This window comes from Odocoileus virginianus, chromosome 7, assembly GCF_023699985.2.
Source record: "Odocoileus virginianus isolate 20LAN1187 ecotype Illinois chromosome 7, Ovbor_1.2, whole genome shotgun sequence".
NCBI lineage: Eukaryota > Metazoa > Chordata > Mammalia > Artiodactyla > Cervidae > Odocoileus > Odocoileus virginianus.
Genome location: NC_069680.1, coordinates 16,221,249 through 16,475,954, shown reverse-complemented (window position 1 = coordinate 16,475,954; position 254,706 = coordinate 16,221,249). Strand labels below are relative to the sequence as shown.

Below are 254,706 nucleotides of genomic sequence, written 5' to 3'. Positions count from 1 at the left end.
CTAACTGGGAGGGGAAGAATAAATAAAACCCACAGATTGCCTAAAAGCAATTCCCAGCAGAAAAGTACCCCAGACGCCCGCATCCGCCACCAGCAAGTGGGGGCGGAACGGAGAGGAGCGGGCGGCATTGCTTAGGGTAAGGACTGGGCCTGAGTGCCCTGAGGACAATCGGAGGGAGCTTTTGTGAGTTACCAACTTAAACTGTGGGATAGCAAAAGAGAGAGAGAGAAAATTAACCGGCCCAAACACACTGCCAGCCGTTCGCAGAACAAAGGGTCTGAGCAAGTCCAGAGAAGAGCTCGCAGGCTGCAGACCGGCCCAGCCCCGCCAGAGGCAGGAGGCAGGGAGGAGGGGAAAGGGGCAGGCTCAGCCCCAAGGACCGCATCCCCTACCGCACTGCAAACAGGCCTCCAGTTTCTAACCAAAGACCTCCTGAGATTCTGGATGATCCACAACTGCCAGAAGGGTCGCGGCGAGACATAGGGCGCATGCACACACCCGACCGACGCGGGCAGGGACTGGGGCTGGGACGTGGAGGGGAGAAGGCGCGCCGCACCCGGGGAGAGTGCGCCTGTCAAGCTCCTGGCTGCCTGAGCCGCTCTGGCGGGGAAGGCACAAAATGCAGGCGCAGCTGAGTCCGCGCTTTTGTGGAACACCCGAGGGCTGAAACCGCACGCAGCGCAGGGCACGCTCCATATAGAGCAGCCGGGAGCCTGAGCAGCGTAAACGGGGAAAGCAGCGCCAGTCCCTCTCCGCAGCGCGACGGAACTAGCAACCTGAATAAGAGTCCACCTCCGCCCGCCTGTGTTAAGGTGGAAATTAGGCACTGAAGAGACGGCAAACAGAAGCCAAATAAACAAAGGGAACCACTTCAGAAGGGACCGGTGCAACAGATTAAAATCCCCGTAGATAACACCGACTACACCGGAAGGGGCCTGTAGATATTGAGAAGTGTAACCTGGAACGAGGAGCTATCTGAAACTGAACCGAACCCACAATGACCGCAACAGCTCCAGAGAAATTCCTAGATATAGTTTTACTTTTTTTTTTTAACTAAAAAATTTTTTTCTTTTTTCTTTTTTATCTTTTCTCTTTTGTTTTCTTTTAAAATTCCCTATTACTCCCCCATTACTCCTTAACTTTCATTTTCGTAGATTTTTGTGATTTTTTTAATTAGGAAAAATTTTTTTTCTTGTTTTTTTTTTCCTTTTTCTCTTCTTTTTTCTATTTTTCTTTTTCTCTTATTTCCTTTTAAAGTCCTCTATTACTCCTCTACTACTCCTTAATTTTCATTTTCATTACACTATAACCTTGCCAAAAAAAAAGAGAAGCCCTATTTTTAAACCTAACTTCATATATATTTCTAAAATTTTTTGTGTTTTGGTTTTTGTTTTTAATGTTGTATTTTTAAGAGTCTAACCTCTACTCTAGATTTTTAATCTTTGTTTTTCAGTATATTATATAAATTGTGGACATTTAAGAATCCAGTATTCAGTTCCCATTTTTATTCAGGAGTGTGTTGATTACTCTCTCCCAATCTTGACTCTCCGTTTTCTTCCCTAGAACACCTCTATTTCCTCCTTTCCCCTTCTCTTCCCAATCCAATTCTGTGAATCTTTGTGGGTTTCTGGGCTACAGAGAACACTCTGGGAACAGACAACTGCGTAGATCTGTCTCTCTTCTCTTGAGTCCCCTTTTTCTCCTCCTGCTCATCTGTATCTCCCTCCTCCCTCTCCTCTTTTTCATGTAACTCTGAACCTCTCTGGGTATCCCTCACAGGGGAGAATCTTTTCACCATTAACCTAGAAGTTTTATTATCAGTGCTGTATAGTTGTAGAAGTTTTGAGACTACTGGAAGAATAAAACTGAAATCCAGAGGCAGGAGACTTAAGCCCAAAACCTGAGAACACCAGAAAACTCCTGACTACATGGAACATTAAGAAATAAGAGACCATCCAAAATCCTCCATACCTACACTGAAACCAATCACCACTCAAGAGCCAGTAAGTTTCAGAGCAAGACATACCACACAAATTCTCCAGCAACGCAGGAACATAGCCCTGAACGTCAACATACAGGCTACCCAAAGTCACACCTAACACATAGACCCATCTCAAAACTCATTACTGGGCACTCCATTGCACTTCAGAGAGAAGAAATCTAGTTCCACGCACCAGAACACTGATGCAAGCTTCCCTAACCAGGAAACCTTGACAAGCCAATCGTCCAACCCAACCCACTGGGTAAAACCTCCACAATAAAAAGGAACCACAGACCTCCAGAATACAGAAAGCCCACTCCAGACACAGCAATCTAAACAAGACGAAAAGGCAGAGAAATACCCAACAGGTAAAGGAACATGAAAAATGCCCACCAAGTCAAACAAAAGAGGAGGAGATAGGGAATCTACCTGAAAAAGAATTTAGAATAATGATAATAAAAATGATCCAAAATCTTGAAAACAAAATGGAGTTACAGATAAATAGCCTGGAGACAAAGATTGAGAACATGCAAGAAATGTTTAATAAAGACCTAGAAGAAATAAAAAAGAGTCAATTAAAAATGAATAATGCAATAAATGAGATCAAAAACACTCTGGAGGGAACCAAGAGTAGAATAATGGAGACAGAAGATAGGATAAGCAAGGTAGAAGATAAAATGGTGGAAATAAATGAAGCAGAGAGGAAAAAAGAAAAAAGTATCAAAAGAAATGAGGACAACCTCAGGGACCTCTGGGACAATGTGAAACGCCCCAGGATTTGAATCATAGGAGTCCCAGAAGAAGAAGACAAAAAGAAAGGTCATTAGAAAATACTCGAGGAGATAATAGCTGAAAACTTCCCTAAAATGTGGAAGGAACTAGCCACCCAAGTCCAAGAAACCCAGAGAGTCCCAAACAGGATAAACCCAAGGCAAAACACCCCAAGACACATATTAATCAAACTAACAAAGATCAAACACAGAGAACAAATATTAAAAGCAGCAAGGGAGAAACAACAAATAACACACAAAGGGATTCCCATAAGGATAACAGCTGATCTATCAATAGAAACCCTCCAGGCCAGAAGGGAATGGCAGGAGAGAATAACCTACAACCTAGATTACTGTACCCAGCAAGGATCTCATTCAGATATGAAGGAGAATTCAAAAGCTTTACAGACAAGCAAAAGCTGAGAGAATTCAGCTTTCACCAAACCAGCTCTCCAACAAATGCTAAAGGATCTTCTCTAGACAGGAAATGCAGAAAGGTTGTATAAACGTGAACCCAAAACAACAAAGTAAATGGCAACGGGACCACACCTATCAATAATTACCTTAAATGTAAATGGGTTGAATGCCCCAACCAAAAGACAAAGACTGGCTGAATGGATACAAAAACAAGACCCCTATATATGCTGTCTACAAGAGACCCACCTCAAAACAAGAGACACATACAGATTAAAAGTGTGAAGGGCTGGAAAAAATATTTCACGCAAACGGAGAACAAAAGAAAGCAGGAGTCGCAATACTCATATCAGATAAAATAGACTTTCAAATAAAGAATGTGAAAAGAGACAAAGAAGGACACTACATAATGATCAAAGGATCAATCCAAGAAGAAGATATAACAATTATAAATATATATGCACCCAACATAGGAGCACCGCAATATGTAAGGCAAACGCTAACGAGTATGAAAGAGGAAATTAATAGTAACACAATAATAGTGGGAGACTTTAATACCCCACTCACAACTATGGATAGATAAACTAAACAGAAAATTAATAAGGAAACACAAACCTTAAATGACACAATGGACCAGCTAGACCTAGCTGATATCTATAGGACATTTCACCCCAAAACAATCAACTTCACCTTTTTCTCAAGTGCACACGGAACCTTCTCCAGAATAGATCACATCCTGGGCCATAAATCTAGTCTTGGAAAATTCAAAAAAATTGAAATCATTCCAGTCATCTTTTCTGACCACAGTGCAGTAAGATTAGATCTCAATTACAGAGAAAAAAATTGTTAAAAATTCAAACATATGGAGGCTAAATAACATGCTTCTGAATAACCAACAAATCATAGAAGAAATCAAAAAAGAAATCAAAATATGCATAGAAATGAATGAAAATGAAAACAAAACAACCCAAAACCTATGGGACACTGTAAAAGCAGTGCGAAGGGGAAGGTTCATAGCATTACAGGCTTACGTCAAGAAACAAGAAAAAAAGTCAAATAAATAACCGAACTCTATACCTAAAGCAATTAGAGAAGCAAGAAATGAAGAACCCCAGGGTTAGTAGAAGGAAAGAAATCTTAAAAATTAGGGCAGAAATAAATGCAAAAGAAACTAAAGAGACCATAGCAAAAAACAACAAAGCTAAAAGCTGGTTTTTTGAAAAAATAAACAAAATTGACAAACCATTAGCAAGACTCATTAAGAAACAAAGAGAGAAGAACCAAATTAACAAAATTAGAAATGAAAATGGAGAGATCACAACAGACAACACTGAAATACAAAGGATCATAAGAGACTACTACCAGCAGCTCTATGCCAATAAAATGGACAACTTGGAAGAAATGGACAAGTTCTTAGAAAAGTATAACTTTCCAAAACTGAACCAGGAAGAAATAGAAGATCTTAACAGAGCCATCACAAGCAAGGAAATCGAAACTGTAATCAGAAATCTTCCAGCAAACAAAAGCCCAGGACCAGATGGCTTCACAGCTGAATTCTACCAAAAATTTAGAGAAGAGCTAACACCTATCTTACTCAAACTCTTCCAGAAAATTGAAGAAGAAGGTAAACTTCCAAACTCATTCTATGAGGCCACCATCACCCTAATTCCAAAACCAGACAAAGATGCCACAAAAAAAAGAAAACTACAGGCCAATATCACTGATGAACATAGATGCAAAATTCCTTAACAAAATTCTAGCAAACAGAATCCAACAACATATTAAAAAAAATCATACACCATGACCAAATGGGCTTTATCCCAGGAATGCAAGGATTCTTTAATATCCACAAATCAATCAATGTAATACACCACATTAACAAATTGAAAGATAAAAACCATATGATTATCTCAATAGATGCAGAGAAAGCCTTTGACAAAATTCAACACCCATTTATGATTAAAACTCCCCAGAAAGCAGGAATAGAAGGAACATACCTCAACATAATAAAAGCTATATATGACAAACCCACAGCAAGCATTACCCTCAATGGTGAAAAATTGAAAGCATTTCCCCTGAAATCAGGAACAAGACAAGGGTGCCCACTCTCACCACTACTATTCAACATAGTTTTGGAAGTTTTGGCCACAGCAATCAGAGCAGAAAAAGAAGTAAAAGGAATCCAGATAGGAAAAGAAGAAGTGAAACTCTCGCTGTTTGCAGATGACATGATCCTCTACATAGAAAACCCTAAAGACTCTACCAGAAAATTACTAGAGCTAATCAACAAATATAGTAAAGTTGCAGGATATAAAATTAACACACAGAAATCCCTTGCATTCCTATACACTAACAATGAGAAAACAGAAAGAGAAATTAAGGAAACAATCCCATTCACCATTGCAACAAAAAGAATAAAATACTTAGGAGTATATCTACCTAAAGAAACAAAAGACCTATACATAGAAAATTATAAAACACTGATGAAAGAAATCAAAGAGGACACAAACAGATGGAGAAATATACCGTGTTCATGGATTGAAAGAATCAATATTGTCAAAATGGCTATACTACCCAAAGCAATCTATAGATTCAATGCAATCCCTATCAAGCTACCAACGGTATTTTTCACAGAACTAGGACAAATAATTTCACAATTTGTATGGAAATACAAAAAACCTCGAATAGCCAAAGTAATCTTGAGAAAGAAGAATGGAACTGGAGGAATCAACCTGCCTGACTTCAGACTATGCTACAAAGCCACATTCATCAAGACAGTATGGTACTGGCACAAAGACAGAAATATAGATCAATGGAACAGAATAGAAAGCCCAGAGATAAATCCACGAACCTATGGACACCTTATCTTCGACAAAGGAGGCAAGGATATACAATGGAAAGAAGACAACCTCTTTAACAAGTGGTGCTGGGAAAACTGGTCAACCACTTGTAAAAGAATGAAACTAGAACACTTTCTAACACCATACACAAAAATAAACTCAAAATGGCTTAAAGATCTAAATGTAAGACCAGAAACTATAAAACTCCTAGAGGAGAACATAGGCAAAACACTCTCCGACATGAATCACAGCAGGATCCTCTATGACCCACCTCCCAGAATATTGGAAATAAAAGCAAAAATAAACAAATGGGACCTAACAAAACTTAAAAACTTTTGCACAACAAAGGAAACTATAAGCAAGGTGAAAAGACAGCCCTCAGATTGGGAGAAAATAATAGCAAATGAAGCAACAGACAAAGGATTAATCTCAAAAATATACAAGCAACTCCTGAAGCTCAATTCCAGAAAAATAAACAACCCAGTCAAAAAATGGACCAAAGAACTAAACAGACATTTCTCCAAGTAAGGCATTCAGATGGCTAACAAATACATGAAAAGATGCTCAACATCACTCATTATCAGAGAAATGCAAATCAAAACCACAATGAGGTACCATTACATGCCAATCAGGATGGCTGCTATCCAAAAGTCTACAAGCAATAAATGCTGGAGAGGGTGAGGAGAAAAGGGAACACTCTTACACTGTTGGTGGGAATGCAAACTAGTACAGCCACTATGGAGAACAGTGTGGAGATTTCTTAAAAAGCTGGAAATAGAACTGCCATATGACCCAGCAATACCACTTCTGGGCATACACACTGAGGAAACCAGATCTGAAAGAGACATGTGCACCCCAATGTTCATTGCAGCACTGTTTATAATAGCCAGGACATGGAAGCAACCTAGATGTCCATCAGCAGACAAATGGATAAGGAAGCTGTGGTACATATACACAATGGACTATTACTCAGCCATTAAAAAGAATTCATTTGAATCAGTTCTAATGAGATGGATGAAACTGGAACCCATTATACAGAGTGAAGTAAGCCGGAAAGATAAAGAACATTATAGCATACTAACACATATATATGGAATTTAGAAAGATGGTAATGATAATCCTATATGCAAAACAGAAAAAGAGATACAGATGTACAGAGCAGACTTTTGGACTCTGTGGGAGAAGGCGAGGGTGGGATGTTTTGAGAGAACAACATGTATATTATCTATAGTGAAACAGATCACCAGCCCAGGTGGGATGCATGAGACAAGTGCTCGGGCCTGGTGCACTGGGAAGACCCAGAGGAATCGGGTGGAGAGGGAGGTGGGAGGGGGGATCGGGATGGGGAATACATGTAACTCCATGGCTGATTCATGTCAATGTATGACAAAATCCACTGCAATGTTGTGAAGTAATTAGCTTCCAACTAATAAAAATAAATGAAAAAAAAAAAAGCAGAGATATTACTTTGCCAACAAAGGTCCATCTAGTCAAAGGTATGGTTTTTCCAGTAGTCATGGATGGGTGTGAGGGTTGGACTATATGGAAAGCTGAGCACTGAAGAATTGATGCTTTTGAACTGTGGTGTTGGAGAACACTCTTGATAGTGCCTTGGACTGCAAGGATATCCAACCAGTCCATCCTAAAGGAAATCAGTCCTGAATATTCATTGGAAGGACTGATGCTGAAGCTGAAACTCCAATACTTTGACCACCTGATGTGAAGAACTGACTCATTTGAAAAGACCCTGATGCTGGGAAAGATTGAGGGCAGGAGAAGGGGACAACAGAGTATGAGATGGTTGGATGGCATCACTGACTCAATGGACATGAGTTTGAGTAAACTCCAGGAGTTGGTGATGGACAGGGAGGCCTGGCATGCTGCAGTCCATGGAGTCACAAAGAGTCGGACACGACTGAGCGAATGAACTGAACTGAAGCTTCCCCTCTGGGTTTAAAGACTCTCCAAAGCACTTTACAGTGGCACTGGGGGTGTGACGTCATTCTTTCCATGTTTCACATCAGTAAATAGAGGCCACAGGAGGCTCAGTAATCATCTAAGAGTCATCTGGTAATAAACATCATGACAGAGTTGAAACCTGCCAGACCTAGAATCAGTACACCAAGTTTATGCTTCTGGTCTACTTCAGTTCACTGGAAGACCTTGGGTTTGTCCCCTTCTTCCCTCTGGAGGAGGGGAGTAGGTACCAGTTAAGCTGGTATCAGCTTAACTGATTCTGCAGTTTGCTAGTTACAAAACACTTATGCAGAGTCTCCTTCTACCTGCATAAAAATCTTGCAAGGGAAGCAGGGCAGATATTATTCCCAAGAAGGGAAGGCAGCTGATAAAAAATGTTTGATATCAGGTAAGTTACACTGGTTTCAAGTCAGGAAAGGAGTACCTCAAGGCTGAATATTGTCACCCCTCTTATTTAACTTATATGCAGAGTATATCACGTGATATGCCGGGCTGGATGAAGCACAAACTGGAATCAAGATTGCTGGAAGAAATATCAATAACTTCAGATATGCAGATGACACCACCCTCATGGCAGAAAGTGAAGAAGAACTAAAGAACCTCTTGATGAAAGTGAAAGAGGAGAGTGAAAAAGGAGCAAGTGAAAATCTGAGAGGGTGTGGTGTCTGGAAGTGGAGTAAGTGTTTCTGGTGGGGGTGGGGGGTGGGGGGTGGGCGCCAAGGGCCAAGGAATATAAAGTCTCTAGAAGCTTTATTAAACAGCAAGGGAATATATTCCCTTTGAAACCTCCATGTGGAACACAGCCCTGCTGATGCCTTGATTTTATATTTCTGAACTTCATAACTCCAAGAGAATACATTAGTTTTGTTTTAAGCCATGACATTCGTGGTGATTTGTTACAGCAGTAGTTAGAAACTAATGCAGAGAGAATCGATCCTGTATGGGTTAACCCCTGGGTCTAGCACGGAAGTTCAGTAGGTAGCTCAAACAATTTGTGCAAAACAGAAACCTTGATTTTCACATTCTCCCCGCCTCCCACCACACCTGTTTCCAGACCCAGGAAACAGCACCATTTCATTTAGCTGCTTAGCCTATAAACCTGAATCAACCTGGTTTCGTCTTTTCCACATCTCTGCTCCAAATCCGTCAGCCAGTCCTGCCTCTGCCTTCAAGATAAAGCCCATGTCTGACCACCTCCCATGACATCCCTGGCCATGCCAGTCTGCCGTCTTCTCTCACCTCGGCCACTGCTGAAACACCTGGGTTCCCTGCTTCTTCTCTTCCTCTCTTCAGTCTATTCTCTAGAGTATCTTTAGTGATAAATAGTCCATCAGATCCCATCACTTCCCCGCTCAAATCCTTTGAAAGGCTTCCCATTTGTTATATTAGAATGAAGTCCACGTGCTCACCATGGTTGAGGGCCCTACACAATCAGACCCTGCCTGTTTTTCATTTCCCAGCATCCTACCCTGCAGCACTGGCTTTCTTGATGTTTCTCAAATAGGCCCAGGTGGTAGCTGCCTCAGGGCCTTTGCACTGACTGCTTGCTCAGCCTAAAAAAACTCCTTCTTTGCATGTCCACAGGGCCTACTCCATCAGTCTACTCAAATATAGGTCTGGGAGAGATCTTTCCCAGTCATTCTAACATAAATTAACCTTCTTCTCACCTACCTCATCATTTCCTGAGCTGCTTAAAAAAATTTTTTTTTTAATTTATTAATTTATTTTTGGCTGCACTGGATCTTTGTTGCAGCACACAGGCTCTTTGTTGCTGCATGTGGGTTTTCTCTAGTTGCGGTGCACAGGCTTCTCATCGCAGGGGCTTCTCTTGTTGCGGAGCACAGGATTTAGAGCGCACAGGCTCAGTAGCTGTGGTTATGGGCTTTGTTGCCCCATGGCATGTGGAGCCTGCTCATACCAAGGATAGAACCCGTGTCTCCTGCACTGACAAGTGGATTCTTAACCGCTGGACCACCAGGGAAGTCCCTCCTGAGCTTCTTATCCTGCTTAATTTCGTCATACTTCTCACTACATGAAATCGTATTAACCATCTCTCTTCTGCACTAAAATATAAATTCTATGAGGCCAAAGACTGTTTTGTTGACTGTTCTTTCCCCAATTCTAAGAAGAGTGTTTAGCACAGATCAGTAAATATCAGTTGATGGGAGAAAAAAAGTGTACAAAAGGTTGTTTCCTTTTTGGTATCTATCATGATTAGTCAAAGACAAGTGGTGGCTTCCTATGTAGCTGCAGTTTACCCAGAACACAAATTCGTGCATTTTTACATATCCACCCACACCTTCCAGATCTCTATGCCTGAAAGAGAAATCAGTCTTCAGTTCCCACAAGTCCTAAGTTGGAAGAAAAATTGTGAACCAGCTGTGACTTCACTGAAAATACAAATCCTTCAACTGCCCTCTTCAGTCACAAATGAACCGTCTTGCCCTCTCAACTGAGAGGGACCACTGTTCACATCAGCTATGTGGCTTTTAGGCACTGGTTGATTAATTACTGAAAATTCTTGCTTGGTATTCTTACCTAATCCCTGCTTCCAGCACACATCCAAATCTTCTGGTTTTAAAATTAGCTATACTCATTTGCTCGTGGTACTTATATTATTTTTTAACAGTTTAGCAGATAGAATACATCTATCTTTACAATTCCTTCCTGTCTCCTTTTTCTTTTTTTTTTTTCCTCCTCTCCTTCTTAAACTCAGTCTCACTGAAGAGTGTAGCTATGCCTTAGGACCCTCTCTGGGCTCTGAAATTTCTAAACTGTTCAACTTCAACTGTTACCTCTTCCAAGGGTGCCTTCTACCACTGGTTTAAAGTTTGGCTGCAAACTGGAATCTGTGTTTAACAGCACTGATTCCTGGTCCCACCCTCAGAGATCCTGACCGAGCTGGTCTGGGATGCTGCCCAGGCTCTGGGACTGGAAAAGATCTCCAGGTGATTCTAGGGTGTAGCCCCCATTGAGGACCATCACATCTAGTCCCTCCCATTAGGGTCTTTAGAACTCCACCCCCTCCCACCCACCTGCTTCTGCATAAACTCCCTGGAATTTTCCATTTATCTCTTTAAATTCCCAAAGACCTGGCTTTTGCTGGATGATTCATAACAACATCCACCAAAGGAAATGTCTCCTTACTTGATTTTATAGTTCTTTGGAGCTTGCAAAACCCTTTCCACACATTTTTTTCTCTAACTCCTCCCAACATCCATGTGAGGTGGGTATTCAGGGCCAAGAGGAGGTGACGGCCGCTGGAACGAGGGTCTGCAGAGTTAGAGCTGGTGCAGCCAGACTGAGAAAAGCATATAGACAAATACAATAAAAAATGACCCCATAAAAACAGGATACCCAGTTAAACTGGAAGTCTAGATCAGCCACAAGTGATTTTTCGGATGTTTATTTCATGGAATATGTGGGACATACTTACACTAAAAAAAAGTTGTTGTTCTATATGAAATTCCAATGTAACTGACATCTTGTTTTTTATTTGGCATCTCTACACTCAGTGCCCATTCCTCTTCTGAAGCTCAGGCTATTGGCTCCACCATTCTTTTGCCTTCCAATATTGTCACAGGGCCTCCGTCCTTCCTCTCCTCTGCATGGGTAGCCATAATTCTCAGAAAGCTTCTTCTGTAGATTAGAGTCCACTTGCACTTCCTTTTCTCCCCATTCCTAATCTCCTTCCTGTGTCCTAAATTATTAATAAAGTCAGGTTGGGTTGTTTGTTTTCTTTTTTTGGCCACACCGCATAGCACGTGGCATCTTAATTCCCACGTTGGAAGCTCAGAGTCTTAACCACTGGAATGCCAGGGAAGTCCCATGGTTTGAAAACATAGTTAAATATTCACTGAGTACTTTCTGTGTGTCAGACATTGTGTTAAGAGTTTTATACTCATTATTCCATTTTTTTTTCATTATTCCATTTATTTCTCACAAGAGTCTTCAAGGTAGATACCATTTCTTAGGTACCTGTGTGTGTGCATGCATGCTAAGTCTCTTCAGTTGTGTCCACCTCTTTGAGACCCTATGGACTATAGCCTGCCAGGCTCCTCTGTCCATGGGATTCTGTAGGCAAGAATACTGGAGTGGGTTGTCATGCTCTTCTCCTACATAGCCTAGGTACCTACACATGGCTATTTCCATTTTAAGATGGAGAAACTGAGGTTTAGAGAGCTTGAAAGATTCCTCAAGGTTATGCAACTTGGAGGTGCAAAAGCTAGACTGGGAACAGGGCTCTTCCTCCAGAGTCTGTTCTCAGCTAGCACACTAGGAAAAGGAGAAGGTACAGAGAGCCTTGTGACTTTGCTGTTCCAATTTTCCAGCTTGTTCAATTTAGCTTTCTGAAGCTCCTGGGATTTAGAACAACCACTGGATAAACCTCTTCCACGCCACGTGGGTGGCCTAGGAGATGAAAAGTGTTGACAACGTAGCAATCCATAAGATGCACACGTATTTTTGGAAACTTTATTTTTAACTCTAGGAAAAAAAAATTGTCACCCACAAGGCTCTTGAAGAAAGGCTTCAGCATCCACTGCCAGCAAAGTAAACACTTGGTCAACCCCGGACAACGCTCTTTAAACACATTTGCTGAGGCTAAGAATCAGTTAGTGCTGATTCTGGGTAACGGGCTACAAATATAATGTGTCGGAGAGACTTTTTTTTCAAGTGTTCCATATCTTTTTTGGTATAAGCAGCCCCTATGCTTTAGACTGTAAATATTTGTGCAGTTAATGTATGCTGGCAAACGTCTCAGGAGAAATGCAGGCTTCATAACACCAAGCGAAATCATAATTAGCAACACAAAAGCAAAAGAATTTGTCTCTTTCATCTCAGTGCTTAAAAACTGTCAGCACTTAATACAGCTGGAAGCTTCAGAAAAGATAATTTGCAAAAGTTGATTTTCCTAAGCTTTTTAAGAGAAAGTCCTACACTCCGGTATAAAAAAACACTCACTTGAGAATTAATTTTTCCTCTTCTTACTTAACATTCACCTGGTTAATATTAATTATGAAAGACCTGGGAGAGAAAAGTTCCTTTTAAAATGTCAGTAATGTTGTTAAAGGGAGTATTTTGCTGTGTATCTACGAGAAGTGAGAGGAGAGGGAAAACATGAGTGGCCCATCTTGCCTAGAAATGACTGCCTAAGTAATTTGAGAGGAAGAGGAAAGAGGTGTGCCTGCAGATACCAGCTGGAGAAGCCTGTGCATCTGGACCCACTCACTGCAAACACCCTCACACTCTCCAAGCTTCTTCCGAAAGTTATCCTGGGCTCGAAGTTCCTGTTTAGCCTTAGGAAGTACCTGGTCAAGTGTTCTCTAGTTCTGAGCACATTTGGAATTGGGATAGGATGGTTAGCCGGGTATCACGGACTGAATGTTTGTGCCTCTGCCCTATTGAAATCTTAACCCCTGCAATGTGACAGTGTTAGGAAGGGGGGCTTTTTAAAAAATTTATTCATTTTTTATTGAAACATAATGGCTTTACAGAATGTTGTTGTTTTCTGTCAAACCTCAACATGAATCAGCCATAGGTGTACATATATCCCCTCCCTTTTGATCTTTCCTCCTTTCTCCCTCCCCATCTCACCCCTCTAGGTTGATACAGAGCCCCTGTTTGAGTTTCCTGAGCCAGACATCAAATTCCTGCTGGCTCTCTATATTACATATGGTAATGTAAGTTTCCAAGTTCCTCTTTCCATACATGTCACCCTCTCCTCCCCTCTCCCCATGTCCATAAGTCTGTTCTCTATGTCTGTTTCTCCACTGCTGCCCTGTAAATAAATTCTTCAGCACCATTTTTCTAGGTTCCATATATATGTGTTAGAATATGATATTTATCTTTCTCTTTCTGACTTACTTCACTCTGTATAATAGCTTCTAGGTTCATCCACCTCATTAGAACTGACTCAAATGCATTCCTTTTTATGGCCAAGTAATATTCCATTGTGTAATATGTACCACAACTTCTTCATCCATTCATCTGTCGATGGACATCTAGGTTGCTTCCATGTTCTAGCTATTGCAAATAGTGCTACAATGAATAATGGGATACATGTGCCTTTTTCAATTTTGGTTTCCTTAGGGTATATACCTAGGAGTGGGATTGCTGGGTCACATGGTGGTTTTATTCCTAGTTTTTTAAGGAATCTCCATACCGTCTTCCATAGTGGCTATATCAATTTACATTCCCACCAACAGTGCAAGAACATTTCCTTTTCTCCACACCCTCTCCAGCATTTATTGTTTGTAGACTTTTTGATGATGCCCATTCTGACCAGTGTGAGGTGATATCTCATTGTAGTTTTGGTTTGCATTTCTCTAATAATGAGCGATGTTGAGCATCTTTTCATGTGTTTTTTAGCCATCTGTATGTCTTCTTTGGAGAAATGCCTGTTTAGGTCTTTTTCCACTTTTTGATTGGGTTGTTTGTTTTTGTGGTATTGAGTTGTATGAGCTGCTTGTATATTTTGGAAATTAATCCTGTGTCAGCTGTCTCATTTGCTATTATTTTCTCCCATTCTGAGGGTTGCCTTTTCATCTTGTTTATAGTTTCCTTTGCTGTGCAAAAGCTTTTCAGTTTAATCAGGTCCCACTTGTTTACTTTTGTTTTTATTTCCATTACTCTAGGAGGTGGGCCATAGAGGGTCTTGCTTTGATTTATGTCATCCAGTGTTCTGCCTATGTTTTCCTCTAAGAGTTTTATAGTTTCAAGTTTTATAGTTTCCAGTCTTATACTTAGGTCTTTCATCCATTTTGAGTTTATCTTTGTGTATGGTGTTAGGAAGTGTTCTAATTTCATTCTTTTACATGTAGCTGTCCAGTTTTCCCAGCACCATTTATTGAAGAGGCTGTCTTTGCCTCATTATATATTCTTGCCTCCTTTGTAAAAAAAAAAAAAGTTACCCATAGGTGCATGGGTTTATTTCTGGCTTTCTATCTTGTTCCATTGGTCTGTATTTCTGTTTTTGTGCCAGTACCATACTATCTTGATGACTGTAGCTTTGTAGTATAATCTGAAGTCAGAAAGGTTGATTCGTCCAGCTTCATTCTTCTTTCTCAAGACTGCTTTGGCTATTCGGGGTCTTTTGTGTTTCCACATGAAATGTGAAATTTTTTGTTCTAGTTCTGTGAAAAATACCATTGGTAATTTGATAGGGATAGCACTGAATCTGTAGACTGTGTTTGGTACTATAGTCATTTTCACAATATTGATTCTTCCTACCCAGGAACATGGAATATCTCTCTATCTGTTTATGTCATCTTTGATTTCTTTCATTAGTGTCTTATAATTTTCTGTGTACAGTTCTTTCATCTCCTTAGGTAAGTTTATTCCTGAATATTTAATTCCTTTTGTTGCAATGGTGAATGAGATTTATTCCTTAATTTCTCTTTCTGATTTTTCATTGTTAGTATATAGAAATGCAAGTGATTTCTGTGTATTGATTTTGTATCTATCCTGCAACTTCACTAAATTCACTGGTTAGCTCTAGTAATTTTCTGATACTATCTTTAGAGTTGTCTATGTACAGTATTGTGTCATCTGCAGTGAGAGCTTTACTTCTTCTTTTCCTATCTGGATTCTTTTTATTTCTTTTTCTTCTCTGATTGCTGTAGCTAGGGCTTCCAGAACTATGTTGAATAATAGTGGTGAAAGTGGACACCCTGTTCTTGTTCCTGATCTTAGGGGGAATGCTTTCAGTTTTTCACCATTGAGAGTAATGCTTGCAGTAGGCTTCTCATATCTGACCTTTACTATGTTGAGGTAGGTTCCCTCTATGCCCATTTTTTGAAGAGTTTTAATCATAAATGGGTGCTGAATTTTTTCAAAGGCTTTTTATGCATCTATTGAGATTATCATATGGTTTCTATCTTTCAATTTGTTAATATGGTGTACCACATTGATTGATTTGTGTGTATTGAAGAATCTTTGCATCCCTGGAATAAACCCAACCTGATCATGGTGTATGAGCTTTTTGATTGTTGCTAAATTCTGTTTGCTAAAATTTTGTTGAGGATTTTTTCATCTATGTTCATCAGTGATTTGGCCTATAGTTTTCTTTTTTTTTTTCTGTTGTCTTTGTCTGGTTTTGGTATCATGTCTGGTTTTGGCATGTTGTCTATGCCCTGACCAGTAATGCTGAAGAAGCTGAAAATGAACCAGTTCCACGAAGACCCACAAGACCTTCTAGAACTAACACTCAAAAAAGATGTCCTTTTCATTACAGGGGACTGGAATGCAAAAGTAGGAAGTCAAGAAACACCTAGAGTAACAGGCAAATTTGGCCTTGGAGTACAGAATGAAGCAGGGCAAAGGCTAATAGAGTTTGGCCAAGAGAATGCACTGGTTATAGCAAACACCCTCTTCCAGCAACACAAGAGAAGACTCTACACATGGACATCACCAGATGGTCAATAAAGAAATCAGATTGATTATATTCTTTGCAGCCAAAGATAGAGAAGCTTTATACAGTCAGGAAAAACAAGACCAGGAGCTGACTGTGGCTCAGATCACGAACTCCTTATTGCCAAATTCAGACTTAAATTGAAGAAAGTGGGGAAAACCACTAGACCATTCAGGTATGACCTAAATCAAATCCCTTACGATTATACAGTAGAAGTGAGAAATAGATTCAAGGGATTATATCTGATAGAGTGTCAGAAGAACTATGGATGGAAGTTTGTGACACAGTACAGGAGGCGGTGATCAGGACCGTCCCCAAGAAAAAGAAATGCAAAAAGGCAAAATGGTTGTCTGAGGAGGCCTTATAGACAGCTATGAAAATGAGAGAGCTGAAAGGCAAAGAAGAAAAGGAAAGATATATCCATTTGAATGCAGAGTTCCAAAGAATAGCAAGGAGGGATAATAAAGCCTTCCTCAGTGGTCAATGCAGAGAAATAGAGGAAAACAATAGAATGGGAAAGACTAGAGATCTCTTCAAGAAAATTAGAGATACCAAGGAAACATTTCCTGCAACGATGGGCACAATAAAGGACAGAAATGGTATGGACCTAACTGAAGCAGAAGATATTAAGAAGCAGTGGCAAGAATACACAGAAGAACTGTACAAAAAAGATCTTTATGAACCAGATAACCACGTTGATGTGATCACTCACCTAGAACCAGACATCCTGGAATGAGAAGTCAAATGGGCCTTAGGAAGCATCACTACAAACAAAGCTAGTGGAGGTGAAGGAATTCCAGCTGAGCTCTTTCAAATCCTGAAAGATGATTCTGTGAAAGTGCTGTACTCAATATGCCAGCAAAGTTGGAAAAGTCAGCAGTGACCATAGGACTGGAAAAGGTCAGTTTTCATTCCAATCCCAAGTAAAGGCAATGCCAAAGAATGCTCAATCTACCACACAATTGCACTCATCTCACATGTTAGTAAAGTAATGCTCAAAATTCTCCATGCCTGGCTTCAACAATACACAAACCGTGAACTTCCAGATGCTCAAGCTGGATTTAGAAAAGGCAGAAGAACCAGAGATCAAATTACCAACATGTTGGATCACTGAAAAAGCAAGAGAGTTCCAGAAAAGCATCTACTTCTGCTTCATTGACTATGCCAAAGCCTTTGATTGTGTGGATCACAATAAACTGTGGAAAATTCTTCAAGAGATGGGAATACCAGACCACCTTACCTGCCTCCTGAGAAATCTGTGTGCAGGTCAAGAAGCAACAGTTAGAACTGGAAATGGAGCAATAGATTGGTTCCAAATAGGAAAAAGAGTACATCAAGGCTGTATATTGTCACCCTGATTATTTAACTTATATGAAGAATACATCATGTGAAATGCCAGGCTTAATGAAGCACAAGCTGGAATCAAGAATGCCGGGAGAAATATCAATAACCTCAGATACACAGATGACAACACCCTTATGGCAGAAAGCGAAGAAGAACTAAAGAGTTCCTTGATAAAAGTGAAAGAGGAGATTGAAAAGCTTGGCTTTAAACTCAACATTCAGAAAACTAAGATCATGGCATTTGGTCCCATCACTTCACGGCAAATAGATGGGAACAGTGGAAACAGTGAGAGACTATGTGTTTGGGCTCCAAAATCACTGCAGATGGTGACTGCAGCCATGAAATTAAAAGACACTCGCTCCTTGGAAGAAAACTATGACCAACCTAGACAGCATATTAAAAAGCAGAGACATTACTTTGCCAACAAAGGTCCATTTAGTCAAAGCTATGGTTTTTCCTGTAGTCATGGATGGATGTGAGAGTTGGACTATAAGGAAAGCTGAGCGCTGAAGAATTAATGCTTTTGAACTGTGGTGTTGGAGAACACTCTTGAGAGTGCCTTGGACAGCAAGGATATCCAACCAGTCCATCCTAAAGGAAATCAGTCCTGAATATTAATTGGAAGGACTGATGCTGAAGCTGAAACTCCAATACTTTCGCCACTTGATGCAAAGAACTGACTCATTTGAAAAGACTTGGATGATGGGAAAGATTGAAGGCTGGAGAGGAAGGGGACGACAGAGGATGAGCTGGTTGGATGGCACCACTGACTCTGGACATGAGTTTGAGTAAACTCTGGGAGTTGGTGATGGACAGGGAAACCTGGCATGCTGCAGTCCATGGGGTTGCAAGGAGTTGGACATGACTGAGTGACTGAACTGAACTGAACTTAATCCTTCATATTTCTGCATTGTCTGTTTTTTTTTTCTTTTCCATTTATTTTTATTAGTTGGAGGCTAATTACTTTACAGCATTGCAGTGGTTTTTGTCATACATTGAAATGAATTAGCCATGGATTTACATGTATTCCCCATCCCGGTCCCCCCTCCCACCTCCCTCTCCACCCCATCCGTCTGGGTCTTCCCAGTGCACCAGGCCTGAGCACTTGTCTCATGCATCCAGCCTGGGCTGGTGATCTGTTTCACCCTAGATATACATGTTTCGATGCTGTTCTCTGAAACATCCCACCCTCGCCTTCTCCCACAGAGTCCACAAGTCTGTTCTATACATCTGAGTCTCTTTTTCTTTTTTTTTGCATATAGGGTTATCGTTACCATCTTTCTAAATTCCATATATATGTGTTAGTATACTGTAATGATCTTTCTCTTTCTGGCTTACTTCGCTCTGTATAATGGGCTCCAGTTTCACCCATCTCATTAGAACTGATTCAAATGAATTCTTTTTAACAGCTGAGTAATATTCCATGGTGTATATGTACCACAGCTTCCTCATCCATTCGTCTGCTGATGGGCATCTGGGTTGCTTCCATGTCCTGGCAATTATAAACAGTGCTGTGATGAACATTGGGGTGCACGTGTCTCTTTCAGATCTGGTTTCCTCAGTGTGTATGCTTAGAAGTGGTATTGCTGGGTCATATGGCAGTTCTATTTCCAGCTTTTTAAGAAATCTCCACACTGTTTTCCATAGCGGCTGTACTAGTTTGCATTCCCACCAACAGTGTAAGAGGGTTCCCTTTTCTCCACACCCTCTCCAGCATTTATTGCTTGTAGACTTTTGGATAGCAGCCATCCTGACTGGCGTGTAATGGTACCTCATTGTGGTTTTGATTTACATTTCTCTGATAATGAGTGATGTTGAGCATCTTTTCATGTGTTTTTTTGCCATCCGTATGTCTTCCTTGGAGAAATGTCTGTTTAGTTCTTTGGCCCATTTTTTGATTGGGTCATTTATTTTTCTGGAATTGAGCTGCAAGAGTTGCTTGTATATTTTTGAGATTAATCCTTTGTCTGTTGCTTCATTTGCTATTATTTTCTCCCAATCTGAGGGCTGTCTTTTCACCTTGCTTATAGTTTCCTTTGTTGTGCAAAAGCTTTTAAGTTTCATTAGGTCCCATTTGTTTATTTTTGCTTTTGTTTCTAAAATTCTGGGATGTGGGTTATAGAGGATCCTGCTGTGATTTATGTCGGAGAGTGTTTTGCCTATGTTCTCTTTTAGGAGTTTTATAGTTTCTGGTCTTTTGTAATCTCTCATTTTCATTTCTAATTTTGTTGATTTGTTTCTTCTCTAGGAAGGGGGGCTTTGAGGGAGGTAATTAGGTCATGAGGGTGAATCCCTCATGAATAGGATTAGTGCCCTCATAAGAGAGACTCCCAGAGAATTCTTTTGCCCATTGTCATGTGAGGATACAGTGAGAAGATGGCCATGATGAACTAGAAAGCAGGCTCACACCAGACACCAAATCTGCTGGTGCCTTGGTCTTGGACTTTATAGACCCAAGATTTGTGAGAAATAGATGTTGTTTAAGCTTCTCATTCTATAGAAATTTGTCAGCAGTCCAAAGTGACTAAGTCACCAGATATGATTATAGCCAACGAATGGTTGACCCTTTCATGGTTTTTCCTAGCTGTTTAATTGAAGCTTTGCTGCCACTTATGTTGATCTGCAAGGGAATCTTTTAATAAGAGTATAAAGCACACTGTCCTAGGACCACTTACATCAGAATCTCCAGGCACGTTTGTTAAATGTGAACATTTTTGGTCTCCAACCCAGAAATACTGAATTACAATGGGAGTGAAGTGGGGTGCAAGAAACTGCTTCAATCACAGAGATCCTCCAGGGTTCTCAAGAACCTAAAACTTGAGAATCACTACAGTAAAGACAGCTGAGCACTGAAGAATTGATGCTTTTGAACTGTGGTGTTGGAGAAGACTCTTGAGAGTCCCTTGGACTGCAAGGAGATCCAACCAATCCATCCTAAAGGGGATCAGTCCTGGGTGTTCATTGGAAGCACTGATGCTGAAGCTGAAACTCCAATACTTTGGCCACCTCATATGAAGAGCTGACTCACTGGAAAAGACCCTGATGCTGGGAGGGATCGGGGGCAGGAGGAGAATGGGATGACAGAGGCTGAGATGGCTGGATGGCATCATCGGCTCAATGGACATGAGTTTGAGTAAACTCCGGGAGTTGGTGATGGACAGGGAAGCCTGCCGTGCTGCAGTCCACGGGGTAGCAAAGAGTCGGACACGACTGAGCAACTGAAATGAATTGAAGTGAAAATAAACATTTTCTACCTGCTGACCTTTGTTTCCTGTGTCTGCTGCCTCCTTTCAGCCTTGTTGGGAGGCCAAAGTGGAAGAGAGTTACATATATCCTCCGGGAACCCCTCTGAATCCCTAGGCAGAGGGACACCTCTTTATGTGTACTCCAGAGTGATGAATGCACAGCTCAATTAATAAACAAAAATAAGTCACTATTTTACTGGAGTGATTTGTTTGCCTCCTCTGGGGTAAGTATCATTTCTTGGCCATCTTTTTGGCCCCACTCCTAATAAAACATCTGGTTTTCAGCAGTGCTTTTTAAATATTTGCTGCATAAATCAATCTTTGGTGTAATGCCTGCACTTTTGGGAGACCTCAGACAAACCTAGAGAGCATATTAAAAATCAGAGACATCACTTTGCCAGCAATGGTTCATAAAATCAAAGCTATGGTTTTTCCAATAGTCATGTATGGATATGAGAGTTGGACCATAAAGAAGGCTGAGCGCCAAAGAATTGATGCTTTTGAACCGTGGTGCTGGAGAAGACTCTTGGGAGTCTCTTGGACAGCATAGAGTTCAAACCAGTCAATCCTAAAGGAAATCAACCCTGGATATTCTTCAGAAAGACTGATGCTGAAGCTGAAGCTCCAATACATTGGCCACCTGATACGAAGAGCAGACTCTTTGGAAAAGACCCTGCTGCTGGGAAAGACTAAGGGCAGGAGGAGAAGGGGGCGACAGAGAATGAGATGGTTGGACGGTATCACCGATCCAACGGACATGCACTTGAGGAAACTCTGGGAGATAGTGAAGGACAGGGAAGCCTGGAGTGCTGCAGTCCACGGGGTCACGCAAAGTCAGACACCACTGAGCGACTGAATAACTGTGCTGCTGCACCGACACGGGCAAATCAAAATCTAAGCCTATGAAGAGCTCAAGGTCCGGAAAGAGAAAGCTAAGGGCAACCAATCACAACCAACCTGGGTTTAAGCTAGAGCCACTCAATAATTTTCTTACTTCGCTTCCACTTTTTCCCTGTAAAAGATTTTCCCCAGCTCCCTTTAGGGAGCACTTCTAATCACTTCCCACTTTGGATTAAATAAATTCCTAAAATTTTAGTTTGCCTCAGTTTATCTTTTACTAGGACTCAGAGCCAAGTTTCTTTCTTTCTGTTAAACATTTATTTAGTTGGTTATTTACTTACATTTTTTTGCTGTGGTGGGTCTTTGTTGCTGCACACAAGCTTTCTCTGGGTGCAACTCTAGTTGCGAGTGCACGGACTCCTCACTGTGGTGGCTCCTCGTTTCAGAGCACGGACTCTAGGCATGTGGGTTTCAGTAGCTGTGGCACGTGGGCTTGGTAGTTGCAGCACACGCGCTTAGTTGCTCTATGGCATGTGGGGTCCTCCTGGACCAGGGATCGAACTGGCGTCCTTTGCATTGCAAGGCGAATTCTCAACCACTGGACTACCAGGGAAGTGTCCAGAGCCAAGTTTCTGAATATGGATGGTTAAAAGCATCTCTGCTAATGCTGACTCATAAAAAAGAACTTGATGTTGTGAGGACTAAGATATGCCTCAAACAACTGAAGCTGCAACTAGCAACTTATTTTATTTCATATATTTTATTCTTTGGCCGTGCTGCACAGCTTGTGGGACCTCAGTTCCCCTACCAGGGACTGAACTTAAGGCCACAGCAGTGAAAGCATGGAGTGGCAAACCACTAGGCCAGCTGGCAACTTCCCTGGAACTAGCGATTTAGACCAAACCTATCAGACTGCTTCTGCCTCCCTTTCTCCCAAATTCTTTCTGAACCTCATGCCCTCTACCTGGATCTGGCCATTAAAGCTTAAGAAATGCCTGGCTTGTATTCCTGCTGTTATAAGCCCAAGTGCCTTCCAAATGTAAATCCTTTGACACAGTTTGGCTTTAAATGCTTAAAACAAATTTATTGGAAAATTGTAGTGTCATTAATATTTATATAAACCAAAGTTCATGCTAAAGTCAACTCATCATATCTGGCTTTTGGGTTTTCAGGTGTTGATCATGTACTTTTAGATGGTTAGTCAAGTATGAACTTGCAAGCTAATGGTGTTTCCATGTCCCCACCAATACTGTGGTGCTGGCTGGGACTTTCCAAATGTGTGCTTGGGGTGTCTGTGCTAATGATTTATGAATCAGAATTATTTACCATCTGATCCAAAACAAAGTACTGAAATCTATCAAGGGTGATCTATGGCCTGAGGGCACACTGGCAGGGAGAGGCAATTATTCTCTCAACTGGGAGGACAGGTGGAAGAGGAAGGATCTGTGGTTTCAGTGCACAACAACTTCTGCCTGCAACAAAACCATGCAAAGAATGGCTCCCTTAATCCCATTCAGTCTATGAAGACATTTTAAAGCCTGCAATTCACATTCTCAAACACTTTGAGAACATGTAAACAATCTTATTGTATCATTCAGCAGAAGGCCCACTTAAAATGGAGATGGGCATAGAAAGTATACCATGGAGATTAACGGCATCATATAATTTCACAAGAAGATTTTGCCGAAGATTAAGACATGCTTGAAACGTCTTCCATGAAAACTCCAAAACATGTTATGTTCTTTCATGAATTCATTTTAGGCATATGGTGCTAGAGAAGACTCTTGAGAGTCCCTTGGACTACAAGAAGATCAAACCAGTCAATCTTAAAAGAAATCATCCCTGAGCCATGACATTAAAATATGCTTGCTCCTTGGAAGGAAAGCTATGACAAACCTAGACAGCATATTAAAAAGTAAAAACATCACTTTCCTGACAAATGTCTGTATTCTCAAAGCTATGGTTTTTCCCATAGTCATGTACAGATGTAAGAGTTGGACTGTGAAGGCTGAGCACTGCAGAATTGACGCTTTCAAATTGTGGTGCTGGAGAAGACTCTTGAGAGTTCCTTGGATAGCAAGGAGATCAAATCAGCCAATCCTAAAGGAGCGTGAAAGTGAAAGTTGCTCAGTCATGTCCGACTCTTTGTGACCCCATGGAGTTCTCCAGGCCAGAATACTGGAGTGAGTAGCTGTTCCCTGAAATCAACCCTTAATATTCATTGGAAAGACTGATGCTGAAGCTCCAATACTTTGGCCACCTGATGGGAAGAGCCAACTCATTGGAAAAGTCCCCGATCCTGGGAAAGACTGAAGGCAAAAGGAGAAGGGGGAAGCAGAGGATGAGATGGTTAGATAGCATCACTGACTCAACAGACATGAATATGAGCAAACTCTGGGAGATAGTGGAGGACAGAGTAGTCTGGTGTGCTGCAGTCCACGGGGTCACAAAGAGTCGGACACGACTTAGTGACCAAACAACAGAAAAATATTATGAAGCTCCAGCTTCAGTGCACAGGGGAAGCAAAATGTATAAACAAGTGGTCCCTGCAGTCAATACTGAGTTTCTCAAACTGTCACATGCATGTGGATCCTCTGAGGCTCTGGTTAAAATGCAGGTTCTTGTTGAACATGTCTGGGGCAGGGCCTGGGATTCTGCATTTCTGACAAGCTCCAAGGGGATGTGGATGTTGTGGGGCACAGACATTGTATTTACAAGGCAAAAACATTTATAAGGCAAAATAGTGTAAAAGAACATTTAGACCTTGCATATTTTTGCAAAGAACTCTGAAGTTCTTTGCAGAACTCTGAAGGATAACTTTCCTTTGGAAATGCATGCTACCTGGGGCTACTGTTCTTTGTGTCCCTGCCTAAAGATACAGATGCATTGCTGCTGCTTTAAATTGGTGACCACCACAGCTTCTCACATGTCCAGACATCTGATGGAAAAGGACCTGCCGGATGGAAAGCCAGACAGAAGGGTGTGTTCCGAGGAAGTCAAGAGGCAATCCTTGGTGCCCAGAGTATCTAGTCCAAAGATTTCAGGTGACGGCTGGAGAAGAGAAAGGATTTGCCAACCAGTGTCCATGTCCTTTCAGTGAACATTATTTTCTTTCTCACAGAGAAACTTGGTTTCCATGAGGTCTTAAACCATGCTGAATATACTGCATCCTAGTACTGTGAGACCTATTTTGGGTAATTTACAAATATAATCGGCTTATGATGGTTTATGGAAGTTTGCTCAGAGGAAAAAAGCTCAGGACAGAGCCTAAAGCTGGTACTTAAAATAGGCGAGTGGCACCTTGAGAAAGAGCAAATAGAAACCCAGACTTGAGCCCATGATGCCAAGGGAAGCATCTTCCTCATAGACGTCAGGGTTCTGCTTGGTATTTTTGCAAGGAGGAAGCTTGGACTCTAACAATAACCAGGAATGTGTATTCACCAGGATTGAGTTCTCCTTTAGAGTAATTTTTCATCAGAATTTCAGATCATAAAAAGATCAGAAAGTTTAAGAATGGAGATGGGTATGAACACATAAACAACTTGGGATAGGATTTCCGATCTTGGTAAATGAGAGCATCTGCCCCATGATGTACTCAAAGACAAAGGCTATTTTCCAACAGTGATTTATATCTCGGGACTAAGGAGCATGAGGTAATATTCATAATTTATAAACTTAATACCTGTGACTGCTCAGAGAACTAAAAAAAAAAATTAATGCTGACGTTAATTAATGCTGATCATGTCTGTCTATTTAATGAAGATTACAAGGCAAATAACTAGAGTACTATGGTTTTTACTTCAAATTACAATACACTTGGGCATATTCTAAGATAGGGAACTTTAATAGGATGGCCTATTTCCCAAAGAACAGCCAGTGAATTCTGAAAACAGTGGGGTAGATGCTTGTTGATTTTCTTGATTCATGATCACCACTTATGTTTTGAACATTTGGTATATTTTAGATGGCAGGAAACCAGGGACAAGTCTAAGAAACTGGCCTTAAATTAGTTCTCTCATTGAAAGAAGATACTTTTACACCATCTGATTTTGTTGCCAAATTAATAAATGCCAGTCCATCACAAACAGCTTTACAAGTTCATTAACCATTTACATGAAAATTTTCAGCTTCCTAAGTGATTATTTACTTGTTTTATTAGTGTCCTAGCTTCAAAAGAAATCATGAATTATGTTTTGTGTTGAGTTCAAGTCATAGGCTCAGTTCTTATCCTGTTTTCTCATTTTCCAACTGCCATAAAAAAAAAAAAAGACACTTCAAAAGGAAAGCAAATTGAGCAGATTAGGAATTAAACAATCACATTTTAATCAATAAATATAAACACTTGTTAACAAGTCACTAGGCAAAATAAAACAGTAATTTATAAAGAATTCAAAAGAGAATACCACCTTGAAAACACAGTGCAAACATTTTGCTATAAACCTTTTTCCATTTAGAGAATCAGAGGTAACAAAAATTTACTCAGAATAAGGCTTGGTATAACCTAAAAAGTTCCAGGTAGATTATAAAGCTAAAACAGATGATTTTGCACATAGTAGGTAATAACACAGATTGTCTGACAACTCAATGAATAAATGACTGAATGGATGAATCACTCAACACAGGGAATAGAATTCCTTCTATTCACATTGTCAGCCAGGCCCATAACCATTTCTCATTCCTTCTCTGCCTCACTATGCCTGGCTATGCTCTGTATTGCAGATCACACTTCCCAGGGCCTTTGCCAGATGGCTTCCAGGTAGAGCTGGAAGGGGAAGGTGTTGAAGGAAGACTACAGGGCAGGAGGAGAGGTGGAAAAAATCAGGGAATTTTTCCATGTCTGACTCATCTGGTGTTGCTTCATCTTGGGCAGTGGCTTTGTCCCTGCCATTGCTTCACTTCCTACAACTCCCGGGTGGTCCAGTTCCCACCAGGCAGCCCCACCATGGTTCCAGCTCCTGTGCAGGATCCCAGTTTCTGGACTTAAGGAACCACACCTCCTCATAAGCCTATGTGACAACGCACATGCATGTTAAGTCACCTCTGTGGTGTCCGACTCTGTGACTCTATGGCCTATAGCCCATCAGGTTCCTCTGTTCATGGGATTCTCCAGGCAACACTGGAGTGGGTTGCCATGCCCTCCTCCAGGGGATCTTCCTGACCCAGGGATTGAACCCGAGTCCTTACCTCTCCTGCAATGGCAGGTGGGTTCTTTATCACTAGTGCCACCTGGGTTACAGCTTCCTTTCATCTATCTTCTCTTTCATCATCTACGTATGTCAATTTCCTCTATTAAATTCCCTCTACTGAAATACCTAAAACGGTTTCTGTTTTCTTGACTGGATCCTGACTGCCACATATTAGAATCATTTTATTTTTTTCCCCTCTTAACATACCTGGGAATTTTTGCACAAGAATCTTCCCTATGTCAATGAAAAATTCACTCAAACTGCATTCGATATCCCACTTTCTGCAATACAGGCGAATGAACATCCCTTTGGCTGTTTTTTGTCAAGGACTCTCTTTGCCAGGTACGAATATGACTCTGACAGTCTACCAAAGTCACCACCAGTCACGGTGGACACAGTCAAAAGTCATCTGCAGAGGTCATTTTTGTTGTATGTACTAAGTGCGACAACAAGGAGAAAGACAAACAGAAAATGAATCTTGAGAGAAAAAGTCATCAAACAGATAACAATGTAAAAAAAATGTCTCTGAAAATTCAGAGACCTTAAGACAGCACCAGTTTCTTTCCCATTGAATCAATAATTTTCCTGAAATTAAAGTCTTATAGAATTTCTGGATCTTTTAAGAGCATTACAAAAAAAATTTCTGATTCATCAACAAATGATTTGTAGCTTCTCAGCTGGAATGCACCCCTGGAATGGTTATCTTCAGAAGTAGAGTTCCTTGGTGAGCATGGAGACCACACATGGGATCTGCTTCTTCTCGTGGAAGCGTGGGTCATCAGACTGGGATTCAAAGTGCCTGGCCACCCTGTCATTCACCCTGGTGAGGATCTGCAAGATCTCCAGGCTCTTCCCGTGCTCATTTAGGATGGAGCAGAGGGCCTGCACAAACCAGGAGCCACTCCCTGGGTTCCTCCATGAATAATAGCCTTCAACAGGAGAAAAGAAAGAAGATGAAGTCAGCTGACCCGGCTGCTGCTTTGCTCACTACCCAGAAGGAGCTGTCTGTGACTGGAGCCTTCACATGTGCTCTTCTGAAATGACAGCAGTCCCCACTTACTCATATGGGATATGTGTCCTCCAAACTCTGTACTACCGGGAATCATTCTAAAACACAAATCTCATGTTGTCTCTGAGAAATGGAATATTTCCTGCCATATCAGTAAACAAGGATGTCATAGTCATCAGTGACTGCAGCCCTCCAATGTGAGCTGGTGAGCCCAAAGGGCACTCAGGAAGGAGAAGAATACCTGTGATCTAGCAGCCATCAGACTGCAGCCACTTCCGATGGTGAGCCTCAAGGGAGCTCAGGTTGTGAAAAACACAGGATACTGGCCCCAATAGTTGATGTATATGAAAGGAGTGATTTCAGGCAGCTCAGACTCTCACATCTTCCCATACATAGAGAAAAGCACTACATTAATTTGGGTTATCTGGTTTTCTTTAATTAACAATGGTCTTTTGATGTTCAAACTACCTGTCCTTTGTTGCACATAGAGGTTATACAACTTCTATATAACCTGGCTCCTTCCCTTGTCTCCTTGGAGTTTTCCCAAGATTACTTGAGATGCTATCTCCCGGGCTTAAGTCCTAAAAATTTCCATGTAATAAAACATAACTCTCAAGTTTTAGGTTGTGAATATTTTTTAAGTCGACGTCCCTCTCTCACCTAAAACAGTTCCTTCTGTATAAGGGTGAAATTTAGGCTACTTAGGACATCCCGCAGGGCCCACCACAATTGGGCCCCCATTTCCCTGTCTAGGTTTAAAACTTGTTCATGCCCAGTCCTGCAGTCATGAACAGTTGGACACAACTTGGCTAATGAACAACAACAAAAACATGCCCAGTCACACCCTGTGCTATGGCCTCTCTCCCCTCCCTGGGCCACATGAGTGAAGAGGCAGTGATCTACAAGCTAGGATAACAGCTCTCATCAGAAGCCACAATGCCTGGCACCTTGATCTCAACCTCCAGAACTGTGAAAAATGAACTTCTGCTCCCCAGCCTGTGGACTCACGTTACAGCTGCCTGAAAAGACTAATACATCTTGTGGTCCAGCTCTTGAGTTTTACCAATGCATTGAGACACCTGCCCCTGGGCACTCTGTCTGATAAGCCATCGTGCCCTTCATCCTGTTATTTGATTTTTTAAGACTCGGTTATAGAAGTTCTTTCCTAGGAAGCCTCTCTCACCTGCTTCCCTAGAGTTCAGCCTTAGTATTCACCCTTCTTCCTCCAGTTCTGCCAGACCTGGCTTAGGGTCTTTCCAACTCGACTGACAGGTTGGATTGCACAACTATATGCTCCCATGACTATACCTTCCTCTCAAGGGCAGGAACCAAATTTCCTTCTTACAGGATTTTTAAAACTTGTGAAGTTCTCATTCTCACAAAATCCCATCTGTACATCTTGCCAGAGTTGGCTTTCCAAACACAACAGCCAACTTACTGTAACCGATACTTCTATACCAAGCCCTGGACAAAGTACTACTACAGCTGGGAGAATTCTGAGTGATGGTTTTGACCCCAAACAATGGAACTTCACTGAACTTGCTCAGGCAAACCCAAACAAGAGGGAGGCTTGCTTGCTGCTGGCATTTCTGGTGCCTGTTTACAGGCTATTGTATAAAGGAATTCTGGTCTGAGCTATAACTCTATTATGTATGAAAATCCCTGTATGACCTTGGGCAGGTCACTTAAACTTACTCAAGCTCAATTTTTTTTCTATCTGTAAAATTAGGACAGAAATAACACCTTTCCTAACTACTACACAATTATTTCAGGGTAAAAGACAGGAACAACACTCAGTAAATAGGTGCCATAGACATGCTTGTTCTTATAATTACCAATAATAATCATCATCATAAATGAGAGAATTCAGCTTTCTCTTGGAGAGAAAAGTGACTGTATCCCCATGGTAAGCAGAACAGTGGCCCTCAGAAATGCTCATGCCATAAAGTAGGGGTCCTCAGGATCTAATGCCTGATGACCTGAGGTGGAGTTGATGTAATAATAATAGAAATAAAGTGCACAGTACATGTAATGTGCCTGAATCATCTGGAAACCATCCACCCCCACCCTGGTCCATGGAAAAACTGTTTTCCACGAGTCATGTTCCTGGTGCCAAAAAGGCTGGGAACTGCTGCCCTAGAGAACTTCACAGATGGGGTTGAGGTCAAGGAAACAAGATGGGGAAATTATCCTGGGATTATCCAGACGGGATAATCTAATCACAGGAGCCCTTATAAGAGGGTCAGAAAGAACAATGTAAGGTTGGAAGGAGGGTCAGGGATGTGAGGCTGCCGGCTTTGAAGCTAGAGGAAGGAGGCCACAGGCCAAGGAGTGCAGGCAGTTCTAAAAATGCTGGGAAAGCAAGGATGTGGATTTGCGCCCCCCTACAGTCTTTAGAAGGAACTGCTGTCCTGCCAACCCATTCTGGAATTCTGACCTCTGGAACTGTAAGATAATACATTTGTGTGTGTTCAGCCACCATGTTTGCGGGGCAATTTATCACTGCCGCAATGGGAAACTAACACAGCTCCAAGTCTCCATTCCGAAGGTGGGATGCATAGTCTGGTTAGCAGACAAGGGACTTGATACCTGGAACTGTGGAATAGGCAAAGAGAAAATCGGCTTCAACTGGGATCTTGTATCGGGGATTGGCATCTGTGTCATTGATAGGTCCTGAGTCAGCCTGGATCCCGTCATCAAGCTCTGTTCCCCGGCAAGCCTAAAATCAAAGCAGAGATGGCTGCATGAAACTGAGAATAGGAACATGTGTGCTATTCATAGCTGTAACCCACTGCAGTCTCAGAACTGTGCTTGGCATGTACCAGCAACACAATGATGTCCAAGATAATCTGAAGATGTGTTGAATTAGCAAGCAGAGCAAATAAAGAGACTATAATGTCTTAAACTCAGATACTTTGTGATCCAATGCCAGTATAAATGCCAAGCATTAGAGGTAGAAAAATACAACCTAAATTTGCATACCCCAATGGAAACAGCATGTAGATTTGTAAAAAATGATACAAGCCAAGTCACTCTGTAATCTTTTTTCATTTCTATTGACTTTGTTTTTTAAAATTATTTTAATAGTTAAAGAAAATTAATTTATTTGTCTGTGCTGGGTCTTAGTTGCAGTTTAGTTGCACTTAGTTATGACATGTGGGATCCAGTTCCCTGACCAGGGATTGAACCTGGGCCCCCGGCATTGGGAAGGCAGAGTCTTAGCCACTGGACCACCAGGGAAGTCTCTATAGACTCCGAAAATGGATTACCTGAATGAAGAAGAGTTTGGGTTTCTCTAACAGGGTTTTGCATCGATCCCCCCTAAAATGGGCTGTCAAGTCCTTTATTGCTGTCTTGCCATCTGTTCCATAAATTAAATTTTCTTCTCCATGACTTAATAAGATGCAGGCGAAGCAGGCTGAATTTCTGTGGTCCTCTTCAGAAGCTGCAAGCAATTGAAACATTGAAAAGTTAAAATATGACTCCTGGGTGTGGGACCTCAGAAGTACTATTCCCTTTCAGTCTGGCAGCTGCCACTGACGAAGAGAGACAGGCAGAGGTGGAGGAGCACCCCTGGAAGATACTGGGGAGAGGTTGGAGGGAGAATTCTAGAATCCCCACTGAGTCTGAAACCAGAATGAGGCTGCCTCACGTGGAAGAGAATCCCACAGGCAAGAAGGCTTCAGGCAGCTCCTGGGAGGCAGCATATTGGGCTGCTAAAGGCCAGGGCCTTGGTTAGGTCTGTGACACGGGGCAAGCTGCTTAACCATTTTGTGCCTTGGTTTTCTTGTCTGTAAAATGGAGCTACCCATTAAATGGGTTGATAGTTGCAAAGCAGCACATGAGTATCAAGCAAGTATTTGTTAAAGAAGATAAAACACACTAAGTGAAACAAGACACTGGCTAAAGAAAAGATGCTCTATGATTTCATGTACATGAGGTTCCTGGGGTGATCAGGTTCACCAAGGCAGAAAGCAGAATGGTGGCTACCAGGGGTTGAGGGGATGGTAAATGGGGCATTAGGGTTTCATGGGAACAGAGTTTCAGTTGTGCAAGATGAAAAGAGTTCTTCTGGAGGCGGGTGGTGGCGGTTACCAAACAATGTGAATCTATTACTTTTACTGAAAAGAAAAGAAAGTGTTAGTCGTTTAGTAGTGTCCGACTCTTTGAGATCCCATGAATTGTAGCCCAGCACGTTCCTGGAGTGGGTTGCCATTTCCTCCTCCAGGGGATCTTCCCGACCAGGATCAAATGTGGATCTCTTATGTCTCTCCTGCATCGGCAGGCGGGTTCTTTACCACTAGCGCCACCTGGGAATCCCCAATAAGTTGGCTTAGCTTGATCTCATTTAAGGTTCCATGGTTCTAACTAACTAGCTAGCTAGAACTATGTACTATAAACTTTCTTCTTCTCTTCTCTTCATCAGTGATGAGAGAAGAGTAAGATTCAGAATTTCTTAATTCCCCGGCAGTTGAGTGGTTAGGACTCCATGCTCTGACTGCTGAGGGCCTGGGCTTGATTCCTGGTTGAGGAGCTAAAATTCCACAAGCTGCGATGTGGCCAAAAAAATAATAGTAGTAAAAGAATTTCCTGAACACCTACTACAGCAGTGATCTAGGTACTTTGCCCGAGTTATCTTACTTAACCTCTACAAGAGCCCCTTGAAGTAGGCCTCATTTATTTTTATTTCACTGATAAAAAGTGGCATCTCAGAGATGTCCTAGAACTTTGCCCTGTCAAGAGAAATCACCACCTTGCTATTTTGATAGGACAATAAATGAGAATTCTGTGATCCTGACATGACCTGGGCTCAGGTGGAATAATCTGCTTTTTAAAAAATATTTATTTTTATTTACTTATTTGGCTGTGTGGAATCCTAGCAGTATGTGGGATCTTCGATCTTCCTTGTGGAATGTGGAAGTTCTCTAGCTGTGGCATATGAAGACTTAGTTGTGGCATGTGGGAAATAATTCCCTGACCAGGGATCGAACCTGGGCCCCCTGCTTTGGGAGCATGCAGTCTTAGCCACCTGACCTCCAGGGAAGTCCCAGTATAACTCACTTTTCATAAGAACAGAAACTACCATTGGGACAAGTCCTTACATCTGTATAGGACATTACCCTTCTCAAATCAAGCTCACAAGCTTTCCCTCAGCTAATGCTGACTGCAACCCCAAGAAGCAGGACTTGCTATATCATGATCCACATTTCAGGAAAGCAAAAAACCAGGAGGGCACAGGCACCCTGCCTTGCTCACCCAGCTGCTCAAACTTGGACTAGACCCCAAACATGTACTTGTGATTTCCAGTCTGCCTACTAGGGTACCGAAGGTCGGCTCTTAAGATCCTTGTTTGAAGAAGTAAGGAAAAGATGCCTGGTTTTTAAAAATGTAAGAGAAGGGTACTTAAGAGAGAGTGTTATAAGGTGGGGGGAGGGATCTTTTCCTTGTTTAGCTGCACACCTAAGAAAAGCAGCAGTGTTTGAAACTGTCTACCCTCTGCCCATGCGTCACTGTCTAACAGGCTGGGAGGGTGTTACTTTCAATTATTTGCCCTAATATGAGAATATCATAGGTAGCTTCCACTAGATAGGTGTGGGGTAATAGAAAACATAATTGTTCTGGAACTTGTTAATGCTTGAGTTTTGGTTCTGCTCCTCCTAACTGCCTTCAGTATGACCCTTATACTCTCTCTAAAGCTCTATCCCTACATCTATGAAATGGGCATGATGATGTTGTTGGCCAACACAGCAGGGGTTCCATTAAAGATCTAAAGAAGCAATTCTGTGAATGTGTTGTGTAAGAAATAAGGTAGTTCTGAAGTGTATGGGGATTATTATTCTCTATCTGTCACCAGTGAAAATTTATACTTAAACTCTGTTCTGGACAGAAAGGTAAGATTTGCTACTTTCCTAGGAATTAGCCTTTTGAAATTGAGACTGTTCTGTGGGTATAGAACCTATTGCTGTGAGGTAAGCTGCTTTCCTCCTTTTAGGGGGAGATCTAAGTTTACCGAGAGAGACGGGTGTCCTGGAGACAGGTATGGAGTCACCTGGAGGAAGGAAAGGCTTCCCACGCTGAGATCCTTCCCCCCGTCATGTGAAGGCAGCTTCTCAGATCAGGTGGGGCCCTGCTCTGCTCGGGAGCAGGAAGATGACTGAAGGAGGAGGGGCATGAGTGTACCTTTTTTCAGCAGATCTTGCATCTTGGCACAAGAACAGTCGTTATAGACAGACACATCGAAACCCAGACTCCGGAAGCACTTGAAAAGAGCCTCTGCATCTTTGTCTGTGCCATTGCGGACACCCATTCCTGTGGGGATCAAGCGCCGACTTCACCGATGGCCACCACATACACAAAAGGTGAGCACCCCCCCCCGCCCCCCGCAAAAGGTAAGCCTCTTCATGCGGCTTGGACTCATGCTCGGTCAGGTCCGACTCTTTGCTACCCCATGGTCTGCAGCCCACCAGGCGTCTCTGTCCATGGGGACTCTCCAGGCGAGAATACTGGAGTGGATTGCCATTTCCTCCTCCAGGGGATCTTCCCCATCCAGGGATCAAACCTGCATCTCCTGTGGCTCCTGCATTGGCAGGCAGATTCTTTACCACTAGCACCACATGGGAAGCCCCACCACCTGGCTCAGCCAACGCCAAACAGCCCGCCCCACTGCTTCACCTTCTGAGTCCTTTGGTCCAAGTCTCACATCTGCTAATCCACATGATGGGAATCTCAAACTGAAAGTTCCCAGTTTTCCCTCATCCCTCTCTCCTGAACACGTGACACCACCTGCAGAGGGGCTGTCTGCTATAGCAGGTAGACATAGAGGTCTGCTGACAAATGCATCATATAAGTCTGAACGAAGCTGAAGAAAGTGGAAGGGAACAGAAGAGCTGAGCCCATGACCCCAGCACCCACCTGTTATTCTGTCGAAGTTCTTGTTGTTTATGATGATGCATTTGCCCACCTTCTCAAAATTCATGTTATACTGATATGAAGGCACTCGGTCCCGGGGGGTGTTGACTGATTTCCCTGAGTCAATTTTCTTCTTCTTACTGGGGAAATATAAAGCCAGTCAGGGGCTATCGAAGATGTCAAGACAGTAATGACCTCTTGATTTTACTACTAGCATAAAAGGGATACCTAAGAAAGCTGCAGTGTCTGTGGGGAAAAAAAAGACCTGGGGTAGACAGATTGTTCTGTTTAACTGTCATATTTAAAATGAATAGGATCTCCTGCTTAATTTCATTAGATGCTACAGAAATGCCAACTGAAATCATAATGTGATACCAGTAGGTTCCTTACAAGTGCTACAGGGTGTTCGGCACCTGGAGTTACTATCTGTTGCTGGGGGAGCCCGCTTTGTACATCCCTCTGTGGAAACTGGCAGAATCTACTAAAACTGAACTTAAACATATCCCTTTGAGAGACCCATTCCACTCCTGGGTATCCAGCCCAGAGGAGAGCAGATGTTTGCGTAAGGACAGAGCCACACATGTGCATAGCAGTACTGTTCAGTAACAGCCCCAAACAGGGAGTAATCCAAATGTCCATTTACAGCAGAATGGGCTAACTGTGGAATATTCATACAGTGCAATACTATAGACACGGAGATGTGCGTTCAGACCACCGCAATCAAGCAAATGTTACAATAAAGTGAGTCAGATGATTTTAGTTTTTTTGTTTCCCAGTGTATATAAAAGTTATGTTTACACTATACTGTAGTCTACTATATGCAACAGCATTATTTCTTAAAAAAAAATGTAGGTATACTTTTATTAAAAAGTACTTTATTGCTGACTTCCCTGGTGGTCTAATGCCTACTGCTACTGCTGCTGCTAAGTCACTTCAGTCGTGTCCGACTCTGTGTGACCCCATCCCTGGGATTCTCCAGGCAAGAACACTGGAGTGGGTTGCCATTTCCTTCTCCAATGCATAAAAGTGAAAAGTGAAAGTGAAGTCGCTCAGTCATGTCTGACTCTTCGCGACCCCATGGACTGCAGCCTACCAGGCTCCTCCGTCCATGGGATTTCCCAGGCAAGAGTACTGGAGTGGGGTGCCATTGCCTTCTCCGGGTCTAATGCCTAAGTCTCTCCCAAATGCTGGGGGCCTGGGTCTGATCCCTGGTCACGGAAATAGATCCCACATGCCACAACAGAAGATCCTGCATGCCGCAATGAAGACTGAAGATCCCACGTGCTGCAACTAACACTCGGCACTGCCAAATAAATTAATAAGTAATTTTAAAAACTGCTAAAATATTCTAACCATCATCTGACAACATAGGGTTTGTCACAAGCCTTCAGTTTGTAAAAAAAAAAAAATACATGATCTGTGATGATGATGAACAGAGTGCATTGAAACACATGCCTACAATAACGAGATGAATAAACTACGACAACACACAGCCATGTGGATGCATCTCGAACAGATAATACTGAGTGAAAGGACCTAGACATAAAGGGTACATAAGTGTGTGCACTTCTCGGTATGGATGTTATCATTCAGTTAACATTTCCATTAAAGGGGGGAAAAGGAACAGTAACTTAAAATGGAAAGTAGGCCCCTTCCAATCTCCAGACACTGACCATTCAGTTTTCTAAGAGTCAGGCACACAGGCACTGAAGCTAGAACCTGGGGCAATGTTGAGAGAGTAGAGGAAAAAAACATCAGATGTGAGTGGGGAGCTGCATCGCTAGTCACCCACCTGAATGTAAATTCCATGAGAGAAAATATATATGCTATCATATTTATATACATATTTATCATATATATATTCTGAAAATAAAATCTCTTCTGAAAAATTGCAGAATCCCCAATACCTAGAACAATGCCTGATTTGTAAGTTGCTCAATAAATATTTTGCTGTAAGCTACAGATCAATATCCTTCATGAATATAGATGCAAAAATCCTTGATGAAATCTTACAAGCCAATTCTGCAATCTATAAATAGGATTATACACCATGACCAAGTATGATTGATCCCATGAACACAAGGTCAATTTAACATCCAAAAATCAATCCATGTAACCCATCATATTAACAGAATAAAGGACAAAACCTATGTGATAAACTCAGTTGGTGCAAAAAAGCATTTGACAAAACCCAATACCCTGCTGGGTTAAATTCACCCACTCCAGTCCATTTTAGTTCGCTGATTCTTAAAATGTCAATGTTCACTCTTGCCATCTCCTGTTTGGCCACTTTCAATTAACCTTGATTCATACCCCGAACATTCCAGGTTCCTATGCATATTGTTCTTTATAGCATCAGACGTTACTTCCATCACCAGTCTCATCCACAACTGGGTGTTGTTTTTGCTTTGGCTCTGTCTCTTCATTTTTTCTGGAGTTATTTCTCCACTGATCTCCAGTAGCATATTGGGCACCAGCCAACCTGGGGAGTTCATCTTTCAGCGTCCTATCTTTTTGCCTTTTCATACTGTTCATGGGGTTCTCAAGGCAAGAATACTGAAGTGGTTTGCCATTCCCTTCTCCAGTGGACCATGTTTTGTCAGAACTCTCCATCATGACCTGTCTGTCTTGGGTGGCCCTACATGGCATGGCTCATAGTTTCATTGAGTTAGACAAGGCTGTGGTCCATGTGATCAGTTTGATTGGTTTTCTGTGACTGTGGTTTTCATTCTGTCTGCCCTCTGATGGATAAGGATAAGAAGCTTATGGAAGCTTCCTAACGGGAGAGACTGACTGAGGGGGAAACTGGGTCTTATTGTGATGGGCAGGGCCATGCTTAGTAAATCTTTAATCCAATTTTCTGTTGATGGGCAGGGTTGTGTTCCTTCCCTTGTTTCTTTGACCTGAGGCTAAACTATGATGGAGGTAAGAATCCCTTAAAAGAAATGGAGCAGCCCTCATAATCAACATAAGAGTACAAAATGCAGTACTTGGATGCAATCTCAAAAATGACAGAATAATCCCTGTTCCTTTCTAAGGCAAACCATTCAATATCATGGTAATCCAAGTCTATGCCCCAACCAGTAATGCTGAAGAAGCTGAAGGTGAATGGTCCTATGAAGACCTACAAGACCTTCAAGAACTAACACCCAAAGAAGATGTCCTTTTCATTATAGGGGACTGGAATGCAAAAGTAGGAAGTCAAGAAATACCTAGAGTAACAGGCAAATTTGGCCTTGGAGTACAGAATGAAGCAGGGCAAAAGCTAAGAGTTTTGCCAAGAGAACACACTGGTCATAGCAAACACCCTCTTCCAAAAACACAAGAGAAGACTCTACACATGGGCATCACCAGATGGTTGACACCAAAATCAGATCGATTGTATTCTTTGCAGCCAAAGATGGAGAAGCTCTATAGAGTCAGCAAAAACAAGACCAAGAGCTGACTGTGGCTCAGATCATGAACTCCTTATTGCCAAGTTCAGACTTAAATTGAATAAAGTAGGGAAAACCACTAGACCATTCAGGTATGATCTAAATTAAATCCCTTATGATTATACAGTGGAAGTGACAAATAGATTCAAGGGATTAGATCTGATAGAGTGCCAGAAGAACTATGGATGGAAGTTTGTGACACTGTACAGGAGGCAGTGATCAAGACCATCCCCAAGAAAAAGAAATGAAAAAAGGCAAAATGGTTGTCTGAGGAGGCCTTACAAATAGCTGAGAAAAGGAGAGAGCTGAAAGGCAAAGAAGAAAAGGAAAGATATACCCATTTGAATGCAGAGTTCCAAAGAATAGCAAGGAGAGATAAAAAAGCCTTCCTCAGTGATCAATGCAAAGAAATAGAGGAAAATAATAGAGTGGGAAAGACTAGAGATCTCTTCAAGAAAATGAGAGATACCAAGGAACATTTCATGCAAAGACAGGCATGGTAAAGGACAGAAATGGTATGAACTTAACAGAAGCAGAAGACATTAAGGTGAGGTGGCAAGAATACACAGAACTGTACAAAAAAGATCTTCATGAACCAGATAACCCAGATGGTGTGATCACTCACCTGGAACCAGACATCTTGGAATGAGAAGCCAAATGGGCCTTAGGAAGCATCACTGCGAACAAAGCTAGTGGAGGTGATGGAATTCCAGTTGAGCTATTTCAAATCCTAAAAGATGATGCTGTGAAAGTGCAGCACTCAATATGCTAGCAAATTTTAAAAACTCAGCAGTGACCATAGGACTGGAAAACGTCAGTTTTCATTCCAATCCCAAAGAAAGGCAATGCCAAAGAATGCTCAAACTACCACAAAACTGCACTCATCTCACATGCTAGCAAAAAAAATTCTCCAAGTCAGACTTCAATAGTACATGAACCGTGAACTTCCAGATGTTCAAGCTGTATTTAGAAAAGGCAGAGGAACCAGAGATCAAATTGCCAACATCCTCTGGATCATCGAAAAAGCCAAAGAGTTCCAGAAAACATTCTATTTCTGCTTTATTGACTACACTAAAGTCTTTGACTCTGTGGATCACAACAAACTGGAAAACTCATGCAGGTCAAGAAGCAACAGTTAGAACTGGACATGGAAAAATAAGACTGGTTCCAAATTGGGAAAGGAGTATGTCAAGCCTGTATGTTGTCACCCTGCTTATTTAACTTATATGCAGAGTACATCATGTGAAATGCTGGGCTGAATGAAGCACAAGCTGGAATCAAGATTGCTGGGAGAAATATCAATAACCTCAGATACGCAGATGACACCACCCTTATGGCAGAAAACAAAGAACAACTTAAGAGCCTCTAGATGAAAGTGAAAGAGAAGAGTAAAAAGTTGGCTTAAAACTCAACATTCATAAAACTAAGATCATCACATCTGGTTCCATCACTTCACGGCAAATAGATGCGGAAACAATGGAAACAGTGACAGACTTCTAACCAGTCAGTCCCAAAGGAAATCAGTCCTGAATGTTCACTGGAAGGGCTGATACTGAAGCCAAAACTCCAATACTTTGGCCACCTGATGTGAAGAATTGACTCACTGGAAAAGACCCTGATGCTGGAAAGATTGAAGGTGGGAGGAGAAGGGGATGACAGAGGATGAAATGGTTGGACGGCATCATCAACTCAATGGATATGAGTTTGAGCATGCTCCGGTAGATGGTGATAGACAGGGAAGACTGGCATGCTGCAGTCCATGGGGTCTCAAAGAGTTGGACATGACTGAGTGACTGAACTAAACTGAACACCCTGCTATGAGAAAAATGATAATCGGATTAGGATTACAATGGAACTCACTTAGCCTGCAAAGGGCATCTATGAAAACCCCACTGCTAATATCATACTTAATGAAATAAAATTTATATTTTTAGGCAGGGCAAGAAAAAATTAAACACAAACTCTCTGTGTTTGTTTGGGCCTCCCCCCGCTTCCTAATGTGCAGTAAGCCTCTGCATTATACATTAACCAGGGCTCTTATAGGATGGGGCTGCCTGCTCAGCTGCAAAGATCAATACTTCTTTTTTCTTCTGATGCTAGCAATGTATATAGCATTCTTTCCTGACTCTGCGGGGGGTCATGGTGACTTGCTGCTGGCTTTGTATGTGCTTACCTGGACTATGTGTCTTTGGTGAACTTCATGTGAAATACCAGTATGTCATTTTTTAAAAAATTAAGTTATTTATTTGGCTGCTTTGGGTCTTAGTTGTGGCATGTGGAATCTTTGTTGAGGCACGCGGGATCAGTAGTTGTAGGGTACGGGCTTAGGTGTTCCATAGCACATGGGACTTTAGTTCCTCGACTAGGGATTGAACTCATGTCCTCTGAATTGCAAGGTGAATTCTTCATCACCGGACCACCAAAACCCCCAGTATGCAATTTCGATGTACAATCCTGTGTCTCAAAAATGTATATAATTATGCCTTTGACGTCTAACAGGTAGAGCAGTTCTCAGAGCTTTCTGTGAATCTGCTTCCCGGAGTACAATTCTCAAGTTCCAAAATTTCTGTTTTTTCTGACTTGATAATTAACTGAATTTTCATGACATACTTAATAATGAAAGGCTAAATGCTTCCCGCTTGAGATCAGGAAAAAGTCGAACATATCCACTCCTGCCACTTCTACTAAATACTGCAAGAGAGGTTTTAGTTGACACAATCAGGATTTAAAAAGTGTCATATGAATGAATGAATCAGGTTTTGTTTGCTCATTTGGCGGACATGGAAACTGAGGTCCACAGAGAGGCAGGGAGTTGTCCAAGGTCACCCAACTAGTGATTGGCGGAGTGGGACCATCCCAGGTCTCCTCCTTCAAGTCAGAGTTCCAGAGTCCTATGCCCTTGAGTATTTGTTAGAGTGATGTGTCCACCACCCTCCCAAAGCTCTGATCAAAAGTTGGAAGAAGGAGCTTCTTTGGTGGTTAAGTGGTTAAGACTACCTTTAATGCAGGGGATGAGGTTTCAATTCCTGGTCAGGGATCTAAGCTCCCACATGCCTTGCAGCCAAAACCCAGAACTTAAAACAGAAGTAATGCTGTAGCAAATTCAATAAAGACTTTAAAAATGGTTCATATTAAAACAAATTTTTTAAAAAGTTGAAATAAGTAAAATGAAAGTGAAAGCTGAGCTTGTTCCCTGGTCCAAGGGTCCTTTACTCTGAGTTTTCATTCAGTGTTACCTGAGTTTATCAGAATCTGAAAGGAGGTGGCCTTTCCCCTCCTACTCTGGCCCAGATTACAGATGAGTTGTGTAAGTTTAATATTCAGATTCCTTATTGCTGTTTTCAGCTTCAACGTGACTTTATCTTCTACTTTTATAAGGTCAAATTTCTTGTGTTGTATTTTCTTGTGTTTTATTTCTAAAAGAGAAATGTCCTCGGTCTGGTCTCTCCTTCCAAAGACTCCCTCTCCTTTGTTTCCTGTCTGTTTACAGGGCTGATGGCAATTTTCCTTCATCCTACTTCCCCCAGGCCTTCCCTGGTGGTGCAGTGGTAAAGAATCTGTCTTCAATGCACGAGACACGGCTTCAATACCTGGGTCGGAAGATTCCCCAGAGAAGGAAATGGCAACCCACTCCAGTACTCCTGCCTGGAGAATCCCATGGACAGAGGAGCCTGGCGGGCTATAGTCCATGGGGTCACAAAGAGTTGGATACGACTGAGCGACTAAACAATTTCCCCCAGAGAGGCAGTACAAAAGAGCCCTGGACTTGGGGTCAGACAGAGGTCTGCATTATCCCGTGTGCCCTGGGTCGGTGAGTCTCTGCTTTCACAGAACATCAGCTTCCTCTCTTGAATTCCCTGGGGCCTCTGTGACTGTCACAAAACAGTGGGGAGTTTCGGTGACAGCAGGTCTTCCCGTGGAGTCTTCTCCCACTCTAAGGGCTCCATAAAAGCTCAGAGATGAGTGTCAGCAAAAGTGTTTCTGTACTGATCAAGGATACCCCATCCGGGGAGGAGCAGGACTGGCTTCCTTATTGCCACTGTGTCAATGGCCTCCACGGATGGTGTTTTCTGTGCAAGCTAAAATATCTACACCATATTTCATACATTTACAGAGTCCTGGTCTTCAACTGACACCTCTGAGGTAGAAGGATGGGGTATAATCACACCCACTGTATATGTAATGTAACAATAATTAGCATCTGTCAGTATTTCTTATGGGCTGCTATCTTGATAAAATTCTCATATCTGCTTTTTCTCACTGACTCCTGACAGGTCTTTAGCTAATTTATGGCCACAGTCCATGGGGTCGCAAAACAGTTAGACACAACCTAGCCACTAAACAACAAAGACCCTAACAAGAGGAGCATTAAGTCTGACAGGCTGGAGGTCAAATTTAAGGCCTTTAAGAGATAAAATTTTACTGTTTTCTTAAATACAGATTATTTTCAAGCAATTTGTACAATGATATCAAAATAATAAACAAGCTGTGGTATCTTTAAAGAAAAAGAAAGTGAAGTCGCTCAGTCGTGTCCGACTCTTTGCAACCCCGTGAACTGTAGCCTACCAGGCTCCTCCGTCCATGGGATTCTCCAGGCAAGAATACTGGAGTGGGTTGCCATGTCCTCCTCCAGGGGATCTTCCCAACCTAGGGATCGAACCCGGGTCTCCCGCATTGGAGGCAGACGCTTTAACCTCTGAGCCACCAGTGATATCTTTAGGCTGCCATTAACCCAACCTCAGGGGTGATAAGCAAAACTACACCAGCAAGTATCTTTTATAAGAAACACAGGCTCTGGGGATTCCCTGGCTGTCCAGTGGTTAGGACTCTACACTATCTGTGCTGAGGGCAAAGGGTTTGATCCCTGGTCAGAGAACTAAGATCCTGTAAGCCACAGCACAGCCAAAAAGAAAAAAACAAAAAAAACAGGCTCAGCTATAAGTTACATTCAAGAAAAGGACTCAGTTTCTATCAGAACAGAATTTGGAAAATAAACTGTTTTAAAAATAGGAACAAAAACGTGTGCATGTAAAGATACACACTTTAAAGAAAATACTTTCCATGGTTCTAAAAAGTACTTTAAAAATGAATATGAAATGTGATTCTCATCCTGATTAAATATCTTAAGGGAGGTAAGGACAACTTCCCTTTCTTACTCTTTCCCCAAAAAGAAGGCTGAGCGCCGAATTGTTGCTTTCCAATTGTGGTGTTGGAGAAGACTCTTGGAGAGTCCTTTGGACTGCAAGGAGATCAAATCAGTCAATCCTAAAGGAAATAACCCTGAGTACTCATTGGAAGGACTGATGCTGAGGCTGAAGCTTCAACAATCTGGCCAACTGATGCAAACAGCCGACTCGTTGGAAAAGACCCTGATGCTGGGAAAGATTGAAGGCAAAAGGAGAAGAGGGCAGCAGAGGATGAAATGATTGGATGGCATCACTGATTCGATGGACATGAACTTGGGCACACTCCAGGAGACAGTGAGGGACAGGCAGGCCTGGAGCGCTGCAGTCCGTGGGGTCACAAAGAGTCAGACACGACTTAGCGATTGAACAAGAACAACAACATTCTTCCCCTAAACTGAAATCTCATTTTCAAAATGAACTTCATATCTGCTTCCTCCTTCCGGATTTGAGTCAGTCTGTATACATTTTTCCTTCTAACCCAAATAGGTTTTTGTTAAAATGAAACCCAGGTCTTTCTCTACCAAAGATGTGCATCAGAGAGCGATTATCAACTCAATCCCATCAAGTTCATCTTGCTAAGAGGCACAGGCTTTGAGAAAACTCCACCTGTAGCTTAAGTCTGGGGAAGCAAACCCTGATGATTAGTTTAACGTATGTAACAAGAGACAAGCCAGAAGAGGAAACGATTGTTGAGAAGTCACCAGGGGAAAAGAGCCAGGAAGAAACCAATTGGACTGGACTTCCTGGTGGTCCAGTGGTTAAGAATCCGCTGGCTGATGCAAAGGACATGGGTTCGATCCCTCCTCGGGGAAGATTCCATATGCCTCTTTGGAGAAATGCAGCCCATGTGCCATGACTACTGAGCCTACACACCTAGAGCCTGTGCTCTGCAACAAGAGAAGCCCTTGCCCTGCCACTAGAGAGAAGCCCTCACTTGCCACAACTAGAGAAAGTCTGCCTAGAGCAATGAAGACCCAGCCCAGCCAAAAGCAACAAAAAGGAAAAACCAAAACCAAACAAACAAAACCCAAGTGGACTACAGACTGTTGCCTATGGATGTATTCTGCAAGAAAGAGTCTAAGAGACTAGAGTCTACCACCTGCTAGCTGTGAGGCTTCAGGCTCCCTCTTCCTGGGGATTATCTAGCTCCCTTCCATTCTCCTTCTTGTGCCATCTTTCCCACTCTGCCCATTACTGCTGCCCGGCTGCGGCAGAGACATGAATTGGACCAGCCTCACACATAGGAAGGGGACTGATTCCTGAGAGGGACTTATGTTAGGGAGCCCCAGGCGCTGATTCCACAGGACACCGGACAATCATTGTGCTCAAGTTTCTCTTTTGTGTCTGACACCTAACACTGTTTGGAAATACTTTTGGAGAAGTTCTCTTCCATTTTTTTTTTTCCCTCCCACGGTTCCCATTTCCAATTTTGAAACTTAATAATAGCAAGCTTCCATGAAAAGACCTGGCTGGCAGACCTAAGTTTATTCAATTAGCCACTCCCTCTTATAATAACCAGCAGGGCAAGTATCAAGATCCAATTCGGTCTATACTTCCTGGATGGACTCTAAAAGAGAAGGTCTTGAATCCAAACCAAACAGTATTGTTAAAAAATAATGGGGAGGCTCTCTCTGTCTTGCTGTTGCATGATTTCCAATAAGTAGCATTAACTGAAGAGCAAAACAAAGCAGAAGAACAGTGAGAACACTGTGCTACCTGTCAGGAAAAATTAGTATCTCGCTTGGATTTGCATAAAGAGACTCCTGTAGGATGATACAAAGGATAAATCCACAGATTCTGGGACTGGACTGCCTGGGTTTGAAACTCTGCTCCAGCACATTGCTGAACGATCCTGGGCAAGTTACTTAGCCTAACCTCTCTGAGCTTCAGTTTCCTCATTTGTAAAAAGAACAATAACAGCCTCTACCTCAAAGCTAGTAAACAAGTTAATACCCACAAAGCACTTAGAACTGTGTTTGACATGTAGTAAGCTGTAAATAAATGTCATTATTATTACGAATGTTGTTTATCACATGCGTGCCGGTCAAGTCTCTTTAGTCATATCCAACTCTTTGTGACCCTGTGGACCATAGCCTGCCAGGCTCCGCTGTCCATGGATTCTCCAAGCAGAAATACGGAGTCCGTTGCCACACCCTCCTCCAGGGGATCCTCCCAATCCAGGGATCCAAACTGAGTCTCTTACCTCTCCGTCTCCTGCAATGGCAGGTGGGCTCTTGACCACTAGTACCACCTGGGAAGCCCATGTCATTTATTAAGTAGCATCAAAAGTAATCACCTGTGTTCCAGGGGCCAAGGGTAGGACAGTAGGAAGGAGGAAGAATTTTGACTGTGTATCTCTTTTTGTATCTATGAATAAGTTAACTATTCAAAGATTTTTACAAGTTATTATTTACTAGTTAAAAATCACTTGCTGCAAATGAATTTCAAGATCAGGTCTGTTTTGAATATTACCTTTTTGAAATTTTTGGATTCATACTTTTTTTGTGCAAACTATTGAGAGACGTCCCCAAACACCCCATTTTTCTGTTTTCTACTGCAATTTCACCTCTTTCCCTAACTTTCTAAACTTCTTGCTCTTCTACGTGTCAACAGTAACAACAATAATAAATACAGTTCTAAGTACCACTTTTTGAACACTTGCTGCTTTACATACTATATCTCATGTAATCTTTACAATAACTCAATGAGGCATTAACCCCATAACTCATAGAACAGATTGCATTAACTTGTCCAAGATCACAAAGCTAGATAGTGGCAGTGCCCAGGTTTATTCTGCGGTCTAACACCTTATTCCAGGGTTTATCTATTAAAACAGATTCCCAGGCTTTGCCCTAGATCCAGGATCTGATCCCCAGGCCTGGGTGCTTTTCTTGGAGACAGTCACACCCTCTGAAGCCTGAGGGCCTTAGCACTAGTCTGGGCCCTCTTGACCCTGACCTTTCACTCGGGTCTCTGCTCTTGCTTCAAGCCTCTTGGTTACTTCCAGAGCCAGTGGAAGCAGAAGTCCCAGTCCTGGAGGGTAGACCTGTCCCTCTCCCTCCTAAACAAGCTAGGAAGCACCAGCTCGTCCACCCTATCAAATGCCACTCTTCACAGGGCTGCAGCCTTTGGGCCCCTTAGCTCTGGGCCAGAAGGTCACACGAGATATGCCTCGGGGAGCACGGCCTTGTGGAAGGCACCCTGGGTCAGCAGCATGGTTATATTTAGGGTCACGTGTGGGATTTATGGCTCTCCATGAAATCTGCAAGGTGACAGAGGTGGCAGCTGAGCTGAACATTAAACCGAAATTAACAGGAACAACCAAGACACTTCCAGGAAACGCCTCTTTGCAAGCAAGGTCATCCTGATGTGCCCTTGTTTGCACAACGTTTGAGCGAGTCTCCAGCATTGCCTTGGTGGCCCCATAACTCATATCAGCACAGTGTGGGGAGGGGAGCTCTGCTATCCCAGTGTTAGCAGCTCATAAAGTTACTGTCTGGAGATCAGGGGCCAGAGCCAAACAGATTGTTAGATAAACAACTGCTGTTGGACAGAATCATAAGACCCTCAAAAGCTCCAAAGAGATGGTATTAATCCATCAGCCAAGTGCACAGAGATGAATGTGGTCTGGTCCACACCTCAGCAGCGCAGGTTCTCCAAAGGTGGGGGCCAGGGAGGGAACAGGGTGATAAGAAGCTTTCAAGGATACAGATTAAAAACTTCTAAAGATTTAAAAACTTCCTCCCCCAAAGATAAGATTTTGTAAAAGTGGCTGTTCTTGTCCTCTCAGGTTCATTGAGCTTTTCTGCAGGAGATGCTAGCACATGTGAAAACGGCTATTACACAGACCCCAAGAGCTGGACACCTGCACTTTGCTCCTGTCCAGATCAATGGAAACCAGCCTTTCTCCTGAATCTGACAAATGGCATAAATGGTGGAGGAACCACTTCAGATATCCCCCAAGTCACCAGGAACAAGGATCACTGATACATTTTTAAAATTTGTCTTTTTGAACTACAGTTGATTTACAATGTTGTGCAGCAAAGTGATTCAGATACACATATCTGAATATATATATTCTTCTTTTCATATGTTTTCCCATTATGGTTTATCACACGATACTGAATACAGTCCCCTGTGCTCTACATTAGGGCCTTGTTGTTCCATTAATATTTCTTAATAGTGTTTAATGCTTTATGAAGTCTACTAATAATCATTACCCACATTTGTTCTACAAAGTACAAATGAGAGGTATGGAAGGATGTAACAAAGAAAGACCAGCCAGATTCTATGCCTTCCCACTCTACCCTCCCCAGGCCCCATTCTGTCCCCTCCCTTTGCTGATTTTGTGCTGATAAACTTAGTCTCTAACTTGACCTTTCTACATTCTGAACACACTGGCCAAGATTATTGCGCTGAGGAGAAACACTGGATTCTGGTTTTGAACCCTGCAAGGCTCTGATAAACCACTGAATTAAAAGTTCCAAAATCCTCTTAAAAGCTCATGAGTTACACAATTGGCTGCAGATTTAAAAAAACAAATCTGACCACAAAATCACCATGCTTAATTGGGGCCAGACAAGCAAGATCACAAGAGCCACGAAGGCCTAGCAGAAGGACTGATTTAGGAAGTGCGCTCAAGTGTGCACTCAGATACAATGAGCAGCTAATTTACAGAAGCAGGCTGGCTGACTATGGTGCTTCCTCACCATCCTTCATGTTGCTTGCTGTTGTAGTTCCTCGCTCATATGGGGAAGGACCACTATTTTCAACTCCCAGATGCATTCCGGTAAGCTCAAATCTCTGCTAGGAACACAGCTAATGCCAACATTGATTATCAGGAAGGAACTAGATAATTCTAACCTCTTAGATTGAGAGTCATTTTTTAGAACCTCAAATTTCACAGTGCATGGCTAACTCAGTCATTTCAGCAACATCAAGAGACAAAGAATTACAACCAAGCTCCGATGGTTATTTATATAAAAAGACTTCCTTGAAAAATCCACAGTCACTCATACCAGAAAACATTATAGGATAAAAATACTGTGCCTACTTTACAAAGAAGTAAAAAACCTCAGAAGGCGCACAATAAATTTTTATAATACACTCGGCACAAGTATAATTTTCCCCATCATCGGAGTGAATAAATACAGGTTTTATCTTCTTACAGATCCCCTAGGCTGCTCAAAATGTGAATTATACCTTTCTATATTTGGAAGGGAATATATAAGCACCCAAACCCGCTCCTATTTATTTTCTAAAGTGTCTCCATGAATAGGATTCCCAGTAGCTCTGTTTGCAGACATTCATCAACACGAAAGTAAACACACCACCAGGCACACAATTCCCTAGGGCTGCTTCGATCCGAACCAGAGCTCCGGTTTTCATAGCTGCTTTGTCTAAATATTTTTGCGATGATTCATTCATGGTTTCAAGATTTAAGGAGAGGGCATCCCCAGCAGTTGGGACACACCAAGGCACAGAACAAGACCGAGAGGAAGGAAAAGAGTGAAGGTGGTACCTCATGTCTCCATCCGAAAGCACCCCCCTCTGCATCAGAACTACGCTTCGCCCTGCGATGACCGGCAGCGAGTTTCCTTCTTCCCTGAAATAATAAAAACTCAACATGCTCGGAGCTCAGCAGGGGCAGGAGACTGGCACAGTCCGCCCGGCCCTGAAGGCCTGTGACTGAATCAGCAGTGAACTGCACGCTGGACTTTTCCATAGGACCATTCACACTGGGGCTGGGAACATCACACTGGCCTCCCCCTTCTCTGCTGACCGGCAGAAATGCCCAGGCTCCACGTGGCTGCCTCCTCCCTTTTCCCGGACGGCTCCCTAGAGAAAAAGTGACTTTCCAGGAACTTGGAGGCCCAAGGGAAAACCCACACACTTCCACGAAGATGCAGCCAGCAGCACCATCTTTAAGAATGAAAAACTAGAAACAATGGGGCAACGGCCAAGCAGGGGACAGAGGATAGGGAGAATAAAATACTACACAGCTATTTAAAGTGATGAGCATGCAGATGTAGGCAACCCACCGAAGTGCCAAATGCACAAAAAGGTGGCTAAACAGCACACATAGGAACTGAGAAAAGATGTAAAATTTTATGTAAGTGAATGAAAGTAGGAAGTGAGTGTGTGTTCAATCAGAGTTCAAATTCATTAAGGTTATTTTTTTTCCTTATCAAGATACTCAAGATAGTACTGTAAGTAATAAAACAAAAGACTATAGAGGTATATCAAGCATCTTAATTTTCAAATAAGGCATATAATTATTTTACAAGCGTCCTGGAAAAAGCAAATGGTTCAGGAAATGACTACACTTTTCCTATCTCACTCCTCCAAATGCAATGAGGAAGAGGTGAACACATAAAAACCCAGATTATTAAGCAAACAGCTCAGCAGTGCTGTTCTCAATTTCCTGGTTCAGGGTCACAGTCAATGAAAGGTGTGAAGCTGATGAAGTCGAGTTACAACATCTGCTCTCCTGGGCAAACCTCCTAATCACTTGCCATCCTCAGGTTTATGAAGGAGAGAAAACTGGCTCCATTCCTTCCTCTCTGAAACTACGTTTGCAAATATACACTTACATTGGGAAAGAAAGTCAGTTTAAAGTCAGGCTAAGGAGAAGAATTATCAGCCTCCATATTTCCAACTTCCTCCTTTAAAAAAGAATAGAGACCTCTGGCAATAAAAACTGATGCACGACTTAAAAAAAACTCATTCATGGGAAATGAAGCACTGAATTCTCTTTAAATAGCCTAGAACAAAGTGGGAGACGCAGTGGTATCTGTATTGTGGCTGCAGGCTCCAGAACCGAGAACAGCTCAGACACTCCATTTTGATTCTCTCACAACCACTTCATCTACCTTTTCCACTTTCAGCTGCGGAGTTTACAAAGTCATCTTACCAGCTGTAGGCCAGACAGAAAGCCCTAAGCACCAGTGAGCTGGGGTTTGATCATGCAAGACCATAATGCACATTTCTTACTGTGACTACAAGTTCCCTTGGGAAACAATGGGTCTTATTCTCATAGTACTTTTTTATTACTGGACTTCTATGCTAACAGTGTCTGAAAAGTTCTATTACTATTTACCGCCCTTTCTCCCCTTTTTTTAAACCTTTTATTTTGTATTGGGGTATAGCCAATGAACAATGTTGTGACAGTTTCAGGTGAACTGCAAAAGGGGCTTGGCCATACGTGTGCATGTATTCATTCTCTCCCAAACTCCTTCCTCACTTTTTCTGCTAACTTTATAGCTTGTTATTTCTCTTCTAGAAGAGCAATCACCTATACATGTAGAAGTTATGGCTTCAAAGTTTTAGACTGCCTGATCAAGTTTCAGAGGTGTGGCTCGCTGCTCCTGAAATGGTCACATGGCCCCCTTTATCAGAAAGCCCATCGCTAGCCCTGTTGAAATGCTGTCTGTATACCATCCCTCAGCTGAAGTGAAGCAGAAAGGGAGCAGTTTCAATGAAGAATTAAATTTGCTGACCCACTTGGGTGGAAGAAAAAAACCGCCCCGCTGGTGGATTAATATGGTTGAATAGCTCGATGCCACTGCACTTGTGGATGGCACTTGATGCAATGACCCCAAGTTAGACCTGGGTCTTGGTCTTGCTGGGTGACTGTGAATAGAGGACTTTACCTCTCTGGTCTTCACTTTCTTTGATCATTACAGAAGGGGAACTGCATAAATTACCTTTCAAGGAGTTCTCTGGTTTGAAATTACGGATCTAAGATTTCTCCCTCATCAGGTCCTTTAATTCTCACCAACAACCCAGTGGATGGTATTGATATTTCTATCACATAGATGAGGAAACTGAGACTCAAGAAAGCCAAAAAATTTGCTCTAGTTACTCATACTCTACTCAACTAGAGTGGGACTCAGGGCCAGGATCTGAACCTGAGTTGTCCAACTCTGCACTGCACTGGTATTTTAAGCAATACCATCACTGCTTCAACTACATCATTAAACCATGATTATTCTTTATATAAAAAGTTGGGAGACAGGCCTCCAGGATTCCAGGGTCTGAACTTGAAGGCTACCTTTACTAAAAAAAGTAAACTGCCTGGGTATATTTTAAAGTTCTTTTTCTTTTAGGGTGCTTGGACCTGGTCTGTTTCAATCAACGAGTATGACTGAATGACTTTTGCTTAATTAGGGACACAGTCTTTGGAATAAGCTAAAGTCTGCTTTGTTTCTGCTTTTCTCCAATTCGCCCACCCCCCTCCAAATGAACAGGCAGGCCACCTGGATCTTTCTTATAACCACACAAAGAGCACTTTTTAAAAACAAAATAGGGACCTGTTTACATATAACACTTACTGGTGGAGCAACTCAAGCTGTAGCCCAGGAGAAAGAAGAATTACAACCAAGTGCTATTTATGAAACACACTCCAGGAAGGACAGAAGTTGGACCTCAGAGATGACACACAGGGGAAAGCCCATGGGATCTGAGCCAGCGCCTCAAAAGTAGGAAGTTTATCAAGCTTCGAAAACAAGGCTTTTCTCCTGCCCTCCTCACTCAGGAACTGGAAGGATAAACACACCCCTCGGCAGGGACACCCCCGGCTCCACCAAGGCCCCGGGGAAGTTTGAGAGCCTGTGTAATCTGTTTTCTGCATTTTTTATTTCCTTTAATAGTGACCTTGAGCAGAGCTCAGAAAGGAGTCTCTGATTTCTCAGCTGCAGTGTTGCTGGGAGGGGGTATCTTCCAGGCTACTGGGCAGGACTTGGTTTTGTATCTGCCCTGGCTTCCAGCGGTGCCACTGGGACAAAACTCAGCCTGTTCAAGGGCCTCCACGGAGACCTGTGCTGTATGGCCTGGCCTGACCATCACTCCCCGTGGCGTTGTGCCCCACCCCCCACCCCCGCCAGGCAGGCTCTTCCAGTCCCCCAGTCCCCCGATAACCCGTCTATTCTCTGACGAGTCCCTCCTCCTCCAGCTGGATATAAACTTGAGTTTATATCCAGAGCAGGGACCACATCGTTAACATGGATGGCAGGTAACCTTGGCTAAGATCTAGGGTTACTGTTAATATCAAGAGAGATCCTTCTTCCAGTGCTCAGATGACATGAAGTCTTGTTCAAAAATGATGGCTCATAATGAACATAGATGGTACACACACAGTTGTCCCTTCGTATCTGAGGGCGATTGGTTCTGGGACCCCTGAGGATACCAAAATCCTTGGATGCTCAAGTATGGTGTTTAAAACAGGGCATATAGGGCTTCCCAGGTGGCACCAGTGGTAAAGAACCTGCCTGCCAAAGCAAGAGACCTAAGAGATGGGGATTTAATCCCTGGTTGGGAAGATCCCCTGGAGAAGGGAATGGCAACCCACTCCAGTATTCTTGCCTGGAGAATCCCATGGACAGAGGAACCTGATGGGATACAATCCAGGAGGTTGCAAAGAGTCCAACATGACTGAAGCAGCTTAGCATCGTGTGCATACAATATAGGCATATCCTCCCTTATACTTTAAATTATCCTTAGATTACTTATATAATACCTAAAACAATATAAATGCTGTGTAAATAGTTGCTGGCACTCTGCAAATCCATTTTGCTTTCTGAAACTTTCTGGAACCCCCTCTCCCAATATTTTCAATCCACAGTTGGTTAGATTAACAGGTACAGAACAGAGGGCACGCAGCACTTACTTCTAACTCATTTAAAACAATTTTTTATGGAACTTTTTCCATTTTACTTAAAAAAGTTTATTGGAATATAGTTGCTAAGTCCAAACACTTTGCTAATTTAAATTTTACATTCTAAATATTTTTACTTTGAGGTTCTCTGTCTTTTCCAAGTGTACTTCAATAATCAGATAAGTAGAAGACATTATTTAATAAAGTTTTGAGTTTTAAGAAATGTGAACTAAGGAATAGTCTAGTTTACTCATGGACAGAGGAGCCTGGTAGGCTACAGTCCATGGGGCCGCAGAGTTGGATACAACTGAGTGACTTCACTTACTCAAGGCCCAATGAAATGGGCTTCCCCGATGGTTCAAGAGACCTGGGTTTGATCCCTGGGTCGGGAAGAATCCCCTGGAGGAGGAAATTGCAACTGACTCTAGTATTCTTGCCTGGAAAATCCCACGGACAGAGAAGCCTGGCAGGCTATAGTCCATGGGGTTGCAAAGAGCCAGACATGACTGAGCATGCATGCAATGAAATGGAAATAAAACGATGCTGTCATGCCATCTAGTGGCAGTGAGACAAAAAAAAAAAACAAAAAAAAACCAAGACAAGTCAAAGGGCCTGGGACCACCTAGGCCACTGCATCCATCCCAGCCAGACTTCTGGGGGGAAAAGAGGGGTCTTTTTGTTTCCCGGAGTCTTTGCGGTTTCCAGTGGAGGGTGAAGGTCCTCACTTAGAGACAGATGGGGTGCTACTGCCCTCTCCACTGCCTTCAGTTCAGTTCAGTCACTCGGTCGTGTCCGACTCTTCGCGACCCCATGGACTGCAGAACACCAGGCTTCCCGGTCTATCACCAACTCCCAGAGCTTGCTCAAACTCATGTCCATCGAGTCCACTGCCTTACCTTCCTGCAATTCTGACACCTAGAGAAGGGAACTGGGGATGGGACAGGAAGGGGAAGGTGCCTGCCATCAGCTGCAGGGGGCACCCAGAGCGGCAACACTCCCACGCCACAGGCTGCACCCACCCCTCTGGCGTGAGGGATGCAAAGTTCCCCACACTCCACACAGGGAACCATGGAGGGGCTGCCACACACCTGTCAGACTTGCAGGAAACAACCAGCATCTAGTGCTGTGTTCAGGTCACCCCAGTTACAGAATTACAACCCCAGTCAGAATCCATAAAGCCCAGATGGTAAGTGTGGAATGTCCATAGTCCAGGTGTGATAAGGGACACTCCCTCTTTGCTTCAGATCATCCTGTCTTAATCACACTTGGAGTTTCACCCCATCACATACGAGGTCTCTGATACCATCCAAGTTTCTCAGGAGGTTTTGGTCAGCAAAGCCACAGGCAGCAGGCACGGTCAGGGAGGAACTGAAAGGCAGCAAACGCTGCTGCAGTGCTATCACTGCAACACTGCAAATAGGAAGGGCTTGACCCCTTTGCCGAGCTAGAGGGCTCAGTGGGCACGAGCCGCCTTCAACACTCCCTGGGATCCAGGTGTCACTCTCCTCTTGTCAATCTCTTCTCTGGCTTCTTCTTCCATTTGGTCAAAATTTGACAACTTCTACCTCTCAGAAGCTCTGGAGGCCCCCATCCCGCTCCATCTACACCGTCCACTCTGCCTGGGGAGCTCCTAACCTGCTTCCTCTCCCCACAAACCCCTCTTCAGAGCATCCTCCTCGGTGCTGCAGCTTGGGTGATCTTGTGGGTTTCTGTAGGTATCATCAATCAAGTCAGTCTACGGCTTAAACCCCTTAGTAACCTCCCCATCCTTAGAACCAATTCCAGATCCGTTCTGTGACCTGTAGACAAGTCCTTCTAAAATCCGGCTCGGCCCATCTCCCCCCATCTCTGCTCTGCCCACTCCTGACACCGTCACACTTCAGTTACTGGTTCCATGTATGGTTTCCCTACCAGAGTGTGAGTGTCTGAGGCAGAGACCACACTGATCATGTTGGTCTGCTTGCCGGCTGCAAACCCAGGGCCCAACACAGGACCTGGCACATGAGGCGGCAACTGAGAGTGGTGGTTGAGAGCTCGGTTTGAGAGGCAGGTGAGTAGAGGTTCAAATCCTGGCTCTGTCACTAGTCAACTATGGGACTTACTGCAAGGGACTTACGTTCTCTCAGTCACTCCGTAAATATTTACTGAATGGGACTTCCCTGGTGGTTCAGTGGATAAGAATCTGTCTGCCAATGCAGGGGACACTGGTTCGATCCCTGGTCCGGGAAGATTCCACATGTGGTGGAGTAACAGCTTGCGTGCCACAACTATTGAAGACCACATGCCTAGAGTCTGTGTTCCACAACGGGAGAAGCCACTGCAATGAGAAACCCACACACTGCAACCAAAACTACCTCCCAAAGGAGACCCAGCACGGCCAAAAATAAATAATAAATAAATTTTTAAAAATTAATGAACAAATGAAATAATCAATTAGTGACCAAAATGGTATCTCAAGTGGTTAAAATTTTAAAGATACTTTACTAGATGAAAGAAATTTCTATTCTACTAAAGCTAAAAAGCAAAAAAATCAAACAAAAAAAGGGAGGAAAAAAATCTAAATTTTAAGGGTTTGTCATGCATTTTGATTGAATTTCAATTGTCTGTTTGGTAGGTGGCTGGTATACTATCTAATGTGGGTATACGGTCAGATCTGAGTGAAGGCAGAGAAAATAAGCAACTAATATTTCACAACCTGGATGAAGACAACATTAAATTGATATTTAATGTAGCTCAAACACTGTTTAGTAAGTCAACAATTATGGATGCAATTCATACAACTAAAATAAGCAGTTCAGAAGATGGAATTTAATTTAAATATTTTGCAAGGGTACTTACTACTTATTTTGATAATACGAAGTCTAATGTTAATATCAGCCACACTGTAAAGAAGGTAAGTTGCCCTGGAACCAGGGAATGGTTACTCACTCCAGTTTTTTTTTTCCACTCCAGTATTCTTGCCTGGAGAATTCCATGGACAGAGGAGCCTGGTGGGCTACAGTCCATGGGGTTGCAAAAACTGAGAAACTAATACATAAAAAAGGTATAGTGGACCAGAATATAGATTATATACAGGCTTATTCACCTTTCCAAAGAATTTATGGGGGTAAAAAAACCCCACATCAAAGACCACACCTATTTTTTGCAAGATGGTGGGTCTTCCAGTCAGCAGTCTCTAACCAGGGTACTCAAAGACTTTCTGAGGGATGCAGACATTTTTAAATGAATGAACTGTCAGACCCTCAATTTCCATCTGTATTTTTCCTACAAGTGGTCTGCCTAAGTACAATACCACCGCCCCTCTATGAACTCCCACCTCGCTGACAGAAGAGAAGGGTGGACTGCACACCACCCTGAATCTTAGAAGACATAGAAACTGCCACATCATCAAACAAAGGGCCAGTCAAACATCGGTGTCCATGAGTCTCCCTGACTCGCATTGTGTGCTCAAGGAGGAGGTAGGGGCTCGTTATGAATACTTACACAAGAGTCTGATCAGGGTGAAGGATGGCATCAGAAATAGGGTGATATGGGGCCACACGGGGCTGTTTAGATCCAATTATATATCAAAAAAATATTTTAAAAAATACACGTGATAGGATGAAATGAGAGTGGTGTGACTCTCCTTTAAGGACTTTTAACACTCTGACTATTCCCAAAGACTCTATCACTGAGCTCCAGCCCTTGGAGAGCAAAGCAAACACTTAATCACAAATAAGCGAATAAATAAAGCCCCGCACTGGCTTTTGTGCCCTTCCCTTCTTTCCTCCTTTTCACCTGGCTTGGGTGACTGTTGAAGGACCGTGTCGATAACTCAGGTGGAGAACAAAGAAGGGGAGTGGGTTACGAGGAGAAAGGGCCAGTTTTCAAAAATAAATAAAGAGCAGACGGCCTAAAAGCATCTCACCAAAATGATACTGAAAAATACTTGTTAATGCGATTTTAATTATCTTATCTCTGTTGGAGCATTTTGGGTTAAACAAGTTGCCTTTAAGTAAAACAGAAACAGGTTTAGTTAATAGTTATTTGAGGAGTTTTAATAAAGTCTTTTTTGGTGTACTTCCCAGAAACTGAAAAAAATTAAAGGTCTCAAGGGTTGAATAACAATTTGTTTTGTAAGTCAGGTAATTTCCAATTCTTTATTTTCAATACAATTGAAGAAGGAAATAATTGAGTTGTCATTTTTGGCACAGAACTGAGAAGGAAGTGAAAGAATTAAGTGACATTATAATAACAAAACTCCTGCCATCCCATGTACTTATTCACCATATCTCAGCACTTTTATCTCTAAAAATGAAAGACAGGTAAAAATGATGATACTAAGCTCTTTCTTACTCTAGCAAAAAGTATTATTTGTCCATTTACTCACAAACTAGCTTCTTAAATGCCCTCCCCTCCCATATTTGATAATTATTTCTACAAAAAATGATTTAACAGCACTAACAATTTATCAACATATATTTGCTTGGGTCAACTGTGAATAAAAAACAATAACTTAGTTTCGGAGAAATTTCTTTTAATACTCATAAAACCTGGAAAAATGTCTTCAAACTTCTGCATATGTACATATGCATACATATATATGTTAAAGAGATGTATGATGAGGTGATCAATAAAAGACTTTCAAGCAACTAAGTCTATTACATGAGAATAAAATACTGTGGAGAGAAACAATCAAAAAGGGGTTTGGGGGAAAAAAGAAACAATATAAAAATTATAGATGTTACAGGACAGCTTGTTCATGAACATTTCTAATGGGTTAAATTACTAAAGAATCAGACTCCATACACTTAAAGGGATGATTTTTAAATGTTAGTCTTGACAATACCCTTTTCATTTTCATAATTTCTGGGAAGTAAAACAAAAGGCTTTACTAAGACTTATGAAATGACTATTACACGATTCCAGTTCCTCTTTTACTTAGAGGCAACTTACTTAACCTGAATACTCAAGAGAGATGGGAAAACAGAAATACTATTACATCCTTTGCAACTATTTTGACAAGAAATTTGTATGTCATCTTAAAGTGTATGAGGGGAGTATGCCTTAGTTTTACATTATTTGGGGGGTATGTGAGCAGAAAAATTTGAAGGCTACTGCACTGGGGAATGGTTTAACCTGGACCACCCGACCTCATGACTTTGAAAAGTTTTCAGCAATTGGAGCTGTATTTTCTGGTCATCTCATGGGATATCTTTGGCCCTAAATGGCAACCAGTGCCAGTGGAATACAGATCTAGGATGCTGAGGTCTTCCTACTTTTCTGAGCCTTGTCTGGGATGATGTGACCCAAGGTTGTCCGTGGGATGTTGCAGGGAGCCAGCATGCCCCTCTTCACCAGCAATTCCCTTCCTGAGCACTGCTGGGGAGCACTCCCTAACCTCAGACTTTATCCTCCTTGCTGTCTCTCCAACATGGGGCTTGGTTCAGGAGCTAGCAAGAAGGCTGATGCTTCTGACCACAGACCACCCTTGCCTCTTGCCAGGGAGCCCCACTCACTGCCTCTCCATGACCAATGTTAAGGAGGGGAGGTAGGGGCTCCTCCACTTCCCTGCAGCTGTACTTTTAAGTAGAAAGCATAGCAGGGCTGTGAGCAGTGCTGGTACTGCTTGGATTCTAATCTCAGCTCTATCACTGCCATCACAAAGGCAGGCTACTAAATCTCATGATGCCTCAGTTTACCGACCTGTTAAGTGATGGTAAGAACAGAACCAGCTACTGGGGTTGTGAGGATTACATGCAATACTGAGCTGACATATGAAGGCTTAATAAAGGAAGCTGCTATTATTAAATGTAAAGCTCAGGATTTAAGAAGTGAAAAAAGAGAAAAGGTAGGAATCAGCAGAGTGCTACCCTAAAATCTCCTATCCTATGGTTCCCAGTTTGGCTTTTCAGCCAAGCCTGGTCCTAACTGGCAGAAGCAGTAGCCCATGCTTTTTCCCAAAGGAGGCTGGCTGCAGTTTATCTCTGATGGGGAGCCTGGCTCCCCACACCTGGGCTTACCCTAGAGACAGAGGAGTGCAGAGGGGGACCCCAGTGTTGTCATACACAGCAGGCAGGATTCTGCACAAATCTCCCATGCACAGCACAGACTTCCTCCCCTGAAGGCCCCCTTTCGCATGGGTGAGTGGAGATGACAGAGGCATGACAGGCTGAAGTGACCCAGGGTTCCTCTTTAACTCAGCGAGAAAGGAAACTTACCTGAAGATCGATGAGACAAAAGAGGACCGGTCTGGCTTTGCATCAACTGTATCATTGTTTTCGGGATCCTCAGGTCCCTGCTCCACAATATGGCCTTGATCATCTGCCATCTGGAAGGAAAAAAACCAACCAGAAAATTGGTACCCAGTGGCATCACTGGCCTCATGATGTTTTAAATAACACTCATTCAGTGACACAGCTTTTTAATTAAGCCTAGAGATGATCAGTATTGCCTATCTGGGCTCCAGGGATGTTGTACCAATAATTCATTCAAATGCTCGAGTGCCAGCTCTACTTCAGGCTTCCCTCCAGTGTCTGGATACACAGCTGCAAAGAAAGCAAAGTCCTTGTCCCTCTGGGAGCTTCTAATCCAACATTCATGATTTTGTTAAATGTTCACTGTGTAGGAGAAACTGTGGAAGGTTCATCAAGGTCTGTAATAACAAGAAACTCCCCCTGAATCCCTGACAGGTTATAAGATGTTCATCCTTTGCCTGGCATCCCTCAAGCCCAGTTCAAAAAACAGGGACTTCCCTGGAGGCTCCTTGGTTAAGAAGCCGCCTGCCAATGCAGGGGACACGGGTTTGATCCCTGGTCCAGGAAGATACCACATGCTGCATAGCAACTAAGCCCGTGTACCACAACTATTGAACTGTGTTCTAGAGCCTGGGAGCCACAGTTGCAGAGCCTAGGTGCCAAAAATACAGACGCTGATGTGCGCCAGAGCCTGTGCTCTGCAACAAAAGAAGCCACCGCAATCAGAAGCCTGCTGGCCACAACTAGAGAAAACCTGTGCACAGCGATGAGACCCAGTACAGCCGAAAAATAAATAAATAAAATAAAAACGGCAGCAACCGGGAGTATAAAGCTCTCTGTTTCAGATGATTTTTCTAATTTTGTAAGGTTGAAGCTGAAGTTACTGATTTGTGACCTTTACTTCTTTCCTACATACAGGTGTTCAGTGCTAAAAATCTCACTCTATGTACTTGCCACCTGTTTTGTAAATAACGTTTTATTGGAACACAGTCACACCCATTCATTTACATATTGTCTGTGGCTACTTTCCCACCACAACCATAGTTCAATCATTGTGACAGACATCATGTGGCCTGAAATGCCTAAAATATTTTATCACCTGGCCCTTTAAAAACAGGTTTGCAAACCCCTGATCTAGGATAATTACTAGCCAACAGGATCCCTTGGGACTTCCTAGGTGGTTCAAGAGATAAATGATCACCTGCCAAAGCAGGAGACAAGGGGCTTGATCCCTGGGTTGGGAAGATTCCCTGGAGGAGGAAATGGAAACCCACTCCAGTATCCTTGCCTGGGAAATCCCAGGGACAGAGGAGCCTGGTGAGCTACAGTCCATGGACTATCATAGAGTCAGACACAACTAAGCAACTAAACAACAATAGGATCTCCTACTCACCTACTACTTCCCTTACTTTAAGAAGCAAAATTAATGATAATAAAAATAATTTATTATTTGCCGAGTAATCACGTTGTAAGTATTATCTTATTTAATACTCTCCCAAATGATGTTGGGATCTCCCAGGTGATGTCAGTGGTAAAGAACCTGTCTACCAGTGCAGGAGACATAAGAGATGGAGGCTGGATCCCTGGGTTGAGAAGATCCCCTGGAGGAGGGCATGGCAACCCACCCCAGTATTCCTGGCTGGAAAATCCCAAGGACAGAGGAGCCTGGTGGGGCTACAGTCCACAGGGTCATAAAGTGTCAGATACGACTGAAGCAACTTAGCACACGCGCATTCAAATACTATTAGATCAGCCCTATGATCACTGCCTTTGACAGATGAGGAACATGAGGTTAGAAAAAGGCAGTAACTGGCCCCAGGCTAAGTAACTAGTTAACCAAACTCAGAACTGAAGCCAGCAACAGCACTGAGCCCAGCCCTCACCAACATACCATTCAGCCTCCCAGGCTCTGAGCATCCCTGGGCCCACCATGCTTGTTTCAGGCTCCATCAGGGCTTACGGTTCTTTCAGTCTGGAAGTCATCACCCAAACCTTTGCTGGACAAGCCATCTTTGGCCAGATAGCTAGATCTCCATCTTCAGAATTCGGTTCACTGGTACCTCTGCTGGGAGGTCCTCCCTGATTATACCTGCCTCCCCAGCTCCTTCCCTTCCCCCAGTCTCTTTACAGTCCTTGTATTTGTCTTGATTATCAGCACTCTTATTGCTTGACATTGTCAAACATGACAATGTAAGTTCATCATGACAGAGGCGCCTGGCACTCATAAAGTATTTGCTAAACAAATATTAATTGAATGGGAAGCTGGAAGAAACAAACACCCCAAAGGAAGAGAATTAGCTAAAAGTGACACAGCTGGTCAGAAGCAGAGCATATACTAGAGTCCTTTCTCCTAAAGCAAGCCCTGTGTCCTTTACTGTAAAGGGCGTGGCCTTTTGCAACAAAGCGAGACCTCCCCAGACTCTGTTCATGCTGGTTTCTATCTCAGCAATCTCGGGGTCACAGGTGGCAGCTGCAGGTCTGCACTCCTATCAGTCTCACCCCCAGAGGTTTTCACGCAGTTGGAAAATAAGGCATCTATCTGACTGTGCCCCAGAGCACAAGCAATGACTTTTAGAGCGGGCAGAAGGAATCTAGATGGGGGTAGGCGTCCAAGATGGCAAAGTGCTGACCTTGTAGCCCTGAGTGGTATTATCCTGTCACCTTAGCTTATTTGGGGGTCAGCTGGGCAGTGAGAAGTGACAGGGAGAGTAAGTTCTATGACCAGATCTCTACAAAGACAGTGAGAAGTCTGATGGCCATCTTGTTCCTCAACACACAATCAACATCCCACCATAGACACCAAACTGTTTTCGAATGGGAGGCAGTAAGATTTTTCAGATTAGGACCCAAACCGTTTCTTAAAAATAGAGATAACCCATGTCCAGAGGAAATGAATGTTAAGTATAGACATGTAGAAAACACACAATCATTTTTATTTCATCTCCTTCACACAGACTTAGTTACTTGTGGATCATTATTAGTAAAACACGGAGATACTTTCAAAATTAACCAGTTAATGTTATACAAAATCCACCAGAAAAAGACACATAACTTTGACATGTGGTGTTGAAGCCTTAAGTCTTTTGTCCTAGAGATTGTTAAACAGAGTGAAGTAAGAAAGAATTGTATATTAATGCTAAGGCTAATCTTGAAGACTGAACCTAGGATGTATGATGATAAAACAATGTGAACATTATATAGATCATCATATCTATGTATCAATATACAGATACAAGTTCCTGGAAGTTCAATGCACCAGGTGTGAACTAGGAGTCTGGGAGACACCTGACCTGGCCCTGCCTTGCTGAGAGACAGGCACATAGCATGAACGTTGACAACCATGATCAGGGCCACTTGTGGTCAGAGCAGGGACCTGACCAAGCCCCAAAGGAATTAGGGAGGGTTCTCTTGACCTGGTATTCCCGGTGGTTCAGAAGGTGAAGAGTTGGCCTGTAGTGCAGGAGACCCGGGTTCGTCCCCTGGGTCAGGAAGATCCCCTGGAGAAGGAAATGGCAACCCACTGCAGTATTCTCGCCTGAAGAATCCCAAGGACAGAAGAGCCTGGAGGACTATAGCCCATGGGGTCGCAAAGAGTTGGACACGACTGAGTGAATAACACTTTCATACTTTCACTCTTGACCTGAGGTCTGAAAAGGGGAAGCAGAGAAGGTGGAAGTGAGGGAGGCAGCGAAATACATACCCATCAAATACCCGAAACGCTCCATCGACAGAGGGGAGCAACTTAAACCCCTCATCCCTCCCTGACACTTGAAAGGGGTTTGGACTTAAGTGACAGGCTGATTTCCACAGCTCAGAGGTAGGAAGATCTTCAGAGATTTCTTTGCAAACTCTAAGCCAGGAGGGTCTTCTGTTTGAAACCTATAGCATTTTTCTGGGCTGAGGCTGAACACTTGTTTAGGGGGGCACTGAGAGACCCTTCTAACAATGTTTAGAATGTGTGTCTAAAATGAGGCAGTAAGATGGAGCTTCATTCTTGTATCTGTAAGGCTAAACATTCAGTGACTGTCTTATTCCTCTGAGGCTTGCGTTAATTTCTGGTTGAAGTAAAGTTCACCCAGAATGAGAGTGGTGACCTAGTGGGGTGCCTATTCTTGGTCCCATCATTTCAGTTAAGCCAAGGCTTGGTGTTGACCTTTTATTTATGCTTCTCTTTGAAGCCCAAGATAATCCAGGCCTATCTCGGTCAGCTATGCCTGGAGAGAGTATGTCTGGCGTCATTTTCTTGTATTCATTCCTGCTGTAATGCTAAGGCTGCAAAGACCAGTCAGTCATTTGGGGGAATATATCGCTTACTCAATTGTCAAACATATCTATCTTCTTTTTAATAAATTAATATTTAATACACATACAGCATTAGCAATGCCAGGCACTCTCTGTAAATACTCAGTTATTATTATTACTCTTACTATTATCCACTAGGACTCTTATCTGTAGTTTGAGAAGTTATCTTAATCATCATTTTTTTTCTTGTCTCAGTCATAGAAAAGTGCCAGGTATACAACAGGCACTCAGTAAATATTTCTTTATTAATGTCACAACTGAAATGTACTTAAACATTTTGAATTCTTCAGGGCCCTGACTAAATTGTTGGCATGGGACAGACAACGGAATCAAAGGGATTCGAGAAGGTGGCTGAGAGCCTGGTGAACTGCAGGCCAGGCGTGTAAATCAGCACCTCCACCTATATCAGCCATGGGACCTTGAACAAAGTCCTGGAGGAGGGCATGGCAACCCACTCCAGTAATTCTTGCCTAGAGAATCCCATGGACAGAAAAGCCTGGCAGCCTATGGTCCATAGGATTGCAAAGAATCAGACATGACTGAAGTGACTTAGCACACATGCACGCACTTGAACAAAGTACTCAATGTCTCCAAGCCTCAGTTTTCTCATCTGTAAAATGGGAAAACAGCGAAGCCTAAGTCACACACGGCTGTGAGGATGAATGGAACAATGCATGTAAGATGCTAAATATTCTAATCTCACGTGTCTAAATGTTTGATAAAGACTCCCTATTATCACCACTGTCTGGAGAACTCAAGACTAAGACAACACTCTACTGTCAACTCCCACTGGTATTTAAAAAAAATAGAGACATGTATATGCATGGCTGAGTCTGTTCACCTGAGACTATCATAACATTGTTAATTGGCTATACCCCAATACAAAATGTTTTTGGTGTTAAAAATTTTTTTAATTAAAAAAGAATGCTATAAAGCATTTAAAAAAATCACATTAATATTTTAAACAGCTTTTGTGAAGATTGGAAAAAAGTTACCCTAGTGATTATTTCTACACATGTTTAAGTGACTCATACATACGTGGTAGGAAGTCATTTCCCAGCTATTATCTGAATTTCATTGCAGCTGTTTCCCCTGAAAAGTGACATAATACAACTTGTGCCTCACCCTAGCCCCAGTGAAGACCACTTTTCTAAAAGGCTCAAAAAGAAGGCCCCCAGAGTACCTCCACCGCTCACCTCCAGCACCTGTGGGGGGCGGGGGGGTTCTGCTGGGCCTGAAGAACTCCACTGTCCTGTGATGCTCACAGCACTGCCAGGAAGCTGGAGCCTATTACAGAAGAAACTTTGGTTTTTTCAGAGACGTTAAAAACCCTGCCCAAAGCCACACAGCTAACAGGAGGCAGAAGTGAACTATGAGACCAGGCAGTGGCTGGCGACCACTGTGGCCATCAGGCTATAAGACCCTAAAGGAGTAATTACCTTGTAATTAGGGCCACGTCCTTGGCCAGCCCAGAAGTTCACGGGAAAAGGCCCGGGGATTACTCAGAACCACTCGCAAACGATTTTACTGCCCCATAAAAGGCAAACTTGCATACAAAGGTGAAGGGTAGCAGACGGAGAATCCTGCCTTTCTCCACTTCCTCAAGGAATCAAGAGCCCCGCAGGATGTCAGCGGCTTACGCTTTATCTGTAGTTTGCTAAGCCCAGACAGAGGCACTGCAGTGCACTGCATTCCCCTCATTCACCCTCCCGGCCCACCACCAGACCCATTTCACAGACAGGCAGAGAGAGGGTCAAGGCCCCACAGCTGACAGGCCGGACGCTGGGACTGGAACCCTGGACTGTCAGACACGGGAAGCCCCTGTGTTAGCCAGACGGGAGAACAAGCCCCTCCCGCCCTCCCAGGTACCCCCCTTCTCCCCTTCCAGGTACCCCTCTCCCGCCCTCCCAGGTCCATCCCGCATTTTCGAATCCCGGATAGCAACGAGTGTCCCGAGCCCGGGGGCTAGACGGGAAGGGAGGGCAAAGTGAGCAAAGTAGGTGATACTGGGGGTGGGGAGAGCCTTCTTTCTCAAGTTTTACTGCTTTGCCCGAAGGAACCCGGCCCCCGACGACCGCGCTCGGGACAACACCGGAGCGGGCAGCAGGGCGGGAAGGGAGGAAAGCGGGAGAAGGAAGGGCGGCGGCCCACGGGACAGACGCCCGGCGGAGACGGGGGCCGAAGTTACCGTTCCCACGGCGACCGGACGGCCGGAGATGGCGTACGTCTCCGTCGCTCAGCTGTGAGGGTCTGCGGCCGCTAGAACCAAATCGAAACTAAAAGCTCCAGCGTAACCGGGGGAGGAGTCGCCAGGGGCTAGACCCGGAGCGGGCGGGGCTATGGACGCCGCCTCCGACTCGGGACCCGGTGCTCAGTACCGTCGGCCGCGCGCAGGACCCCCGCGTCTCCGCGCGCCCTGTCGGGGAGAGCGCGCCCAGCCCCGCTGGCCGAGCGTCGCGCCCGCAGTCCCCGGAGGGCGCCTGGGGCAAAGCTAGTGGCGCGCACCAGAGAGCGTGCTAGGCAAAGTTTGCAGAGCTCTAAAGGGATCCCGCCGCCGCGCGCGCCGTTCCCCCGAGAAAATTTTGCAGAATCGACCGGGCTCCCAGTGATCCGAAGAGCGCGCTGCGCTCCGCAAGTCCGCCACACGCAGTGTCCCCAGCCGCGCTGAACTGAGAGCGTGCCTGGCAGACTTCCCAGGGGCGGCGGATCATGGGGCGCTCGTCAGAGTCCCCGCTCCTGTCCTTTGGCTGCTGCCCTCTGTCTACAGCTCGACTTCGGCCTCCGCATCAGCTCCGGGACCCAGTTCCCAAAGCCCGAAGGCTGCTGCCCAGCCAGATCCTGACCCCACCGGGTGCGGGTCGGGTCCCTTGGGGGACGGGGCGCCCGCACCTGCACGAGTTTACCGAGGGCGGGCGGTGGGAGCCGCCGTGGTCTCCAGCTCCCAGAACTTGGTTACACTCCGCGGCGCGCCTTTCTGCAGGGCGCGTTCCCACAGCCTAACACCTCCTGCAGGCTTGGATGGAGCTCCAGAATCATTCATGGACTGTCTATTGAGCTCCACCACGTGTCAGCCACTGGGTGCGTGCGTGCCTGCGGAGTCGCACGGTTGTGTCCGAATCTTTGCGACCCCATGAACTATATATAACCCGCCAGGCTCCTCCTCTGGTATTCTGCAGGCAAAGATCCTGGTTCGGGTTCCCATTTGCTCCTCTAGGTGGGGATCTTCCCGACCCAGGGATCTAACCCTCGTGTCTTTTGTCTTCTGCATTGGTAGCCATGTTCTTTACCACTAATGCCAACTGGGAAGCCCAGCCACAGGGTGTGTGGCCGTAAGTTAGTCTAACACGGGAGCGACATTGTAGTAGACCCAATACCACTTCCCTCACCCACGCGTGCCCCCACATTTGTCTTTCTTCAACCTGGAGACTCCAGCGGAGGCCTCCAGGGCCTTGCTCTCCAGGACTTCTCACGCGACCGGCTAATGAACACAGGCGCGCTGAGGTGTAAAGAGCTTAGGAGAAATTACAGTTTTCTTCACACCAGAGACATTTGCTGTGAAACTGTCAACGCCTTGAGAGAAAGGAGCGAATCTTCAGGATGTGACGTCAGGCAAGAACGGGAATCTCCTCTTTGCTCTCCTCTGGGCCTGAGACTTCAATATGCTCCATAAAATCTCACCAGGTAAGGACACTTTCTTGGTTTAAGAAACACTGGCCCCAGGCAAGTCTAAGTGAATAATTGTAATTTAATAACTTCTGCCAGAATCCCGAATTCATGAATATTTTAAACAGGCCATTATACTATTTACACTATGGCTATGCTATAGTGTATGCACTATATGCACACGTCCCCCAATTCATATATTGAAACTTAATCCCCAAAGTGATGACGTTATGAGGTGGGGCCTTTGGGAGGTGCTTAAATCTGAAAAGTGGAGCTCTGGGGTTAGTGCCCTTGTAAAGCTGGCCAGACAGAGCTTCCTGGCCTTTGCCACCAAGTGAGGACACAGAAATTGCAGTCTGTAACCCAAAGAAGGCGTTGACTAGAACCCAACCATGCTGGCACTGTTCTTGGCCTTCTAGCCTCCAGTTCTGAGAGGAATAAATTTCTGTTGTTTGTAAGCTATTCAGCCTGTGGTATTTTGTTACAGCAACTGCAACAGACTAAGACAGGGTATCCTATTCTTTCTTTAATACCCATATTTCTGAAATGTCAGGGCCAACTAAGGCATTGTAGACCCAAAGATAAAATACTTTTTGAAGGAATTCAATTGTGAATCACTTGAGAAATGAAAAATCCTTTAGTAAGGCAAATAAATTACTCTTTAATTTGTCTTATTTATATAACTAAGTTTTTGCAAGTTATTCCTGAAATATAATGAAACAGTGATAGATGTGGAGGAGCCTTCACAACTAATCCCTCTGCTCATGTTATAGATAAAGAATCTGAGGTTCAGAGAGGTTGCCCACATCATAAGCTTGCTAGTGACAGAACCAGGATCAGGATGCTTATAAAAATAATAAATTTTCCATCTGCAAGAGTTATGTCATAATTATATCATGCAATTATTAAAACGTGTTGAACACTGGAATTCACTGCCGACTCAGAAAGACGATTTGAAGCAAAACTTCGCTTTTTCAGTTCTCTAGTGTGGACTGATGTGGCAACTCCGAAAGTATTGCTCCAAGGCTGGATTATCACAGCACCAACAAATAAAACTACAGATATGTGAAAGGGAAGAAACAGTTTTAAATTTTTCCCTCTCTGGCGAGACAGCAAAAGAGACACAGATGTAAAGAACAGTCTTTTGGACTCTGTGGGAGAAGGCGAGGGTTGGATGATTTGAGAGAACAGCATTGAAACGTGTATATTATCATATGTGAAACAGATCGCCAGTCCAGGTTCGATGCATGAGACCGGGTGCTCAGGGCTGATGCACTGGGATGACCCTGAGGGAAGGGATGGGGAGGGAGGTGGGAGGGGGGTTCAGGATGGGGAACACATGTACACCCGTGGCTGATTCATATCAATGTATGGCAAAAAACACTACAATATTATAAAGTAATTAGCCTCCAATTAAAATAAATAAATTAATAAATCAACATTCAAAGAACTAAAGAAAAAAAAATTTCCCTCTCTGATAATTGTACTGACCTGTTAGATCCAAATGCTATTTTCTTCTAACTGTATTTCCTGTGTTTCTCCAGCTTTGGCCCATGTCACTGTTTTCTGCTTCCTTTCCAAACTCACTCAATTAGAGCTAAGTCTTTCTCTTCACCCCAGAAAAATCCCCAACTCCGTTATTCAGAAGTCTTTAGAAGAGCTGACCTCATGGGTGCTCCTGGGTTGTTCCCTCTGGACCTTGCCTCTGGCCCTCTGCTCTAGTCACCAGGATGAGGCTGCTAATCCTGCTGAGCTCAACAATCCCACCCTCATCCTGCTGGGTACCACACCTCCATGGGGTGCAATCAGTGATTGCTTCTCTTGCTATTCACAAGACAGCTCAGGCCAGGCTATGACTTCGTACAGGACTCCACTGAAGGATAATCCCTTGAGTAACAGAAATGCCCGTCTTAGGACTCACAGGCCCAAGCCCGACTCTGGCCAAGGCACCAGCAGGCTTCTGCAAAGGGGGAGAGGGGTGGGTCAGGATTCAGGCTGAATTCCCTGACAAGAAGAATTGATGCTATTATCCACTGCCTCTGAGCTCTCTGTTCTGTGAAAATGGAACTGGGTCTTTTAAGTAGTTTTCCTTTGCCTGTGGTCCTATGTTCAGCTTTGCCAGTTGGGGACAGTAGAGAAAGATTGTTGTTGTTATTCAGTTGTCAAGTTGTGTCTGACTGTTTGCAAGCCCATGGACTGCAGAACACCAGGCTTCCCTGTCCCCCACCTCTCCCAGAGTTTGCCCAAGTTCATGTCTGTTGAATTGGTAATGCCATCCAACCAGTGATGCCATCCCTTCATGGATCACTGCCTTGTGGTGAAGGGACTTCCGTAACTCAGTGAAGATATGAGTTGTGATGTGCAGGGCCACCTAGGACAGACGGGTCATAGTGGAAAGTTCTGACAAAACGTGATCCACTGGAGGAGGGAATGCAAACTACCCCAGTATACTTGCCATGAGAACCCCATGAACTGTATAAAAAGGCAAAAAGAGAGACTGCAGGAGGTAAAGGTTTTGTTCCCTGGTTCTGGTGTGTCTGGCATACTTTTGAGGAATCGTGCTCCTACAGAAGGGATGCACACTTTCTAGGTTCCTATCACACACCTGGCTTCCCCAGCACCCAGCAGTACCCGGCAATTAGCAACTTCCCTTGCACCCCCTTCAGGTGTCATTCCATTGAGATACTTCCCCACAAACAGCTGTCTCTGGCACTAGAGGGTAGATTTCCAGAAAGTTCTAGAGGACAGATCACTAGCAAGTTCCACTGGCACAGTCCGCTAATAACTTCCCTGCATCTAGTAAGCCATTAACATGCTCTCTTCAATAAAGTTTGGATCACAGCCCTGGGGTGGGAAGAAGGTGCAGGGGGCTCTTCCTTAGGCCCTCTAGGGGTAATGGAAAGTTGTTGTTCAAAGTTGCTCAGTCGTGTCTGATTCTTTGCGACCCCATGGATTGCAGTATGCCAGGCTTCCCTGTCCTTCACCATCTCAAACTCATGAGCTTGAGCCAAACTCATGTTTGCTCAAACTCATGTCCATTGAGTCGGTGATGCCATCCAACCATCTTGTCCTCGGTTGTCCCCTTCTCCACCTGCCTTCAATTTTTCCCAGCATCAGGGTCTTTTCTAATGAATTGGCTCTTCGCATCAGGTAGCCAAAGTATTGGAGCTTCAACTTCAACCTCAGTCCTTCCAATGAATATCCAGGATTGATTTCCTTTAGGACTGACTGATTTGACCTCCTTGCAGTCCAAGGGACTTAATGGCAAGTTAAGTTGTGTTATATTGTTGGGCTTCCCTCATGGCTCAGAGGGTAAAGAATCTGCCTGCAGTTCAGACCCGGATTCAATCCCTGGGTCGGGAAGATCCCCTGGAGAAGGGCATTACAACCCACTCCAGTATTCTTACCTAGAGAATTTCATGGACAGAGGAGCCTGACGGGCTATATGGAATGAATTGTTTCTTTTGCCTCCAAATTCATGCATTGAAATCAACTCTGCCTCTGTCTAAGCCCATGTGATCACCCCCAGGCACCTGAAAACACCAAGGGATGAGGGTGAGCGTGGGGTGGGAGTTCTGATCTGGGAAAGCCCGACTGCTAGAGGCAAGCCCTTGCTTCTTGAATTCTCCACCCCAAGTGTTGGTCACATGTTGCACAGTGCAGAAAAGAGGAAGGAGGGAATAGAATTGACACCAGCAGCTGGAAAAGAAGACCATGGAAGTTCATGGTGTATCTCATGCAAATGCTTTCCTTGCCCCTTCTCACAGTTAGTTTCCTTGAGTGACTGACCTTGCAGTACCCTATTTGCATCCCCTCGGCTCATCAATAGCTCCATGTGTGGCACCAGGACCCCCTTAAGTTCCTGCAGCATCATCCCCTGCTTCTCTGCCTCTGGGCTTTCTCTGAAGCTGTAGAAGTCTGTTCAGCTTGTTCAGACAGGTGTACTCTAGAGGTGGAGGGAGTTAATGCCCCTGAGATGCAGCCACTGGGAGATGAGAGTTGGGTGGATAAGTATCCCAGCCTCTGTCCTTCAGTGAGATGGTTTGGGGAAATATTCTACACAGTGCTACAGAGGATCCCTAACAAGATTGAACCTCAGTTGCCCACAGTGGTAATTAGCTCAGGATGCACCCTTTATTGACTTTTCTTTCTCTGCTCACTCACTTCAGACCCTCATTCTTACTTTGTGAGATCATCTCTCAAATATACCACCTGCAGCCAAGTCCTTACCTCAAGCTCTGCTTTTGGGAGAAGCTAAACTAAGGTAGGCATGCACACACCCCGACCATGGGAGGAAAAAGCCTTGTCTAACCAGAGTGGCAATAACAGACTGGAGGCTTGATAGCTTTCTTTTTACTTCTCTTTGGTCATCTCTTCATAATCTCAAAACCATTTTACATCCATGGCCCTGCAGGGCATTGGAAATGGTTCAGAGCTAGAGGAATTACCTCATATTCTCGATGACAGAACCAGGGTTCAAAAAGATCTTGACTGGCTGAAGCAATGGGGCTGCCATCAATAGAAAGCAATTTAAAAGAAACAAGTGCTATGGTAAAGTTGAAAAAAAAAATCGATTGTTTATGTACTGAACATGATAGTCACTAATGTGAAATGAAATATGGGGTTTTTCATTGATCACAATCTCCCTGTGAGTCAATACTTGAAAAAAAAAAAAGAAGCAATATGGGACACTGTTGACAGAAGCATCTCGATCAGAGGTTAACAAGCCTCTACTTCAGCTGACTGGCTCACCACCACCAAGCCCAAGTCCTGGACTTTCTGCTGATTGGCCAGCATATCACACACCTCTCAGGAGCCTTTTTCCATCCACTTAGCCTCACCTGTCTTAAGACTTATGCCAGTCCAGCCTTGACAGTGGCAGCTAGCTCTATGTCAGTTTAGCCAACAGTGTCTTTGATCTGCTGTTGCCCTTGCTTTTTTCCCTGTTGCTATTGAAGCATAGGATGCTGTGGGATTGCCTGAGCATATGCACAGCATGGACGTATTAGGGAGTTAACACCCAGTGGGGCCAGACATTAGTCAGTGGTGGGCAGGGCCAGCAGGTACTTCCTTCCTGCTTCCTTCCTCCAGTAGATGTTCCTGAGTATCAGTGGTTTATGTGGCCTCTTGGAAGGTAGAGACCAAGAAATCCAATGTCCAAATCTTCTGTGGGAAAGGATGTTGGCTCTCTCCCTCCACTTCCTGCCCCCTAGATCACACTTCTGAATAAAGTTCTCGCATGGAAGCCTTTGCCCCAGGTTCTATTTTGTGGGGAATCTAGACTAATACGTTTTGTCTGAACCAATCCCAGGGGCCAGAGGAGCACGCTTGTTCATTGGCTAAGATGTGGAGGGTCTGATGTAATCACCGTCAGAAGTGTAAGAGGCTCTGCCTGATGTGAGAGGGTTAGGATGCACCCAAGGAAGACCATCCATAAGGTCTGCAAAGCAGATGAGGGCTGTGTGTCTCTGGCCCCAGCAATGCATGTTCATTTTAGGTCTTTAAACTGTCCCACTTCCAGTTCTGCGGGGTTGCTTCTTCTCACAATTTCTGATACATAATAAGTGCCTTTCAAAAGCAGAAGTGATGGTACAAGTCAGATTTAGCATCTTGCGTTTGGTTCATCCTTGTTTTCACAACTTACAGCAGTGATGCAGTCACAGCCTTAGAGAAGCGTTAGGTCATTTTTCTTTAAAGGAAATTTGGCTGCGATTCTGCATCCCTCTGGATTGGGGCAGAGTTCTTTCTCAGTGATTACTGAGACTTCCAGCCCATGTCCAGGTATAGCTGGAGAAATCCCACACAGAGAAAAATATGTGGGGAAACTGTAGGTCTTTTTGTAAAAGGTATTTATTTGGCTGTGCCGGGTCTTAGTTGTGGCACACGAAATCTTTGTTGCAGCATCTTTAGTCGAGGCATGTGGACACTTAGTTGTGGGATGTGGGATCTAGTTTCCCGACCAGAGATCGAACCCAGATCCCCTGCATTGGGAGCACAGAGTCTTAGCCACTGGACCACCAGGGAGGTCCCTAACCTGTAGGCCTTAGTTCTTTGCCTTTACTGTTCCCATTTGTTCAGGCTGTGTTGTATCACATTTCAGCCTGAGTCTTCCTGAATCTGGGGCCCCTACTCAGAGTCTCCTCTGGTGCTGAGACGGCAGCTCCACGCCCCCTCTTTCTCTGTGGGGAACCTCACAGCATCCTCTCCTTAGCGTCGTGGCGACGCTAGTCTTCATCTGTTCTGTGGCCTCCTCCCTGTGGTTCTCCTGTCACAACACAGAAGTACTACTGAGTTCTCTGTCTTACCTGAGGTCTCCCCAGCAGAGTTTCCTCAGAGCCTTTTCTTGAGGTGGAAAGTCACTATTTGGTAGTCTGCCGCCTGAGTCCTGCCCATGACTCTGTTTTATTGTTTTATTCCCAGTGTTTTGCAAAAGAGGGAATTGCAGGTGCAGATGCGGGTATCTGGCTTTTCTGGAAAAGTCAGAATATTTGTCCCTGCTGGCTGCTGATTCCCTCATCACAAGTTGGCTGGGGTGGTTCAGATGGGGCATGTGACCTATGGCTTCACCTCAATCTTTGCAGGCATTTTGGTATCAGTGTTAATTTCTTTGATTTGATAAATATTTGTTGAGTACATTTTCTGTATCAGACCTTGTTCTCGGCATTGGGGATACAGAAAGGACAACATGGACCAAGGACCCTATTTTGATGAAACGCATATCTTGATGGAAGAGACATAATTTTTAAAAGCAGATACACTAATATTTAAGGTGTCAGGTGGTGGTAGCTGCTGTGAAGAACATAAAGCAGGAAGAGGGTTGTAGAAGATAGTGAGCCGAAGGGTGGGGACAAGTGTGTTGCCATTTTTTGTAAGCTGTTCCTGGAAGGTCTGTTTTCAGTGACATTTAGGCAATGAGGGGCTTCACAAAGCCAAGAAGAGAAAGTTTGTCTTCACGCTGCTCCTTTCAAGCCTGGGAGGCAAGGGACTAAGGAAGACCTGGAAGGCAAGGAATTTTTGGAACCCAAATCACTGCAGATGGTGATTGCAGCCATGAAATTAAAAGACGCTTGCTCCTTGAAAGGAAAGTTATGACCAACCTATACAGCATATTAAAAAGCAGAGACATCACTTTGCCAACAAAGGTCCGTCTAGTAAAGGCTATGTTTTTTCCAGTGGTCACATATGGATGTGAGAGTTGGACTGTGGAGAAAGCTGAGTGTCGAAAAATTGATACTTTTGAACTGTGGTGCTGGAGAAGACTCTTGAGAGTCCCTTGGACTGCAAGGAGATCCAACCAGTCCATCCTAAAGGAGATCAGTCCTGGGTGTTCATTGGAAGGACTGATGCTGAAGCTGAAACTCCAATACTTTGGCCACTTCATGCAAAGAGTTGACTCATTGGAAAAGACCCTGATGCTGGGAGGGATTGGGGGCAGGAGGAGAAGGGGACGACAGAGGATGAGATGGCTGGATGGCATCACCGACTCGATGGACATGAGTTCCAACTCCGGGAATTGGTGATGGACAGGGAGGCCTGGCATGCTGCCATTCATGGGGTCGCAAAGAGTCGGACATGACTGAGCGACTGAACTGAACTGAACTGAAGATAACAGAGGTCAACCCTCAAAGAGTTCTCACCTGTCCTTATTTTTGCTTCCTTGCAGAAGCTAAAGATGAATTGATATCTTAATAAATTTTCCATCCTACTCTTATATTTAAAAAAGCTTCATTGAAGTACAGTTGGTTTACAGTATTGTGTTAATTTCTGCTGTATAGCAAAGTAACTCAGTTATACATACATATATTCCTTTTTGTATTCTTTTCTATTATGGTTTGTCACTGGATATTGAATGTAGTTTCCTGTGCCATACTGTAGGATCCTGTTGTTTATCCATCCTATCTGTAACAGTTTGGCTCTGCTAATCCCAAACTCCCAAGCCTTCCCACCCCCATCCAGCTCTTGGCAACCACAAGTCTTTTCTCTATGTCTGTGAGTCTTTTTTGTTTCAGATACATTCATTTGTATCATGTTTTAGATTCCACATATAAGTGATATCATATAGTATTTGTCTTTCTCCGTCTGACTTACTTTCAATCATCTCTGGGTCCATGCATGTTGCTACAAATAGCCTTATTTCATTCTTTTTATGGTTGGGTGATATTAAACATTTTTAAGAGATAAGGCTAAATTTCAAATATGGTATTTACCCTCCATGGAGTGAATAAATCCTTTTTCATTTTCTTTGGAGGGGTGAGTTGGACTTTCTGCTTTAGTCACAGGCCTCACAGAACGAGCTTTGCTCATTTAGTCGTTGTATGAGGGTGTGGGGTATGCCTTTGGCTTCTTTTCTTGGGTTATGATCACAGCTAGTTTTAAACTACTGCATGCTGCCTGATCATACACAAGGATTTGGTCATCCACATAAACATGATGCTGTTGTGAGTTCACTTTTCTATTTAGAGAAACATGTCAGCTAGAAATACCTCCACCTTATTACCCAGACGCATGCGTGCCGAGCAAGTCTCCAAAATAGCCCTTTGAGTAAGTGGCAGCTTTAAAAACCATCCAGCCGCCGACTTCAAACCAGAAGGTCAGCAGAGGAGAGTGGAGGTTGGATTCTGAACGGTCAAGGTGCCCACAGGAGTTTAGTAGGAGTCAGGATTTTGGAGACTTGAACAGCCAGACAGCGGCTTCTCCTTGGATTTCTTGCCTGTTCTTGGTCTTTTCTCTTCAGATTTCACGATGAATGTGCAGGCTTGCTCTAGGTGTGGGTACGGAGTGTACCCTGCTGAGAAGATCAACTGTCTTGACCAGGTCAGTAGACATTTCTTTGCCTTTGCAGATTGTCACAAACTTGGGAAATATATCTTATCACATATGGACATGTGGGTTTTTTTGAGCCACCAAGATATGATGTTTTCCCCACTTTTCTTTAGTTCTACCCATTTCTAGCTACATCTCCTATATTGTCTCAAAAAAAAAAAAATTGTGAGTTTTATCACCATTTATCCCTAAAGCTCATTTTTTTTTTTTTGCCCAGAAATATATAAGATTCCTGAGAACGAAAGAAAAGGTAATTTTGCTCAATCTTTTCTGTTTGGTTTCTAGATATGGCACAAAGCTTGTTTTCACTGTGAAGTTTGCAAGATGATGCTATCGGTGAATAACTTTGTGAGTCACCAGAAAAAGCCATACTGTCACGCGTAAGTGTTTGATGCCCCTCCCCACCACCTCTTGAATTATATTTGTTTTTTTTTTAAATAAGTAACCAATCAGAGGTTCAAATCTCACACTCCAGGGTTATATTCAAGAACCCAAGAAATGTCTTCTCAGAAATTTTTACTTACATACAGTCATTAAAGAGATCTGACACAGGATTTTATGAAATGGACAGAAAGTGGAAAATTTCAAATTTCTTACAAGTGAAACACAAAATCTATCCTCTATAACCCCATGTCAAATTATTAAAGATTGTGCAGAATAGTGTAATTGCTGTGGATATACAGAAAGCTTTAAAATGTTTTCTTTTAAATAATTTCAGGTAAATAATTTCCTGTTAAATTTGGTGTTTATGTTAAATAGGTTGAATTTATTTGATTTGATTTTCTTTCTTTATGCCTCATTGCCTGGAAACTCTTGAATTTAATTATTATGTCATATTTTTTTGATGTAAAAAGTGACTCTTCCTTTAAGAATAGTCATTCAGTCATCTTGGATAAAGTACATTTCTAATTCTGATTTATATCTACTTTTTGTAGCCATAACCCCAAGAACAACACTTTTACAAGTGTCTATTACACTCCATTAAATCTAAATGTGAGGAAACCTCCAGAGGCCATTTGTGGGGTAAGTTACTTAATTTTGAATTTCAAAATAGTGTTTAAAGAAATTTTCTTAGCTCAGGCACTTCTTAGATTTTTAAGTGTCTTTGTAAATATGGAGAAAATGGGCAAGTTCACATCTAGGCAGAAAATGGGCAGGTTTATACCTAGGCATCTTTGAGTAACAAATATTGCTGTTTGTCCTGCCACAACATAGAGGCCCATACTGGATAATCCAGCTTGAATATCTGAGGATCTTGTATCCATTTTAATCTCCTTGTGCCTGTCAGCTCTGTACACATTGATACAGCAGGCCATGCATACACCAGGTGCTTAATACATAAAACAAAGTTCATATAGTTGGAAAATATTACAAAGCCCTTTCTTTCCCCATTATATTTGGGTACAAACATGGAAACCTCTAGTTCCACACTATTAAATCTCTCTGCATTCAGTAGTGTTTAAGATCTCTTTCCCCATGGGTAGGGGTAGGTCAGAGATATTCTGATCTGTAACTGATGTTTCGGTAGACCAGGAGGCCATACTGATTAACCAACCTGTTTTGAAAAACTAACAGTAGAGTTTTGTCCGATAACTATTGATTGAACACCTGCATTTATTAAAATGATGAATCATTTCACTTGCCTCCCCCAGGCTTCATAGCAAGTTGTTTTATGGGGTGGAACTAGCAGCTTTCTAAAATTAGAGAATGACACAAGAGGTGGAAGGCTGTCTAGTAATCTGCCTTCCTCATGTTACCTCACCCTGTCCTGACTCTCCTGCCTGCCCAGGCCACGTCCTCCTCAAGAAGATGGTTTAGGTTGAGCTTATCCTTACCATGGCTTTCTATACATAACTGCCAACTAGCTTATTTCACTAAGTGCTTTGCTCCAATTGTGAGTTTATTATTTTTTTTAACAAGCTTAGGTGACATTTACAGTGTAATTGCTTAACTAACACATTACAATCCAATAAAGTAAATACTATTATTATCCCATTCTACTGGTGAGGTAACTGAGGCCTGGAGAGTTGTTCATATATCTATTGTTGACTTCTAACAGTTGAGAAGCCTGAAGAATTCATGAGCCATTGATTACAGAGAAGGCTGAATCTTTTAGGATTTTGCTTTCAAAAATCCTTTTTGTTTTTGCTTCTTTGTGTGGGTTTTGTTGTTGTTTGTTTTTGTCTCTTAACGTCTCACACAAAATTGACAGTACTGAATTTAACTCTCAGTTCGACAGAGTGCCAGACACTTTGCAATGCCCTTTATCTGTATAATCTCACTTATTCTTCACAAAAACCCTCTGCAGTATTATATTACAGTTGGGGAGGCTGAAGCTCACAGAAGTTAAGTAACTTACCCAGTTTTACCAGGCCTGTTGTATGGGTACAAATCCAGACCTCTATTGCTCTAGGACCCATATCCTAAGCTGCTCAGTCAGCCTATTCCCATGTACTTAGGTGTGACAAACTATCCAGAAGGAAAAAAAAGCACTTGTTTATGTTTACAAACATCCAGATATTTCAGCAACTCTGGGGCCAGAGTTTGCCCACAGATTGAATACAAGGTGTACTTATATGTCAGACTATTGTTTGTATTTGTCACAAAAAGATCCATAATATCTCTATCTTCCACCCTCAGTGAGGTATCAACTGGCATGCCCCCCTTACAAAATCTTACAACAGATCAGGCAATACTTACCTTCCTTTGAAGTGGTGGTGAAATCAGTTTTTTGTAACTTGTATGACAGGCCGGACCTGTAGCGAGATTATCGCTCATTCTGTTTCCAGCCACAGGCAATGACGTGAGCTTCCCAGGAAGCCTGAGTGTGTGTGTTAGTTCGGATCTATGTGAATATGTGTGTATGTGTGTAAATATGTGTGTTTGCATATGGGGAGTGTATGTATGTGTGTATGTAGGTGTAAATGTGTGTGCATGTGTATACATGTGTGTATACACAGTGTATATACATGTGCGAACATATATGAATGTGTATATACATGCCTGTGTGCACATTTGTGTATGTGTATTGTATGTGTATATGTGTATGTATGTGTTATCTCTGTGTGTATATGGTGGATGTGTGTTTACATGCATGTGTATATACTTGCATATGTGTGTACATGCATATGCATGCATGCGTGTACACAACACGTGTGTCTGTGTATGTATGCATATATGTGTATACGTGTGCATGTGTGTGTGTGCGTGTGTACAGAACAGCTGACTGCTGAGATCCCTTTCTCCTCCTTTCCCACCAGGGGAAAAATCAAGTGGACACTCGTGTCCCTTCTAGACCCCAGATCTTACAACCCCTCTGGGGAATGTTGTGGATTGCATTCTTACTTCCTTTTCTTCTCTGGGAGACTTTGCCAATTGAATAAAAAACAGATTCATAGTGCATGTGCTAAAATTAAAAAAGGAAAGAAAGGGATTCTTCAGTTACGGCGATGAAGGTGAAATGGCATTTGAAGCTGTCAACATTTTTCTGTTTTTTTAAAATGTCACTCTTCAAAAAATAAATGCATAAATAAATATTTACTAAGACAGAATTTCCTGTTTGGTAGGTGTGAATGGAACTTTTAGCAGAATAGAACATCTAGATTCTCTTCTATTCAGAGAATGAACTTTAGCCCTTAATGCTGCCTTACTCCACAAATAACATTTATGGCTTTTTTCCTCTTCCTATTTCCTCCGAATAGTCATGAGCCCTGTGAGAGGTCTCTACGGAGGCAGGCACCCCCCTTGCTGCCTATACTGTGGGAGAAGGGCAGAAAATACAAATTCCTGTGTACTTTTCACGTGATTCTGATTCCTTTAGTCAGTGGCTCTAAAGGAGGGCGGTTTTGCGCCCTAGGGGATATTTGGTGATGTCTGAGGGACTTTTTCTGGTCAAAACTGGGAAGGTAAGAATACCGGTGGCATCTGGTGGATAGAGACCACCCATCTTGCTCAGCATCCTGCCATGAGCTAGACAGGCTGCCCCCAACAAGAAATGAACTGGCCCCAAATGTCAGAGGAGCTGCTTACAAGAAACTTTGCCGTGAGTTTATGTAGTGTTCAAGGTAATTTCTCAATAGCCAAGAGAAAAGGCATGTAAAGATTTCTCAACTTATGTACTTAAAAATATACATGTTAGTGCTGCATTAAACAAGCCCAGACAAAGTGCCCTTGACAGGGAACTGGAATTCCCGGGTTCTCAACCTGGCCTTGCTAACTTGCTGAATGATTTCAATAAGTTTACTTCTCTTCTCTGAGCTTCTTTCCTCATCTGTAAAATTAATGATTTAAATTTCAACTTGTTTAAGTTGCAGATTTCTGGGCTCCATCTTGGATCTCAAACATTATATCTGGGTTTGAACCTAAGCCCCGTTATTTTCCTTTGTGGTTAGTTCTTCTTATGTTCTCCTTAAGAAATCTTTGCCTCTTCCAAAGTCATGAAGATGTGGTTAGACGACAGTTCTCTTCAAATTGATCAACGCATTCAATGCAGTCCCAGCCAAAACTCTGGTGTTTTTCATAAAAATTGACAAACTGATTCTAAAATTGATGTGAATATACAGCGATTCTAGAATGGCCAAGAAACCTTGAAGAACAAAATCAAAGGACTTAGGTTATCAGGTTTCTAGGCTCCTCTGTCCATGAAATTCTCCAGGCAAGAATACTGAAGTGGGTTGCCATTCCCTTCTCCAGAGGATCTTTCCCACCCATGGATCGAACCCAGGTCTCCTACATTGCAGGTGGATTCTTTATCATCTGAACCACCAGGGTGCCTCTTGTAGTTGTTAACTCAGTGGAATAATATTGGCATAAGAATTGACAGGTCAGTGGAAAACGATACAAGTTTCAGAAATAGAGCTGCACATATGTGGTCACCTGAGTTACAGCAAAGGCACCACTGCATTTCAGTGTAGCAAGAATCATCTTTAAATAAATGGTACCCGAGTGACTGGACACTTACATAGAAGAAACGAACCTTGATACCTACCTCATATCTGTACATAAACATTAATACAAGGTGTGTTATGGATCAAGATGTGAAAGGTGGAATCATAAAGCATAGCAGAACACCTGCATGAATTTGAGGAGCCAGCATTTAACAAGTTGCACAGGCTAGTTAGGAACCACTGCTCTCATGTCTAGTGTTTTAAGCTGAATACTTGGTGCTGGGCCATAAGCTTGTAGAGACACTGTCTTTTTATTTGCACTGCAAAATAGAGCTTTTCACACAGTAGGTGCTAGCCACGTGCCACTTGGCTTGTGGTAAAGATGAAGCCGGTGGTGACACTTGTCAGCACAGTGTGGCTTGTAGTACAGTTAAGATGCTCTGCAGTTGAGACTTAGGATCCGCTCCCCCTCCCAATTTAGTTCAATATTATTTGTTACCTTTCTCGTGTCTGATGGAAGCATTACTGACAACATCTTCATTGTGCAGATCGATGGCCAAGAGGATGGTGAACGGTTTAAGTCAGTTTTTCACTGGGACATGAAATCCAAGGATGAGGCCACTGCACCTAAGAGGCAACCACTGGTGGATGAGGTGAGGCGAGAGTTATAAACAGGTTTGGAAGCAGAGAGAAGAATGACATGTTGTGCAGATGACATGTGTAGTCAGCATTACTTCTAGAGGGAATTGGTTAAGCTTTCTTTTATCCATCTTGTCATTCCAGTGGTCTACAGAAGACCTCCATGGTCTGTTTCCCACATTCTCACAATACTTGCTATTACCAGACAAAAGTTTTGACAACCTGTAGCTTGGTTTTTTCTATTTAAACTTTCCTGATTGCGAGTCTAGTTGAGCGTATTTTCATTCATGAATGATCTGACTTTTCAGATCGCCAAAGGATGGTTCTACCCAAACTGTCCAATCTGCCGTACCTCCAGCCCACTTGGCTCCCTATCTCTTTCCCCCAATTCCAGTGAAATCCACTTCCTCATGGTCTTTCACACGAAGTCTATCATTGCCTTCATGCTTTTATTCATGGCAGTCCCCACTCTTAGAATTTATCCAACATGTGGTTTTTTTTTTCTTTTTTAAAGTCAGCATGTATTTATTGAGTATTATATGCCAGGCACTATTCCAGGCTGCTGGAATACTTCAATGCACAAAACAGACAAAAATCTCTGCCTTCATGGAACAGACCTCCTTGAGCAGATGCTTTTTCTTGTCCCATTGCATCGTCTGGTAACTGACCTCATCCCTGGAGGTCCAGCTCAAATTCCTGTCCAAATCTGGGGCCCTCACATGGAGATTGCTTTTTCAAAACTCTCACTGTGTTTATCTTCAATACAGTACATTTAAGCACCAAGCATTTTCTAATCGCTAATTGTTTCATGTGTTAGTTTTATCTCCCTAGATAAACCACACATATCTTAAAAGAGGAACTTTGTCTTCTTTTTTTTCTTTTTTGATTTTCTTATCCTAGTGTTAATTGCTTAATCTAGCGCTTGGCACACAACAGGTAGCAGGATTTTGAAGCTTGGCTGAATAATGCTGATTAATCTCAAATGGCCTGTCCACAGCAACTCCCTGCTGCCCCATTTTGGTGCAATAATGAGCCAAAAAAATGTTAAGTTACATTTGGAACTGCTATGATATCAGTCAATCTCCAAAAGTTTTGGTTATTTAGGAGATTAGGTTATTTTCTAGTTTGAAAAAAATGAACATTCTGGTTAGCTGAGACCTGCCATGTATTAGGAGGAGTTTATCATTTTTAGAGAATTTCTGTCTTTTCTATCTTATGTTGACAATATAGGTGAGCATTGCCAGGAGGGTGGGGTAGGTAGGATGATCTTACCAAGCAAGTATGTGGGCTGTGTGTTTGTACGCATTTGTGTTTTTCCTCTCCAGAGAGCCTATTGGAGTGGATACAGGGAAGGGAATGCCTGGTGCCCAGGATCTCTGCCAGACCCTGAAATCGTAAGGATGGTGGAGGCACGAAAGTCACTGGGTGAGGTAAGGGCCCTAGAAAATTACTTTAGCAGTTAGCTTGAATGTTCATTAAGATTGTGATAGAATACTGGCCCTCTCCCAAACATTCCCATGTCCTAGTCCCTGGAACCTATGAATATGCTACTATGCATGGCCAAAGATATGATGAAGGTAGGGATTTTTTTAACTGAAGTATAACTGATTTGCTTCCCAGGTAGCTCAGTGGTAAAGAATCTGCCTGTCAATGCAGGAGAGGCTGGAGACACGGGAGACATGGATTTGATCCTTGGGTTGGGAAGATCCCCTGGAGGAGGAAGTGGTAACCCACTGCAGTATTCTGGCCTGGAAAATCCCATGGACAGAGGAACCTGGTGGGCTATAGTCCATCGGGTTGCAAAGAGTTGGACATGACTGAACGATGGAACAAACATACATAAGTTGATTTACAGTGTTGTGTTAGTTTCTGATGTATAGCAGAGTGATTCAGTTATATGTATACATATATATGCACATATATTCTTTTTCATGTCCTTTTCCATTATAATTAATTACAAGATAATGAATATAGTTCCCTGTGCTATCCAATGGGACCTTGGTTTTTATTTTATACATGGTAGTTTGTATCTGCTAAACTCAAGTTCCTAATTAAGGTAAGGATCTTGAGATAGGAAGATTATCCTGGATGATTAACGGGGACCAAATGTGATCACAAGGGTGCTTATAAGGAGGGAGGCAGGAGAGTCAGAGTCAGAGAAAAGATGATGTGGCAACAGAAGCAGAGGTCAAAGCTGTCTGGGGCTGTAAACCAAGAACTGTGGACAGCCTCTTGAAGCTGGAAAAAGGCAAAGAAATGGATTTCCTACCAGAGCTTTCAGAACCAGCCCTGATGCCCTATTTTAGATTTTGGACCTGTCGCACCATAAGAGAGATCTTAGTAGGTTTTCATCCTAGGAAAGACAATTTTACCCAAGGTTATGGAATTCCTTAATGATCTGCATGCTATATCCTCTAGTTCTCTCCCTAAACCCAGGGCACCTGTCCTTTGAAGAAGCCACTTTGGAAAATATTGTTAGTCTTGAGTAACTTTGCTTTAGCACATGGAAAGAAAACAACTGAATCACAGTTGCTAAGGTGCTGTGTTTCGTTAGGAAAGCAGACTAGCAGAGATATTCAAAAGTAAGGGGGAGAAAAGAACAGATATTTCACTCCCAGCACTGTAGAAGTGTGTCTGGTGGTGGTTTAGTCATTAAGTCGTGTGCAAATATGCAACCCTATGGACTGTAGAACCCGCCATGGACTGTGGGCCCGTGGACTGAGGAGCCTGGCAGGCTTCTCTGTCCGTAAGGACTTTCCAGGCAAGAATAGTGGAGTGCGTTGCCATTTTCGTCTTCAGGGGATCTTCCTGACCCAGGGATCTAATGTAGGTCCCCTGCACTGGAGGCAGATTCTTTATACCGACTGAGCTACCAGGGAAGTCCAGAGCTGTGTCTAGTGGGTGAGTTGCTGAAGGGTCTCCTGCATAATAATTGCTGCATTATATTACAAGCCTTTCAGTAAAGGGGCCTCCCTTGGGTTGTGCCAGGTTCCAAGAGTTTAATATAAACATTGAAGGGGAAACTCTTTGACCTGGGAAATATGATTTCTTCAGCCTTGAAGATTTTAATTTAAATCACCAAATGAATAATTTTCAAATTTATTCCAGAAGACCAAAATATTTTCCTAGTACCGTATACATCCAGTTGCATTGGTTCTGATGATGCTTGCTGTTGCAGTTTTATTCGTTCTCATTGGAGATCCTATTGGTTCTCATGCTGACATTGGTCTGACCAACAGGAGTATCCAGAAGACTATGAGCAACAGAGAGGCAAAGGGAGTTTTCCAGCCATGATCACACCTGCTTATCAAAGGGCCAAGATCGCCAACCAGCTGGCCAGCCAAGTGAGTATCTTAGTGCTTACTTGCCATTGATTACACTAATTTTTGTCATTAGTGAATCCCTGGGATTCAGGTAAAATCCAACAGGAGAGCTCTTTGGGGGGCAGTAGGTACCCTGAGTATGATATTACAAAGAAGACTGTGTTCTTACCTTTTCTGTATCAGTCATTATCTATGCCCATGCCTCCTCTATCAATGGAGAGAAGGCCATGTTGTTCACCCCAAAACTGAACCAAATAATTTTTCGAGGTTAAGCATCAAGGATGCTGATTTTTATTAAGAGGATGGCAGATCCTACTGAAGAACAGTATAGCTGGTTGATTTAGATCTCAGATTCTGGAGCCAGCTATATTGGGATTTGAATCCTGGCTCTCTTGCTTCATAGCAATGGGACCCTGCACAAATTACTTAACCTCTCTGTTCCCCAGCTGCTCATCTGTAAAATGGGGAAAATCATAGTCCTGCCTCATGTGATTGTTATGGAGACAAAAGAATATTTGTTCAAGTTTAGCAGTTCCTGGTGCTCTCTTGGACTGAACACATGTGCATGCTTTTGGAGAGGAGCCCATAAAGCAAGCCAGAAAGACTTGCCATAGATTGCCTTAAGTGTTGCCGTAGATTGCCTTAAGTGTTGCCCAGTGGTGTAGCTTCAGCTCAGTCACAGGGAGAGGTCCTACAAAGGCTGCTGGGTGTGACCTTGACTCTGTGCTGTCTCCTCGCCAGGTGGAGTACAAGAGAGGGCATGATGAGCGCATCTCCAGGTTCAGCACGGTGGCGGATACCCCCGAGCTGCTCCGGGCCAAGGCTGGTGGACAGCTTCAAAGTGATGTAAGAAATGATAGAAGCTAGGGACTTCCCTGGCAGTCTAGTGGTTGGGACTCCACGCTTCCACTGCAGGGGGGCCTGGGTTCAATCCCTGGTCTGGGAACTAGGATCTCCCATACCGTTTGTGTGTTAGTTGCTCAGTCATATCTGACTCTTTGCGACCCCACAGATTGCCGCCTGCCAGGCTCCTCTTCCATGGAATGTCCCCAGGCAAGAATACTGGGGTGGGTTGCCATTCCCTTCGCCAGAGGATCTTCCCGACCCAGGGATTGAACCTGGGTCTCCCACATTGCAGGCAGATCCTTTACTGTCTGAGCTACCAGGGAAGTCTGTGGAATCCCATGCCATGTGCAGTGGCCAAAAAGAAAAGAAAGCAATGACCATGGTGGCCAGACACTGTGACTCTTCTTTAAGGCTCCCCACTCTTTCCTATCATGGAGAAGGGTGGTCAGGTCAGATTCAGCAGCTAGCACAGACCATGTGAAAACTCCTCCTTAGAAAAGTTTACATGGTATTAGTAACAAACTAGATATTTCTGATTAACCTGAAAGAATTCTCTCCTTGTCACTGCAAATTACAGAATAGAACTTCCAAAGAATTTGTACCATTTGCCTTTTCAATTCCAGTTGCTCCACAGCATAATAAGATGGAAAACTTAGTGTTGTTCTGATTGGGAAGTTTAAGCACGAATCCAGGTTCAGCTTAACGAGTGGCTTCCACTTGCCTTGGTTGGCCTGCACCAGGTGCTCACAAGTATGTGTTGAATTCTGCCTTGAGCATTTCCATGTATCAGACACTGAGTGCTGGGAATAAGATGGTAAATAAGGGTCCATCAAGCACTAAACTTACTACATTGCCTAAGAGATCTGATGGGAGATGTACAGGTGTTATGGGAGCCCTTAGCGGGACTTCTCACTCCGATTGCCTGGTAGATGGTGGGACTGCGGTATGTGATTCAAAATATTTCTTTTCCCAGGTGAGATACACAGAGGCCTATGAACAGCAGAGAGGGAAAGGCAGTTTTCCTGCTATGATCACACCTGCTTATCAGATAGCCAAAAGAGCCAACGAGCTGGCAAGTGATGTAAGTGTCCCGGCAGTGTTGTCACGTGAGGGGAGGGGTCAGGAAGTTACCCAGACCTGGTGAGTCCAATTTCCTGCCTTCTTTTGTGCGTACTGTGGATCCAAGAAGGAATGTTCCTTCAGAGTTTTCAGTCAGTTTTACTAGAACAATGATCTGGCACTTTTATGTCTAAGACACGCTCCCTAGACTCCAGCAGAAAAAGAACTTTCCATAGACATTCATTTTGACTCTTCTGACCCGTGTGCATGAGAGGCTCAATTTACCAGGTGTATCCTTCTCTCCCCTTCAAATAGGTGAGATACCATCAACAATATCAAAGAGAAATGAAGGGAGTGGCTGGCCCTGCTGCTGGAGCGGAGGGCCCGTTGCCAAAGGAATACATGGACCAGTATGGCCAGGTATGTGATAAAGTGACTTCCTCGAAGACTAGCCTTTTGGAAGGTCAGGTCTCAGTTTGGCAACCCTCTAGCCTGTGACACAACCTGTGACAGTTTACTCAGGGATTGGGATATCGTTTATATTTGTCCTATTTATGGAAAGTGGATTTCAAAGCCGGAAAGTAGCAGGCAAACAATTACACAGGTTTCAACTTGACTCACTTAGGAAAACAAATTCTAAGTACTTTATCTTTCCTTTTTAAAAAAAAAAAAACTAAAGGACCTATATCAGAATGGTGCATTTGCTAGGAATAAAGCATCCTCATCTATTCATTGAAGAAAAATCCTGAGGACTCAGACTAGCTGTGTTTAGCCTGTTACTACGTAGCAGTACCAAAGGGGTCAATGCATGTATTGAAAAATATTTCGCTGAGTAGCAGGATCCTTTTTCTTAGAAAGTGAATTTCTTATCTAGGTTGCCAGATAAAGCAATATGCCAGAGGGGGGAACAAAAAGCATATTGCTTATGCCTTTTTTTATCAATTTCATTTCTTCAATGAACTACATCTTGACAGGATGTAAAAAGATTGAGTGACAATTACAAGCTAATTTTATTTGCATATTCCTCTGCATTTTCTGGTACTAGACAGCTGTTATAAGGGGAAAATGGAACATTATTTTTTCGTGATTGTAACTAAAGAATGTTGGAAGATCAAATGTGTGTACTGAAAGAGTATGTTCAGTTGGGCTTAGTTGATATTTTTCTCTTAATTCGACAGTTGTTTAAATTTTTTGGCACCGAGTAGACTTTACAACACATGTGACTTATTCGATACATATAATTTATAAAAGGAAACAAATAACTGATTTCTCTTCTTCAGAAAACTGAGTTGCTTATATTGAGGGATATATTCATGTGAAACTTTAATTTTTTTAAATTTTTAATTAGTTAACTAATTAATTTTACTTTCTAACATTGTATTGGTTTTGCCATACATTGACATGGATCCGCCATGGGTGTACATGTGTTCCCCATCCTGAACCCCCTCCCACCTCCCTCCCCATCCCATCCCTCTGGGTCATCCCAGTGCACCAGCCCTGAGCACCCTGTCTCATGCATCCAACCTGGACTGGCGATTCGTTTCACATATGATAATATACATGTTTCATGTGAAACTTTAAATAAATACAGGTTTCGACCCCTTTGCAAATGTCTGTCTGAACACAAATGTTTGAATTTATAAGGCCATTTTATTAAATTCCACAATAATTGTTAGTCAGATGGTCTCTTAGTGCTTAAAGCTCAATGAGAATATTTTTTGTAATTGTATTTATTTATTTATTTTTGGTGGTGCTGGGTCTTTGTTGCTGTGCGGGCTTTTCTCTGGTTGCAGTGAGCGGGAGCTACTCTCTAGTTGCAGTGTGCAGGCTTCTCATTGCAATAGTCTCCTTTGTTGCGGAGCACAGGCTCTAGGATGCGCAGGCTTCGGCAGTTGTGACACGTGGACTCTAGAGCAAAGGTTCAATAGTTGTAATGCATGGGCTTACGTGCTCTGTGGCACGTGGGATCTTCCTGAATCAGGGATCAAATTCATGTCTCCTGCATTGACAGGCAGATTCCTTACCCCTGAGCCCCTAGGGAAACCCCAAAATATGTTTTTATTGGTTTTATGTTGTAAATATGTTGCTCAGATGCTCTGGACAACTTTTCAAAGTCAGTTTTAAAAATACTTGGCTTCTATATTCAGCAGAAAATATTTTGTTCTATATTTGGGCCATCCGATCTACCACTGTTATTACACACATATAATTTCTTATGTGTGTCTAGGCCTTTCTATACACAGTGATGAAATTTAACTTCCTAGTGCCAGAGTGGAGCCTTGGTTATTAGGGCATTTTGATTGAAGTTTCCAATCGTGATAATGGGCTTCCCAGGTGGCGCTACTGGTAAAGAATTCATCTGCCAATGCAGGAGATACAAGAGACATGGGTTTGATCTCTGGATTGGGAAGATCCCTTGGAGTAGGAAATGACACCTCAGTCCAGTGAACTCGCCTGGAAAATTTCATGGGCAGAGGAGCCTGATGGGCTATAGTCCATGAGACTGCAAAGAGTCTGATATGACTAAGCGACTGAGCACACAGCACATGGAATCATGATAATAACAAATACAAGAATCAAACTGAGTCTGGTTTGATAGCACCACCAGCAGCTGTCAGTCAAGAGGACTCCATCCTCTGTGGTGTTTCATTATGATTTACGTGACTCGTCAGGGTGAGAATAGCAGGAAGTGAAAGAGAAACAGGCAGTCAGATGAACTATAAATATCTGTAATGCCTAAATGACAAAACAGTTCATTCTTTTTAATGCATATTTTTTAGGTTAATGGACTTTAGCATGTAATCTATTATTTGTAACCAGTCATCTTCCCAATAGGATTAAGTGTCTCAAAAAGATTTACATACTAAAAAAACAAGATTTACATACACAACATACATTCATATAAACAGAGACGTTAAAATAAAGCTACAAACCAACTCCAAATCATAATGCAGGAAGGGCAAAAGGAGGCTACCAAAAAATTTGAGTCTTTGTTATTATTATTTTTTTAGCTTAACTTTTTTCACTTACTACATGTGGCCCAGAACCTTCTGGCAACCGACCAAAAAGGAGCTCTTAGGCTAAGCAGTTGTCATTACTGGGTAGAAAGGAACCCTGGGCATTCTAACTGTTTCATATAAGAGAGTAGTGTGCCAGACTTGGAATGGTGTTTCTGGAGCCGGGCAGCCCCACCACAGTGAAGGCCAGAGTGAGATGGAGTCATGAGCCGAGGGAACACACGAAGGGTTGTTTCAGATTGGTGGGAGCACAGGTGAGGAAGCAGCCGGTTCTGCCTGGGGCAGGCCCGGGAGTGAGGGAGGAGTTCCCCGGAGAGAAGGTAGCATCTGATGGAGTTTTGAAGTACATCCGGTTCCTGATTGCCGGGGAAAGTGTACACCAGTGACGTGGGGCTTCCCAGGTGGTGCTAGTGGTAAAGAACCTGCCTGCCAATGCAGGAGATGTAAGAGCCTTGGATTCGATCCCTGGGTCGGGAAGATCCCATAGAGGCAGGCATGACAACCCATTCCAATACTCTTGCCTGGAGAATCCCATGGACAGAGGAGCCAGGTGGACTAAGTCTGTAGGGTTGCAAAGAATTGGATGTCACTGAAGCAACTTAGAACAAACGTGAGGACATTTCCATGAGAAGGAAGGTTCTCCTTTATGGGAGTGGCAGGGTGATGTGGTGGGGAGGAAGGAAGAAATCGAGACTCAGATTGTAATACTTAGTTTGAAATATACATTTGGTCCCAGTTGAGATCATCTTATGGAAACTTGAAATCTTTTCCTCCAAATATCAAAAATTCAAATTGTTATATAACCTTCCTTTATTGGTAAATGAAATGAATCCATCGTTGGGGGAGGCAGTTTGTGAGATATCAGTGCCTCTCTGCATAGATCTGCCAGCAGGTCTGCGAACAGTAGCATTCAAGACCCTTGGAAGGCAGAGGGACTTTCCTGGTGTCCTTTAAGAAATGATTACCCTGTGCACCTAGGAGACTCATACAGTGTCTTAACTTATCTGATGGGAGCAATGATGCCAATGGTAGTCATTTCCATTTACTTAGTGCTGACCCCAGTAAGTGTGCTGGACAATAGTAGGTGGGTCTGCCTCCAGAGTCCACCAGCTCAATAATCACATGTACTGCTCTTAGGGGTGAACACAGGAGGGTTCAGTGTGGACAGGACTCCATGGGAACAGGACGTGTAAGGACAAGAGATGTAGGAGAGGTCATTGCTAATCCCCTACGCATTCCAGTGATAGAGCATTGCTGTGAAAGTGTTTTAAAATTAGCTAATTATTTATTTGGCTGCACTGAGTCTTTGTTGCTTTGCTTTCTTTGTTGCTTTGCTTTCTCTGTTTGCAGTGAGCAGGGGCTACTCTCTGACTGTTGTGCATGAGCTTCTCAGAGCTTCTCGTTGTTGCAGAGCACAGGCTCTAGGGCACTTGAGCTTCGGTAGTTGCTGCACCCAGCCTCAGTAGTTGTGACATACAGACTTAGTTGCCCCTGGGGCATGTGGGATCCTAGGTCCCAGGCCAGGAATAGAACCCATGACCCCAGATTCTTAACTGGTGGACCACCAAGGAAGTACCCTGATTACAATTTTCGATTGACCCAGCAGGGTTACTCGGAACAGTATGGTGAGCACAGAGGAAAGGGTAGCTTCCCGGCCATGATCACCCCAGCTTATCAGAACGCCAAGAAAGCCAACGAACTCGCTAGTGATGTAAGTAACCTCATTGCGACAACCCACAGAGCCACAGGAGCAGAGGAAAAATGAGACTTTGGAGGCTGTGCTTGCTGAAACCTATAGCCAGTTAAATTTTTCAGAGCTGAGTCAAAGCAGAATGTTAACCTTCAATTCCTAACCAAATTTCCGACATCTGCTTTTTGGGTTCATACAGTTAGGTCACATTTGTCTGCTTTAAAGCAGACTGACATGGACAAACCACATCACTTACTTGAGGTCAGCCGAAGCAAGTGCAGATACCAGTCCAGCCAAATAGGATGGAGTTAGGAGAGTCTTTGCAAAATAACCCACTTTAGAAATTGAGCACTCAAGAGGAATAGCTGCTTAAAATAAACAGTATGATTATCAAACTGGGTATAACCCAGTTGATAAAACAATTTTTATTTGTAGAATGTTAGCCAATTGGCCATCCTTGAAAGATACACTTGGTAAAGTGACATGCACACTGCAGATCTTTCACCGTCTTGATCTTGATCAATCAGAAGCCCAGCATTCATCTCATACCCCCGTTGCCCTTCTTCTTTATTTTGTTCCTTCTCAGTTATTACCCATTTCCCTAGAAAAGTGCACTTTGTCCTGAGAGGGGAAATAAAGGACACATTCATCACTCGAGGCTGGATCAGAAATGGTTGTTAAAACCAAAGGCAGAATGGGTTTTTGGATGATACGTCTAGGTATGATCATTTTGAGACCTTTCTTCATGCAGAACTAGAATGTAAAGTGTAAAAAATGTGAAAGGGGGCAGTAATATTTTAATCTAAAAGGGAGTGAGTGGTGTAGGGACTTAGTGGAGGAAAAACCCATGTGATTTTTTTTTCCTCCAGAAACTTGTATGAAATAAATGTTGACATGAAATGCGGGGTAGATGTGGAGTGACTTCTCTCCTGGAGAAGGAAAACAACTCTGGTTGTTCGTGTGCTTCTTTCAGATAAAATACAGGCAGGACTTCAATAAGATGAAGGGCGCTGCGCATTATCATTCCCTCCCAGCCCAGGACAACTTGGTTCTGAAGCGGGCTCAGAGTGTGAACAAGCTCGTGAGTGAGGTACGTAGGGGGACGGCCCCATCTGTGTGCTGTCACTGCCTTTGATTCCGACAGACAGTGAAGGGGTGACCCCAGAATGAAAAATTCTGTGTTAACGCCACATGAACTACACACGCATTTCCAGTTGCCAAAGAACGAACAGGTAGTCTTAACAGAGCCTAGAACCAAACTAATTAAATCTTCCTCTGATGGTTCAGAAGTTTCCTCCTGAAATTCTCACAGGGTTGTGGATATTCCAAAGTTCCCAGGAGTAGATTTCTAGCTGCCCGAATATTGGATGAGCCAACCTTTATAACCATATGTCATTCTTAAAGAGTGGAAATCAAAGATGAGGAGTGTTTTGAACATGGAACCTCCCTCATTGTCTTGTTTTTGTAGCCAGGTTTCCAAGAAGCTCTGTGTGCTGTGTGAATTCCCCTTGCCTTAGAGGCGGACCTGGCTGCCAGAGACTGTGTTTCGTTTGGCCTGCCAAGGGGTTAGGATTTTTAGAATTGCTAGGGCTGTTTGCAAGGTAATATCCCCTCTAGTTCCCCATATCCTTTTTATTGTTCTTGAGTTTCTTATAGCAGCTTCTTCTCTGTTGGCATCACCTATCAGGACCCTGAAGTCATTTGAGTTGTCAGCCTCTTGCCAGGCTCTGCATAGGACTCATCTAACAAGTTGTCTGAAACTCAAAAAAAGACACGCAAATATCCTAAAAGATTTTTCTTCTCTTTCCTGAGAGTCAGTCCTTTATTCCAAAAGTGCCTTAGCCTGTGATGCTGCTCAGAATCACAAGAGTGTACATTTCCTGGGCATCATCAGAAACTTCAGATACTTAGAAATAGTGGATAGGTGCCTAGCCCTTGGAACCTGCATTTAAAAATAAAATTGTATATTTGGCTGTGCCAGGTTGTATTTGCTGCACATGGGATCTGGTTCCCTGACTAGGGATCGAACCCAGGCCCATTGCATTGGGAACGTGGAGGCTTAGCCATGGGACCACCAGGGAAGTCCAGAACCTGCGGTTTAAACAAAATATCCATATGATTCTTAGGCTCTAGGCCAGAGGTCAGCAAACTATGACCTGAGTAACAAATCTGGCCTGCAGCCTGTTTTTATAAATGAAGTCTTATTGAAATACATCGTATATCTGCTTTTGAATGATAAAGACAAAATTGATAAAGAAAAAATTGCACATCGGGTCACATAGAGTTGGACACAACTGAAGTGACTCAGCACACACACACACACACACACACACACACACACACACACACACAACGTCCTGCCAAGACTCAAATGTTTACTATCTGCTCATTTATAGAAAAAGTTTGCTGAATCTTACGTTTTGACTCATGGAACATTAGATCTAGGTGGGGTATTTGTAGTCTTTTTTCCCTGGCTTTGTCATAGACCTGGAAAAGTCAAGTGTCTTGTTCTGGTTTCGATAGGCTTCTAGGGACAGAACTAGAACCAGACCCAGGAATAACACTGTTACCATTTTGGCCTTTTTCTATGTGAAAGTGTTAATTGCTCATTCGTGTCCAACTCTTTGCGACCCCATGGACTGTAGCTCGCCAGGCTCCCCCATTCCTGGAATTTTCCAGGCAAGAATATTGAAGTAGGTTGCCATTTCCTTCTCCAGGGATCTTTCTGACCCAAGGATCGAACCCAGATCTTTTGCATTACAGGCAGACTCTTTACCATCTTAGCCACAAGGGAAACCTTTTCTATGTGAATATACTATAAATAAGTATATGAATATAAAAACATATTTTCATAGAATTAGAATTCAACTGTGTGTACAGTTTTATATGCTTTTTTCATTTTATATCATATTATAAGCATTGTGATGCATCTTGCAAACTTTAAGAGGCATATTCCCACCAAATGTTTTATAAGTATGATAATAAATTGTATTTCCTTTGGTAAGCATCACAAGGGAACCTTCCATTTCTTTTTGCCTTTATGTTTATTTAGTAAGACAAACCAGCCCTGCCTCTATTAATGGTAACTAGCCTTCAGCTGCCTTCTCTAATTACCTGGAACGACTTGGATTCTATTATAACAATGACCTCACATCTTACATACAACTACCCAGAGGAGCTCAACTAGCCATTTAAAATTAGAAGGCACTCTGCGTTTATGTGTGGTCTCATTTATTATACTCTTTTGTAAAGTAACTTTTTTGGTTAAATTCTACTGAAGTATATATACAGAGAAGTGCATATAAGTGTTCAATAGGAAGAATTTCCACAAGTGGGCTCATCTTTGTAACAAGCAATCAGATCAAAAAACAGAACATGACCAGAAGTCCTGACATCCCCCCCAGACACCTGTCCCCAGAAGTGACCACTTTCCTGATTTCTAAAACTATTTTGCCATTTTTTGAGCTATACTATATAAAAATCTTAAAGTATTTACTCTTAAAAGGGACTATTTTTAATATTCAGAACCAAACTGATTATTTGCTTATTCACTATTTGAAAGGAAAACATGTATTGTTGACCTACAGTAGCCTGTGCCTGATATTTTAAAATCTTCGGTTGAAAGTTTTCTAAAAATATCCTAAGTTGAGCTCTGGTGACATTTTCAAGAGTGACTTCGGGTTTGGTTCTCTTGTGCATCTGGTGTTTTGGTTTCCAAGGTGGAGTATAAGAAGGATCTGGAAAGTAGTAAAGGTCATAGTATCAACTACTGTGAAACGCCTCAATTCAGGAATGTGTGCAAGATCTCAAAATTCACCAGTGATGTGAGTTTTTAATGCCTAAGCCTTTGTTTGGCCTTTTTTTTTTTTTTAATGACCTGAATTTCTTGGTCTCCTAAGAGAATGCATCTGAGTGTCTTGGAGAAGCATGGCTTCTTAGGCACAGATACTATGAGTGTTGATAGAGATTGCCTGCTGGGCTGGTCCATGGAGTGTTAAATCCCCAGCATGCACTTGACCCTGAGTCCTCAGGGTGGCATCTGCCCTCTTGCCTCCTTCATGTAAAACAGTATCCGGATCCTAGTGGCAAATGCTGGTCAGGAAGGCTAGCTGAGCATGCAGCATTCCCTCTCAACTTGACTCTGTGCTTCTTAAATTAGTACACAATCTCAGTTATCCTGCGCGGTCACCTGGGGGGCCAGGTGTTACTTCCCCATCTTACAGCTGAGCAGATGTATGCTGGCATGGCATTTGCAAATTTGGAAATTCTCCAGGTCTGGGGATGTATCCTTGAGAACATCAATGACTGGTTTATATGATTATACTTCTACTTATACTATAAAGTATGCTTATAGTAGTAAAATCTGAAATCACGTGGGACTTTGTAAGGCTCAGTAAGGAATTTTTTTTTTTGCTTACATGCCATAGTTGAGCACGCCAGCTTTGGAGCTGACGGGCCTCGTTCCATAATTGGCCAAGTGGCTGACTCTGGGCAAGTTGTTTAAGTTCATGGAGCCATTTTGCCTGTCTGTAAAATGGGGATGATAATAAATCCTTCCTCCTCATAGAGTGTTGGTGAAGATTAACTGAGATAAGTAGAACTGTATCTGAGGTAGAGTAATAGTATTCTGTTAAAATACTCTCAGTGCCTGGAAGCTCAGTGGCCTCCCAAGGTAGGTGATTTTAATGTAGCTTTACTAGAAAGTACTCAGATTTTTCTATTTATGACTTCTTGTCTTCTTGTTTTGTTCTTTGTGAGCTGCATTTGGGACATAATGTAGCTACTTAACGTGGTTGCGGTAGTAACCAATGTGTCATGTAAAAGGCGCAGAATTTGGCAAAGCTCAGGTTTTATTCTTCATGTATCTAGAAAGAGTGGTAATGGCATGCAGTGCCGGGGCCTGGGGCATGGGGTTGCATGCACCCCCTATATCATCAGTGCTTGTCCTGGGAAAGCTCCACATTCACGTGATAGGTTTTCACGTTGGAGAAATCTGGTATGTTTACAACTGAAAATGTTAAAAAAAAAATCAGGTCTGTTTTGTGCTGTCTATGCGTCAGATCCTATGTTTGCTTGTATGCTTTGTTTTACCCCAACTTCTTGAATTCTAATTTTTTTTTTTTAGGTTTGTCTTATTTTTAATTCGCTGACCCACTGAATACATACATAGGCTCTATTTAATCATTTATGTGTTGGATTTAGCACATTAAGATGAGTCGTTTGTCTTCCATGAGTTGGGGGAGGGAATGCTTTTGTTGAAGGTTTTGTGTTCCCGTGTAGAATAAATATAAAGAAAACTACCAGAACCGCATGAGAGGCCACTATGAAGGAGTTGGGATGGACAAACGGATGCTCCATGCTCTGAAGGTTGGAAGCCTGGCAAGCAATGTGAGTCCTGTTGTAAAGGGCCTGACGTGCCCTCGGGATCTCTTGGGGTGGAAGGAGAAAGGGCACGAGGAATTCAGCCAATTCTTTTCCAACCTCCCTTTTAAAAAGTCAGTGTTTTGTTGTGTAAAGACTGACCTCAAAGAGTTTCTAAATGTTAATCAATACAACCAAGGCTAGGTAAAAAATCCTTGAAAATTTTCAAAAGCTTCCATGTATTAATCTCAGCTTTCTCTGCTTTGAAGAGTACTTGGATCTATTGTAATTGATCCAGTGTAACAAAAACTTTCAGTTTCTGAGAGATAAAGAGAAGTGGATGAGCATAATTCTCATTTGAAATGCTTCAGATTTCCAAAGCGTTTGTGATTTATTTGAAATTGATTGGTTGGTTGACTGATTTATTCATTCGTTCCACCTTAGTGTTCATTGTAGATTTCCTGTGTCCAGGCACTGCTCAAGACAGTGGGATAACAAGATAGATCAGGTCCCTCTTTTTGCTAAAGCATGTGATCTATTAATCTCTGGCTTTGTTCATTCGGTTTACACATTTGCAAATGCCAAATTGTACATCTTGGAAGTAAATGACACCAAGAAGAAGCTGATCTCATTATTAAAACATACACATGTCAAACTTAATCTGCCTGAGAAAGTCAAATCTGACCTTTAGAAAAAAATTTCAAGTACTCTGAAGACTCCTGAATTTTCATTTATTTCCTGGGCATTAGCCAAGAAGCTCTTTTATTGTATACTTGTATGCAAATGCTTCTTCTTTACAAAAAAATCTACAAGGGACTCCATGATTAATAAGAAAGATAAAACAAATGTGTTACAGATGAAGTTAGCTAATTTTGGGTTAATTAAGAAGAAGAATTCAAATTAATTAAAGGCAAAAGTACGAATGTAATTTAATTTTCCTTGGAGGTGATGAAACTGAATTAATTTTGTTTCTGGTTACTTAAAGAATATTTTTATGACATTCAAACAAGGTCACGAGAAAGTGGGGGCTAATTTCTCTTTTCTTGCTCTTTTCTTTGTGTTTCAGATCGCCTACAAGGCTGATTACAAACATGATGTTGTCGACTACAACTACCCGGCCACTCTTACCCCTTCCTATCAAACAACAATGAAACTGGTTCCCTTGAAAGATGTGAGTCCTTCTCCAATAGACCTTTATTCCTCATCACTTCCCTCCAATGGAGTGATTCTTAGGCAGTGAGATGGAAAGAAACAGGATACAGCAGTTCATAGGAGATACAAGGAACTGAGAAAAAGTAATTCTTTTCTAACAGGACGTTCATATATATGTCTGGAAACTCTTGGATTTCCAGCATAGGCAGAGACAGCCCTGGTTTCATCTTGGAAATATCCTAAAGTCCCATTTCACCTCTTAGAATTTGGGAACTATATCTGCTGCTGGGCACATTTAAAGTAATTATTTGCTAGCAATGATGAGGTTTTTTTTTTTTTAGGTTTTATGTTTGAGGACCAGAGGAAGTAAACTGAAATAGCTATAAGTTGAGAGGAAATGGTAACATTGGCTTAATTATTTTCTCTAGGAGCACTTAATTATTTTCCCCAGGAGAAATATGTGTATAATTTTAAAATTTAATTTTATATAATATTAAATAAAATAATTTAAGATTAAGTAAAATAATTATTTAATATTACAATAGTGATTTATTTATATTTGGTTTGTCTCCAATGAAATATGTATAATTAATTAATTTCATTGTTTTCTAATTACAAGAATTTTACTACGTTTATTACAGAAAATTTAGAAATACAAAAATGTACAAGGAAAACAGTAGAAGTTATCTATTGTTTTAAAAAGTACATAAGGTGGTTTAGAACTGAGTTGTCAGTTCATGTTTGTCAGTGAAAGTTATCTTCAGTCAATCATTTAATGTAAGGACTTCCCTGGTGGTTCAGTGGTTAAGACTTTGCCTTCCAATGCAGGAGGTGAGGGTTAGATCCCTGGTCAGGGAGTTGAGATCCCACATGCCTCATGGCAGAAAAACCAGAACATAAAACAGAAGCTATATTGTAACAAATTCAATAAAGACTTTAAAAAGGGTCCACATCAAAAAAAAAAAAAACCTTAAAAAAATAATTTAGTATATCATTCAACTTGTGCCCGTTGAGTGTCAGGGCTACTTTCCTTCACATTCCTCTGGAGTCAGCACAGCTCCAGCAGTTGACTTGGTCTGTGCTGTTGGTAGATAGGTCTTTGCAGCTCTTTCCCTTTTGCTCTGAGTAGGAGCAGTGGCAGGTTCAGCTGGACATCTCCAGCATCTAATATAGATACAGGGCAATGAAGGCCAGTCAGTGGCAAATGACAGCTTGATGGATGAAAGGGACTTTTCAAATGTGTGAATAAGCAGGGCATGGGAAGTAGAATATAAAGAGCCCCATTTTGCTTCTCCCTTTCCCAGAAAGTTTGGTTGCATTGACTTACTCATTTCACCTTAATGAAATTCAAGTTTAAACTTGACTACCAAAGCCAGGTTTCTTTTTTTGGCTTTCTTTTTTGACCTGAGAAACTTGAGGAATCAAGAGCATCTCATAAAAATCTGAGTGAGTTCTTTCATAGGGGGCTTCTGAGTGAGTTCTTTCTTTGAGTGGGCTTCCATAGTAGCTCAGTTGGTAAAGAATCCGCCTGCAATGCAGGAGGCCGGAGTTCAATCCCTGGGTCAGGAAGATCCCCTGGAGAAGGGAGTGGCAACCCACTCCAGTATTCTTGCCTGGAAAATCCCATGGACAGAGGAACCTGGTGGGCTGCAGTCCATGGGGTTGCATAGAGTCCGATATGACTGAGCAATTAACACTTTTCACTTTCACAGTAGAATTCTAGAAACAATGCTTAGTAACAAACAAAATGAGAGAGGGTCCTACAACTATTATATAGGGTCCTATAACAGCAATCCTGTTATAACATGACTTGCTATGACATTTGCCTCTATAAGACAGTGGATCAAACCAGGCACCTGAAATAGAGCCAGCTCAACCTGGAGAAGTCTGAGAGATGAATTAAACTAGATTGGATTAGAAATATTAATTGAAAGCAGAGGTAGATTCTGCACTGGCAGCCCATGAGCCAGATCCAGGTTGCAGAGGTATTTGGTGTGGCCACACAGTGTTAAGAAAAATTGTTTTTGAAATGATATGTAGAAATTGTGAGTTCACATAGGACCTGTGGCCCTAGTTCGTGCATGGCAGCAGTTGATGGGGCCTGAGTGGCCGCTTCTTCTATCACCTTAACCTGCTTTACTTTATTTTCCTGGCTCCTTTGTGAAAATTTTTACCGCCCTTAATGTAGGACTTTAGTTTTCAGAAAGTTTGCGTATCCATTTATAAGTATATTTGTGGTCTGTCTTTCTGTCTGGTAGTCTTAGAGTTGGTCAGATAGCCGTGAAATTAAGTAAACAAGCACGGGCCCTTAATTAGAGAACATTCCTTTCAGATGGATTTTAAAAACACTAATAGCATTAAAATGAGACTCTGCCCTTAGCAGAGGGAGCTTTCAGAAAGTAGACTGGAGCATTGACCAAGCATCTGTGATGTTGCAAAGATATCATTAATCATGGAGAGTGTTAATTATGTCCTGCAGAGGAGAGTAATTGTGCTCTGCGACATACTTAAGCAGAATTATCAGGAAGGAATGTGCCATTTAAAAAACACAGTTTTGTGACATTTTACCATGCATAATTCTGAATTCTATTAGACTCTATTATGAGATGATAATTTTCCCTCTGACTTAGTGCGTTAGGAAGCTACTATAGTGTAATCTCATTAATATTTGACATTGAAATGACTTCATATTTCCTAGCTTTTCTACATACCCCAGGTCCAAAGCTCAGAATGTGCAAAAACTTTTTTTCCTTGAATTGTTAACTAAATAGAATGAAGCAATGCTGTCCCTTTTCTCCAAATCCCAACAAAAGATTCTGTGGTCTAGTATCTGGAACACTGTTCTTCGATCTTGTTCTAGAAGCTAATTTATAAGTCTTTTTGTTTTGTTTGTTTTCTAATTTGTCATAATACATTTCCTTCTCTAAGCAGAGATAGCTCTGGTTATAGGGAACCCCTGGCTCATCTATAAGATAACAGGTGACAGTTCCAAGCGCAGCAGCATTGGCAAAACCACAGTTATAGTCTGCAGTCTGGGAGCCCCTTTGGGAGGCCGACTGCTGGGATTTGAACCCTAGCTCTGACACCAGGGACTTTCTTGGTGGCTCAGACAGTAAAGAATCTTCCTGCAATGCCGGAGACGGGGATTCAACCCCTGGGTGGGGAAGATCCCCCTGGAGAAGGGAATGGCTATCCGCTCTAGTATTTTTGCCTGGAGAATTCCATGAGCAGAGGAGTCTGGTGGGCTACAGTCCATGGCATCTCAAAGAGTCGGACATGACTGAGTGATTAACACTCCCTTTCTGACACCAGCTGGTGACCTTGAGCAAGTCACTTCAGGGCTCTGTGCCTCAGTTTACATGTTGTGAGGTGGGGATAGCAGTGCTCCCCACAGGGTGGTTGGGAAGATTCAGTGTGTAAATAAATGTATAGCGCTCGCAGTGGAGCCAGGCGCATAGTAAGTGCTATTTTTTTTAGCTGTAATTATTGTTTACCTCCTGTTGGGACAGGCAAGAATGGAGTGAGTTCAAGGAAGAGATGCAATCTCAAGCTTTTCACTGGGTCTCTTTCCTTTGGGTCAATGGGTTTTAAAATATTGAACTGTTTCTCAGCATTTAAAATTGTAAGAATTTATATAATAATATGGATTTCTGGTTTCTTTGTGATAACTGGACTGTCTGGCCAATCCAAGTCCCACTTTGATCAAGATCCCCATCCCCCAGAGCTGAGTGGTAGCTTTGCCCTTTGCCACAGTCCCCACCACTCCTCATTCAGTTCAGTTCAGTCGCTCAGTCGTATCTGACTCTGCGACCCCATGAATCACAGCACGCCAGGCCTCCCTGTTCATCACAAACTCCTGGAGTTTACTCAAACTCATGCCCATCGAGTTGGTGATGCTATCCAGCCATCTCATCCTCTGTCATCCCCTTCTCCTCCTGCCCCCAATCCCTCCCAGCATCAGGGTCTTTTCCAACGAGTCAACTCTTTGCATGAGGTGGCCAAAGTATTGGAGTTTCAGCTTCAGCATCAGTCCTTCCAATGAACACCCAGGACTGATCTCCTTCAGGATGGACTGGTTGGATCTCCTTGAAGTCCAAGAGACTCTCAAGAGTCTTCTCCAACACCACAGTTCAAAAGCATCAATTTTTTGGTGCTCAGCTTTCTTCACAGTCCAACTCTCACATCCATACATGACCACTGGAAAAACCATAGCCTTGACCAGACGGACCTTTGACCACTCCTCATTACTCCCCCACAATGAGGCCAAACACCGAGCCAAGACAAATGCCATCCAGCTACTGGTCTGTGACTCACAGGGGTGAGCTGTCACCCAGGGAGGTGGCAACAGGAGGTGATAGCAGGTGGGTAGGATGGCAAAGACCTCAGACTCTGGTTTAGACAGACAGGATATAGTAGGAAAGTGCAAGGCTGCCCCCTGTGAGGGCAGAGCCCCCTGCTATGGGATCATGGTCAGAGGCAGTAGGTGGGGTATGGACAGAGTAGTAAGAGTTAGTGGGATGCAGGAAACTGGAGTTTGGAGGCCTAAAGAAGCTGCAATACTGTGCAGGATACTGGGTGGGGCCCTGGGCTTTGGGCAGTTAAACAGAGGCCTGAAGATCATGTGTGGGATGTTTGATGGTGATCTGACTGCTACTAACAGGTCCAGAACCTAATTGACTAAACGGCCTAGCATGGTGATGGTAGGTATTAAAATTCCTTTCTCTGATTAACGATGTGGACGGTCACCCTTTCTTTCATTCCCTGGCCATTCGGTTGAAGTCTTTTTATGAGCCGCCTGTTCAGTCACTTACTCTTCAATGAACTGTTTCTCCATCTGTGGGCTTGGAGTGTCTGTTGGTCTCCAGTTGGAATCTTCGGGTTTTTCTTTGGTCACTTGAGAATCACAGCTCTATAGGGCTGAGGGGGAGGGAGCTAAGGAAATCTTAGAGCAAAGTACAGCTGACACCTTGTGCCTTTCTGCATCCAGGTCAACTACAGGCAAAGCATCGACAAGCTGAAGTACAGCTCTGTGACCAACACGCCTCAGATTGTTCAAGCCAAAATCAACGCCCAGCAACTGAGTCATGTGAGTCATGCCCAGCTAGATGTGGGGGACTCGCAGTTGCTTTGCAGGGTTCTGGATATCTGGTTCCCGAAGATTTGACTTCCATTGATGGTGTCATATGTCCTGTTACAACCATGAAATGACTCTTTTTAAAAGTTATTATTTTTAATATTTATTTATGTTTGGCTGCGCTGGGTCTTCCTTGCGCTGTGCATGCAGCCTTTATATAGCTGCGGCAATCAGGGGCTACTGTCTGGCTGTGGTGCTTGGGCTTCTCATTGCGGTAGCTTTTCTAGTTTCGGAGCATGGACCCTAGAGTAGTTGTGGTGTGCCAGCTTAGTTGCTCCGCAGCATGTGGGATCCTCCCAGACCAGGGATCAAACCCATGTCCGCTGCTTTGACAAGTGGATCCTTAATCACTGGACCCCTAGGAGAGTTCAGAAATTACTCTCTTTGATTTAAACTTTATTTTATAAAATTTCAAATACATTCAAAAGTAGCAAGGACAGCATAATGAACCCCCAGGCAGCCGTCACTCAGCTTCAATGAATTAACTCGTAGCCAGTCTTGCTTCTGTATGCACATCCACTGCCCCCCTCCATATTATTTTGAAGGAAATCCTAGGTATTGTGTAATTTAATCTACAGATATTTTACTATGAAACCCTAAAATATAAAAATAATTTTAAACATATTTATACAATTTTGATATATCACACCAAAAAAAACGAACAAAAATTTTTAACATCACCAGTGTCCAGGTGGCATTCAGCATTCCAGTTGTCTCATAAGATTATTTTTTTTTTTACAGTTTGTCTGAATCAAGCTCCAGATAAGGTCCACACTTTGTGATTGGTTGATATGTCTTCAAGACTCTTTTCATCTTTAAGTTTTCCTCTTTATCTCTTTTCTTGCAAGTTGTTTATTGAAGAAACTGAACTGTTTATCCTATAAAGTTTCCCACATCTGAGCTTTGCTGACTGTATCCCAGTGTGGATTGCATATGTGTTCCTCTGGCCTCCAGTGCCTATAAAATAATAGTTGGATCTCTAGGTTTGGTCAGGCTCAGGTTTAATTTGGGGGCAAGACTGCTTCTCATATGATGCCGTGTTCTTCCGTTGGGAATCATAAAATGTCTGGTTGGCTGTTTTTGTGTGTGGTTTAAGATGGTCTGTTTCCAATGTGGGCAGACATTTGATAATTACTCTTTAAGTATCTAACTTCACATAGCAAGAGGTTTGGCATTGCAGTAAGTTTAAAAAAGCAAGTTTCATACCCTCAAGTGCTTTAGAGGCCAGCGGGTGAAGTAGCCACAGGGAAGTCTTTTGCAAACTTGTAACTGTGAGCATGCCTTTGAGTTGTTTGACTTTTCATTTGGCATCTTCCGTCTGTTCATTTAAAATGTTCATAAAATTACAGGCTTCCTTGTGAAATGCCTTTTCCAGAAATTCCTTCTCGGCTATGGGCCTACAAAAAGAGAGTGTAAAAGAGCGCATTCTCTCCAAAGTTCTCCTTCTGCCATGTCAAAACCATGTGCTTACCCTGAGGGTTTATTTTAAATCCAACAGGTGAATTACCGTGCTGACTATGAGAAAAACAAGTTGAATTATACATTGCCCCAGGACGTACCTCAGCTGGTGAAGGCCAGAACCAATGCAGAACTGTTTAGTGAGGTGAGCAGGGAGCGTGGGTGAGAACACGGTGGGGGCTATAAACAGATGTGAAAATGAAGGGACAAGAGCAGTCCAGCAAACAGGGCCCCGGGACTCCTCTGTTCATGGAGAGGTTCATCGGAGGTGCCCATCAGGTTGTAATTTTGAATGTTGCTGCCTCATGGCATGTGGTAGTTCATGAGAATAAATTGATCACAGCAATTGAATTCTCACTGTATGTACATGTGTATGGTGTATGCTGGAAAACACACCCACACACACTCATACATACTCAGCATCATCCTGATGATTCCTAGCGGGTGCTTTGCTGTGTGGGTAAAGTTTAAGTTTGAAGAAGACCAAACTTAATCACCAGATTCTCCCAGGAGTCACTATGAGGCTATGACTAGCCTTCTTATTCTAGATGGGAATTGTAAGGCAGGAGAAAGGAAAGAGGAACTAACCTGGGAGGTGGTGGTTTAGTCACTAAGTCATGTCCCACTCTTGGGACCCCACCAGGCTCCTCTGCCCATGGAATTCTCCAGGCAAGAATATTGGACTAGGTTGCCGTGTCCTTCTCCAGGGGATCTTCCTGACCCAGGCATCAAACCCAGGTCTCCTGCACTGCAGGCAGATTCTTTACCATCTGAGCCACCAGGGAAGCCCAGTTAAGAGTTTGGGATTAACATATGCACACTACTATCTGTGGGATAGGTGAATAATAGGGACCTACTATATAGCAGGGAAGCCTGGTGTGCTATACAGTCCATGGGGTTGCAGAGAGTTGGACACGACTGACCGACTATACTGAACTGAACTATATAGCACAGGGAACTGTACCAAATATCATGTAATAACCTATAATGTAAAAGAACTGAAAAGGATATATATGTATAATGTATATGTATATATATGTATATATATCTATTTATACATATATCTGAATCACTTTGCTATACACTGGAAACTGGCATAGTATTATAAATTATACTTTAATAAAAAATTTAAAAAGGAGAAAGTAATCTTTTTTGTATGCTTATTCTGTGCTGGACACTGGGATAGGCATTATATATGGAATTTTTCATATATATTATATTCATATGACCCCTTGGAGTTATTTATTGCAGAGACACAGTTGGTGGCCTGGGCTTTGGTATCAGAGAGCCAGGTGTTATTCCCATGGCAACAGCAATACCCTGTATCTGTTTGCACTTTATGAACTGAGGATATCTGTTCTCATGTACAGAATATGTTCTTACTGCCACCCTTGTGTGAAGTCACTTCAGCTGTGTTTGACTCTTTGCAACCCTATGGACTGTAGCCCACCAGGCTCTTCTGTCCGTGGAATTCTCCAAGCAAGAATATTGGAGTAGGTTACCATGCCCTTCTCCAGGGGATCTTTCCCACCCAGGAATTGAACCCACGTCTCTTATGTCTCCTGCAATGGCAGGTGGATTCTTTACCACTAGCGCCACGTGGAAAGCCCCTTAGAGAGATATATAATATTATTTTTGCAAATGGTAAACTGAGGACCAAAAAAGTGAAGTAATTGGTCCAAGGTCACATGATCAGGCAGCAACAGTGCTGGGATGAACCCATGGGTCTTCTCATTGTCCTGTCCCAACACTACCCCACATGGCTCTACAGTGAGGGAATCAGTAGTGTTGATAATTGTGGTTTTTCACCTCCGTGGTATTTCCATTCCTCTTGGTGCTGCTCTTTTTCATATAACTCATATGACTTAATAAAAGAATGAATAAAATATTGAAAAAAAAATAATTGTTGTTATCACTTTGGTTGTAACAGCCAAGATTCTGCTCTGTAAGCAGATGAAGGCTCCAACTTTGTTATTTAAAAAACTTCTGTTCAACTTTTGACGAGACTGGACAGTGAGTCCCATTCACCTGTGATTCTGTTTGTCAGGTCAAGTACAGAGAAGGCTGGGAGAAGACAAAGGGGAAAGGATTTGAGATGAAGCTGGATGCCATGTCTCTGCTGGCTGCCAAAGCTTCCGGAGAGCTTGCGAGCAATGTAGGTTTCTCTCATTAACTCAGAAATGCGTAAAAGACGGTTCCGTAAAACATCAGAGGTCCCGCAGAAAAGAATAATGACTGTTAACATTGTAAACACCGCTACGCTTTAATCTTCAACTGGGTTTGAGAAAGACTGGGAGGTGTTTTTTTCAGAATAGTTCCCCTTGCAGTGGTCACCTGGACGTGGTCCCCCTTGCACTGACCACAGTCCCTCACATGGCAAAGTTTATCTCTCACAGTTGACTCTCCTATTTCTTTCCAGATTAAATACAAAGAGGAGTATGAAAAAGCAAAAGGCAAAGTGCTGGGCACTACAGACTCAAGGCTGCTGCACTCGCTCCAGGTTGCCAAGATGAGCAGTGAGGTGAAGTCTTTTCTATTCCTCAACCCCCTGACTTAGGGCTGTGTTGCTGTGAAAGTTTTTCCCAGCCTGCTTCACTTGAGGCTGCTTGTCATTTCTTTCCTGGCTGATGTGGGAAATGTTTTCTTTCTTTATCTTGGCAAAGACTACTATTCTTTGAAAGTAGATGAGAAGTGTGTGGTCCCTGAAGGTGACCGGCATCTGCTGTTCATGGTGCAGGATGTTCAGCCACATCTGTTCACTCTGAAATGTTTACTGAACAACTACTCTGGCGAGATATTGTGTCAGACACTGGAGTCGCAAGAGTAAACAACGTATAACTGCTTTCTCTCTAATGGAGTTTAATTATGTTGGGAGCGTTAGACAGGAAGCTTTCTGTTTATTGAGGTGGTGTCCTGGATGAATCCTCTCATCCAAACACATGTGGTATTCAAGATGTTTAGCCAACAACTGGGGCATCTAGGTTCCAGCCACTCAAAAGGGCAGTGCTTATAAACAACTCTGGTGGCAGGGGGTTAACCTGGGTAAGTATCCCTTAGCAGAAACCTTTGGGGAAGGAGTGGTCTGCCAAAAGGGTCAGATTTGGTTCCCAATGAAGACTTTCCTGTCGATGCCAAACAGGCAAAAAAGAAGCATGGTCATTGATTGTGCTTTACGATGGTGAGGCTGGCTTATGCTGCTTTGGTTATGATTATCTGATGACTCATGGAGGAACCAGGGCTTGAATAGAATAAGAGAATTGGCATCTTGTAACCCTTTTGGATGTGCCCTGTGGAACAAGCCCTCTGATGTCCTCAGTCATGAAGCATACAGAGACGCTGAGTATTTGGCTTCAATTTAGACAGAGAACAAAACTGGTATTTCATACTTGTAGTTGGAGCAAATGGGGCCAAAAAAGATGGCCTTGCCCAAAGTCATATTGTAGTCAGTGGTGGTGGCTGAGAAATAGAGAATTAGACCATAGAACTCTTAACTTACTGGTTCTAGGTTTCTTCTGCTGTACCACACTTCCTCACCATCACACCATCATCACCACCATCACACCATCACCACCATCATCACCACCGTCCATCCTCATTGGCCCCCTCATTGCCAACATTTATTGAGTGTTTGCTGTATACCATCCCTGCGCTAAGTGGGTTTCAGCTACTGTTTTGTTTACTTTTCACAATAGCCCTCCAAGGAAAATGAGCCTTTAGAGAGGTGATGTGACTTCCCAGAGGCCATCTAGCTGGCAAAGTTCAGATCAGATTTGAACTCAAGCTTGGCTGACCCTGGAGCCCAAACTTTGCTATATTTGCCTCTCAAAGCTTCCACAGAAACCATGGATCGAGTGTTTTCTTCCTAGAGCAGCTGGGTGAAAAGAGTCAGGAGGCATTTCTCGCGGAGACAAAGTAGTGTGTAACCTCAGTTCCCAGGTGCCACCACCTAACAGAGCCAGGACTTGGATCTCACCCTTTGGACAGACGGGTGGCATTGCCCAGAGTGCCAGTTCCTCATGGAAGCCTGGGCTTCTTTCCTGTGTTTGTTTTCACATCACTCCCGCCAAGGCAGGCTTCCAGTAATACAGTGTGTTTTCGTGGCTTCTAGGTTGAATACAAGAAAGGCTTCGAAAAGAGTAAGACCCACTTTCACCTGCCCATGGACATGGTCAACATCAGGCATGCTAAGAAGGCCCAAGCTCTGGCCAGTGACCTGGACTACAGGAAAAAACTGCATGAATACACTGTGCTGCCCGAAGATATGAAGACTCGCTGGGCCAAGAAAGCCTACGGGCTCCAGAGCGAGGTGAGCTCTGACTCTTTGCCCGCTCTCCCCATGCAGCTCTTGCAGCTGGATATGGTGACACTTTCAGAGTGACTTAGAACTTGTCCATGAGTCTGTTAGGTGACTCAGGACCAGGAAGAACTGTCGGAGATGTGCCAGGCCCAGGGAGGATGGACGGGGAGGTAGAGATAGAGATGGAGTTAGAATCAAGACAGTGGAGACTGGAGGGTGGAGGGTTGGGACTCAGAGCTATTGTGAAAAGTCAAGGTGTGTTGATAATGGGATGAGCAAAGAGGAAAGCAAGTGCTGCAAGTGGTAAAGCTGATATATGTTGTAAAGTAAATATAGGAAGCATAGCAGGTTGGCAGATAAGGTTCTTAGGCAAAAAGTCTGAAAAGCCCTCTCTTTTGGTAAAGATGGTGGTGGTGTTGCAGAGCTAAGGTAGAATAGCCTCATTTGATTACAAGGTGGGCAGTGGCTTCACCCCCGAGCAGAGTTCTGCCTGACTATAAGATGAAGGGCAGAGAAAAGGCAGGCGTGAGCGCTTTCCTATGTCTCTGTTAACTTCTCCCAGTCCGCATCCATGTGTCTGATTAAGCTTGGTCTTCCTCTTGCAGCTGCAGTACAAGGCTGACCTGGCGTGGATGAAAGGGGTTGGGTGGCTGACCGAGGGCAGTCTCAATTTGGAACAGGCCAAGAAGGCCGGACAGCTGGTCAGCGAGGTAACCTGAGCCCAAGCCCCTGGCTTTTCATCTTTCTCAGACCAAGTCATCCCGGAGAGCCATCGTTCCCTCTGAATTCTCCTCAACCCCCAGGCTTAGTTTTTGAGTGAGACTCTGGGGAGTACTTCTGCATTTTGCACGTGTAGCTCACCCTGAACTAGCTTTCTACACCCTTATGCTTCCTGGGAGGTATTTGTTAGAAGCCGACCAATTTAAGTAGTACTTACATCCATGAGTCAGAACGGTTGTGATATACAATTAGGACATAGGAAATGTGTTTGTCGTGTAAGGAGTGTGTGATTGCTTCTGAATCAGAGGATCTGGTATTTAGAGGTCAGGGCTTCCCTGGTAGCTCAGACGGTAAAGCGTTTGCCTACAATGCAGGAGACCTGGGTTCAATCCCTGGGTCGGGAAGATCCCCTGGAGAAGGAAATGGCAACCCACTCCAGTATTCATGCCTGGAAAATCCCGTGGACCGAGGAGCCTGGTAGGCTACAGCCCACGGGGTCGCAAAGAGTCAGACACGACTAAGCGACTTCATTTCACTTCACTTCACATTCTCATCATGCTTTTTGGAAAAAGAAAACACGTGATGCTGGGAAAGATTTGAGGGTAGGAGGAGAAGGGAACAACAGAGGATGAGATGGTTGGATGGCATCACTGACTCGATGGACATGAGTTTGAGCAAGCTCTGGGAGATGGTGCAGGACAGGGAAGCCTGGCATGCTGCGTGCAGTCCATGGGGTCGCAGAGTCAGACTAAGCGACTGAACAACAATTCTCACCGTGTGTGTGCCTTAAACTTACTGTAGACTTTGAGCAAGTCATTCAACCTTTCCAGTCCTCCTCCTCTCTTATGAAAATGCGAAGGTTGGCTAGGGTCCTCCCCAAATCCCTGTGGCTCCAAGCCTGTGCTTCTCTTTACTCGGTGTACAGCTGGCGTTGGCAGCAGGCAGAGGAGGACTTTTGAAGGACATTTCATTTGCAAGTGTGACTATTTTGGGAACCCTGTTTGGGATCTTCAAAGGGGGTTCTTATTTTGGTGCCAGGAAGGCTGAGTCGGCATTTTTCTTGCATATGGTATTCATAGTGCTGATAACAGCTGCCGTTTATAGGCTGATAATAATTATGCAACCAGTGCTGTCTTTCATTGATGACTGTGGGTGTATTACACACCCATGGTTCGTTTATCACTCACATTTATTACTCCTCTGTGAGTAGACACTAGTATTATTATATTCATATCCCCATTTTACATAGGTGGAAGGTAAGACAGTTACATTTCCAGAAGTGGCAGAGCTGGGATCTGTACTTAGTGTTTTGGTCCAATGCACCAGCTCTGGACGATTAAGCAATATTGGATTCCCGAAGCACCTTTTCTAACTTATTCTTATTTATCCACTGCACTCATCCTTCTCTCAGACACAGACACATTCAAAGTTAGGGTGTATGAATAAGGAAGGTAGAGAGAAGAGAATACCCTTGAGGGTTCCCATCACTTAACTTCTTTGAGACCAATTGAAATCCAAGTGGAACAAGCTGAGCCCCGTATGTCTTGGACAGGGGTGTGGTAAGGGGACCTTCTGCCTTAGGCATGCCTGATCCTATCTCACTCCTGTGCTGACTCATTGTTAAGCTCCTCCAGGGCCAGGAAGATACCTGTCCTTTACCTTTCTCATAGCCCTGCTCCGCCCTGGGCAGGGTGGGTTCTTGGCTCCTCACTCAGCACTTCTGATTTGACCAGTGCAGAGGCTGGGACACCCAGGGATCTCCAACCACGGAAAGGCAATGTGACTTCCTTCAGTTGTGTGGTGAAGGAGTTTTCCCATTCAACATGCTCCAATGAGAAAGGGAAAGTACAAGTCTCTTCGGAATATTTTTTGTAGAATTTCTTTTCTTCCTCCTGGGAGAAATTCGGAACATTTCAATATTCCAGTCCCTATTTGTGCTTCAGTTGGTCTTGACAACCTTCTTGCTGACGGGGCTGGGGGCTCAGCTTACCTGTGATCTCCCCACAAGTTTCTGCTTCAATAAGCCATTCTCAGCAGCTTCCTTTCCCATCAACTTTGGCAACTCCAATGGAAAAGCCAGAGGAACTAAATCTCCGGGAAGGACAGGAAGTCCCCGTGGGGGAACAGAATTAGCACATGTAGTTTTTGCCCGTGGCCTGCGACTGTGAGATGGGGACATGAGGAAGACAAGCCCTCAGTAATCTGGAGGGCTGTGAGGGCAGAACCCACGTGGCCACCTGCCTTCTGGCTGTGTCTCCTGGCGTTTCCTTTCACAATGCTTCCTGGAACATCCTGACAGCACTGTGAATAACAGTGACTGCAAGCACAGTGAACACTCACTCTGCCCATGGACTCCACTCGTGGGAAGGGAGGCTTTGAAGCCTCCGCACCACCCTCAGTGAAGCAGCTTCTATTGTTTTCCACATTGTACAGTCCAAGCCTGAGCAGCTCAGGGGATCCAGGGATCTGCCCAAGGCCGTGAAGCCAGAAAGAGGTCGGGGGAGATTTGGACCTTGGGATTCATGGCTATCAAGTCCAAGTTCCCTCCACTCAGCTCTCCTATGTCAGATCTAGGTTTACAAAATGGATCCATCCCAGGGCTTACGGTGACACGGGGTTCACTGAAGGGAATATTCAAGTCCCCATTCAGTAGAAGGGACTTAAACAAGTTCACCAGACTGAAAGTCTCAGGTCTGAGTGGTCCTCTTTAAGCTAAAGGAATGGCTGGACCATCCCCCTTGGGAAAATTCTTGAGTCACAGAAAGTATATGGGTGATTGCATGTATGTGACGATGGGGACAGCCCAATCTAATGCTACCGGGTCTCTTTTCTTTGGAAACAGAAAAACTACAGGCAGAGGGTAGATGAGCTGAAGTTCACCAGTGTGGCCGACAGCTCCCAGATGGAGCATGCCAAGAAGAGCCAGGAACTGCAGAGCGGGGTGAGTCCCGGGCTGCCCTTTCTCCTGTGAGCTGCTGTGTCATGGGCCTGGGAACCTCCGGGACCACAGCAGGTGCTGCCCAGGCATGAGCCAGGAGCCAAAGAGCCTTCCCTTTAAATAGGCTGGACCCTTATTTCCACGGGCTTCCAGGCCTCCCTACCTCACTCACCATATTTATTCTCTGGTTGTTAAGGACAGATGTCAGCTGACATTGTTCCTTTTCAGTTTTCAATCTTGCCTAGTTCCTTTTTCTTTCTTTCTCCTTATCTCTCTTATCAAGGACTCCAGAATTCTGGAGCCAGTAGAGAATTATCTTAGAGGAGGATAGCATTTGCTTGTGAGATGGGTACACTTCATGCCCACTTGCACTCAAATGTGGAAGGCAGAACAATGAAACACCACATATGTTATTTACATGTTAGGGATCAACAGCTGAGCGAGTGTAGTTGCTACCATCTGGCCAGGACGTTCCTAGCTTTCCTTTCTAAAGGTCCAGATACATCTGCCAGAACGGATGCGATTAACATAATTCAGAGTTAGCAGAAAGCCACCGCATGGAAACTCAAGCTGGGAAGTGGGAGAGAAGGGAAGAGAAAAAGAGCAGGAGTGATTCAGTTTCCATGGAGAAGATGTTCACTCATGCTGCTTTTTTGGTCACTGTTCACTTTCCAGGTGTCACTACCTGTGGATGTGCTAGGTTTGATCATGGGGTGCAGGAGGCAGGAGATACTTATTTTTCCCACTTGGCGAGTCCATGTTCATCTTAGCCCTCTAGTAGGTCCTTTTTGTGGCCATGGATACTGTGGATGGGAACAGCTTGGGGAAGTGGATGCCTCCTGGGAAAATGGGGCTTCTCTGATGGCTCAGATGGTGAAGAATCTCCCTGCAATACAGGAAACCCAGGTCCGAGGGTCAGAAAGATCCCCTGGAGAAGGGAATGGCAACCCAATCCAGTATGCTTGCCTGGAGAAGCCCATGGACAGAGGAGTCTGGCAGGCTGTAGTCCATGGGGTCACAAAGAGTCAGACATGACTGAGCTACTAACATTTTCACTTTCTTTAACAGAAAATGAGAACCTTAGAGGGTTCTCAGATTGGTCCTCTGGCCACGTCTTCCTCCCAGCTGCTCGCTGCTGCTGCTCATTCCCTAGTCATCTCTTCTGCCTCATTTCCTGCGTGCTGCCAGCCAGCATCTGGCCCAATTGATCTTGTAATGGAGTTTCCCTGTAAGACACAGAAGAACCGAGCAGCCCGCTTACCTCCCCCTTTGCCTTCTGCTGCTGACCCAGTGTTCCCTCCCAACAGGTGGCCTACAAGGCGGAGCACGAGCAGTCCGTCCATCAGTACAGCATTAGCAAAGACGAGCCTCTCTTCCTTCAGGCCCGAGCCAACGCTGCCAACCTCAGCGAGGTACAGTCAAGGGGGCGGGTGGCCGGGGGCTCTACTTTCCTGTATGTAGGCACCTGATCTGTAAAATCCAGCAGCTATATCAGTGTGTCTGTGTCCGGTGAGGCTGCGTACATCTGGTCGTTGTCAACTCCTTACCAGTATTAGTGAGCAGGAGGGGCTTCCCTGGTAGCTCAGTGGTAAAGAATCTGCCTGCCAAACCGGAGATGCCAGTTCAATCTTTGGGTCAGGAAGATCACCTGGAGGAAGAAATGGCAACCCACTCTAGCATTCTTGCCTGGAAAATCCCAGGGACAGAGAAGCCTGGTGGGTTACAGGTCTGTGACCTGGTTTGAAGTCACAGGAGAGTTGCCACTGCTCTGGAGCATGCACACAGGCACGCATGCACACAGGCACGCAGGCACACAGGCACGCAGGCACACATGCACACATGCACGCATGCATGCATGCAGACAACCTTTGGTAGGAATGAGCACTGACTATATGATGGAGGAGGAGGCAGTGGTTATTCCGGGGTTGGAGTTGAAACAGCATAAGAGTAGTGATAGAGAGAGGAGTGAATAAGAGCTCAGACATTGGCTCCAAACTGTCTGGGTTTTTAGCACTTACTAGGTATGCAACCGTGGGCAATTTCTTTGCTCTCAGTGGTCCCACTGGCAAACGAGGGCACTCCTAGTTCCCTCTACACTGAGTTGCCCCGAAGTCTCGGTGAGCCGATATATGGAAAGCACAGGGAAGAGCATGCTCAGGGAACTTATTCCTTAGGCACGAAAGCTTGCGGAGTTCCAACTTTTCTTCTCTGTCTTCTAAGGAAGGGCCTTTCTTGGCTCTTCTGCTGGGCTCCCAGGTCTTTGGGGTCCTGATGCAAATATTGAGGAGAGGGGGGAGAACTGGAAGGAGAAACAGAAGCCAAATTGATTGACACAGAGAAATGGAGGGAGCCTTAGATGGTAAAGAATCCGCCTGCAATGCAGGAGACCTGGGTTCAATCCCTGGTTTGGGAAGATGTCCTGGAGAAGGAAATGTCTACCCACTCCAGGATTCTTGCCTGGAGAACCTCATGGACAGAGGAACCTAGTGGGCTACAGTCCATGGGGTCGCAAAGAGTTGGACACCACTGAGCAACTTTCACTTTCCAGAAGAAAGAACTTGAAATCTGGAGGTGGGGGCAGGACAGGAAGTGGGAGGAGCAAAGAAAAGACTCACATGCAGTAGAGGCTGGGCTCAGAAAGAGAAAGGGGTCCACCGGCAGCAGCTGCCGGGCTGGTGGGGTGTGCAGACAGAGACGGGGAGCAGACTCTTTGGAAGTTCTGCTGTGTGTTGTGTGGTGTCATTCCACCTATGACCTGTCACTAGACTTCTGTGAAGCCTCTTAGTATTTTCCAGGGCTCTGGAGTTCAGTGTCTGCTTCTTTCATCCAAAGCCCTGTAAGGCAAGAGGCCTTAAGGTAGGAACAGTAAGGCCTGCTTTTATTCAGGCTCTAGGTTTCTCTGGGTCTTAGGGTTTTTATGGAAGGATGTAATGGGTTTTTGCCCCCTGGAGAGGTTGTTAGAGGGTCTAAGGGAAGTCCTCTCACTTCAGGATGATCTCTTTTCTCCTAAATCCCCTTAGAAACTGTACAAGAGCAGCTGGGAAAACCAGAAGGCGAAAGCGTTTGATCTGCGTCTTGACTCCTTGGCCTTCCTGGCAGCCAAAGCCAAGAGGGACCTGGCCAGTGAGGTGAGTCAGTCCCCAGTTTGCACTCGGCACCAGGAATCCTGACATCTATATCTGGGGGAGTCCGAAAGTGTCCTGGCAGGTTTTTAGTCTCTCTGAGCCTCAGGATTCTAATCTGCAAAACGGAGATAAGTATGACCATCTTGCAGTGAGATAATCGTGTAAGTGTCTAGCACACTGCCGGCCACACACTTGTTTTTGGTAAGTGGTCACTGGTATTATCACTAGTAGTAGCGTGAGTAGTAATCCAAACCACTCATTTTACAGGTAAACTGATGCCCAGAGACATTCCATGACTTTCTAGGGATGTGGAGGCCTGCTGAGGTTAAGAGTACAGGCTCGGGTGTTGGAATGACTTGGGGTAAAATCCCTGCTCCATCATCAAATAGCCTGTGACTCAGGGTAGGCTGTCTCACCTTTCAAAATCTCAGTGAACTCATGGGTAAATTGATAATTGCAAAATGGTTATGAGGAAATGAGATGCATTGATGTGTGTTAAGTGTTCTGTAGCCCAGTGCTGTCTATTACAGTTCCGATGTGAGAAAAGGAGCTTAGGTTATAAGTCTGGTGGCTCAGACAATAAAGAATCTGCTTGCAATGCAAGAGACCTGGGGAGCAGCTTTCACTTTCACTGCTTCCTTCATCAAGAAAGTCTTGCTTCCAAAAAAACCCCAAATATATATGTGTGTATACACATTCTGTATCTATTGTGTATGTATATGTAATGATATATATATACAGAAAAATATACCCATAAAAGTGTATAGCTATTAGCTGAATTAAACAATGGCTTGGCAATGTGGCTGATATGCATTATGACACAAACCCTTTGTCACATCACAAACAAGCACTTGTCTATAGATGCACTTTTGAGTGGCACAGATTTATACCATCCCTGGCTCATTATAAGTGTTCAGTAAATCATGGCGGATAGTGATCCTGTTGTTCTTGTTGGCAGATTTGAGAGTAGAGCCCACGTCTCCTGATGACCCCAGTAATGATGATGTTGAAATGATGCCACACACCAGCATCCTGCTACAGTTTTCAAAGCATTTCCATATTTATTCTCTCTTCGGATCCTCATAAATCTTGGCCTAGTGTTTCCTCATAAATCTTGGCCTAGTGTTTCTTTTTCAGGCCTGTGTGCTCCCTTTTGCTCCCCGTAACTCCTAAATATTTACATGTACCTCAGTTGTCTTTAATTTGAACTTCTTTCTGAAATAGCAGTTGTATTTTAGGTATTCTGTGTCTTTTTCATTTCGTGATGACTTTCCATACTATTCTCACTGTTATCAAAAAAGATTACAAAGTGGCTTTCATGAAAGCAACAGGCCACTTAAAAATAAACCCAGAAAGAGTAATCTCAAGTAATATAGAGACAAGGTGGAATTTCACCAGGAAATGGGGAGAAGACTGTTTGATAGCTGAACTTTGAATTTAGTTCTGAGGTTTTGGCAGTGCAGGTGTAAAGGGAAATAATAAGTTGTAATTTTTTTTTCAATATTTGATGAAAGGAAATATATCAGTTGTTCAAAGGAGGCACGGTTTTTATGACATTAATTCTGATAGGTCCTGTTGTATGACTTTGTTTTAACTTTCTTGTGTGACTTGATGCTTAATTCCTTTAGGAGATATCTGCTAAGGTGCCCCTGCTCTATTTCTCTCGTTTAGGTGAAGTACAAAGAGGATTATGAAAAATCCAGAGGGAAGCTCATTGGAGCTCAGGGTGCCCAGGGGGATTCGCAAATGAGCCACTCGCTGCACGTGTCCAAGCTGCAGAGTGAACTGGAATACAAGAAGGGCTTCGAGGACACCAAAGCCCAGTGCCACGTCCCCCTGGACATGATCCATCTTGTGCATGCCCGCAAGGCTCAGCACTTAGCCACAGACGTGGGCTACAAGACGGCATCCCATCACTTTACAGCTTTGCCCACAGACATGAAGGTGGAATGGGCCAAGAAGGCTTACGGTTTACAGAGTGATGTAAGCTCCTCGTGTGTGTGTGTGTATGTGTGTGTGCATGCTAGTGTTTCCCAAACCCTTCAGGACATAGTCTATTCTTTGAGAGACCTGTTTCTGGATCCCTCAGTGGAAATGTTTAAGCTTCCTAGTGCTTTAATTTTACTCAGAGCTATGTCCATTTTAGATTCGGTACTACCAAACAAAATTATACAGCTTCCTTTTTCTTCTTGGCATTCTGATGGACATAGGTTATCTATGTTTCTCCTTATTCCTGGGTTGGCGGGGGGATGTATATGTGACATTCTTTACTGTGGCCCTGCCAGTGGAGAGAGCATTCTGGGTACTCAGTCCAAGGTCAGTAGTCCTGTTTAGAAAGGGCAGCTTGCTAGTCCTCCATAGCCCTTTCCCCTTCCCCATTATGTTCTTTCATCTTCGGTTGATTCTCGCACAGGAAAGTGGGCGAGCTGAAAAGACAGGTCAGCGACAGTCAGATTATCGCCCATGGAGGTGGGGTGGGGGCAGTGCGGACACACCCTTCCAGGTAGAGCTCTTTTAGGTTGGAGAGGTGATCTGCTAGTTTCAGAGAGGTGTCCATATAAATGATTTTCCATTAAAACTACTACTCCTTCCATGGCAAAGAAAGAAATGAGAAATACCTCCCCTGCTGCCCTGCACTGAGGTTCTTAAGAAGGAATTGGCACTGTGGGAAGTCTCACACGTCTTGTGAAATTCCCTCAGATAGCTCCCCACCCGGGTTCCGTTGTGGATTCTCATTTTCTTCTCCCCTGCGTGTTATTTTAAACAAGAAACCGGGGAAAGCAGACAATGAGGCCGTGCTTCTTCCCGAGGTTGCCGTGGACCTGTAATGAGGAATGCGACTGATGGGGGCCCCCCTTCATCCAGCTTCACCCCCAGCAGTGTCGGGTGGGGCTAAAGCCACCATCTGCGGGTCGGCTCCAATTAAGGGAGACATTAATTTACATTTTGGAGCCCTACCTGTGACTGTGCAGAAATGGATAAGACAAAAGTGGCATCTAATTTGACTCAGCTGGCACCAAGGTGGCATCGGGGAGCCATTAATAGCCCTTTAAATGTCTGCGCACCAACAATGGCCTGCCTTTTTCTCCCCCCGCTTTCTCCTTTGTCAGAACCAATACAGGGCAGATGTGAAGTGGATGAAAGGGACGGGCTGGGTCGCCACCGGGTCATTAAATGTGGAGCAGGCGAAGAAGGCAGGAGAACTCATTAGCGAGGTGAGATTCCCTGACAGCGTGCGGCGGGCCTGGCTGCATTAGGCGTGCGGCATTTCTGTATAAAATTAAAATAATTTCCACTCAAAAGGCAAAGAAAAAGGCAAAGCTACATGAAAGGCCTCCAAACCCAGACTAGGGCCAGTAATTAGAGGAAAACCACATACCAAACACACCCCAGTAGGGGCTCACAGAGCCCTGGCAAAAACAAAGTGGGTGACAAATGATATTATGAATAATAATGACAATCAAACAGAGCTCAATTGCTACCCACCAACTTACCTTTTTAATGAAGCAACACGGGAGAGATGATAAAAAGACACATTTTTCGCACCCAGAAAGCCCTTTGGTGACTTCACGCACATTTTCTTCCTCTTTCTTTCCAAGGCAGGCAGTGTAAACAGTTTTTGAATATTCACGTGGTGTCGAACATGTGACATGGTTCTTTTTTTGTTGGAGGGCCTCATTTCTGTTTGAATCTCACCGCTGTCTACTTGCAGCCACCCTGGTTGGACTCACAAGCTTCTGAAAGGAACTGTTTCCTTGCTTTTTAGGACAGTGTCCTTGATCTGATCTTTGAGCAGATCTTTTAAAGACTAGGTCAGTGTTTCTCGACCTTGGCCCTGTGGACATTTTGATGACTCTTTGTTGTGGGGCTGTCCTGGGCCTTGCAGGGCATTTGGCAGCATTGCTGGCCTCTAAGCATTAGACGCTCACGGCACTCTTTCCCAGTCACGACAAACAAATATGCCTCCAGACACTGTTGCAAGCTGGAGTGACTGCTCCTGGGCTGGATACATCAGAGTCATCTTTGTCTCACACTCACAGAGAGGCTGCACACCCTCAATAAGCCAAATCCACTCTGTAAAGTCTGCTTTGGGAGGCGCTTGCTCAGCAGCCTGGTCTTTCTGGATGTTCCTGGGTGAGGAGGAGACATAATGACTATAGCCCCAGAAGACTTCAACCTTGAGACAGTGAGCAGCCTGGGACAGTGTTTCGGTCCCAGGTCCTCCCTCTAGTGTAAGCACACCTGCCAGGCATTGATATTTTCCCATGGGTGAGCACTCCAGTCACCTGACACGTCATAGTTTATGCATGATAAGTCGCTTCAGTCGTGTCCAACTCTTTGCAACCCCATGGACCGTAGCCTGCCAGATTCCTCTCTCCATGGGATTCTCCAGGCAAGGAGACCAGAGTGGGTGGCTGTGCCCTCCTCCAGGGGATCTTTCCCACCCGGGGATCAAACCAGCGTCTCTTATGTCTCCTACATTGGCAGGAAAGGTCTTTCACTAGCACCACCTGGGAAGCCCAATGTGTCACAGAGCTGATTTCAAAAATGGCCTTGCTCTGATTGACCTCATTTTTAGAAATGTTAGTGGATATTCAAGGCTCAGAAGACCCTGGGAGTTCTGTAGAGATTGTACTGCCCTAAGTATTAAATAATTCAGTCTTATTAAGGAGAAGCTCCCTTAGGAGGGTGAACATAAGAAACTTACAGGAGGAATCATTTAGAGTTGAAGAGTCATGCTCCCAAACTCTCCATATTGGACCCACTCATAAAAATAAAGGCCGTTGTACACATCATTTAGACTTTGAGATGATTCCTTCATGTATTTAAGTCTGGAAGACAAGGGATCTTTTTTGGAACCATCTTTCCTATAGGGGCCTTAATTTTCCACCACATTTTGCAAACTTATTTAACACATTTGCTTATCTTCCGTGCTTTGTGTGTGCTCAGTCAGTTGTGTCCGACTCTTTGCGACCCCGTGGAACGTAACCCACAGGCTCCTCTGTCCATGGAGCAGGAAAAGGAGCAGGTTGCCGTTTCCTATTCCAGGGGACACTCCATGCTTTATACAGGTCTTCAGACTTCAGGAAGGACATCTTCTAGCAACTTTTCCCAACCATCTCATTCCAGTTTGGCGTGTTTCCAGTTTAGGGTCAAGTTGAATTGATTTCTTAGTTTTCAGATGGAATGCCAGGCTCTGTGAAAGAGCCACAGATGCACACACACTTGTCATTTAAACCAGGAGTTAGCAAACCTTTTTTTGGTAAAGGACCTGTTGGTAGATATTTTTGGTTTTGTGGGCCACCCCACTGCTTTTGTAACTACTCACCTCTACCATTGTAGCCATATACAGCCATAGATAAACATGTAAATGAATGAGCATCTAATAAAACTTTATTTACAAAACAAATGATGGACCAAATTCAGCTGGACATTTAACTGTCTTCTTAAGATAATCCAGTATACAAATATTCAACCCAAAGGAAGTGTTTCTAAAATAATTGTTTGATTGGATAAAGGATACACTTCATAATTCCATTAAGAAAGCAACCGTTTTACTCTCCTGGAACTGTACTTTGATTAAAAAAATTAAGCATGATTTTCAGAATATTTCAAAATTGGGTATCTCAGACTTTGTTAGCATTTGTATTTCTTGTAACCCTTATTGTTTGTTTCAGTCTCTTTCAAATTGTCTGATGATTCCTTTCAATAATAGCACTCTTTTTCTTGTTATTATAACATCTATAGAATTATTGCATATGTTAACTGAACCAGTTTGTAGGATCACTGACTGTTAAAGTAAGGGTTTTGACTGTGATATCTCTTCCAAGTTCTTTTGTGGAAAGAATTTAGAAAGCTTCAATGATAAATGTAACTATGAATGTTCTTTCTTGCTTGGAAGACCCAAACTAAGGTATGTAAACAATTGCAAGACAGTATCTGAAGGCTATATAAAGAATCCTTTCCTAAGTGTGTATCCTACAGTATTTTACCCATATAACCTAATTTTGAGATGTTTTCTTTGCACCAGGTAGAAATACTTTAATGTTAATTGACATGAGGTTATTCTTAAATTGAAACAAATATTAACCTGAAGGCACTAGGATATAAAGATGGAGGAAGCCGAATAATAATTATGTTCACAAATTCACTCTAATCTCAAGCAACCTATGATTTTCTCTTTCAAATGGCATGAAAGAGCAGCACAAAATTCACAGCTTTGATCTTTTTCTGCTCAACAGAAGAAGTACCGGCAGCATCCAGATGCTTTGAAGTTTACCAGTATTAAAGACACTCCGGAGATGGTCCAGGCCAGAATTAGTTATACCCAAGCAGTGGATGTAAGTGATAATGTATATACATTATGACTCTAAGAGTGGGCTCTTCTTTCAACCCTGCGATTGAAGCTGAGGGGTTCTTGGCTTGCTCCTTCTGTTGTTCTAAGGATGAAGGAGCTTCTTATCCTTTGCTGAGACTCACCTTAGCGGGGGTGCTTCTTCATCAGGATGCAAATGGGGTGTTACCGCTGCTCTTAGCTGCCAAGTGGGGCGCCACCACCCCAGTGCCCCTGGCTTTCATTCCTTCCTATTTGCATGTCTCCAGGATTTGTCTGTGGTCAAGGCCTTTTCCCCTCTCCTTTTGTTTTGAAACATTGTTTTCAGAAATGGGACTTTGGGACGAAATTCTTGATGATTGGAATATTTAGGAATTGGAATGCTTAGGGTTTCTTGGGAGCCAGGGCAGAAATTCTGGCTTTCTGAATTCCCCTAAAGACTTGGAAAGTGATTTGAATCTGATTTATGTACATTAGACTAACTTTCAAGCCATTTCCCATCTTCCCTTTATAAAGTGAAACCAAGATCTGGCCTTTTGCCTCTCAGCGCAGGGTTCCTTGGAGACTGGGAAGAATGACGAGGTCCTCTAAAAATTCACGTTAAGACAGGATTAGCCCTGTTTGGCTGATTCTACTGAGAGGGGCCCTTGGGTCATTGCGCAGGACAGACAGGCCTTTAAAATATCTTCAGACCTTTAAACTTGCCACGAGGAAAATTGACAAACCTTGGTGGGGAGGAGTTGCCAAATGTCTCCCTTGCTTCCCAATTGAAGAAATTACTCCTGTTGTGCCATATTCGATAGTCATTCTGAGATGGCTCGAGTGCCTATCTGAATATGTTATGGGATGGTTTACAGACTTATGGGTTTAGAAATTTTATTATTTCTTAACCATCAGCCTGTCAGAAGCAAATTTAATTCTGAGAAGCATAGATGGTCAAACAAGAACTTGTGTAGAAAGAGAAAAAAAAATACCTGCTTTTTCCTTGTCCTAACCAACTCTAGGGGGCACTGCTGTGATACGTAGAAACTTTGACATGTCTAATAAGATTTGGGATGGAAAAGCCTGATTTAGAAATTTTCTCTGGTGGTGGATGCCAACTCCATGTGTCACTGCTAACTGCTAGAATTATCATAAGCCCACATCAGAGATCTGGATGGACAGAGCCCCAGACCCACCCAACCCACCGGGAAGAGGTTTATTAGTTAGCATAAGAATCCTTGAGGTGGCAGGGATGAGGGGAGGATGGAGGTAGGTCCAGGGAAAATCTCAGCTGTGGAAGAACCATTCTCTCTTGTGCCTGCTGTATTTTGAGGTCCTCTCCTTGTTTGTTCAGCCACTCAGTCGTGTCAGCTCTTTGCCACCCCATAGTCTGCCGCACACCAGGCTTCCCTGTCTTGCCCTATCTCCTGGAGTTTGCTCAAATTCATGTCCATTGAGTCTGTGATGCCATCCAACCATCTCATCCCCAGCCGCATGTCCTCTCCTAGCTCACAGTTAATAACAAAATTCCTAGAGATTAACCAGACCTCATTCTCTCATTGGACACCCATCTCAGCAGTGTGCTCCAAGGGGAGTGTTCACTGAGAGGGCAGGTTTCAGCCTGTCATGTTCTGGGCTAAGAAGTAGAACTCGGGAGGGAGTGAAGTGCATGTCACCGGGGAGAGGATCACCGTGCAGTCCTGGAGGAGACAGGGCACCCAAGATCCTGTCTCCATGGGGGAGGGAACGGCGGCAGTACCTTTGTCTCCTGGAGGGTAACCTGGCTGATGGCTGCATGGGGGAGGCTTCTGGGTTTAATGCAAAACCCCTCTGCATCCACAGAGGTTATACCGGGAACAAGGAGAAAACCTAAAGCATCATTACACGCAGACCGCCGACCTCCCTGAAGTCCTGCTGGCCAAGCTGAATGCCATGAATATCAGCGAGGTGAGGCTGATGGAGGGGAAAGGGAAAGTATTAGTCTGTCAATCACGTTCGACTCTTTGTGACCCCACGGACTGTAGCCCACGAGGCTCCTCTGTGCATGGAATTCTCCGGGCAAGAATACCAGAGTGGGTAGCCATTCCCTTCTGCAGGAGATCTTTCCGTCCCAGAGATCGAACTTGGGTCTCCTGCATTACAGGCAGCTTCTTTACCACGTGAGCCACCAGGGAAGCCCTGATGGAGGGGTGGCTGGTTTTAGTTGCGGGAGATCCTGGACCTGCCCGGTGGCACCGCACCTGTGCTCAGAAGCATCCTGCACTCCTGCTTTCGGTTTAATGCTCTGCTGTTACCGAAATGTGCAAGGTTTCTGACAAGGGGCCCCATGTTTTCCTTTGCGATGGACCCTGCACGCTGTGGCTGGTCGTGCGGAAGAGCCAAGCACATTGATAAGGATGAGACTAGGAAAACTTCCTTCATACAAAGGGCATTTATACTGAGGGGCTGGAATCTAGGTGAAGCCCTGTTTTCTATATTGAAGCTATATTCTATAGCCTTGTAATATAGGTGAAGACATCCAGCCAAAGAGAGACTTGGGAGACTGAGCTCTTTCCTTCCCGCATCCTTGTCAGCACCCCGCTTGCCTCTTCTTCAGCGGAGACAGTCGAATCCTCTTGATTCTCCGTCAAGAGCTGTGCATCTGCAGCCTCATGCCTCCTTCTTCCAATCAACTTGCTGTTCAGAACAGTCTGGTTCTGACCCCAGAGCTCTTGCCTTTTAAACCCCAGCCCCAGCCCCACGGCACTCCCCTCCAAGGCTGGACACGAGGCAGGTTCCAACTCTCACTTGGTTTTTGCGGGGCCACAGTGATCTTTTAATTGGGGGGGAGCACTTCACAAGAAACCAGACTCTTGTTTTGATCGTGGGAATTTAGGAAAGGTCTTTATTGGTGCCCATCTTCTCAACAGACTCGTTATAAGGAATCCTGGAGCAAACTTCGAGACGGTGGCTATAAACTGAGACTGGATGCCATTCCGTTCCAGGCAGCAAAGGCTTCTGGCGAAATCATAAGTGATGTGAGCTTCACACCCGCGTTCCTGTGACAATGTTTAATCCTCACCCATTTGTATTCCTTTTGCCCCTAACCCCTGCCTTCTTTTGCCTGTGGCTAATATCCTCTCCTATCCCCAACTGACTGTGTCAGAGCCATCAGATAACGACCGGTGAGAAAGAACATGCCTTACAACAACAACAAAAATCCCCTAGCCGGGGTACAAAGCTGATGCTGGACTGTAAATATGGACCCCGGGCAGATGAAACGCACCCTCCGCCAAGCGCTTTCTTAAAGCCAGTCCATGTGAAGAGACTGTTAACAACGCACCCACCTTCCTCCCAGCCTGGGCCGCCCAAGCGCTCTTGTGTCCTGCCATTTCATATCCCAGCCCTTTAGTCATTGGGAGGCTTGCATATGAAAGAATAGGCCTTTTGACGACTCCCGCGCCTTTTCTTTCAACTCACCCAGTTACTGTCAAAAGAACAAAACATTTTTTGCCCAATACCCACCTCTTCCATTCCATGTCCCTTGTCCCTGAGCCGTTACTCTCTCCCGCTCTCTTTCCCTTTAGTACAAATACAAAGAGGCATTTGAGAAAATGAAAGGGCAGATGCTCGGCTCCCGGAGCTTGGAAGATGATATCAGCCTTGCACATTCAGTGTACGCAAGCTCTCTGCAGAGCCAAGTAAGTGGGAGAGAACTCAGTGGAGCCTGGACCCCCAAACCTAATGATGACGCACAGCCCACAGATGTCCTGTGTCCTTCTGGTTGTGGATTTTGGCTCTGTCCCGGCTAGCTGGGTGGCATGGTCAGGACCCTTGGCCCCTCTGGGCTTCAGCTTCTTCCTCGGTCAAGTGAGAGATTGAGCATTCTTTGATTCTCTCATTCTATGATTTTGACCAGCGGCCACAAGTGGAGGCCTGTGGGTTGGATTTTTGGACTGCAGAGGTATTTTGTTGGGTCTGCAGAGGAAATGAATTGCAGACTTTTCAAAATGGGAAACTTGGCATGAAAGTTTTAAAGTTCTGTGCCGAAGCCAGGCCTGGATTCCTCAAGGCTACTGTTGAAGTTGATTACTGAGAGCCCCATTTAGAAGGGATCTGTGCCCTCCTGGTCAAGCAGCCAAGCCCTGCTCACCCACTGCCTCCTTCACTCAATTATGCTACCTATCTGACTCCTGGTGACATCTGGGTTTGCACCCCTTGACTTTGATCCTCTGGGTGCTGGTACATGCATGTATGGTATCTCCTGGTACATATGTGAGTTGGCTAATGGCTGGGATGAAATCTAATATGTGTCCAACATGTAGCAGAGGGCTACACACTTTAACACGCAGTGCCTCGTTTAATCATCAGCTTATTTCTAGGAACATTGTTTGTTCATCCTGGTTACTGATAAGGAAACCTAGGCCCTGAGTGTCTCAGTCCCTTGCCCAAGGTCGGCTGGAAAGGGGCAGAGCTGCACATGGAGCCAGCTCTCCATCACGTGCTCTCTCCACAGCTTCTCTGCCTCAGTTTCCCTGTTTCTAACACTTCTTTCCACTTTCTGTACCAGGGTGGGATTGGACATGAATTGTCCGTGGCTTTTTACTAGCGGTTGGGGGAGGATGAGCAAAAGTGGGGGTGTGTGGTTAGGAAGGAGTGTGGGCAGATCTTGGAGGGCAATGAGAAGACTGGAGGAAGAAGAGATGGCGATTATGCATCTGACTCCTCAGAAAGCCCAGAGTGAGCTTCGAGGACCTTCAAACAGCTCCTCCGAGGACTGGGGTGGAGCTTGAGGTCTGCAAATGGGCCAACCCCTTCCTGCTACAGGATGCATGTTGGGCTCTTGGGAACTCCTCCCTCAGAACTGGCTTTTCAAGCATCTGCCTGCTGCTCCCAGTTCCCAGATGTACTAGGATGTCATTGTCTAAGTTTGAAGACGCTGTCCATTAGCTAGCATACGGGGAGAAACCCTGGTGTCTCAGTCTGAACTTGTGAGGGTGATAAGAAGTGCTGGGGAGCAGGAGGCAGCTCAGCCATGCCTCCTCTTGCTTTTCGAAAGCAAGACGATCTCGACTTGAACTAGGGAACCACTGAGATTTTATCTGCCCCTTGAACTTCTGTATTTTCTCCAAGTGGGGGAGCCCTGAGCCTGGGTCCCCATCAATGACCGCAAAGAGCTGAGAGTGGCGAGTGGCAGGACCTAGAGATGAGTCCTGCTTATTAAGCCAGTCCCCATAAGAAAGGAGGACTGGGCCTGCCAAGAACACCCCTCGGGGCTCACCTGGGACAGTCGCAGCATGTTGTTCTCCCTCGTGGCCCTGATGTAAACGGCGGCTTTGAAATAACTGTTGATCTGTCTGCCCATCTAGGTGAATTACAAGAAAGACTTTGAACACTCAAAGGCGCAGTTCCATCTGCCGCTGGACATGGTAACCCTGGTGCATGCCAGGAAGGCTCAGACCCTGGCCAGCCACCAGGACTACAGACACCCGCTCCCCCAGCACACGTCCTTGGCCGAGGACCTGAGGCTCAGCTGTGCCAAGAGAGCTCACAAGTTGCAGAGTGAGGTGAGGGGACCTGCCTCTCTCTTCCGCTCTTTTCCTCTTAAATTTGACCGTGAGGCAGTGACCCACAAGCTCCTGTTGGCTCAGTGGGGGCTCCAGAGATGAAGAATCCTATACCTGGGATTTCTTTTGAAGCACTGCCCACGTTGTTCCTGCCTTGCTCTTCATAAGCCCAGTCACACAAATCTATTAATAACAGCAACAATTTATTGAGTGTGTTAAGTGTGTGTTTGGTTGCTCAGTTGTGTCTGACTTTGTCACCCCATGAACTTAACTTTCCCCTGTGGAGACCGCCAGGCTCCTCTATCCATGGAATTCTCCAGGCAAGAATACTGGAGTGGGTTGCCATTTCCTTCTCCAATTTATTGAGTATTTCTGCTGAATTCTAGGCGTTGCATTTATAAGCATTGTCTCTTTTAATACTCAAAATAACCCGATAGTTTTTATCCCCAATTTGCAGAGAAACTATAGTGAGTCTCAAAGACGTTAAATAGCTCATGCGATATCACAAAACTATAAATGAGAAAGGGGGTGCTGAGATTTAGAGGGAGTTCAAGGAAGATGCCTTTGAGGCTCACAGTTTAGCATGTTCAGTGGTGTTGTCTCTGGCCCAGTTTGGGCTGGGGGTTCCTCTAGGAGCCTCATATGTTCCTGGGTCATCCGTCTTCTAAAGAGGCCTGAGGTCTGCCCAGAGAGGTGCTCAGAGCCCCTTTGGAACTAACCCAATTCAGGCAGAGAAGAGTGTCTGGCGGTTCTTGTTCAGTCGCTCAGTCATGTCCGACTCTGTGACCCCATGGACTGCAGCACGCCAGGCTTCCCTGTCCTTCACCGTCTCCCGGAGTTTGCTCAGACTCATGTCCATTGAGCCAGTGAGACAGAGTGCAGGGAAATTAGGGCCCCAGAGACCATCCCTGGGCCCTCCCAAGTAATCTCCCGAGGCCTTCACAGTCCCCCCAAGTGCGTTTCTAGCTCATGCTGCCCATTTTCTTAAGCAGCCAGGCCTGGGAGCATTGGGAAGTGTTGAAGAATTTCCTCACTTACCGATGTATCTTCCCAACAGGCAGCAGCATCCTTTTTGGTGCTCATCTTATCCCCCAGCTTGCTACATTTCCATTGCCGGGAGATTGGCAAGTAATGGGCCTGAGTTGGAAATAAGACAAGCTCTCCCTGCCACACACCGCCCCCCCCCCCCCCAAAAAAAAAACCTGCTTTCTGGTTTGGCAGAGCCTGAGAGCTGAGTGGTGCTCAGATCTGGGTAGCTGTCGTCTGTTGGAATTTCCTGCCCGTGTGCGGCGTTTACTGAGTGACATTAACTGTCGGGAACCCAGGAGCAGCTGGAGGAACTAGCGAGCCGCCACGCTCAGCTCAGGGACCCGTTTGTCACTTGAGCAGAGCCCTGGCTGTCCCTGCCTCTCATTGCCTTAGCAGTTGGAAGGAGGCACGCCCAGGAGGTGCCTCGGTGGCTGAAGGGGAGTGAATTTGAGGCCCTCTTTAAACTGTCAGCCCAGACCCTTCAGGTACACCCCCCTGCCCCCGCCCCCATCCCCACAGACTCGGGGCTTCGTCAGATTATTCTGGATTCATTTATTAGTTCTTTCTTAACCCATGATTAATTCATGCCGCCCTCTGCTGCTGGGGTTTGTTTTGAAGACCTATTAAATCATTTCCACATTTGCCCCAAGACAGCTGACTTTCTAACCACAATCCGCTCCAGCGATTATTTTTTGATAGCCCACATGAAAATAAAAATCCGCTGAGCACCCCTCTAACAGCTACAGAGACGAGTGACAGCAGAATTATTTTCTTCTGACCTACATTTTTGTTTCCCTAATGAGCATTTACTCAGAAGCCTGTGTGCGTTCGCTGAGTATTATGTGTCTGGAGAGGCTGGTTTGGCCTTGAGTTCTAATTATGATGCTGTCTGTGGTGGGTCCTTCCTTGTTCCACGTGATTGGTTTTTCTGATTCCTTGTAGAATTTGTACCGGTCGGACCTGAACTTTATGCGAGGTGTTGCCTGTGTCATTCCAGGCACATTAGAGATTGAAGGGAGAAAGAGAGCATCTGAACTCATCAGTGAGGTAACCGGGGGCCCAGGACGGGGTGGGGGTGTCGAGTATATTCCACAGTAGAGATTAAACACCAATCAGTTGCGTCTTACTAAAGCCAATTAGATGGTACATTTGTTAGCCATAGTGATTCGCCCGGCGTCTCCCCTTACTCCCTTCTCCATTCAGAAAGGGTGCCACATAAGACAACTTTCCAGATTCCGGGTCAGATCCTGTATTAATACCATACAAGAATTATTCACTGGCTCGCAAGATGTACTTTCCCACAATCCCTTTGAAGAGTGGCTTGTGAAAAGAGAGCAGGCTTTGGAGACACAGATGGTGATTCATTTGCTGTGTGACCTCAAGCCAGTCACCTGCCCTCTCTGAGCCTCAATATCTTAATCAGTCAAATGGGAATACTCAGACCTGTCTCATTTAGCTTTTGAGAGGACCAGCAGTCATCTAAGCCCTGTGCTTCTCTGCTGGCTGTATATGAAATCGTTGCTGTGAGCCTGGTGATAATTTCTTGGTAAAAATATAGAAGTCTGGAATTCTAAGCTTTTTGAACTCCTGAGGAATCTTGCCCACCCCTGGGAGGACTCTGGGACTTCTGTTCCCAGTAGACTGGCATAGTGGAAGGCATTGGAAGTGAAAGGTGGTCAGCATCCAGCCTGGGTGCCTCAGACTGGCTTATGCATTGATTGATTAGAAGCTCTGAGCAAGCAGAAAGGGCCTCACTGTGGGAGTCGAGATTTAACTTTGTGCATTGCTTTTCCAATGAAATCTCTAAAGCAAGTGGTTTCTAAACTTCATGGCACATCAGAATCCCCTTTGGAAACTTAAAAAATTTACAGAGGCCTGAGGCTACTGCCGATTTATTGAATCCCATTTCCTGGGGTGGTGTGCAGGCATGTGGGTTATTTTAAGCTGAATGATTGTTTCCCGTGTACCCCCAAAGCTGAGGAACCCAGGGTCTTCAGTGAGCAGAGGAAATTTGGGGCCAAAACATGAATTTCAATAGTCGTGTTCATATTCGTGGCAAAGGACTAGCTCTCCCTTTCTTGTTAATAAGCCCCCGATTCCGTCTGTCCTCTCCTCTTCTCCGTTTCTTCATCTCCCTGAGTTCTGAGGTCACAAGAGCAGGTGATGGACTGGATTCTGGGTCACAGACTGGCAACCTTTGCAAAATGAGGTTTTATAACTAGTGCTTAAAGAGCTGATTCTTCCTCTGGTTTTGCATCTCACCTTGTCCTCCTATTCCCTCCTGTGTGTAACTTCAGAGTAAATATCGTCAGCATCCCCAGTCGCTCAAGTACACAGCCGTGACAGACACACCCAGCCTCACTCATGCAAAGCTCAGCAGCCAGATTACAAACGAGGTAAAACCTTTGGATGACTTCAGGATGGGCTTTTTAAAAAACTGCTGGATTGTTTGTTTTTTTAAAAAAAGAATATGAATATTTGTGGGATGGGGGAGGTGGGGAGCAGGGGAAAGCATGCGTGTTTGCATGGAAAGAAAGGAATATCATTAGATGAAGCCTAAATGGTTTCCAGAAGGAAAGAAGGCCCAGTTGAAAATCTGGTTTAGTCTGTGGTCTTGCCCCACCCTGCCACCCCAACCCCAAATGCATTTACAGATTGACAGCCTCAGCATCCCCTGGGAGCTTGTTAGAAATGCCGAACCTCAGGTCCCACCCAAGAGCCATCGAATCCACAAGGTCATTTAAGACCCTCACGGCTTTGCTTTGCACATGAAAGTTTGAGAAGTGCTGGTCTGTCATTTGTCTGTTCTAGCTGGGCAGATATTGGCTAACGCTTCTTCCATTGTCATTCCGAAGATGGTGATGGGGAGGATTTGTGGTTGTCCGGGGATGGTGATTGATACAGTGTGAAGTCTGCCAGGCTTCTTGGTTCTCTGCCTTCCCGTCTTCTCGCTCACCACTTGCCCGATTCTCACTGTAATATTCGAGCAGAGGGGGCCCAGGGGAGAGACTCTTAACTCCGTCAAATCATCGTTCCAGCTCTACCTCTTCGGAGTGGCTCTCTGACATGTTTGAAATAGCAAGTGAGCTTGGCAGAGAATGAAATGAGTTTTTCAGATTCTCCTTCCGACCCTAGCTTTTAAAAGTCAGTTGAGATTTGGGTATTTATATATTAGTTTCCACACTTACCCCAAGATTCAGCTAAGAAGACCCAAAGGGCTGTGTAGCGATGTTATTGATTTAAGAGTCCCACCGAACCGATCTTGCCTGCTTTGTGATCGGGGTGTTGTGGGATAGTAATGCCTCCTTCAGTGGCCTCTGGCCTCGGAGAACTCGGCAACCGCAGGCCATTTCTAATTACAAGAACATGTGTTTTCATACCGGCTGAGGCCCTGCACGGGAGCACTGGTGTGTTTGCCCATGGGAGGATCCTGGGACTTTAGTGAAGGATGCAGACCGGGGTTTGGGAACCTCCTTTCCAACCAGCAGAACGGCTCCTAAATTTCCCAGATATTTATATTGTCTTTACACCGTGTCCTCAGCAAAAAAAAAAAAAAAAAAAAATCTACAATGGAAAGATCTGTAATGATATTCCTAAAGGTGTTTCCCCCCGCCCTGCCCGTCCCCATTATTGAGCAAAGTAGAGGGCAGGGAAAAATATGTTTTCTTTGACTCACCTTGAGTTCTCGGCTGGGGCTCTGTAACAAAAGACAGATGAACAAGGGAAAAGCATATACATTTATTTAATATGAACTTTAGGGGATGCAGGAGTCTTCGTAAGGAAATGGAGATCAGGAAGAACCGTTAAACCTGAGCGTTTTTATTCCAGGTTTGATGAAGAATGTAAGATCGTGGGCAGGTGTCATAGAACAAAAGGGGATGAGCTGAGAGTAGGAAACTAGGGGACACTGAGTTTGTTCAGATGCCTCTCGGGTTCCTCGGGGTTCAGAGATCAGATGCCCCTTTCCCCCTCCACCAGAGGGAGGGCAGCTCCCCCAGGAGGCATGTGACCTGCTTTAGGGGGGAAGGTCAGAGAGAGGTTTTCCATTTCCTGCTACTTCCAGATTCCTTCTTAAAATATGCACTACACTCAGGTACCCTATTCGGGGGTAACATGTCCTGAACCCCGTCACAACCAACTTGAAATTTTTTTACGTATTCCTTTCATAGCACTCAATTTGACTCATGAAGGACTATCTTTCCTTCAAGTTTTTTTTTTTTTTAATTTTGATGTGGACTATTTTAAATCTTTCTTGGATTTCTTATAATATTGCTTGCTTTTTAAAAAATTTATGTTTTTGGTTTTTTGGCCGTGAGGCACACGGGATCCTAGCTCCCCAACCAGGGATTGAACCTACACCCTCTGCATTGGAAGGTGAAGTCGTAAACACTGGACCTCCAGGGAAATCCCATGAAAGATTACCTTTATTGAAAGAAATATCTTCCCCAGGCTGAGGGCGTGTCCATGACACAGTGAACGGCCTTTTACAAACGTATTTCCCAGTTGCAAAGGAGGGACCTCCAGTCCTGCAGAAATGCACAGCGCTTACCTTCTTGTTTTTTTCCCCTCCTGCCCAGCGCCTCTATAAAGCAGCAGGAGAAGATGTGAGACACCAGTACACCATGACCCTGGGTCTGCCTGAGTTTGTCCGAGCGAAAACAAACGCGGCCAATCTGAGTGACGTAAGCCTTTCCCATCGCTGAGGCTGAGATGTTCTCCAAGGTCAAGTCTATGTCTGTGATGGGACATAGCAGTGACCCTGCTGGCATTTGCAGAAACTTTCAACCATGTATCTTCTCGATGTGCATGTTAAACACCTTTTCCCAGATGTGTTGATATATATGTGTCAGAGCCCACTTCTGGGAGGGTGCTAATAAGATTTTCTTTGCCAAATCGAAAGCTTTTGATTGTCAGAAATCCGTTCTGCAACACCACACTACAAATGAAGTGGGTAGCCTTTGTTCATGGGGTCATGTAATTTTTTTTCTTAAGAAGATATACATGTGTTCCTACCATAGGCAAAGTACAAGGAGTCTTGGAGGAATCTCCGTGCTCAAGGCTACAAGCTGACAATAGATGCTCTGCCCTTCCAGGCAGCTCGAGTCTCTGGAGACATAGCCAGTGATGTGAGTTGAATGATACGACCTTCCATTCTGCCTAATTTCTGTTAACTTCATGTAAAACAATGTCTATGGCTGATTTCCCTGAATTAAAGCAGATCTTTTGCCATGTGAGACAGCATGTCATCCGTGGAATATATTAGTTATGAATGAGATTCTTTGATGAGAGAGGGAAAGAAAGGCCCTGGTAATCAGAAGCTAAATGCAGGCAAAGATCTCCAGCAGAAAGGAGATTACAATTTATTTCTAATTGTAGCATCTAGGCAACCATCTCTCCGTAATGTGTGAACTGTCTGTTTTCTAACTCCACCCAGAATTAGAAAGAATTTGCAGTAGAAATTGTAATGTGGCCATAGCACAGTCCCCTCTTGACTCTCTGTAGCTTCCCGCATTGGCGGTAGGGTTTGCAGCTGTGTTTCAGCCACTATCCTCATAGCGTCCATAGCTTTGGGACATGAAGGTGACTTTCTCTTTCCCACAAACAAATCACAGAAAATGTAGACTTCAAATAAATGGATCCTGTCTTTTGGGTTTGATGTTTTGCCAAGTGTGAGGGGATAAAGCACAAGTTTCTCTTCCACCCTTTTTGATAAATTCCTTTTGGCCATAGAACTCGTAAGGGGAGCGGGCCCTCGCTCTGGTTCTAAGGATCTGGTTTTAATTAGATGGGAGGAAGGGAGCAGTGTTTTAATTGTCCCTCCCCCGGGGTGGGGGAGGCAGGCTCTCAGGCCAGCCTCGCTGTGCCATTTCTTATCCTCATCCCCGTCTCGTGTAAGAACAGGTGATCTTCTTAGTGACCGCGAGGAACAGGCACAGATAGAACATCAGGGGGCCACACGCCGACCCCTGACCGCCTGGTTCCCCTTCCAGTTTCTCTACAGACATGACTTTGTGAAGGAGCGAGGACGGCTGATCGGGGCCCAGAGCGTGAGTGACGACCCCCGGCTCCAGCACTGCCAGCGGATGGGCCAGCTGCAGAGCGAGCTTCAGTACAGGAGGCAGGCAGCGGGTAGCAGCGCCCAGTGCCACCTGCCCATGGACATGCTGCCGCTGGTCCACGCCAGGAAGGCCCAGGCCCTGGCCAGCGACCTCGACTACAGGACGCGCTGCCACGCGTTCACGGCGCTGCCCGAGGACTTGAAGATGGCCTGGGCTAAGAAGGCTCATGAGCTGCAGAGTGAGGTAGGGGGTCTGCGGATCACACATCTCCCCGATCGTCTTCCTCCCACCAGGCCTGGGGGTAACCTCGGCCTCTTGCTTAGCCTTTCAGATCCCTTCACCAGCCCCCGCCCCTCACCAATGACTTGCTTGGTCTGCATCATCTAGGTTGGAATTATTCAGTTAACAGATATTTATTGAGCACCTACTATGTCACAGGCATCCCTCAAGGCCCTGGGAATATAGCAGTCAGCACAAGAGTCCCAAAGTTCCTGGTGTCAGGGAGCTTCCAGTCTGTGGGAGGGAGATACGGCAGGAGTGAGCTGTGTGGTATGTCAGAGGGAGACAGACAGAGCAGGGAAGCGGGGTGTGTGTCAAAGTGTGAGTGTTAGCTCAGTCACGTCTGACTCTTTGCGATTCCATAGACTGTGGCCCACCAGGCTCCTCTGTCCATGGGAATTCTCCAGGCAAGAATCCTGGAGTAGGTTGCCATGCCCTTCTCCAGGGCATCTTCCTAACTCAGGGATCACTCTTGGGTCTCACCTGTTGCAGGCAGATTCTTTACCATCTAAGCCAGCAGGGAAGGCCAGGTAAACATATGTGTGCAATGTAAAAAATTGGGGGACAGGATCATTCTCATCCTCTGTCACCCCCTTCTCCTCCTGCCTTCGATCTTTCCCAGCATCAGGGTCTTTTCCTATGAGTCAGCTCTTCCCATCAGGTGGCCTAAGTATTGGAGCTTCTCCTTTAGCATCAGTCCTTCCAGTGAATATTCAGGGTTGTTTTCCTTTAGGATGGACTGACTTGATCTCCTTGCAGTCCAAGGAGGATGAGATGGTTAATGGCATCGCCGATTTAATGGATATGAATTTTGACCAAACTCTAGGAGATAGTGGAGTACAGAGACAGGGACAAGGATAGCACTGGCGTGCTGCCGTCCATGGGACCACAAAGAGTCGGACACAACTTAGCGACTGAACAACAACAAAAACGGCCACTCTCTTTGCAGAGGTGACATTTGAGTAAAGACCCTGGGCAGCAGCAGCCTCAGCATGTCTGGGACTGAACTGAAGCAGTGCCTGAGTGCGTGAGTGAGGAGGATGTCCCAGGGGATGGGATGGGTCCGAGAAAGAGACCCAGGGCCCGACTGTGTGCTGGGGGTGTCCGTGAGGCCAAGTGGAGAGTTGTGCCCAGAGCTGTCGTTCCCTGACTGCTCACCAGTATGGCACCCTTGCTCCAGCACTTGGGGGTGAGGGCCTTGCTCCTCCTGTTGCACAGATGAGGTCACGTGGGAGGGGCTGAGGCAGGCCTGGCTCCAGAAGCCACACTTTCAACCATGCCACCCTCCTGGAGCAAGGGAGTCATACTTCTATGATGCAGGTGTGGATGCTTAGGCCCCAGAGAGGGGACGTCCTGGCCCATGCGGGGGCATTAAGTCCCACCCTTAGTGGAAGTCTCCAGACTCAGTGCCTCTGAAGTCAGTCCCAGGCCACTCCATGTCTCGGCTCCCTCAGAAGGGCCAGCATAGTGATGAAAATGTGGTCACAGTCAGCACTTCCAGGCCACATGCCCATAGCAGGCTCTGAACCATGTTTGCTTATGTGTATCATCTCCCCCAGCCCCACAGCTCCCCTGGGAAGAAGGTTCTCTCGTGAGATTTTAGAGCAGATCTCATGAGACTATAGTCCCATGAACCCTTATCATCCATATCAGGGTTTCCAGACTTGGGCACCTTTGACACTTGGGGCTGGATGCTTTGTTGTGTGGGCCTGTCTTGTGCATTGCTGCATCCCTGGCCTCTACCCTCGAGATGCCATTAGCACCCCCCTCAATGTGACAATCAAAAACATCTCCATATATTGCCAAATGCACCTGGGGGGACAAAACTGTACCCGACTGAGAAGTCTGTTCCCAGTTGAGGACTGTCTGTATGATGCACCGCACCGAGCACAGACCGTGCATGGTCCATAGGAACATGGCAGAGGGGGTGAGCCGTGAGGATTATGTTTTCCACCAAGCCTTCTGATTCTGGAGGCCTTCAAGGCAGTGACTGCTCCTAGCTTAGTTAGATGGCACAGGCAGAGTGTTGAAAATACCCAGTTGATGATTAATTATGACAGCAATGATGTAATGGTTTAATGAATGCCATGATGGTCTGATTATGAATCAAGATTTTCTGGGACTGTAGTACCGAGTGGGCACCAGTCAGGGGAGCGTGGAGCAGGGCATGCGTTTGCTGAAGCACAGCCCAGGACCCACTTAGAAAGCCTTCTCCTTACTAGCAGGCCACCCTGAGGTCCCTACGAAGAGGCTCTTAGTGTGACTCAGTGCCCAGTCCAGGACCCTCCTGTTGGTGGCCTCTTCGAGGGAGAAGATAAACCTCCTGGGATGGGACTGGCCACTGTGGGGAGGTTGGGGGCCCAGTTAGAAGCCCAGCTTCATCCTTCAGCAGCCACTTGGCTTTCTAGGCCTTCATGCTTCTACTGGAAGAGCAAAGATGTTGGATTTATTGGTGATCTCAGATTTCAGGATTCATAGATAAATGTTTTTTTAAATGTTGACATCATCATAGTATCATACTAGTTTACTCAATAAGGAAAAAGACCAAAAACCAACTCTTACCTCAAACTACCATTTATATCACCGTTACTTCTGAAAAGAAAGGATATTTTCACACACACACACACACACACACACACACAAATAAGAACAACAACAACAACAAAAAAAAGGTAGTCCTTCCCAAGAAACGCTTGTTTGCAATCATAGACTTACACTTTATCAAATGAAATATGTTTTGTGCTGAGAAAGTATTGCCTGATTTAAGAATGACCATGTTGGGCTTCATGCGTTGTTTTGAAACTTCAGGTTTGTTAAACTGGGTGGTCTTGGACCCCAAGATCCTGTGAACAGCAGACCCCCAGAATGTCCATCTGGTTTGGAGGCTTTTTTTCTTGCCGTCATCACTGAAAATCCAATTCCATGTTGTTACGTTCTAGCGAAAAGGAAACAAAGACTCCTTATGAGCTCTCTGCAGTTCAGCCGAGTTTGGGGCGGGAACAGTAGCTCCCATAGCCATCAGTCCTGACCTCCCATAGCCATCCTGACCTCTCCCATCCAGGCCAGAAAGCAAGCTGTGGGTCTCAGTACTCACCCTGGGCGGGAGGGTCCTGAAGGCTGGGACTGCTGACGTCTTGGGAAAGTCACGCTTACCTCAGGGATGCATATGAGACACGTGCTCCGCCCAGGCTGTGCTTCACCACCAGGGGTGCTAGTTTAGTCCCCTCTTGCTGCTGCTAAGTCGCTTCAGTCGTGTCCGACTCTGTGTGACCCCATAGCCGGCAGCCCACCAGGCTCCCCCGTCCCTGGGATTCTCCAGGCAAGAACACTGGAGTGGGTTGCCATTTCCTTCTCCAGTCACCTCTTAGTCCTTTCCAAACCCGCCACTCCACGCTCCCTTCCGTGATCTCACGGGCTGTGGGCATCCTGCAAAGCACGTGAAGGGACATCAAGGGGACAGTCTTAGCACCAGCCTTTACGGCAGCACGGCTTCAGGAGACTCCTTAAGCGTCCCCGGCTTCCGTTTCCCCATCAGAAATAACAGCAACGACAGTAACAACACCTAAGAAGTACGGGATGCTTATCCCGGGCTAGGCATTTATTTAAATATTTTGCACAAACGATCTCATGTCGTATCTAGGTAGGTACTGTAAGTACTCCCATTTTTTACAGATGCAGCAACTAACACACCTATAAATCTTCAGGACTTGCTCAAGGTCATAAGCTGCCAGGGAAATGACTTGCTCAAGACCATACAGCTTAGTAAGAGGCAAAGCCCATGTCTGGGCTCCTGACTCTGCGGTTAGCGCTCTCTGGCTCCCCCGGTGGCTAGAGTAGGAACCCAGGCGTTCTGGCTCTTGGGGTTCTCTTAAGGACCACCTGCACAGGATCCCAGAGGACAGCAGCTGGTGACTCTTCTGAGAATCTGAGCAAGCATTTAACCCCCCCAGACTGTTCTATAGTTGGGAATAAGAGCTAGTCCTTTGAGAACGGCATGAGGACTGAATGAGGTAATGGAAGTTAAAGCAAAGTCACTCAGTCGTGTCCAACTCTTTGCGACCCCATGGACTGTAGCCTACCAGGCTCCTCAGTCCATGGAATTTTCCAGGCAAGAGTACTGGAGTGGATTGCCATTTCCTTCTCCAGGGGATCTTCCCGACCCAGGGATCGAACCCGGGTCTCCCGCATTGTGGGCAGATGCTTTACCCTCTGAGCCACTACGGAAGCCCCAAATGAGTCTGAAGCAAACCACACCCTTTGCAGGATAGTTGTTATAGTGATTCTTATTATTGATATGACAAATATACCCCTTCCCCTGGCCACCTCCTGGGTGCACCTCCTGGTTATGTAATTCCTTTTAGAGCTCAAGGGGTGAAAACTACAGCTTGTGCGTCTCCAGAATGGGGGTGCCAGGAACCCCACGTGTGACTCTGAAGGTGGCGTCCAGGCCTTCATATGTACAAGGGCAAATAGTGAGGTGGCCACTTGGGGAAGCGAGATATAGCTGGGCAGCCCAAGAAGATCTCTTATCTTAGAATCCTTCTTGGAAACCATCTTTGGGCCAATTCTCCTCGATACCCTCCTTGCTCTCCGCTCCCCCTCCCCTTTTATGGTGAGGTCTGGGGCAGGCGTGTTGTTTTTAGGGTCTGCGTGAATAGTCAAAGCGGGGCTGGGAGCAGAAATATCAATAGACAATCCATTTATAAGAGAGTCGGAGGCGCAGTCAGATCTTTGGGGAACCTGCGTCTTGCCTTCTGACTCACCTGTGCTCGCACTGTTCAGCTCAACAAAAGGCAAGTTGAAAGCATGCGCCCCCACTTCATCTCACTTATGAAAGGAGCAAGGCCCGGCTGTGAAGAGGCCCTGTAGGATTATTCTCTCTAACTTAGAAATTTATCCAATTTTCTCTGTTCTTTATCAGAGTGGAAGGCAAAAGCTTTGCTGGTGTAGACTGAAAGATCGCGGTATAAAAAGCAATTTCACTGACATGGGGTTTTGAAACGTGCTCCCAAACCCGAGTGATGTCCCCCTTCACCAGTTGGAAAGCAGAGTGGAATTTGCACAGGGGCCTTAACCAGCAGACAGTAGATCAGAAACGGACGCTCTTTGAGGCCAGCTGTGAGGAGCACTGTGATTCCTGAAATGAAAGAAAACTAAAAAGGCCGAAAGGCTGATTTCAGGAGTGGGTATTTTGCGTTACCGCAGAGCTTGTATCTAAATTAGAGAAATGCCAGCAACTTCGTTTAGGTCCAAATTTCACATTTCCTTAGAGAGTCCTTTTTCTTCCTTTAAAAATGCGTAATTTCCATATGGAGAGGAAGAAAAGCTTTTTCAGAGACTGTCTCGATGTAGGTAATGGTGGGCAGATCAAGGAATGGTAATAAGGTTAAACATTTCAGGAGATTCCTAATCAGGCCCATTGTCTTAAAACCCCACTTACTATTTTCTTCCTGGAATTGACGCTGTAGTTTTGATCTTCCGAGTCCTTAAGAGGAGGAAAATGGATAAAGTTTAAGCCCACTGTGCAATGTAGGCAAATCCTGAGTAACCATAGGAGGAGGGGTAAACTGAGGCATGGAAATATTAAGGCAGTTTACACACCATTCCCCAGTTGTAGCCAGGTTTGTTGCAGTTTTGAGTCCTGCAAAGAACTCCTCCTCCCCCACCACCGCAAAGAAAAAAACAAATCTAACACACGAGAGTGTCTTTTACCCCTCAGGACTCTCAGGTGTTTTCATGAGAACAGAGGGATTGTCATGACCTTCGGGTATCATAGAGAGAAACTGAGTCACATTTTGGTACAGTGATTTGCCCTGAGTCACAGCAGGTTTGATCCAGAGCTCAAAGCCCTTTGATCCACTGAAAGTGTGTAAAACGTTTCTGTTTAGGCAGGAGGTCAATCGCCTGCCAGAATGAAACCAAATAATCAAGGCTGACGTGTGGGCTGGGGTGTATATCTCAGATCTTTCTTAAGGGATCATTCCCATAGGTCACAACCTTCTGCTTGGAATCCAGCCAGTTTACAAGTGGGACCTTCTTGTGTCTTACACATGATCTGTTACTTAATTCTGGGCGGAATGCACAAACTCAAATAGTTTGCCTTGATGACATGCAGAACGCACCCAAATGAAATATTGAAATGTTGTGATGAAGCATTTTTACGGATGCCCCAATGATTTGCAACCGTTTCCTGATAAAAGCCAGTGTTTTCTTCTTCCCACAGTTGCGCTACAAGTCGGACGTGATGGGCATGAAGGGTATAGGATGGCTGGCGCTGAGTTCCCCACAGATGGAAAGTGCAAAGAAAGCCGGAGAGCTCATCAGTGAGGTATCATTGACCTGAGTCTGCCACAAATGCAACCTGGCGTTTATCTCCTCCTGACGAGGGAACCTGCAGATGGACTGGAGAGCCTGGGAGGGCCCCATGGCGCTGGACTCCCGATATCTTTCTGGGGCTATTTGCAGCCAAATCCCAAGACGGAACAAGATTTGGCTCCCAGTGAATTCACTTGCTGGGGAGTTAAAGGCTGTTCCAGTCAGGCAGTGAAAGAGGGGTGATGCATTAGACGATGACCAACAAATGTATTATGTACAATTATGATCTAACCTGACCCATTATCTTCATGGAGGTGAGGAGAGGGTTTGCCACCCGTCTTCCTGAGTTTACTCAGTTCAATGTCCTAGGGTTACTTGACTTCAGAGGGTGTTAAAAGTTGCCCAGAGATGGTTACCTTAACTGAACTCCCCACCGTGTTGATGACCCAGAGATTCTTGCCCTGGGAACTCCTTGAGAGCATGGCACTGCCTTCTTTAGTTCCTTAATACCAGAACCTACTTGAATAGGGTCTGGGCAGGGCCGACTTAAGGCTGAATCCTTCCATCGAGTGAATTCCTTATCTTGTGATGAGCTTTGGCATTTTGCAGCCTCTCTTTTCAAGAATGTAAATACCTGTAAAATAGTCCTTATCACAGAGGCAGCTTGAATCTCTTCTGTGTGCTGGTGAGGTGGCCACAAAGAAGAGAGATTTCTTTCCCATGCATGTCATTGGTACTTTTGGTGCTGAGTAGGTAGGGTGATGCTGCACCCAGAAAAATGCATGGTGTTTGACTGTTTCTTGAGAATCTTGGCCTTTCTCTTACAGACCAAATACCGTAAAAAACCAGACACCATCAAGTTTACCACAGTGGTTGACTCCCCGGACCTAGTTCATGCCAAGAACAGCTACATGCATTGCAATGAGGTGGGTGTTTTCTGCTCACTCATCCCAGGCTTAATAGTGGGTAGTGCTTCACAGTGGTCAGTGCTTAAGATGTAAGCACAAACCTTCTGTCCCTTACCTGGGTGATCTTGGGTCAGTTTTCTAATGTCTTCTAGTCATGGTTCCCTTGTTTGAAAGAAAGATAAAGATAGCAACCATTTCATAAGAAGGAGTGAATTAAATGAGGATGAAGTAAATAAAACTTCATGAAGCTTTTAGCAATTATTTAGAATATAGTAAGTCCTCAGTAAATGTCCCTAGTTAGACTCTTAATCATCACAATGGTAATACTAAATATTATTGATGGACATTACCAAACACTAGGTCACATATATCATATTGTCCATAGATGATAATGGAATTAAATCTTAACATAAGCCAATTAGAAAAAAGAAAAAGTAGCTATATAAAGAACGTCTTTCTACTTTTACTCTCTGTATAGTTTAGCCTCATTTCCTCTATCCTGTATTAATTTTGAAGAATAGGAAATTACATATTTTCTTCTCTGGAATTATCCAGGGATTGGATTTTTGCACACTGACAAAGCTGCCCCATGCTCACAAGTCTACGTGCGGTACTGACCAGTTCATGTTTGCAAAACACAAACTGAATTTGGGAAAGGGTTGGGATGTTAAATATTCTATTTCCTCTTTAAAACTGGATTAGACTCAAGCAACCTCCTAAAATTATTTGCAGTCCTTAGATCGCTGCCCTAAAAATAGCCATTAAGAGAAAGCTTGAGTTCTAAAATTGTGTCTTCTTGGGACACAGGGTGGACTATGAAAACTTTAAATTTCTTAAGAGATATTAAGGCGTTAAAGGTTTTTTAGCTGCTATGTCTTTTTATTATTACTATTAATGTTTAGTAACAAAGGCATTGAGGCATTTTGTTACTAGTAAAAAGCTTGAGCAAATGCCTGATTGCCAAGATCCCCTGAAGTATCCACCCATTTTTACTCTTTGTGAAACACAGGTACAGCGACCCAGGGTGATGGTTTGTGACGCTTTTGGAGCAAAACTTAATGAATATTTTAAATACTCAAAACCAGCTCCCCACCACCTGACCCTGGCCACTCAGGCACCTCCTTTCCCGGGTGGCGTCTGGAGGGATGCCTTCCAAGTGCATGATGGCTTCTGTACCCTGGGGTGGGAGGGCCAGGAAAGGGCATCAGCCTCCTCTTCACTTTTGACTGCAGCAAGTGCGGTTTCCCATTTACCATGAGCCTTCTCCCTGCAGCGCCTGTACAGGTTGGGGGATGCTGAATCCCGACACAGGTACACCCTGGTGCCCGACCACCCCGATTTCACCAGAGCCCGCCTCAACGCCCTGCATCTGAGTGACGTAAGTGAACTGGCCGTTCATGTGGTGTTTGCCCATTTCTGTAATATGATCTGTGCCCAAATGGGATTTTTTTTTCTTTTTAAGAAAAAGAATTCCTAGGAAAGGAGCTGCGAACAGAAAGCACTCTAGACTGAGAGTAGAATAAATGGCATGTATAACTTTGAGCCACTTTTCTCGCTGGGCCTCAGTCTCCCCAGCTGCAAAATGGGGATGGAGCTGCGCTAGCCGACTCCTGTGGTCCTGCCAGCGCTAGCATCCCAGTGCTGGGCGTGGCTCCAAAGACCTCAGTCAGGTGCTGGGCTCCAGCTAGAGGAGCGGTGCCCTGGCCCCGCGGGTGTAGACACCTGCTCTGCTTGTTCCCCGGACTCCTGTCCTTAGCCATTCAGAGCCTTGTAAGTTTGGAGCCCGAGTGGCGCTTTCTCTGCTTTCTGCCGGGTAGAAAGACGCTGCAATTGTAGTCCATGGGATCCCAACACAATCTGCTCCTTTGTGCCTGAGGCTGTGGCCCCCGACACGTCTGTTCCCTTGGATGTGTGCCCTTTGCATGCATCTCCAAGATGCTGTTTCCTCAGCCCGGGCTTGTTGTTGGCAGGGGTCGGAGGCCCCTGGTTGTAATAGAATAGGCGGCCGCTCTGCCGGCAAAGCTGTGATCCTGGGATAACAGGTACCGAGGCGGCAGAATCAAAAGACGCTGTCAGATCAGAATAACACAGGCTGAGTGTGTCGGCCTGGGGCCGCGCGGGGCCTCCTAGAGTCCGGCCATTCTTCCCGCCCTGGCCCTGCCATTGTGTCCTGGGGCTCCGTGCAGATCAACAGCTGCTGCTGCTCACCCCAGAGGTAGCCGCCTCGCAGGGGTCGGCGAGAGGCGCCTTCTAGTTAGCGTGTGTATTAGTTTGTTGCATTTGTAAAGCCCTGTGGGGTCCCACGCGGTGAATGTGCTGGTGCTTTGTAAATATGACTTATTATGACCATTTGATGCTTTTGAGGGATGCGCGGGCGATAATTTTAGAACAGCAGCTCTGGTGGGCTGACCTCCATCTGGGGAAGCGGGACCTCCCCCTCAGCAGAGCTCGGACAAAACATCCATCTCATTAATGCTTCAAGGATGGGGAAAGGCCAGGCCTCCACGTGAGGGACTCCTGGAGGCCCATCACCTGGACGCTGGGATAAAGTGCCCATCCTCTGGGGATCCGACTTAAGGACAGCCACCCAGGGCTGGTGGCAGAGGCATCCTTCCTTCCACAAGGGGAGCCAGTCTGCAGAGTCCCGGAGCTGAAATTAGCTGCCAGGGCACGCGGGTATGGAGGACTCATGAACCTCTTTTGAAAGAGCACTTCTTCGGGGGCGTGTAGGATACGCACAATTGGATCAAGTGCTCTGTGAGGAAGATGTGGAGGGAAAGTGACCTTCCTGGGTAAAGAAAGCCATTGAGATGTGTAAGGCAGCCGAAATAACTAAAAATCAAATGACTCTAATGTGTGAGGATGAGGGCAAAGCTGTGCCCACTGTGATAAAGAAGAGGAACGCCCAGGGTTCCAAATCAAAGAGCCTGCGGAATCTAAAGACTCCCAGTGGCAAGGCAAAAACCTCAACAGAATAAAAAAAAAAAAAAAAAAAAAAAACTCAGGGAGGAAGCGATGACAATCAAGCAAATAGTTTACAGGGAGAGGTGGGGCGGGGAGACGGGGAGCCGGCGCCTCGGGCAGAACCCCAATTTGGGCCTGCCCTTGAGTTGACTCCCATGTGATGCAGTGGGAAAGAATCTGCCTGCCAATGCATAAGACGTAAGAGACGGGGGCGGGTTCAATCCCTGGGTTGGGACGATCCCCTGGAGGAGGACATGGCAACCCACTCTAGTATTCTTGCCTGGAGAATCTCATGGACAGAGGAGCCTGGTGGGCTCCAGTCCATGGGGTTGCAAAGAGGCAGACAGGACGGAGCACATGCACATACTTAGACTTGAGTTGACCCCCAGTTACAGAGACTCTGAGGCTGGGGTGCCTTGACGCCAAAGCAGGGTGACCTTGGAGTTTGATGCTGTGAAAAGATTGGTGTCGTTTCCTGGCCCAGATCTGGTGGGGAATCTTCTTAGGAAGGCGCTGACAGACCCCTTTCCAGGGGACGATAAGGGTTTTGATTCTCCTTCCTGGTCTAATATTTGTAGGACTCTCAAAACAAGGAAACGCAATGCTAGAGGGGGCTGGTTGTCTGTCATGATCTGAATTCCGCCTCCCCTTCTACATAACCTCTCAGTCCTGCCCGCTAAACTCAACAACGACCCAGGAAATCTAATCCTTTGGGCACTGTTTGTGATCTGCCAATGAGGCGATGACCTTAGCGATGATTAGTTCTGTATTTCTAGGTGCATCAACAGAGTAGGCATTTGGCTTCTGGTTTGTGATGTTGGGACTGGAAGAAGTGATGAAGGTAAAGGTGATGATGAGCAGCAGGACTTAACAATGAGCTCCACCACGCTTGGCTCAAGCTTTCCGTGGTCCGCTCTAGTCCCAGGCTCGGTTGTGGGGAGGCATGAGGGCACTCTGCTTTTTTCTCTGCCACTCTTCCTCCGCTTAATCCCCCCAATCCCCTGTAGAACAGAGTCTCAGCCTTGACCTCTATTTCCAAGTGACAAAAGTAAGGTTCTTAAGGGCCCCCTGACCTGCCGTGGTTCTGAGATGCGTGAGCGACCGAAACGGTCTGGGGCTGTCACTTTGTCATCTGCTGGCGATGCGCCTCGCCTGCTGTCTCCCTTCTCTGTGACAGAATAAAGGACAGCCTTCCGCTGGGATCTCCAGATGACTCCTTTCATGGAGCCATTCCCTTATCTTGAAAAAAAAAATATGAGCTACATGAAGGCACGGGCGGTTTTGATGCCTCCATAGGTGATGTGGGTCTACCTGAGGACTAAGAGGATGTGATTACAGACTCCCGGAGGGTGTGCAAGAACAACTTGAAAGGGGGAGAAATAAAAGAGGACGATGTGAAATGCAGGGGTCAGGAACTCGGTCAGGTTCCTGACGATCAATTTAATTCAGGTGAAGGCTCTCCTCTCGGTACAGACACCAGGAGGGCGTGGGGGCTGCAGCACGCTTCACAGGGATGCTGTGACGTGGCATCAAAGGTGGCCCAGGGTCCCCCAGGAAGTGAGTGGAGCCCATGAACCTGAGGGTGCCAGGACCCAAGGAATAAAACTGGCAGCGTGTGGGGAGAAACAGGGTTCTTTAACTTTGCATTCTGGCAGCTGGAAGCTGCAAACTTGAGGTGCTGGAGTGAAAGCAAAGACAGGAAGAAGGGAGACGGGGCATCTGGTACCCACAGGATGTAACAAAAAAGCCAGACCCCTGCGACCCACAAGAGCAGGGCCCGATGCTCAGGCTGGGGGTTTAGAGCCAAAGCCCTTCATGGTCAGAGCTGGGGAGGTCCTCAGGGTGGCTGTGGGGCTATGTGCTCAGCCATTTGGGCGCCAGCAAGACAGAGGGTACCTGTATAGGAATTACTCCCTCTGAGAACTAGCAGGCATGGAGGCATGGAGCTGCCCGCTCGTCCCTCACTCATTTCTTTGTTTCCCCAACTAGAAAGTCTACAGACACTCCTGGGAGCAGACCCGGGCTGGCGGCTACGACTTCAGGCTGGATGCCATCCCATTCCAGACGGCACGGGCATCGAGGGAGATCGCCAGTGACGTAAGACCTCACGTTCTCTCCCTGCCTCTGTCACTGATAGGCTGCACTCTGGTTTTCCCAGTTCTGTTGAAAGGCAAACCACTGGGAACCAAAGCTGAAAAAGTATTTCAAGTGAAAGGAATAAAAGTTGGCCTTGTTTTCTAGCATCTCAGTCAGAAATTTGGAATTGGGAAAGGTTTTATTCCTACTTCCCCTCCTTCGAGAGAGCCATTCTTAAATGTTGATGCATGTGGACAGAAGCTAGAAATCAGTTAGCAGAGGACTGATTTGTTGACCTTCAATAAAGGGACTTTTTTTGAAAGCTGAAGTGCACAACGGGACAGAAAGAGATTGGGTTTCCCTCCTAGATTGACTTGAGTTCAGATCCTGCCTCAGTTGGTTAGGAGTTGGCTCTGTGGTCATGAGCAAGTTGTTTAAATCCTCTGAACTAAAATTTCTGCTTCTATGAAATAGAGATCTAGTACTTGACTCTACTGATGACAGGATTGATGTAAAGAAAGTGAAAGTCACTCGGTCTGTCCAACTGTTTGCCACCCCATGAACTACACAGCCCATGGAATTGTCCAGGCCAGAATACTGGAGTGGGTAGCCTATCCCTTTTCCAGGGGATCTTCCCAACCCAGGGATAGAACCGGGTCTCATGCATTGCAGGTGGATTCTCTACCAGCTGAGCTACCGGGGAAGCTCAGGATTGATGTAGGAATGTAACCAAAATGGTTCACAGTGTCATGTACAAAGGAGGGGGACAAAACATGGTAGCTGGTATTATCAAAGAGGAAGACATCATTAACTTGATAGGAAGACATTACTAACTAGATACGTGGTCCTTCATGAACAATTTGTCATTGGTTCAAAGTGAAACAAGTATAGAAACCAAGCATTCAGCAACACTTTTAGCAATTAGATGTTCTGATCTCCAAGCCTGAGATGGGTGGACTCCTCTGGCTGAGCAGAATAGAGGCCAGTTTGGGTTTATCAAATGCACCTGGTACTTTTACATACTAATCACAGGCTTCCCAGGTGGTGCTAGTGGTAAAGAACCCAAGTGCCAATGCAGGAGACATAAGAGATGCGGATCGATCCCTGAGTGGGGAAGATCCCCTGGAGGCGGGCATGACAACCCACTCCAGTATTTTTGCCTGGGGAACCCCATGGACAGAGGAGCCTGGTGGCTACAGTCCATGGGGTCACACAGGGTCAGACACGACTGAGCGACCGAGCGCACATGCAGTCACAGGCAGAAGGACCACATACCGGACTTTGATGGATTGGAAATTTTAAAAAGCAAAACAAAGTGAATCAATCCCGTTTTTCACTATACATGGTTTGAGGAGCTCTGGGTTGGGTCCCTGAAAGCTGGAAAGAATCAAAGGATGAGTGGCTGCTGATAGAATGGGTGCACTTCTTGGCTGTTGGATTGTTACCAAAGCAATACCGGCACCTACCACTGGGTGGACGTGAGCCTGTGCCGGACATGAAGCTCAGCCCCGTCTCGCTGAATCCTTTCAAGATCCTGTGGGGTGGAGGTTCATGCACCCATTTTATCAAGTGGTGAAACCAAAGCTCAGGGAGACCCAAGGCCACACAGCTAAAGGAAACAGAGGGAAACCCGGATCCCAGGCCTACTTGAATCCAAAGTGGTACCCTTGACCCACTGTTGCACATCCTACTGAGGATCCCAAGGGCTGGCTCTGGAGGGAAGGGGGGCACCTGTGACCACCCCCCACCCCCCACTGCTCCTCTTCCCTGCAGTTCCGGTACAAAGAGGCCTTCCTGCGGGACCGGGGCCTGCAGATTGGGTACCGCAGCATCCACGACGACCCAAGGATGAAGCATTTCCTCAGCGTCGGCAGACTCCAGAGTGACAACGAGTACAAGAAGGACTTCGCCAAGAGTCGGTCCCAGTTCCACAGCCGCCCAGACCAGCCCGGCTTCCTCCAGGCCAAGAGGAGCCAGCAGCTGGCCAGCGACGTGCACTACAGGCAGCCCCTGCCCCAGCCCACCTGCGACCCGGAGCAGCTGGGCCTGAAACACGCGCAGAAGGCTCACCGGCTGCAGAGCGATGTGAGCTGCTCTGCCCCCCGCCCCCCAGGCCTAGGCCTTGCCTCTGGTTCCCTTCATCGGAGGTGTCCCTAATCCCACATCCCATGTTACCCTCAGGGAGGAGCTGGGCTGAGATAGAACCTAGGAGACCTAACATGATAGAGCCAGAAGAAAGGACAAGAACCCCAGTGTAGAGAGCCCTTCCTGTGGGCCAGGCTCTGTGCCAGATGCTTTCCATGTTGTGCCTCGAGGCTCTCACAACCAGCCGGTTTACAGATGGGGAACCGGAGGCTTCGAGCGGTGAAATCACTGACTCAGGATCCCATGGCTCAGTAGCAGGGCTGGGATCTGAACCCCATATGGCTTAATGTGAGAGCCCAAGGTCTTGACTGCTGTGCCTTACTCTTTCCAGGGCTTTCCAGGTGGTGCTAGGGGTAAAGAACCCGCTTGCTTGTGCAGGAGATGTGAGAGACACGGGTTCGATCCCTGGGTCAGGAAGCTTCCCTGGAGGAGGGCGTGGCAACCCACTCTAGTATTCTTGCCTGGGAAATCCCATGGACAGAGAAGTCTGATGGGCTAGAGTCTGGCAAAGAGTCAGACACGACTGAAGTGACTTAGCACATACACACTCTTTCCAAGGGATCTTAGTAGTCAGCAGCCTGGGCCCTTTATCTCTGAGAGGCAACTGAAGCCCCTGAATGGGAAATGACTTCCTTAAGGTTACAGAGCGGGTCTAGATAGGAGCTCGGCCTTGAACCAGATCTCTGAGCCTCCACCCCCACTGCAGCCCCCTTGAGTAGAGAGATGCAGGGGACAGTGCTATGCTGGCCTGACTCCCAGCACAGTACATCCTCAGTGCCAAGGAGCTCCTGCGTAAGACAGCTTGGCTCCCACATCCTGGTTTCACTAACAACATAGTCCCCAGGGCAGCCTTTCTAAGCCTCTCCACTCTATGCCCTGCTGACCTATTCCCCTTGCCTCCCTCGTTCTCCCAAGGTCAAGTACAAATCTGACTTGAACCTGACCAGAGGTATTGGCTGGACACCTCCTGGCTCCTACAAAGTGGAAATGGCTCGGCGGGCTGCAGAACTGGCCAACGCGAGGGGCCTGGGTCTCCGAGGGGCTTATGTAAGTAGCGGGCTGGCAGGCAAGGCCACGGCAGGGGGAAAGGCGAGCTCAATTGTTTCTTTTCAAACTTTATTTTTGGCCAAAGGTTAGCTGGCTCTAAAGACGCGTGCAATGCAGCTCAGGCAAGGCGCCTAATTTCATGGGTCTGAGATGACCAGGCGGATGACACCTGGGTTAAACTTCCTGCGGGGTTTTCTCTGAAGTCACAGCCATTAGCTCTTTGGAGGCGAGCGTGCCGGGGCTACATCAATCCTGGCCACGCGGGCCAGGCTGTGCCGACTGCTTGCTCGTTACAGGCGCGGAAGGGGTCAGAGCCGCGCTATCTACCACAGTCTGGGTTTTGAACCCTACTTTGTTCAGAAGAAAGGTGCCCCGTCTAAATGAGAGATGGGCTCTGCTTCTTTCTCTGTCTTGCCTTGAGGTTCCTTTTTCTTGGGGAGGATGGAGGAGGGGCAAAGGAAGGAGAAGGTGAGCTTTTTAGACAGCTTGTCTTGTGGGAGCTTCCGCTTCACTCAGGGAGATGTGTTTGGTTTCTGCAGGGGGTGCCGGAGGCTGTGGAGACCGGAGATGATCAGAGGGGGGTTGTAAACCCAGATGCCACCGAGATTCTGCACGTCAAAAGGAGGAAGGCCCTCCCGTTCTGAGTGGGCGGCATCCACCCTTGGCTCTTGGGAGAGAAGCTGGAGAGGAAATCTGCACGCCGGAGACATGGCTTCAGTTGGAGCCAACTGTGAAAATGGCGCCCCTGCCCTAGTCCTCCTTTATTAAAATAACAACTCCCTGAAAAAGGGTGGAGAAAGTTGTGTCTTGGTCCTCGTCTAACACCTAGCAGTGGGCGGCTGGCCCTGTTGTGCACCTTGAGTGTCTGAGGAATAAAGACGTAAAGGTGACCCCCACCGACGCTGAGCCATCTGGAAGCTCATACTTGCCAATGTCCCCGGTGAAGGCAGGCTGTGAACACTGATTTTCTAGAAGCTACCGTTGTTGGAAGGGAAGCAAACGTCTTGCACTTCAGGTTGATTCTGTCATTTCTGGGTTTCCCAGGAGGGAGCCTGAGGAAGTGGGGGCCATGCTGGTCCCGGGTGCCCTGGGCTGGGCAGCAGTGGTCTCTGCTTAGAGCTTGGATACTCAGAGGCTCCAGGGGGCATCCATTGCTGCCCACGGGGCCTCGCCTCGTCTGGGTGTTCACAGGACGGGCTGTGAGCCTCAGAAGATACCTCAGAAGCTAGCCTCCTTCTCCATGGTGGCTTTGATCCACGTTAGGAATTTGGTCACCTGGGTGTAGACCCCCGGCTTCTTCCCACACTCCAGGCCCCAGCTCACGATCCCGTAGATGTAGGAGGTGCCATCCTTCTCACAGGTCAGAGGGCCTCCAGAGTCGCCCTATGGGAAAAGATGCAGGAGTCCACTTTGTGGCTCAGTATACACTCAGAGACAGTCCTGCCTTCCATGAGGGGATGCTAGGGGTTGGGGGTGGGACCATTGGCCAACCCTGGGGAAAGTGGCAACAAGGTTCTTCCTGTGCCTCATACGATGCAGTGCTCTGAAGGGAGAGAAGCAGATACCAACCTGCGTCCTAAGTCAGAGAGGCCTTGGCAGGGAAGCCACCGGGCTGGGCCCAGGTCACACCCTGACTTCCTAACCCACCATGGCTCCATCATGCAGGTATTACTAAGGGGCTCTCGACTTCTCATTCCATCCTGGGATCTAACAGGGGCTGGAGGGATGCCCTGTTTGGACAGAGCACCTTCCAGGGCCCACAGGGCACACACTGGTCAGGAAGGATGGGGCTCAGAGGCAGCATGGCCATGATGTTCAGCGTGGGCTGTGGGGCTGTCCATCTGCTGGCCTCTGGGGCCTCCATTTCTCACACTGTAAACCACAGGTGGCAACAGAACCCACCCGAGGTTTCTTGTGAGGACTAAGGCTTTTAAGGCTTATGGGACAGTGCGTGGTTCACATTAAACCCCCAGTTAGAGTGGAGAGGAGGAGGATGGTGGGGAGGCAGGAATGAGAACGATAGCTCACACACACACACGCACACATATCTGCTCCTGCTTACACACCTGGTAGGATATTTAATGAATTATTTCTTTCACTCTTAGCCACAATCTCCCAGTTTTATGGATACCCTAGTTCCATTTTATAGATTAGACACCTGAGGTTGGCTAAGTATTTGAGGGCAGCAGATTGAACATTTGTGTCCTCCCTGCCCTGCTCAAAATCCTGTGTTAAAGCCTAATGTTTTATTAGAAGGTAGGGCTTTGGGGAGGTAATTAGGTTGGGAGGGTGGGGACCATGTACAGGATTAGTGCCCTTGTTGAAACCTTGTGGCTCAGTTGGTACAGAGTTTACTTGCAATGCAGGAAACCCAGATTTGACCCTTGGGTCAGGAAGATCCCCTGGAGAAGGAAATGGTAACCCACTCCAGTATTCTTGATTGAGAAATCCCATGGACAGAAGAGCCTGGTGGGCTACAGTCCTTGGGGTCGCAAAGAGTCGGACACAACAGAGCGACTAAGCACAAATGCAGAAGGGACCTAGAGAGCTCTCTCTCTCTCTCTCCTCTGCCACATGAGGACACGATGAGAAGTTGGCAGTCAGAGAGGGTCCTCACTGGAACCGTGCCGACACCCTGATCTCAGTCTTCCAGCCTCCAGGACTGTGAGAAATAAATGTCTGCTGTTTAGCCACCCAATCTGCAGTCACTTATATGGAAGCCCAAGCTGACTAAGCCATTCAGTGACTGATAAAGTTCACAAAATAAAGGACAGAAGCAGGTTTCAAACCTTTGGCTGTCTTTTTTAAATCCTGCAATCTGTTTCCTTATCCATCTTCTAGGGACTCAGGGAAAATCCCTCCCATCTGCCCACACCCTTCCTTTAAGTAGGTAGATACCTGTGGCTCCTTGGGAAAGGGCAGAGGGTCACAGGAAAGCCACAGACCCTGAGAGTGACCATGATTTCCCATCCCAAAGCAGGCTCAAGGTTGGAGATCATTGTTGAGTTCCTTTATAGGGAGGAACTCAGGTTTGAATGTGCCCATCTTGTCCCCCAAAGTCCTGTCGTGGTGGGTGTCAGGCAGGATCTAAATTGGCTCTGGCCACAGAGGAGCCACTCAGCCAATTAGTGTATTAGGGCTAAATTTCCTTCCCCCTTCACACACACACATTTAAATCCTAATGGTGACTCAATATTGTGAATTCTCTGGCCCCTCTCCTCATCTTTCTCTTTCTAACCACTGGTCTTTGCAAATGTCCCCTGCTTATTGGGATTTTCAGACAAGCTGCCCAGCGCTGAGGGCAGAAACACCCTCTTCACATTTTAACACAGAGGAACAAATTCTTGCTCTGCACTTTCCACCCAGCAGCTGTGGACCAGATAATTTCTCTAAGCATCTGTACAATGGTGATAGTGACATCCTTCACCAGACTGGTCAAAATCAAATTCAACAACAGTGAGCAAAGTGACTGCTATGGTATTGATGCTGAGCCCTCCTGGTCTGGTGTGGATTCAGGTTTGCCAGAGGACAGATGTGCCCACCTTGACTGAATGGCAAGTGGGTCTCTGCCCCTCTCCCCTGCCCGGGGCTCTAAGGGCCCTCTGTTCCCCTGTGTAAGGCCCTGCTTTCTCCAAATGCCACGTGGAATCTCTGACCTGGCAGGAATCTTGTCCAGGCTTCTGGAGGTTTCCTGCACAAATCATGTTGTCGTCGATCGAGTGGTCATAGAGGTGGCGGGAGTTGCACATCGTGTTGCTGATCAGCTTGACCTTGGCATCCAGGAGCTGGCGGGACCCTTCTCCTGATGGGCAGAGAAAAGACGTTGCCACTGCAGAGACCAGGGTGGAACCTGCCCCACCAGAAGTCAGCAGTGGTCAGAAGAGGCCCCAGCCCCAAGTTCAGGCTGTGGGGGTGTTTCTAGGAGACAGGGAGAGAAGCCTACTTGAAATGATCCTTGCTTTCCGTTATTAAGAACAAGATTGGAAGGGAGAGAAATCTATTTTGAGAATTTGAGAGACACTTAAGATACTACTTCTGAATTTCCGTATTACAGGGCACATACATTGGAAGGACTGATGCCGAAGCTGAAGTTCCAATACTTTGGCCACCTGATGGGAATAGCCAACTCGTTGGAAAAGACTCTGATGCTGGGAAAGAAGGAAGGCAAAAGGAAAAGAGGGCAGCAGAGGATGAGATGATTAGATAGCATCACCTACTCAACGGACATGAACGTGAACAAACTCTGGGATATAGTGAAGGACAGGGAAGCCTGGCATGCTGCAGTCCATGGGGTCACAAAAAAGTTGGACACGACTTAGGGCCTGAACAATAACAACATAATCTTGTCAGTACTTTATCTACCTAGGGAAGGAGGAAATTCTCCATGGATACAAGATCAATGCTTGGTCAAAGTCAAGGAGCTAGGGGCTAGGGCCAAGGACAGGTATGGAGATCAGAGGAGACTGTGAAGGTGATGAAATTTAACTAGAGCTAGAGAGATGGCCAGGAAGATCCCCTGGAGTAGGAAATGGCAACCCACTCCAGTGTTCTTGCCTGGAAAATCCCACAGACAGAGAAGCCTGGCAGGCTACAGTCCATGGGGTTGCAAAGAGTCAAACATGACTGAGTACATACACAGAAAGCTGGGGCAATCTTTTCCTTTTGATAAGTCATTTTGAATATAACTCTGATTTCTAGTCCAGGAGGGCAGTTGAATGTGACCCTTTCTTGCTTGGTGGATGTAAATCACCTGAGTCTCAGAAGAATGCATGGCCAGACTCACCTGTTTCTGTGACACCCCAGCCAGAGATGTGGCACTCAGTCCCAAAGGGAAAGGGACCATCGGGCAAACAGACAGTTTTCACATATTTGGATTCCAGGGCACAATGACCATCCACTGGCTTTAGCTTGAGCAAGGCTAGGGAGAGAGAGGGGAAATGGGTGATGAAACCCTCTCTGTCAAAGAAACATCAGCTTTAGCTTGATTGGAAGGCGGTCATAGGAAAACCCCACTCCCGATAGCCCAAATTCTTCAGTTATTATTTCATGCTTTTAACCTTCACCTGGGGAGGAGTCATAACATTTCAGGCTGAGAGTAATACTAAGAAATAATAACTGAGTTTGAAATCATTTCGAATACCATTTTAGAAAAACAGGCTTTAAGGGGGGAAAAGATGTTGGGGACAGAAGAGCCTAGTAGGCTGCTGTCCAAAGGGTCGCACAGAGTCAGACACGACTGAAGCGACTTAGCACGTGTGCACAGTGTTGAAGAGGGAGAGTGAGAAGTGTGTGAAGGAAGAAATAAGATACAGAACTAAGGAGCAAGAAGCTTAAGTACATCGTTGCCTACCAGGTGCCAGATGTACCTGGGACACATGTACATCATGTCACTTAGCACACAGGAAGTGAACAGTTGGACATCAGTGTCCCATTTCACAGAAGAGGGAACTGAGACTTAGAAGGGTGAAACCGGTTAGTAAGTGGGGGAGTAGGGATTCAAGACTGAGCTCTGCGCAGCACACCGTTCTTTGCATCGGATGTTCCAGCCCTCAGTTTAAAAGTTTGTGCACATTTATCTGCAATACTAACACAGACCTTTCAAAACTAAAACGCCCTGGAAGAAATGCTTTACCTTACAGGGTCTATGAAAGACCTGCTTAGATCACCTTCCAGAACCAAGCCTCAACTTTCTGTCAGTAGAGAAATCCATCCCAGGACAAGAGAAACAGGAAAGCCATGATAGAAGAGACTTGCCAATATCATTGTAGGGAATGTCATCTATTTCAATATAGTGGCTGTACTTGAATATCTTCTGTACCCCAAAACTCTGCTCATGGAATTCCGTCTTCTTCAGGTCCTGGTCTCCAAGCACCACTTTTAGATATTTGGTTTTTATCCTGTAAGGGGAAAGTATGATGATCAGGAACTAGTCTTGGAATTTGAGAGGCTGGAGCCACACCCGTGAGCTGTGTGACCTTTGACAGATGACTTGACTTCTCGCCCCGTGGCATCCTCATCTGTAATCATGGTCTGGCTCACAGAGCTCTCCTGCTGGTCATTCAGCCGTCAGTTTTGAGGCTTGACTGTTTTGCTTTTTTTTTTAATTTTTAATTTTTTATTTTATTTTTTTTTTTGAGACTTGACTGTTATAACACATGTAATGCATGTGGTAAGCATTCTACACACAGGAGCTTTCTTCTGTTGTCTGGTTTTAAGGAGACACGCTTTTGCCCTTGGAGCTAGATCAGACTCCCTAGTCCGGCCAGAGTTGTCAAGATGCTGATCAGATGGGAAGGGGACAGCACCCGCTGCGGATTCTGGCCACCCTGGCCTCTGCTCCCAGCAGGCGCTTACTCAGTGCAGTGGGCGGCAGTCAGCACCCAGCACGGGTGGATCAGTGCCCCCCCACAGTAGTGGCCCTGGGGCATGGAGACGGTCAGTCGTAGCGAGGTCTGCAGGGACGCCTGCCACGGGTGCTTGCCCGCCGTGCTCTTAAAGCCTCCAAAGATCCTCTTGACCTTCCTCTCTGCTATCTCAGTTCTCCCACAGGACCCAAACTCAGGAAACTTGGTCAAGGGCTCCGCGGGTCTTCCCTCTGGGTTGGCAACGTCTGTGAAACACAAGAGAAATAAACCACACTTCCACCCTCCCTCTAGGTTCTCAGGAGGACCTTATCAGAGGTATGGCTCTGCCTTAGAAGCTGAGCTAGTGTCCAGAGCTAAGAGACTGTACTGGTGCATACAGGATGGGTGCATGTGCATTAACATTTGTCGGCAGAATTCCCTGATGGTCCAGTGGTTAAGACTCTGTGCTTTCACTGCTAAAGGCCCAGATTCAATCCCTGGTGGAGGACGGAAGATCCTACAAGTCCACTCAGTATAGTGGGAAAAAAAAAAGTCTGCATGCTTATACATACCCTTAAAAAATTGTTGAGCACATTGATTAACACAAAGCAAGTCTATAGAATTAATGATGAAGACATTGCTTTTTCCTTCTTATTTTGATATGTATACAAACACATAAAAATGTATATGATTTATATATGGAATCTAAAAAATATAACAAATAGAGACTGTAACAAAAAAGAAGCAGACTCTATTAGAGTATGAACTAGTGCTTAGCAGTGGGGAGACAGAGGGAGGAGAGGCAAGACAGGGGTAAGGGATTAAAAGGCACAAACTATTAGGTATAAAATAAACTACAGGGCATTTATTTTGTTGTACAACAGGAGGAATATAGTCCATATTTTATAATGACTATAAATATAGTACAACATTTAAAAATTGTGAATCCTTCTAGTACACACCTGTAACTTACATAACACTGTATAGCAATAGTATTTTAATAAAACATGTGCAAATAAGTATCATTATAGAAATCCATCTCTGGTGGTTTAGTTGCTAAGTTGTGTCCAACTCCATGGACTGTGGCCCACCAAGTTCCTCTGTCCATGGGATTTTCCAGGCAAGTACACTAGAGTGGGTTGCCATTTCCTCCTCCAGGGGATGAGTTGGGTAGATGAGACATTTGCACAGATAATTGTCAACCAAAGGAAACAGCAATGAGAGTTGTATGGGTGGTGCCCAGTCTATTTCATGAGGTTTGAAAGGAGTGAGAGATAACACTTCACTTGGTAGATCATGGAGGATTTTCTGGAGGAGTGATTGAAAGTGATAGTTGCCCCGTTTGTCAGACTGTTTGTGACCCACAGACTATAGCCAACCAAGATCCTCTGTGCATGAAATTCTCCAGGCAAGAATTCTAGAGTGGGTAGCCATTCCCTTCTCCAGGGGCTCTTCCTGACCCAGGGATTGAACCCAGATCTCCTGCATTGCAGGTGGATTCTTTACCATTTGAGTCAGGAGGAGTGATTACTTGGGGTGATTCTCAAAGAATGGTTAGATATGGACAAGAGCATATATGGGACAGAGCAAAGGCCCCAAAATGAAACTGTTCATGGAAGTAATTCCACTGATCAGGGCAGGAGGGTGCATAGCTTCAGATGTGGGTAGAGAAGTGGACCAAGGCAGCGTTTCAGAAAGACCGTGAAGCTGGAACTCAGTCCATGTTGCATCCTGAGAGGCTGTAAAGGCCCAGCCAATGTTTGATCACCACTGAAAACTGAAGGCCTGGCACAGCGCCTGGCACGTGGCACATTCAATCAGTATTTGCTGAATGCACTAACTGGGAGCCAGGGGGCCTGAGTTTACAAAGCTGCCCAGGTCTGCTCGACCTGCGAGCAGAGCGTCGGGGAGTTGGGTTGCCACTAGGATGGCAAATGGTGAAGCAGGTCTGGAGGGAGGGTAGGGGTATGAGAGAGAGCGAGTTCTAGGAATATCTGTCTGTAGATCTACAACCTCCCCACTACCGGACCTCGGGACAGCCAAGGTCTTACCTAGGGCAGAGCAGGCGGGGACATCACAGTACTCCCATTTCACCTTTGCATTGTTTACTTTAAAGAAACACCAGGGTTTTTTGTCTCCATCTGGGTTTCTAAAAAAACAAATGAACAAAGTAAGCCGGAGTCAGGGCTTGGTGAACCCACTGGACTTCATTAAAGGACCTTTGGGTAAAAGAATATCAAGTTCTTGCACCCTCTGCCCCCAACACCCAGGGCTACCTTCTATTCCATTCCTCCAACAGGTTAGCAAAGCTTGGCATATAAGGGTTGTTATAGCTCTGGGACCAAGTCTTAACTTCTGGAGGGGAATCTCAATAACCAGGAAGTAGTTCACAAGCTTTATGCCAGATCCACAAGACACAAATTTTTTTGCAGGAAAATAAATGAGATCCCTATTGAAGATCCTTCTTTGTTAGGAACATGAAATAACTATGGAAACAGGGTGAGAGAAGGGTTTCTTTGACCAAAGTTTCAAATTCGGAGCTTGAGAATTCTCTGAGAGAGGCTACCCTGAAGACAATCCCATGGAAGGAACAGCTCAAGGTCAACGAAAGTGGAAGGGTACTTGTGTGTTGCACAAGGGAAATCCTTCTGCTTAATGGAACCAGTTGAAAGCCATACACAAAATCCCTGTTTCTATATGGAGACCGTATAGAATGTCCTTGGCCTTGGTTAGACAATGAGCAGAGGGAGGAAGGCAACAGAATGGTCTGGAGGCAGCAGATGGGGATGAAGGTAACTAGTCATCACCAGGGATGGAAATAGCATTATTCTTATCTGGGAAAACCTGCACATCCTTGTGGCAGAGACTGTAAGGCTCACCAAACCTTTCATTTTCTCTTTTGATGTTCCATTTCTCCCTTGAAGTTTATATGGGACCATGTGACTATTTCTGGCCAATGAAATAGGTGTGCCAAAATGATGTGTCACTTCTAGCTCGAGGTAGTAAAAATCTCATACTCCATGTTCCAGCCTCTCCTTGCCCTCCCTGGATATTTGAGTAACTTTGTTGGGTTAAGAATACCCCCACCCCAACCTACATGAAACACGCAGTGTGAGAAATAAACACTGATGTTTTCAAGCATCTGGGGTTTGGGGTTGTTTGTTACAACAGCATAACATAACCTATACTGAGTTGGAAAATCTTCCTATTGATAGTAAGCTGATGAGTTTCAGTGTTCATTCCAAAATCTCTAAGCTGGTTCAGGAAAACTAGGAGCAAGGGGAAAGGACAAACAAATCGTCACCCTGACAAGTAGCCAAGACTGAGCAGAGAGAGGAAAGTAAGTTTTACCTGCAGAAGTTGTGTTCCCCAATACCATGGGCCTCAGCATCCTCCATAAACATGTTGTAATTCTCCTGCAGGAGAAGGTGGGAGTTCCAGTAAAGGCAGGAGTGCTGGCTGACTGTCTTACTCACTTTCCCTCGGTAAGAGTAGCCGTCACCAACATAGCAGTCATCAGGACCTCGGAGAGAGCAGGCAGGGATGTGAGGGCTGAGGCCAACTGGCGTGCCTGGCCCGGAAAGGACTTGCCAGGTATATCAGGTGGTGAGAGGACTGGGCCTAAATATTGATCACCCAGAGATTTCACCACAGGTCCCAGAAATAAGGTGGTTTGAGAATGTTCCACCTTCAACCCAGCTTAAAAACACAGAATATAATAGGGATGCAGGTTGGGGGGGGGTGGTGGGAACTGAATTCTTTAATTTTGGCTCAAACAAGAACTGGTGCACTGAGGTGCATTAAGGTAGGTGCATTGAGGACCAAGGATGCCCAGGTGTATTTGACTTGCCTACATATATCCCCATTTATTACATCCTTTACATGGAGCAACACACCCTATGCCCTTTGGTTGGAAGGCTAAAGCAATAGCAGCGCTTGGGAATCTTGACTTGAATCCTGTTCTGCCAAGTCCCCAACAGATAAAGGATTCCAGAAGTCTCCTGTGTGGTTCTGAGATTCTGGAGAAGTGGTGGTAGAGACCCATACCTATTTCACAGAGTTTCCCCTTGAACTGTTCAGGACAGGCACAGGTGAACTTGGACCTCCGTCTCTGCCGGGAGCAGGTGCCACCATTTTGGCAGGGATTTGGCCTGCACACGGGAACCACTGTGAACACAGGGAGTGGGTCCAGGAAGACTCTTTAGGAGGAGTTGCAGCTACATCTGAGCTGATGAGGAGATGCTGGTGGCACTTTTCTGGTGTCCATCCTTTCACAGAAGATGGGTCACCAAAGGCGAAAGAGAGACCCACTGACATGCTAGTAAACATACACACACACCTTCAGAACATAAACAAACATGGGTGAAGCAATATGATGGAGGCCAGCAAAAATGAATATATAAGTAGATGGGTTGTTCAGTAAGGAATAACAAGATGCATGGACTGAACAGGAATTTGGGGCCAGTCTGAGAGAGGTTGAAACTTAGCTCTGCCCCTTGATAGCTGTGTAACCATGAACAAGTTAGCTAACCTCACTGAACTTCAATTTCTTCATCTGTAAAACTCTTTCTTGTAGTGTCTGTGGGAGAATGTAAATCTCCTGGGACAATGTCTGACTCACAGCAGTGAATAAATATACACGACTCATTCTAGGAATGGGCCAGGGCTTACTTCCTAGAAGTGCGTTTCAAGATGATTTTTTCCGGGAAGGCACACAGACTAGTCAATTCCCCCTGGACTCTCCAGGGATAATGAATATTAAAAAGTCTTAGTTAAAAGGGCCATCTTGAATGCCACCAAACTTTGGATTGGTATCTGGACTTCACACAGTAGGATACTGACATCCCAGGCATAAGTCTGGGTAGAGAGAGCTTAGCGTTGAAGAGGCTTCTAGTACTTACCTCTGGAGCAGTCTGAACCCCTGTAAGGGTGTTTGCAGGCACAGCGGTGGTAAGGAGGACTCTGAGTAATGAGACAGTCTCCCCGGCCACATGGGTTGTTTTTGCACTTGTTTTGCACTGTGGGAGATCAATAGAGAAGTTTTGTCAAAGTCCAGGATGTTATTTGGGGCACATTTTACATTGAGAGGTACCTGCACAGTACAATATTTAGGAGGTGGTCCTGGGGGAAGTAGTGATGGTGATTGGTAGAGCATGTGCCCTTGTCCATGGTCCTGAAACGCCATGCTACCCATCCCCCATCCCTCACCCCACCCCCCACCTCCCCAGAAAACTTCCCTTATCCTTGGGTCATGGATGATTACTTCCCAGTTCCTTATGAGCTCCTAGTGCTCATAGCCTTCATTATTTTATCTTTATAAGCACTTTGATAATTTTAAACCTTCAAAAAATCCAAATGGATCTGCAATTTGAGTTTCTCCACTTTATAGCTGATTTTATGTTCCATTTACAATTTTGTCACTCTTCCAAGAAGTGGAGGGATAAACTCAGATGCTGTGTTTGTGCCTGATGTCCCAAACCATCCTGAAGCATTTATTTAGACTTTGTAGGGTTGAAAATGATAAGAGGGACTTCCCTGGTGGCCTAGGGGCTAAGACTCCATGCTTCCAGTGCAGAGGGCCTAGGTTCAATTCCTGGGTGGGGAACTAGATCCCACATGTTACAACTAAGAGTTCGAATGCCACAACTAAAGATTGCACATGCCCAGTCTAAGACCCAGCACAACCAAATAAATACATGAATTTTCTTTTTTAAGAAAATGGTAGGAATAATTGAAAAGGGCACAGAGAAAAGATGTCAACCTTAAAACCCTCACTGCCTCCCCCACCCCAGCTATATGGTCACTAGATAGGACAGAATCCAGGTTCTCTCTAAGAGAATTATAATTGGCCCATAAGAATTCTATTCCCAATACGTTATCACCTCATGCTATGCCCACAAGAGGTCACTAAAGGCAGACACAGCTTTTATCAGAGTCTCCATGAGTGAGGGATGGCAGGAAGAGAGAGCCTCCAGCTGGAATCAGGCTCCAGATCTCTAATTCCTGCTCTTCTCCTAACTAGATGTGTGACCATGCACAAGTCCCCTGTATACTCTGCTCTCCCTTCTCAAACAGGATTGGGCCTCATGTGCCCTGAGCACCTTCCTGCTCCCTTATTTGAGAACACTTTTCTGTTGAAGTTGGTCTAAACGCTCCAAACAACAATACTAATGAGCCCTGGTCAGGATCCAGTTCTTATCTGCTCAGTGTTCTCATCTGTGGAATGGATATATTAGTCCAATCTAACACGTGGGGATGAGGACTCAGGGAGATGTTGCCTTGACCAGGCTGAGGAATCCTTTATGCATAATATAATATGTGTGGTTTTCAGCCTTTCCATGGGATCTCTGAGAGCCTTCATGACCACCCTAGAACTGCAGGAACAAATGCCTGTTATTCAACTTGGAGGAAAGAGTGGATCTGATGAAGGTACACTCACCATTCTGACACCTGTTTCCAGAGAAAGGGTCCCGACAGCGGCACGTGAAGGTGGTCCCATGGATGAGGCAGTCCCCACCACGTGTGCAGGGGTTGGACAGGCATGGGTCTAAAGCACATGGGCAGAAGTCAAGGTTTGCAACGAAAAGCAGGTGAGACGCCCCCCTTCGCTCATTGGATTTCTGCCTCCTGCCCCCAATAAGAGAGGAACTACAGAGCCAGTGATCAGGGAAAGGGGGAAACATGCTTTGCCCTTAAAGAGCCAGGAACACTGCCATCACAAGGGCAGAGGGAGGGATTCGGGTTAGTAAGAGGAGAGGCGAGAAGGAATCGTGCCTGTCTCCCTCGGCCTGGCTTTGGATGGGGCCTTTCTCCTGGAGTAACTCCCCTTTCCCGTCATCACTGTCTCTCTCCTCCCAGTCTCGCTGGGAGTGCCACGGGGTCTGTCTCTGATGCTGAAGGCATTTCACAAGCCTGAAGACCTCCCCTACTCCCAGTGCCCAGGGGTGGAGGTCAGGAGTGGGGAACGAAAACCCACCCCTAATGAAACACCAGCCTTCTGAACATCAGGAAAGAAGACCAAAGGCAAGAGGGGGACAGAAGAATTGACGGCGAGGAGGAAATGACCCAGTGGCCTTCATCTTTCTTCAACTACTTGTTCAGTTAGATTTTGTCATATTTCATCTGTGCCTTTGGCTTTTCATGGTTGTCTGAATGGATCTTCCCTTGGGGAATTCTTTATCCTTCTGTTCACACACATTGTTCTTTGGTTCAGGAACTAGGATCCCTGGGCCTGGCTCTTGTTTTGATGGTCCCTTCTGATGTTCCCCTGATGCCCCGGATCTTGGCCCTGCCTTCCAGGCCACTTCGCAGTTACACAGCTTTTATTCCAGCTGCTAAGTGCTTCCCATTCCTTCTCCTGGTTTAGTCACGTGCCTGTGCTTAGGCCCAGCTTCTCATTTTCCTTTCTGTCCCTTTGCGTGGGTTAAGAAGCCACAGAAACAAAAACAAATGTGGCCGAAGCACACGTGGGAATACACACATGCACACACACACAACCTAACAACCGTGCAAAGCTTCCGAAGAGTGAAAAGAGAAAGGAAAACCCAGCGCAGGTGAAAGGGAAGTCCTGACGCCAGCTGTGCGTTAGCTACAGTCTGATGCCTGATGCTAACTGAACTTCTTCTGCATAATTAGGACCCGCATGTCATGAAAGCTCTGGGAATGACTTTGAACATGACTCTAACCCACAGGGTCGGGAGACCTGGATGACGATGCACTAACTTGCTGTGTGATCTTGGCTAAGTCAGCTCCTCTCTTGGCCTCACTTGCTTCCCCTGTCATTTGAGGGTGGAAGAGATGGTCTCTAACAACCTCCCCAGTTTTCACAGTATATGATTCTAACCAAAAAAAAAAAAAAAGCCACTCTAAATAACTTTTTTCAAAACCTATTTTATGATGCCATTCAGAGAGGAGGGGGAGAGCCGCTGCATATGGTCATAGGTAAACTCCCCGCTAGGTATGCTGCTCTCCTTTCGGGAGGGCCCCCAAACAGCTTTGGTACCCACCATCCTCTTCGTAGTACCAGTCAGGGTTGTCAGAATTGTCAGGGATAGTGCTGGCATTCTCTTGCTGGTTATAATCCTCTTGGCTGTACTCATACTGGTCAGGAGTCCAATCTACAGATGTGGGAACAGGACAGAAGAAACCCTAATCATTAGACTTAAAAAGCCACCATTTTATTTCATTGACAGCCCCGTTTTCCAAAGATTTCTAGGTCCTAAAAGAGGCTTCTTATGTCTTTTCAGCTTCTGACACTGATAGGGTATATAGAAGGGGTCAGGCATTGTGAATTTTCATTTGGGGGGTTGTTATGACCCAGTGAGCCAGTACTGGCATTTGGCAAGTTCAAGAGCATGTGACCGGAAATGGGCAGAAGATGTCAAGTTCTGGCTTTTCGCTGACCATGACCTGGGACACAAGCCAACTGTGTTCTCGGGGCCTCAGTTTCCTCACCTGTAACAACAGGAAGATGACTGGGGTCTAGGAATCCTCCAAGTTGCTATACGAGATCTGCCCAGGGTCAGATCCAGGGGTACTTGGGTGCCTTGTTGGGTGGTTCTGTGAATGAAATTTCTCAGTGGACTTTACCAGTCACTTCAGCTCAATCAAGTCAAAGAAATTTGTCACCTCCCTTTCGGTCACAGCATCAAACTGCTCCCAAGTTATTTCTATAGAGTCGTCATAACCGTTAATATTTACTGAGTCTTTTCTATGTACCAGGCTCTGTACTAAGCATTTTACATGAACCATCTCATTTCATTCTCCTGAAAATCTAGGAAGTGTATTATTATCTCTACTTGAAACTTAGAAACCCGAGTCTAAAAGAGGTTCAGTAACTTGTCCAGGGTCACACACAGATGGTAGCTTATGAACTAAGCAGCTTACCTCCGCATAACCCCTAAATTGCACACTCTCAACTTCTCCAGCGGGCCTCTCACAATGCTTCAGAGAATTCATACTTGCCCTTGGCAAAGGGGTCCAGTCATTCCCACTGCATATCCAGCCTGTTAATTAGGAATCACCCAAGAACAACCTTGGGAAGGTCCACAGATCTTGCCCACTGAGAGAAAGGGCAGTGTACGGCCTTGTCCATGGCGGTAAATCTCACACTAGACCAGACCATTGGGAAAAGCAGGTGTGTGTAAGGCTGGACCCAAGCTGTTTGTTGTTTGGGGCTTTGGAAGATGTTGGTAGCTCTGTGGCTGACAGAGAGAAGTTTGGGATTTAAGAGAAGTAGGGTTGAGTTTGCTCTCTCCAGCTGGCAGGAGTATGGCAAGCTGGCAAGCTGAAGCTGCAAGAAAGCCCTCCGGAGATGCATATGATAATGACGTAGGGGCAAAGGCAGATAGCCGACTTGAAAAGGCACTCCCACAGAGCCAGCTGATGGCTCGGAGGATGCCACTTTACCTAAGCCTGATTATCAATCACATTATCTTACTGGTCTCTCAGTCATTCCCTGATAGTCTTTATCTCTCTGGCCTTTGAAAAATCGACTTTTGCACAATGGCTGTTTTATATTTCCCATTAAAATGGAACTATCTTTTTATTTCCTTTTTGAATACGCCAACTCTGGTTCCTTGCCAAAGTTTCACCTCATTTATCACAGTGTCAAGTCAAGACTCCCTTTGCTTCCTCTTTATTTCGCTCGAGCCGCTTTTCCCCACTATGAAAATGCTCCCAGAGGAGGCCACCTTCCCAGGCATGAGGATCTAGGTTGAAGATAAGGCCATTGTCTTCCTGGAGCAAATCAAGTTTCTTTCCAGCTAGCTTGATAAAATAGAGAAAGAGAGGGAGAGAGTGAGGGGGAAAAATGTTTTTCTGAATTTGACATGAAAGATTTCAAACTGACATTTTGCAGAGACAATGGGTTTGGTAATGAGTTGATGGCCCCATTTCTTTCTTCCTTTTTTCTTTGGAGTATTGATTTTTGTTTTTCCAACAGGTGTTTATAGATAAGTGCCGTTGAATTGCTCCTGTAATTTCTCCCATCACTCCCGCAGTTGAGGGTCAGACTGGCTGATCTTGGTTAGACCGTTGCAGATATTTGGAAATGAGGGGAGGTTTTTATAGATAGATGGAATGGAATGATTTTTCCAGATGACGAGGGATGGATGAAATGTCTGTTGGAGGGTTTTGACTTGAATCCAACTCTATTTACAAGGCCTGCTCACCCCTCAGTGAAGCTAAGGAGGGAGTAAAACACATAGATGTTGAATTATAGTCCTGCTAAGCAAGGCAGTGTGTGTGTGTGTGTGTGTGTGTGTGTGCGCGCGCGCTCTCACTCATATCCAACTCTTTGCGACCCCAGGGACCATAGGCTCCTCTGTCCATGGGATTTCCTAAGCAAGAATACTGGAGTGGGTTACCATTTCCTTCTCCGGGGGTCTTTATGACCCAGGGATCAAACCCACGTCTCCAGTATTGCAGGCCGATTCTTTACTGCTGAGCCACCGGGGAAGTTAAGCTGGGGGTGAGGGGGACTCAAAGTAGATTTTTGACTATATTGGGGTCAGCATCCCTGACTCTCAAATCATTCAAGGGTCGCCTACATCATGTAGTAATAACAAACAGACCCACACAGCTTGATTAATATTCAGTTGCTGGTGGGATACAACTTTTAGACACTAGAACTCCTCAATGGCTCAGCTGGTTGCAGGACTTTGGGTTGCATGGCTCAATCTCAGAGGGCATATCTCTTGCATTTCGTATTTAACATAGTCTATCTGATTTGTTTCCTCCAGCTACATAGTTGGCTTCTTAAGAATAAGAGCCATGTCCATTCCTCTTTTTTACTCCACAGTGCCCAGCACAGAGCCCTGTGAGCCCCTGACATATGTATTTGATAGATCAAGCTTTCCCTCAGTGCCCAAGCCTCCCTTCCTTCTGATCAGCCACACACAGTGGGCACACGGCTCTGCCAGCAAAGATGGTGTCTGTCTGGTTTAGAGTAAACAGAAAATTCAGGAGAGAAACTGTGAGATTTGGGTGATCCATATTTGGTGAAGACAGTGCCTGATGAGCTTGACAGGAGTATAGAAATTTGTCCAGGGGCTTACCTGGGGAGAGAGGGATTGCATGCAGCCTGACGTGAAATTTGGTTCCATTGGTAGATTTTGAAAAAAATCACTCCAGGTTCAAATACAGATTATCAGAAACGTTCTCTAGTCTATAGAATAAGGAGAAAGCTTTGGGGGAAGAATGGGGCAGCTGTCAGAAGCATTTCATATCAGGTATAAAAAGAACCGCTTGTGGATTTGTCTAATGATCAGAATCTGCTTTTAGAATTTATCAGGAAGAATGGTAAGAGTATCTTAACTCCAAAAATCCAAATAAGAGGTTATTATACACTCACTGTTTTCTATGTATTGCTGACTATACTAAATAAATGTGGTTTCACACAATCTGTTTAACCTTTAAAAAACTAAACAAAACCCTATGGCATAGGTCTTCTTATTTCTATTTTACAGGAAAGGAAAAGTTAGGGCAGAGATGATGTCAGAACCCCGGTCTACCTGACTCCAAGTCTAGTTTGCTTTTTATGAGCCCAGGAGCCTCTCGTGGGTTTGTGTTTCCTGAAAGTCCATGGGTTTTAGCTTCCAGGAAGTAACACGCATTGGGAAATCTTCTTTGGCGTGTGCTCCAGGTCCCTGGACCGGGATTATCGTGGTCCCTACAGAAAAACTCCAGAGTGCCTGGGGTGGGGCTCTGCAGCTGTTTGGGTTAAAGAGCTCGCCAGATGTGTGGAACGGAGTAGAAATCCCTGGAATGCCGTCCCTGTTGGCACCATCCATCACTGTGGCACAAACTGTTCCTCCGAGGGCCGCCCCCAAACCCCAGCCCTGTCGGCCTGCATTTGACGCTTCCAATCCGGCTGACAGGGCAAGCCCAGCAGAGACCCTTGCTGGCAGGCAGAAGGACAGCTGATGGATGCGCTCAGCCTGTGTTGCTGGGCCCAGTCTAGCTGGCTTTGAAGAGGCATTTCCATAGGCTTGTGGGCTGTCGCGTCACCTGCGTTGGGGAGATGGGCAGAGTCTGTGTGGTTTGATGACCACCTCCTTTGCCACCCGTTGGGGACTGTGTCCTGGCTCCTTCTGTGCCAGCCAGGCCCTCACCACTCAGGATCAACCACAGCAGCAGCTTGCCCGTGGACACGAGCACAGTGTATCTCTGGCCCCACCATTGTCTAAGGCCGGCGGGGAATCTGACAAAATTCCATCAAAGGACAACCCTCAGATGAAATTAAATCAGACACAAACAGAGGAGTCTTTAGAACCTAACCTGTTCTTTGCAAACAGACCCAGTCACGACATCTCACCCCATCCCACAGCCACAGGCTGACCGAACGCCTTGAGAGGGACTCGGGAACCTGTGGGTGGCCTGCTCCAAGGTCCCTTCTTCCACTCACTGAACTCTCAGAAGCCATTGGCAGAGTTCTTATAAAGCCCAGAAACTCAGCGTGTTAAACCCCACTCTTTCCACTCCCTATTTTTGTTGTTGTTCAGTCGCTGAGTCGTGGCCGACTCTTTGAGACCCCGTGGACTGCAGCACGCCAGGCTTCCCTGTCCTTCCCTATCTCCTGGAGTTTGCTCAAATTCATGTCCATTAAGTGGTTTTTCAGCCTGTGCTTGAATACCACCAGGGATGGAGAACGCCCTATTTTCCAAGAGCCCCAGAGCCCATTGAGATTTTTTTTGAGAACTCTGATGATCTACTATTCGCAGATCAAATCTGACACTATAGTTTCCAATCTGTTTAATTAAAACTGAGAGCTTTGTGGATGCATAGAATGTCCCCAGTCCCTTTTCTGTGATGTCTGTTCAGCAAAACCATGCATATAGTCCATGTTCTTTACACTGTTCATGGCACAATCCAGTCTTCTGCAACTTTCTGGCAGGTGGCAGTAAAGTGTGTTGAGGTAAATACCCCTCTTAACTCCCACAAAGGCTACCTCATGGACTAAGCATGGGGCAGCTTTTCAAATACGTGAAGAGAGTGAGGTCCCTTGAGTCTTCAACGTCCTGTTTTCTTCCTCTGTGCAACCCCACAGTTCTGCAGCTCCGTTTCTTGGGCACCCAGACTACAGCAGCCCATTCAGTGGTGCCTGAGCAGTTTTGTGCAGAAGGCTGGGGTGGGGGCAGCTCATCCCATCTCTTGACTTTGGATCTTCCCTGGATTCCACATGTGGACACTGCTGGTCTGGCCATCTGAGGGAGTCCTCCCTGAAATAGGATCCTTCCAAGGAATTACATGTTGCTGAATTCAACACTCTCTTGTGCTTTGAGGAAAGACCCGGATCCTTTCAAACCCCCGCATGCCACACTCATGTGTATTTCGTGCCAATTTCACAAACATTCCCCAAGCACATGGGGTGGGAGAAGGTCACCTGCCTTGAGCCAACACAAGTCTGTCTGCCCATGTAGGGCTTTGCTGCCAGAGAATATTGTCAAGCTGAATTTGACCTGGTTAGTGCCATCTTTGCTCCAAAGAGACCCTTGATCCAAAGCTGAGACGTGACTGTAGTCTCCTTGTGCCTGGCTCGTGTCCTCTGCAGGTGACCAACATGGGGGCAATACCAGTGGGGGATGTGTTCTAACCCCCCACCCCCAGTGAAGTAGTGAGTGGAGTTATCTCCCTTCGGTCTCAGAGCAGCAAAAAGAGTCTCAGACCTGGAGACAGAGATCCAGAGGGGACCAGATGGCAGGAGGGAGCCGCTTTGCTCAGCCCAGGGTACCAGGCAGGGGAGACAGGATGGGGAGAAGGTGAGCGGTGGCAGGTGTGTCTGTGAGAGGAGAGCTTTTCTGAAAGGGCATTGAGGAAACAAACTCGGGGGAGAAGCATCCCACGGGGCTGCTGGTGGGAGGCCATCTGCAGGGATGGGCCAGCCTGGAGCCTGCTTACACGACACCACCCTCTCCACAGAAAGTTGCTGTCCTCCCACTGAAGGAGTGGAGAGAGCGGGGTAGCACAGGGCTGGCCTGCCTGGAGCCCTTGCTCAAGACATCCTCCCTTCGCCAAGGCAAAGTGTCTTATCTCAGCTACTAATAGGCTGTGTGAACTGGGGCAGGTTGCTTCCCCTCTCTGAGCCTGTTTCCTTCTCTGTGAAGTGAAGGGGTTTAGCTACTTGAGCAGTTTTTCTCTTGGAGTCCTGAGACTGAACATCAGTCAACTCAAAATTGTGTGAAATGCTGTGTGTGGACGCATAAAAGCCTGGGAGTATATTTCTTTGGGGAAATCCTCAAAGGGGTCCAAGCCACTTCCGAAACATTGGAACCCTGGGGTCACACCCACACTCACACGAAGGGCCCCCTTTCTTATCCCAGAACTAGCCTGTGGGGCGGGCAGCCCCAGGGTAGTCTGCACACTCACCTGGGTCCGGGTCTGTGAGAAAAGACAGCAGGGAGAACTGAAAAAGAAAATCACACAGAGGGGAGCAAGGGTGAGTTCTCTGAGCTGGCTGGGCTCTCTCCCGAGCTCCTGTGAGCCCAAGGGCTGTTTTGGAGTCATAGCCAGGGCATAGCAGCACTAGATACTTTCTGATGGCTGGGGGCGTAGGGGTGTGGATTGGAGAGTGGTAAGGCCTATCTGACCGTGTTCCCCACTCTTCCTGTGCTGGTTGAGCATCTGAAACATCACTCCTTCTCCCCAGGATGGATGCAGAGCGCTTGCACTTACCTGTTCCCGTGTTGGAACCTGGCTGCCCAGGTACTGACCATCTTCTCGGTTACCGTGATCACCATGTATTGCGTGTCTCCTCTACCTGACTATCCACTGCTGCATTTAACTCTTACAACCCTATGAAGAGGCTTTTATTAGCCTTTTCACAGAGGAGAAAACTGAGTTTCAGAGGTCACACAGCTGTGATAGGATTCACATTCAGGCCCATGCCTAGGTGATTGCCTTAGACTTCTCTGGTGGCTCAGAGGGTAAAGAGTCTGCCTGCAATACAGGAGACCTAGATTCAATCCCTGGGTCAGGAAGATCCCCTGGAGAAGGGGATGGCAACCCACTCCAGTATTCCTGCCTGGGAAATCCCAAGGACAGAAGAGCCTGGTGGGCTACAGGCCATGGGGTTGTAAAGAGTTGGACACAACTGAGCGATTATCACACAACAGCTCTTTAAGGTTGGAGATGGACAGATGCTTAAACTCCCCAGTTGCTCCTCATTGTTCCTGGGACAAAATAGAAACACCTGCCATGACCTATGAACCTCATCCCAGACCCTTTTCTCCAAATGTTGTTTCTCTCCTGATGCTCCAACCAGACCTGGGTTCAAACTGGCACCAGCCAAGCTCCTCCCTCCCTGGGGCTTTTGCACTTGTTGATCCTTCCGCCTAGATAGCTTGCCACACCATTCCTCCCTTGCACCGTGTCAGCCTCAATGTCATCTTCTCTGCATCTTCCCCACCTCCCCCATCAGTATGACACACCCCCGGAGTTTTGTCTCTGCACCCATTCATTTCCTCCACAGTCCCCATTACAGCTTAGAATTTTATATGTATTTATTTACATGTTATCTGTTGCTCACATCAAACTCTGATTCTCTAGAAAATCAAGGCTCTTTCTGTTTCACCACTGATGTATTTAGCCATTATCCAGCACAGGGTTTGGCATTTATGGCATGCCTCAACATAGTTTTGCTGAAAAAATAGATAATGGGAGGAACAGTGTTTACTTTGTTTTTAAAATGCAGTCAGTCAGTTCAGTCACTCAGTCATATCTGACTCTTTGTGACCCCATGAACTGCAACATGCCAGGCTTCCCTGTCCATCACCAACTCCTGAAGCTTGCTCAAACTCATGTTCGTTGAGTCTGTGATGCCATCCAACCATCTCATCCTCTGTTGTCCCCTTTGTTTTTAAAATTCAGTACATCAGAAAAAAAGAGAAAGTGTTATTTATTTAATAGGTGGAATATTTTCTTCCAGTTAAATCAGAGATCAGCCAAAACAAACAAACAAACAAAAACCAGCCCTTAGGCTGAAGCCAGATTGTGTTTGTGCCAATAAAGTTTTATTGGAACATGGCCACGCCCACCTGCTTATATACTGACTCTAACTGCTTCGATGCTATAATGGTAGGACAGTAGGACAGTTGTGACAGAGACAGTATAGTCCCAAATATTTCCTGTCTGGAACTTTGAAGGCAAGGTTTGCTGACCTCTGACTTAGAAAACAGAAGTTCCATCTTCTGACAGGCTTCCGTTTGGTTCTCAGTGGCCAGGAAGCTGCTGTCAGCGTGATGCATTTTCCTGGTACCCAGTCTAGGCAGTTTGGTGTATTTGCTTCCCCTACCCCCAGCAGAAGCTTTAGTTTTCCGTTTCACTGTAGCCCCTTCAGTCATTTTTAGGTAAAACGGTAAGAAGAAAGAATGCATTCCGACATGGTGTACGAAGGGCACAACCGTCTAGACAAAAATGCTTATCCTGAATCTGCTCATGAAGAACACGACGGACACAAACCGTGGGCTTTCTGCAAAACAGCTAGCCTCAACTCTGCAAGTCTGCCAATGTCATAAAAGAGGAAACAGCTGGGAAGATTGTTACTCATTAAATGAGACTAGAGAGACCTGACAACTAAATGCACTGAAGGATCCTTGATTGGATCCTAGATTTTTTTTTTAAAAAAAGCCCTGAAGGATATCATTGGGACTATTGGGAAATTTGAATATAGACCTAGGTTAGACAGTATTATTGTGTCAATGTTGCATTTCTTGAGTGTGATAATGGAAGTGTGGTTTTATAGGAAAATGTCTTTGTTCTAAGAAGGTCCTGAAGCAGGGAGTGGGATGGCTGTAATTTAGTTGCAAAAGATTCAGCAAACCAACCAACTAATCAACCAACCAACCAAATCAAACGTATGTACAGGGCAGAAAGCAACTATGGCAAATGATCGGTGTTGCATCTGTCTGGGTGAACAGTATTCACTGTATTATTCTTTCCACTTTTCTAGAGGTTTGACAAATTATAAAATAAAAAGTTGGGGAGGAGAAAGGATACAGAGAAAGAGAGATGTCATTTGCTGCCTGTAGTGTGCCTGTTTCAGAGAGGTGAGGGCAAGTTGGCAGAGGAAGGGCAGGTTCAGGTCTCAGGGTGTTTCTGGGCCTGGGGAGTGTCTGACGTTGATATACCTCTGGGCTTGGGTAGAAGAGAAGAGGAATGAGGGGACCCTGAGAACAAATGTTACCCCCTCCTTCAATCTTATCCTCGTCACAGCCAGTCAGCTCAGGCTTGGTCCAGTCCTTTGTCTGTCTCTCCATCTCTCCATGAAGCATTCTGGAGGCCAAGGCTGTCCCTCTCTACAGGCTTTCATCCAGACCTGCAGGACTTCCGCCAGGCCAGAGCCCCACATTTTAACTGCAAACTGGAGCCTGAGGAACAGCTGGGTGCTGCACTGCTCATGGCCAGCAGGTGGAAGACGTGCCCTTCCCAGGAGTTGGAACCGGACCTGGAGCTCAAATGGAAACTAAACAAAAAGAAAGCGGGACCTTCGCGAGCTAGGGGCCCTTCAGATCCCACGGGCTCTGGGAGTCTGAAGCAGCTGCCTCCCAGCTGTGCACCCTGGGCTGATGTCAAGGGGTCCCAGGAGTCCGAAGCAGGCCCACTTATTTCGTGAGTCACTGGATCCACCCGCAGAAAAGAGGCTGTGGTGGAAATGTGGATACTGGCAGTCGCGACATCAGGCTGGACCAAACCAGAAAGGCCACAAAAATTGCCAGTTGTTTGTGCTGTACACCTGGGTCCTGTAACTCACCTGGGTGAGGGCGGGGCATGGGGATTGTGAATAGACAGCATCTACCTACTTTCATCCCAATAATGCATTCTGTTTCTACAGAGAGACAGGGAAAGGATAAGAATTCTTATTCCTGGGACTTGTAAATCCAAAGAGGAAGATCACTGATGCAAAACAAGGAAAATGGGGAGAAGGAGGGGACAACTGTGATCTCAGTTCACATTTATTAAGACCTGACAGTTGCCAAGGACTGTGCTAAATGTTTTATGTGCATTTTGTCTCTTTTATTGTACATAATCTTCGATAACTGGAGTACTATAATTATGTCCATTGTAGACGTTAGCTTACCGAAAGTAACTCAGCTAGTAAATGCTAGAGCCGGAGTAGAATGGAGCCAGTCTTATGCCAGAGCCGGTGTGTGAGGGATGAGGGACCCACTGCATGCAAACATGATAATGAAGGGGTGGAGAAGGAAGTAGGAGAGCCACCTAATGCTAAGAGAGGCGGGGCCCTCAGTCTGGTGAAGAGATTGGGCCCCTGTCCTTGGAAAGTTTTTGCAGGTCCTACCCAGACTAGCCCAGGCCCGGCAGACACAGAAAGGGCCGCTAGGCTCCAGGGACATCCAAGGTAGGCACAAAAGTCAGCTGGAACCTCAGCCGGTTCACTGTGACAAACACGTCTCAGCAAACATCCCCACCCAGATCGAAAAGCGCACCAGCTACTGCCTGCTTCTTCCATCATGTGTATCCCAGTCTCACCAGGGCTGAGTGGTCACAGCTGCCCCAGCTCCTCTGAGAGGGCTCGGAATAGCTACTCTTGCACATGGAAATGTAGACGTTTTGCAGTAGATTCAGTGAGACCTCTTGAGATCCAACTGCTGGTCCATCTCTAATCGGGCTTTCACAATGGATCCATGCCTCAGGACTTTGGCCTTCCCCAGTTGGAAGGACTGATGCTGAAGCTGAAACTCCAATATTTCACCTGATGTGAAGAACTTAGTCATTGGAAAAGACCCTGATGCTGGGAAAGATTGAAGGCAGGAGGAGAAGGGGGTGATAGAGGATGAGATGATTGGATGGTACCGCTGACTGGATGGACATGAATTTGAGCAAGCTCCGGGAGTTGGTAATGGACAGAGAAGCCTGGCATGCTGCAGTCCATGGAGTCGCAAACAGTCGGACACAACTGAGCAAGTGAACTGAACTGAGTTAGAAGCAAATTACTAGTAATGTTAACATCCTACCCCCTAACCCAGTCACCAGCGAGTGTAATATGGTGTCTTCTAGGCTAAGGATGGTTGGTGGGGAAGGCAGGGAGGGGCAGAGAGAGGAATCCTATGACTTATAGCATAATCTCCTTGGGGGTGGAAGGCATTGTGGTCTAATCTCTTCTGTCCTATCTTTAATCTAGTGATTATTTCAACTCAGGTTCTTCCTCTACCTTTTACAATTTTAACCTTCTACAAAACAAAACAAAAAAGCAGAGACTAAAAGTCTGTGTTGATGGTCTCCAGGAATTAACTATTAGGACATTTTCTCAGAAAGCAGAATGCCAAAGAATTGATGCTTTTGAACTGCTGCTGGAGAAGACTCCTGAGAGTCCCTTAGACAGCAAGGAGATCAAACCAGTCAATCTTAAGGGAGATCAACCCTGAATATTCACTGGAAGGATTGATGCTGAAGCTGAAGCTCCAGTATTTTGGTCATCTGATGTGAAGGGCTGACTCACTGGAAAAGACCCTGATGCTGGGAAAGATCAAGGGCAGAAGGAAAAGAGGGTGTCAGAGGATGAGATGGCTGGACAGCATCACTGATGCAGTGAACATGAACTTGGGCAAACTCCGGGAGATGGTGAGGGGTAGGGAGTCCACGTGCTGCAGTCCATGGTGTCGCAAAAGTCGGACACGACTGGGAGTCTGAAGAGCAACAACAGCAACATGTTCTCAGAGGAATGGCCAGCAGTAGAGAGAAGAGGTGGGGCTAGACCTGACCTTTGGGGCCAGAACCTTGACTTAAAATGAGCCTACAGCAGAACAACCTTTCACCTGGTAGGTAAGATTGGAACTCATATCCCAGCCATCTCTTTCTCCTTGGATGTTCTACCATGCCCTGGTGGTAGATCAGATGTCACCACACCGGGGAAGGATTTGCATTGCTCCTAAAGGCAGCTGGGCAGGAGAGAATTGCACTGTGGTTACGTGAGGCTGCAGGGCTGGAAAGTGAGCCAGGGGCAGGAGTGCATAGCTCAGCAGGGTCTGCCCCCACTGCTGGACCAAGGGCTCAAGGTTAGGGTAAGAGGTGGAGGTGACAGAGGATAGGGGTTGCCGATATTCCAGTCACCTTTCCAACTGCTGCCTCCCTCACACCATCCTTCTGCTCTGGCCCCTGCTGCAAACAAGCTATGTCATGAAATGAACAATTATGCAAAGCCTCAGTCATTTTTTTAAAACTGTAAAATACATACAAATACTATTTTTTCATTTTAACCATTTTTAAGTATACCATTCAGTGGCATTAATTACATTCACAGTATTATGTAACCATCACCACTATCAATAGCCAAAACTTCTTCTTCATCCCCAACATATAAACTCTGTACCCATTAAATAATAACTCTTGGGCTTCCCTGGTGGTCCAGTGGTTAAGAATCCACCTTGTAATACATGGGACACTGGTTCCAGCCCTGGTCTGGAAAGATTCCACATGCTTTGGCATAAATGAGCCCAGGAGCCACAACTGTTGAAGCCTTTGCAGCTATAGTCTGTGTTCTGCAACAAGAGAAGCCACCACAATGAGAAGCCCAAGCGCCACAACTAGAGAAACCCCGTGCACTGCAACGAAGACCCAGCACAGCCCAAAATATATAAATAAATTTGAAATAGCTCTCTTCTTTCCTCCTCCAAGCCCTTAGTAGCCTTTATTGTACTTCGTCACTATGAATTTACCTACTCTAGGTACCTCATATAAGTAGAATCATACAATATGTGTCCTTCTGTAACTGGCTTTATGTCACCACTATTCATAATGTTTTCAAGGTTCATCCATGTTGTAGCATATATCAAAATTATGTTCCTTTTTATAGCTAAATAGTATTCCAGGGCACATCACAGTTTATTTATCCATTCATCTGCTGATGGACAATTGGGCTGTGATATCCTTTGCCTATATGAATAAGGCTGCTCTGAACATTGGTGTACATGTACCTGTTTGAGTCCCTAATTTCCACTCTTTGGGGTTGATATTAGAAGTGGAATTGCTAGATCACATTGTAATTCTGTTTAACTTTTTAAGAAACCACCACACTCTTCCACAGTGGCTGCACCATTTAACATCCCCACCAGCAATAAATGAGGGTTCTGATTTTTTCACATCCTCACCAATCCTTGCTATTTTTCATTTTTAAAAGGTTCTAGGCATCCTGAGAGGAGTGAAGTGGTGCCGCTCCATCCTTTGTGGTCACAAGAGATCTCATCTTTGCTTTAGCACATGAACTATGTATCCATTGCACATGTGCAATGCTATCCTAGCAGTGGCTTCACTGTGGCTTTGCTTTCATCTGGAGCTGGAGGGAAGAAGGAACGGTTCTAATAGGAATATTTGAGGCCAAAGGAGAAGCAGCAGCCAGTGGTCCCTCTGGGTGGTCTCCTTCTTGGGAGACTGGGCGAAGCTGTTTACAGGACCACAGTGATGAGCCAGGAGGTGAAGAGGAGCTGGCCCAGACCCTTTACAAGCAGAGGAAGAAGCTCAGGCCCAGTGGGATGATGCACTCCTGTGAGGACACGAGTGGATCAGGCCGGGGAGGAAGTCAAGGCTGGATCCCTTCCCTCTGAGGCGGTCACCTGTGCCCGACCCAGAGCCACCTGCACCACCTCTGCTCAGGTAGCTGGGGACTGGACTGCACAGCATTTGCAATCGGTTGCTCTTCACATAAGCACTTGGTGAGAGACACTGGTGCAAACGGGTTATCCCAGGAGCTTGCAGGGAGGGGGCCGAAGGATCGGGCATGAGACCATCCAGGATGAGGAGGTTGGGAAAAAACACTCATTTCTGGATGTGGTCATGCTCTTGGGAGCCCATTGAAAAGGCAAATGAACAAACAAAAGCATGGGTTGGCCTTGTGTCTGAGGCCCACCACATGGGCATGAGCCCTGATATTCCCCTCCTCGGCCAATCAGTTCTCAGGAAAAGCCCAGGGCTTCCCAGGGAAGCGGACTTCCCTGGGGACTCAGACCAGGGAAGGAATCCACCTGCAATGCAGGAGACCTGGGTTTGATCCCGGGGTTGGGAAGATCCCCTGGAGAAGGGAATGGCAACCCACTCCAGTAATCTGCCTGGAGAATTCCATGGACAGAGGAACCTGGCAAGCAGGCTATAGCCCACGGGGTCATAAAGAGTCAGTCGCAACTGAGTAACTATCTCTTTCACTTTTTTTCACTTTCCCAGGAAAGTAACTTCCCACAAATAGCAACCAATTCCATCCCCGAAGCTGTCTTTACGTCTGTGTTTTCCCTGGTGTGGGATGTAAATTGCTGTTGGTATCCAAGTTGATTCGGGTGGTGCCTGGCTATGGAGAGACATCACATCAAAACACAGCGTGAGAAAGCCATTTCCTTCTCAGTTTTACTATAAACTCTCCCAATCCCATAACAAAGACAGACTGGGGTGGTGCTGGTAAGTCCTTCTCTTCTAAAGTGAAGTGTTAGTTGCTCAATCATGTCTGACTCTTTGTGAGATCATGGACTGTAACCCACCAGGTTCCTCTGTCCATGGAATTCTCCAGGCAAGAATACTGGTGTGGGTTGCCAGTTCCTTCTCCAGGGGATCTTCCCGACCCAGGGTTCAAACCAAGGGATCTCATTGCGGGCAGATTCTTTACCATCTGAGCCACTCGTCCTAATCGTCCCTCCTACCAAAGAGAAAGCAGAGTTCCGCTCTGAGTTTTAGAATGACAACTGTAGCCAGTTGGAATTCAATATCATTGTTTCCTTTTCTTTGATTTTCCAATTGATAGTAGTGACCATTTCCTTTAAAAATAGATCTACTTAGGTTGACAGAAAGTATTAAGAAACTAGTTTGGGCTTTGGCAAAATTTCTAAAGATGGATTCATTCATGACTAAAGTTTTCAAAGCCCTGAGCTAACGGGCTAGCCATCTAGCAAGACTTGATCCCTCTCGTGTTGGCAAGAAAAGCTTCAGGGATTGTTGGAGAAGCTTCCAGGTGGGAGTGACTTTTCTCCTGCCTGAAGCTGGAATCTGAGGCCACTGTCCCTCTGGACACGTTCCATCCCACATAGGAAGTCTCAGTAGTTTCAGGGTAGTGCCTGTCACAGCAACCTCTAACACGGAGGTTATGAATTTGGGACCAGCATCAAGCCATCCTGGGTTTGAATCCCAGCTCTGTAACCTCACAGGGCAGCCATCTGTGCAGATTATTTAATTTCTTTAAAGCTTAGTTTGTTATCTGCAAAATGAGGATGACAGCAGTCCTTACCTCATGGGGCTGTGGGGAAGCTATACGTGAGGTAATAAATATAAAGCACACAATGTCTGACATATAGTAAAGACTTAATAAGCTTAATAAATACTTGCTACAGTGATTACTAGCCATTGTTGTCAATATGTTTAAAAAAATTTTTTTTTTTCAAATTATGAAGTGATTGAGGAGAGCTCGCTCAGCACAAACTCTTCCTGGAATTTTTTGTCACAAGCACGTCACAACAGCCCCCTTCCCCCATTTTTCCTGGGATCTTTGCCAAGTCCTAAGCCAGGAAACCTTGTTATATTAATTATGAAGAAAAAGCATGTTTTATTTAAAATCCCGGCTGCCGAATATTCTGCCATGCTGTTTCTCTGTGACAGCAGAATTGCTTTTGCATTTAGGAAACTCTAATGAATTGAAAATATAAATATATCTGTGCCTACATACACATACGATTTCCTGCGACCTGATTTCCCTAAATACCAGCGTACGCCACCAAAGCTAATGAGTTGGACTTGTACTTAGGATCAGGTTTTTTTTTTTAATCTGTAAGTACATGCAGTGCAAATCAGTACTTATTTTTTCCATAAGATTCTGAATGGGTTACAGCATGAAGGAGGGTTGTCTCCTATGTCTGAAAGAGACTGACATTCTGGAGCACTGAGGCTTTGAAAAGGGTGGTTTGTGTCTTCTGGTCAAAGCCCTTGTTTGGTCCTGGGGGCCATGTGGTTATGGATTCTTGAATTAATCAGACAAGGAGCCCTGTTACTTGACCACCCAGAACTGACTCTAATATTTCAGCATCCACAGTGTTTCTGAACAATAATCAGACAAGCATGCTCTCTGCTTTTCTTTCCTTGTTTGTCTCTCTCTTTCCAAGGTAGAACTGGACAGGTACTGGACAGGTAACCCATCGAACAGAGACAGGGTCCAAAGTAGAGCATGCTGGGACCTGGGGGACCTGGGGTCTTCAGTTTCTAATACCAGAAGCAGTAGTTCCTTGTCCCCTCCCTGTCATATAAGAATGGAAGCCCATGTTACTAGACTGTCTGATTTTCAGGAAAAACTGGGGTCTGTATTATTATATGAAGTGTCCTGATTCTCAAATGTCACCAGCAACCCAAAGGAAATGGAAACACTCTTCAGGTTGAACTTTTACCTGCCAATAAAACATGGGCTGTGAGCAGCATGTATTCCAAGCCACAAATTTGCAACCTCTTGTCTGTGCAGATATTTTTGTGACTCTCTACCTAGGAGGATTCTGGAGCCCTAGAGTTCTTGCGTTTAAATTCTAGGGTTTAAAAAGCTAAGAAATGGGAGCAAACAGGCATTTTAATTGCAAGGCCCCCTGTTGAGGATGAGCTGAGAGAAACAGGGCAAACCTGACAAGACTTGTCCGCTAGCTTCTGATCCTGGAAGAAGTCAAACTGCATTACAGCTGAGCCCAGGCGCACCCCAAGTCACCCTGAGAACCGCAGCAGGAAAAGAAGTCAAAGCCCTGAGACAGTGCACATAGCCGAGCAAACCTCCTGTGAAGGGTGAGGAGTCGAACCAGAGCTGAGTCTCAGTTCTGGCTGGGGAGTTGGGTCACTCACCATCTTTGGGCTCGTTTCTCCTTCAGAAAATGGGAATAACAATACAAGATGTGCTGGGGATTTTATTATTGTTGTTTAGTCGCTAAGTTGTGTCCGACTCTTTTGCATCTCTGTGGACTGTAGCCCTCCAGGCTCCTCTGTCCATGGGATTTCCCAGGCAAGAATACTGGAGTGGGTTGCCATTTCCTCCAGGGGATCTTCCCAACCCAGGGACTGAACCTGACTTTCTTGCATTGGCAGGCATTCTGTACCACTGAGCCGCCAGGGAGGCCCCTGTGCTGGGGACTGGTGTTCAACACTGACGGGTAAAGAAAAACAAATCTAGACCAGACCAGGAAAGCACTATGAAGGATTCCCTGGAATCTATGGCAATAATATTGACCACACTTTTTTGGGGTCATGATACCTGAATATAAAACTAAGTTACAAATGAGCCCACAGAGAAGTCATCATAATGTTTGTGGTATGATCTGAGTGCATAGGTGGGTCTCCAGGCATCTCTCCAGTGGGCATCAATGAGAGACCTGTGACTGCTTTTGTTTAAAGTTTCAGAGGCACATGGAATCTGTGCCTGACGCTTTACCAAGCAACAGGCCCCTGGTCTAAAAGCCCCCCATCCCTATAGGAAGGATCACACCCCTAAGGTTCTATGTTGTTGTTTAGTCGCTAAGCCATGTCTGACTCTTTTGTGACCTCATGGACTATAGCCTCGCCATGTTCCTCTGTCTATGAGATTTCCCATGCAAGAATACTGGAGTGGATTGTCATTCCCTTCTCCAGGGGATCTTCCTGACCCAGGGAACGAACCTGGGTCTCCTGCATTGCAGGCAGATTCCTTACCATCTGAGTCACCAGGGAAGCCCCCCTAAAATTAGTTACTCAGTTGTGTCTGACTCTTTGTGACTTCATGGGCTATAGCCCACTAGGCTCCTCTGTCCAAGGAATTCTCCAGGCAAAAATACTGGAGGCTGTCTGGACCAAAGAAATCTCGTCCTCGGCCAGGGCCCCTGGCAAGAGACCTTATCCAGACAGATGGAAACCAGCCTAGTCTAAGACTCAGCTCTGCCACCTCCTAGTTTGAGAACACATTCCTCAGTTTCCTGATCTGCAAACTGCGAGCAATAACAGTACTTTCCTTTCTTTTTAAACTTTTTATTTTGTGTTGGAGTATAGCTGATTAACAATGCTGTGATAGTTTCAGGTGGACGGCCAAAAGACTCAGCCATACATGTACATGTACCCATTCCCCCCAAATTCCCCTCCCATCCAGTCTGCCACATATAATTGAGCAGAGTTCCCTGTGCTATATAGTAGGGATTTGGTTATTCACTTTAAATATAGCAGTGTGTACATGTCCATCCCAAACTCCCTAACTATCCCTTCTCCCCATTCTTCCCCCTGGAAACCATAAGTTCATCCTCTAAGTCTGTGAGCCTATTGCTGTTTTGTAAAAAAGTTTATTTGTATCATTTCTTTTTAGATTCCATGTGTAAAAGATGTAATATGCTATTTATCCTTCTCTGTTTGACTTATTTCACTCAGTATGACAATCTCTAGGTCTATCCATGTTGCTGCAAATGGCATTATTTCATTCTTTTTAATAGTACCTATTTCCTGGGATTCTTCTGGAGAACTCAAAGACCAGTCTCTCAAAAGCACAGAGCATGGCACACAGGATTTCTCATTAAACGGCAGTTTGTTATTACTTTACCTACCTTGGGGCAGGAGAGGCCACCCTGTCCATCTGGCTATGATTCTTTCCTTCCTGGTGATGTCTCAAGCTCTCTAAACATCTGAGTGAGTTGGCCACTTTCCCCTCTATCTCTGTGTACTGGCCTATGGAATGCAAGCCACTCTCCCAACCACCTGTCTGGCATGCATCTGGAGTAAGAAAACATTCCAAAGCTCTGAATCGTCTCTTTGGAATTGACTAAGCTCATTGCCTAAAGGCTAGTTCTCATGTTTTCTCTTTTATCCATTATTGACTTACAATTTCATTGCTAACCCTAAAAATTCACTAGGGCTTGCAAAATAAGGATTTGGGGGGACCGTTATCTTTTGCTGAACTTCAAACAGACTGCATCCGCTCTTTTCCTTGCCTGCAAATTTTAGGATTTAATTCCTTCTGAGTGGTACTTTCTCTGGACCCTTCCTTTGTGAGTCGGATAATTTCCATCACTTTTCTCTAGACCTGTGCTGTTTCTGCAGGGTCTTAGCCTCAGACATTCAATAGCAATCAGTGATGTAGAGGGTTTGATAACGACTCATCTTTGCAGCCACCCCCTACACACAAACACAAGTTATCATTGGAAAAGAAAATTCTTTCCGAGATGAGTCATTGGCAGCTTAATATGGTACTAAGGTAGGTGTCCGAGTACAGTTTAGGTAAAGGGGAGGAGAAGCTGCTGTTTTTAAGGCATGCTAAGCAGAGAGCCTAGAATCTAACCTGCTTCCTGCAAGAAAAGCTCTATGAAGTGAAACTGGAAATAAAATGCAAAGGTATTTAATATGATGACTGTTATTTCTGTTCTCATCCCTTTCTCGTATGTTACTCACCACCCCCTTCACTCTAACAAAGGTGAGCCTTCTTTGATTTTTATCAAGAACTCGTGTCACTTTGGAAATTTCAAGGGAAAAGAGCTCACATCTATTTAAAGCCACATGCATTGCTCTGCTTAACCAGTCACGACCCTCCCCAAATCTGGGGGAGATTATCAGTTGGTTTGCAGTGGAGGAAACTGAGGTTCACAGAGATGATGTTACTTGCACAAGGTTCCACACCCAGAATGTGGCAAAGCTGAGATCCAAACCCTGGCTCCCAAGACACACTCCCACTTCAGACCACCTCCAGCATGGAACTTGAGAGGTGTGAGGTCTGGTGAAGACCTGTCTCGTATGCCCACAGAGACCCAGCTAACACTCTTGGACTACAAGGGCACGAAACAGGAGCAGACACCACACCTCATCTGCTCCCCAATGTCTTGAGTCCCCCATGTGAGACCCCCTGATGTCACTTTCCTTCTCCACTCACCACGACCTCCTGGGCCCCTGCTCACCTCTCTGCCCTGTTAACTACAGCCATGGTCACAGGGTGATGCGAGAAAAAGTCCTGCTTGTGAAGCTTCTCTCTAAATATTATCCGTCTAAGTAAAGCTATTGCCAGCAAGATTCTCCTCTAGGGTCAAAGTAGGGGGATTCTTCCCCTAATGTCCCCCCAAAAAGCTGGAGAACTGGGTATGCATGTCAGCATGTACAGAGAAAGAGTTTGTAGCTTTCAGTGGCTTTCCAAAGGGATTTTTGTGGTTCATATCAGACAAAACACGCTGCCTTAGCGGATATTTTTGCTCTGATCCCCTTAGTTGGAAGGTGTTCATGGAGACTGCTCTAAGATGGCTCAAGCCAATTGCATGGCTTCATGGATCTGGCCACTTAATAGCAACCAACTTGAAAGACCTGCATTAGCGCTTGAAATCAGGACATATTCGACCTGGCAACACCAGTCTTTCACAACTAAAGTTTCTCATTGCTCCTGGCCCAGCTGGTTTGGTCTTCCTAATAACCTCAGAGCCTCTCAACACCAGATATTTGAAAAGAACACTTACCCCGAAGGCTGTCTTTCCCGCCAGAACCATTAACAGCAGAACATGGAGATCAGACATTCTGGCAAACATCTTTGTAGTTTAAGAACTCTTGTTTTGCTCTAAACACAATTTCTTTTGTTGTCTCTGCCTTTGGGGGGGAGGGGGGAATGTCAGTCTCCCAGGATTCAGGAACAAATGAAGAGGATGCAAATTATTAACTAGGCATCAAATACTGTTTAATGTTTAATGTTTTGCAAACCAACTATCTTGATTAAACAAATGGTAACTTTGGGGCTGGGCTGAGTCATGGGGTTGGTTTCTTTTCTGGAGAGAAAATCTCCAAAGAAAGCAGCATAGATAAAGTACCCCTGGCTCCTGGGGGTGGGGGCGGGGTTGCCAAGGGCTCAGTGCAGAAGGCCCCACTGTTCACTAGCATCTCAGTTGCAGGATAAAAGCCCGGCCAGAGTGAGGCTCCTACCACAGGCCTCTGACATTGCTGACTCGATCAGAATGTTAATAGAGATCTGATTCATCAAATCGCAAACAGAATTAAGGCATGGATAGGCTCCTAATAACATCACGCTTTATATTCATGAAAGATAAATTAAAGGATGCAAAACTGCTATTGACAAACATTGATTCTAGGCCCTTTGAAGCATTGCCCACGATTGCTTGTTGGCTTCAAAGTTTTCTTTTAAATTTCATTACATAAGGCTTTAACTTTTTAATTATTTTTTTCCCTTTCATTAGAGTCTTTCTTTGATCAAGAGAGGGGGAAAAAGTGCCCATGGTGCTCATATCTGGGGCCAATTGTTTCTTACGCTCCTTTTTTACCTACGCTGATTGCAGGTAGCACTATATAAGGCAACAGTTACCTATGAAGCATGGGTGCTCATGGATACAATTGATCTCTTTAATAGGCATCATTGTGAGCTTCTGTAAACACCTAGCTGCCCACAGTAATCTATGCAAGGGCTCCAGGAATCCTCTTATCTGAGTCCTAAATCCAGGGTCTAAAATCCTGCTGATGACCAAGGCAGGTGCTCACCTGGCTTACCTGTTCACCCATCTGCCATCCCGCTTGGACATGCACTTAGACTCCTGCGTGGCTGCTTCTGCCTTCAGAAGCCAGCTTGCTGGTCATGGAGGGCCCCACAGGTACTAGCCCAGAAGACCAAAGTCAGTGCCCCAGTCACCAGAAAGATGGTCCTTGAAGAGCAAACCATCAGAAAAGAGCAAATCACACAAAAAAAAGACAAACCATAATTTGTCTCCTGTTCACTTATTTTGTCTCCACTCTGTTTTAGGCAGACAGCAATTCATTCCTGGTCAACACTCATCCAATCCCTATAAGACAAGCACAGTTTCCTGGGAAAGATCTCTAATCTTCCCCTATTCATCCCCAATCTTTCTCACTTGCTCACTCAGTTGTGTCTGACTCTTTGATCCTATGGACTGTAGCCCACTAGGCTCCTTTGTCATGAAATTTCCAGGCAATACTGGAGTGGGTTGCCATTTCCTACTTCAGGTGATCTTCCTGACCCACGGATTGAACCGTGTCTCCTGAGTCTGCTGCACTGCAGGCAGATTCTTTACTGCTGAGTCACTGGGAAAGACTCAGCCTTATTCCACTCCTAACTCTCATCCTAACTCTAATGCTGATCACTCTTCAGCAAATTCATTTAGGTACCCATCTAGTTAACCCAACTTTCCAATTTCAGCCCAAACATTACTTCTTTTTAAAATTTTTTATTATTTTTTTCTACCTAATTTTATTTTCTTATTTATTTTTGGCTGTCTTGGGTCTTCGTTGATTTATGCGAGTCTTTTCTAGTTGCAGTGAGCGGGGCTACCCTTTGTAGTGGTGTGCCGGCTTCTCGTTGTGGTGACTTCTCTTGTTGCGGAGCACAGACTCTAGACACTTGGGCTTCAGTAGTTGCAGCCAGGGTTTCAGTCATTGTGGCACATGAGCTTTGCTGATCTACAGTAGAACCCTCCTGAATCAGGGATCAAACCTGTGTCCCCTGCATTGCCAGGAGGATTCTTATCTACTGTGCCACCACGGCTGTCCCAAACATTACTTCCTCAAAAGCCCTACGTGAGTTTTTCTTTCACAACACTTATCAAGGTTGCAACTGCATACCAATATTACTCTTCCATTAATATTTGTTTCCCTACCGCCCCCACTGGACTGAAAACTCATGTGGCAGGCACTCTGTTTTGTTCATCATTGAATTCTTGGTAGGGATGCCTGGCACTTGCATTCAATATATACACCATGAATGAATGAATGAGGAAAGGAATAACCACTTCCTTACAGTGACAGCTGGACACTTTTTAACCCAGGCACCATAGATAGCATAGCCAGCTCAATGTGAAAAGGAAAGTTGGGTATGAAAAAAAAAAGCTAAAGCATTGGTACACTTGTAAACATCCTTCAATTTATTCATGGGCACTACATGAATATTCATCGGTTATCCACTGATGATCTGCTGTGAGCAAGCATTGGCCACACCGGGACAGAAGAGTCGGACATGAACTTTGCTCTTAAGGAACTTGCTTGCTGGTTAAGGGAGAGTTAGGCAGACTGTGAAAGAGGAAGCAAGTTAATTTTAATAAGTGGAAAAGAAAAAGTCTGGAAAAGAATGAAACAAGGTGATGGGACAGAAATCTTTGTGAGTGGGAGCCTTCCATAGACGGGGAGGTGGCAATGGTAGTGACAGTGGCTAAGTGGGTCACTGTAGGGTGTAGACAGCGTTACTGGTTATCGGGTCATGGAGCAAGGGTCAAAGAGGCAGTGTGCACGAACAGGTCGCTGCTCTCCAGACTCAGAGCCGCAGCCTTCACAGTACCAGCTCAGGCTGTAAAAGGCGGAAATGGAAATTTCGGACAAGTCGAATCACTGAATCACCCACATGACTTACGCTTTTCTTTTAACCTCCATAGCCTCATGTGAACTAGCGACCTTCTGACTTTGTGGAGAGGTTCCCAGAAAACAAACCAGAAGCTTTTCTTCCTGTGTCAACAGGAAGTGACCCGGCGAGTCTGTTGTTCACCTTTATTAATAGAGTCCGGATTCATTTCCCTGACACGTACTCTTCCTTTTATCGCAAGCAAAAAGTGAACAATTGTGCTCTTTGTGTAATAACCACAGGCCTCCCGCATATTGTCTCAGTTCCCTAAAGTTTTGTTATCACAACAGTGTGAAACCAAATAAACTTCTGCTTGTAGCCCTGAAAGACAGAATTCTGTAAAAGATGCTTAACCCTTTTAATTTGGTGGACAAAAGGACTAGTTTATCATGTGATATGGCTTTATCGGGGGAGTTGAAACAAACCTATCTGGGATCTCTGTTTTTTAAGTCCAAACACATGAGACTTCACCTCTCATCCCGGCGGAGGTTTCAGATGTGATCAAGTCAATCTATTCTCTAGCACTCTGGAGGCTGTTTTCTCACGAGTAGGGTTACAAGCTGTTGGTGAGAATGTCTGTCCTGCCCCGGGAGGCCTTGGGACTCTGGTTCTCTAGCAGGCTGATTCTTCCACCCTAAGGGAAGTCTCCCTCATAATGCCCTTGCTGGAGACCCAGCCTTTGATGGATTGGGTTACATGACATCTGCTGGACTTGGACCAACCTGCCTCGTGTTTATTATTTACAAGTAACACTCTTCCTGCTAGGCCTTCAGTATGGGGAGGTAGTGGGTGTCAGGGGTAAAGAACAGCAGCCCAGACTTGAAATTGACCTGAGCCCTGGCCCAGCCACATCTCCACTTTGGACAGCAGGACAATCATTTACTCTCTCTGAATCTCGGTTTCCTCATCTGCAAAATAGGGATGCTGTGGTTCCCCCCTCATGGCATCACCATGAAGTATACATGACAGAATAAAGGTAAGGCATTAAATGCAGTGTCTGGCATAGAGCAGACTTTGCGAAACACACTGGTTTTAGTATCAGGAAAGTCTTTTCATAGGATGGTACTTGCTGAGCCCCCAGACCCTCAGAGATGAAAGGACATGTGTTCAGTGAATCTAATCCCCAACTCAGGGACAGAATGACTGTATCCTTGGGGTGACTCTTGTCTTACTGTTCTCTCTAGCACAGGGGTCAAAAAACTTCTGAAAGAGCTAGATACTAAAAATCTTAGCTTTTTTCTAGACTTCCAGTTTATGTTGTAAATCTTCAGTTCTGCCATTTTTACACAGAAGCAGCCACAGCTAACACATCCAGCACTCCACATCCACAGTTCCGTATCCTCAGATTTGACCAACCACAGGCCAAAACTATTTTTAAAAAAAATTCTAGACAATTCCAAAAAGCAAAATTTGAATTTGCTGCTTGCTAGCAATGACCAATATTTACGTAGCATCTACAATTATTTAGTTTGAACAAGTTCTGGACAGGTAATTTCTGGTGGACAGGTAAGCCTGGCGTGCTGCAGGCCATGGGGTTGCAAACAGCTGGACATGACTGAGCGACTGAACTGACTGACTGACAACTATTTATATAGTATGTTCTTTGTATTAACCACTGAAGTGGTTGGATGGCATCACTGATTCAATGAACATGAATTTGGGAAAGCTCCAGGAGATGGTGAGGGACAGGGAAGGCTGGTGTGCTGTGGTCCACAGGTCATAAAGAGTCAGAAATGACTTGGTGACTGAACAACAACATTTATATCAGATATTATAAACAATCTAGAGATGATTTAGAGTATATAGGAGGATACATGTAGGTTTGATGTAACTACTACACCATTTTTTATAGGATTCTTGGGCATCTATGGATTTTGTTATCCTCAGAGGGTCCTAGAACCAATCCTCCCCAGACACTGAGGGATGATAGTACTAATGCCAACAGCAAGACTATGTTTCAATAAAACCATATTTACAAAAAAAAAAGCACCATAGTTTGTGGATTATGACTCTAGGAGAGAGCCCTGAAGACGTAGCCAGAGCACTGCACAACTGGAGTGGCCCTGGAAAGCAACGGAGACACTTTGGTAAACGTGGGAGGGGGCCCTGGACTAACGACACTGCGGTCCTCAGAGCGTTTGGTGGGGGTGGTTTAGTCACTAAGTCATGTCCGACTCTCGCAACTCCACTGACTGTAGCCTGCCAGGCTCCTCTGTCCATGGGATTCTCCAGGCAAGAATACTGGAGTGGGTCACGATTTCCTTCTCCAGGGAATCTTTTCAACCTGGGAATCAAATCCGGGTCTCCTTCACTGAAGGCAGATTCTTTACCAACTGGGCTACGTGGGAAGTCAGAGTGTTTACTCAGAAATCATTCCTCCCAAATCCCGGAATCATCAGAACTTCTTCGTGGGGTCGGAGGACTAAAGATCATTTGTCATTCCTTCTACAAGAATTTATTGAGCACCTACTATATGCTGGATGACAGACCAGGTGCTGGCTTCATGGGGTTACATTCCCAGGACTATCCCTACTCAGAGTCACATGGCTGATCTTTGGCTAAATTCTTCAGGTCATCCCTAATCATAGACAACATCCTGCAGGGACACGTCACTGCTCCTTTCTGTTGTTCCCAGAGACCTCTGCCTGATCCATTCACTTCTAGGGGCATTCTCTTTTGGGGGGAAGGGGGATGGCTTGTTAACTGGTCATGTGGCAATAACCTTCCCCCAGTCTGCCTCACACCCCCTAGCATGGTCTAGTATGTTCAAATTCGTTGTAAACTTGTTGGTACACATACCCCATTCTCTGACCTGAAAGATACTAGGGTGCCCCCCACCTTGTTTGTGAAAAGAAACCAGCATTTATGGAGCAGTTTCTGTGTTACGGGTGCTTTTACAATCTTGAGCTCCTACAGTCTGTGTAACTACCCTGCAAGGTGATTTGGTCCATTTTGCAAATAAAGACACTCAAGAGACTCAGAGAGGTTAAGTTCATTGCCCAAGGTCACAGAGCTTGAGGCAGAGCCAGGTCTGAAGTGCTTCCTACTCTACTGCATGGAATGGAGACTCTCAGGGTGGTGGTTTTGCCCTTAACCCCGAGCCATATTTGAACTTATCGAAGAAAACAACATGTCTAAAAGCAAGGGTTGCCCATTGCCTCACCAATTTCTATGTTCACGTCTTCCTTACAATTACTTATTCTTAGGGGTGGCACTGTTGCCACCAGCAATAGCAGCCATTTGTTTTAGGTTGGGTTTCCTGGGAAAGAGAGATGTTGAGATTTGTGGGCAGGGAGTTTCTTGGGATGAACTCTTAGGACCAACACCCATGAGGAGTGAGGAAGGCAGAGAGAAATGTTGAGCTGCAAGGCAGTCACAACAGAGACCCATTTCATGAAATGTTCTGGAGCTGAGATGGCCTTCAGTGTTGTCCTGCCATGAGCCAAGGGGACTGGGACTTTGTACTGGGACCATCTTGTCATGGGATGGGGGCTAACCCTGGGAAAGAGGGCTGAATTTGGGCAAGGCAACCCTAGTTAAGAATAACTCTCAGAGAGGAACACGGCTGAGAGCCCCTGGCAGCCAATATCTGGCCTCTGAGAGAAAGGGGACTTCATTTGGGAACAGGGGATCTGGTGCTACACTCTATAACACCCACTTCAACCACTAAATGGGAATTTACCTCACATCCCTTAGTTTAAATATCCAATTCAGGAAACCTGAATGGCCCAGTCAAGTTCTGAATGAAGTTCCCTGGTCAATACTTGGTCTAGTCAGAGATGGCTGGAGCCACAAGCATGGGCAGACTGATCCGGATCCATGGGATAGACAATGACAGATGTTTAGTTGAGCTAATCAATATCAAGGAGAAAACCAGAATGCTATTATAGGAACCATAAACTCTACATAGTTATTAAGCAAGCCAAGTTACAAATTTATAGCTAAGCTTCCCGTAGGCCAAAGGAAATTGAAAGCCCTGACCATTTGGCCTGATTTTCATGATACTTAAATCAATTTTATAAGAAAAATTAAAAAAAATTCCCAAGACCAATTCCAGGTCAATTTTTTTTTAAACCTTATGATCTAATGAACACAAGTGGGAGTTAAGTAAATGGGATGGTGAAACTCATGGTCTTACTGATGATTCGAATTTCACATGATCCGTCAGCATCACCCGTGAAGGGTCTCTGTCTATCAGGCCAAACCAAGAGTTGGGGTGAACCCATGACATAGATTTGCTTCTTTTTCTCAGAAGCAGGTGCTGAGTCTCTAGCAGATAGTAGGTGCTCAAGAAATGCCAGTTGGAGGATAGGAAGAATCAACAGCTTTTTCCAGTCCTCTCCACTTTAAAAAATGGCATCAGTGTACACATGACTTTTCAAGTTGGAAATCTGGAAATCATCATTTGTCTCTTCCTCTTCTTCCTCAATCCCAAAACGTCAGCATGTTTCTACCTCCAGAATGCATCTCAAATCCTTCTAGTACCACCCACCCTAGTCTGAGCATGCATGATCTCCTGCCTGATCTCTTGCAAAAGCCCCTTAACTGCTTTTCCTGTTTTCACTCCTGCCTCCTCTTAAATTCGTTCTCTACCGTATAATAGTATGTCTTGTAGAAAATGGGTTCCCAGGTGGCACAGTGGTAAAGAATCCACTGCCACTGCAGGAGATGCTAGACTAGGGTTTGATTCCTGGGTTGGGAAGATCCCCTGGAGTAGGAAATGGCAACCCACACAAGCATTCTTGCCTGGAAAATTCTGTGGACAGAAGAGCCTGGCGGGATACAGTCCATGGGGTTATAAACGCTGGACACGACTGAGCACATACACACCACCATCGTAGAAAAGCCTAATCCAGATTACATCGTGCCCCTGCTTAAAACTCTTGGATATTTTCTTTTTGCACTTAGAATGAAAGTCAAAATTCTTATTGAGATATTGTTTGATCTGGTCTCATTGTGGGTTCTTCTCAAACACACGATATTCTCTATTCATTTCAGACACACAGTATTCTCCATAAGACCACGTGTCTGTTGTGTTTACTGCCCAGCTTATCCTCTGTCCCAGAGTCTGGTATGGTGTGTCAATATTTATTCATTGGCTGAATGGATGAATGGATTGATGAAGAGATAGCGGACAGCTATGCTAGATCAGATGCCAGAAGCCTCTGTTTTGGCAAGGGCTCACCATGGACTCCAAATTCAGAGCTCCTTCCCTCTTGCCAGAGGGATCCCTGGTCTTTGGTCATTAGTAGTTCTGGCTCCTGTGATCTATAAGGTTTGGAAAAAAGTAAAACCACTGAGATGCAGTACAACTGTATAACCTCTGAACACAATGCAACCCATTATGTATTAAACACCTCAAGGTCTTCACACAACAATTGATCTATTTGTCCTTCTTTCCTTTCTTTAGTCTTTCAGTGAGGCTTCAATCTTTCCTCTTTCATCTTAAATCTCCTCTGTTCAGTGGTTGTCTATGGTGGAGAGTGTATTTTTCCCCCCAGTCTCTCCCATTCCATCAATCAGTTCTGCAGAAACACAGTATGCCCCTTGACTCTCCAGTCTCACAAAGAGCTGTCACCTGGACTGTGCAATACTTCTTACTCTAAGTGTGTCTTTGATTTATTAGACACTTTTGAATAAAATTCTGCATACATTTTACATTTTGGAAGGTTTCCCCACCCTTCAACATAACAGAAAACCTGAAAGACAGGTGGGATCTTGATATTTGGGTATTCTTTTCTGTGTAGACTTGACAGTATTCTGAATAGAAGGTTATATTTTCAAAAACCTTTTCTCTCTAGGGGAAGGCAAACCTCTGAACACTTCTCTAAAATGTGTATCTTCTAGACCCTGCCTGACATTGACATCTTTCCTAAGCACATTTTCTTTCTTTTTTTGAATTTACCAGTGAAAATGAAAGTTGCTCAGTCGTGTCTGACTCTTTGCAACCCCATGGACTAGAGAGTCCATGGAATTCTCCAGGCCAGAATACTGGAGTGGGTAGCCATTGCCTTCTCCAGGGGATCTTCCCAACCCGGGGATTGAACCCAGGTCTTCCACATTGCAGGCGGATTCTTTACCATCTGAGCCACCAGATTTCTCAGCCCCACCCTCAAATCTACACTTCATGGAGCCAGAGAGCCATCATCTAAAATGCCAATCTGGTTGTGTTGCTTACCCACTTAGAACTCATCAATGGTGCCTAACTGACTGTAGGACAAAGTCCAAAGTGAGTCACATGACAAAGGACGCCCTGCTAAACTGGCCTCTGGAGACCTTGCTTTCTCCTGGCCTCACCGGTTCTATTCCCAACTGCCATCTCACTTCCTGCATATCCATCCTAAACACGCACCCCAAGCTCCAGCCACGGGAGTGCCCATGCCTTCATTTATTTACAATTGTGATTCCCTGGCCAGAAGAGTCTCCACACCTCTGGTGCCTGGAAAACTGTACCCTTTCCTCTTTTAAATCTCGGCTTGACAGCCCTCCTGGGGGAAGCTTTCCATCCCTAGAAGCTGGAATCCGAGGATTCCTATGACATCTTGCAGTTTATGACCTTAAGACACTGGTGTGTTACTCTTAGGGCTTCCCAGGTGGGTCAGTGGTGAAGAATCCCAATGCAGGAGATGCAGTAGACGCAGTTCAATTCCTGTGTCAGGAAGATCCCCCCGGAGGAGGAAATGGCAACCCACTCCAGTATTCTTGCCTGGAGGATTCCATGGACAGAGGAGTCTGGAGGATGACAGTCCGTGGGGTCACAGAGGCAGACACGACTGAGCGTGAGCACATGTTACTCTTGGGGACACTGGAACTGAGCCTGTGATCCTCTCACTTTGCATTTCCAATGTTCGGCACACAGCAGGTGCTCAGTAATTGTTTTCTGAATGAAGTTAATGTGTTTTTGTCGCTTTAAGGGCATGGGAGCTCACAAGGATTTATGAACAGGCAAAAGAGAGATGAAGGCAGGCTTAGAAAGAAGCAGCGGTGCCCTTGGAGATGCTAGGGCCCCAGATTCAGTCTGAGTCTATTACATCCTTGAGTAATCGAAGCAACAGCAAGTGAATACAAGGAGCATGTGTCAGTGGGCCCATGGAAACTGGTTCTTTCAGAAGCAGGCTGGCCTCCCCTGTCAGTACGCATGCTCCTGCTAGTTTTGGCTCCAGCCTGAACCCTCCCACTGGCTCCCACGTAGATCTCTGCTGAGTCTCTCTAGAGGGCTGATGTTCACGTGCTTGAACAGTGGAGCTGGGGGGTTGGGTTTTGGATCCCAATAACTTCTTTTTCTCACCCAGTAATCTGAGATTGTTTGGTTATTCAACCAGTTGGGACCAGTGAGGACTTAGATAATATTCAGAAGCTCTTTGTACAGTACCTTGTGTGTAGTAAGTACTCAATAAATGCAGCTATTATTTCTCAGGCTACCTTAGAGCAAGAAATTTAACAATCATAAATGAATGCACATATTACAAGAGAATATTATTAAAGTTCTTGGTATTACATCCTAATGGTTCTTTTCTGAGGCTGGTATTCTTCATCTGAATCCCTCACTTGGTAATATGTGCTCACAGAAATCACAAAACAATAATAATAAATATGAAGTTGTTTATAGAAAAAATCATACATTTTCTAAAAACAAACTCATTTTGTAGTTGGATTTGGGATTTTGTGATCACATTGAAGCCAATGGATACCAGAGGTCTCTGGGTCTCTTTTTAGGTGGTTTTTTCCCAGTCCTTTCTCATAAAATCAGTTCTCTGATATGTTCTTCTATCTTTAAAATATTTACACTGGAGATGGCACCGGCCCCAGAGAAGGAAACACTTACACAGAGCTATCAAAAGTTTTCCCTATTCTAAGAAATTATTGACTCATCAATGACATTTTGATCAACTAGTCAATTCTTCATTTTACACTCAAGCAGTGGAGTCCTGGAAGCTGACTCACACTGGCTCACAAGAGTCGGCTGTCCACATCTCTTTCCAATTCTGCATTCAGTAACATCACATTGGTAGCTTAAAATCAACCATGTAGAAATAGATCATAGCAGTTGACAAATGCCATAAATCAGGGCTTCTCCCCCACACTCAAGAGTCAGCTACTAAACATTTACCAGCATATCATGGATCCAATGGAAATGAGAAATAGAAAGATAAAGTGACTCTTTCAAAGCCACACAGCACAGTAGTTTAGAAGAGAAATTGTTAAGAAGGACTTTTTAGAACATGTAAGACTTAAAATTGGCTTCTGAGATAAATATATAGAATAGAATAGAAAGATAGACAAAATAATGCCCCCCCCAAAGATGTCCATGCCCTAATCCCACAGAATTTGTGAATATGTCACCTTATATGGCAAAAGAGTCTTTGCAGATATGAGTAGGGGTTTGGACCTTGAGGTACTGAGATTATTTTGGATTATCTGGGTTTGCCCAATTTCTTAAAGACATGAGTCCTAAAAAGCACAGAGCACTTCTTTGCTGGGTCAGAGGGATGAAACAGAAGAAAAATGAGAGATTCAAAGTGTGAAAAGAGTCCCCTGGTTGCCTAGTGTTTAGGAGTCAGACTTTAACTGACGTGACTCAGGTTCAATCCCTGGTTGCATCCCTGCACACTGCAGGGATGGGTCAAAAAAAAAAAAAAAAAGCCCAAAGTTGTAAGAGAGGTCAGATGTCTAAGATGGAGAAAGAGGGGACTTCCTTCATGGTCCAGTGGTTAAGACTTCCTTGGTGGTCCTGTGGTTAAGACTTTGCCTTTCAGTGCAGGGGGTTTAGGTTCGATCCCCGGTCAGGGAGCTAAGATCTCATATGCCTTGTGGCCAGAAAACCAAACATGAAACAGAAGCAATGCTGTAGCAAAATAAAAAAGTTTTAAAATGGTCCACATCAAAAAAATCTTTTTAAAAAAGGGGAGAGGGGAGAGAAAGTCCATATGTCAAGAGTATGGGTGGCCTCTAGAAGCTGAGAAATGACCCTCAGCTGACAGCTAGCAAAAAAAGTAGGGATCAGAAAGGAACATAGCCCTGCTGACACCTTAAAGGCAGCCCTTGGAGACCCAAGTTGGGTATCCGGCCTACAGAAGCACCAAGGAACAAATCTGTGTTGTTTAAGCCACAGATTGGCTTATGGCTGCCAAATTGTTATGGCAGCAATAGAAAACTGATAGTGAGGCTAACATTTAGTTGCTAAAGGAAAAGTAGGAAAAGTATGGATGCCCAAGCAAAGGAGGCAGGAGGGGCAACGCATTTTCAAGGAATGAGAGTAAATGACTTGTCTGCCTGGAGGCTTCCAGTGGAATCAGAGTGGGAAGAGACTTTGGCAGGTCCAGGCTCTGTGTGGCCTTTCAGCAGCTGCTGGCAAGTGGCAAGGACAGAAGCAAGGACCCGCAGCAACAGGATGAGTCTGGGGCCACTAACATAGACGTCTGCAGGGTCCAGGCAGGAAATCTGAAATGAATGGAATGGCGGATGTGTGAAGAAAGCCTGAGGATGGTGATGGATATTAGCTAACACTTAGCTTCAAGGTGGGAAGCAAAATGGTTGGTGGAGACGGGGGGCGGGGGGACGGGGGGGAGCCGGGGGAGCCCCACCCAGGGTCAGTATTCTAGAGCAGCAGGACTGTGGGCCTGGTGTAGCCAGAGAGTTAGTTTTTTCAAGAGAAGCCAGAAATCCTGAGTTCTTCTGATTTCTAAATGTTGACAACTATTTCAATGGTTTTTTTAAACCTGCGTGGGTCATGGTTGTCTGTGTCCCATTAAAGCACATCCACAGGCCAGCTCTTGACCTTTGTCTCCTGCTCCCCACTTTTTCTGTTCCTGGTTTTTGGATCCTGTGCTGATTCCCAATTTGGATTGAGTAAGCTTCTGGGAAGATTACACAATTCCGTAGTGGGAGGGCTCAAGGCAGGCAGAGTCTGGCCTTCTGTCCAGTGCGGGCCCAACTGCTTCATTATAAAAACGACAAGAGCTCATCTTTCCCCTCCCATCCACTTTCTCTCCGCAAAACAGGAAAACAAAAGTGAACATATTTTGCTGGCTCGATGGCTGACTTGCTAAAGGCTTGCTGACCCCACCTCAGACCCTGGTCTTTGATGCTGAGGAAGAACAGGCCCAGCTGGGGGTTTTCTCTTTGGGTTGACGGCTGCGGTCCTTACCACTCCCTCACCGTTTTACCCAGGACCTGCTCCGACTTACCTGGAGCCCTGGGGAGGGGCGGGGGAGAAGGAGGGCAATTATTTGGATTTGTTGTCAGAAACCAATTTATGCTGCATTTATCTGAACAGGATTCAATATTTTTTCTTCCCCAGAGCCACCATTTATTTATTTATTTTGGGGGTAATTGATTCTTCGTACTTTTCCTGTGCTACCTGATGGAGTGCTGCTGAGGAAGCAGTTTTAAGTGGTAAAGTACACAGAGATGAAATAATGAAAGCAGGGATGGGGGAGAGGCTGCCCCGGGGCATTTCCTGAAGGAGCAGAACTTTGTTCCCATGGGCCCCTTCAACCTCTTCTCAGTGCAACCCTGGTCTTGATGGAAGGGGGAGCCCAAGCTGAATTTTGGGGGCCTGGGTGGTACAGTGGTTGGGAGCTCTGGTTCTGGATGAGACTGACCCACCTGCCATTCTGAATTCACTAGTTAGGACTTGAATGATGTTAAATACATCAAGCCCTAGGAGCCTCAGCTTCTTACCTTACAGGGTTTGGGGAAGATGAACTAGGGTAGGTTATGTTAAGGGTCTTGCTGTTACTTCTTGATGTGTTATATTTATGAGCTTGCAGCCCAGACTGCATGCACCCCAAGTGTGGAGACACGCACCTATGTGCACACTGCCTGCGATGTGTCTGTTCTCACATCTGTTCCTTGTGTCTCCCCTGCTTCAGTTTCCAGGAAGGGAATTACATTGATCAGCTCTCTTGCCCTCTGGCTTCTGGGCCGGTTTGGCCACAGGGTGGTGGTTGGAGGTGGGGAGGTAAACGTGGGTTGTTGTTACTGTTCAGTCTCCAAGTCCTGTCTGACTCTTTGCCACCCCATGGACTGCAGCACATCAGGCTTCCCTGTCCTTCACTATCTCCTGGAGTTTGCTCAAATTCATGTCCATTGAGTCAGTGATGCCATCCAACCATCTCATCCTCTGTCACCTGCTTCTCCTCCTGCCTTCAATCTTTCCCAGCATCGGGATCTTTTCCAATGAGTCAGCTCTTCACATCAGGTGGCCAGAGTATTGGAGTTTCAGCTTCAGCATCAGTCCTTCCAATGAATATTCAGGGCTGATTTCCTATAGAATTGACCGGTTTGATCTCCTTGCAGTCCAAGGGCTCTCAAGAGTTTTCTCCAACACCACAGTTCAAAAGCATCAATTCTTCAGTGCTCAGCCTTCTTTATGGTCCAACTCTCACATCTGTACTTGATTACTGGAAAAACCATAGCTTTGACTTTGCAGACCTTTGTCAGCAAAGTCATGTCTCTGCTTTTAATATGCTAATACATCTAGGTTTGTCATAACTTTTCTTCCAAGGAGCATTTTCATGGCTGCAGTCACCATCCACACTGATTTCGGAGCCCAAGAAAATAAAATCTGCCACTGTTTCCCCGCATCTATTTGCCATGCTAAGTGCTTTACATATATTTTAATCTTATTTCATTCTCTCAGGGCCCCTGTGAAGAGGAGGCTACCATCATTAGTCCCATTTTACAGGTGAGAATACTGAGTCTCAGGTTAAACTGCATGCCATCCATCTCACCAGTAGTCACCAGTGTCACCAGGATGTAAACTAACATAGTTTGACTCTAGAGCCTTTGCTCACCAAGGAAAGAGCCTTATAGAACAGAGGGCTGGCTCAAGTCTTACTTCATCAGCAAACCATGACCCTAACTGCCAGGCCAGCAGGCTGATAGCAGCCCACGCTGGGCCTTGACAAGAAACATTCCTGCACTACAGCTCAAGGAGGGGAGAGCTGCCTGTAAAAGCTGCAGCTCTTATAGTTTTGACAGACACCACTAGCTGGGCCCGAGAAAGCCTCTGCTGCTTTGATGGGTGACAAGATCCCATCCCGGCAGCTCCCGGAGATGGCTTTGCTCTGAACAGATAGCTCAATATAAAGGAGAGGAAAAAGTGAAGGGGTGGAGGGAGGGAGAGGGGCAGGGAGAGGGGGCGGGGGAGAAAGTCCCCGATTTCACAGAGCCCAACCCCGGCCAGACACTCTCTGATGACCAGGGGAAAGGCTTTGAAAAGTGGAGGGGCAGCGCCTCAAACTCTGTTCCCTGAAAGTGGGGGTGGATCCTGGCAGAAATCACATGGGGACCCCTGCTGTGGAGCCAGGGAGCCCGGGTAAGTTCAGGTGATAAAAAAAAAAAAAATGTTAATAGAGGACTGAAATGCATTTGGCTGCAATTCCAGTCTTCCGATTCCCAGTTTCAAATCCTGGGGAAAGAAGGCAGTCAGGCTGCTGCCTCTTCCACCCAGAGGACTCCGCTTCCTTTGGGGCGATGCCACTCAAGGCTGGCGTGCCTTTTGCTGACCTGTGATGTGAGAGCCGCCATATGAAATGTGGCCAAGCAGGCACCCTGGTTTGAATGGCCCTTCCGTTAATCATCTTCCTTCCTCCTAGATCCTTGAACCACTTGCTGGCCACTGATGAAAACATCTGAAGGCCGTATGGACTCCTTGCCCCAAGAAAGACGGGGTGTCTGCACCAATGGTTGATGAAGAGGAACCCATTGATACCTCCAGTCCATTCTCCAGAAAGGATATTGTAAGGTACAAAAATGGAGTCACATTGCTTCTCTGCTGAAATCTTCACTCCTTCCTCATGTGCTTAGATTATAATCCGGAGTCTTCACTTGTCTAACCAGGTCCTACACGGCAGGCCCGAGCCTTCTGGAAACCCCACCTCGGACCGTTCTCCTCTTTGCTCACAAAGCTCCAGTGGAAGGGCCTCCTCTTGGTTCCTTGAACACCCTCTGCTCCTCATCACTGCCACAGGGCCTTTGCACATTCACTTTCCTCTTCTTGGGGCCCCCCTTCAGGCTGCTCTTTGTGAACCTGGCTCCTTTGTATACTCTGGCTCAGCTTAGATGCCTGGTGACATTTCTCTTTAGAGAAGAAAAGGTCTATGATTTTTCAATCTCAACATCCTTTAGGGCAGCAGTCTCCAACATTTTTGGCACCAGGGACCGGTTTTGTGGAAGATAACTTTTCCATGGACTGGGAGGGGTGGTGGTGAGGGGAATGATTTTAGGATGATTCAAACCCATTACATTTATTTTGCACTTTATTTCTATTATTATTGCAAGATGATGATCTGAGCTCCACCTCAGATCATCAGGCATTGTATCCTGGAGGTTGGGGATGCCTGCTTTATGGTACTTTCACAGTATGCAGTTTGTTTATTGGCTATCCCTCTTAAGGCCCTCTCCCAAAGTTCAGGGGCATTGTGTGTCTTTTACACATCTTTGTCCTCAGTGTCTAAGCAGAGGTGGTCGCTCAGTGAACATTGGTTGAATCCATGACTGAAGAGGGCAGGAAGCAGAGAGCTGCTTCCTGAAGGGAAGGGGAACTTCCTAGCTAGCTTGTAGGTGACTATTGCTGGAGGGGATGGGGATGAAAGGCCAACTATTAGGAGCTGGCTGTTGAAGAGGGAAGATCCTAAAAGGGGGTCCACGTGGGCAAGAGGAGGTCTGTGCTACTGTGTCTCCCCGGCTTCCTCTGGCAGATGTGTGTGTCGGCAAAAGTAGGGGTAGACCTTGATCCTTTCATTTTATCTGGGCCAGTTTCTAGACCTGGGTCCACCAGCTCCCCACACACGTCTCTCTCTCTTTTTTGCTTCCCTGTGGCACAGCAACAAAACTGTGACAATTCTACCCACCTAGCCAACCACTATTTTGAGATCATGTAGATGAAGACATGGTAAAAGAACCCATGAAACAGAAAAGAAAGACACTGCAGCAAATACAGACATAGACATGTGTGTGTAAATATTAATAGTTGCTGTTATTTAGTCCCTTAGTCATGTCCAACACTTTTGTGACCCCATGGACTGTAGCCCACCAGATTCCTCTGTCCATGGGATTTTCCAGGCAAAACACTACAGTGGGTTGCCATTTCCTTCTCCTGGGATCTTTCTGACCCAGAAACTGAACCCAGGTCTCCTGCTTGGAAGGCAGACTCTTTACCACTGATCCACCAGAGAAGCCCTGTGTAAATAGTACATATTTTAAAACAATACAGATTTAGACAATTTAAACCAAGTTATTATTTAGATAAATGTGACAAATAGAGGAAACAAGAATTTTGATTTAGTTTGACTGGAGAAAAGGAAGAAGGAGGGATGAATGAGTGTCCTGAGAGAAAAATCCCAACCCTCATCTATCTGAGTAGGAGATCAACAGATTCATAATCCATAAAACAAGAACTGGTGGTGGAAGCAGAGTATCTGGAGAAGGCCATCAGAAGAACTAAAAGCAGAAGAAATTTTTAAAATTGAAAAGAAGCTGCCGAGCTTGAGAGAGGAGGGTTGTGTTTCATAAGCCATTGAGTGCTATTTTTTTTAGTTGCATTCATGTCACTTTGATACATGACATGATATACTTTTTTTAAATTAAAAAAAAAATTGTGTGTATTTCAGTGGCTTTGATAAACATTTAAAAATATTTTATACTTTCTAAAATATTCACATATTTAGTTTTTCAAAAGATAAAGACAAGTAAAATTGCAGAGGGGAAGGGGAACTAGGTCAGATGGAATGTGCTGGAAACCGAGTTAAGACTGTGTGACTCTCCATCAGCGTACTTCTCCTGGTTCCCAGGCTAGCTGCACAGATCATTGCCTCTTCTTGCGTGTTCCACGCCGCCTCCCATCCCGCTGTCACCTCGTGCTCCTGGGCAAATCTCAGATGGGGGACAGGGGTGCAAGCCCTTCCTCACCATAAGACTTTGGGAAGGGAATTAATTACAGAGAAGCCCAGGACCCTGAACCGGGTCAGAACGGACCTGCCCTGAGACTCCCAAACCCCCATCAGCAGAGGTCCTTCCTTGTGCTTCCTTCCTGGTTCCTGAAGGAGAAAGGACAGGGAAACATCCATCTCAGGGTACCTTCCCCGAATGGCCCTTGAGGTGACACTCTGGTTCTTTCCTTCCTACAGCCCTGCCCAGACCCGCAGACCAGGTTCCCATCTCCCAGCATCTGTGTGGGGCTCCTGGGTTGGTCTGAATCCCACCTGGCAGTCCTCAAAGCCTCCTGCAGAAGGGGGAAGGGAGAAACTGCTGTTCTTCTTGTAGCCAAGAGTCATCTCCCTCCCCTCTGACTGTGATTCTCCTCCTATCCTTTCTTGGTTTGGCGCCAGGTCACCTGTGCCATCCTTGGAACCCTTCTCCCCCTCAGCCTCGCTCTGCAGGGCTCTCTGTGAGTTGGGTCATGTCCCATTCATGCTCCTGAGAACTGGGGTTGGCAGGCTCCTACCTGCAGACGTGACAGTTCAACCTATATGAGCATGACTGTGATCTCCCGTGACTGTTATTTTAAGTCAGCCATGCCTCCAAACGTGTGCTGTCTCCTTGGACGCACTCAGATCTCTTGCAGGTCCCAGGGAACCACTCCTTCCTTTCGGGTCAGGTGCCATCTACCCTGTTGGGACTCCCCTTCAGATGCTTCATCCTGTTAGCCCCTCTGATGGCAGCCTTCAGCCTTCAAGAAGGACTTGGATTTCTTAGGAATTGAAATGGCCAGGGTCTTGGGGTCGGAAACCAGGCACACTGCAAGAAGTGGCTTGCTTGTGCGCATGTTAAGATCCTCGGTGAGTGTCCTTCTGTTCAAAGCCAGCCTGCCCTGCCCCCAGGTCTTGGCAGAACCCAATGCTTGTGCTTTGAGTGGTATGCAATCAGGCAGGTCGGTGGCCTCCCAGGCTGAGAAGGAGATACCTTGTTGGTCTAATAGAACATTCGAGCATCACACATGTGGAGGCTGCTCCTTTTCCTCCTTCCTGCGCTGCCCCAACTGTCCAAAGGAAGCGCCATCCTAGATTCGTCCTCTGTGGGCGCATCTCACCGCCCTCTGGCTGCAGGGAAAGGATGCAGCATTGTTTCCACAAATGGCTCAATGCGGGGCTTTACCAGGAGGCCTCTCTCTTATCTCTGCTCTCCTTTCTCACAAAGAATTGCAGGGCAGGTTTCAATTTGGGGATTAATCTCACCCAAGTATGGAATCTCCTCCTCTACACAGAGAACACTCTCCACGCTGTTGTTTATCTGTCCCCCTCCCACCCTCCTCCCTGTTTCATCCTAATCTTTGGAGCTTAAAAAGGCTTAAAGTGCTTCTCAGGCTTGGAATCATTCTTAGGAAGCAACTATTGATGAGCTAAACAGAACTGACTTCGAAACTTATTGTGTGAACTTTCTTCTGTGACTGTATGGCCAGATGTGGAGCGGAAAGGGCAGGGGTGGGCTCTCCTATTGTCTTATGTTGTCGGATATCTTTTTCTGGGGAAAGACTGGCCATCGGAATGTTCAAACATGGAAACTTGAACCTGCTATGGAGGCAGCAATGCAGAGGGCCCTGCCATGCCCCCCCCAGCCCCGCCCTTCACCTGGGAGGAGGCATTAGTTCCCTTCACATCATCCTGCTGCTTCTTGTTTCATCAGTTCACAGCAAAATGGCCTATCAGAGTAGAATCCTAACATCCAAGTGGCCCCTTGCTGTGTGAAAACTGCTTTCACGTGCATCGTCTTATTTGTCACTCACCACAATGCAATGGCATAAGTACAATGATTCCCATTTGACAGATAAGAAGACTGAGGCTTGGAGAAGGGAAATGACTTACCCAGAGTATCTCAGTTACTAAGGTGTAGTGTTAGGATCGAACCCACCATTCTGAAACCACAGTCCTTTTGCTGAGCATTCCTGGTCCAGCTACTTCACTCATAGCCACAATTGAAGCTGCAAAATGGATGCTGATTGGTGATCTGAGCAAGGTGTGAGTCCTTTGCAGTATTATTAATAGAAAAAGAGAGGTCCGCGGGTCATTCCCAAATCAAATCAGTTGGAGACTCCATGTAATATGATGGGAAAGAAACGTCCCAGAAGAAGGTATCTCTGAGCTGAAACAAACACTCGAAATGAACACAGAATCTACCTTAGCAAGTTGGGTAATTAGAATCCAGTGACCTTAAAACGACCTTAAAATCTGGGCTTCCCAGGTAGTGCAGTGGTAAAGAATCCACCTGCCAATGCAGAAAACACAAGAGACGCAGTTTCGATCCCTGGGTCAGGAAGACCCCCCCTGGAGAAAGAAATGGCCACTGGCTCCAGTATTCTTGCTTGGAGAATTCCATGGGCAGTGTAGGCTGGCGAGCTACAGTCCATGAAGCCGCAAAGAGTCAGAAATAACTGAGTGACTGAGTACACACAGCACACGACCTTAAAATCTACCATCTAGAGCATGTTAGAGGCGACCCACACATGGGGAGGGGAGCAGAAAATTAAGGGCAAAGTCAAGTGGTTGAAAGCGTGCCAACTGCTCCTGGGGGGAGCATAGGCTGAAGTGTCTTGCTAATTCCATGCCTTCCTCCTCACCCTGCGTGAGGAGACCGGCTGAGCTGAAGGAGCAAAGAGAATGTCTGCCTTAGCAGCTCCAACAATGCTGATTTTAGAGGCAAACCGCAATCACCAGTTTTGAGGTAGAAACCTTTGCTGCTGACACTAGCTTTTGAATCTTCTACTCACATCATTGAGAGAACAGTACATGTTTGATGCTTCCTTTAAAATCCTTTTCTATTCCCTCGCTGTGGAAAGACAAAATTGGCAAGAGGTGGAAAGGAGGAATTTAGTCATAAGAAGAGATGCATGCATGGAAATCTGTGGTTATTGTCCTGAGTTCTGAGGGTCCCCGGCTGTCTTGTCTAATTCACCCAAGGAGCATGGTATGTACTCGGGGACTCCTGGAAGACCCAGTGGAGTCCTAATGAAATAATAATGGGGCATATCCTTCTCCCCAGCATTTTCTACAGGGAAGATATACCGTCACCCCAGATGCGGATTAGGTCTAATAAATTGCACTTCAGAATGCAGGATGCACACGAAACGGCAGGGCTGCGCCCACGCACGGATGGCCCTGAGCACAGAAAATTCATCATCCTGGGGGTGGACACACAGCAGGCACCGAGCGACAGGAAGTAGCCTGGAGTGTGTCCCCCACCAAAGCGGTCCTTGGAGCTGAGAAGGAAATGCCGACAGTGATGCAGGGGAGAGTGACTGTGTGTGGGCTCTGCAGGAGGGGGCACTCAGGTGCCGCATCTGTGGGTCCCTGTCATCTTCCTAAGAGGATGTTGCCCGTTCCTGGGTCTACCTGGCTTTCTCAGCCTCAGCACCATTGACGTCCTAGGTCAGATCATCCTAGGCTGGGACGGAGGGGGCTGTCTAGTGCCGTTTAGGATGTTTAGCATTCTCCCTGCCCTCTGCCCACTAGATTCCATTAGCACAAAAAACATCTCTAGACAAAACATGCCAGGATGGGGGACAAATTGCCCCCAGTTGAGAACCACTGGTCTATACTAGGAGAGATGGAGTGGCTGCTATGTCACTGGAACAGAGAATGGTTTCCAGTCTCACTCAGAGTCTACTGGAACCCCAGCTCCTTCCTCATCCACCTATCTGGCCTCACCCAACGTTTCTTCCCCTGCTCACCCCACGCTTGCTGGTCCTCATGTGCCCCAGTTGTTCCTGTGTTAGGGACTGTGTGTTTGCCCTTTATCCTGCCTGAAAGGGCACCCCCCTCTCTAGTATCCACGTGGCTCATTTCCTCCCCCTTTTGGGTCTCTGCTCAAATGTCACTCACTTGGAGACATCTTCCTCCTGACCTTTCATCTTGAAGAGCATCCCACTCCCATCACACTCTGAGCTCTTGTTCCTCATTCTGACTTACCCTCTCCATGGTACCCCTCCCCATTCCGTACCTGCTGCCCATCTTCCTCATCAGAACTCACGCTCCTTGAGGATGGGACCTTGTCTGCTAGATCAACTGCTGAAGTCCTGGCTTCTCCAATAGGGCCTGGCCACCTCTGATGCTCAGAAACCTGTTGACTGAATGAGGACAGAGTCTGTGCCCACATTGGTCACCAGTGTGAACTCAGAGCCCACAGGATGTTAAAGAAGGCTGTTGAGCTATGATTAATGACTTATCAGATGGTGTCCTCTCTTATAGGTGTGAGATGGGGATAAATGGAAATCAGAAATAATCAAGCAAGATGCATACACTAGGTGTCTGCCTGGGCTCAACACTGCATAGGGCTAAGAACTTGGCTTGGGATCAGACTGACCTGGATTCAGATATCTGCTGTTAGATTTCATGATAAAGCCACACACTGGCTTTGGGACCTTTAGTAACTGTTCACTCCTCCAGGCATCAGTTTGCTTGTGTAGACAGTGGGGATAAGGGCATCCCCTCCTGGCCAGGTTGTTGGGAGGAGAACGGGAGCTGATGCCGACAAATGATTGGTCCACCCTACTGAGGCGAATCTGCCTCCAATCTGGGCCTCCATGAGATTCTGCCTGCCCCCTCAAAGCAGACGCATGCAGGGCCTGGTGTTCCCCTGTTTCCTTGACCCAGTGTGGTTTGAGTAGGTTGGGTGATGGTGGGAATGAGGGTGCTAAGAAGGAATGGAGCTACACTTTCAGCCTAGGTGAGTCCCACCCAGCACATCAGTCCAGACCTTCCCAGGGGTGAGCAGAGAAGGGGGGCTGGTTGAACTCAGGGTTCAGGGTCATCAGGCAGTTCACTTCGTGGGGGGACCTGAGTGGTGCCTGCTGCCACTGTCCTCCTCCCAAACCCTCAGGGGGCTCACCTGGCCAGTGCCATCCCAGTGTGGTCAGAGAGAGGCCCTATGGTTCTCTGAGCTTCCAAACAGCAGTCTGGGACTGTGTGGGCCTCCAGCCCAGGACCTGACCTCTGCTGTCTCCCAGAGGTTCCCTGGGAACTTTGTCCATTTGGGCTTTGTATGCATAGTTCACAGCAGGATGTGACCTGAGACACCTTTCCACATTTCCATGTCTAGCATTTCTCCCTGCAGTTTGACCCAAGACCCTGAATCACCATCATACCTTTATACCAGAGGCTGCAAGAAAATATTGTTACAAATACTATTCTTAGGGTGTCCCCGAGCCAGGAAGGAACCCTTTCATTCCTACTCCTGAAGCTGAGAGTCTGAGAGCATCATTCCCTTCCCCTCACTCCAACCTTGCCTCCCCTCCTCCAGGCTGCCTCAGAGCAGATGCGGAGACAGGAACCTGGGAACACAGGTCAAGCCCCTGGCTGACACTTTCAACAAGGAGTCATTTTTACCACACCCCTTGGCTACCACGCTCCCCGCTGCCTTCCCAGGTTCCCACGAGCTGGGAGGAGGATGATGTCACAGGGAACTTTTAACCTCTCCTACTAAAAATTGTTGGGCTTCCCAGGTGGCTCAGTGGGTAAAGAAACTGCCTGCAACGCAGGAGACACAGGAGAGGCGGGAAGTTTCCCTGGAGGAGGGCATGGCAACCCACTATAGCATTCTTGCCTGGAGAATCCCACAGACAGAGGAGCCTGGCTGGCTACAGTCCAGGGAGTCGTGGGGAGTCGGACTCGACTGAAGGGCCTGAGCATGCACGCATGCTTTAAAAATTGTTGGGGGATGAGACGATCATATGAGTAAATACAGGAATTGGAGAAAATGTGTCCTATTTAGCCCCAGGAAAGGAACAAACAAACGAAGGGAAGGGAGCCCGAGAGGAGTCCAGCAGCTTCCTGAGGGTGACTCACCATCGGGAACATCTGACGGAAAGACTCCTTGTCCTGCAGACTGGCATCGAGCAGAACATTCCACCGAGGTGGGCTCAGGCCTGGGCAAGCTGCACTTCTGGGCAATTTCTTTGCCGGCAGAGTCTTTCCTCAGGAGACTGGGCCCTTCCACTCCATCCAGTGTGGAGCCCCGCCTGGGACACAGCTATTGATATAACACAGTGATTAAGAATACAGGCTCTGAAGTCGGGATTACTGGGTTCAAATCATTCTTCTGCCTTTGAGTAACTGCAAGCCCTTGGAGGAGTTTGTTAATGTGTCTGGGCCTCAGTGATCCATCTATACAATGGAGATACCATCATGAGCATGGAGCGAGTTATTACTAGTACGTGGTTCAAACAGTTTCCAACAATATTAATTGCTCAGTAAATGTCAGGTACCATTATTTTACTGTGAATTTAACCCTTCAACAACAAATTGCCTTTCTACCTTACATTCCCACCTGTGAACTAGGACTTTTCAGAACCTCACAGAGTTTTAGTCTGCTGCTGGCCACCAGTGGTAGGAATTCTCCAAGGTCTCCTCAAGGACAGGCCCGGGGGCAAGTAAGGACTCTGTCTTTGCTTACTGGCCTTGGTCCAAGGACACTCCTTTGGGTCCCCACCCATGGGTCAAGGGGCCATAGCACAAGTCCATGTGAGCCCGCAGGAACATGCGTGCTACGCAGACATGGGTGGAAATGAGAAAGGACCCTGCGGAGCAGAGAGAAGAGCCCTCAGGACCCCCACTGGGGCACAAGCCCAGGGAGCAGGACCTGTGAGCTATCAAACTCCTACAGAGGTCCTGAAGCCTCGCCCACTGCGTCACTTACTGGACAATGCAATGGATGAAGAAATACACCCTCCTGGTTCCTATTAGCGTGGGGTGTCTTTGTCCCCTTGGAGGACTTCCCGGGAATCATATCAGAAGCAAAAAGAATAGCTGCTTGTTTAAAATCTGTTCCTGAAAAAAGTTAGGCTAAAAAGATAATTCCCATACATTATTCTTATTACATGTCAAGCACTGGACCAAATCTTCATATACATCATTTCATTTGATAACCACAACAGCACTGCGAACTAGGTCCTCCGTTATCATCTCCATCTTATAGAGGAGGGAACCAAGGTTCAGAGAGGTTAAGTATCTTGTCCAAGGTCACACAGCTAGGAAGTGGTGAGGCTGAGGTTCAATTCCAGGTCTGTTTGACCTTTGAGTCTGAGTGACTTTATTTCACATTAGGAAACGGAGTCTCCTAATAAAGGAATTGTCCCTCTGACCTCTCTTCTGATTACTGGAGTATTTCAGTTAAATATATACTTTCTTTCTTAGCAATGGGGACTTTCAGGGTCCTGTGTATGAGACTTGTTTCGTATTACCAAAGAACACTTTTTTGCTCCTCATTTTGGGTGATATTGTGAAAGGACACTTGACCCAGATACGCAGTATCTTTTGGAACAAACCGGATTGCCGCAAATGCCTCTTAATTAAGCCGTGACCCTTACCCAGTTTGTCTTCCTCCTGAATGAATGCTCTCATTTTCTGCCCAAACTGCTTTGAGTAAAAACGAGGCTGGACCTGCAAAGCATTAACCTTTTTCTCTCTTCCTTTCTAATATCTGCCGCTCTAGCTCTGGTTCCCTTCTCTCATTTCCAGTTGCCCACAGGAAATTGCCACTGGCAGTCCTGAAGGGACTCCACCCCTCACCCCCCAAAAAGCACAGCCTCTCCTCTGCGCCCACCCCCACTCCCGCTGGAGGTGCCGTTGTGCTCCCAGCCTGCAGAGTTCAAGGTCAGTGAAGCAGCTTTGCTGGCAACACTTCCTTCATTCCTGAAGTCGCCAAGCCCGCAAAAGCTGCCTTCCCAGCGTCCCGGGCGTTTGTCCCCATCAGCACCTTGTCCTGAGCTCCAGACTTCCTCACCTCCTCTCAGGACTCAGGCCCATTCACAATCTGCCCGGCATGAGCTGCCAGAGAGGCCTTGCCTCCAAGGGACATGATCACATACACTTGCGCAGCCACCTTCAGAGTCCCTTTGCCAAATGTGGCAGTCTGCTCAGGGTCCCAGAGAGCAGACCCTCCCTGCCCCCTCTTTCCTATCAGATCTATCTTCTCACTCATAGTTTAGCTCACTTCACGCCCCCTGGCGAAGATGCCCTTCCCCTCCCTCTCTAGGTCTTCAACCACCCCTGTGTCAAGTCTTGGAAAAGTAAGTTAGACTCCATTTCCCACTCAGCTTAATTGTTGTAACTGCCTGGAGCTCTGTGATGAGAACTCTGGGGTCATATAGTTGGTCTGTGTGTGTGTGTGTGTGTGTGTGTGTGTGAGAGAGAGAGAGAGAGAGAGAGAGCACACTATGATTGATTAGCAATGTCTGCCATGAGTGTGAAAGCACAAATGATCGATTAGAGATGTCTGCCATAAGAAAGAAGGGCGACATATATGTACATTATTTACATATTAACTATTTACTGTAAATAGAAATGTTTTCTAAGAAAAAATAAAACAAGAAATCACAATGTGTGGTTTCTGGTCTACAACAGACCTAACTTGTCAGCAAAGCACATCTATGTAGATATATGCATATATGTTGACTTCTGGAGTGTTTGTTATTCAATGTATATACTCCTACAATGTGCATGAAGAAATATCCTTTATCTATTGATAATTTTGTTGTAAAGTGAATGGTAAACCTGCAGAGTGTATGGCTGTCAAATGGCAAATACTGTGTTCATTAAATAAAAACATTGTTAAAATAAAAATTAAAAAAAAAAAAAAAAAAGAAAGAAGGGCGAAATTGAAACCAGTGGACTCTGGCTAGGCTTTCATGGTGGTCCAGCAGTAAAGAATCTACTTACAATGCAGGAGACACAGGTTTGATCCCTGGGTTGGGAAGATCCCCTGGAGGAGGGCATGGCAAACTGTTATTCCAGGATTCTTGCCTGGAGAATCCCATGGACAGAGGAGCCTGGTAGGCTGTAGTCCGCGGTATCCCAACAAGTGGGACATGACTGAAGCAACTTGGCACGCACAGACTCTGGCTGGAGCCAGATGATAGCCTGCTTGTTCCATGCAGCGCCTTGCGTCAAGGCAACCATATGTGTCATCTTGCGATCGATGCACTATCATTTTAATAAACACCGTATTACAAAGGGCTCTGAGAATTAAAAACACTAAGGAGATCTGCCCTTAAGAAGGCTATGATTAGGAGTATATTTCCCGCTCTTTATTACAACCCACCCTGTTCTCTATCTGCATGAGACAATTAAAAATCTTACCTACAACAATAATGGCTAACACGGGAATTACTCTGTGCTGGGCACCGCACTGAGGTCTTGGCACACATCGTATCAATTAATCATCTTCACTCTGTGAAGGAGGAACTCTTACTAGACCCATTTTGCAGACAAGGAAATGTCTAAAGTGGTGAAGTAACTTGTTCAAGGTCACCTAGGCAGTAAGTGGTGGGACCAGGATATACACCCAGGGCTGTCTGATTCTGAAGCTTGACTGTTAGGTTGACATACAGGTATTTTTATGATTTTTTATTAGTGTACAGTGACCCATTGTGTCACCCTGAACTACTCACCTTTGGTGAAGGTATTATGAATAGATTGTCAGGTCTCTGAGGGCAGAAATCTGCCACACACACTGTTTCCCTCAACAGCCAGTTAGTTACTTGACACAGTGCTAAACCAGAGCTGGTGGGCACTTGGAGTCTCTGATGCTCACTTTAAGGCCAATCAAGCCATTGGAAGTGCTTCCCTGATAGCTCAGTTGGTAAAGAATCCTCCTGCAATGCAGGAGACCCTGGTTCGATTCCTGGGTCGGGAAAATCCGCTGGAGAAGGTATTATAGGTTACCCACTCCAGTATTCTTGGGCTTCCCTTGTGGCTCAGCTGTTAAAGAATCTGCCTGCAGTGCAGGAGACCTCAGTTCGATCCCTGGGTTGGGACGATCCCCTGGAGAAGGGAAAGGCTACCCACTCCAGTATTCTGGCCTGGAGAATGCCGTGGACTGTATACCCCATGGGGTCCAAAATAGTTGGACACAATGGAGTGACTTTCACTTTTTACTTTCACAAGCCCTATTAGTTATCTATCTAGCATTATCTTAACGTATCTTAAAGCCATTGGAAGGAGGATCACAGATACATACAGGGTATGTGTGACTGGATCAAAAAGGCTCAGGGGTCCGAAAAACACAGTGTTACAGGAAACAAAAATCTCTCCCTCTCTGTGCCGCAGTACAATCTTTCTCAGATGTGACAGCAACATTTTGGCCACAAGAGGGCAGTAAAGACAAAGCTACCAAGACCAAATCACACCAGATTCCATCCAGGCCTCAGCAGCAAGTGGAGACCTTGGCTGCCATCGTTTCTTCTATTGATATTACGGCCACTGTCATAAATCTTCAGCTGAGATTGCAACGGCTGATGCAAAGAGCTAACTTAGGGGTTCTTTGCAATTTCCAACAGAAACTAAGCTAAATGGGTTTGTATTAATGAATGTATTCATGCCACCTGTATTTATTGAGCACCTACTGTATTCCAAGTACTGTGCTGCTGCTGAGGATGACAGAGAAGTAAACTGAGAATTCTCCTGCAGGCTCCTAAAAGGCACCTGCAACCTCAGAGGAGGCATTTGCTGTCTTCCTGGAAGGGCCTGGGATGAATGGCATCGCAGGTGACATGGCAGTTGGGCCTTAAAGGAAGTCTAGGATTCCCCCATATAGCGAAGGCTGGGGAGAGGGCATCTCAGGCAAAGGGAACAGGAGAATCGGGACTGCACAAGTCCCTGGCCTGGAAGTGATTTTTTTTTTTTTTTTTTACTACTTTCCAGGGGTTGGAATTTGGTGGTTGTCTTTATGTGACGATTCCTGAGATTCTCCTGTCTCTTTTGGTCAGGTTTGTAAACATAGACAGGAGTGGAGCTACAAGCTCCAGTTCAAGGAGGGAGTGGGAACCATCTTTTCTAGAAAGTTCCTATGGTTATATTCTTCCTGAGCGCACTTGTGGGAGCTTCCAGCAAAGGCTTCACAGATCTTCCTCTGGAACAAACCCAAAGGGACAAGGTGGGAACCCCTTGGTGCATGTCCCACCCACACTCAGTTAGAGACGGCTGAGGGCCCAGCTCTCAACTTGGAAAAGTGGCCATAGTCCAGTCCCCCAGCAGCTGGATTTCCCAGTCTGTTCTTCCTCCATGAGCTCTTTTTCCACAATGGTCTTTCTAGCCCTCCCCCCTTTTCTCCTGCTTTAGGCAGATTCTGTGTCAAATAACAGCTGCCCTGGCAGTTGATCTGGGCCTCTGGGTATAAGGTAGGGTAGGAGGTCATGAGGACTCTGAGGTTAGCCCTGAGCTCAAATCTAGGTCATGTCCACACCATGGCTATGTGAGCTTGGACTTGAGGCCCAGCCTTTCTGGGCCTCCATTTCTTTATCTGAGAAATGAGATTCAGAGTCCTTTCCTCACAGGCTTATGCTGAGTAGTCGCAAAGGTAAATGTGAGCTGCAGTCCCAAGTGAGGACCTGGGCTCTGGACCCCGGAATGCCTGAGCATCTTGAAGGCAGTGACTGGGCATGTCAGGATGTCAGGAACACCTGGGCCAGGGCCATAGCTTAATCTGCCCAGGGACCCTCCTGGGGCAAGATGGGTGCCCTCCCTCCTGCAGCAGGGGGGAGCTCAGTGAGGAAAGCAAGCCCAGAAACTGTCGGGGAAGCCTGTAAGGTTGTCTCCCCCAGTGCTGACCCTTAGTCCAGGGAAGATGGGAGCTGAGAGGGGCTAAAATGATGCTAGAAGGAGGGTGATGGGGGAGCCGATGCTGGGGGCAGTCAAGGCCCCCACAACCCAGAGTTGCTCCTTCTCAAGGGGATCCCAAGAGAGGGCAGGGCTGGGTGGGAGCAGGGATTGTGTCAATCACAGTGTCAGGACTGTACCCATGACAAGAAAAGGGGACCTCAACCCAGAAACTAGAAAGCCAAGCGCACAGTGGGTGTCAGGACCTGCGGAGAAGGTAAGAGTTGTGAGGCAATGGAGAGAAAGGTCCTGTGTATCTTTCATCATCACCATCATCACCATAACAATATTACTACTACTAATATAAAGGAGTAACTTGAATTTACAGAGCTCCTACCATACTTCAGGTACTTTCCATACAGGAAATCCTCACAACAGTATTTCCACGTATTTGTCATTATTACTCACATTTGCAGATGAAGACTCTGAGGCTCAGAGAGTCTAAGGAACTTTTCAACTTGCTAAAAAAAAAAAAGGCAGCAAAAGCCAGGATTCCAATCCCGGTGTACCTGACTTCAAAGTTCAGCCTCTTTCCACTTCCCAACTGTTTCTCTGAAAGAATGACTCACTCTTGATCCAAAGGACAAAGATGCCATGCAAATATCCTTTAACAATTTGCTTACTCTGAGTTAAAATGCATGGAAGTCAAAGGCAGATTGGGAAAATCAGCTGATGTTTAAGGGATGAGCAGTGAAAAAACCAGAAGCCTGGGTGCCAAAAAAAAAAAAAAAAGAATGAGCTGTGGGAGGTACCCCACAGACCTGAAGACCAGCCAGTCCTGTGCCCTCTGTTCTCTTACCCTCTCCCATCCTAGCACCCAACTGACTGGGCCAGATTTTGCAATGACCCTTCTCCATCTTCAGACTTGCCTGGGGAGGGAACATTCTGCTCTCTGAAAGGCTGGGACTTCCAGCTCCTGCCCCACTGGAAGCCAGCGACTGAAAGCCAGGCAGAGCCTGTTTCAAGTCCAAAGACTGGCTGTGTGGCCTCCTTCGGCAAGTCTCCTAATCTCTCCGGGCCTCAATTGTCTTGTCTGTGAGATGGGCTAATACCTGACTTGTGCACGTGTAAAATGCCCTCAGTTATAAGATGCACCGTGATCTTATGTACCGCTGCAGAAAGGTTTCTAAAAGTGCTGCCAATTAAACTCTGAGTCAATACTGAGATGGCATGAACACTCAGAAACATCCAAATTGTGGTGATACAAAAATATGCAATGGATGTTTGTTTTAGAATTGATGACAGAGGGCCATGGTCCCCGCATCCAACTCTCAGCACAGTGCCTGGCGTGAAGCCATCATCCTGTGAATGGAAGCCAGATGGGGCTGCATTTTCTGTATTGTCTCCTGTTTATAGTGTCCCCGCCAGAAGGCCCTCCGCCCTCAGGGGTATCTTCCCAGGGCCCCGCCCTGGTGAGCGCCCCTGGACACCTCCCCCCTTCACTCCCTGCTTCTCCCTCCCCGCTTCCTCCCCTCTCAGGAGCAGCTTCTCCCCAGGCAAGAGTGTGCTCCAGTCCCTTCAGAAATGGAGAGGGGGAAAAAATATGATTTTAAAAGTTCTCGGGGAAGCTTTCTTTTCCTCTATTTTCGGTGAGCCTGTCAGACTCCTACCTGTTCTTTGAAAGTTAGAACATTAGCTGGGTCAGCAGGGGAGCGCATGCACTGCAGAGCTTCTGCACTTGGGCAAAACTTTTCTTCCTGCTGTGGCGAGACTGTGTCTTTGGTTCCATCCCAGCTCTCCTCCACCGGCTCTCTGGATAGTGGGGCTGATTCACGTCTTGAAAGGCATTCACAGTCTGCCTGAAGGGGCGGAAGTCGAGTTGGGCAGTTCTCCAGCTCCTTGCAGCCCACAGAGCTGCAAGTAAGGACCCACCAAGCCTATACCCTGTCCTCGGGGCTTACACTGGAGCCGGCGGTCCGTCCACTGGCCCATCACACGCCTGACTCCTCCTAACTTTGATCTATGGACTCGGGACCCCTTGCTTCCCCTTGGCCAGAACTCAGGCAGGAGGGAGGGGCAGTGATCCGCAGGGATGCTCCTGCAAAGGAGGGACGCCCACTCCCCTCACATAGGTGGGTGGACACACTCAGTCTTGTCACCTGAGCTTTGCCAATAGCGTTCATCTAGGCCTTGCCCACAGGTGCATGTCCCCTGTGGGTACCACACACACCTCAGAGTTGGGAGATGCCCATCTGCCTCTCGAGAGCCTTTGGTTTCTTTCTCCCGAGACCACTGTGGGCGAGGGGTTACTACATGTTGAGCTATGCTCCCCGTGTGTGGATGGACTGAGACCTTTTCCTACTGCCCTGGAAACACTGTTCAAGAAACATGGAATGTTCTAGAGCCACAATTAACAGCTCCTAAACCATGAAGATCCCAGACAGGGGAGTTGTAGGTGTCTCATTTTTTTTTAAAAAACGAGCCGTATTTTTGCTTTTTGTTTGCCCACTGATGTTCCTTCTTTAGGAGACAAGGAGGAAGAAGTGGGTTTATATAAAAGAAGGCTGATGCCAAGACCCCGAGCAGTTGAGGAATCCAGGAGGGCTCTCAACACTCAACTAGAGCAGCCAGCCTATGGTCCTGGAAGCAGGCCTGGCTGTGAAAGTGAAAGTCGCTCAGTCCTGTCCTGCTCTTTGCGACCTCATGGACTATACAGTCCATGGAATTCTCTAGGCCAGAAAACAAGAGTGGGTAGCCTTTCCCTTCTCCAGGGGATCTTCCCAACCCAGGGATTGTACCCAGGTCTCCCACATTGCAGGCAGATTCCTTACCAGCTGAGCCACAAGAGAAGTCCTGCTGAGGGGGCTAGAAAGGCAAGAACTGGCTGACTTCAAATTCTGAAGCCTGAGAGGGAGCCAGTGGAGAAATTATGGCTTAAAATTAGAAGAGACTGAGATACAGAGAATGAACTTTTCCTTACCTGTCACGTGGGTCTTAGGGTACAGGTCAAATTGGCTTCTTGTCATTCTGAAATCCCTAAACCTCTGAAAACAGAAAGCCTCAACTTTTCCCCCTAAATTTTTGGCACAAAAACTCAGTGAGTGGTGAAGTCTGACCCGCATTAATAACAAGTCATGTATAACTTGTTTGTCCCACCAAAGGTGAAAATAGCCATGTGTTTGATCAAAGTGTGGTACTGCTGATCCTATGGGGCATAATGGACTGTATACCCGTATTATTCTTTTTCTAAAATCTGAGAGGAAAAGGCTTAATTTTGAAACACAGCAGACCCCGAGAATTTTTGGCTAAGGGCCTGAGGACCTGCAATACCTTCTGCAAAAGATTATTCTAGAAATCAAATAAGATAACACAGGTAAAGCACTTAACATAGAATTTGGCATCTAGTAGGAAATTCACTGCCCCTGGCCCCAAATGGTATCCCTAGCATGTTTGGACCTTGGACAGAAAGAAAGCTGAACATCCTTTTGAAAAGGTACCTTTTCCCTGAGGGAGCAATAGGGACTTCCTTTAACACCAGGATCCCCCTCGATCCCCCAAATCATATTCCTCCCAGTGAACCAAGGTAACCACCCCACTAAGTCAGTGTCCAGAAAGGACATTGTATTGTACATGGCTTTCTCCCCCAGCTGCTTTAAGTTGCAATACTCCCTGTTGGTTATGAAGTTGAAAAATACATTCACATCTGTCCTTGATCTGGTAAGTCAAGAACGTGAAAACTCAGAAACACAAAGACATTCTTCCACGCTCCTTCGAAAGGGGCAGTTTCCATCAACTGTGCCGGCGAGTAAGAACTGCTTTACATATGTTTTTGATGCTGAAACTATAACAGTTGACTTTCTTCTCCTGCCCCAAAGTGTTAACCAAATAAATAAGAATTAGATGGTGTTTGCGTAAACTTCGTTACATGACCTAAGATTCTTGTTTCTCTTCTGACTTCGGCATAAGGCTTAGCTACTTAATCCTTGCACTTTAAAGCACATGTCCTACTTATTTATTTTATCAAATCCATTTATGTGGCGAATAACCTATTCCTCTGCAAATATACAAGCAAGGAGGTTGTTTTGTAGTCTTACCAGAGTGGAATGAACACTGGAGCTTTGTGGCTGTCTAGGGGTGGGGCCACTTCACTTATTATCTGATCAGTATAGGTTCTTTTCTGTCTTCATAGCCTTGGCCCCCTGACTTCTAGCCACTGGCCACCAGGGGGAATGGGCATAGAGTGACCAATGGACTTCACTTGTCTGAGACTGAAAGATTTTCTAGGCATGGAACTTTCAGCTGTAAAACTGAAAAATTCTGGATAAACAGGGACCAAGTGGTTTCCTGGGCATGGACGAGAGGATGGGTGTGTCAAAGAAAGCTACCTCTTCCACTGGGTTGGAATGCCTGTGCCGTCTTTATTTCTGAAGAGGTGCATGAACACCTGGTCACACAAGCAGGGGATGGAAGGCAATGGAAGCTTCAGGGTGCAAGGACTTTGGCAGAAAGCCACTGTGAGTTGTGCAGGAGCAGCCCAGCCTCACCCCAACAGGTACCAGCCGTGAGGGGCCACGGGATAGGACACATCTCTGGAGAGCTTGGCAAAGACCTGGGGTGTCACAAGGAGGAGAAACCCACAGGACATCTCTCTCCCACAATGCCAGAAGGAAACAAAAGTTCTCCCACCACAAACAAAAAAAAAAAAAAAACAAATGACAACTGTGAATGATGACGCTGCCTCCCAGAAGAAGGCTGAAGAATGGGGTAAGGAAAGTCCAGAACAAACTTGAGATCACATTCTGAAAAGGCAAAAGTTCATCCCCAGAAGTTCATCTCAGACTGTTTTAAATCGCAGACATTAAGAATGTCTAGTATAAGGTTTTTATTTCTCATTGGTGAGAAAGATCTCTGTGCTAGATCAAGTTGACATTATTTAGAGGGGAAAGGTTACATTCTTGTCTTAGAGAATAAGTGTGGAAGCCCCTCCCCCACTGGCTTGATCATTATGACAACTTCTCTTACTTTTAAGATAAGGTCCAGATCTCTACCACAGATGCTGGATGACATCGTCCCTGCTTTGTCCCTTTCCAATCACATCTGGTACCATCGCCTCCCCTCCCTCTGCAGGCCCAGCACACTAGCCTGCTTCCTTCCCATCCCCCACTCCCCAATTTCGTCCTGTTTCAGGGCCTTTGCACCCCTCCTGATCCTTCTTCCTGAATACCTCCCTTACTTCTTTTCCTAGATCACTCTAGTTTTCCCTCTTCATCCCACATTAAATGTCTTTTCCTTGGGGATGCAATTCATGACCTCTGAAATTAAGCATTTCTGCACCCCCAGTACCTGGCACAATGTGGAGCACAAGGTTGGTACTTAAAAACTATTTATCAGACTGACATAAGTTAAGAACTCCCAATAGTTCATTCCTCCTTACAAGGAAAAACTTCATCAGAATCAAATTTTTTTTTTAATTCTGGAAATTAATCAAAAGCACGAAACAAGAGAACTGTGGTTGGTTGTTTTGATCTGTCAGGTGGCTTCCTGGAGTAGTTTAAAGGGCTTGCCATTATCTTGCCTAACTTAGAACTCTCCCAGTGCTGAGATGGTTATCCAAAGGGCATTTGTCAAAGATACGTAAGGACATGTACTAGTTCCTGTGAGCTGGACAGTGTATAACAGCTGGGGCAAACAATAGACTTTCCAAAAATTTGAGAAGAAAAGCTGGAGGATAAGATACTTTGAGAAATAAGGACTTTGAAAAGCTCTGGCATTTTCTTGAGAGTATTGAAGGCCACAGGCATACCAAGTGGTGGATCCATGCTCAGGAAAGAACTGAGACGTCTCTAAGGTCTTATACTTGGCTGACCTTAAATTGTTGCACAGACAGGAAGAAAAGGTTAAGGCAGAGCTGTCAGCTGCTTACCTGAGTGTTGAAGGGATGACCCGATAGGTATCAGAACTCATCTACAAAGACTGAGAGTTTGTTGTTTTTTTTTGTTCTAGACATCTAAGGACATCTCTTTCTACTCTCTGGCTGATTACTAAGCCAGTGAAATAGAGACGTCAGTGATCACAATTGACAAAGAATACAGATTTTACAAAATTAATTCAGAAAAGTCATTAAACAACTACAACACATATAAATCTATAAATTGTGGGAGGGAAGATAATCTAATTTCCAGAATTGCCACATTAAAATGTTCAGTGTCTGGATTTCAACAAAAAAATTATGAGGCATGCAAAGAAACAAAATGTATGGTTCATGCTCAGAAAGAAAAACAATCAATAGAAACTGTCCCTGAGAACACCTAGATGCTTGGTTTACTAGACAAAGACCCCATATCAAATATTTTAAATATGTTCAGAAAATCATGAGAATGATGTATCACCAAATAGAGAATATCAATTAAGAGACAGAAATTATAAAAGGGAATCAAATGGAAATTCTCAAGTTGAAAATTACAATATTAGAAATTATAATTCACTTGTTTTTTTTAGTCATTAAGATGTGTCCAACTCTTTGCGACCTCTTGGACTGTAGCCAGGCAGGCTCCTCTCTCCTTGGGATTTCCCAGGCAAGAATACTGGAGTGGGTTACCGTTTCTTTCTCCAGGGGATCTTCCTGACCCAGGGATCAAACCCACACCTCCTGCATTGGCAGGCAGATGCTTTACTGCTGAGCCAACCAAGAAAGTGAGCCATATATTATCATTGTATTATATTTATATCAGAAGGATTGTGGAAGATGTGTGTGTGTGTGTCTTTATCTTGTGGGCTTAAAAAAAAATTCACTAGGTGGGCTCACTAGCACAGTTAAGCAGACAGAAGAAAGAATGAGAAAATTTGAAAATGGATTAACTATCCAATATGAGGTGGAGAAAGAAAAAATAAGGAGGGAAAATTAACAACCTAAGAGGCCAATAGGACACCATCAAGAATACCAACATATATATAATGGGAGTTTCAGGAGTGAAGAGAGAGAAAAGGAGGGAGGTGGAATATTTGAAGAAATAATGACTCAAAATTTTTAAATGTTGATGAAAATTTTAATCTACTCACCCAAGAAGCTCAACAAACTCCAAGAATGATAAATACAAAAAAGATTCACACAGAGATAAAGTGAAATCAAACTCTATAATTTAAGATGAAAAAGCTTTCTTGAAAGTGGTAAGAGAGATGTGACTTGCCCTGTAGAAGTGATCCTCAATAAGATTAATAGCTAATTTCTCTTCAGAAACCATGGAGGCCAGAAAGCAGTGGGATGACATATTCAAAACGTTGAAATGAAAAAAACACCAACCAAGAGTTCTATATCTTACAAAACTATTCTTCAAATTTAAAGGAGAAATTAAGACATTCTCAAATGAACAAAAATGAGGGGAATTAGTAGCTGGTTGATCTTCCTTATAAGAAATGCTAACGGGAGTCTTTCAGGCTTAAATGTCTTTCAGAAATAACTCAAATTCACCTAAAGAAATAAAGGACATTGTTAAAGGTAACTACATAGATAAATATAAAACAAAGCATTAGTCTCTTTTTGGCTTGTTTCCTTTTTCCTCTATGCTTTAAAAGACATCTTCCTAAAACAGTAATTATAAATCTATGTTGACGGGCACAGAAAGCATAAAGATGTAGTTTGTGACAATAACCACATGAAGAGGGGACAGGCTTATAGGAGCAATTTTTGAACACTATTGAAACTAAGTTGGTATTAATCTGAACTAGATTGTTATAAATTAAGATGTGAATTGTAATATCCAGAGCAATCACTAAGAAAATAAAAATACATGGCAAAAGCAACAAGGGAATTAAAGTAGTACCCTATAACATATCTATTTAACACAAAGAAAGTAGTAGTGGTGAAATTGAATCCAAAAAAAAAAAGAAAAAAAAAGATATGACATGCAGAATAGCAAAATGAAATGACTAAGCCCTTCCTTATAAGTAATTACGTTAAAAGAAAATGAATTAAGCTCTACTCAAATGACAGGAATAAGTAGAATGGATTAAAAAGAACATGATCCAACTATGCTCCATCTACAAGACTCACTTTAGGTGCTGCCGTGGTTTAAATTTCAAGGGAAAGACAGTGACTGAGGCTGCCTATTCAAGTCTATTTCTGTCAAACAATATCCCTTCTTCTCTGACAACTTGGGAGAGTGGAATCCAGGGAAATTATTGATATTCTGCCAAAAACCTAGAAACCACTTTCTGCTAGGCTAGATCAAAAATGAAAATAACACATAAACGGAAACTTTGAAGGTTATTCTCAGCCAGTTGATAGTGGGCAATGACTATATCACCTGCATCTTCTACTTCTAATACTTAATCACATCCTTCAGTAATATCCATGGGCTGTATGTGTGGCCTTTTGTAGCCAAGAGGGGACTGATAAGTCTTATACATCTCCAAAGGGCATCTCCCTTACAGTGTGGCTTGAGAGGAGATTTGGGCCTCCTGGTCTATGTGAGGGTTTGAACTGAAATTTGATTAAACATTTTTTTTTTTTTTTTAGCACTAATCTTGACGACGTTTTGAGGCTGCCGTGTGAATGAATCCAAGTCCCCTGTCTCATGGAGCTTCTTGGTTAAGGTGGGAGGTGGAGGGAAGGGAGTGAGGCTGGGGGAGGGGAACTGGTTGCTACTTTATACAAGGTATTCAGGGACCCAGCAGGTACCTCTGAGCACAGGCCTGACACAAGTGAGTGGGAGCCATGGAGATATCTGAGGGGAGATGGTTCCAGGCAGAGGGAAGAGTGAGTGGGCAGGTCTTGGGGTAGGAGCTAGTCCTGTTTGAGGAATGGCAGGAAAGCCCTGTGTACGGATCAGAGTGAGCAAGAGGTAGAGTGGTAGAAGATGAGATCAATGAAGACCAGACCACACAGAGTTTTATGGGCAAGTCTAAGATGATTGAACTTGAACTTGTATCATGGTGTAGGCTGGGGCTCTTTCTTGAGGGCTAAAAGATAATTGGGGTCTAGAAAGAGGACCAGACTCAATGAACCTGGCTGCCACAAAATCATTTGCCACCTGGACATGAAATCCCTTGGGTGCATGGAGGGTCTATCCTAGACTAAGGCCGGGTAAGTCCTGGTCTATGTGCCAGATGCTCCAAAGGGAAAGAGCAGGGCAGCAGCTGGGCTACCCCAGGTTCACCTGATTCCCTGGTCATTCCAAAATCATGAGGAAGCAAGCCAATCTTGAGAGCGGACACTAGAGCGAGCTGTCCATCGAAAACAAGCCATTCTCCCCACCCGGTGTGTCTTCCTCCTGCTCCCATCTCCCTCCTTCCAGAAGGTTCCTTCTGGGCTTGTGCTGTCTCTGTGTGCCCATGCGTGGCACATCATTATACAGCCTTCCTGACTCTGTTGAACGTTCCTGGCACAGCAGTATGAGAGAGAAGAGCCACAGACTGAAGACCCATTCAAAGTCTTGGGGCACGGCTGCCGAGTCACTTAAAAACAAAACAAAGCAGGCTTTTAACGAGCCTTTGTATCAGGATGTAGGTGGGGGCTCTTTCTTGAGGGCTAGAAGGTATCTGGGGTCTAGAAAGAGGACCTCATTCAACTTCCGCACTTGAAAATTCCCTTTGTTTTGAATTGATCACCCTGAAATCCTAGTGCTCCCAGCATCCATCCAGGACTGCCCTCTACTGATTCCACCCTGGTCCACACAGGGTTAATTCACATTTGCCTGTGCTCCCCTAACTGGTGAAAAACTGGAAGCATTTCTATTTTATTTCTGTTCCTCAATTTAATGGTTTTCCTAAGTCACTCATTTTTCAAGAAGTAATTCCTTTGTCCTTTAGGAAGGATAAAGTCGCTTTTTATCTCATTGTGTTTATCCCAAACCCTTATCACCAAGGGCTTTGTAAGTTACGCTGGCTATTCCTTAGCTTCTGGGTATAATTAGTGCCCATTGTAATCATACAACTGACCAATCATGGGCGCCCTCAAGGGGGCCAAGGCTGGAAGGGAGACTATTCATAAAATCATTCTTAATATAGTCTTATCTTGCCAGGGAAAAAAAGCCATCTGTGTGGCATCCCACAACCCAGCGCCATGCAGGTTCTCCAGCTCTCCTTGTGGTGACAACTCTCGCCAAAGTGTGCAGCCAATGGGCTTCAAAAGAGTCACACACAGGAAGTGACTAGAATGCTTATGGACTTGTCAAAGGACAGTCGCCAGGGTGCTGTTAGTGGACAAATGCACCTCACAACTCAGAAAACAGGAAAGAATACAAACAGAAAAGAGGCAGGCTCCTCTGCATCACTCACCCATGCCAGCCTTGCATAAAGCTGGTTTCTCCCCCTCCTAAAGACTTTCCTTGAAACTGCTGCTAGAAAGCATTGCCAGGAAAGTTAATGAGTCCCACTCCATCCTTCTCTCCTACTCCCTCCCAAAGAAGCGAAACAGGTTTATTTACATAGGTCAGCATCTGAAGGTAATTAAAAATGTAATCTTATATTTGCAGCAAGCTCTCTCATCTCTAGTAAATTCCCATCACCAAATCACACTAGGTGGTGTGGTGGTAAAGAATTCGCCTCCCCATGTAGGAGACACAAGAGATGTGGGTTTGATCCCTGGGTGGGGAAGACCCCTTGGAGTAGGAAATGGCAATCCACTCCAGTATTCTTGCCTGGAAAATCCATAGACAGAGGAGCCTGACAGGCTACAGTCCATGGGATGTAGCGAAAGACTGGGCGAAAGAGCATACATGCAAATCATACTACTGCCCAACATCTGGAGTGCACGTAAAGCTTCTTTTTTCCATCCTCTCACTCAGGTGATGGATTTAGATCCTCATTGCAACCTGCCCCCGCTGGGTGGGTAGAAAAAGAGCCAATATCCCCCTTTTACAGATAAGAAAACTGAAGTAGAGAGGGATTCCATAACTCATCTACATTCAGTGAAGCCAGGTGTCCCTGTTTCAAGTGAAGAGTTATTTGACCCGTATCATGTAGATGATAAGGAATGGTTTGTTCTGGTGCATTGATTGCTTTGCTCAACTCAGTTTCCACATGTGTGCTAACTTTGGCTCCAAAACATTCAAAAAAAGAAAGGAAAATGCTACTGAAGAGGATTTTATGTAGAATTTTATGGTGAATTTTGGAGCTAGAAGTTGACTTAAAGCACATGGAGACCACTTCTCGCATCATGGACAGAAACCTGTGCTCCAGAGGGGGCTGCGTCAGCCAAGTGACAAATAAGGAAGGGGCAGTCCCAGCCTGGGAGAGGGGGCTCCCAACTCGTAGAAGATGGATCCAGCATCTTCTGATGGAGTCAGAAATTACTTCCAAATCTTTCTCCTATACAACCTTTCTACTCATTGTCAGGGGTTAGTGTTATGAAAACAGGTAGCTCAGTGAGTTTTCAAACTATTTGGGTTCTAAATGGAGTTTAGTATCTTAAAACCAAATGAACACTAGAAAGCGGCACGGCATAATGTAGTGGGCTGAGCACTTTACTGGGGGGAGACACATCTTTTCTGATTCAAGTTCTGTTAATAATTCACTTAGGGAAGGGGTTGGAGGCCTGGGGTCTTGTTCTGCATCTGCCACTAACTGGCTGTCTGATTCCAATTTCTCTCTGTTTTCTCATCTGTGTAAGAGGGAAGGGAGGCGTTGGATGAGTTGGTTGGGAAGGGCACTTCTGCCTTGAGAAAAATGTTGGTTTTAGGGCACATACGTAGTACTGTCTCTCTCCATCCTGCCAGGGGAAGATCATCTTGGAATTAGTGAATAAATTAGAAGGACATGTCCGGGTTCAATTGGACCTCCACAGGAACTTGCATTTCACTTACATTGTACTTGTGTTTCAGGGGGTATCAAACCGGGGTGGGTGTGTATGAGAAGGCTTCAGTTCCACAGCTGTTTTTGTTCAAATGTAATGGTACTTGTTCTAATAGGATTTGATCTATACACGTGAACACTGAGCTTTCCTTAATAAACATCTTCCGTTCTCACAGTCCAGGGGCTCTTTCTTCCGGCAAATCCAGGACCGATTTATTGTGGAGGTGACTGCCAGGTGACAGAGCTGGGAGACCTTCAGAGGAGAGGGTCGGTTGGTGACTCCAAACCTCATCAGGGATCCCGGCTCGCCACGGCCTCTGCATACAGTGACAACAGAAAAGAAGGACATGCACAGAAAGGAGTGGTCAGCGTTTTGCTGACTGCCCTTCCTTCTTCAAGCCCATTAGAGAAGTCCGATCGCAGGTCCATAGAGAGGGCACCTCCACTGCTAATGCCCCGCCACTCAGGGAGCAGGACAGGGAGGCAGAGGGGAGGCCTCCCCCTCTTCTTCCACCATCGGAGCCCAAAGCCAGCCTCCATCATGCCTTCTTTTCCAGTCTGCATCTGCACATCAACCCCCATCCCCAGTCCTCGACACACAATACTGAATAAATATGCCTGGCCTGGGTCCATGTGGGAATTCTGGAGAGTTACGATTGTTATTTCCAGGAATGCACAGACACCAGCAAAAATTCATTTCCCAGACGCATGGCTATTTTGAGAACCAAATCTCCTGCTCTGTAGCAATCAAATTGGGGGCTTTTCAAGTCTTGCTTTACAATAGAAACCTGTTCTGCCTTCAGCTGCCTTTTACCTACAAGAATTCAATAAGAGAGAGAGAAGCCATTAGAGTTTTCCTTCCCCATCTCCGCTTTGGCGCGACATACATTCCTGGCCAACTTTTTCGACTCTACATCTTAGTAAATTCTTCCTGACAATAGTTAGTGACAAGCATGTCAGAAGCAACAAACTCCGTCATCTATACGGCTTATCAATAATTTAGTCTCTTCCCCCTCGTGAGAGCCTGTGTGTTTTGCAATAATGAAATATATGATTTTAAAAATAAATAATAGGCTGTTGTCAGCCCGATTGTAGCTGCAAGTTATGAATGTGATTGATTGATTGAACATTTGACTTCATCCGCTCGAGCAGGATCAAAGAGAGACTCTTCCACCCGCCTAAGGCCACTAGCAATTTATTTAGAGACTGTGTTCGTATCCCAGCAGGTAGCAATATTGGACTGAGGTACACAGAAAATCAGCTCTTTGAAATTTTTTCCAAGTCCGAGGGAAGCAACAAATGAGATTTTTTTTTCCTTAGTTCATTAAATCATTAACCACTTAATCACTAAAACAAGACATGATAAGCATTCCCCTTAGCTGGGTTACCCAGGAAAAAAAGAAGTGAGGCTTTGCCGAGATCTAGTGTTGGAAGGTGGGCCCTTTTTACACAACGTGACAGTCTCTAATTTTTTATTTATATGGCGCTGTATTTTTTTTTTCTTCATCTTAACTAATCAGCATGGCAACAGCCACAGTGACATCCAAAAGTGACAGGTGTCTGAATTGCAATGAGGTGTCTACGCAACTGCCAGCACAGGGATGGAAAAGACAAAGGTGTGGAGGAGATGTTTGTAAAACAAATACTGCAACTGCCAGCAGCTGGATGGAAAGGGGGGAAAAGAAAAGAAAATGGGGCATAGGAAATTGCTGGAGGTGTGGAGTATAGCCCCCCACTTCAGCCAGGGAAGCGGTCCTCCTGAGTTTGGGTGCTGAGCCGGCAGGGAAAGGCTGCCCCTTCTTTCTCAAGGGGTCAAGTGGGACTCTTGGTCCCTCACACAACAACTTCTCTGATCTTTTAAAACCCTGCAACCCAGAGCTCTCCCCACAAGCTGGGGAGCTGTATAGCATTCCGATGAGCAGGGCTGGTGAGGAGCCTGCGTCTGGTCCTAACCAGGGTGCAGGGAAGAAAGGAGACAGGATGTGAAGGCCCGAGGACATCCACCCACAGAGGGACAGGCCCATCTTAACAAGAACGGGTTGCGGTCTTCGTTGTTCTAGCAGGGGAATGGAAGAAAGGGAACAGGCTTTCCTTTCCAGCTCCCCTAGTCCTCTGCTGTCTGACCTCAGGCAAGGCAATTTAATAATCATCCAAGCGCTTTTGACTTCATAGGGCCTTTCATCCACGGATCTCAAAGCACTTCACAAATACCAATTCATTAACCTTCACAACCCACCCTGGGGGACAGAGGGTGGGCACATTTCCCTTGTGGTGGGAACACTCAGCTGGAGGCATGGAGAAAAGCAGTTTTTCCTTCAAGGTCACTTGAAAGTTGACCAGGAAACTCCGGAGTGAGATCCAGAGCAGCTGGCATCAGCAGCCAATGCTGCTGATGCTGGAGCCTCAGTTTACCCTTCTTTGTGCCATTGGGCTGGACCCACACCTCTGATGCTCCTCACAGAGAATAGAGGAGCAGCAGCTTCAGGGAGGACAGGGCAAACCACACGGCTTGCTGCTGACGGTGCACTAGCTGCTTTCACGTGCTACATCTCATTCATTCCCTAGAGAATTCTGTGAAGTTCTACAAGCCCTATTTCACAGGTGAGAAAATTGTGTCTCAGAGATGCAAAGAATTCACGCAAGAATTCACCTAACTCATAAGTAGTAGAGTGACCATCTGTTTGTAGTAGTAATAATAGTAATAATGATACATAGATATTCGGTTGAGAGGAATCTTGAGAGCCCCTTGAACTGCAAGGAGATCAAACCAGTCATTCCTAAAGGAAATCAACCCTGAATATTCACTGAAAGGACTAATGCTGAAGTTGAACCTCTGATCCTTTGGCCACCTGATGCAAAGAGCTGACTCATTGAAAAGACCCTGAAACTGGGAAGATTGAGGGCAGGAGGAGAAGGGGACGACAGGATGAAATGGTTGGATGGTGTCACCAACTCAATGGACATGAGTTTGAGCAAACTCCAGGAGATAGTGAGGGACAGGGAAGCCATGAGGTTGCAAAGAGTCGGACACAACTTAGTGACTGAAAAACATAGATATTCACAGTCACTTTCCCGAGACCACCTCTAAGAATTGTTTTTGTTCATGAGCCTTCCTGGGTCTATGATCCACTCATCAATTGAGTCTCTGAGCTGTAACAGGAGATGTTCAGGCCAATAATAGCAAAAGCCTGGCTCAGTTTAGAGAGCTAGAGAGTGGGGAGACAAAGAGTAGCTCTGAAGAGGGAGAGGGAGATGGGGAAGGTGAGAGAGACAGCTTGGTATGGGTTTAGAGAGAGATTTTAGGGGAATGAGCTTGGCGTATAGGATGCTTGGCATCGAGGATGGGAAGCAGCTGCTGTACATGTGTGAACTAATTATGGAGAGATGCAGAAAAAGAATTTTAAGAAGTTTTGCTTTGCAAATATGATGTGGTTTATTAAGGGACTATAATGTAGATTTGAACTACTTCTGAGTTGCTTTTGGGTGCCAGACTGATGCTCCCTAAGTGCAATGTTAGCAGAAGCCAGCTGATGCTCAGTTTGGTGCTGTGAATTACACATTTGTCAGTTGCACATCTCTGCTCTCTTCATGCCTCATCGCCTGGCATCCCTCCCACTTCTGCTGAGCTTTTGTGCTCCCATGGTGTTAAAAATGGGTGTTGACCACATGCTATTCACCTCCTCTTGTAACTGTTTTGTGATAAACACTGCTTCCTGTGAGGAACCGGGGTGAGGTGTGACAGAACACAAGGCATAATTGATTCTAACATTTAAGTAATCTAACACACATGCCAGGAGGCAATCAATATGTGCAAGATGTATTAGTCAGGGTAGGTTAACAGTCATAACAAACAGCTCCATTGGGTTGACATAATGAAAGATGATTTCCCACTCACGTGATGTCCCCTGTTGTTGTTCCTGATCAGCTGTTCTCATGGGCGGTCACCTCCAAGCAAGACTCTGGGGCTAAGCTTCTATAGTTCTGATATTCCTCCATCCTCTGGGGCTGTGGAGCCATGTACATCTAGTGGTAAGAATGGCAGAAAGATGGAGGGTGAAGAAGGCACAAGGGCCAGAGTCAGACCTGAAAGTGTTATATATGTCATTCTGCCAATCATATGGTCCTGCCTAAATGTCAGGGAGGTCGAGATATGTTGTCTAGCTGTGAGTCCAGAAGGAAAAGGAAATCTGGTTTAATAAGCACAGAAGTGTCTCCAGGCTTTCCAGATGGCACTAGTGGTGAAGAACCCATTTGCCAATGCAAGAGACATAAGACATGTGGGTTTGATCCCTGGGTCAGGAAGATTCCCTGGAGGAGAGCATGGCAATCCACTCTAGTATTCATGCCTGAAGAATCCCATGGACAGAGGAGCCTGGCAGGTTGTAGTCCATAGGGTTGAAAGAGACATGACCGAAGCAAGTTAGCACGCATGCATGCATGCACACATGCAGGAGAGTCTCTGCCACACAGGGTCCTCCACCTCAACACCAGGTATTCCCTCATCAGTCAGACTTGGAGCTCTGCTAGAGATGCTCTTGCAGGCAATCAGGCATCAAGTTTGCAGGTACCATGTGATTCTCTTTTCCCCTACATGGATTTATGAGTAAGCTAGAATTCTCCAGAGGGCAGCAAAGCTTGTTTGGGGAATTTTGAAAATGGACGAGGACAATCAGAAGGCGTCTGATATTTTCTGGTTGAAGGGAAGACATGTCCGATTTAATAAATGCCTTTAAACTGACATTGACCAAGACATCCTTCTCTTTATTCTGTAAAAAACAAAAACAGAAAAACAAAGAACTCCACTGAACATCATGTGCAAAAGCTTGGCAGAAAGGAGTGGATCACCTGGACACCAAAGGTGAGTGCCAGCAAGTGCTACCACTCCTCAGTTTTCTATCTCCAGTGTCCATCCAGCTAAGGTTGACTGTGCTTTCTTGGGGTATCAGTCAATCTTAGGCATGATTTGTCCTTCATTTTCAGAGAACAGCCTCCGTTCTCCTTCCATGTACAGTCATGGCCTCAGCAGTAAACCTGGTAGGAAGTTTCATTCCTCTGATTCCCTGGAGAAGCTACGCTTTCTGGGTCACTATGACAATCCTTAAACATGCAGTTTTATTTTGGAACACAACTGTGCATACTTTTGCAGGAGTTTAATAACGGCAAAAACCTCTTAGAGCACAGTCTGTTTCTTTTCATTTCCCCTGAAAATACCAAACTCTGGTTGTTTCAGCAAACCAAGGTGAAAATATTCCAAAGAAATATCTCACTCATCCTTTCTCCTGAGTTCTTTTCTCTGCTGCCTTCAATTCCCTTTCCCTTTCTATCTGTAGAGACAAAAGAGAAAATTCTGTAACCGCTGGCCTCAGTCCAGGAATACAGAAGAAAATGAAGCAAGGCAAGCAACAGAGAAAAGTGAACACAGAAGCAGCAGCTCAAATGAAGCTGCTGGATGATCGTATAGTGCCAGCCTGGCAGGACTGTGCTTGAACCTCTTCTCCTTTTTTCCCTTAACATCCAGTTTGGGGTCAAAATTCTTAAAATAAAATTGAGGATGGTTAAAAGCGCTTCAAAATCCCTACATGGAAATGACTTGCCCATCAGTATGTATCCTGGATCTTTAAAGAAGTTATCTGGTTTGACTCCGTAATTCTGCTGCCGAGATTCTATCCAAACTATCCAGACTTAACTTGGTGTCTCCTAGCAGCAGAGCCTGAGACAAGGATTTGGTGCAAGTGGATGGTTTCCTTGGGAGGTGACCCTGGGAAGATGGTGAAGGAGTGAGGATTGTAGGAAACAGGCATGAAAATGTTGACCTTAAAATGTTATTTTACCAGTAAAAGAGGGTCTGTTTAGGAATAGCAGAGGAATTGCAATACGAGGCAAAAAAGCTATCCCATGGACAGAGGATCCTGGCAGACATGACTGAGCGACTAAGCACACAGCCACACAAGCTAACCCAAAAGCCATAGGCAAGTCCAACAAACAAAGGAGAAGAATGCTGTCTTATAGAGAAAAAAGAGGAAATTGGGAGGGGTTGTTTTGAGAGGAAGTCTGTTGGAGAAAAGCAGGAGTTCAAGGTGATGATGGTTTCTCATTGACTGAGTTGTTGGGGTAGCCAATGTCTTGGAAGAGATGCAATGCACGTCTTTTCCTGTTGGGATCTGTAATTGACAATTCCTGTAATTGACATTGAGTGGTACCACAAGAGAGCTCTGCCTTCTGGCTTCCTGACTCCGTTTTCACAGGAAGAAAGATAATATGATCGATATGTTAATAAGCTGGCCACTGTGGGTAGCTGGGGCTCAACCCTATGGGAATTATCTGACAGACTATGCTGAACACACCCTTCATTGGTCACCCGGATGACCAAGGAAGCTGAAATTCCCATCCCCACTGGTTGAGGATCACTTAGGGACATCAAGGCTAGGCTAAGCATACTCCCATGGTCAGAGAATAAGTTCAGGTAACTGACATAGGAAGCCAGCAGATGGACCTGGGAAAGCCCTAGGGGTGGAATGCTGACAGTATCTGTTATGGATAATAATCTTCATATGGAAAAAAATAAGCATACCAGAATTGCAGCATTATCGATAATGGTGAAAATTTAAAGGCGACTTTAATGTCTACATTAGAGGGAGGGTTCAATGAGTTCTGGTATACTCACTCCATGAAACTCCTCATTGTTGTTTTGTTTGGTAATATTACTGTCTACCAGGCTCTACACTAGGTCCTAGGGTCATCATGATGAGAAAGACAGACCCTGTCCTTACCCTTCAGATGGGTATGGTCTCATTTGTTTATATAGGATTTGGAAAAAACATAAGTGCATGTCTGAGTTATACACTAATACTCTGAAATCTGGATTGTACATACAGTTTGACCTTAATTCTGTTTTTTAAAATGCATAGAAAAAAGACTGGAGGCAAGTACACCTGATTGTTAATAGTGATTTTCTTTGAGTGATGAGGGTTTCCTTGCTTATTGCATTTCTCTTTTCACCAAATTTTCTATAATACGAATGTCTTCTTCTCATAAGGGAGAAAATAATAAACTTTATTTGAAAATAAGAGGGAAAAAAGTCACCTGCCAAGTAGAAGAGAACTCAAAGCTGGCCCTTCTCACCTTCTCCCTATGCCCAACTGTTGTGTGTGTCTAACATTTCTGGTTTCCTGCTGCAGCTGGAACCAACATCTAATGCAAAGTAATTTGTAATTTGGGGTGCCTTCTCAGGCATGACTGGGGCTTGAAGGTAGCAAACATTTCCTGATAAAATGCGAAGTTCAAGGGCATCACAAAGAGAACAAGGATGTCTACTCCTTTTATTTTTCTTCATTTAACTCATGGAAATGTGAAACCCACAGTCACATTGTCCACACTGGTTCCTCTGTACACTGATTAGCTTTGATGCTGTCTTCAACAGTTTGCTGGTGACTTCAGCATTGCCAAATTTCCTGCTACTTTTAGAAACTCACCATCTTGCTAGAGGGAGGGACCTCCATGGTGGGGAATTTTCTTGCCAATCATCTCTCTGATAGATTCGTGAGACTTGGAGCTGAAAGTTATGACCTAAATACAAAGTGTTCTTGTCAAATGCTTTGAAAATGTACAATAAACTAGGCTTAAAGGAGCAGAAATAAGAGTATATTCAATGTAATTTCGTGTATTGGAATAGTTGCAATTGGCAAAGTTCATCTTGAAATATTTTCCATGCAGTTTAAAAGAGTTAAATATCTTGGAAATCCCCTCTCTAGACTCCCCCAAACCCTTTAACTCTAAGTTATTTCTGGGAGATGGAAATATTTTAGTTCTTAAGCTTCTCATTAATTCTGGATTTGGCTTCAAATCCAGGCTGCAGTGATGCGCGACTCTAGGGAACTCTATTCCAACAGGACTGTCCCTTGGGGCTTTGTTTACCCAAATTAAAAGATATTTCTTTTAAAAATAAATAAAGTAAAATTTAAAATAAGTTTCGGAAAGGCCAGTTCAGTGGTGTTCAACAGGATTTTTTACTCCAGGCCTTTTTACTTCCTGGTCTTGAAGGTGCATCATGTATCTTTATGAATCTCCAAGAGGAGAACAGAATAGACAGTGGCCTAAGAATCTGCATTTCTGAGTTCCTAAGTGATGCTGTGCTGCTGATGTAGGGAGAGAATTTTTTGAGTATTTTGAGAACTACTGGTTTAGAGGGATTTAGTGCTTCCCTAGAAAGACAGATGACCTGAAAGGAACGAAGTGGTTTTCTAGTCATACCACTGGTCCTTTTGGATATGAGCATCCTGTTTTCCTAAAAAAAAGAGCATGATGGTGGAAGGATACTTGATTTTTAAAGGCCAAGGTTGAGGCCCTAAAGGAGCAGATGAGAACTTGATCTGGGAGCACAATTAGATGAAGTTGCAGGAGCTACAGTACCAGATTACAACAGGGGGAAGGAACTCAAGCTTCCATGTCAGACAACCTGGCTCCAAAACCAGATAACACATGTCTCTGGAGCTGTTTCCTTATCTGTTATAATGTCTTATCATGGGTTTTACCTGCTATGGTTATGGGAGAAGCAAATTAGATAGCATTTGTAAAACACTTAGCATGTAAATGGCAGGCGCTCAAATAAATGAGGGGGGCCAAAGACCTGCTCACTGGGGCTTCCCCGGTGGTTCAGTGGTAAAAAAAACCCACCTGCTAATTCAGGAGACACAGGTGAGAGCCCTGGTCCAGGAAGATCCCATCTGGGGGGGCAACTAAGCCTGTGCACCACAACTATTGAGACGATGCTCCAGAGTGACAGCCTCAACTACTAAGCCCGTGTGCCTCAAGTACTGAAGGCCGAGTGTCCCAGAGCCTGTGCTCTGCAAGAGAAGCCAGCACAATGAGAAGCCCCCGCAGTGCAATGCGAGAATAGCCCCTGCCCACTGCAACTAGAGAAAGCCTGCGTGCAGCAGCGAAGACCCGGCACGGCCAAAGGTGAAATAAATAAGCCAAATTTTATATATATATATGTATGTGTGTATATAAAAGGTCTGTTCACTGGGAATAAGGCAAGACTTGGGTACAGGAAGTAAAGCATCAAGGCCAGATAACAAACCTGATTTACTGAGCACTTAGTCCAAGTTCCCTGAAAATACTTTTGTCTGGGACTAGTTTCTTAGTATAGAACTGAGATTAGGACTGAAAGGCCCCTCAGAGGAGGACTGTGGACCCAGGAGCAAGACAGTCAGTCTGTGCTCCTCTCAAAGCCCTCCAGTGCCCAGCCAGTCACACAGTAGGCGCTCACTTATATCTGTTGCTTAATCACTGTATCTGATAGAGGGATGTGGCCGACTTGATCCCAGGAGCTACCCAACAATAGCATACCGAGACTTTGCTTTAGTCGGTTTAGTTTGTTCTTCTCGGGGCAAATGAACAAAATTCAAAACAAAACAAAAAAGAAAATCAGACAAGTTTGTATTCTGAAAGACACTGAACAAATACACTTGAGTTCTTATCACAAGAAAAATCAATATCTTTCCCAGTGTCTAAGCCTTCGGCGTTGACTTGGAAACACTGAAATCCTGCCGGCCGGAGGGTCTCCCGAGTCCAGGGGCTGAGCACGCAGGCTCCAGCATCCCGAGCGGCCGAGCCAGTGTGAAGTCATTTCCTTCTTGGAGCGCGGGGCCATCGCTGCAGGTATTAACGCGCCTTCTGAGCCCTCTGCCCCCTGGCTAATGTAGCGAGTGGACAAAGGAAAGAGGAGGCAAGTCAGGCAGCTGTGGGACTTGGGGTTTTGGAGAGCAGGTTTGGGAAAATCGCAGGGGAGTTCAGCACAGCTGGGAGGCTGGCCAAGAGCTCAGCAGATGCTTGGCTGAGCAGCAGCGTCACCTGGGGACCTTTTATTAAAATGATTAGTAGTTTTTAAATGATTATTTAATGACAGGTCCCTAGGTCCCACCCTAGAGTAGATATACAGTCTTCATCTTAATATCCTCTTCTGGAGATTCCATGATGAAAAACCCTTGCAGCAGTCAATTTATGTTTCAGTCTCGGAGACGTCATCGTTCTGTGCGATCTCCAACCTTTTGCAGCTCGCCCAGGGGTCTCGGGCTCCAGAGAATTCTCCCCAAGCACTCCTCTTGGAGGAGTGAGCTCATAGCATTGGGGAGGACACATGGCGTCTTTAGAACATAGAATGTGAGAAAGAAGAGCTGGAGAATTCTCAGAGACTTCTCGTGGTTGCAGCCACGTGTCTGTCAGTTCATCTTGGAAAGCGCTCCCTTTCAAAAATCATTACAAAGAGTGGAGAGGGGTGTGCCCTCCTGTCTGTTTAAAAGCATGCCGAGATTCTTCCTTTCAGCGCTTCGGCTCCTGTGAAGAAAAAGTGGACGCTTTGGGTATCTTGTTCACAAATGCAGGGCCGGTCGGTCCTTGTAGCTTGAGGGACTGTGCGTGGCGGTCCATCCCTCTCCTCTCTGGCTGTGCCCGCTCTGAGTGAGAGTAACTCTCAGTATGGGGGGCTCCTGTAGTAAGTGTTTTACACACATTGTCTCATTTACTTCTCCTGACAGCCTTACAAAATGGCTCAGGGGTTGGCAAACAATGGTCAGTCACCTGATTTTTTTTCCCTTAATATTTACTTTTATTTATTTATTTGGTTGTCTTAGTTGTGGCATGTGGGATCCCCGACCAGGGATCGAACCCGGGCCCCCCTGCATTGGGAGTTCAGGTCCCAGGCACAGGACCACCAGGGAAGTCCCTCGGTCACCTGTTTTTGTAAATACAAACATATTGTACTATGGGTCATGTGCTCAGTCATGTCTGACTCTTTGTGACCCCATGGAATGTAGCCTGCCAGGCTCCTCTGTCCATGGGATTTCCCAGGCAAGAATACTGGAGTGGGTTCCCATTTCCTTCTCTAGGAGATCTTCCTGACACAGGGATTGAACCAGGTCTCCTGCATTGCAGGCAGATTCTTTATCAACTGAGGCACCAGGGAAGCCCATATTGAACTATAGCCGGTGCCATTCATTAATGTATCATCTGTAGCCACTTTTGCTCTAGAAGGACAGAGGAGAGCAGTTGCGACAAAAACCCTGTACCTTATGAAGTCTAAAATATTTGCTGTGTTCCCTCTACAGAAAATGTGGGCTGACCTCTAAAATGGGCCATTGGTACCACTTTACAGATGGGAAACAGAGGCAAAAAAGGCTCAGCGTGTCACCTAAAATCATTTAGGTTATAAATGAGTGTCAGAGATGTCTCTGGCCCCAGTGAAACCATTCCTGTGCTTCTCCCCACTCTATACCATAGAACTTCCTACTCTGTCATGTTGATGGATTCCTGCTAAATGTGTCAGGCAAGAGGGACATGTTTGTTTGCTCTAACAAAATGTCTTCTGCTGACCATCACACAGAGAGGCCTGTAGGAGATGCTAGAGTCCCGTAGAGGTGGTCATCCAGCCCACCCACTTCTCTCCCAGCCCCTAACATCAGAGTCCAACCTGCCCAGGGTTTATAAGAGAGATCATCATCCAATATAGAGACAGCTTTTTCAAGTTCAGGAGATCGGTTCAAGGATTTGCTGATTAAAGAACTAGAGAAAAGAGGACTTTGCTGGTGGTCCAGTGCTTAAGACTCTGCACATTCACTGCAGGGGATACAAATTCTATCCCGGGTCTGGAACTAAGATCCTACATGCTGCACGTGCAGCCAAAACACTATATATATATATATATACACACACACATATATATATAACTAGGGAGGAACCAGGTATATGTGTTAGTTGCTTAGGAATGTCTAACTGTTTGCAACCCAATGGACTGTAGCCCACCAGGCTCCTCTGTCCATGGGATTCTATAGGCAAGAATACTGGAGTAGGTTGTCATTTCCTTCTCCAGCAGATCTCCCCAACCCAGGGATGGAACCCGGGTCTCCCACATTGCAGGCAGATTCTTTACTATCTGAGCCACCAGGGAAGGCCCCAGAACCAGGTAACCTCAAGCCAAGAACAACAGCTGCCCTTGCCTGAGCGACACCGCGAGGGGAGCTGAACCCTAGTCATAACCCTGGAGACAGGCCCATGTTTGTCTTGTCTGCCGTTTTGCCCCTGCTGATGTCTTTCCACTAACTTGGCTTGATTTGCCTGCTGGTATTGCTCACAGTCACACTGCCCCGCTGTTCAGAGTTCCCATCCGGTCCTGATTTCTGCCTGTCTGACCTTGCCTCACACTTGACCCTGTAGGTAAACAGGCCATGCCTCAATAGTGGTCTGCAGCTCCTAAGGGATGTCAAAGCTAAAGCTCTGTATCTTGGGGAGAAAACCCAATGTTTCCATACATATTTTGAAACCGAACCAATTCCAAGAATAGAATGAAAAGTGAAACCAGTGGAAAAGATTGCTCAGTCAAAAGCTACCAGAACTTCCAAACACATAGAAACAGTTATATCAATTAATAGCAAATCTGTATAATGGAATATTATGCAGCCATTCAAAATGATATCAACAAAGATTTTAAAAGAACATTATGCAGCAGAGACAGAAGCAGCTTCACTGATGTGGGATATATGCAGTTAAACAGGGACCTATGTTTATAAGGGCCCCACACTTGGTTTAATTCTCCATGGCCACCATCTTGAAATTCTTAATAAATTTTGGACAAAGAGGGCCCACATTTTCATTTTGCACTGAGCCTAGAAGTTATGCAGTTGATCCTAAGTAGACATACATCCCAGAATTTATTTTCTCCTGTCTCTTAGTAATAGAACTTCCCCAATCCAAACCACATCACCCTGACTAACGTTTCATGTGAGAATGCCTTTCCAGCATTCCTTGGGAATTTCTTATGTTTTTCCAAATTCTGAAAAAAAAAATTAGTATAGAAATTGGGATAATGTGAAAAAATATAGTAATCCTCCTGCAAGAACTGAAGCTTAATAATCAACATGGAGACATTTGTCTGAATCCTCCTGTGTTATGACAAAAGCAAGAGCAGAAACTCGAACAGGTTAAGACTGACATTTCTGAGATCCAGAACGGGAGTACATAGGAGAGAGCTGGCTATGATCTAATCAGTCAGTCACACTGGCGGTTCTTGTTCTGTTTAAATGCACACGTGGGGCTCCCCTGGTAGCCCAGTGGTTAAGAATTCACCTGCTAGTGCAGGAGATTTGGGTTCAATCCCCGATTGGGGAAGGTCCCACATGTCATGGAGTACCCAAACCTGTGCACCACGATTTTTGAGCCTGTGCTCTGGAGCCTGGGAGCCACGGCGACTGAAGCCTGTGTGCCTTAAAGCCCATGCTCTGCAACAAGAGAAGTCGCCACAGTGAGAAGCCCGCACATGGCAACTAGTGAGGAGCCCTCGCTCGCTGCAGCTATAGCAGACCCTGTACAGAACCAAGGACTCAGCACAGCCAAAAATAAATAAATTTAAAAATAATAAAACACCTTAAAATGTTTAAATGTGTACATGGGCATGACTGCTACTAATGGCAAGTCATTCTTTCAAATTATAATATATATTAAAATTTATTATATAATAAATAAATATTATTTTATGTGCATATGTACTTTATATATATCTTGTTAGTGATGTTCTCAGAAATAACAAGTGTAGGGGCAAAATAAGCCCCTAATGGGGCAGTATTGACATGTGATTCTATATAGGGCTTTAACTGCTGGAAATTTAATTGCTACATTATTTAAATATTACCCAATAGAGTTCACTGGTATTTTCCAATGTTTAATTTTTTATGACAGACTATAATTGCTTGTAGGGCTTCCCACGTGGTGCTAGTGGTAAAGAACACGCTTGCCAATGCAGAAGATGTAAAGATGCAGGTTCAGTCCCTGAATTGGGAAGATCCTCTGGAGGAAGGCACGCAACCCCTCGAGTATTCTTGCCTGGAGAATCCCCATCGACAGAGGAGCCTGGCAGGCTACAGTCCATAGGGTCACAAATAGTTGGACATGACTGAAGGCACGCATGCACAGTTGTTTGTAAAGTCACTAAATTAGTATTTCTTATTTATCAAGCTACTATTGTTAGATATCCACAGTAATGAGTAAAGACTATGAAGAAAGTTGGAAGACCTTTGAGAATAATATAATTTCAGGAGCTTCCAGGCATTCCAGCTTCTCATTTGTAAACCCTCAAGATTCATATCCCATCGGGTAGTGGAAAACATTACTTCTATATATAACTGTTCAACTAGAGACTACAATTTCCAGCTTCCTTTGCAGCTAGTTATAGTTATGGTCTAAGTTTTGGCCAATGAAGGATAAGCCCATGTGAAGGGTGCACCTACTGGATCAAGTTTTTGTGAGGAAGTTGCTTGCCCTCCATTCTCTGTTTCCTCTTCTCCCTGGCCTGGAAATGTTGAAAACTGGAGAAGCCACTGGGGCTGGGATATGGAGACTGTGTGTTCAAAAAGAAAGAGCTGCCCATCCAGTTTGTTCCATGGATGACCTTGTAGAACAGAACTATCTACTCACGATAGCCTATCTTTAGATTGTTAAAGGAGAGATGAATAATTCTTGTTTTAAAGTGTAAATATATATGTAAATATATTAAAATATGTATTTTAATATATATTAAAGTCTGTATATTAAAGTCTCTTTTTTTTATAGCAGTTTAGCTTATACAAACACGTGTGTGTGCGCTAAGTCGCTTTAGTTGTTTCAGACTCTTTGCGACCCCATGGACCATAGCCCACCAGGTTCCTTTGTCCATGGAATTTCCCAGGCAAGAATATTGGAGTGGGTTGCCATTTATTCCTCCAGGAGATCTTCCAGAATCAGAGATCGAACCTGTGTCTCCTGCATTGCAGGTGGATTCTTTACCGTGTGAGCCATATAAGTTATGCTGCAGTGCTACTTGACAAAACATCACACACAATTGTATACTACATTATATCACACTGGAGTTGCAAAGAGTTGGACGCAACTTAGCAACTGAACAACAATAACACTATTCTGTGTATTATATTATACATAATTGTGTATGTAGTTCCAGAATGCCCCAAGGATACAAAAATCTGCAGATGCTCAAGTCCCTTTTATAAAATGCCCTAGCATTTGCATAGAACCTACACACCTGTATACTTTAAATCATCCCCAGATTACTTAATATAATATAGTATAAATACTATATAAGTGGTCATAAACCACAATATAAATGCTATGTAAATGTTACCAGCATGCAGCAAATTCAAGTTTTGCTTTTTGGAAATTTCTGGGTTAAAAAAATATATATTTTAGACCTGCAGTTGGTTGAATCCTGCATAGATGCATAACCAATAGATACAGAGGGCTGACTGTATATATAACATAATCTCAATCCTAAAAAACACACAAATAAAATGCCCGGGAGAAAATACGTCAAAAAGCCTGGCCAAAAAAAAAAGAGAGAGAGAGAGATAAAAAAAGCCAAATCAGACATTATTTCAGAAAGAATTAGGTAATATCTCTATAATCGGGCTTCCCTTGTGGCTCTGCTTGTAAACATTCCACCTGCAATGTGGGAGGCCTGGGTTCAATCCTTGGGTTGGGAAGATCCCCTGGAGAAGAGAAAGGCTACTCACTCCAGTATTCCAGCTTGGAGAATTCCATGGACTGTATAGTCCATGGGGTCGCAAAGAGTCAGACACAACTAAGCAACTTTCATTTTCAGTTTCATCTCTATAACTGGGGCTTCCCCCGTGACTCACTGGTTAAGAATCTCCCTCAATGCAGTAGTCACAGGAGATGCAGGTTTGATCCTTGGGTTGGGAGTATCTCCTGGAGGAGAGTCTTGCCTGGAGAATCCCATGGACAGTGGAGCCTGGCAGACTACAGGCCACAGACTCAGAAAGAGTTGTACACAACTGAAGTGACTTAGCACACATCTCTATAGTCATTTAACTAATACTCATTGAGCACTACTTATGTTTCAGGCAGGGATCTAGAACAGAGAGCAAGAAAGATATATTCTCTGTATAAAATTTAGGGTAAAACTAGAAAGGAAGGTCTATAATTAGTATATAATTACCAGCTTGAATGATATGAAGAATTTATTCTTTCCTTTCTATGAGTCTTTCTTCATGGGAATGGGAATATTGGTGAGATGTGGGGTTTTGGATAACCTCAGCCTCTCCTTTGAGGACTAATCCCTGCCTAATGCCTATAGAAGTTGAGCTTTCTCTGGGAGGTGGCCCACCCCTCCAGGAATCCTTCAAGGCTAACGATGGGCAGGTGAATTCAGGGTTTCCATTCCTGTCGCTCCTCTTGAAAAAGCTCCATCCAGCTTCTCCAGCCCTGGGCTAAAGAAAACTGGAATGTATCCCAGCCTCATTACACTCTCTGTGTCAAGGGAGCCCTCCTTATCTGAGAACACAGGGCTGGCTATTGGGTTGCCATCTTGGAAAAACCAAGAACATCTCTTTGGTTTGAGTTCGGGGGAAAAGCAAAGAAAGCTGAACAAACACTTTGGCGTTTGTCTTATACAGTAGCTATAATTTTCATAGCCTTAAAAAAGTGAGAAACTCAAGTGTTCTGTTTAGCTGAAGTCATTAAACATGCTGTAAGAGGCTGTTTTAAGTCAGTGAGAGGCAGTCAGTTTGCTGTTGGGTAATACTGTGTTTACTGAAGACTTTACCTGCCTATCTGTCCATCTACCTGCCTGGCGAACACGTCTGGCTCTGCCAGCCACTGCAGGGCATTTCTGTCCACATACCTGTCAGATTCCATTTTTCACCAGAAGCTTCATTAAGAAATAGAAGCTGAGCATTCTTAGAGGCACTTTAAACCACTGAAAATAATGAAGGAGAAGTCAATGCAATTAGCCAAGCCCTTGGCAGTAGGATTTGAATAGCAAAGGAACTAATTACGTGCCCCAGGCACCCACACATTGTATTTGCCACATAATCAGGCCACAACAAAGAATGTCTCAAAGCTGTGCATCTCACAGGGCCAGAGTGAGACAAAAGTTACCTTGGTGAATTCCTTTCCTTCCCCATAAAGAAGGTTGAATCTTGCAAGACAGAGTCTGCTCTTGTTTACCCACTATCATTCACCCCTTCTTCCTTTCTATCAGAAACAAGATTTTACCCAGATTGGCAATGTGCCCAGATAAAAGAACACACCTCCTCATCTTCTTTGCAATTATAAATGGTCAGTGAAATGTTAGTGGAAGTCAAACGAGTCTTCTGAGAAGGCTGTCTTTTTCCCCTTTCTCTTTCTACCTTGAATATGGATGTAAAAAGTGGAGTTTCAGCAGTCATATTGTTACCATGAGGCAATCTTGGGAATGGAATTCATCATCTTAAGACGGAAGAGTAGAAAGATTGAAGGAGATTAGCTGTCTGATGACCATGAAGATGCCATGGGATTCGCAGGCTCTAGACTTCATGTTGCATGACAGAAAAATATATCTAATTATTTACTGAGTGTGTTAATCACTCAGTCATGTCCGACTCTTTGCGACCCTGTGGACTGTAGCCTGTCAGGCTCCTCTGTCCATGGGATTCTCCAGGCAAGAATACTACAGTGGGATGCCATTTCCTTCTCCAGGGGATCTTCCCAACCCAGGAATCAAACCCAGTTCTCCTGTGTTGCAGGCAGATTCTTTACCATCTGAGCTGCCAGGGAAGCCATAGTTTTGTATTGCAATTATTAATTCAGTTATCTGTTTCTAGCAAGAAGTCTAATTTCAACACATACAACATACATTCAATTTCTATCTCTTCCACAAGTTTTTCCAAGAGCCCCTAGAAAAATTAAATCATTGACTGAGGCGTTTACTTAATGTCCACTGTCAGCCTAACTCTATGGTCCACATGGGGGAACGGAAAGGTAAGCAAGCATGGTCCCTGACGCTAGGAGCATAGTTCCCCACTTCCCCATTGGAATTAGCTGTTCTCTCCCACCGAACTTTGAGTCATTGTTAAAGTTGTCTTGCAGGAAAGGAATTGTGTGAGCTGCTGGAAGGCAGAGAACCTGCTTTGTTCACTTTGATATCTTCCTCCCACAGTCCCTGGCCCAATTCCTCCCCTTTAGGAGCCCAACATCCAGGGCAGGGGTATATAAAGGTTGAGCCTTCAGCCCAGCCCAGCTTGTTTCAGCAACTGCCTGCATCTGACCATCACTGTATAAAGAGTGACCCCGTTCCAACTCAGGGTTTACTAACAACACTCATCTCTCTCCAACCATGTACCCTGAGGCTCAGATCCCCATTTCATCCTCACCATTCTCCTCAGATGTCGTGCAGAGGAAGATGGAACTTCCTCTCAATTCCAACTCTGCCTCTCTATCCTGACTTTGCTTCGGATATGGCCTTGTCAGTTCAGCTGGGCCCCAGCCCCATCAGGCAAGGAATACCCTTGGTGTCCTCTACCCAGTCACATGTGTTCAGGGTGAAGAAACCATCAAATCTGCCAGGCAGTATCCCCATTCTATCAACTGGTCTAGAGTAGGATCATCTATGAAGATCAAGGGTTTCGCTGGAGGGGAGCCCACCTCCCCATGGTATATCCCTGGGGGTCATTTTTAGCAATGCAATTTGGGGCAAATACACCATTTGTTTCTCTCTAGCCTTCTCAGGCTCTCCAATGTACCAGTTCCCAAGCCCATCATGACTGAAGCAGGCCCTATTTCAGATCCTTACTCTGGTCAGCCGGTGAGGGTAGCGGGGGTTGGGGGGCATCAGTTCTTGATGTCCAGGCCCAGATTGTGCTGGGGGGCAGCATAGTCTGCATACCAACTCCATTCCTTTCCACCTCTGGGACTGTGGACAAATTACTTAATCACGCTAAGTGTCAGTTCTCTCACCTGTCAAGTGGGAACAACACACTGACCTTACAGACTTGTTATAAAGATTAAAGAAGTCAGTGAACTTTCCATCAACAATAACTGTCATCATCAGTGTTAGTAAAACCTGGCATCACCTGTTGCTAGAATTGTCTCATAACTTAGGAAACATTAAACACTGTTGCTGTTCAGTCACTCAGCTGTGTCTCTTTGTGATCCCCATGAACTGCAGCATGCCAGGCTTCCCGTCCTTCACTATTTCCCGGCGTTTGCTCAAACTCATATCCATTGAGTCAGTGATGCCACCCAATCGTCTCATCCTCTGTTTACCCCTCCTTCTCATGCCCTCAATCTTTCCCAGCATCAGGATCTTTTCCAATGAGTTGGCTCTTCACATCAGGTGGCCAAAGTATCAGAGTTTCAGCTTCAGCATCAGACCTTTCAGTGAATATTCAGGGTTGATTTCCTTTAGGATTGACTGGCTTGATCTCCTTGCTGACTGAGGGACTCTCAAGAATCTTTTCCAGTACCACAACTTGAAACCTTCAATTCTTCGGTGCTCAGCCTTCTTTATAGTCCAACTCTCATATGTGTACATGACTACTGGAAAAACCATAGTCTGACTAGGTGGACCTTTATCAGCAAAGTGATGTCTCTGCTTTTTAATATACTGTCTAGGTTGGCCATAATTTTTCTTCCAAGGAGCAAGGGTCTTTTAATTTCATGGCTGTAGTCACCATCCGCAGTGATTTTGGAGACCAAGAAAATAAAGTCTGTCACTGTTTTCACTTTTCCCCCATCTATTTGCCATGAAGTGATGGGATCAGATGCCTTCATCTTCATTTTTTGAACACTGAAAACATTAAATGTATTTAAGGTTATAATATTGGTGAAGAATCTCAATTAGATTTTTGGGGGGGATTAGCTAATTTTTTAAAGTGACCGCCTCCCTTATTTTTCTCAACTCTCTTCTTTATTTCCCATTCTTCTCTCTAGGGATATTTTTTGTCCCTGCAGTCTAAGTTCTCATTCTAATATCCTTGCTCTGAAGCATCTTTCTTACTCCTCCACTGCTTTTTTTTTTTCTTTTGTGAAGTTTACAGTAAAAGGTCAAATTACCTGCCCATTTTCTTCCCAGGACGCTCCCATCCATGGCCATGTCTGAGGTGTGGTGAGACAGGCAGAAACATAAAGACGCATGTGGGAATAAATGTGTAAATGTATTTAGACTTTATTTGGGGAAACTGGGCTTTTGCTGTCATCCAAGTTCAACAGAGATGGCTGTGCAGACCAAACAGTGGTTAGTCGTTGACACCAAAAACCATTTGCAGCCCAAATTAGACACAACAAATCAGAGAAGGAATTTTTAAAAATCCTAACCTTGCAACCCACCCCTCACCCTGGACTACTTCAGGCATCAGAAACGAAGGAAAATATGCATACCAAGAGGAGGCTCGGGAGGCCAGAGTGGATTCCTGGGACTGTGCAGGTGAAAAACACATTTGTGAAAGGAGAGCGCATTTGGGGGGCTGGGAATGGAAAAGCTGGGAGGGTTTGTGAGATGAGGCCCTTGCTCCTGGCTCCCCTTTATTCCCAGTGTGAGAAACGGTCCGAGCTGCGGGCTGGGTCATCCCTATGCCAGTGCTACTGGTAATAAAGCAGAAAAACTCAGGGATTCTGGCTGGGACCTAGCAGGCAAGAGCCTACAAAATTCAGACAGGAACATATGTCAGTGGAGTGGGTGGCTTAAGACCAAAGGGCCGGAGAGCCCCGTGGCGAACCAGACCACAGGCCCTGCAGGAGAAGAGAGTGTCCCCCAGGGGGCGCTGTCTATGCAGCCCTGCCCGGCGGTTGCTGTGAAGAAATGTAGGCCGAGAGTGGCCAGATCTTCAGATGTTTTAAGAGATGCTATAAAAGATCCTGATTTTCAAATGCTTGGCAACTGATTCAACGCACTTTACAACACTGTGTACAGACTGAAGAAAACAAATCTGTCGGCTGGATCTGGCTTGCAGGGCAGCCGGCTTCTGAATTCTGGGTGGGGGCTGACTTTTATCTCACCTCTGAAGCACGGGGGGTTTCGGGGGCTGGGTTGAGAGCCCACATGTATCCACGTTCGCTCTTCTGCCCAGATCGTCCCACTGCTAAATTAATCTAGCCTAAGAACTCCTTTGCAGCACTGAGAAAAGCAAAGCTCCAAAATCAAAGTACAAACCCAGACAAAAACCTTCCAGGTAGAAGCCTCAAAGATTGAGCTTTACTTTTATTTTTTTATGTATTTTGTCGTGTCCCGGAATGCTAGGCCATTTTAAAATCACAGGTGGAATGAGAGTCATGATCCTCTGTAGCTCCTGGGGACCGGACAGCTTGGAGAAGGAAGGGGGAAATGGAAGATGCTAAGTGATGGCACCCAAGACGACCCAGGAGGCTGGGGGTGGGGGTGCTAGTCAGGGGTCAAACTTATTTCCTCCTCCTCCAGCTTTTAGTTTGAAGCCTGTATTCCCAAGCCACCCCCTGGAACTTGGAATATCCAGACAATGGCGCTGGTAGATGGCTTGGGGAGCAAAGTTTGAAGGGAGGAGCACCGGGTGTCGGTGGAAAGAGTGAGGTCAGAGGGTCCCCCGTTGGCAGGGCAGAGGGGAAACCCCTGCCTCCACTGCAGGTCACAGTGGCCCCACTGTCTTTTGCATCGACCAAGCAAGGACTGTCCACAGGAACCCGAATATAAAAAGAAAAAAAACAGCCAATGCATCTTAGGGCGAGGACTTGAGTCAGAAAACGGACTCTGCACAAAAATCTCCAATTCCAGGCAAGTGCTGTAACAACCCTGCCAGCCAGGACTTCTAAAGGTTGACGCCCTCCTCTTCCTGCCCTGTACACCTTGACCACTGCCGCACATCTGGGGAAAGGGAAGAAGAAGAAGGAGGCGAAAAGCGAAAATACAATAAACAACAGAGACAAAACCCAAAACCACAGACAGGCAAGGTACAGGGTCTCTAGCCTGTGATTAAGCCCTAAAGGGCTGGCAGCTCATTGCCACAGCCCCGCACCCGCCTGGCGTTTCCCCCCGCAGACACCAAAGTACCTCCCTCACCTACCGGCACACACGAACCTTTCACTTTGTTCCCTAGAGCTCAGACACTGGGGCTGCTCAGAAAGATCTGGGAGCTTGCAGAGCATTGTGGGTACTGACATGCAAATGAGGAGCGCAACCAAGCGTGTCCCACATTGCTTCAGAGGACCTGAATTTTTTATGGCTTGTATGTGCTTTTTGATGTTTTCATTGTCTCCCAGCATAACTGATATGCATTCCTATTCTGACAACTAGAAGTTGTCTTTTTTTTTTCTTTTCTTTTCTTTTCCTGGAGCTGGTCTTCTCCACCTTAAAACAAAACAAAACAAAGCCAAAAAAAAAAAAAACCCAAGTTGGGGGGGGAATAAAAAACAAATCCACCACCATAACAAACCGAGGTTACTTTAAGGAGTGAAATATTTTAAGCAATTGAACCACAGATGCAACTGGGAAAGGAAAACATGTTGATTTTCTTAAATTCCTTGGAGGAAAACAACTCCAGCTTGTCTACCTCATTTAAAGGGACAATCTCCAAAGAGAGGAGAGTAGGGAGAGTCACTTTTTAAAAAAATTTGCTGGCGGTCAGTCGTGAAGAGCCCGTTTCTGTTATGAAATTCACCCTTCCCATCTGTTTGCACTTGCTCTTAATTAGGTTGGGGAAGTTCATTTGGAAAAAGTGAGAGCCTTGTTGGACACAATTCCCTACACACACACACACACACACACACTCCAAGTACTAAGTGAACTTTTAAGGGAACCATTTTCATTTTATAGTCATTTGCCCTTAGAGGATCCAGAACACCATAACCCACGCCAAATACCTCAGGCTCAGTGGTTTTTCTGGTTTGGCTGAGGCAAGGAATAGCTGAACAAATCACAAGAAAGTCATTTCTGAGAGAATCCTGTCAGTGTCCACCCCCACCTCCCATCTCAGGGGACTAAGATCACCAGAGTGATGGGCTGGATGGCAGAAGGCCTCTCTGAACATAGACGTGGGACCTTCGAAGCACTCTATCCTTAGCCGCACAAAAAGCAGACAGAGCACATCTTGTAAATGTGAGCACAATGCAATATCTGTGAAAATATAACACACCTTGTGTTTTGCTCGCCGTTCTCATCCAAGGTCTTGCAACTCGTTGTTCCAGCCTCCATATCCCTCCTTTATCCAGACTCAGCATCATTCTTTCCTTTTGGTCCCATTCTTTTGTGTTCATTGGCATTGAACGACTCAGCCAATAAAAGCTAACCACCCACTCACCAGAGCCCCCAATCTCCACCCTCCTACAGTTCAGTTCAGTTCAGTCACTCAGTCGTGTCCGACTCTTTGTGACCCCACGAACCACAGCACACCAGGCCTCCCTGTCCATCACCAACACCTGGAGTTTACCCAGACTCTTGTCCATTGAGTTGGTGATGCCATCCAACCATCTCATCCTCTGTCATCCCCTTCTCCTCCTGACCTCAATCTTTCCCAGCATCAGGGTCTTTTCAGATGAGTCAACTCTTCGCATTAGGTGGCCAAAGTACTGGAGTTTCAGCTTCAGTATCAGTCCTTCCAATGAACACCCAGGACTGATCTCCTTTAGGATGGACTGGCTGGATCTCCTTGCAGTCCAAGGGACTCTCCAACACCACAGTTCAAAAGCATCAATTCTTCAGCACTCAACTTTCTTTATAGTCCAACTCTCACATCCACACATGACTACTGGAAAAACCATAGCTTGATTAGACGGACCTTTGTTGGCAAAGTAATGTCTCTGCTTTTTAATATGCTATCTAGGTTCGTCATAACTTTCCTCCCAAGGAGTAAGTGTCTTTTAATTTCATGGCTGCAATCACCATTTGCAGTCATTTTGGAGCCCAAAAAATAAAGTCAGCCACTGTTTCCACTGTTTCCCATCTATTTGCCATGATGTGATGGGACCAGATGCCATGATCTTAGTTTTCTGAATGTTGAGCTTTAAGCCAACTTTTTCACTCTCCCCTTTCACTTTCATCAAGAGGCTCTTTAGTTCTTCACTTTCTGCTATAAGGGTGGTGTCATCTGCATATCTGAGGTTATTGATATTTCTCCCGGCAATCTTGATTCCAGCTTGTGCTTCTTCCAGCCCAGCATTTCTCATGATGTACTCTGCATATAAGTTAAATAAACAGGGTGACAATATATAGCATTGACATATTCCTTTTCCTATTTGGAACCAGTCTGTTGTTCCATGTCCAGTTCTAACTGTTGCTTCCTGACCTGCATATAGGTTTCTCAAGAGGCAGATCAGGTGGTCTGGTATTCCCATCTCTTTCAGAATTTTCCACAGTTTATTGTGATCCACACAGTCAAAGGCTTTGGCATAGTCAATAAAGCAGAAATAGATGTGGTTCTGGAACTCTCTTGTTTTTTTGATGATCCAGCGAATGTTGGCAATTTGATCTCTGGTTCCTCTGCCTTTTTTAAAACCAGCTTGAACATCTGGAAGTTCCTGGTTCACATATTGCTGAGGCCTGGCTTGGAGAATTTTGAGCATTACTTTACTAGCATGTGAGATGAGTGCAATTGTGCAGTAGTTTGAGCATTCTTTGGCATTGCCTTTCTTTGGGACTGGAATGAAAACTGACATTTTCCAGTCCTGTGGCCACTGTTGAGTTTTCCAAATTTGCTGACATATTGAGTGCAGCCTTCCCTCCTTAGCTTGGACAGTTTAGACCCAGTTACTCTTTCCTATCTTTCCTTGACACCCACAGCTGGGGCGGGGGCGGGAGGGAGGGGGCCCAGTGGAGGAGGAGGGTACAGGTTCCAAAGCCAGAGCTGCTGAGGCCAAAGGTCAGCAGCTCTGACCTTTGACTTGAAGGTCAAAACTGCTCCTCAGACAGCTTCTATTAATATCTCCATCCTCAGCTCCCAGCAGCCTATTTTAGGCACAGTCAGTTTTGCAAAATAATTATGAATGAAAGTATTTTGTTACTTACTTGACAGTTTCACACATACTGTGTCTAATTTCTACTAAAGGCCTAGGAGGTAGGCATTAGTATATCCATTTCACAGGTGATAAAATCGAGACTGCGAGAGGGCACATGACTTCCCCAACTATTCAATGTCCAAAGTCTAGTGATCTCCAGAAGAGATACATCTCATCCCTTTATCTTTGTCAAATCACTTCCACAAACAGTATTCTGGGACTTCCATGATGACCCTGTCAGATGGAGGTGAATAATAACCCTGTTTTACAAGTGTGGGATCCAGTAGCATAAACCCTTGCAGTCCCATGGCAGTTCTGTTCTCTTCTTCCAGAACCTTCTTTGAAAGACCACGACAACTGTGGTGATTAAAAAGGAGTCTGATTCTCCCACAGCACAAGCTCCCAGAGGCGAGAGGGAGGTCAGGTAGGAATCTGAAGGAGCCGTGTTAACCTTTTCAATTACAAAAGCCTACAGGGACTTAATTCACCAAACCACCCTCAAGACCACAAGAATTTATGATCTTTCTAAATATACCCAAACGAGCCTCCGGAAGTATCTCAGGTAGCCAGAATCCAGCGCCATAAAGCATATAAATACATTTAACATAGCAGTAAATGTTTCCACCCTTCTGCTTTTTTAATGACTGAATGCACCCCAGATAGAAATGTTGGCAGTCAACCCTTTAATAACACTATTTACATTTAACTTATCAGGGTATAAATAGAAGCACAGTAGGCATACATACCAGACCTTGGTTTATGTGTTTTCAACTTCAGAGCCAGCCAGTCCTAATTTTGTACTGACAATAAAAACACAGAGAGACACAAGTGTTCTCACTTCATCCTAAGCTTCCAGCTCTGATGCCCTTCAGTATATTCTGTTTTCTCTGGAGCATCTCAGAGGAGAGAGTCTTCAATGGACTCAGCTTTCCAAATCAGGAATGAGAGGGGGATTTCTTATGAAATGTTTTATAGCGGTGGCTGCAGTAGAACTCTAGAAAATGATCAACTGGCACAAATTAGGGTAGACACAGAAAGAAACAATATTTCCTAACTGCACATAAAAGCAGTCCGGATATCCCCCACCCAACCCTTCCTTGCACCCTCACATTGTTCGGATTTCAGGTTCTTGAAGGAAATGTATTTCTTTTGACATTTAATAATGTCTGTTGACATGCAACATCCCTGCTAGGGCTTTTCATTTTTTTATTAAATGATGTAAGTTCTGTAACTGATACCAGTTGTCATCAAACATCTTAAAGCCAATCAGGCCTCGAGTCATCAATATTTATTGTCCCTGGTGGGGGAGAGGCTGTTTTCAGTTTGGGGCAGATGGGTTTAATTTTTCAGTGGAATAGTTAAAGCAGACGCACCTAGTATAAAATATCAGACCAGCAAGATCTGCCAACGTGCTGCAATTGAGATGTTCACGCAGCTGAAAGGAAGAGGATGGTGGAAGAGGAGGAGAGAAAGGGAGGAGAAGAAAGAGGAGGAGGCAGGCACAGAAGAGAGACCGGGAAAGAGTGGACGTGGGGAAAGGAATAAAGGCAGGAGAGAGAAAAAAGAAGAAAAGGTGTGGATTCTCATCAGATGTATGGCGTGTACATGAATAAAAATTTCTGTTCCAGTGCAAGCTATCAAAAAAGGGAGACCTCCCTGCTGGTCCAGTGACCGTGACTCCGCATTCCCAATGCAGGGGGCCCAGGATGGATACCTGATCAGGGAACTAGATCCCACATGCTGCAACTGAAGATCCCTCACCCTGCAACGAAAATGGAAGCTCCCGGGCCACAACCAGGACTCGGCACAGCCAAATCAATCAATCAATCAATTCATCAATCAATATGTAATATGACTTTAAAAAAAAGAAAAGACTCAGGGCCATGGAAGGAGACACCTTCCATGAGTACTACAGCACACAAGGAATTAGAGACAGTGAAAGGGAAATACAAGAGAATGAAAGTAAAAGAGAGAAGGTGAAAAGCAAGGCAAAAAGGAAAATAAATAAGATATAGTGTGAGAGAAAGTGAAAGACACAAAACGAGAACATGAAAAGTGAGTGAAAAAAAATCAGTGAGGGATGGAGAGATCTGTAGAGAGAGAAGGTGAAAGAGGAGTCAGCCAGAGGCAGGGTCAGGAGACGCTAGTGGGTCTGACAGCTGGTACCAGTCTGGGAAGAGAGGGGACCAGGACACGGGCCAGCATGCTAGGGGCAGGGTGGGATGGGGTAGGAGCTTGGGTAGGCTTTGGCAAGCTAGTCACAACCAGAGCTGGGGGAGTGCATCAGTTTATTTGTGGCACCTTCATCTGTCCTACCTGTGTCCTCTTCCCCATTGGAGGTCTCTGTCTTATGTGTCTGGCTTCTGGAATCTTCTCACACTCTACCTCGGGAAAGGCTCTGAGTATATCATTCACACCGAGGCATAAATGGCCAATAAAGCTTAATAGGATGCTCCTGGCTGGTTCAAGTTTTACTTACTTGATTTTAGTGCTAATGGCAAATACACAGACCAGTGTCAGCCTGTGTGTGTCGGTTGCTCGGTCGTGTCCAACTCTTTGTGACCCCGTGGTGTGTAGCCTGCCAGGCTCCTCTGTCCATGGAATTCTCCAGGCAAGAATGCTGGAGTGGGTTGCCATTCCCTTCTCCAGGGCATCTTCCTCATCCAGGGATCAAACCCAGGTTTTCCGCATTGCAGGCAGATTCTTCACCATCTGAGCCACCAGGGGAGCTCTCAGCGTCAGCCGGGTAAGGAAAGTTTCAGACGTGAAGCTGGCGGCCAAGCCTCATCCCATAGACAAGTCTATCCTGCCTCCTGAATGTTCAGTTGGGAGTACTTCTTAGGCCCAAAGTTCTTTTTTTGATGGGGTTAGGGGATGCTCCAATACTTTGGCCACCTGATGTGAAAAGCTGACACGTTGGAAAAGACCCTGATGCTAGGAAGGATTGAAGGTAGGAGGAGAAGGGGGCGAGAGAGGATGAGATGGTTGGATGGCATCACCGACTCAGTGGACATGAGATTGAGTAAACTCCAGGAGATGGTGAAGGACAGAGAGACTTGACGTGCCGCAGTCCACGGGGTTGCAGAGTCAGACACGACCTAGTGACTGACCAACAGCAGTGGATGGGAGTGATAGAAGTATGACTAAGCCTTGAGCCTAGATGGCGCTGCACAAACCTTGGGAATGCAGTCCTGAGCTGCTGAACGGAGGGACCAGAAAGTGGGATCTTCAGGGAACAGAGGATGAAGAACGTTGTCCCTCATCCTGGGACTTCAGGGGCCTCTTGCAGAGAGCAGGGCCTGGGGGGAGGAGGGGTCAGGAATGGACTCCTTGCCCTCAGTGTCCCTGAACGCCCAATTTCTGCCCACGCTCGCTTCTGTGCTGACGTCAAAGTCAGAGGGAAGAAAGGAAGAAGGA

The 254,706-nt window shown here is 45.2% G+C and overlaps 3 protein-coding genes and 3 long non-coding RNA genes across 13 annotated transcripts; 3 read left to right on the top strand and 3 right to left on the bottom strand.

Annotated features, from left to right (window-relative positions):
- Positions 1-26,120: 26,120 nt before the first annotated feature.
- On the bottom strand, positions 26,121-66,648 carry CASP7 (caspase 7). 5 transcript variants are annotated; one of them, XM_070470216.1, is made up of 9 exons: positions 65,927-66,062; positions 64,935-65,025; positions 62,850-63,083; positions 59,401-59,510; positions 34,929-35,065; positions 34,197-34,325; positions 31,286-31,461; positions 30,606-30,735; positions 26,121-27,936 (listed from the first exon to the last, which is right to left on the bottom strand). In XM_070470216.1, exons 4-9 carry the CDS (start codon positions 59,508-59,510, stop codon positions 27,713-27,715), a joined length of 906 nt encoding a protein of 301 aa, XP_070326317.1. In that variant the 5' UTR covers positions 62,850-63,083; positions 64,935-65,025; positions 65,927-66,062; the 3' UTR covers positions 26,121-27,712. The 5 variants fall into 5 exon arrangements, with proteins under 5 accessions (XP_070326317.1, XP_070326318.1, XP_070326319.1 ...); XM_070470217.1 differs by lacking the exon at positions 62,850-63,083; XM_070470218.1 differs by lacking the exon at positions 64,935-65,025.
- An 84-nt stretch (positions 66,649-66,732) lies between these two features.
- NRAP (nebulin related anchoring protein) lies at positions 66,733-151,352 on the top strand. Of its 4 annotated transcripts, none has more exons than XM_070470211.1 (43): positions 66,733-67,419; positions 76,136-76,215; positions 76,510-76,604; positions 77,160-77,247; positions 81,659-81,763; positions 83,075-83,179; positions 84,989-85,093; positions 85,814-85,918; positions 86,892-86,999; positions 87,293-87,397; positions 91,601-91,705; positions 92,658-92,774; positions 95,404-95,508; positions 96,965-97,072; positions 98,112-98,216; positions 103,185-103,283; positions 104,830-104,934; positions 106,837-106,944; positions 107,209-107,310; positions 108,898-109,095; positions 109,692-109,796; positions 112,649-112,747; positions 114,052-114,156; positions 115,765-115,872; positions 117,541-117,852; positions 118,980-119,084; positions 122,112-122,210; positions 124,028-124,132; positions 125,095-125,202; positions 125,752-125,865; positions 127,534-127,731; positions 129,703-129,807; positions 131,058-131,156; positions 133,338-133,442; positions 133,779-133,886; positions 134,751-135,062; positions 141,322-141,426; positions 142,241-142,339; positions 143,595-143,699; positions 147,275-147,382; positions 149,135-149,446; positions 150,422-150,553; positions 151,093-151,352. In XM_070470211.1, exons 1-43 carry the CDS (start codon positions 67,398-67,400, stop codon positions 151,195-151,197), a joined length of 5,223 nt encoding a protein of 1,740 aa, XP_070326312.1. In that variant the 5' UTR covers positions 66,733-67,397; the 3' UTR covers positions 151,198-151,352. The 4 variants fall into 4 exon arrangements, with proteins under 4 accessions (XP_070326312.1, XP_070326311.1, XP_070326314.1 ...); XM_070470210.1 differs by having other exon boundaries at positions 91,598-91,705; XM_070470213.1 differs by lacking the exon at positions 95,404-95,508.
- LOC139035975 (uncharacterized) lies at positions 110,333-119,459 on the bottom strand. The gene is made up of 4 exons (XR_011488638.1): positions 119,364-119,459; positions 114,292-114,392; positions 113,793-113,970; positions 110,333-113,630 (listed from the first exon to the last, which is right to left on the bottom strand). It is a non-coding gene; the product is annotated as an uncharacterized lncRNA (long non-coding RNA).
- Positions 150,606-185,470, bottom strand: HABP2 (hyaluronan binding protein 2). The gene is made up of 13 exons (XM_070470215.1): positions 185,301-185,470; positions 171,265-171,301; positions 164,904-165,014; positions 163,337-163,444; positions 161,799-161,915; positions 160,945-161,064; positions 160,249-160,420; positions 158,949-159,046; positions 156,908-157,163; positions 156,308-156,450; positions 155,337-155,471; positions 154,210-154,355; positions 150,606-151,936 (listed from the first exon to the last, which is right to left on the bottom strand). Exons 1-13 carry the CDS (start codon positions 185,367-185,369, stop codon positions 151,772-151,774), a joined length of 1,677 nt encoding a protein of 558 aa, XP_070326316.1. The 5' UTR covers positions 185,370-185,470; the 3' UTR covers positions 150,606-151,771.
- A 12,705-nt stretch (positions 185,471-198,175) lies between these two features.
- LOC139035974 (uncharacterized) lies at positions 198,176-211,568 on the top strand. Its single transcript, XR_011488637.1, has 4 exons — positions 198,176-198,586; positions 199,836-199,880; positions 200,794-200,942; positions 208,901-211,568. It is a non-coding gene; the product is annotated as an uncharacterized lncRNA (long non-coding RNA).
- An 11,619-nt stretch (positions 211,569-223,187) lies between these two features.
- LOC139035904 (uncharacterized) lies at positions 223,188-227,606 on the top strand. The gene is made up of 2 exons (XR_011488552.1): positions 223,188-223,314; positions 226,689-227,606. It is a non-coding gene; the product is annotated as an uncharacterized lncRNA (long non-coding RNA).
- Positions 227,607-254,706: the final 27,100 nt, after the last annotated feature.

Bases quoted from the DNA above. Each gene is read 5' to 3' on its own strand.
- CASP7 (XM_020913665.2), bottom strand. From the start codon at position 59,510: ATGGCAGATGATCAAGGCCATATTGTGGAGCAGGGACCTGAGGATCCC. The intron at 35,066-59,400 runs GTAAGTTTCCTT...ATATTTCCCCAG, and splicing joins TTTGTCTCATCGATCTTCAG to TAAGAAGAAGAAAATTGACT. The intron at 34,326-34,928 runs GTGGGTGCTGGG...TGATCCCCACAG, and splicing joins GAACTTCGACAGAATAACAG to GAATGGGTGTCCGCAATGGC.
- NRAP (XM_070470210.1), top strand. From the start codon at position 67,398: ATGCTCCATAAAATCTCACCAG. The intron at 115,873-117,540 runs GTGAGTCAGTCC...TCTCTCGTTTAG, and splicing joins AGAGGGACCTGGCCAGTGAG to GTGAAGTACAAAGAGGATTA. The intron at 142,340-143,594 runs GTGGGTGTTTTC...TTCTCCCTGCAG, and splicing joins GCTACATGCATTGCAATGAG to CGCCTGTACAGGTTGGGGGA.
- HABP2 (XM_070470215.1), bottom strand. From the start codon at position 185,369: ATGTTTGCCAGAATGTCTGATCTCCATGTTCTGCTGTTAATGGTTCTG. The intron at 171,302-185,300 runs GTAAGTGTTCTT...TTTCTTTTTCAG, and splicing joins CGGGAAAGACAGCCTTCGGG to TTCTCCCTGCTGTCTTTTCT. The intron at 157,164-158,948 runs GTAAGACCTTGG...TGTGTTTCACAG, and splicing joins CCCCGCCTGCTCTGCCCTAG to ACGTTGCCAACCCAGAGGGA.